The sequence below is a fragment of the Agelaius tricolor genome, unplaced genomic scaffold (assembly GCF_023055355.1).
Source record: "Agelaius tricolor isolate 1412-34295 unplaced genomic scaffold, bAgeTri1.0.p SCAF_13, whole genome shotgun sequence".
Classification (NCBI taxonomy): Eukaryota; Metazoa; Chordata; class Aves; order Passeriformes; family Icteridae; genus Agelaius; species Agelaius tricolor.
This window is the reverse complement of record NW_027269273.1, coordinates 2,923,650-3,195,998: the sequence shown is the minus strand read 5'-3', so window position 1 is coordinate 3,195,998 and position 272,349 is coordinate 2,923,650. Positions and strand designations below refer to the sequence as shown.

At 43.9% G+C, this 272,349-nt stretch overlaps 10 protein-coding genes and 2 non-coding genes across 27 annotated transcripts; all 12 read right to left on the bottom strand.

The window, feature by feature from the left end:
- Window positions 1-11,536: 11,536 nt before the first annotated feature.
- On the bottom strand, window positions 11,537-37,928 carry LOC139595355 (hexokinase HKDC1-like). 3 transcript variants are annotated; one of them, XM_071438421.1, is made up of 19 exons: window positions 36,955-37,928; window positions 36,540-36,740; window positions 32,497-32,659; window positions 27,994-28,142; window positions 27,327-27,446; window positions 25,955-26,050; window positions 24,132-24,231; window positions 23,340-23,523; window positions 22,109-22,264; window positions 21,154-21,387; window positions 18,881-19,185; window positions 17,825-17,973; window positions 17,616-17,735; window positions 16,106-16,201; window positions 15,921-16,020; window positions 15,005-15,188; window positions 14,178-14,333; window positions 13,266-13,499; window positions 11,537-12,663 (listed from the first exon to the last, which is right to left on the bottom strand). In XM_071438421.1, the coding sequence occupies exons 2-19, from the start codon at window positions 36,600-36,602 to the stop codon at window positions 12,519-12,521; spliced, it is 2,754 nt and encodes a 917-aa protein (XP_071294522.1). In that variant the 5' UTR covers window positions 36,603-36,740; window positions 36,955-37,928; the 3' UTR covers window positions 11,537-12,518. The 3 variants fall into 3 exon arrangements, with proteins under 3 accessions (XP_071294522.1, XP_071294521.1, XP_071294523.1); XM_071438420.1 differs by lacking the exon at window positions 36,955-37,928 and having other exon boundaries at window positions 36,540-36,807; XM_071438422.1 differs by lacking the exons at window positions 27,994-28,142; window positions 32,497-32,659; window positions 36,955-37,928 and having other exon boundaries at window positions 36,540-36,807.
- A 4,094-nt stretch (window positions 37,929-42,022) lies between these two features.
- SUPV3L1 (Suv3 like RNA helicase) lies at window positions 42,023-62,455 on the bottom strand. 4 transcript variants are annotated; one of them, XM_071438425.1, is made up of 15 exons: window positions 62,321-62,455; window positions 56,100-56,177; window positions 55,663-55,770; window positions 53,802-53,916; window positions 53,032-53,200; window positions 51,562-51,673; window positions 51,195-51,272; window positions 50,048-50,139; window positions 49,045-49,225; window positions 48,524-48,617; window positions 47,523-47,742; window positions 46,539-46,619; window positions 44,878-45,054; window positions 43,178-43,326; window positions 42,023-42,835 (listed from the first exon to the last, which is right to left on the bottom strand). In XM_071438425.1, the coding sequence occupies exons 1-15, from the start codon at window positions 62,352-62,354 to the stop codon at window positions 42,340-42,342; spliced, it is 2,184 nt and encodes a 727-aa protein (XP_071294526.1). In that variant the 5' UTR covers window positions 62,355-62,455; the 3' UTR covers window positions 42,023-42,339. The 4 variants fall into 4 exon arrangements, with proteins under 4 accessions (XP_071294526.1, XP_071294525.1, XP_071294527.1 ...); XM_071438424.1 differs by lacking the exon at window positions 62,321-62,455 and adding an exon at window positions 60,481-60,759; XM_071438426.1 differs by lacking the exons at window positions 56,100-56,177; window positions 62,321-62,455 and having other exon boundaries at window positions 55,712-55,756.
- VPS26A (VPS26 retromer complex component A) lies at window positions 60,891-73,707 on the bottom strand. The gene is given in 10 exon segments (XM_071438428.1): window positions 60,891-62,592; window positions 63,429-63,571; window positions 64,177-64,245; window positions 65,276-65,382; window positions 65,825-65,989; window positions 66,462-66,618; window positions 68,666-68,738; window positions 70,379-70,528; window positions 73,626-73,655; window positions 73,657-73,707. Coding segments are annotated over 10 exon segments (1,059 nt in total). The 3' UTR covers window positions 60,891-62,478.
- Window positions 73,708-74,145: 438 nt separating this feature from the next.
- Window positions 74,146-77,286, bottom strand: SRGN (serglycin). Its single transcript, XM_071438419.1, has 3 exons — window positions 77,129-77,286; window positions 75,204-75,351; window positions 74,146-74,464 (listed from the first exon to the last, which is right to left on the bottom strand). Exons 1-3 carry the CDS (start codon window positions 77,217-77,219, stop codon window positions 74,251-74,253), a joined length of 453 nt encoding a protein of 150 aa, XP_071294520.1. The 5' UTR covers window positions 77,220-77,286; the 3' UTR covers window positions 74,146-74,250.
- An 11,506-nt stretch (window positions 77,287-88,792) lies between these two features.
- KIFBP (kinesin family binding protein) lies at window positions 88,793-102,041 on the bottom strand. 2 transcript variants are annotated; one of them, XM_071438417.1, is made up of 7 exons: window positions 101,665-102,041; window positions 99,337-99,435; window positions 95,391-95,470; window positions 94,611-94,794; window positions 92,875-92,959; window positions 91,009-91,121; window positions 88,793-90,221 (listed from the first exon to the last, which is right to left on the bottom strand). In XM_071438417.1, exons 1-7 carry the CDS (start codon window positions 102,010-102,012, stop codon window positions 89,343-89,345), a joined length of 1,788 nt encoding a protein of 595 aa, XP_071294518.1. In that variant the 5' UTR covers window positions 102,013-102,041; the 3' UTR covers window positions 88,793-89,342. The 2 variants fall into 2 exon arrangements, with proteins under 2 accessions (XP_071294518.1, XP_071294519.1); XM_071438418.1 differs by having other exon boundaries at window positions 91,009-91,118.
- A 110-nt stretch (window positions 102,042-102,151) lies between these two features.
- Window positions 102,152-115,011, bottom strand: LOC139595350 (nucleolar RNA helicase 2-like). The gene is made up of 15 exons (XM_071438415.1): window positions 114,605-115,011; window positions 114,208-114,474; window positions 113,067-113,142; window positions 111,922-112,100; window positions 110,557-110,674; window positions 109,648-109,833; window positions 108,800-108,945; window positions 108,409-108,558; window positions 107,400-107,561; window positions 106,736-106,855; window positions 106,201-106,274; window positions 104,680-104,839; window positions 103,970-104,104; window positions 103,153-103,197; window positions 102,152-102,682 (listed from the first exon to the last, which is right to left on the bottom strand). The coding sequence occupies exons 1-15, from the start codon at window positions 114,989-114,991 to the stop codon at window positions 102,515-102,517; spliced, it is 2,373 nt and encodes a 790-aa protein (XP_071294516.1). The 5' UTR covers window positions 114,992-115,011; the 3' UTR covers window positions 102,152-102,514.
- A 1,113-nt stretch (window positions 115,012-116,124) lies between these two features.
- On the bottom strand, window positions 116,125-127,629 carry LOC139595351 (nucleolar RNA helicase 2-like). The gene is made up of 15 exons (XM_071438416.1): window positions 127,431-127,629; window positions 126,666-126,932; window positions 125,904-125,979; window positions 125,017-125,195; window positions 123,423-123,540; window positions 122,273-122,458; window positions 121,647-121,792; window positions 120,788-120,937; window positions 120,095-120,256; window positions 119,250-119,369; window positions 118,432-118,505; window positions 118,087-118,246; window positions 117,644-117,778; window positions 117,224-117,268; window positions 116,125-116,713 (listed from the first exon to the last, which is right to left on the bottom strand). Exons 1-15 carry the CDS (start codon window positions 127,533-127,535, stop codon window positions 116,495-116,497), a joined length of 2,142 nt encoding a protein of 713 aa, XP_071294517.1. The 5' UTR covers window positions 127,536-127,629; the 3' UTR covers window positions 116,125-116,494.
- A 914-nt stretch (window positions 127,630-128,543) lies between these two features.
- STOX1 (storkhead box 1) lies at window positions 128,544-147,128 on the bottom strand. 2 transcript variants are annotated; one of them, XM_071438413.1, is made up of 6 exons: window positions 146,886-147,128; window positions 139,563-139,679; window positions 134,733-134,871; window positions 133,688-133,840; window positions 129,929-132,209; window positions 128,544-128,892 (listed from the first exon to the last, which is right to left on the bottom strand). In XM_071438413.1, the coding sequence occupies exons 4-6, from the start codon at window positions 133,818-133,820 to the stop codon at window positions 128,853-128,855; spliced, it is 2,454 nt and encodes an 817-aa protein (XP_071294514.1). In that variant the 5' UTR covers window positions 133,821-133,840; window positions 134,733-134,871; window positions 139,563-139,679; window positions 146,886-147,128; the 3' UTR covers window positions 128,544-128,852. The 2 variants fall into 2 exon arrangements, with proteins under 2 accessions (XP_071294514.1, XP_071294515.1); XM_071438414.1 differs by lacking the exon at window positions 146,886-147,128 and adding an exon at window positions 145,960-146,023.
- A 4,655-nt stretch (window positions 147,129-151,783) lies between these two features.
- CCAR1 (cell division cycle and apoptosis regulator 1) lies at window positions 151,784-184,906 on the bottom strand. Of its 7 annotated transcripts, none has more exons than XM_071438406.1 (25): window positions 184,791-184,906; window positions 183,806-183,924; window positions 176,164-176,414; window positions 175,211-175,255; window positions 174,498-174,530; window positions 172,869-173,062; window positions 171,858-171,972; window positions 171,597-171,786; window positions 170,229-170,361; window positions 169,779-169,940; window positions 169,066-169,291; window positions 167,960-168,073; window positions 166,956-167,122; window positions 165,997-166,207; window positions 165,109-165,192; window positions 164,271-164,456; window positions 162,213-162,404; window positions 161,064-161,297; window positions 160,607-160,718; window positions 158,866-158,948; window positions 158,271-158,417; window positions 157,730-157,850; window positions 155,969-156,154; window positions 155,484-155,689; window positions 151,784-154,889 (listed from the first exon to the last, which is right to left on the bottom strand). In XM_071438406.1, the coding sequence occupies exons 1-25, from the start codon at window positions 184,832-184,834 to the stop codon at window positions 154,830-154,832; spliced, it is 3,615 nt and encodes a 1,204-aa protein (XP_071294507.1). In that variant the 5' UTR covers window positions 184,835-184,906; the 3' UTR covers window positions 151,784-154,829. The 7 variants fall into 7 exon arrangements, with proteins under 7 accessions (XP_071294507.1, XP_071294508.1, XP_071294512.1 ...); XM_071438407.1 differs by having other exon boundaries at window positions 174,498-174,524; XM_071438411.1 differs by lacking the exon at window positions 184,791-184,906 and adding an exon at window positions 184,509-184,631.
- On the bottom strand, window positions 167,274-167,337 carry LOC139595665 (small nucleolar RNA SNORD98). Its single transcript, XR_011681082.1, has one exon. It is a non-coding gene; the product is annotated as a small nucleolar RNA SNORD98 (small nucleolar RNA).
- LOC139595666 (small nucleolar RNA SNORD98) lies at window positions 168,611-168,674 on the bottom strand. Its single transcript, XR_011681083.1, has one exon. It is a non-coding gene; the product is annotated as a small nucleolar RNA SNORD98 (small nucleolar RNA).
- A 6,686-nt stretch (window positions 184,907-191,592) lies between the features above and the next one.
- On the bottom strand, window positions 191,593-268,989 carry TET1 (tet methylcytosine dioxygenase 1). Of its 3 annotated transcripts, none has more exons than XM_071438404.1 (12): window positions 268,837-268,989; window positions 257,786-259,828; window positions 249,826-249,876; window positions 233,838-236,355; window positions 232,598-232,688; window positions 231,903-231,996; window positions 219,578-219,786; window positions 217,129-217,279; window positions 214,658-214,747; window positions 214,098-214,235; window positions 205,573-205,912; window positions 191,593-202,009 (listed from the first exon to the last, which is right to left on the bottom strand). In XM_071438404.1, the coding sequence occupies exons 2-12, from the start codon at window positions 259,703-259,705 to the stop codon at window positions 200,868-200,870; spliced, it is 6,744 nt and encodes a 2,247-aa protein (XP_071294505.1). In that variant the 5' UTR covers window positions 259,706-259,828; window positions 268,837-268,989; the 3' UTR covers window positions 191,593-200,867. The 3 variants fall into 3 exon arrangements, with proteins under 3 accessions (XP_071294505.1, XP_071294504.1, XP_071294506.1); XM_071438403.1 differs by lacking the exon at window positions 268,837-268,989 and adding an exon at window positions 268,190-268,443; XM_071438405.1 differs by lacking the exons at window positions 249,826-249,876; window positions 268,837-268,989 and adding an exon at window positions 268,190-268,444.
- Between the last annotated feature and the right edge of the window lie 3,360 nt (window positions 268,990-272,349).

Sequence of the window (272,349 nt, the reverse complement as noted above, 5' to 3'; positions counted from 1 at the left end):
AAACACAAGTGCAATCCAACCAAACTGATCTCTTTCTTTTTTCCCTTCCTGTCCTAGATATTCACCACTGCACCTTCTTTCTCTCCAGTGTCAGAAATACAACTGATTTCACATCTCTGCAAAGGAAAGCAATAACAATTCCAGTTTTCTGACTCAGCCTGGGCCCTGCACCAGTTAAACATTTTTTTCCATTGAGGTGAGAACTGCTGGATCAAGGAAGCATTTTTTATAGTAGTTAAGTCATTATTGCAGCTCATATACCTATGAATCAGACCATACACACACATATTTATATGCAAACAGAAATATATCAACAAACTCAACGAACTGCCTTTCTGAAGAACTGACCAGAAGGTGAAACCTTTGTTTCATTTCATAAAACATCTCTTGACTCCAGCAAACTGAGACAAACACAAGTGCAGATTTCTTGTATCTACTAAATGTCCATTGCTAGTGAACAATGCTAAAAGAAATTATGCTGGAAAAAGGGCAAAATGTAGAGTGCTCACTGGTTTAAAATTTCAAAAGGGGCAAGTTTAAAGTATTTTCAGTTGTTGGATTCAAATTATTTTCAGAAGAAGCAGTTCAATACCAGTTAAAGGATGGCTGCATAACCAGAAATTCACTTAAATGATAAGGCAATGATTTAAACAAAGGAAAATATAACCTAATTTACTGTACTCTATGGAGACAGTTTTCCTAAATCTGCTTTCAGCTCCTCACAGATCACTGAGCTCATTTGCCAAAGTTTAGCTCTAACACACCCACTGTGTGGGGAGACTTTCAAAACCAAGGGCAGTCCTTCAGCCCTGGAAGAAGCAGTGAACCTCAGCAGGGAGCTGCTGTCTGTGCACTGTCCCAGGCAGGTCTGAATGGCAGGGGCCAAACCTTTAACTGTTGTTAAAGGGCACTGCTGTAAAATGCCCTTTAACAGCAGTGCACCTGTGAAAAATGCATATTTTCTGATTGGCTTTTTGCAAATATCCAAATGAATATTATGTGTGTTATGTTAGAAAGTTATGCTGTATTCATTTGCTTAAGTAGTGTGTTAAATATAGTATTAGGTTATAATGTAATGTCAGAATAGAAACTGTGCTATGTAGGATACTTTTTTTTTAAGAGCAGACTTGCACTGAGACAGCAGCCACAGGACACCTGAATCTCTCAGAGAAAGAATTTATTGCTCCATTATCGAGTTCTTCCTGCCTCACTCAGCCCTGAAGACTCAGTCAGGATTCAGAGGAAGAAGCTGACACTGCCCAGACAGAATCCTGGGTTTGAATGGAATTTATGCATCATGGATGAGCTGTATGAATATGCAACAGGCTGTTGCTTTTAAGGGTTAATCCTCTGTTAATGTGGGTCCTTTTTTGGGCTTATGCTGCCCAGAAAAGGTACCCAGACTGTCTGTAACTCTTTGTTTCTATTGTCTCATATTGTCCTAATCCAAGTTGTCCAAATTATTATTACTCTAATTATATTGCTATTTTTATAAACATTTTATTATCATTAAACTTTTGATTTTTTTTTAAGTGATTGGCATTTTTCACACACCTTTGCTATGTGAGCAGTGAATCCATGACCAAGAGCTCATCCTTTCAGCACAGGGAACACAACCTGCCCTTCTTCTGTGGCTTTCCACCAGCACCAGGCAAGGTGACAGCTCTGAACCCAGCCTAGGAGGCAGTTTCCATAAAGGATGCACATTTCTCCTTCATCCAGCATTTGATGCTAGCAAAAATCAGTTTGTATCACAAGTCACAGAGGTGCCATCCATAATTGCCAGAGCCTCAGGTTTATGCTCCTTTCCTAGCAAGCCCAGTGTAAGGTACAGCCAATATTCAGACCCTCCAAGGCCAGTCAATACTCTCCCCCCAGCAGGGGTGTAAAGCAGGTACTCACCTGGCACAGTGGGGAGCAGCAGGAGCCAGGGACATCCACAGCATTGGGCTCCTCCCGTGTGGCCATGGCAGGAGCACCACTGGTTATGTCACATGGCCATCACAGGGCACTGCCAGCAAAAAAAGAGGCAGAATTGTAGGTTTTCACAGCTCCCTGCACAGCCTCAGGATGTCTCTGAAAGCCACACACCCCACAGACTGCTCTGCTCTCTTAAAAACCCCTCCAGCAGCTGGGCTACAGCAGGTGCATGCTCTAAAATCAGCTAAAATCACCCCAAGAAAGAGGGGAAATAGGGGACATATGGGCTATGGAGCACAGGTGTGACCCAGAAGAATGATGGGAACAGGGAACATGTCAGCTGGGCTCTGGCCCTCACACAGCCCCAAGGTGCCCTGAGGCTCCTGCCACACACAGAGGAGGAGGGCTTAGCAAGCAAGTGTGCAACAAAACACCTGAGTCCTGTTATCAGTTTGTTACACTAATTAAAAGAACCCACAAAGCCTTTGAAAAACCAAAACATGCACATTAAAAATCAGTACAGGGAGACAGTCACAAATGCTGGGCTTGCTAAGCATCGTCCAGGGACAACCACAGACTTTGAGCTGCTTTGTGATAATCTTGTGATACTTTTTCTTTGGTTAAAGTCCAGAGCTGTCTTAACAGAGGCAGGAGGCAGATGCAAAGAGCACCACTGAGCAAAATTTTGGCTTCTTCAACTTTACAGGCTGCTGTCATGAAACATTTTAGAGTGGAATCAGAAACCCAGTGGGGTCAGCCCCAGCCAGGTCCTTGGGCATCTACGTGGTGTGTGTGGGGTTGTCCTCTCTCCCTACCCCAATATTTCTTCTCTTCTCAAGCCACTCTGGCTGTCTCAGGTTTTTTGGGGTGCAGTGGAACTGAATCCTCTCTGTGAGGAAAAGTGGGAACTGCCCCAGGCTGGGCTCTTCTGCTGCTGGAGTTCCATGGGGAGGCTGTGGTGGCACAGGGTCCATCCTGGGGCATACTGGTGCACACCAGTGACACTGCTGCACTGAGGAAGGTGCTTTATTCGTTTTGTCTTTGTTTCTCACCATCCAAATCCATCTTAATCAATATTCCCCAAGTGGAATCACTGTTTCCCATGGTGAAGATGGGTGACCCATCTCCCATCCTTATACCCACCCATGAGCTTCTTCCTCTTATTTTGTGCCCCTTCTCACTCAGGAAGAGACTGCAGACAGGCTGGGTGGGTGTCAGGTAGCCACACCAGGTCAAATACAAATCCAGAAGAGATTCTGGACCTCTATCTTCATTCTCAGATTTTCAGACACAATGAAGAGGTGGAATTAACCATTTTCAATAAACAAAAACTCATCTATGTGTCAGAAAGCAGGTTCTTGTTTCAATTGGTTTCTCCATCCCCCTGACCCATTCCTGGTAGGAAACCTGAGAGTCTGGCTTCACTGCATAGCTACAAAAGATGGTGATGGATATTTTTCTAATATAAAAAAAATCAGCTTTTCTTGTCATCTCAGTCCTCTAAATGGGGAACTCAGCTGTACTGACTTCCTGGTGAACAGCTCTGCCCCCAGATTTCAGCTGTGGTCCCAGTACTCACTGCAGCAAGAGATAACCCCACCCTGCTTGTCTCTCCCTTCCTTTCTTGAAGAAGATACAATTTTTAGGAAAGCAGAAGTTTCCTCACAAGATCCCCTGTATCTTAGGCCACTGCAGCTCATCCTGCTGGCTCCTCTGACAGCTGCAGAGTCCACCAGCCCTGTGTGGGACCTGACCCAGCACTGACAGACCCATGGGCACCCCTGTCTGCCAGCAGGATATTTCTACTCTGACATTTGACATCGATACAAACAAATGTTTTAATCACAAGTTTTATCTATAACCTTGGTTTTGGACAGATGACAGCAACAACAGCCTGTGGCTAACAGTCAACATTCAGACCCAGAAAACACCCTCAGCTCTTTCACCACCTGCCTCTGTATCAGGTGCTGCCCATTCAGGTTGGCAGCCTGGGTTTCAGGTGTGGCACAGGTGAGGAGCTCTCATGCTGAGCAGGACCAGCCCCTTCCCTCCCCTCCCAGCACTGTCACTGCACGTGGCTCAGTGATGCTCCCCTGGCTGCTGGGATCAGCACCCTCCTTGCAGGGATTTGTCAGCACCCCAGGTGCCCCCAGGGGACTGGTTCCACATTCAGAACAGCAGCTTTGGCTTGGGCTCTTAAACTTTGACCAGAGCTGGGACAAAAAATCCAAACGACTTTCAACTGCACAAGAGGAATTTGCTTTAAAAAAACCCCGAATTTTTCACATACCCTTGGCTTTATCTGGAGAGCAGTCTGGAAAGTAAGACACAACCACCAGCACAGGATCCTAAACATTTTTGTTTAGGATTTGTTTGTTGTTGATCCAAACAGGATCCTAAGTATATTTGAAAAGCAAAAGAGCCTCTCTGCAGTGGGATGGTGGTGGTGCTTCATTTGGCTCTGCTTTCCAAACACTTCCACAGCAGCCCCTTCCAATCACAACATGCCACTTTGAAATGCCAGTACCACTTAGCTCCTGAGCCTATTGGACCATGAAGCAATAACAAAAATAACCCAGATACCTACTTTAGCAGCCAGTTGAGTAGACAGGTGCTATCCCGAGGGTTCCATGGCAAAAGCATCCTCAGAAATGCCATACCTTGACCTTTGCACAAGAGGTGGCATGAAGCTGCTCTCCAGAATCCGTGGTGTCTTCCCAAAAGGTGCTAATATTAACTCTAGCCCTTTGTTTCTTTGCACTCAAGGTTTCTCCCCGTCAGCTCTCTGGCATTTGCCAGCGTGGTGCACGCTTTACTGGGCAGATATTGAGCTGCAAATTCCTTCACACTTCTCTATCCACAGCATTCTGCAGCTAAAGCTTTAGCCAGCCAGCAGATGAAAATGCCACTTACTGCTTATTCCTGCTGCAGTTTGTTGAATTAAAACCTCTTTGTTTGCAAGCCGTAAACAAATTCTTCTTAATCTTTCAATAAAAAATGTCAATTATGCTCCCTAACAATGTAACTTCATTGTGATGAAAGAAGGCATTGCTATTGCTCTAATCGTGATAACATATCAGCTGCTTTTAGAGTCAATTCCTTTTTGTGCAAAATTTAATGACCATGCAATTATTCAAATTTCAGACTAACACACTGAGCTTTAGACCTACAGCTCTGAAAACCCTTTTTAGACCTTGCTCTGAAAAACACACACTTGAAAGCAACAGAAAAGGCTGGAGCAGAATTTCTGAGTTCAGAGCACAAAACACCTTTAGCACAGCCAGCCTCGGGCCCACGTTAAACATTGCTCCTCCATGGGAGAGCCAGGGGAAGGAAGCCAAATTCCCAGCCAAATTCTCAGCCAAATTCCCAGCAGTTACCACAGGCACTGCCCAGGCCCTCAGCTCTCATTGGGCTTCTCTGGGAACTCTGTTCATGTCCAGTTTCCTCGACTCTCTTTGGTCTCAGTGCATTTCCTGCAGAATTGCTGGCCACAGCAGATGTGCAATTCAGGCATTTCAATTTTTTTTTTTTTTCTTTCTCATGCCAGTATTTATCCCATTTGTTTCCAGAATCAGCTGCTGCTCCCAAATCAGCGTCCATAACTTTCCGCTTTGAAGTGTTCAGGTGGTGCCTGCTGGGAAAGCACCTTCCTTGTTTGCCTGCTCACACCCTCCATGCCTTCCCAGCACCCATTTTCTCCTCCTGCTGCTCAGAGCTCCCCTCTAGGCCCGGGTTTTCCATCCCCAGCTGGTCTGCTCCATTAACCACTTCCATCCCAATCCTTTTTTTGTGCCTCCCTGCAGCCAGAGGTGCCCCAGGAGCTCAGCTCACCCCACAGGTGAGCCCTGGGGGCAATGCCTGGTGTGAAAAGTGCATATTATATGGCTCTATGCAGATATTTACTATATGTATTTTATTGTATTGATTAGTAGTGCTGTATTAACATTTTAACAGTATGGTAAAGGTAGTTTTGTAGTTAAAAGGTAACTTTTGTAGTTAAAATAGGAACTTTGTATGTGGGATATATTTTCAAGAAAGGAATGAGGTACTCACACCAGATAGCAGCCACAGGACACCCAAATCTTTCAGAGAAAGAGAATTTATTGCTCCATTATCGAGTTCTTCCTGCCTTGCTCAGCCATGAAGACTCAGTCAGGATTCAGAGGAAGAAGCTGACACTGCCCAGACAGAATCCTGGGTTTGAATGGAATTTATGCATCACGGATGAGGTGTATAAATATGCAACAGGCTGTTGCTTTTAAGGGTTAATCCTCTGTTAACCTGGGTCCTTTTTCGGGCTTATTTTGCCCAGAAAAGGTACCTGGACTGTCCATAACTCTTTGTTTCTATTGTCTCATTATATTGTCCTAATCCAAGTTGTCCAAATTATTATTACTCTAATTATATTGCTATTTTTATAACCATTTTATTATCATTAAACTTTTAACATTTTAAAGACAAGTGATTGGCGTTTTTCACACCTGGGCTAAGCTCAGCCCCACAGCTCCCATCCCCTCCACACATCCCTGCCCTCCAACTCTCATGGCAGCACAGAGCAGCCTTTTTTTAGCTCCCAGGAGGGGACAAGCCTGACACGATGGGGACAGTCCTCTCTCCAAGGGCCTGGCAGGCAGCAGTGCCAGTGCCACACTGAACAGATGGCCCAGCATCCCTGGCCAAGGCAGCGCTATGGGAACGGGGCTTCCCGGCTGCACAGAGAGCTGAACATCCAAGCAGCAAACTGAAAATAACAAAAACAGCCCTCAGAAAAGCAAAGTGAACCAATAACACCGGTGGGTTTGAGAAGAGAACCCTGTTCTGAAATGCCTGAGGCTGGGAGCTACATCTCACCTCCAAGTCCAAATAAAATGGAACAACCCTACTGCCTCCCCCCATTAACAATAAACACATTAACCACTAATTAATGCCCTTGAATTGTCCTTGTAATTAACAGCTCTTAACGTTTCACACCTTGCCCTGCTGTCATCCCTTTTCTCCAGTATTAAGACTTACTTTAAACTTTTTCTGATATGCAGTAACAAATTTATGGGGAATCTTTCACTGTTGATGTGCCATACTCTTTACACATCTCTCCCCTCTTCTCCAAACAGCCTTTCTCCTTTCCAGCAAAAGAAGAAAATAAAAAAAATTTTAAAAAAACCCTATAAAAAATATAGTGGCAGTGAAACAGACTCAGTCTCCCCCCATCTCTTTTTGTTTCTGTTGGTTTTTGGTTGGTTTTTTTTTTTGTTGTTTGTTTGTTTGGTTTTTTTTGTTTGTTTGGTTTTTGTCTGGTTTTAACTTATACTTTTCTAGATAAAAGTCAGAATTTGGGTTGTTTTGGGAAGGTTGAGTTGTTTTAGGTTTCAGATTTTTAAGTCAGGAAAGATCAAGACTGAAAGGACCTCCTTCCACTCCTCCCAACAAGCTCCTCCTTGCCAAGATCCCCCAACATTTGCTTCTTCAGCTCCTGCACAGGAATCCTCCCACCTGGAACCCTTGGTCCATTTTCCTGTAGCCCCAATTCCTTGTGCCAGTGGGAAGGGTTTTCTGGAAGAACCCAGATCTGTTCTCTCTTCACAGAACTCAGCTTTTCCTGACTCCAGAGGTGCCTGGGCTGTGTGAGGCCCCCAGACACAGATTAACTGTAATGCTGGGCAGGGATGGGACTGGCATTTGGAGGGTGTTAAAAAAGCACACAACAAGATCCAAATTATTTTGGCATTCCCCTCGCAGACAGACATGACCCATCACGTTTGCAGCACCTTCAGTGTGCACCTGCAAGGTGATAGTATCAATGAGAGAAAGGAAAACATTAATTAAAATTTTGGTGGTTTTATATCTTGCTTTCCACATCAGTTTACAGAGTGGATTCACTGCTAGGACAAAAAAGGTATCTGCCTCATTTCCCTTCCTCCTCTCATCTCAACAGGCCCCCTGTGTGCAGGAATATATTATATTATTTTATTTTATAATTTTATTATATTATAAAATATTATTATATTATTATTTTATACCTATATGTTATTATTTGTTATATTATTATATATATTATATATTATTATTTTATATCTCTATCTGTATTTATCACTTGACAAGCTACTGACTTTACAAGTCTGAGAGATGCTCTGGATAAGCCTGCAGTGACAGTTCAAGGCAGTGGTGGCCCTTTCTAGAGAACCTGCAAGTTTAACTAGAACAGGACAACATTCACCAAATCTCCTGCTCTGCCTCCACCTAATTCCTGTGGTGACCTCAAACTCAGGCCAGATCATTTCACCAAGCACAAAGAACCAAATCAAGGAAGATGGAAGGAACAATACTTTCATTTTAGTATTACCTACATGTCAGCCTCAAACTCCTTTACACTAATCTGCTAATCCCATATAATATTGACTTCTCAAGAAGGGAGATCATGCTAATCAGGATTTCTGAAGGATTTCCACATGATCCTATATTTACTTTTGAACTTTGTCAGAGTGACAAAGGGAATATGTCACCACTGAGCTGCTACTGCATTTTCTGTTATGGATTATGAGTCAAGGGCTGTCCAAACCTGCAGCCACCAAAATGTGTTTCTATCTGGCAAAACAACATATTTAGGATTATTTTTTCCCCGTGGATGAAAAAGTAACTACAACCATCTACTGGGAATTTCTGAAAGGCACAAACCTAATTTCCTTCTCTCAGTAATACTTCTGTCATTATACCACATCATAGCCGTGATTTAAAGGTCTTTCAACTTTCCAAATTACATGTATCACCTAGATGTGAAAAAAGATGTTCACGTCTTCAAGAAGCATCACAACAAAACTGATAAATTCAAGCACCAAATGTATTAACTAGAGGGAAGGCAGGTGGAAATAAAGCATCACACAGCTATCCAGGAAGCAGTAGAAAAGTGAAAGTAGAAAAACAAAAATCTAAGATGCCATTTTATTTTATATTGGCTAACCATGTCATGAGATGAACTGCAGCACATCCTGTTCTATTAAATGTGCTACATTTAATAAAAGGCCTCTACTTTTATTGTGAGCCAGAGCTTTAAGCTGAATCACCCCCCATGATGGGACAGATGGCAGGGAAGTGTTGTGCTGCAGCAGTTTAATATCTGTACAAGGGAGACTGCACATTTGCCCAGTGGCTGAGCTTCCATGTGCTGGCATAACCAGGAACTTGCTGCTGCATCCTCACCCAGATGGAGAATGTTCTGGGTTGGAGAAAGCCAAAGCCCTGTGTGGTTATGGGATGTCTGTGAACCAGGAGTGGCCTTAGGCTGGAAGGTGTGGCTGGGGTGTTCTATCCCCATCTGTCAGAGCTGGGGCAGTTCTCTGCTGGTCATGGGGCAGTTTGCTTTATCTCTCCCACAGCCAATCCTCCCTCCAGGAGATCTCTGCTGTCCATGGCCACTGAGTGGCCCTGCAGGGCTGATCCAATTCCATCATCCCATGGGGAGATGCTGCATTGCCCAGGGGAGGAGCCAAGCATTCCTACCTGGATCCAATCTGAGGTTTGGGACACCCCAGCAGCCTTTGCCCAGTGCATTGCCAGAGGAGCAGCTTCTGCTGCCCTGCATGGCCAGAGGGAGCCCAGGCCCATCTGCAGCAGCCCTGGAGCTGCAGAGGAAAACTCCCCCCTTGTGCAGGATCCCTGCTCCAGCAGAGCCACAGCTGGCACTGCAGGAGGGCTGAGTCCCCATGGGATGGGGCTGTGCCACCCCCTGACACACAGGGGACAGGGCATGGTCTGACTCTGCCAGTGCTGTTTTGTTGTTGTTTGTGCTATTACATTTGTATTTTTCATTTTCCTAATAAAGAACTGTTATTCCTACTCCCATATCATTGCCTGAGAGCCCCTTAATTTCAAAATTATAGCAATTCAGAGGGAGGGGGTTTGCATTTTGCATTTTCCATTTCAAGGGAGGCTCCTGCCTTCCTTAGCAGACACCTGGCTGTTCAAACCAAGACACAAGTGAAGGTTGTATTCCTGCTAAGACCCCACAGTGGCCAATCCTGCCCTTCTCCAGGGCTGCTCAGCCAAGCTTTGCTCTTTGCCACCCTCCCAGCCCAGCTGCCATCTCCCCGCCCAGATGTGCATGGGGCCAGATGTGCAGCCCCAAAGCTGCCTGCAGCAAAGGCCGGAGCACCAAGGCTGGGCCTCAGGGAGCTCAGCAAGAGCTGCTGAGCACTTGGGGAGCAGTTTCAGGTCCTTGTGGTTGGATTCCATGACACCCACAGATTCACTGGGAGAAAAAAAAAACTGCACATGCAAAAAAAAATATTATTGTGTGGGCCTAATCTACTGCAGGAAAAGGAATAACTGCAGCTGAGGTGTAAGCTGAAACTGTGTGAATATTTAATTTCCCAAAAAGACTAAAAAAAATCAAAGCAAGACAGGATTTCTTTCTAAATGTGAGAGGTTTACCTTGTTTTGTTACAGATTTGCATTTCAGTTGTGCAGAACAGGCTTTAGAATAAAAATTCAAAATGTGTTCTGCACCATACTCACATGACCATCCCCGGGCAAGTCTGCATCACCTCATTCCAGATGTACAGGGACATACTTCATTCACAGGAGCATTTTTGCAGATTTGCAGAATCCACTCCCCCAAAAAGGCCCAAAACCACACAGATAATACAGGATTTCAGGTGCCAAAATACCTGTTTCTCTCATTGGGGCCTAAAACAGCCTAGAAAAGCTATTCTAGGCCTCACATAGACTCAATATCTGATTTGTTTGTTTCTTCTACACCCAGCCCCTCCAAATTTAACCTGTCCATCACCAGCAACAAACTTCCACTCCAGATCACTGCCCTTACTACATAGGAAGCTTTGGTTTCTGCAGCTCTGTGGATTCTGAAATATAAAGAAACAGTAAAATACTAAGTTTCTTGACAAAAGGAGAAAAACATTAAATGTAATAGGAGTTCACAACTTGGTACAGTGAGCTCAGCACTATGAGGAATTCCTTCAGAAGTGAAAATTATTTGCAAGTATCTTCTACCCATCCAGTAACTCCAACACAGACACAGAGCTGTTGACACATTTTGGGTTTTTTAAAAAAACTACAAAACAGCAAAAGTCTGGTGTAGCTTCCAATTTTGAATTTGGGATTGCTAAATTTAAACCCAGCAGCAGCCTTGTTACAGATCATTACATAAACCCAACTGCTCATCCCCCTGCACCACAGTTACTTTTGACCTAACTAGGCTTAAAGCACATTTCTTGGCCCCACTTTCTGCTGTCAGCCCACAAGGAAGCAAGGGAGGGATAACTGCTGTCACAAGGAAGCAAATACCCACAAAGAGAGGGTTAAAAGGGATACAGGTATATTTGAGAAGAGAGAGCAGACAGGACACAGATTTGCAGCTTCTCTGTCCCATATTATTGTTTTGGTTTTTCCTGGGTAGATCAGGTCAGGGACATTTGGTCACACAAGGCCACGAGCTCTGTCCACAAACCCCCTTCACAATCACTGAAGTGCTGCTGAGCACACATACACATTTCGATTTAAAGGAAGGTTTAGGTTTAAGGATTTAGGTTTAAGAAAGCTCCCACTTGCCTGCATGTTCTTCCCACAACTCAGAAGATGCACTGGACAGAGGAGCAAAGGCTCACAACAACACAGATTTATTTACAAACAGGCAGAGCAGCAGGCAACAGAAAATGAAAACCAAGGACAAACTTCCTTTGCACAAAATGGAAACAATTCTCCCAGGAACATGCAGGAAGATAACAGAGGGAAAACAAAGAGGAGACTTTCAGAAATGTAGGTGATTTTTTTTTCCCTCTACACACTATTTTGGTGGCCTGTTTGAAACCCTCTGTGTAGCCCTGACACAGACATTGCAGACTCTGTAGCTCCTCCCACATTCTCTGTTTCCTTCAGGATCCAAAGAATCAGTCACAGTCAGAATCCATGCAGCATTGGTTTAGCTTTATGTGTCAAAATATGTCAGTGCAGCTGAGTCACAAATTGATCTTCTGTGCAATCACATTTTTTTTTCCTTTACATTCATCAATTAAACATGCATCCTATCCTCAGGGAAGTATTGCATTACACTTGCAACCAGTGCAGCAGCAGGGGGAGCATCACTGACCACAGTCCATTCATTTAATTCACCTCCAAATTTATTGTAAAATCTGTGAAGCATTGAACAAATACGTCCACTAGATAAGATGCAACATCAGAATCTCAATATTCTTTGAGCCAGGACAAGACAAAACTAAGCACACAAATCCTAAGAAACTGGTGATAAACTCATTTCTGGTGCAGAAGCTTAATTAAGATGTTGTAAAAAGACAAATTTGGGTTGATTTTGTTTGTTTTGTTTTCACTCTCCCACGTACATTGGAGATGCATTGCAGGAAGTACAGAACTGAGTAGGCCGTGCCATGCCAAGGCATGATTCCAGTGGGGAGCAGAAACACCAGACCCAAGTTACCAAAAACCCACAATCCTGGCTGGTCAAAACCAGCTGCTCCCCCAGTAAAAGCCACCTGTGTGCTGGTGTAGGCAAAGCTGTGTGGAATCCCCACCCAGCAAACCCCTGCTGCACACGCCTGCCAGGGCTGAGGTTACTTGACCTCTCATTTCTACTTCTGTCCAACATTGTGCAATCTTTTTGCAACTGCAGTAATGAGGGCAGCTCCCTTCCCACTCCCATCTTCAGAAAGCATGAAAGTCACATCACACTGAGGGGCCAGCTCCTTCACTGTTTCCTGCAGGATCCTAGAAAAACTGAAAGGGAAGGGAGAGAAGAACAGAACGTTTTAGCAGTTGCTTTCTGATCTTTTTGTATTCACCTATAAGCAAGGAACCTCAGCCATTGCTTTCTTTTGCTTTTTCTCCTATTCATGAAAGATGGAATCTGATTGTGTACAGAAATTTGTAATTTTTATTTCTCCACTTGACTTTTGTTCAGCATGATGCCACACACTGCCCACATCTTCAGAGATCGTGAAGGAGGTTCTCTTCTCCCAACTCAAAAGCATTACTGCTTCTAGGCCTTGCTCACAGAATACTGACCCAACTCCAAAAACTCAAACAGCTTTCCATCTGGGAGACTCAGATATTGTAGAAATCTACCAAAACACTGAGAAATTTAATAAGTATTAGGTTCATTCAACATCCCAGAGAAAAGAGCCTCCCAGTGGTAACTGGAGCTGACTTTACAATTTTTGATCCTCTGGCTAGGAAAGGGAAATGACAAAATGCAGTGAAATGTGTTAGATCCTTCCCCCCTCTCAGGTTTTTAATCATCTCAGCAGAAAGCTGGCACAGGTATGTTCTCACAGTGAAAACAAGCAAACAGCAGAGGGAAGTGGCACCAAGGCACTCACTGTGGATGGAGCTTGTAGAGCGTCCCATCCACTCCAACAGTGACCTGCAGGCGCTCCACACCTCGGTTCTGCCTCTTCTTCTCCACAACAGCAGCCAGCCCTGCCCCACAGAGCCGGGCAGCCCTTGTGGACACAGCTGCACACACCTCCTTGACAATGATGCTGTCCTCACAGGTGCTGTCCAGCCCCAGCTGCTGCAGGATGCGCCGCACCTGCAGCAGGGCCAGCCGGTCACTGCAGGGACACACAGAGCAGCATTCAGGGACAGCCCCACAGCTCACACAGCTCTGGGCCAAAGGAAATGGGGCCACCTCAGCTCTAACACCCCCCCAGTTCTCTCAAGGCTGGTTTCTGTCTGAATTCAGATGGGAAAGCTGCTCCTGCCATGCCATTGCCATGTTAGGCTGCATCTCCAGAAGGCACGAGCAGTAATTATCCACCTAACCCCAAAGCCATAGGGGAGCAGACCCAGATCAGCCACAGGACTGTTACTTTCCTGAGACCCTCCTTTCAAGGCTTTCCACAGCAGAAAGGGTTTCAAATAGCCTAGGGACCATTGTAATCATACAGATACATAGGTATGCACATATTCGTGTATCACTGACTTCTTGCTTTCTTAAATAAATGCTATTTTGTCACACAAGAAACACTTAGCTTGATGGCTAAGGCATCCAAGATAACCCAGTTGTGTGGACAGGAAATGATAATTCATATAATTACAACAATAATTCTATAACTTCCCCAGGTTCTTATTTTTAACATTTATTCTGGAGGTGGGGAATGCACAAAGAAAACTGTAATTGACTTAATCCACTTCTTGAAGGAAAGGGCTCCACACACTTGCAAAAGACTGTGTTCTAGGTGTCCCAGAGGACTTTAAGGATTTAAACCATGTAAATCTAACAACTTTACCTCTCAATCTGAGACAGGAATTTTGTTTCAAAGATGCCTCTTTTCCTGAGGGATTCTGAAATGTGTCCTCTGAACAGCAGTCCTTGTTTGGTTAAGTCAATCAAAATTTGCCTCACTATTTCACCTAGGTACATTCCACTGGTCATTTTTTCATACCTGTTGGGTCAAAAGAGGAATAAAAATGTTCATTTAAGGAGATAGCTCTGTTTAGCATGAGTGGTATGTACATGCCCTGTGAACTCAAAAAAAAACGGTCCAAGCTTGCAGAGCAATAGCCATGAAACTCCATTTTTCAATCATCAAAAATCTGTTGCAGAGACTTCAAGTGCAAATATTAATTACAATATATTTACCTATGCCAAAGGGTAACAGAAGTAGAAAAAAAACCTTTGCAATATTAAACAGAATATAGTGTTAAAGCCAGAGTCCACACTGAAGTGAAACTCCTGCCTGTCCCCCATGCATTCACCAGTGAGTTACATCTAATCAATGCTGTCTTTACCCAACAAGCTTGAGTCTGAAAACCACCCTAAAAGTAGGAACAAAGCATGACCTAGACTTTGTAGGGAAATCTTAAAAGCTGCACTGTTTGGTAATGCTTTAAGATGAAAACAGTGCTGTGGTAACAATGTACATCTTTGTTTTTTTCTTTTTTTTTTTTTTTTTTTTTTTTTATATCTAGATTACTTACCAAGCAACAAAAGAAATGCAATATTAAAATTTCCTTTCTGATTATTCATTCATTCATTAAGCACATTTAAAAAGCAGCCAGTGTCTCTTGAAGACTGACTTCATCAGGCTCTTGGCATCAGGACCACCACGTTTACCTCTGTTTCCCTGGGTTTAGGGAGCCTTCATCTACTTCTCTGTCATATTTTGTCCTGATGTGGTCAATGCAGCCATTGTCACCAAATGCTCCCCATTCTGTATTAATGCACATTTTTCCTTCATTCCCTTCCACTATTTCTATGTTTTTCATGTCCTCCATGTAGCAAACATTGGTGCCTGTTCCTAGAAGGAAAGAAATGACAAGACTTCAGCTGGAAAAGTGAAGCAGCGCCAGAAACTTATGGAAGATGATTGCAGTGCTCATCTTAAGTTCTCTTTGCCTCATCTCAAATTTCAAGGCCATTCTGTGATTCTATGCTTAGATATATTTCTGGATCAAAACTTGGAGGAACATATTGGGGGAATCATCTAAAAAGCCCAACAAGAATTCATTCAGATTTTTAAAAACATTTGCTTGTTCCATGGTCTATGACCTGGCTACACAGTAACTATGCATGTATTTGTCAAAACAAGAATTCATGCTCTATCTGCTTGTACTCTTTTACCCTGCATACACTTGTTAGGCACCATCAGAGAGATGATCAAAAATCCAACAGGTTCAGGAACTTATCTGCTACAGATGTTGTTAAGTTTCCTTCTGAGTACCACACAAATCTGCCAAGAACCCCAAGTAACTAATATATCAATATATATATACACATATACTAACATATCACTATATATACTAATATATCAATATATATATGAATATATCAATATATGTACATGAATATATCAATATATACTAATATATCAATATATATATATATACTAATATATCAATATATACTAATATATCAATATATATATACTAATATATCAAAACTCAGATAAAAGGTGCTGGTTTAGAGATGCCAAAGCCCAGCTTTACATAGGTGCTTCCTCCTCACAGTGGCCACTTGAGCAGCACTGTACCTGCAATAAGGCCAATCTCACAGTTTGGATCCTCATAGCCACAAGTCATCATGGTCCCAACAGTGTCATTCACCACTGCTACAATGTCCAAGTCAAACTCCTAAAACACAAGTCACGATCAGCAGTGGAATGCCAGAGGGAGGGTGAATTAAATACACCAATATGAGCAGAAAGAAACAGCTCACATTTCTTCTCCTGATGGCCTCTCTTAGCATATCAACAACATCTTCCCCCTCACAGTCTGTTGCCTTGAATCCTTTTGTCCATCCCACAAGTGTTCCCTGAAACAGAAGAGAAAGAAAGCCACGAGTGAAGACAAAGAGCAGACTGTACATTGCAAGCATCAGCTTTTTCTTGCCTCCCACCCCAATGCTTTTTTTCTTTTCCCAAATAACATATTTCCCTGGACAGGTTACTGTGGGTGTCTAGTGCAGGCTGTGCTTATGTATCTTTGTTACTCCACTGCTGGTGGTAGTGGCTCCAAGTTTACTCAGCTTTTTGTCAAGGCATTGCACTCAGTACCTTCTAAAATTCATTTGGAAAATAACTTTGCTGTAAATCATCAAACACCCATCAAACATTAATGAATCTATTGTTAATTTTTGGGTCGTTTCCTGAAGGACATTTGATATGATCCCACAGCTCCAGGCAACACTAATTTATTTCTTTTCAGACAACAACCTGGCCTGACAGAAGTTGTTTTCCAGGTTACATGAAGTAATTAGCTTTACACTTCCTAAGTGGCTCTGGACTGTCTGTCCAAAGGAAAAAAAAAACATAGAAGACAACTGGGAGAAAAAGCTGCTATAAGAAACACCCTCAAGCTCTAGAACAGTAGAAGACCAAACACACAGAGCAACATATCATGGGACACAGATGTGTCTCATTCAGTTTGCCATCAATACTGTGGAATTTGCTTCCTGATCATTTGTCAAGACCTAAATGCTAAGCTGTGGGTTCAGAAGGCACATCAATTCATGTTTCCACAAAAGGCCAAGTCCTATTGCTATACTCTCAATAATGAGCTGAAAATTGAGACAGAGCAGACTAACTTCCAGGTTTAGAAGCTATTGTGAACCCCACCTGGACATAAAAACATTCAATAAAATAGCAGTCTCTCATTTCCCCAGTATCTTACATATTTGACTAGAACTAAGCAGCACAACATCCCCTGCCTCTCTTGGAAATCCATAAATCTTTTCAGATAAGATAAAAGATACCTGTCAAAAAGCCAACTCCTCCAAATTGAGCAAGTAAGTTCAGGTCTGTCCACTGCCACTCAGCAAAAAAAAGCTAATGTGGTGCAGAAGTTACACAATCAGAGCTGTGCAGCACAGCTTGGAAAACAACCTGGGATTGTAGCTGAGCAAGCAGAAGGAGCCATTTGTTATCTCTTGCCACTGAAGAGTTAAGGCAGCATAAGGAGGTTCCTGGGTTATTAAAAATATGCCCTTCATTTTGCTGTCATGAGGGTTTAATCTTTATAGAACAAAAACAAGCTCATGTCCAGCACTTACCAGAGACAAGAAGTGAAAGTTCTGCCCCCATAGGCAGGTGGATAACATGGGATGATAATTTTCTCATGAAACACAACTCATTTGCAAAGCAAAGTAATAAATTCTCCAAACCAACAAGTCAGCCTTGCCCAAAATGATGTCATTTACCAAGCAGATGCAGAGCTGCTGCAGCTCTTACCTTGTCAATGCTGGTTTGCCTGCAGGGGAAGGAGAAGGTGAAACCCAGAGGAAGCCGAGCACCTTTTATCCCCATATACTCCAGAAATTCTGCTATGCACTGGACAATATGGTCAAAGAGCTGGAAGGAAAGAAGAGGCATAGAAATATCACAAGTAACCCCATACAATGGACCTTGGCTGCATCAGTTAAACATTCATTTCAGATTACCTCTTCTCCTGTCCCTTGCATGATCTCCAAAGGAATGGCAAAGATTTTGTTATACATTTGCACTGATCTTCTTCTCCCGCTTTTGATTTTGACCAGCAGAACCCTGAAATTTGTGCCACCAAGGTCAAGGGCAAGGAACTTTCCTTTCTCTGAAGGAGAAGAAAGTCATTTCATTTTGGTGCTTCTCCTAGCACGTTTGCCAGTCAGAGCAACATACCAATGACAGCACTCTGTTCCCTATGGCATTTATCCCATCAAGCCTACCAGCATGGGGCTGAAGATAACAGATAACACAGCAGGAAGCACCAGTTGGGCAACATAAATCCCCCTGGCCTGTGCCAAATTAATTAGCATACTCCTTCCCACCAAAAGCAGACAAGCAGCTTTCCTGCCCCACCTCCAGGTGTGTGGGATCTCAGCACATCGCTCCCGATGTCCAGAGATGCCAGGAGAACCCTTGGGGGTCTCGGAAATCCTGGAATGTTGCCAAGAGTGCTTGGTGGCTTGATTTTGATCCATCCACAGAAGTGACAGCAGTTTGAGGACATGAGAATCAGTTTAGAATGAAGGGTGTAAAAGGGACACATTTATAGGGTGAAATATAAACTTTAAGGTTTTTGGTACAGGGGGGTTATGGAGACAAGATGGAGGGATCAGGGAGGATCAGGTGTCTCGTCCTTCTTCTTTCTTCTTCTTGTCCTCCATCTCCTGTGGTGATGTTGGCATTGGGGATTGGTTTATGGTGAAGGTGCACTTGCCAACATGGGTGAAAAGTATTGGAAAATAAAAGTAAATATCATGTACGTAGATTTTAGTATAAAAAGACATGACCGCCCCGTGGGTGGTCACGAGTGCCCGTGGCTGCCTTGCAGATCAGACCTCTGTTGGGCAGACAGAAAATTTTGTAGATAAGAAACAATAAACAATCTGAAGATCGAAAAGCTGAAGAATCCAGACTTGTCCTTTGAATCGCGTGCCACCCAAGAACCACCCTACCCGTGTCGGGGCAGAGACAGACAGACGGACCCGACACAGGTGCCCATGAGCCAACCTCACCTGTTCCATCCGGCATCCCACACACGTACGTGGGCAGCATCTTCACCGTGGCCTGGGCTTGCGTCTCCCTCTTCAGCCCATACTCCAGCTCAGCCCTCATGCTGTCCCTCACCTCCTGCAGGATGCTGGGGGGCAGCAGGAAGGGGGCGAGGGCGGCGTCGAGGCGCCGGCGCTGGGCTGCCAGCCTGTGTGCCACCGCCGTGACCACGGCGGCCCCGCGGCCGCTGCCGCTCTGCGACAGCAGGAACCGCACGTCACACGTGGGCACCAGCCTCCTCACCACCTTGTGCAGGCGCTTGGCGTACCTGGCAGGGACACAGAGTTCCTCCTTGAGGCTCCCACAGGCCTTTGGGGCATGGTTTACTGTTGGTGTCACCAATACTGTGTGCAGGATGTGCCTTGGCTTGTCTGACCCTGCTGCTGAACCAAATAGCAGCACTGTGGTGTTTTGTAGCTATGATATTTGCTGAAAAATCCTTTCCTTTGGATTTTTTCTCTTGAGAAGTTGAGAAGCCTCAGGAACAAAATGTAACCAATGGTTATCTGCTGCTGTGGAATGCAACAGGTGCATCTGGGATTGGTCTCATGTGATTGTTTCTAATTAATGGCCAATCACAGTCAGCTGGCTCAGACTCTCTGTCTGACACACAAGCTTTTGTTATCATTCCATTCCTTTTCTATTCTTAGCCAGCCTTCTGATGAAATCCTTTCTTCTATTATTTTAGTATAGTTTTAATATAATATAATATATATCATAAAATAATAAATCAGCCTTCTGAAACATGGAGTCAGATCCTCATCTCTTCCCTCATCCTGGGACCCCTGCGAACACAGTCACAGTGTTTCACCCCAGGGACACTTTTGGCTGGCTGGGTGTGTGGTGTTTCACCCCAGGGACACTTTTGGCTGGCTGGGTGTGTGGTGTTTCACCCCACAGACACTTTTGGCTGCCTGGATGTTGTGTCTGGGCACTTGGGGACAAGTCCAGGCCTGCAGGAGCTCTGGTGGTGCTGGGATGGAGCTTCCCCCCATAACAGGGGCTGCTCCTCAGGTTTCCCTCTGGTGGAGAAGCTTTAAGGTGATGGTGAAGGAAAGGAGTCGGTTCTGATGGAGGGTTTGGATCCAGAGCTTTATTCTGGCCCACAGGCCTCTGAATCCAGAGCAGAAGCAATCCAGAACTGCTGGAGCACATGGTTGCTCACCCTTTTACCCTGGGGACAGGGGCAGGGAAGGGGTAGGGAGCCACCAACCAGGTACAGGAGGGGAGGTCTCAAGGGACAAGGGACACTTGGATGGCCCAATGCCCCCCAGGGGTAGAGGGCATCCTTTCAATCTGCCAATCACTCAACGCCCTTCTGCAATGCCAGGACTGACAGGCAGTGCTGGGAGGGGAAAGGAGAGGAGACTGACACACCTGGGAGGGAATCTTCAGGGGAGGGACCCAAGGTAAACCATGAAATCACACCATGACAGTTTACTTCATCTCTGGCTGCAATCAGGCCTCCAGCCAGTTAGGGGGAATGGTTGGAGGAGGTTTCTGGTTTGGGAAAGCACAGGTGGAAAAACAGTGGAAGTAGTAAAGGGAGAAAAAGAAAGAAAAGAAAGAAAAAGAAAAAAGAAAAAGGAAAAAGGAAAAAGAAAAAGACCCATAGTGAACTGCAAGTGTCCTAGGGGCCCAGGAGTCAGTTGAGAAATCAGCTGCATTTCCTCCAACACCATTATTCCAGGTGTCATGTCTCACAGTATTCACAGAATGATGAGGTTGGAAGAGACCTTGAAGATCATTGAGTCCAACCCAGCCCCAACACCTCAACTAAACCTGGCACCCAGTGCCACATCCAGGCTTTGTTAAACACATCCAGGGATGGTGACTCCACCAAATCCCTGGGCAGACCATTCCAGAACTTTTTCACTCTTTCTATGAAAAATTTTTTCCTAATATTCAACCTATATTTCCCTTGGTGTAGCTTCAGACTCTGTCCTCTGTTTCTGTCAGTGCTGCCTGGAGAAAGAGACCAACCCCACCTGAGCACAGGCACCTTTCAGGGAGTTGTAGAGAGTGATAAGCTCACCTCTGTGTCTCCTTTTCTTCAGGCTAAACGCCCTCAGCTCCCACCCCACTCCAAATTCTAAAGCTCCTGGGACAGCTTTGCAATACCAAAGCCACTCAGACCTCACCCCGAAGCTGAAGCAAAACTGGCACTTCTCTGAACAGCCACACACAAGTGCAGATGGAAGCTCTTAGCCATTATCAAATCCTCTTTGTTACTCACTTGGGGTGTGTTTTGTAGAGTCCCCCATCAATCCCCACGGTGGTTCTCATCCTCAGCAGCTTTTTGTTGTCCCTGAGGCGGGTCAGGATGGCTGCCAGGGCGGCAGCGCACAGGTTGGCCGAGCGGAAGGAGACGATGGTGCAGACGTGCTGAACAGCGACACAGTCCTCCTCAGAGGGAAACAGCTTCAGCTCTGTAAGGATCTCTCTTGTGTTGCTCAGGCCTTCCTTGTACCTATCCCCAAAACAAAAGAATACATCACCAAATGCAAAAACTTACAAATCAATACCTTGGCTCAAAAAGAAATGAGAGGAGACCACGACACAACCCATCAGACAGCATCACAATTGATTCCCATAAACCAGCAATGTGCTTCCCACAGCATTCCCAGAAGTACCCAGGGGAGAGAGTTCAAATGCTGAACTTCCTGGGGTTCAGCATTTGGTGACACCAATCAATTAGTCAAGAAGAGAAAGGGATAAAACAGTCCAAAGAAAGAGAGCACAAGAACAGATATACAGCTTTACTCAGTACAACAAAGAAAATAATTCCTGGAGTGACAATGAGGACCAGGTTCCCAGTTTTCCATGCAGTCATCCATTAGCTGATTTATAATCTGTACTGCATCTCCACAGCCCCAGTATTCCCACATCAGAGAGGCTGAAAACTGCAGCAGTCATCCCACACACTCAGGTCTCCAGAGAGGTTATTTGAACAACCTGTGATGTTTACCAACACACGTGCTACTGTGGTACTTTGCTAAAACTATCTTACACCAATTCCCACTTACAGAAAGGTCAACTTTTCTCCTGGGCAAAAGCAAACTCAAGCTGAACTGTTCAGAATTGTTCCCAGCACTCACAGATTTTAACAACACTTTCATTATTGCTTCTGTGCTAGTGAAAAACTAACTTTGAGAGTGGCTACTCTCAAAGAGTGTATTACAAGTTCTTACTTTTCCATTGCAGACACGTGTTTCATTTCAATCTTGCCCTTAGTAAGCAGAGCTGTTGACACTTTCCCATTGAAGAGCAGACCTTCCTTTGTCATTTTAAGGAGAATCAGTCTCACAAGTTCCCCCAAATACAGGCTGCTGATCATCTTCTCAAACCTGGAATGGAGCACAGGAAGGAATCAGGAGGTGTTCACCAGCTCCTCTCTAGCCCTCCACAGCATCATAGCACAGCAACCACCTGGATTTAGCAACACATGGGCAGCTATAGCAGCAATCCCTTGGCCTGTTATATTGGAATTTACCAATATTGTGTACGGGATGTGCCTGGGCTTGTCTGGCCCTTGGCACTGAACCAAACAGCGGCACTGTGGTGTTTCACCCCACAGACACTTTTGGCTGGTTGGGTGTGTGGTGTTTCACCCCAGAGACACTTTTGGCTGGCTGGGTGTGTGGTGTTTCACCCCAGAGACACTTTTGGCTGGCTGGGTGTGTGGTGTTTCACCCCACAGACACTTTGGGCTGCCTGGGTGCTGCAGCTGAGCACGTGCAGACAAGTCCAGGCCTGCAGGAGCTCTGGTGGTGCTGGGATGGAGCTTCCCCCCATAACAGGGGCTGCTCCTCAGGTTTCCCTCTGTGGAGAAGCTTTAAGGCGATGGTGAAGGAAAGGAGTCGGTTCTGATGGAAGGTTTGGATCCAGAGCTTTATTCTGGCCCACAGCCTCTGAATGCAGCAACTGCACCAACAGAACTCCCAAACCATGTGGTTGGGTGCTCTTTTACCCCGGGGAGAAGGGCAGGGAAGGGGTAGGGAGCCACCAACCAGGTACAGGAGGGGAGGTCTCAAGGGACAAAGGATACCTGGATGGCCCAATGCCCCCCAGGGGGAGAGGGCATCCTTTGAATCTGCCAATCACTCGATGCCCTTCTGGAATGCCAGGACTGACAGGCAGTGCTGGGCAGGGGTCAGGGTGGGGAAAGGAGAGGAGACTGACACACCTGGGAGGGAATCTTCAGGGGAAGAACTTGGGGTTCTGAGGTAAACCCTGAAATCACACCACAACAGCCCGCAGCAGGGAGCTGTGAAAGGGACTCACCCTCTCCAGAAAGGAAAGATCTGGATTACACAGAACCAGCACCAACTAAGTCGTCTCAGGTTCACTTAACACAATTCCTGTTCCAAGGGGGCAAACACTGGAAAAGCACTCTGGGAACTCAGACAGGGAATCACTTACAGCTGTTTTCCAGGGTTGAGAGATCCCAGATCCAGCTCCCGATCGAACTCCGTGCGGAGATCATCCAAAGCACCGTCGTCCCCGAAGGCGCCCCACTCGGTGTTAATGCACATCCTGCCCTCGTCCCCCTCCACCAGGCTGATGTGCCTCATCTCCTCCATGTAGCAGGCGTTGGTGCCAGTCCCTGTGGGTATTGGACAAACCACTGTTTGTTCCATGTGTGCTTTTTGTTTGGGAATAAGTCAGTATATTGCCTTTGGAAGAAAACACAAACACATAACCCTGTGGCACAGGATGCTCATATAGGCCACCTGCACCCGTGAAATCATCATTTCACAGTGAATGGAAAAAACCTGAAATTATTCTAAGGTTTGACTTATTTAAAAACATTTTTTTCTCTTTCAAATGTACTTCTGTGTGCCCAATAAAAGGCATCATAGTGCATGAAATGGAGAAACTGTAGAAAGCATAGCTGGGACTAACTACCAGACGTGAGGGGAATTCAGCTTTCTCTGGACAGACACAGTAATTTTCTATACAGTCAGCAGAAAAGTTTAGTATGCTGGTCACAACTGAGCCCAGACAAAATGGGGACTGTGGTATTTGATGGCAATGTGATCAGCATAAAAACAGCTGCTTTACAGAAGGCAGCCAGGCTTGAAAATCCAACCATTGTTTTTTCCATTTTCTTTCTGCTCTTTCCTCTATTGTGAAATTCCTTCCTACTTCAAATTTGTAGTAATTCAACAATGAGAGGGAAAAAAAACTTTCATGGTGAACAGAAAAAATTACCAATTATGAGTCCAACCTCACAGCGCTGGTCATCGTATCCACAAGTCATCATGGTTCCCACCGTGTCATTGACCAGTGCCAAAACATCAACATCTATGTCCTAAGAGCATAAAGATGGGTGATTAGCAGGGAGAAAAGCTCAGAAAGCCTGCTCTGTGATAAAGCACCAGCATGCAGACATATTCCCTGGTTGCACTTTGAAGGCCTCATTCAGGAAAACTCCTTGGTTGGAAGACACTACTTCCTTTTACAACACTCTTCCCACAGCCCTGTAAGGTTACAAATATCTCTGAATTCTCAAGTGTTTTGCCAGCCTCTTTGTTTGAAGGATTTGTTTTTCCCCAACCCACCTCATTTGCCAGAAAAGTGACACATTATTGGTGTGAGTGTTGTGATACTGTGCTTACAGGCTGTGTGAAAGGACAACATCCTCTACCACCTGAGCAGAGCCCGCCAGGTGGTTCAGAAACACACAGAAATGCAGCTACAGCTGTGCAGCAATACCACACTCAAGCAAAAAGTCCTTCCACTGAGGCTGTGCAGTTTCCTCTTTGCTATGAACTCATCAAGATATGGAAAGATGCTTTGTTTTTCTTGGCTGGTGTTACCAAACATGAAAAGCAAGGCTTTCCAAAATATTAAAACAGTGTTATTGAAAGGCTGTATGCTAGTTCAAGGGCAGATTTAATCATGTCTTACTGCTGACCTTAAAAATTGCCATCAATGGCTCCATCGTACAGACTGAAGGGGACAGGCAAGCCCTGCTGGGGTTGGGTGTGCCAATTTGAGATGGCAGTTTCCTCCTACCAACCCTCATCCCATGGCCAGGCTGTGAAACACAGTGTGTGAAATTATTGAGTGTTTTATATCTCACTGTTCCAGATTGCAATGCAAGATGTTTTAAATTCCCATCTGTAGGGCAGATTATCTTTGTCAAGTGGGCAGTTTGCCTGATCTCTCTCTTTGAGTGACTACATTCACACCTCCCTGGGAGGGGACATCTGCTGATAGCAGCTATTGAATGTCCCTGCATGGCTGATAAGAACTGTAACATCCCATTGGGAGATGCTCTGCCCAGAGGGAGGAGCCAAGCATTGCTACCCAGATATAATCCAGAGGTTTGGAGACACCAGCATGGCTTTCTCCATGGGATTCCCCAGAGGAACAGCAGCTGCCTCTCCTTCCACTGGATCTTCAGAGGAAGAACACATCCTTCTCTACAGGACCCCCTGCTCCAACAGAACCACCCCTGACACTGCAGGAGGGCTGCAGCCACATTTCCAATGGTTCTGCTGCCAACACCCTGACCCACAAGGTGTCAGGTTGGGTTCTGACTCTGGCAGTGTTGTTCTAGTGTACTGCATTGTTTATTTTATCCTTTTATTTTTTTTCTTTCCCTATGAAAGAACTGTTATTTCCTGTTCCCATATTTTTGCCTGAGAGCCCCTTAATTTAAAATTCATAGCAATTTGGAGGGGCGGGGAGGGTTTACATTCTCCATTTCAGGGGAGGCTCCTGCCTTCCTTAGCAGACTCCTGTCTTTCCAAACCAAGACACCACCCTGCAGTTTAACCAGAGGCTGAGACAGTGGGGCCATTCTGGTGAGGTGTCAAAGCCTGGGCTCAGGGTGCAGCTGCACTTGTGTTACCTGGGCAGTCTGAATTACAGCTGTGAGAGAGACACAGATCTGCCAGATGTGCAGGCATGCTGGGCACTTGCTATTGCCCATCCCTGAAGGATTCTGACAGCTCCCAAAGGAACCCACACACCAAGAGATGGATTCCCAGGAGGACATTCTCTGCTCCTGCAGGTCCAAGACTTGCCTGGTGCTTCTGGAGGGCCCTGTGGAGGGAGCTGACCACGTCTGTGCCCTGGACTCCTCGGACCCTGAAGTGCTTTGTCCACTCAAGGAGAACCCCCTGAAAAGAAACAGTGCAGTGACCCAAAAGCACACAAAGTTTAGCACACAAACCACAAAGCCAGTCAAGACTGAAGTGTGTGGAGAAATCCATTATTAAAACTCAGCCAAAATCAGTCAGAGTAGAACATCTTACCTTGGGGTGCCTATCAGTACCTATAGGAATGTGCCCCCCTGTTGAGGAGTGACAAAACTCTCCTTTGTCCCCTTAAAAAGGAAATAAGCCCAGAAGTTTCTCTCCTCAATCAGGTAAAAAGCCACCTCATAGGACCTGGGGGACTTCACCTCAAACTTAAGGAGCCAATTGGACAGGAGCCAAAAAATCCCACCTGGGCAATTTACTAAAAAAAGAAGAGAACAAAGAAACCAATCACTTTTATGAGGTGTTTTACCAGGAGCAAGAACCTCCTGCACCTGGCTCAGTTTTTCTCTGTTTGTTATTTTGCCTTTTATTCAACCTTTTTGTTTCCAACACTGCAACAGAAGCCATCCTGCTGATTTTATGCCTCCAAAGGTAGCTGAGCTATCTTGGGTGAGTAACAGATCCCCAAGAGCTCATGGGACCTGGCTCAAAGAGGCTCCTATTACTGTACCAACGTGTAAGTCAAGTTACATCTTACCTTGGGCTGCCTGTCAGTACCAGCACAGCCAAAAAGGTACAGTCATAAAGTCCCAATTCTGTAAATGAGTCTCCCTGTGCTTCATTTAAAGCACATGTGGCTTTCCTATGCTGATCACAGTCTAATAGCATTAAGCAAAAAGCGTTTGCAGGACTGGAGCCCAAAGCACAGACCCCTAGAAATAAGAGAGGCTAGAATGAGAGAACACAAAATAATTGCAACCAGCCCTTTGTTTCCCCAAGAGGTGTCTCAAGCAGCTCAGCTACAGGTATTTCCTATTCAGAATCAACTGTAAAAAAAAAAAAATTTAAAAAAACCAAAAACTGAGAGTGATTAAAACAATAAAATATTTCAAGACACAGAAGTGCACATCTGTTTCTAACAGTGTTAATACAGGGGCACATGGTTCCTGTGGAATTGGGTACTGACTGAGCAACAGAATAGCTTTTGATTAAAGGTGGTGATGCCTTGAGATGAGAAATGAATCACTGAAGGATAGTCAGGTCGAGTTAAATACTAAAAGTCATCCATGCCTTCTTCAGAGAGCTATGCAAACATGACCCCAGATAAAAGCCACAGGACAGCACCTGCACTCAACAGCTGCTCCAGACTCTGCAAGGAGCTCAGCTTGACAAGAGCATTTCTTATGCATCTCACCTCATCCAGCTTGGTCTGTTTGCATGGAAAAGAAAACGTAAAGCCAAGAGGCAACTTCTTCTGCTTCAGGTTTTTGGTCTCCATGAAGTCTGACAGACAGTCAGCAATGTAATCAAAGAGCTGCACAAGAAGAGAGGAGAGTTGGGCAGTGTCCACAGGCAGACACAGCAGCAGCAGCACAGTGTGGTGTTTGTGAGGGTTTCTAGGACGAGGTGAGAGATGAGAATCTGACTCTATGTTCTCAGAAGGCTGATATTATATTATATTATATTATATTATATTATATTATATTATATTATATTATATTATATTATATTATATTATATTATATTATATTATATTATATTATATTATATTATATTATATTATATTATATCATAGAATGCTATACTAAAACTATCCCAAAAATAAAGAAAGGATATATCAGAAGGTTTAATAAGAATGATAATGAAAGCTCATGACTGACTCCTCAGAGTCCAACACAGCTGACAGTGATTGGTTATTAAGTTAAAATAATTCACATGTTTGGATAAACAATCTCTAGACCACATTCCAGAGCAGCAAAACATGGAGAAGTTGAGGCTTCTCATCTTCCCAGGAGAAGAAATCCTGGTGAAGAGGATTTTTCCCAAAATATGACAGTGACAGCAGCAGCATCAGTGCCTACCTCAGCTCCATTGCCCTGGGTGACCTCCTTGGGTGTGGGGTAGAACTTGCTCTCCAGCTGGCTGCTCTGCTTCCCATCATCAAACACCTTCACCTGGTGGGCACGGAACTGGGAGCCCCCCAGGTCCACAGCAAGGAACTCCCCCTTCTCTGCAACACAGGGGACCACATCACTGGGCATGGCCACAAACCCTGGCTGCTGAGAATTTGAGACTTTGTGTGCTGACAAGCACTGACCCCAAAAGAACACTACATTTAACCTATGGCTGTATAGAGAAGACTTCCAAAATAAAATGATAGGACTGAAATCATTGGTGTGTAGTTTGAATAGAAATGTGTAATATCACATAGTAGAAAACTTAGAGTTTAAAGTTTTAGAATATAGTAAGATATATAAAACAAGATAGAATATATATAAAACAAGATAGAATATGCATAAAACAAGATAGAAGTTTTAAAACAGAAGCTAGTCCTTCTTCTTCACAAGTTTAGGCAGTATTATGTAATTAGAAAAAAAAGTCCACATTGCGGGCCACATAAGTTAGTTATTAAGTTAAAAGTAAAAATAATTGAAGTGTCATTTCTTAATTAGACAGTTTATCCTTAAAAAGCCTTGTAAAGAGAGAGATAGGTCTCCATTTTTGAATAGAAGTGTGTAATATCACATAGTCGAAAACAAAGTTTGAAGTTTTAGAATATAGTAAGATATATAAAACAAGATAGAATATACATTAAACAAGATAGAAGTTTTAAAACAGAAGCTAGGCCTTCTTCTTTACAAGTTTAGGTAGTATTATGTAATTAGATAAAAAACTCCACATTGCAGGCCACAGATAGTTTTTAAGTTAAAAGTAAAAATAATTGTAGTGCCATTTTTTAATTAGACAGTTTATCCTTAAAAAGCCTTTAAAGAGAGACATAGGTCTCCATTTAGATAGGTCTCCATTTTTCAGTTTATTAGAGTGAAGTGCTGGAGAACTCACAGTTTATAAAACTGCAATATAAATAAGAACTAACAAACATCTGAATCTGAACAAGAAATACCATCTCGCACATTTAATCCTGACCCTAACAAAAAAAAGCAAAGGCTCAACAAGGGGCCTCTGCTGCCCCATGATGGCAGATCCTGATCCTGGATGGGCCTGGGAGCATCAGAAGGACTGAGAGCTGGAAACCCTCAGCAAGGCTATCAGGTCTCTCCTTTCAGTCTGCTATGTAATAGTTAATTCAAATTTATTTGGCAGTTTGGGGTGTTCACCCTGCTCCTTCCACAGCAGCACACTTGCAGGCTGCAGAAGGATGAGCTTGGCAGCAGGAAAGGCCCTAAGCAGCTGCAAACCAACCAAGGGGCTGCAAAACCATCACCTGAAATGTGGCACAAGCAGAATGTGAGGTCATTGCCTGTATCCAGTAGAGGATGCAGGACTTGCAGACATATGTTAAGACTCAGCTCTAGTGCAGAAATCAGGTTCCAAGTGGGAAAAAGCCAATTTGCCAGCAAAGTGAACCAACACAGTCCTTTTCCTTTTCTTTTGGTGTTTCTGTGAAAGTACCATTTGTTTCAGAGGCTTGCTCAGACACACACATCTCCAGCAGCAAACCTCAGATGGAAGGACAGCGTGGCCTCACAGCTACAATAAAATTTGTTTATCCCTCACACAGGAAAATGCCCTTCCCAAAAGGAAAACACAGTGGGGTATGTGCCTAGCCCTGCATGATCTTTGTTCCACAGTCCAAACATGATTAAATCTGGTCCTGAAAGGGAAGGAAGCAGGAAATTCTACCTGTAATACCATGGTCTGCTATCAAAGGTGAGGAGGCAGATTGGGTTACTCAGTAAACTGTGACATTAGTCAGACTGTTAATCCCTAAACTATGAAAGATGCTCTATATGAGTCATTTCAGTCAGCAACACTGAGGGCAGCAAAAAAACCCTCTAAGATAATAATAATAATAGTAATAAAAGAAGAAGGAGGAGGAGAAGAAGGAGAAGAAGGAGAAGAAGGAGAAGAAGGAGAAGAAGGAGAAGAAGGAGAAGAAGGAGAAGTCAATAATAATAATAATAATAATAATAATAATAATAATAATAATAATAATAAATAATGGGGGAATAACCATCCAAGTTTGAGCTGTTTAAACCTGCTGGAAGTTTTAACCAGTCTGGCAGCAAAATAACCAACCAGGATTTTTCCAGAGGGCAAAAATAGAAAAATCAATGTGATACTTGGAGTGGGCAGTGTGCCAGTAGGATATAGCCCAGCTTGATGCTGCAGCATGTCCTTGGCACACAGGAAAGGCCACACAGGCCAGGAGAGCACCATCCAACCTTGGCCTTGGGGGACATCAGCTCTTGCTGATGACACCACATGCAATTTTCCAGGTCTCCTGGGCTCAGGGGCTCCCTGCTGTTCCAGAACAGCATCTGAGACCTGTGAGACCTCAGGAGCAGTGACTGACACTGAGACTGCAAGGGTTAAAAAAGTACTTGTTTCTCTTTGACAAAGCTAGCAGCAAAGGAAGAGTGCCCCCTTCCATCCAGTCAGCTTGTGTATAATTTCTCTCAGACATGCCTCATTTCAAGGAACTTGCCTTCAAATACCTTTTTTATGCCATGAAAGCTGTTATTCCTCATTTAATTGCAGGGAAATTACCATCAGAGGGAACAAAGTCATGTGGAAAGGTACAAAGCTAACATTTCCATTTTCTGCACAGCTAGTTTACAGCAAGTCCTGATCTTGGTGAGACAGAATCCTGAACAAATTAACTTGGTTAAACGTGGGGAAAATGCCATTTTCTGTCAGGCTGCACTGCCAGGAGCCAGCTGAGGAGTTTTATTCTGGATGTGCACGCTTCTCCAAACAAGATGAGCTTGGAGTTCCTATCTCATGTCACATCCTCCCAGAGGACACCACTGCACTTTCTCTGTTCAAGTCTCAGCTGAAGAAGCAGAGCAGTTCCTGGTAGACCCAAACCAGGAGCAGATTTTCCCAGTGGAGAAGGCAAGGAAGGAAGGGCAGAAGGGATCATTTTTTGGGGAATTAGCAGAAGCAGTGCAGAATTTGTGGATCCCAGCTCTGAGGATGCCAGGCTGCTGTCCCTTGGCAGTGAGACACACAGTCCTGAAAAAATAAACTTGGTTAAACCTGGGGGAAATGTCATTTTCTCTCAGGCTGCAATGCCAGGAGCCAGCTGAGGAGTTTTATTCTGGATGTGCACGCTTCTCCAAACAAGATGAGCTTGGAGTTCCTATCTCATGTCACATCCTCCCAGAGGACACCACTGCACTTTCTCTGTTCAAGTCTCAGCTGAAGAATCAGAGCAGCTCCTGGTAGACCCCATCCAGGAGCAGATTTTCCCAATGGAGAAGGCAAGGAAGGGATCACTTTTTGGGGAATTAGCAGAAGCAGTGCAGACTTTGTGGATCCCAGCTCTGAGGATGCCAGGCTGCTGTTCCTTGGCAGGTTGAAGGGTTTCTCTGCAGCATCCTGCCCTCCCCGCAGCTCCAAGGCCAGGCCGCACATGGCAGAGCCCCAGCAGAGTGCACTGCAGGCTCTGGGCTGTAGAGGCTGCCCTTGCCATGTCCAGCCACAGCTCCTGCAGCACGGCCCGCACTACAACAGATGGGAGAAGCTGCTCCTGAGCACTTCCCGGGTCCTCTCCTCAAACAAGCAGCTCTAGGTCAAAATCCACCAGGTGCAAGGAAAAAACCACTCTGCCAGTGTAGGAGCTATGGGGTAGGACAGTCGGGATGGACGGAGATGAGAGATCTCTGCAGCCAGGTCAGGAATTTGGGGTTTATTGCAAAGGGCCTGGGGGCAGGGCCCTGCTGGGAGCTGCCAGGCACAGCTCAGAGCAGGGCTGAGAGAAGAGAGAGGGAGAGAGGATGAGAGGGTGAGAGAGTAAAAGGGTAAGAGAGTAAAAGGGCAAGAGCATAAAAGGGGTAAGAGAGCGAAGTTCCCGTTACAATAATAAATCTTCTGTGTTGAATATTCTAATTTTCACTAACCAATCTAGTACAATATACAAATCCTATAGCATTTACATACAGCCTATAAGAATCACTACATTACCATACTGGGTTACATTTAAACCCTAAAAACTCCTCTTTGGACCCCTTCTGCCAAGCTGTAGGGTCTGCTCTGACCCTTGTACCTGTCTGCAAGCAGAGGGTGTTGTTCCATCAAAAGGGGATTATTTTCAGTTTGGCTACATCGTTGTTTTCCAGTTGTTCGGTAACTAAGGTATCTCAAAGCTTGCTTTCATTTCAATCTCACTTACAGTTTCTATATTCTCAAAATCTTTTGCCAGGCAATCATATTTATAAGGTTTTCCTGTCTCATCTTCCCCAACATGCCAGCACTCCCCCAGGCTCAGTATCAGTACCCACACGTGCTTTCTCAATTAATAACCCCGAGTCTGTGGCTGCCCTGTGTGTCTGGGGTGCTGTGCTGGGGTGCTGGCAGCAGCTCCCCTTGTGAAGCAGCAGTGCTGAGCAGGGACTCACCTGAGCCATCGGGCAGCGAGCGCACGAACGAGGGCAGCATCTTCACTGCTGCCGTGGGGTTGGTGTCCCTGGCCAGCCCCTTCAGCATCTCAGCCTGGAAACGAGCTCTCACATCCTGCAGGACATCATCAGAGAGGCGCAGCTGGTGCAGGAACCTGTCCACCTGCAGAGAGGGAAGGTGGCACTCAGCCATGCAGGCTCCTTGCGCTGCTCGTTCGCTTCATTTTCTGTCACTGATGTATTTTATGAAAATCCTTTTGCCAGGATTTTTCTCCTGAGAAGCCTCAGAAAATAAATGTAAAGAATAATTATCTGATTGCTTGGAATGTGGTTTGGAGGTTGCTCACCAACAGGTGCATGTTTGATTGGTTCCATGTGAACTGTTTTTACTTAATGACCAATCCAGTCCAGCTGTGTCGGACACTCTGGTCTGTCAGGGATTCTTATTATTCATTCTTGTCTAACCTTCTGATGTCTCCTTTCTCTTTCTTTAGTACAGTTTTAGTAGATCATTTTCTTTTAATATAATATCATAAAATAATAAATCAGCCTTCTGAAACATGGAGTCAAGATTCTCATCTCTTCCCTCGTCCTGGGGACCCTCAAACACCACCACACATTTTCGACCTCAGTGACAAAGTTCTCACGACTGTCGGTGCAAGCAAGCTCCAGGTCATCATCAGGACATTCACTCTTCTCAAAAAACTTTGCTTTGGAAATGTTTAGTGCAGCCTTGGTGAATCACTGCCCAAAAGCTGCCCATCTTCTCTGATGGCTCAGTAACTTGACAATCTATGTAAGTCATGAGATTTGCCTGAGACCCTGACAAGCTGTTTTCACACCATCCTCCCCTGCTAGAGATGTAATGAGCTAGAACTGCAAAGTGTGTCAATCTGGTGAGAGTTTGACCTCTCTGAGGCAGCTCCAGAAAATGCCATCAGTACCCAAGCATGTCAGCCACAACCCCAAAACATCTATTCAGCTACTGCTTCACTCCACAGACAATTAACTTTGTTGGCATGCCAGGCTGGAACTCAAAGCCTTTTTCCCACTCCAGCTCTGCTCTCCATTCTCTTGTGATTCTAGGATTACATCTATAACACATTTTTTGGGTGCAATGAATACCCTTTGTTAAAGGTCTGTAACTCACAGAATACATCAAAATAGAAGGCAGTTGAATAGAAAAGAATAGAAAAGAACCTGGCAGAGAAGTTAATCAGTGTTTATGGACAGCTTCATCAGGTTTTTTTTTTCCTTAAGGACCACACACTGCTGGGACTGACACATACCTGCAGGGCTATAAGCAGTGTGGCCTAGAAACTACACAGCTGGGTACAACAAAGGATTAACACAGGGAAAAAAAAAAGAATTTGTCAACATCCAGAAGCTTTTCCACTGGGGAACCAGAGTTTGGTGCTGTTTAAACACGATGCAGGGATAATAAATGTGTCCACTGAAGGGTCATTGGTGTTTGCTGGTCCCCAGCACACAGGACTTGGGGCCAGAGAAGAGAAGTGGGACAGCTGCCAGTGCTTTGCTGCTACAGACACTCAGCTCTTGCACCTTGGGCTGTGCTGTTGTGGTGCTGCATCTGTTCAGAGCATTTCATCAGTGCCATTTACACAGGGAGGTCTGGGGGGCTGGAAGGACACAAAGTCCCACCATGGTTGGATTTAAAAGGCTGCATTGTTTAAACAGAGGGCAATGCAGGTTGTAGATAAGTTGGTCTCTGCTGCAGTTTGGACTATTTTACTACCTGTTTTAATGAGGTACAAACTAATTACCTATTCACAGTCCCATTTTAAACTGATGGTCAGCAATGACCCACCAGAAAGAGCCAGGATCCTGAAAGTCACTCCAGCACTCAACACACACAGAAAGAGAGGAAAAAGTGTTAAATTACAACATACAATTGTCCCAGAGCAGCAGCTGCCTTTGGATACAGCTGTGCCTTGAAAAGGCTGTTATTCAGATTTGTATTTGTAGCCCTTGTTTTGCAAGTGCTTGATTTTCTCCAAGGGTTTTTTGAAGCTCCACCACTGTGTAGGATGCATCATCTTAGCCTATGCACCTGTACTGTTTTTTTGGAGAAAATACAGTGACTGGAGAATGCAGCACTCATGAATTCTGACACAGACCCAAATAGCCTTGCAACAGAAACCCCTTTGGGGGGAAAAACTCTCATGGTAATAAAAATTACCATGTCTGTTTGCAGAGAACATGCACCAGCTCCCTGCTGCCCAGACACTGCATTCCCCACCCTGTTTACCTACAAACCAGAGGAGCAGACAGTCCTTTCCAAGGAACCAGATAAGGCAGAGCCCAGGAAATCCTGCTGGCTCTCCAGCCTGATTTACAGCCTGAGCAAGGCCCTGCTCTCATAACCATTTACTGGTAAACACGGAATGGCCAGGCTGTGCTAAACCAAACTGGTTACCCCCTCCCATGGCACAGGAGCAGGGCCTTGCCTCATTTATGGAAACAGCTCTGTTTTCATGGCAGGCAGGCTCTTGGCTTTGGCACCACAGAGTAAATAAGCCTGGGGAGGGAAAGGTGGGAAGACATTCCTTCTTTCTAATAAGGGAGTAATCAGCTCTATTCTGTAAATCCTACCCTAGGCTACCTGTAAGAGAAGTCTGAGGAGCATGTGGTTTCTTGCCTTCAGGAAGGGCTAGTTTGCACCTTACAGAAAGACTTTTTGATTTTTTTTAATGCAGCCTTGATTTTTTTTTTTTGCCAGAATTCCTCTGCTTTGTTTGCCGGAGCAGCAAAATTCTGTTTGCCAGAATTCCTCTGCTCCCTCATCTCCACTGTCCTCACTCAACTGCAAGCTGGATGTTTCCCTGCAGAGCCCACTACACCCAAGCACTGCTCCACAAGGTGTTTCTCTTTCTTAGTAAAAAGAATGAAGAAATAGTTCTGTCTAGATAAGAGAGAGCTCCTCACAGAGGGGAGGGGCAGTGAGGCCTTTTTCTGATCACATTAAATCCTAGGGATAAAAGGGCTAGGACTGAGTCAGGGACATCTGATTGTTGAGATACCAGTACCTCTCTCAGAATGCCCCTCTCCAAAACAGAATTAATGGAACAAGTCCTCCTTGGAACGAGCCACTCCATGTCTTGGGCACAGACAGGAGAACCTGGAGCTGCTCCCTTTGCTGATGAGCTCAGTGATGGAAGCAGATCCAAGCACCAGGACCTTGGATCTCCCACCACATCCACAGACAGCCCCACCTCCCACCTTTCCAGCCCCTGGCTGGGAAACCAGAGGATGGAGCCTGGCAGCACTCAGTGAAGACCCCAGGAATACAGAGCACCTGCAGGGGACATGTCCACAAAGCAGAGGACCTGTAACCCATGAAGCTTATGGGTCTCACATGGTCTCATGATGGACATAAGCCCAAAAACCCATTTCAGCAGGGCATGGAAGTAGATTAGGGAAGAGCGACCATTAGGCAGCTCACTCCCAGTACTGATAGCTCCAGATCTGAGCCATCCCAAGCTTTTCCAACTGTAATTAAAGGTCACACCTATAAACATCAGAGTGATTAGCCAGTTTTGGATAACCAGAGAGGAGGCACAGGAACTCCAACACCAGTTGGAAATCTCTCCTGAATCTCAGGAGACCCAGACCAAAGACCACAGGGGTTTTCCCTGTCCCTGCTACGTGACTGACTCCTGATTCCTGCTCAGCTTGAGAAATCCCATCACTCATGATACATTTGCAAGGCAACTCTGCCAGAGCCATCCTTTCTGTCCTCTGGGCTCTTCCACACCATGCCAAATAAAGCTTGAGCACTTTCCCTTAGTGCAGAGAATTTGCTCCATTATTGGGAGAGCACTTACAACTGTGCAGGGAAAACCACTAACCGGACCTATTTTCACTCTCACCAGGTGGTTTAAGGTCTAAACACCTCCTACCCCATCTGGCTGAATGGTTTTAGTGGATAATGCCATGATATGGTCTGCATTACTCACTGCAGACCCCTCTGTATCTGGGTAATACAGCTCTTAAAATAGCAACCAGCTACTGCTGCAACTTACCTTTTTTATTTGATCCTCTTTTAGCTTTGTGAAATGGAAAGCTAGCAAGTGGACAGCAAACATTTTCCTGAAGCAGATGGATGAGTCAGTAGTGACAGAGCTGCTGTGAGTAACTCCAAAGCCACAGATCTTTATTCACGAAACTGGAGCTAGAGAAACTTCAGCAGAGGCATTTTCCCCCCGTGTGGAATAGCAGAGTTCCTGGGAAATTGAGTCCAGAAATAAATCCATCCAGTGTGATTGGGTCAGTGATTAAACTTCTGCCTCTTTGTAGCACACCCCCCCACATCACCCCGAAGTCCCTCCCTCCCTCCCCAGCCACACACTTCATTGTGCCAGAGCAGGCACCTGGAGAGCTGCCAAGCTCAAGGGGAGAAAAATCGATTTTGTTGCTGCCCCACTTGGGAATTGTTACCACTTCTCAAAGCAGTTGCTACGCAGCCTGCCCCGCTTGGTGCTTCATCCCAGGGGCTGACAGGCTCCACCACGGCCGGGGGCTGCAGGGAATCTGGGAAGCTGAACGGATTTAGGAGACTTCTTCCCTCTGCTCAGCTCTTCTGCATGGATTAACTTCACTCTAGCTCTGCACAGTGCACCCTTCTCTGCAGCTTTGTACCAATTAAGCTTCAGCTGTGTAAAGAGCAGAGACACACAGACCCCTGCCCCCAGCTGGAATGCTTCTTGTGCAATTCCCAGCAGGGAGGTTTTGGGCTGGTTCTTCTCCCTTCTCCCAAAGCTCCAGACCACTGAAGATCCTCAGTACTGCAAAACCTGGGGAGAGAACAGATTTAGCTGGCAGGCAGCAGTGTGGGTATCACACTGCCCCACTGGAAGGATGCAAGAGCAGCTTCCTTACACCATTACATTCTGACACAGCCTTTAACCATCAACTCTCAAATTCATTCTGAATAAACCAGTGGTTCCAGGATTGTGTCAGTGTATCAAGTGATATGGACTATGGAAACATCATCCCAAGGAAACAGTGAAATGCTGACACAAAGGAGAGGAAGAAAAAAAAAAAAAGGCATTCTCATGGGGTAATTAGAGGCTCACTCTCAAACTACACCTACACAGAATGTGTTTCCCCCCAGTTACTGTTCAGCTGAACTGAGCACAGCTACTGCAGACAATTGTCACCCTGAATTTTGCAGAACAAGGTAACAATTAAAAATTATTTTGATAGATTAGAAAAACAGCAGGGGGAGAAGAGGAAAGGGGGAGGGGAGTACCAAGTAATGTGAGGAAACACAAAGAATTAGTGAGTAGTGGGAATTGTCTAGAGATCCAGAGAAGGGCAGAGGCAGCCAGTCAGTCTGGCCACATCACTTCATAGCTTAGAGTGGACCCAACCACCTCATGCTACTGTAAAAAGAAAAAAAGTGCAACTGATCATGGTGGGCTGTACCTACAGGAGGAAAATCCAGAGGCACATCCACCAACACTCAGCTCCATACTCAGCAGCAGCCCTGGAAAGAGGACCCTGCCCAGTCCTGTCAGCTGTGGCAGGGATCAGGAGGAGTTTGCTCTGCTGAACATCAGGAGCACTCACAGGGCACATTTTTTCAGCTTCTGATCACGAGGAGAGATTGAAAGAGCTCAGGGAGGGGAACTCCCTCTGCAGAGACAAATCATACAGAACCTCTGCTAGGAAAGGTCTTTTTCTTTTTTTCTCCTCCTGCCTTGCATCAGGGATGAGCTCTGGACACTGGGAGATCCTGCCAGCTCTATTTATTTTCCATTATTCTAGAACAAGAGTAAAGCAGACAGAGTGGCTGAGCAGTCCATAAATAGGGCTTGTTCTAAAATTAGGCCTTTGATCTTTGAGAGAAAGAGAGAAAAGAAAGAAGAAAATAAGCCCCACTACCAGGCAGAAAGCACGGTTCACTTCTCCTCTATTCATCTTTGAATAACTGCTGGCTCGTTAAGTCAGACACTGACTCCCAAAGGGACTGTCTCTCTCCTCATTGTTTACCCATGCCACCCGAGTCACAACCCCTCTGGCCAGCAAAATTGAAAACATCACCTTTCAAGCTCCATCCCCTTTGATCCAGAGCTCATTGTGTCTGTAATACAGTAGATTTAATTTTCATTCTCTCTTTTCTTTCTTTCTCTGACAGACACGACTGGAAAAGGGTCTCAGAGATCTCAGTGTTCCTGAACTGGCAGCAGGCTCTGTGAAATACCTGACCTGTCAGAATCTCTGTGGAAGCTGTTCACTCACCCTTGGTGCATCCCAGCTTCCAGCAGGCTGCTGTGCAAGAGAACACAAGACATGATCTCATTTCCACCCAGACAGCACTCAATGTACCAAGGGCCCAACACCCAAAAGTGTCACAGCCATTTTGTACACATCCCAGCCAGCACAGGGGAACCAGCCCAGGCCCATGGGAACACATCAGCTCCAACTGCATGCAGCTTGGAAGCTTGTGGGGATGCTGTTTTTCCCTTTTGTTAGACCTGCACCAATAAAAGTTACTCACAAACCTTCCCTCTCTGCTTTGCAAGGGCCAACAAGAGTTTAAAACTGTAATGCCTCACTCTGTACTTTCTTCTCCTGCAGTTGTGCCTCCAAATCCCATCTCATGGCACAATGGAGAATCCTGAAGGGTCTGGTGCTCATCTGCCTCCCACAGCCTTGCAGTCAAAGGCCTGCAGAGAAAAGGAGCTCATAGCTACAATGGGGAAACTCATAAAAAAGTCTTGAGTCCATCAGCTAAACGTGCCCTTGTTACCTCCAGAAAGAGGCACCATAGCAATAAGCATTTTATTGTGAGATGAACTCACCTATCTTGGTGAGGTATCAAAGGCAGTAGCAATGCTGGCTGCTAAATTTGGTATCCAGGTTAACAAGGAGACAGTGGACACAGCTACTAGCGAGTCAGCAGGGGAAATCCTTCTTTGTTACAGTTTATGATGATGCCTCAGGTTTTGGCTTCTATATTTTTCAGATTCTGTTCTGCTTTTGTGTGTACTCCTGAGCTTCATATTATGGGAGGTGAGCTCTGTGCACAGAGCAGGGAGACAAAACAATTCCTGCTCCAGCTGGGCACCAAGGACAAATGATCCAAATCTCAGCCCAGGAGCACAAACACCGTGGGCTGGAGAGAGAAAAACAAGCAGGGTGGGACTGCATGGGCTAAAGCTGGAACTGGACAATGAACTGCAAGATGCAAATGGAGCAGAATTTATAAAAGTGAGAGACCCCATGAGCGGTTGTTCATTTTGTGACCATTTTGGTTCATCTTGGGTGCAGCCCTGGCTGGGCTCTTGTGGATCTATTGAGGCCTTTTAATAAATCCCTACTTCATTTTTTAATATTGTCCAGCCTCTGTTCTAGGTCAGCTTACACAAGGCATCAATGATTCCAAAACCAACCCCTAGAACACATTTCCCCTTCCCTGCAGTAGCAGCAGGTTCATCCCCCATTATATTCCCATAAATTCATCAAAGTTCAGGAGAGAAAGGGGTCCCCATACTCATTCTTCCTGCATATGCCACTCCTAGTGCAACATCAGGACATAAAGTAAGGCAGAACACCTGAGGGGACTGAGGAAAAACCAAAATAGAGATGGAAACAGCACAGACAGAGCATACTAGGCTTAAAAGACAGAAGGATTTTACCAAACAGTGCTGTTACAATCAGCATCTTACATTTGAAGGACAGAAATAAACAATTAATGAATAAACTTCCAAACATCTCTAATTTTGATGCCTGAAATTAATCTGGAAATCTGAACACCTGAACTAGTTTTGCAGATGTGATTCCCAGATCAAGAAAACAGCGTTGTTGTTGCTTAAAAATGAAGCTTCAGCACAGCCCTACAAGGCAGGTTAAAAATGGGTAGTTGGGGTAACTGCACCACAGCAGTCCAGATTGTACCACATGGGACCAATCTGGCAGCCATTCTAATGGGAGTCAATGACAGCCACACCATTAGCTCAGAAGAAAAGAAAACTTTCATAAAGTCAGCCTGGAAACGCCTGAATAAACTTCAGGGCCTCTAAAACAGTTACTATGGAGTCACTATGGAAACAAGCAGCGAGTTAAGCAAAGTGCTAATCTCAGCAAAATACAAAAAAGAATGCTTATAGTCATTTAGGTTCTTTATTGCAAGGCTTGGTGCTGAAACACAAGGCTGGCTTACACCCTGAAGTCCCAGACACTCTTTCCTTGCTCAAAAATATACACTAGCACTCAGCTTACTGTGTGATTAAAGCACAAATTCAGCCTAATAGAGCAAAGCACACTATCACTGTGGGTCTCCCACAAGCCAACCTCACACACTGGGCAGAGAAAATGAGAGTTGTCCATGGTGGACAACCAAGGGGGTTTCAAACAGTGGTTTGCACATCCACCCTGGATCTGGGGGAAGTGCAGTCCCAGGGGTAAATGGAACAACACATGTGGGCAGAATGTGCCTCAGCTTGAGTAACTACTGCTTCCTTTTCAGTGAGTGCCACGAGCAAGGAGGCAACTGATGGCACTCCATCACACAACCCACATCACACAAGCTGTGTGACAGCAAATACAGCACACCTGGAAGGGTTAATGCAAGCTTGCACTCTGTGCAGCTTGCTGTTCAGCAGCACTCTGGGAAAGCAAAGCTGAACAGCAAATCTGCAGAACAGAAAATCCACAACACTCACGTGGCCACTGCCACACACATAGAGCTGCTTGGTTTTTCTTGGGGAAGGAAAAAAAGATGTGATTTGCAGGGGAAGGAGCTAAAACTTTCTCTTCCCACCAGCACTGTCCTGAAAGCAGCAGGAGATCACATGGGCTAGAAACATTTACACACTGCCTGCTTTTTAGTAAACAATGAGGAAAGAGTACATGAACTACACTGAAAACAGCTGTAAAAACAGTTTTCAAACTGCTGCAGAATTTCTTTCTGAACAGCAGCATAAGGGACTGATACCAGGAGAAAGAAAAGGGGATTCAGAGCAAACTTCAGCCTGCAAAGAACCACAGCTGATCATTTCAGAAAGTCAGGTATTTGACAATGAAACTCAGCCAGGATCTTAAAGGTTTCCCAACACTGACACAAGCAGGACCTGTGCACTTGTACACAGCATTATTCTCCTCAGGCAGCCCAGCAACATGTACAAGTGCTGAAACCCATTTCTGTAAACACACAGCAGTTTCAGCATCTGAGTCTTTCCACTTCCAGCATCCAAACTGGGAGCTCCAAAGCACACCTTAAAGCTGCTCATATGAAAACCAAATCACGCAGCATCACAATTACCCCTCAGATTACAGAACTGAAATTCACTCCAAAATTCTTGTGGCCAAAATTCCGTCACTCCTGACACATTAGCACAAATGCTTTTAACCTCCTTACACATTTTCACAGGACACAATGGTTAGAGGCACATGACTCCTATCACCATTCTAAGCCAATTTTGTTCCAGGCTGTTCATCACTTGTTTGTGGTCTGTTAAACTCTGCCCTTTGGGAAGGGGTGGAATGAGTAGCTAATTCATTACTAGTGAAATTTCTGACATTTATTGATGATGAGAGGATATCTTGCAAGAAGACACCAAGTTCAAATTTTCACACAGCAGTAGATCATACACTGATGCTGAACACCATGATTGAGAGTGTACAGCTAAGTGGTTAAAACAAACTTATGGCCTCTGAGCTTTGAAGAGTCCAGTTCTCTGAGTGCTTCACATTACCGGTCACAGGAGAAGGAAAAGCATCAAGGAGCTGCAGCAGTGTAGACATGAAATGCCAAAGAAGTTATTAAAATAGTATTTTATTTCATGAATAAAAACTAAACAGAATTAGGGCACGGTTCTATTTTCTCTTTTTTCTCGTTTCCTTTGAACTATGCTGATCATCTCTTTTTGAGCCAAAGCCATATCTACCATTCCTGTGCTGATCCTGCCACTCACTCTCCAGCTGTCTCAGCATTTCCTGTGTCAGAAGTCCCTCCCTCAGCAGTCTGTTGGCAAGGGATCCCCGTCCATAGCTTTTCAGCTCCTCCTGCCTGCCCCCCAGCCGCGAGGGTCTCACGTTCTTGGCTCTTCTGAGCCCTGCAGCCTCCACTGCGGTGGACAGAGCCTCTGTGGAGGCTGCACCGTGGCGCTCTGACACCGCCCTGGGCTCCCTCTGAGTCCTTGAGAGAGGAAAATCTTCTGACACCACCTCAGCTGTGCCAGGGGCAGCTGCAGACTGGGAAGCTCGGATCAGCTTTGTGATGTTGCAGACACCAATCTGTATAATGTCATCCAGTTTCTTCTGGATGTCCCTTACAAGGGCAGCGTCAGGGAACATGTCCATGAAGCGGTAACTGAAGAGAGGCAAAAGAACACACAATTAAACCTTCTCACTGGGACAAAAATGGGATATGTACTAAGTAAAATGAATATCCATTACATGTTGCATGGGAATACATATTTTAATTTGCATTTCAGCTTCTCCAGTCCTTGTTTCTACCCTTCTCCTTCTGTCAATCACAAACTGCTGTCTGCAGAACTCACTCCCTCAACATTGATTTGTCAAGATCCTCTAAAAGGCCAAAGGAGCCCATCCTGCACCACCTACATGTGGGCTTGAAGACACTGCACTTCTAGGACTGCAAGTCATAAATAACAGGAAAAAAATAAACAGTCTTCAAGCACAAAGACAGTACCTTAACCACAGATAGAGGTCAAAAACATCATGCACAGCTTCGAGGTGTACAAGTTCCTTGATGTTCTTTGGAGCAGCCAAGGGCCACTTGGTGTGCCGGCAGAGCCAGTCGAAGGTCAGCGGCTCGTTTCTACTGAACTGCCGTGCAAACTGAAAAACAAACACATTCAGGCAGGTCCTCCAGCAGGAAAGAAGAGATCCCCAAAGAGTTAAATTCCCCAGAGTCTGTATAGAATACTGCATAAAACACCTGCTTTGTTTTACACAACCCAAATGCCACACATTCTTTTACTTAATTACTCAACACAGGAGTCACCTCTCCTTTCCAGGGCCTCATTAACACAATTTGTCCATGGGCCATGCACAGAGTTAAGCAACAAAAGCACAGAGCTATCCAGAAAAGTGTAACACTGAAGGCATTTGACTGCATCTAGCAAAGCAGATGGACTTTGTGTCTTTTTTAATCCTCCTCTCCCTATTTGGTTAATTATCTTGTTTCAGGGTTGCCAGAGTTTGGACTATTAAATGTATTCCCTGGTTTAGGAAACACACTACCCACAGATTAATCTGCCCTAGAAATCCACTCTTCTGAAACCCAGACACCTCAGCTCTTCAACTAACAGAAAAACAAGTCAAGTAAGATTCAAATCTAAAATTTTCAAGAGTACTCATGACTAGGAATAAGTGCTTCCTATCTGGCTGATACTAAAGTGGGTTTTCTTGGCTAATGAATGGGGCTTAGATTCACACAAGCATTCACAACAGCCTACCACCCTCTAACACTGCATTATGCCCTTCTGCACCTTCACTACTTGGAATCCAAAAGCTCATCATTTTCTTAAGGAAGCACTTCTTTCAACTCTTTATTAAATCACTCATTTTTTAAAGATTATTAGCCATTTCTGAAAAGCAGGGTTCTAATATTTGTAACATGCGGGCACCACATCAGTTTCATTTTTATACTATTTCATTTTAAAGGTTTAATGCAGTCTTTAAAAAGAGAACAATGAAAATACTGTCTAACAAAGCAACAGTCCCAAGTTATGTTATTATTAAACCTGCAAAACTGGAAAGTCAGCTAACTAGAAATTCCTCAAAATAATCACTCCTGGGGCACAGCAAAAACCAATTCATCCAGGCCTGAAAAGCACAGTGACATAATTCTGAGAGCAACTTACAGCTCTGTGTTTTCTGAGGTTTAAATGCTGTGTAACTGTATTATAGCATCAGCAATCACCCTTAATCCCACATTCTCTTCTTCTGTTGGCAAGCCAACAGCTCAAAGGAGCAGTAACTTGGTTTTTAATGACTGATTTTAGGAACATGCTGGTGGCAAAGCTTAACAGTGCACAAGTGACCAGGGAACACCACTCTCATCATCTCTCCCAGTTCAGAGCTCACAGACAAGGACAAGCAGTAGGATTCTCAGAGGCAATCAGCAGAAAAGCTATCCCAACTTTAATTTCCATCATGAGAAGCAGTTTTCAGAGGTTAAAAGCTCTGGTCAATAAAAACAGTGAAGAATTCAATACATGTCTAGCTATTTTATATCCCTTATACTACCAAGCACTTTAGAATGGTTTCAAATGATCTGATAGCAAAGCCCACAACAAATCCAGCAGCTAGATACAGTCCCAGTGCACCAAAACCCTCTTGGTACAATATAAACACCACATTTTTTGAGGGAAAAAACTAGCTGACCTTCAACAAAGTGGTACACACAAAAGGCTCTTTCCTGTTCAAGGGTGCAGTGCAGAAGACGTATCGTGATCTCAGATTGAGTGGAATGTGCTGAATCATATCTGCCAGAAATTTAAAGTCATCAATATTGCAGACAAAGTACATCCCATCGACCTGGGAGAGGCTCACAAAAATATCCTGGGAAAATAAAACCAAATGTAAGAATGTTAGTACAGGAGAGGTTTGTTCAACTTTGTCTTACCAAACCAAAAAATTCTTTAGAGTTTGAAAGACTAGCTATACTGAAAGAACAATTAAAAACCATCACATTTGGCAGCAGTAATAAAAAAGTGGGCAGGGGAGTTCCCCCTGCTCTTTTAGCAGAATTTGCATTAAATTCTCCAACACAGAGGCGAAGACACAACACACTATACTTTATTTAAACACTTTCAATCAGTCTCCTAAATAACAAAATTCTGGAAGGGTACATTTTAGTTACAGAGAACACTATCACAGGAACCAGTCACCACTATGTTCAGAAATTTCTCCAGGTTTGGCACTAGCATGACCCAAAAAGCTACCTTTACAGTACCCAATTCAATAATTGAGGTATTTTTAGCTCAATGTCAGGATCAGATCTATTTTAGGAAGAAAGAAAACACAAGCTAAATCTAGTATTGCAATAGAGGAGTTCAAAGAAAATATGAGACATGCTCAAGGTCTGGAGAAATGGAAGATGCAGTGCACCCTGCAGGGGGAATTTTATGGGCCCCCAAAATAATTTCTCTAATGCAAATCTTTGAAAGATTTTTTAAAAACATCTTTAAATAAACTATGAGCTTTTAAATTAAATATGTGTCTGAATATTTAAGAGATCAAAAACAACACAAGGTTTTTATCTTAACACTACTATGCTAGCCCAGAATTTCTAATTTAAATATTTTAAAGATGTGCTGTTACCTGACCAGGCTAACTCTTCCAAAAGATCTCCAGGTTTAATCTTTTATTTCAAGGTTAGAAATCTGCATTTTGCTACATAACAGCAGATCAGCAGGAACAATAATGCACATTTAAAACCATGAAAGCTGCCAAGGATTTCTCAGTTTACTAAAAGCTGTGATAAGGTTTTTTCAGTACAGTATTGGAATCTTAATTTCTATTTTTTAATGTTTTTGTATATCCAAAAGAACTGGTATCTATCTAAAGAGGAGATCAAATCAATCCCACAAAATCAGTTTTCTAAAAGTTACACAGTTTAACCACAAAATCCAGAGAAACAGGAAAAACAATCAGGTAGCTTTCAGATGTGTAGAAATCTGTCATGACCAGTTTTCTAGGAATTCTTAAATAATTTATCTAAATTTAGATCTCTAATATCTTCAGCCTCAGACCTAAAGATCTACATTTAAAATTCAGAAAAGCTGGAATGAAAAAGCTGCTGCACAGTTTTAAACACGTGTAAAAATGACTGACACGTTTCAAAACTTCCAAGTTTAGCAGAGAGAAGTTGAACATCCTAAACCTATCTGCAGTCACTTGTGTGGCAGAGAGAAGAATCCAATTGATAAAAAAATACACACAAGGCTGTCTGTCAGGCCTCCCAAGGGCAGGTTTGTACAAAGCAAGGACTATTAGTTATACTCCATTTTTAAAGCAGAAGCTAATATTTTGATCATCCTTACAATTAAGTTGGATAGAGTGGCATCAGGAAGATGATAAGCAAACATTTCTATCTGCTCAGGAGTAGGATGTAGGCCAGCTGCCTAAATGGAAAAGAAAGAAAAAACTTTCATTAATTCTTAATATTGTTTTAAAGTTAATGCACCAGAAATAACACACTGAAAGACAAAATGCAAGAAATCAAAGAACCCTGCAGACTCCAGTTTATTTAGCACACTCAGCTGAAACTTAAGAGCTTTTGTGCTTGAGCTTTTAATTCTTAAAAGAGCAGATTTAATATAAAAGCAGCACAGCAAGTCCCTATTGTAAATGCAGGTCCACTGATGAGGGGAGAAAATGATGCATCTGACTCCATGTTCTCAGAAGGCTAATTACTTTATTATACTATATTATAATAATATAATAGTATAATAATCTATTATATATACTATTGGGTAGTATTATTATACTATATTACATATTATATATATTATTATACTATATATTATATATATATGATAGTATAATACTGTACTATAGTATAGTATAGTATTAAAGAATACTATACTATACTGAAGAATACAGTAAGGATACTTACTGAATGCTAAAAAGATAATAATGAAAACTCCTGACTCTGGAAAGTCTCAACACAGTTTGGCCCTGGTTGGCCAAAGAGTGAAAACAACTCCCAGCAGAATCCAATGGAACTGTGGGTAAACAATCTCCAAACACATTCCACACCAGCACAACACAGGAGAAGCAAATGAGATAAGGATTGATTTCCTTTTCTCTGAGGCTTCTCAGCTTCCCAGGAGAAAAACCCTGGGTGAAGGAATTTTTTCAGAGAATGTGAATGCCACAAGTCTCCAAATGGGACGTATATCCCAAGTCACTCTGGCACAACTCATTTTTATGGGTTGCAAACAGAAGGAGACATAATATGGGATCAGAATATCACAATCCAGGCCCAGAGCACAGGTGTTTAGGCTGGGTACTGAGGTTCTCACCTGGACAGGAGGCACAGGCTCGCTGAGGATCTCCTTGAGCTGGGCGAGGTCGTTGTGGTGCATGGTGGTGACCTCGCCCTGCTTGAAGGAGGAGCCGAAGCGCCCGGCCCTGCCCGCGATCTGCAGCGCCTGAGAGGTGGTGATGGTGTCTATTTCCTTCTCCCCCTTCTCATTCACAGTCGGCTTCACTATGGAGTTAAAAATTATTCTTCTTATACACCTGAAATATTTCAACAAAAACAAAGAGGAATCCTTTTTTGCAAATTATTTCCAATATGAAGATTTAAAGCTTTTGCTTTTTTATAAGGTGTTTTTCTCCTCTATAAATTAGGGTATCACAGATACTACTTAGGGACATAGCATATTCTAAAGGGCAGGAGAAGGCTACTGGCAGGAGAATAATCATCCCTGCACATATCAATCATGTCCTAATTGCCTTCCAATCCATTCACCAGCACCTGCCACAGTAGTTTGTAATGATGGGACTGCATGTCCTTCAGCAATGAAATACATCTGGCACTGGGCTGAACTTGCTCTGTATTTCAGAAATGCAAGAGAATGATGACTCTGACAACCCAGCCCATTTGACTCCAGTTCATCCAGCAGGGCCTGTCATCCACGGCCAACCATCACACTGAATTAGGCCCAGGGAGCCATTCAGTTCTAGGAACCAGTTTTAAAAATAAAGCTTAGTTCTGCCTAACCAAATTAGTTCTAGGAACCAGTTTTAAAAATAAAGCTTAGTTCTGCCAACCATCACACTGAATTAGGCCCAGGGAGCCATTTAGTTCTAGGAACCAGTTTTAAAAATAAAGCTTAGTTCTGCCTAACCAAATTGATCACTACTTCAAAACTGAAATGTATGTACTGTGTTATCTAGATACAGCAGATATTTAGATGAGTTAACAACAATCAGACTGGGGACACAAAAAGCAAAGAAATTAATGTGGCCATCAGACCCAATGAAAATAAAAGTACCATAACCTGCTGCAAGTACTTACAAATTGAGTCCCATTCCAATTGCATCTGTAGCAACTAAAATTTTGCACGGATCATCAGGATCATTGAATTTCTTTGCCTGTTCAAGCTTTGTTCCTAAAATAGAATGACAGAACACTTCACATAGCAAACTTCATACATAATAAAGACAACACATCACTAAGTCCAATTATAATAGGCTGAGAAAAAAAAAATAAAAGAAATAAATTGCTATTGGATTGATATTTGGCCACAGATGGGGGGAAGAGGCAGGAGGGATTTAAATCATTCCCAGAGCTGTGGATAGACCTCATTTAATTACAACTATCTGAAGATCAAAATTAAGTACATAATAAAGGTCTAATCCCAAGATTAAAACACCAGTCAATGAAAGCTGATTACTTTCTCTAGCTATATAAAGAAGCAAAACTAGGAAAGTAGCACTGCTTTATTTTAAAATACAGCAAGCAGTACAAGGGGGTTTTCTCCTAAGGAAAGCACAAAAGCAGAACACTCCCTTAACAATAAAAGCACAGTGCTTTACCTGGTGGCAGACTGCCATAGATGACAGCACATTCCAATCCTCTGGCTTCAATCTGGCGGCTGACAGAGTAAATGTCATTCTTACTGAAACAGACAATGCAGTCCCCAGCACGGAGGTTATCCAGGGACTCCAAGGCATAATCCAGCACAGCCAGAGGAGTCAGGCGATCGTAGCTTCGGACCTACAATTCAAGTTGTCAAAAAGGGCACTTTTTCAACTCAAATTCTATCATATCAGATCTATCATATCAAATTCTATCATCAGAGACTAACCAGCAACACATCCTGCAAAGTCAGCAAACTCGAGAGCACCGTGCCCCCCTGGAAGATGAGAGCTGTAAAAACCCATAAACAGCTGTACCAGCTGCAGCATCCCCTAAAGGGAACTCAGCAAACCACTTACCTTCTTACAGAAAAACACTACCACTATTTAAAAAGGGAAGGAAAGAACTTTGCAACATCTTTGCTTTACAGAAACTGAGAAACAGTTTAACAAGACTGTAGCCATGATATTTTCTGAAAAATCCTTTCCTTAGGATTTTTTCTCCTGAGAAGCTGAGAGGCCTCAGGAACAAAATGTAACCAATGATTATCTGCTGCTGTGGAATGCAACAGGTGTATCTGGGATTGGTCTCATGTGGGTGTTTCTAATGAATGGCCAATCACAGTCCAGCTGTCCAGACTGTCTCAGTCAGTCACAAGCCTTTGTGATCATTCCTTTTCTATTCTTAGCCAGCCTTCTGATGAAATCCTTTCTTCTATTCTTTTAGTATAGTTTTAATATAATATATATCATAAAATAATAAAGCAAGCCTTCTGAAACATGGAGTCAACATTCTCATCTCCTTCCTCATCCTAAGACCCCTGCAAACACCATCACACAAGACTTCCTGCTGGACAACTTTGAGCAGTGATACCCCCAAAAGCACCCTGCATTTTTTCCTGTTTTACAGGAAAGCAAAGAGAACCTGATGTTGTGTTCACAGCTTCTCAGAATTACTTACTTCAACTTCCTCCCCTGTAGTGTACATGAGCTCTGTGACCAAGTCAATAGCAGCAGGTTCTCCACAAACATGGATTTCTTCTGCACAGAGGCCTGAACAAAGCCCAGTAAAATAAAAAGCAAAATATTACTTGTTTATATACAACAGTAGCTTTAGCTGGCTCTTAAGGTATCAAAATATCATATTTTGGTTGCTAAACACAATAAAGACTGTATTTCACCTCCTTCAACAACCCAAACCTGCACCTAAAGCCTCTCCCACAATACACCATTTCCCTAGAGCTGCTCTTGATCCCTTACCAGCAGGTGATATTGACAATTCATCTGTGTGATAATGAGAGCAGCCAATACCTCTGTGCACCCTCTCAGCCAAAACAAGAGGTATCCTCAGCCACTGAACAAATGGAGCAAAGCTTTGGGGATGTTTTACTTACTACTCATGCTTTACTAACTCCCAAACCATAGCAGAACTGAGGAGTTCTGTTTTCTGCATGAATTCACCTCTAATTCAGTCAGAACACAAAAGGGAAAAACAGGAAGTAAAGGAAGTGTGACAAATCTGCTGAACTTAGAATCAAAAGCAATGAAAGAAAGGGTCAAGAGGGAATCAGATTCCAAACTTCTGTTCCAAATACAAGGAAAACTGTTTAAAAAATTCCTCTAGAAAAATTCTAAAATTATCAAAATAAGCATTCTTGTAAGAACAGAACAGACTGATGCAGCTCTATAAATGAGCCATTTGAAATTAACACTATAAAATATTTAAAGTTACCATTATTTAGCACAATCTCTACAAAGGTAGTATCTCAAAAACTGGTGTTTTAATTGAACAGAAAAGCCTACTTCTTGAAAATAGTCAATGTAAAAGGACAAGGTAGTAAAGACTCCTTATTATCCAAGGAAGGAAAAATAAAAGAGGCATCTGAACAAAATTTTAAAGACCCATTTGTTAAGCAAAACATGACAGGTAGCTTCTTGTCATGCAGACAAATCCTTTGAGGCAGAGTATCTCTCTAACTTGCTGTGAGAAGACATGAAAAACAAATACTTTTATTTTGTATCACATAACCACTAATGACTCTACTGACTGCTAAGTTTGTATTTCATGTGCCATTGAGCTAATTCACTGCCAACACAACCAAGCTTACCTAGAAGGGCTCTTGTCCAAGCCCAGCCTCTGGCAGGATCTCTGATCATCTGAATTTCATCAATCACAGCAACTTCATCTTAAAACAAAAGAAGAAAAATATGATGCACCAAGGAAGAGCATCTAGAACAGTAGTACAAGACATGAAGGAATTTTAAAGGTTTCCTAAAAGTGGTTGCTCAAACAAAGCTAATCCTCTATCACCAAAAAGCTGTTCTGAGATGATCCATGGTTCTTGAACTGCTCTATCATAGTTCAGGAATTGTTGAAATAAGAGTGAAAAAGAAGAGCTCAGCTACTTTTGAGTCCAAGGAATAACACACACAATAGCACACAAGGATACCACAGAAACAATTCTGTGCACTTACAAGGTGTATTAGTGCTGCACATTTCAATGGTACACGCGACATGAGGAGCCTGTCTGGAGTCTTCATTGGCAAACAGACGCTCTTCTCCTGTCACCAGGTCACAGGGCACGTTCTAAAGGCATTCAGAAATCTCAGGGTAAGATTCTTGAACATGAGAGAATCCCCTTTCCAAAGAGGACAAAAACAATTTCTTACAGTAGTGTAAAAGAAGCTATCCAGGAAATAACTACTCAGCCTTGAGAGACTTGTGCCTTGTATTTGAGTCCTGTCAGAGTGAAGGTTTAATGAAGAGATGGTATCTGTAATTTGATACCTTCCCCTACTCCTGCAGGAGGTGACATCTTCCCCTGAACATTTCAGAGCTGTCACATCTGCCACCAAAGAACTGTTAGAAGAGTACAAGGGGCTCATAAAACAAGGCCCAGCAGTGAAGGAGCCTTGCAAGCTCCAGTTCCTTTGGCAATTGCCCTGCTGCCTTATGCTCACACAGCAAGAGCTCATACTATATATTCTATATATAGGACCAGCTGTGAGACACAGCTGAGGCCACCACCCTGCCAGCCCTGCCCTCCTTGGTGCTGATGGCTGCTCCATCCATACCTAAAGCCCCCTGCAGAGCCCTGCTGGAAGCCCTGTTCAAGCTCCAAGGGCCCAAACATGATCCATAATCCAGGAAGCAGCCACTGAAAAGTTCTCAGACACACTAAACACAAGGGAGAAAAGTTCAGTTATCCCTAGCAAGGAACATCACTGACTGTACCCACAGTCACTCTGTGAATCCATGTGCTGCATTACAGCTGCCTCCCAGGACTAAACAATCTTTCTGATGTGCTGTTTGGACAGAGTGATACTAGGAGTTACAAATTCTACATCAAAAAAGAGAAATCACAACATCACTACTGTACTGTACTGTACTGCTTGCAGTGCTTCAGAACTGGTCTGGCTCTCTGCAGCTGGAAACACACTGGTGAGGAGCCCCCAAAATATGCCAAAAGCAACATAAAACACTAATGAGAATTTCCTCTAGGGACCTGATATACAGCACTGCTCTTCAACACAACTAAATCTGCAGAATTTTTCAAGGATGGTGAAGTGAAATATATTTATACATTGAAGCAGAAGGCTGAGGGGAGTTAAGCAAGAGTAATTTTTTGTGTACAAGCTATAATAAAGGTCATGGGCAAAAGAAGGCATGAAAAACCTAATAGCAGAACCTGGCTAATCCAGGAAGCAACAAATCCCAGAAGAACAGAGGCAGTTACAGGGATGATTGCACAGCACAGGCTCTGGGGACAGCACTGGTCCATTCTGCAGCTAAAGCAGAAATGCACAACTGATTCTACATGAGCTGACACCACTGCAGAGCCAAGGGCTCCAGGACCACCTGGGGCCACCACAGAACTTGACAGACTTGCATTCATGAGACTGTTCCAGTAGTAAGGGTGTTGGTAAGTAATTTGACATACTGACAGCATCATTACTCTTTTGGAAGATCTCATGAGCCAGAAGTTTTAGTGGACCGCAGTATATTCCAGATTTGGCTGACAAAAATCTCTGGATAGCATGGTAAGTTTTTCCACTGTTTGTAGGACCAGCATGGAATATTATCTTTCTCTGAATAGCCCTGGCATCTGGATACCTAAAGCAAAGACAAAAAAAGTATATTTCAGTATATTCACTCTGCTCAGCCTATTTGCCTACAGAACTTCTAAGTAAAAATGAGAAAAAAGCAGATCTGTTGAACATTATCTGGCTACTGACTCAGGAGAAACTTGAAATTATCTTAAGCGTTTATTTATTAATAATTTTAATGTGTGTTGAAAGCAGAAATATCAAGTTCTTAGAGACAGTATAAAGAGGCTACTGTGTCTTACACATTGATCTTCTAAGTCACACAATGCTTTCAAAGATTCAGAGTGAAATTCACACACTGTGTTCAAAATAATTCTCATTATTCCTGCAATTCTCTCTCCTTGAGCTTATCAATATTTTAATGTTTTGATGTGCTACCTCCCAAACACATTATCAGAAAACATTTTCCTGGAAAAACAACACCGACTCAGTGACTTTCATACCTAACATGATCTTTTTTTTTTTTTAAATCATTGTAAAAAATACAAGAGTTCCTGAGACAAATTATTGCAAAACCAGAGAAGAGCACTGAAAATGTTGAATCCACAGACTCTGGAATTCCATGGCAGTAAGAAAAGGAACCAGAGCAGCCAGTGGAGCACACTGACCAGTTGGGGGGCAGCCTCAGGTCGCTGATCTTGCGCAGATCATCCATGCAGTCCAGCATGGGGAAGATCTGCTTCGCATGCCTCAGGAAAAATGGGAACAGATCATCCACGTGACCTGGAAGGACAAATCCTTTTCAGAAAGTTTCTGTGCTTGTCTGAGTGTCTACCTTCATTAAAAACTTTGAAAAGTATTTTCTACCATTTCCACCCCACACTTATGTACTCCTTGCAATTCTGGCTCTCTACAAAATTCAATAATCACCTCAGGGGCAGAAAGGGAAACTAACACAAGTACATGGACTCATTTAGCAATGAATACCAACACAATAACATGAAAAAGTGCATCTCATTTCAGTATATTCATTCTGCTCAGCCTATTTGCCTACAGAACTTCTAAGTAAAAATGAGAAACTGTGGAAAAGCTGGATGAGAAACAGCTTTTCTGTCCTAAGAAGATTTTAGCCCCTTCTTCCCAAATCCAGGGAAGGGAAGGGAAGGGAAGGGAGAGGAGAGAGAGGAGAGAGAGGAGAGAGAGGAGAGAGAGGAGAGAGAGGAGAGAGAGGAGAGAGAGGAGAGAGAGGAGAGAGAGGAGAGAGAGGAGAGAGAGGAGAGAGAGGAGAGAGAGGAGAGAGAGGAGAGAGAGGAGAGAGAGGAGAGAGAGGAGAGAGAGGAGAGAGAGAGAGGAATCTTTTAAAGTGCTTTTAAGAATGAACAAACAGATTTGCAGCTTCTCCAAGCTACCAAAACTTAGAATGCTGTTCTAAACTCTAAAATCAACTCAGCACAGAAATCCAGGTTCATTCTTCTGAATGTTTGCACAGTAGATATGTGGGTGTTAAAGGTCTCATCTCAGGTCACACTCCTACTGTCCAGCTCTCTTAGAATTTCATAGAACTGTCCTGATCTAAAAAACTACTATCAAACATACACACACAAAAGGAAAAAGCAGTGGTTTGGAGTTTGTTGGAGTGTCTTCATTTTGTTTGGGATGATGTTTGATTTTGGGGGAGGTTAAATTGAGAATTATTCAATTAATAAAAATTATTGTGGAATTTTTTTAAAACTGTAGTATTTAATTATCATCTTTGGACAAGCAAAATTCAAATTTAAAAATGTCAGTATTTCTGTATATGAGTTATAGGGCATAATGCTCATCTATAACCAGATAAGGAGTAGAAATGAGAAAACCCTGTGGAATATTTTATGCACAAGAAATACAATGAGACAATTTCCTAAGATGGCCAACATTTCAAATCTACACAGTTACATTTTAAGACAAAACTAGCAGCCACTGCAACCTTTAAGATGCCATCATTAAATCCCAGAGTGTGCAGCTCAAACCCTGGACAAAAGCTGATTCTGGGGCTCCCAGCTGGCCTCACCTCTCAGTTCATCGCTGGTCCTGCCAACACAGGATGCACTAAGCAGGCAAAGACGCCTCTGTGGGTGCCACAGGGGACAGAGCACTGTCACAAAGCTGTCCCCAGAGCCACCAGCTGGGACAGGGCTCCCCAGGTGCCCCCTAGTGACTACTGCATTTCAGAGAGAGGAACAAACAGAGCAGCACTGCTTTCATTTCAGCCCTGAACAGATGCTGTACAACCACAGGCTGCTTCTTGCTATCACCTCCACATCTTTCACTTCCACTTCAGAAGATTTCATGACTGAACATTCCCTTGGATGGGCACAGATGTTTCTGACAGGGGAGCAGGGATTTTTAATCTCTCTGACAGAAGTGAATTAATTCTCAATCATATTGAATAATCATTCTCAGTAGGGGGTTCACATGTACATAAGTAAGTATATAGGACAAAACCAAGTAAAAATGACATTTTATTTTACAAGCATTCCAGATACTTGCCTGCACCACAGCATATATCATTGAGAATAATATGCAAATCAGCACTCACAGAACTGGATTCCATGATATATTTCCTAAAGCTTATAAATGCCTGGTGAAAGAGGCGAGCTAGGGAAAAAAAAAGAAGAAAGAAAAATAATAAAATTAATGTGGCCAGGATCAGAAAATTCTATTTGTAAACATCCAATAAAACACCAAAGTAGCTCATTAAAAAGCTTAATATAAGCTATTAAAAGTACCTTAATATAAGCTATTAAAAGTAAATATAAGGTTATTTGAACTAAGTTTTTCTCCCAAAAAACTCACTTCCTTATCAAACCAGGACACAGAGACAATGTAAAGAAGCAGTGCTGTGATAAAAAGATCACATCTAATACCATATTTGAAGTAAAAGAGATTTCACATTAAAGTAATATAAACTTAAAACATTTTCTTACCATCTAGTCCATTTTCAGCTCCTAGTCTTTGAATTTCTTTTCTTTTGTAGAACTTATTTAAGTTTTTTAGGACTTCACCTGTAGAAAAAGAATAACTTTTTTTTAGCTTCCTCAAAATTTAATCACATTCTCCTGACCCAAAGATCCTGGTTTATACTCTGGAGAAAGGCAATCTTTCCATGCTCAACAGACACAAATGAACTCCCCCTAAATCAAATAAAATCAAGGAGTGAGATTGGGGCTATTGTGGAGGGCAACCTTCAAATGCAGCAGAGTAAGAAGGTGGTGCCAGCCATGCCCCCTGGTACTTGATAGGAAACCATAAAGATGGGAATGTGCAGCTAACAAGTCATGGAACAAACTAATTAATGTTTTGGGGTGGGTTTTTGTTTGCTTTTCATCAGCACCCATCAGGAGGTTTTAATATGAACAGCAAATCTGCTTGAGCTACTTGGTGACAGCTTTTAATCAACATCCTGAGGTATGCTCTTCCCTCCACTCTGCTTCCAAGACAGACTCCTCAGAAGGATCAGGTGATCCAGACACAGTACCCTTTCTTGTCTCAGGTTAAATAAATGGAAGGAAGAAAAAAAAGAAAAAAAACCCCAGAGTTTCTTCAGATGTATAACAAATTACTCAGCTTTCTTTGAATAAAATCCTATAAACTTTTTAATAAACCCTTTTCCCTCTCTTAAAAGGCAAGTTTAGTGTTACAACAAAATTCTACTTACTCAAGCACACGCTGATTTTAGTTCATTAAATGTTAGTTAAATGACAGTACAAAAAGATGTGTCCCTTTTCCATCTACAGCAGATCAGAAATCCACAAAAAATCTAGGAAATTTCATGAACACCTATTCATGACCTTACATTATCCTTAAAACTCGAGTCTGTGACCCCTGCAATATAAAATGCTGGGAGTGACAAATGTAGCACAAGTCACTGCACACAACACTGTCAGGCTCTGCTCTCTGCAACTCACTCTGTAACTGCCTGACATGACATGGAAAGCTTCCCAGGAAATCAACTTTAAATTATTGGAAGATTGCCTCTCTAAAAAGCTGTGACAGAGACATTCCACTTGGCACAAGGAAAATCACCAGCTGACAAGAATATGACAAATTTAAATACACATCCCATGTGTTTTAATGGTTAACTCGCGTTCTGAAATGTTCCCAAAGGCAACAAAGAAGCAAGGGCACCAGCAGGATTACATTTCCTAGGAAGGCATCCACGCCCATGTTTCAGGGCCCTGAAATCCAAGACAGACTGAAAACAGTGCAGCACAAGCAAGCACAGGGCTCAATGCTCTTCAGAGCTTCCCCAAGAAGCTCGAGCAACTAACACATCATCAGCCCTGCAGCTCAGCTCACAGCCCACTGGCCTGACTACCAGATTAAAAGGTCAGTGCCAAACACGTTTCTATCCAAGGCCTGTGACATTGGGACCGCGCTGCCCAAGGTCAGGAGCCTCCCTGAGCACAGACACTTGTCTAACAATGAGGAAAATCTGAACAAAACAAAGCTGGCACTGCAGCCCGTGTGAGCTTATCCAACTGCACATGACACTCAGAGCATGTGTCCTGTCTCAATCACCACCCTTTTACCACCCACTCCTGCTTTGAGATTTCCCTTTGTTTACCTCTCATTCCAGAGCTGCGTTTTGGCTCTTATCCCTCAATTACTTGGACTTCTCAGCAGCATTTTTAAGGTTCTCTGTAAAAAGACAGCCCAACTGCAGTGAAGCTCAGAAAACATTCAGTTAGTCTCCAATGGATCAGACTCATTTCCATGTTTCAACCCTGTTTGCAGGAAGACTTTGGAGTCATTTCCCTGTACCTCTGATGCCAACAACCCACTGCAGTCAGGCTGTCTGTTACCACTGGGCCAGTGAAGTGCTTTATTCCACCATTCCTCCCCAAATCTTAGACTCCCATTGTCCACTCCATGCAACCTGGGCATCTACCAAGCCCTGACATTCAGTGACAACTGATACAGAAGATACACCCACCAAAATTGAAAGCATTCATCAGCAACTGAAAGCATTCATTCATCACAGGGATACACTTCCTATGAAGTTGTGGAAAACAGAAGCAGTGAATTAATTTCAGGTCTGTTATGAAGTTTTTACAAAACTGGCTTTACAAAAGTAAGCTTCTAAAAAGATCTTTAGTCTTCCTAGCAGTGTTTGACCAGCGTGAAAACTATAATCACTCTCACTTGAGCAAGTTAACAAGATGATTCACACTGCAGGTATGCTCACTAACAAAGTTTCTGCACAAGCTGCAACCAGAAAGCTCAAAAATACACATCTTTATTGAATCTAGTCAGTACTTAGCAGCAGAATCTGACAAACTATCTTCATTTAAAATATAAAAATAACCAGATGCATAATAATGTGTGTGGTCAGAACCTGAAGGGGGAAGCAGAGGAAGACTATTTATTTCATTTTTCAACATTCTCTAACATTACTGGATTTCAAAATACCAATACTTTTAAAATACATCATTGTTTTTTCAAGATATTGCTGACAGCAACAAAGAGAGCCAGATGAGCACCCCACAGGTCACCTGGCTGCTATTCCTTGCCTGTCTCACAGGGAAGAACATCAGGCTGTCTGAAGTAGTTAATTCCACATAATTTTAGCCAATCTGATCTCAACAACTTAGCAAAGACCAAACAGAATCTATACTTATTTTCCCAGAGCATTTTAGTTATAGCTTTGAAGAAATCCACCATAACTGCTCCTCTAATAAATGAGAGAACAGGCAATGGACAGGTAAGAAGCCATCATTCACCTTTATTGGCTCCTGAGGAATGCACTACTCATACCAAAGACAAGTTTGACAACGCAGATTTTCACATTACAGCTGTTCAGGATTCTTCATCCTGACTGGGAGTTTTTAGCTTTCAAGGCCAGATATTCTTCTCTCCACAGTTCTGAACTATTAAGATAATTTGCCCATCCTCCTGTACTGTGGAGTTAAGATAAATAATATGTCATTACAACACTTAATAATGAGAAAATATGAAAGATTTCCATTTGCACCCTTAATGCTTTCAGATGAGCAAACATCAAAAGAATCAAGACCTCATCTCTTGCTTACCAGTCTTTAAAGATCATGGAGTCATAAGATCACAGAACTGTCTGGGTTGGAAGGGACCTTAAAGACCATCTCACATTCCAGTCCCCTGCCATGGGCAGGGACACTCCCACTATCTCAGGCTGCTTCAAACCCCATCCAACAGCCAGGGATGGGGCAGCCACAGCTTCTCTGGGCACCCTGTGCCAGGGCCTCACCTCCCTCACAGGAAAGAATTCTTTCCTAATACCCAATCTAAACCTACCCTCTGTCCATTTGAAGCCATTTCCCCTTGCCCTATCACTTCTCCCACTTCTAATCTAGGCACACTCACAGACAATCTTTTCGGCCTGTAACATAAATATTTGTGGAAACTACGTCTTTAAAGTTCAGACACAGCTATGGTTCTGGAATGCACAAGACTGCAGTTTGGCTGCGGGACACGCCCCAAGCCAAGCACCTTTACCCTGACCGGCCAAACCAGGGGATGGAGGAAGGGCCAGCGGAGTTTCCTGCACACAGGGCACGCCAAGGGACCCTGGGCAATCACAGAACAGCCTGAGCTGGAAGGATCACCCTGCACAACACAGCTCCAGGAATCCCAGCACATGCAGAAGCCACCTCACCAACAGCCTTCATCCCACTGCATCTTCACGGGCCCAGTGAGCGACAGGTCAGACAAGCTGCAGGGAAGGGCTCCCTGCTCTTAAGGGAGAGGGCGTTTCTGAGCCAGGAAAGGACCCCAGAGCAGCAGGGCCCAGTTCCCTCAGCACGGTCACAGAATCAACTAAGCCGGAAAAGACCTCGCCAATCATCGAGTCCAACCTGTGACCAAACACCACCTTGTGTGCCACAGTCTGTCCTTAAACACCTCCAGAGATGGTGACTCCAGCCCTTTCCAATGTTTATTCACTTTTCCTGTGAAGAAATTCCTCCCACTGTCCAACCTAAGCCTCCCCTGGCACAGCTTGAGGCTGTTCCCTAGGAGCAGAGCCCGACCCCCTCCAGGCTCCTGGCAGGGAGCAGTAGACGGCGAGGTGTTCCTTGAGCCTCCTCTCCTCCTGGCGAGCCCCAGCAGCTCCCGCAGCCGCTCCTCATCCGATCTGTGCCCCAGCCCCGTTCTCCGGACGAGCTCGAGCTCCCGAACGTCCTTCCCGAGCCGAGCGGCCCAGAGCGCTCGAGGCGCGGCCTCAGCAGCCTCCAGCACCGGCGGGCAGAGGGCGGCCGAGGCCTCACGGTGCCCCGAGGCCGGAGCCCCGGGACCCCCGCCCCGTCGCCTCACGGTGCCGCCCGCACTCACCCTTGTCGAGGGGCCGCGTGAGCTCGGCGCCCACATCTTCTTCGGCCGCGCCGCCGAGGCCGGGTTTCAGCGGCACGGGCACGAAGAGCGAGGTGTCGAGGGGGCGGGAAGCGCCGCCGTCCCCGTTCGCTGAGGACGAGGCGGAGGAGGCGGCGGGGCGCGCGCGGGGAGCGGAGCCGCCGCCATGGCGGAGCGCGAGCGCCGCGCGCGCCGGGAGCCGCCGCAGCAGCGGCCACGCGCAGCGACTCATCCGCGGACAAGGGCGGCGGCGCGCGGCCAAGGCGTCATCGGCGCGCGCCCGCCCCGCCCACCCGCGCGTGCGCGGCACCGCCCCCACCACCACCACCCCCCCCCTCACCCTGAGGGAGCCCTGAGGAAGCGCAGCGCCCCTCACACACAGACCAGGCGCGTTTAGTGAGAATACAGCTGGTTTAATAATTCAAATAGCAGCTCAGGATGCCTTCCCCCCGCTCGTTACACATGGGTGCGCAATCTGAGGCTGGGTAAGTACAATCAGGTTTTTCAAAATCATCGTTCCCAGGTTTACATGCAAGTGACCATGAAAATATTTGGTTGGTTTGGTTTTTTTTTTTAACTTTATTCTTTTAAGTTTCTGAACAGGCACTTACATGAGGGAGTTGGATTTGCTCTCAGCCGAAGATATCCGCGATAGGAGTATCCTAGCATAAAGTACACAGAGTCTCTGCTTTATCAAAGTGCCGCAGTAATAAAACAGTTCTTACAGAAATGTAATTTGATTATTTACTTACTCATAAAGTAAGGTTACCAATGACACTTGCACCGGAGCTGAGAAGCCTTGGTTTAAAGGCCAAGACAACTACGAGTGCAAGTTGCCTTCCTCACAGCAGGCTTCCATTAGTGCCAAGCCACAGGTGTGACACAGAGCCACGCTCCGTGTGAACACACCAACACTTCACTCCTTTAAGCTACTTCTTCAAACACTACATGCCTACGAGATGATGATAAAGACAAACAATCTGCTGGGCCAGACAAGCTTCTAAGTTTTAAGGCTTGCCTGGCTTTGAATACCTTTGCAGAAGCCCACAAGGATGTCCTTTGGGGACATTTGCCTCTCCTGTCAGGACAGTTTTAGACATTGACTGTGAACACAATGGAATCATGAAGCCAGGAGGAAACACAGTTTCACATATTTGCAAAATAATCGATGTTACCAGCATTTACTTCATCAATAAGATAACTATGTTCAAATACTTTACCCGCTCACCACCTGAGGGTGAACTCATGACATCCCTACAGTCACTAATTACTGGGTAATGAGCCCTCAAAAGTCAGGAGCAACTGGTGTGAAAGACTTAGAGAGGTTTGACAGAGAACTGGGGCAGAGAGGGCAAAGATGCTTCCCAATATTCTTTGTTACTGCCAGATGCAGAGCCTCTTAGACCTGCTGCTCTGAGGGCTCCAACCATAGTGCACGTACATGCAGCTTCAGTTAAACCCTGTCTAATGTAGTAATCAGGAGATTTTAGGACAAATGCACCATAAACCTTGATTTTTAGTGTGATTTAGTCATTGTGTCTTAATGCAGTTTCAAAACAAAACAAAGCAAATAAAGCAACATTGGAAACAAACATGCAATAAACAACATGAGAGACAGGAAATGCTTTAGTCTACACTGTAGAGGTGAGCAGCAAAAATCAAATACACCAGCCTACCATGCATGGAAATAACTAGACTTAAGCTTTTGCATACCCAAGTGCATACAACATTATCAAATAAAAGTAAATGTGCAGTATAAAATAGTAGCTTAAGAAAGTTCCAGTGTTTGAGAAAGCACTTTATTTTAAATGTATATACATACTTGAATGTTTAACTGAAGAACGCTTTAGTAGCATGGTAAACGCAGCACTGCAAGATGAAGGAAGACAGTTGTAATGGGAATTCTGGCCTTCTTTTCCCACAGGCTGCTGCCATCTTTAACCTGCTGAAGCACTGCAAAGTTTTTCACCTTAGACCAGTTCACATTTCGGGTTGCTCAGCAGATGCTTGTGACTCTGGAGATTCAAATCGCTGGTGGAAGTTTGTCCGTTGTTTCCTCAGCTTCTCAGGAGCTTTTCTCCATAAAATTATTTCCTATTTGAGGAAGAAAACCCTCTTGAAGCCAACAGTTACCATTAAGGCAAGAGCATCAAGTTCCTGATAAACTAAAACTTTTGGGAAAATAAAAAAGATAACCAAACACAAGAGCCCACAAAAAATGCACCCCACTACTTATCAGTGCAGTTCATGTCAAAGTAACAGAAAGACACCACCATTAAATTTACATAGTTACTGCTTCAATACTTGCAATCTTGAGCAGTTGCCCCTTCCTTAACTACCCTACCCTCAATTTTAAAAGTATTAAAGAGTTCAAGAAATTTTTATTCCTCCATTTCTCAAAATTGAAAGCCTAACCATAGCCACTGTATGCTCCAGCTCCCTCTTGTTTTCCATGTTTAATTATGCTGTCATGTCTCTGTTGTAGTAGGAAGATTTTGATCTAATCCACACAGCTTCTTCCAGTGACCCTTTTGGCTGCCCCTTTCCTCAGCACCACCTCATCTTCTCTAACATTTTCAGGAAAATTTCCTTATTAACACTTTGCAGTTTTGACCCCAGGCTGGTGCAGGAGGGGAGTTTTCTCTGCAGGAGTTTCAGGAAGCAAACAAATGCACCAGTAGCTCATTTTACCCACCAGAGTTTTGTCTGGGTATGCCCAAAGCAGGTTCTATGGTACTGAGCACCCTGTCCTTGCTGGAATAGCATCCAGCATCCCCCTTGGCTCCTTTTCTGCAAGCTCCCATCACCTACAGAGCTGTGGGCACACTTGCCAGCACAAATGCCTATGCCATACATGAAGCACAGGTGAAGGTTCAAAGCAGCATTAAAACAGCCCAGGTAATTCTGCAGCAGGCTGCCATGGAGCATACCTGCTGCTTGAAGTATCTTCTGTCCTCTTCATCCACAAGCACCAGATTTAAGAAGTACCTCACTGAAAATTTTTTGTTCACATCCCTCATTGTTGGAGTTGGGTCATAGCCTGCTAAGAACAATCTGATAGGAATCGATTCACCTGCAAAAAACCAGAGAGCTTAAATTAGTTCCTTCCAAATGGAATAATTCATACAGAAGACATGCAAAATAAAAGCAGTTTCCCAAGCACTGTCTGTGCTGCTCCTTGGTTAAAAAAACCCAAACAAAACAAAAAAACCAAACGTGCACAAGACAAAAAAATACCCACCAAAAAAATCAGAAAGCACAGAAGCAAGTATGAAATGAAAAGTGAGAACCCTTTCTCAGTGCAAGCAGGAAAGCCACAAGGATCAGTGTTTTGAACTCTAGAGCTGGTCTACACCATGGAGTCAGGTCTGATGAAAGAATCAGTCATAGAATTTCCATGGTAAATAAGGGTTAAAGTTACTAGGATCCCAAGGCAATGCCCTAAGTCCATCGAAATGTCTTCTCCAAATAGAAAATGCATCATCATTTCAGCAACCTAAGGAGAAACCTAACTAAAGAAACCTGTGGTTTCTTTAGTTAAAAACTTGTGTAAGTCCTCTCTTCTGTCCCAGATATTTTAAATAGGATTTAAATGAAATTAAATTTAAATTAAATAGATCTTTTAAATAGGCTTTTAGCACTAAATGCTCTCCCTTGAAAACAATCACAGTTATTTACCTTTAACTGGTGCCCCATCCATTATTTCATATTTTGCAATGGTTTCTGTCTCTGTTGTGGTACTGGGTCCTGGTGAAACAAGTTTTCTCTGTGAGAACACACACTTCAGTTTTAAACATTTACAAACTTTTATAGCAACAACTTCCATTCTGCAGCTTTTAAATTAACACAGCAGTGCCTTTTTGCCTTTGATTTGCATGTAAGTCAGCCCTGGCTGAAGCAAGCAAAACCCTCTCCAGGCAGGACATCTCTTTCTTGCTCTCCCCCCACCACAATGACACAGCAGAGGAAGGCACCAGAGCTTCAAGGAGCCCTGGATATGCAAACTTTAAATAAGGGACAAGCAAGAGGGTCTGGGATCCTAAAACTGCTCTGCTTGGTGGGCAGGGCAAGCCCAGCAACTGGTACTGCTAGGCCATGTCAAACTAGAACATGAAGGCTTATCAGCCAGCTCAAGAGCCAGAAATAAAGTGGAGATTCTGCCCTTCCTCTAGTGGAAGCTTTCTCATTCTCCACAGAAGAAGCTCCCAAGAACCCCAGCTACAGGGGGATGAAGTTGTGAGCCACAGCCTCTCCCATCCTTGTGCCAGTGTGTACAAAGCCAGTCTGCAATAACCAAGCTGCTTCTGCTTCAAAGCCACTTGATATTTCCATCCTATCCATTGCTTTGGATGACAGAAAATGACACATTGCTAGAACATGACTGATTCCTGCTGCTGTTTACCAACCCCCTTAACCAGTTAATACCTGTAGAGGCAAGGGGGTCTCCAGGATGCATTTTACACCGCCTCCCTCACTCTTATCTATTAAGGCTGATTAAGCTACTGTGCATTTGTGCCCAAGTTCCATTTACAAGGGTTCACATTTGTGAAGAGTCACAAGAGTCACAACCCCAGAACAATTAAAAAGACTGGCAGTGTTGACTATGAAGTATTATTGCCAAAGCACAAAATGCCAATGGTAGTCAAACAGCAGTGAGAAAGAAGCTGGTGGAGCACTGGTGCAGCCAGCACTGCAACCACTGACTTCAGTCTCCAGGTCTGCATGAGGCCCTACTGGCACACAAGCTACCATTTCATTTGGACTTTGTTTCTCTTACCAATTCCAGTAATCTCCTTTTTGATCAGCTGCAACTCCATGTGCTGAATTTTTATTCTCACTAAGAGGAAATAAATTTTTCCAACAATCACATCCTTTAAGTGATACCTTTAAGAGAACAAAAGGGGGAGTTTTGTTAAAGAATAAACACAAGTTTTGCACCTTCTTGAAAACAAGTCACACAGGCAGTTATCTGTCTGGAAACTACTTGGAGCTCACTTCCCCAGTGAACTAAGCACTTCAGCCAGACCAGAGCAACTACAATATTTCCATCATTCCATCAGCATCAGTAAAGGAAGTACTATCAGTCATACTGAAAAGGTGCAAATGCAAAAATTAAGTCTTAAATTTGCTAGTGACTTTTCTGTTAGTAGTGAAGACAGAACAGCCAACTGTATCTCAAAAAATAATTGTGTAATTAGTGTTTAATTTGTGTAAATAGTACTTTACATTTTAAGTCTCCAGAAGGTGAAGTTAGTCACCATATATTACATACTGGACCCTTTTACACCAAGTTATTTACTTAAAAGCATTTTGCTCTGACACTTACTTTGACTTATTGTATTCAAACTCTATATGGAGACAGTCCTCAATGCCTACTTCCATTTTGATGGAGTTGTTCACATCTGGATATGTAGCAAGCTGGTGAACAATCAGGTCATATTCTTTCACCAAGTCTGACAGCCGTCTCACTATTGTCACTTTTAGAAAATACCTAGGAAGAAAGCCACTGCATTAGCCAGAATTATTCAGGTTTCCTAAGTAAGAGCCCTCACGTTCTGAAGTACAGCTGTTCTTTGAAAGACCAAAGAAATCTGTAAAATCTGTAAAATCTGTGTACAATCTGTAAGAAAGAGTAAGACACCAAAATATAAGACACAACACATGTGGGAGTGTTTCCCTCAGTTGTGGGTATGGGTTTGTCTTTTAAAGGGCAGACATGGACTGCCTTCACTTGGTTGAACTGGAGGAATTTTATTTATGCAAACAGCACTGAGCAATTCCAAATCCTGTAGAAGAGACCACATTGTGTTCAAATCTCCACAACTCCAATCAAGGCACACTAGCTACTGGCTTTTACATGTTCTATGTAATAACTAAAAGGAGGAAGAGGGGGCAGCATAATTGCTAAATTATGAATTTTCTGCAGGGGAGGAGAGGAAGAAAAAGCTTTATCAGTTACAAACCTCAGTCTGACGTTGGCACCAATGTAGGATTCATATGGCTTTTCAACCTGCATGAATTCAAAGTCATAGTTTCTGCTTTGGGTCAGTTCTCCAGGTAAGGCCAGTTCTTTCACTAAGTTTACAAATTCATGGGTATTGCTTTTGTCATTGAAGAGTTCTAAAGTTAGAAAGTTAAAGGAAAATATGTTTCAGTGTTTATTTTTAGCAAAGAAAATTGCCTCTAATTTGGCAGCAGCAGGTGGGAGAGTATAAGAGAAGCAATTAACTTAAAATACACATATTTGACCAAATGTTTTATTCAGATTTTCGAATTACCTTCAGTTCTAGCAACCTACAGTTAGCATCCCTAAAGAACTAAGTGGAATGAAGAGAACACATTGAGAGCTTCACTAGCATGCCATTGTTTGTTAATGACAGTTTAGCTAGCTTTAATAAGTACTTCTTGCATTGCATGCTCTGGAATTAGCATTGCCTGGTTTTCCAGCATTTACTGCTGCAGGGACAAAACCTAAGCAGTGTCAGGGCTGCCTTATAGAGGACAGGCCAGTGAGCCTAATCTGGTCTGCAGATTAACAACATCTAGCAAATAATTGATTATTACTACCAGTGTACAGTAAATGGCTTATTATGACCCCTGGTCTAAGTCAGTCACTTGGAAACAAAGGCAGCTGCACAGCCACAGCATCTCCTGTCCCCAGAGTGGTGTCAGTGATTCATTCCTAGACATGTGTCATGCAATTCTCCCCAAAAATCACCCTAAAATCAAAACCCAAACACTTCAGTATCTAAAAATAACCTTCTCTGCCATTCAAAACTGAACATCAGCATTGGTAGCTTTTCAGAAAAGAATAAATGAACTAAACCAACTCCACAATTTATCACTGCCAATGTGGTAGAAACTGACACTAACTAGTAACTCCTCTTTTTTAATATGACCACAAATGGTCTATAAACATTTGCTTTGCTGGGACAAGCATTTCTCTAATGCATAGTTTATCTAATGCTGCATATCAAATACTTTTTGTGCCACTCAGTCAGAAAAGCTGTACCCTGCAGAGCTGGTTTAAAATACAGCTTTGATATGGAGTTAGTCTGCAAACAGTGCAAAGAGATCACACTACTGGAACATTTTCTGCATTTCTACACTAACACTTGGAAGGGTGCAAGAAAACATGGACAAGTACAAAGAGCAGTAGTTTAAACCACATCTGCATAACTCTGTGCACTTCCAAATGTAGAATAACAGAAAGTGCCAGAAATGCATGAATTTCAAGAAACACTACATCAAAATAAATTCACCTAGAGAATAAAATGTCTAAATCAAGATGAAAATCAATCTGTACAGCTGTTAGAAGACAACAAACTAAATGAAGGTGACATACCTGAGCTCTTTTTTTTCCTCTGTCTATATGCCTCACTCTCATCACAGTGCTGCTTTATTCTCAAAGTTTAATTTTACAACCTTACTGATCAAAACCTCCAAGGTGGTTTTGATAAAGCAGCAGGTGCCAGGTCTCAGTCATATCTGCTACACAACACTTCAGACACAGAACACTGGAGCCTACTGAGTGATGAGAAATAGGGAATTTGTGAAATTCCATTTAAAGTCAGTTGTATGAGGCTGAAACTTGAGCAATTACTTCCAAGGGGAACAACAATGCAAAGAGCTCTCTGAGAGGGAAGGAACTTTAGCATCAGCCCAAGAGTGCAGAGAGATTTCCTGGACTGGTAGGAAGTTAGATATAATAAAGATTCCTCATAGTTCAACTCTAAGCAGACTTTGGTAGTTATCATGAATTTACATTTTTAATACATTTTATAAAACCAACAACCATAAAATTTTAAAAAGTATTTTGCTATAGACTGCCTCTTAATTTCTTTTCTATGCCTCTTTTCTTTCAGAGAAGACCACAAGTTTAGTTTTCCTCAATCTCTAGTGGTTCTTAATCCAACTTTTAGCTAGTCTTAGACAGACTGAATACTCACCAAGCCAATTCTCCCTCCCACACACATATATTTCTCCCAATGACTTTCTGAGCAGCACAAATTAGTACATCATTGCTTTAAAGTAAGGAAAACAACTTTCCTCTGGCCCCTATCAGCCACTGATCAGAACAGGTTGCATTGTCTGAGCCAAACTGCTGATAGTCACAATGCCAAGTTTCAATAAAGCACCTAAAATCCCCTTTATAGGTTAAACTCACCAATTTGTCCTACAAATTCAATTCTAATTCCTTGGTGCTCTAGTCTCTTCCCATGTTTAAGGGAGACGTTCACCTACCAAGGGAAAAAAAAACCAAAAAAACAAACACAAGTTAAATTTTGTCAGCATTTTCACTCTAACACAATCTCAGTAAAAAGGAAAACATATCCAAGAAAAAGGAAACCAAGATCTCAAGAACTTAAAGGCAGCCAAATCAAACAGCTGATCATGAAATTAAGCATTTCCAAGGCACCACTAAAACGTTCAAGAAAAATCTAATCATCCACAAGACTGAATTTTATAACTAAAATTGGAACTTTCAAGTCCCAAAATTAAGTATCCAAGCCAGAGCTCAAGCAGAGCCAGTCGTGATGCTTCAAAGCATCTTCTGACAGTCACATCTGCAAGTTCAAAAATGAAATGCCTTGAGAGTGATTCCTTTCAAGTCATGTGAGCTTCAGTCCCTTCTCTGGCAGACAGCTAAATACTGGTGTAGGCTAAGTCAATGAAAAAGAACAGATAATGAAACCTACTGGGAAGACTTGCATTTGTGACTCTGATTCTCAAAATCAGACAAGAAAGGATTCCACAAGTTTACACTGCATTGAGACATGTAAATATTAAGTATATAGAATGTTTTCTTATAAGGCAGTGATGACCAGAGAAATTCCTGTCCAAAAATTCAGTACATTGCCACTATCTGAGTTGGAAGTAAATCACTTGTTCCAAAGATGGAACAATCCATCTTTGTGGTGAAAACAAGGATGGGGTAGAGAGAAGCTGCCCAAAAAATTTCAGGTCTCCCAGACCTCCTTGTGCCACTGTGCCTGTGTTAGCCAAAACTCATCAGGCACTGAGTAAGCAGTGCTCCAGCAGGGCATCATAAGCTGCTCCCTCAGTTTCTTGGTTTCAGGCTCATCTTGTGGCCCTTCACATCCCTGCAAGGATCCTTCTAGAGCAGCAAGATCTCTGTGCAGAAAGGCATGGCCAGAGCAGGGAGATGCCCAGTGCTATAGGTCAGCCAAGATCAAAGCAGGCATTCAGAAGTCAATCTCAGAACCCAACTCTTCTGAAGGAAGAGTGAATCATAACAGAAATACTCAGAGTGAGAATGGCTCCAGTGAAACAGAATGGTGGCAAAGAGTGCCTGGGTGCAACACTGAATGCAGGGAAACCCCTCTGGCAATCTCAACTTCATTGTCTTTTCTCCCAGTAAGTACAACTCTTGTTGACTCAGCAGTCAGCTGAACTTCATATGTTGCTCCTCTGTTGCAATCCAGAAATCACTTCAGGACATGGAGAGCAGGGCTTATCTTCAGGGTATGCAAATTTTTGACTGTGCCAGCCAGAAATTACTGTTACCTGTATTGGATTGTGGATTTGGAGTTCACAGGGAAGGGGAAGCAGGGGGATCCAGTTTGAAAGAGTCTTCTCATCAGAAGCAACAGTAGGATTGCACATCATTGCACAAAAAGCTTATTCATAAATATCAGATGACCAGAAATAAATAGTTACCATTCAAAAATGTTGACTTCTATCAGCTGCCTGAATGACTGGGGTTAAAAAAAACCATACATAACAAGAGTTTCCTCTTTGAATAACAACACAAGCTGAAAATGCAGCTCTTGCAGCAGTTTTTCATTTACCTTCCAATATGCATTTGCATGCCAGAATCAGAACAGTAATTAAAAGTCACTTTTAAATAAAAATGTACCTTTCCTGAAACAGATTCTCCATCGTAGAAGAGAAAATGCTTTTCCACTTTACCATCTTCTGTTTTGATTTCTGCAGGTTTCCGTGTTTCAGCATCATTAAGTACAACATCAATCTCACAAACAGGAACGAAAAGGTTTCCAAGAAAACTCTGGAACAACAAGAACTGGATAAATTACTACACACTGGACACTCCATTTTAAATGTGGTGTTTAGTTGTAGAAGTACACTATATGCTGTGGAAAACACATCTGTGCTTCCACCAAGTTCCATAGGCATTATGTATCAGAGACTCAAGGAACAGTGGTGACAAAGGACAGCTGTTCATCCAGCAAATAACTGAAATCAGGTCAGTAACAAGCACTGACAGCTCTTACTGAATATCACATTTATAAAATGTACTCAGCGTAATTACCATTGCTACTGCTAAAAAACCCAAACACTAGAGCAAAGTGGAATGGAAAGAAACAATAACATGGGATAAAATGCAAAGCCCAAAGCATCCCCCTGGCTGCAGAAAGGAACTGAGATTTATTTGCTGCCTCTGCCTACACAGCACAGCTGTCCTAGCAGACAGCACCAGCAGCTCTTCAGGCAGTTCTCAGCTGCACAAGGCTGCCATCCCAGAGAGGGGTGTCACAGGTGTGTGACACTGTGACACTGCTCCAGACACAGTGTCACCTTCCCTCAGCATTCTCTGGGCTCCAACTTTTGACCGGCACCAAACACAAGAGCTCCTCCTTTGATCTGACACAAACACCTCTTCCAAGGAGCTCAAAACATGCAGCTCTTGGTGCTCTATGGGAAACTCAACAAGATTAGCACAGAAGCCAACATTTTCCTCCCAAGATTTGGGCATTAATCTGCTTTGATGTACTAAAGCAGACAACACTTCACTAATTCAGGGTGATTTTTCTGGGTTTTCTTGAGAAATTACACTGTGTTCTCCATGAGAACATCTGCTTCAACCAGATGAATTTGGTGTACATGAAACTGTCCTGGTTTCAGCTAGAGTTAACTTTTTCTAGATAGAAGTTCTTCTAGAGTTAATTTCTTCTCAGTAGCTGGTACAGCACTGTTTTTTGGATTCAGTCTGAGAATAACATTGATAACACACTGAGGTTTTAGCTGTTGCTAAGTTGGGTTCATTCTAAGTCAAGGACTTTTTTTGTGCTTCATTCCCTGCCAGTGGGGAGATACACCAAAGAGCTGGGAGGGAGCATGGCCAAGACAGGTGACCCAAAGCAGCCAAAGGGATATTCCCCACCTCAGAATGTGCAGCCCAGTGTATAAACTGGGGAGTTACCCACAGGGGGCTGACATCAGCCTGCAGGTGGTGAGCAACTCTATTGTGCATCACTCGTTCATGTTTCCTTTTCATTATTGTTATTATTTACCATTATTATATTTTACTTTGCTTCAATTATTAAACTCTTATCTCCACCTGCAAGTTGTACTTTTGCTTCTCCTCCCCATCCCACCAGGGTGGGGAGAGAAGCAAGTGGCTGTGGTGGTGTTTTCTTGTCAGCTGGAGTTAAACAACACAATCACTGCCACTTCATCAATTTAACATTAAAAAAAAAAAGGAGTGAGAACTCTTTCCAAGACACTCTGGGGACCTGAAGTTTGAAATGCAGAGCCTAGGGGAAGATTTGATCAGAATGCTACTGGCTTAGCAGTAGGAACACTGAGCGACTTCATGCTCACCCTCCTAGAGAAGAGAGCACCCATAGCAATCTGGAGCTATAGAACAGTGGTTCACACAAGACTAAACTGACTTTGTATGTGCTCAGCAATCAGCCCCACAAAGGAGTGTGTGACTCCAACAGAACCCTGTTGTACCTACTACACGTTCTGAGGTGAAAGCAGCAGCAGATGACCAACAAGGCCAGCAGACAGAAGACCAAAATGTATTCCAAGTCTCTGCCAAGCACAGATTTGTACAGACTGCTGAAAAATTCTTTTTGCTGTTTTGTTTCACAAACAGTGCATGCTAGAACCATTACTGATTCTTGGCTTCTGAGGAAGAGCAAGAGAAAAGAAGAAAGTTTCAACAAGAATTCCAAATTGTAGACTGTTTTAAACACAAGATACTTTTGAGCATGGCCACATTTTTTCCTTGAAACTGTACTTGTTTTCCAGATTAGTCTTATACTCCCCTCTAACTAAAGAAGAGAGCACTTTACCTTTAAGCAAACTATACAGGATGCTCTCACAGTACCTTCTGAATTACAAGCAGACCATTTAAATGGTCAGCCAGACCAAACATTGGAAACACGTCACTTCTCAGGAGACTGCACGTAAGTATTTCAACTGCACTCCTCCGAGATTAGCTATGATCTCCTCCAGAGAGAATAAGAACACATGAAATAAAGAAGTCAGCAGCAGGCATCTCCTCCAGCTGCTATCGAAGATACTGCTGCGGGGAAACTATGCAAAACAAGAAGTATTTTAGATAGCTATCACAGGGCTTATTATGTTACAGTTTAAGAGAATGCAGACAGAGAACTGGGGTTTCCAGAAACTGGCCCAATGCCAGGCAACGCTCCTGGTTTTGTGCAAAAAACAGACGCTGGAGATTCTGCCACATCAGGACCAAAAGCAAGCTGCGTTCAGCCCTCAAGTGCGAGAGCTGCACTGAAGGACTTGTGGGAATGCCGGGGGCTGACAGAGGCTACAGAAACCCCAGCCTCACACGGAGCCCCGAGCAGCTCCTGCACGTGTGAAGGAACCCGAACACCCCAGAACACAAAGCCATCGATCCAGAGACTCTTCACACCACGTATTTTTTAACCGCTTCATGGGAGCGCCCGGAGCGCTTGGCCCAGGCTGCGGGCACGGTTTCCCAGAGGCTGTGCTCGGTTCGGAGCGGAGCCCGCGGCTGGCAGCGCTGCCTCACGGCACTGCCGGAAGATCCCGATAACCCCAGGGCGGCCCGGCCGCTCTCCCCGACGGCAGCTCCGCGGGGCACACGGAACCCGAGCTTCACCGCCAAACCCCGCCCTACCGAGGTCATGCGGGCACTTTTTATCCGCAAATAAAATTAATAATCCCTTAAATCCTTAGTTCTGGAAGGAAGGAGGGGGAGAGGAGGCACCGCCCTGCCCAGGCCGCCGCCGCCGCCGCCTCAGGCGATGGCGGATCGGCGCTGCCCCCCCCGCCCCGCACTCGCCATGGTACGCGCCCGCTCCGCGCCCCCCTGCACTCCCCTCATAACCGCCACTACCGCGCCCCCCCACCGCACTCACCATGGTACGCGCCCCCTCCGCGGCCCGAGACCGGCCCCGCGCGCACAGCACCAGCCGCCCCCGGCCGCGCGCCCCTGCTCATGTGACCTTACGGCTTCCCCAGGCCACGCCCATCCCCTCCGGGACCACGCCCCGCCGCACGTGACCGCCCCCTCCAGCCCCGTACCCGCCCCCGGAGGGCGCCGCCTGGCGGCCGGGAGGCGGCAGCGCTGGGGGCTCCCCTCAGAAAATAACGCGGGGATAAACCTTTCCTTTCGGCAGGAATTGGCGCTCATTTTCGGGATACGCGATTGGCTGGCTGCCGTAAAAGTGCAGGCGGCTCCCAGCGCGCAAAGGGTTGGAATTTTTCCCCTCAGAGCACGATGAGTTTCCCACAGAGCTGACTGCGCACCCATCGCTGGCCCAGGCCATCGCTGTTGGCCATCGCTGTAGTCCCCCCCGTGGCTGCTGCACGCACACACATAAAAAGGCAGTTCAGACTGAACAACAATGCTTTTAGTAAGCGAAAGCAGTAAAGATCTTAAGGCAGAGTTTTTATTGATGCTGGTTTAAAACCGCTTCATGGCTGTTGGGTCAGGCTGTGGGGAAGAGGCAAGGGAGCAGCGCATGAGGGGCGTCTCCGGCCCTACAGGAGCAAATCCTCCTCCGACAGCTTTTCCTGCAGCTCGCTGCCTCGCAGGCTCTCCAGGAGGGCAGGCAGCTTCACCTCAGAGAAACTGTCATTGTCACCGAGCCCCGACCCAGAGGCTGGCTCTGCTTCCACCATGGTATTGGAGCCAGAGCCGGCATCCTCACTGGAGAGAGGGAATATGTCAGCCAGCTCCTGGTACCGCTTCATCCTGAAACACAGAGTGGCAATTTTCTCTCACTGATGAACACATCAAAGCCTCACATTACCGTGGGCGAGCCACGCCATGACAGGACTGTCGAGGCAGGAATATACATTTTGGGGTGCTAGTGGGAAAAAAGCGTATTTTATGGTTGGCTTTTCGCAAATATTCAAATGAATATTATATGTGTTTGTTAGAAAGTAATGCTGTATTAATTTTCTTTAGTAGTGTGTTAAATATAGTTTTAGTTTATAACATAATGTTAAAATAGAAACTATGCTATGTAGGAAACTTTTTTTCTAAAGAGGGGACTTGCACTGACATAGCAGCCACAGGACACCCAAATCTTTCAGAGAAAGAGAATTTATTGCTCTCTTATCAGAAAAAATGAACTTCTTCCTGCCTCACTCAGGCAGAGAGATGCCGTTAGGATTCAGAGGAAGAAGCTGACACTGCCCAGACAGAATCCATCCTGTGTTTGAATGGAATTTATGCATCATAAATGAGGTGTATGAATATACAACAGGCTGTTGCTTTTAAGGGTTAATCCTCTGTTAACGTGGGGCCTTTTTCGGGCTTATGCCGCCCAGAAAAGGTACCCGGACATCTGTAACTCTTTGTTTCTATTGTCTCATATTGTCCTAATTCAAATTGTCCAAAGTATTATTACTCTAATTGTATTACTATTTTATAACCATTTTATTACTTTTAAAATGTTAAAAACAAGCGATTGGCGTTCTGAACTTACAAGGAGGGGTCTGCGGCGGGGGGAAGGATCCTGTTGGCCCCAGCAGAGGGCATGTGGAACCAGGGCCCCTGCTCCTCGATGCAGTTGGCAGACCAGGCTTCGGGCCGGCACTTCACCCTCTTGTACCTCGCCCTCTGCATGGGAGCACCTGGGGGAATGAGCCACACATTGTGCACAAGGACATTATTCACCAGCTCCTGTGAACTTTATCAGCACCTAATAAGGCTTAAAGGAGCGGATGAAAGCAATTTGCATGGCCCTGATTGCTCAACCTCCGGAAAAGTAAAGTAACCCTGAAGACGTTTTTTTAAAATGGCTGTCGGCATCCTAAGTGATATTTTTGCCATCAGAGACATCAGGCACACCTGGCACACAGCACCAGGAAGTCCATGGAAAATCCCAGGGAATCCCCTCACACACAGCAGCAGGAAGCCCATGGGAAAGCCCTGCTGTCACAGCAAGGCTCATCCCCAGCTCACAGTGTGGCACAGCCATGGGCACCTGGGGGCTCAGCCTCCTGCAGCTCTCCTTGAAGGTGCAGGTATGTAAAAATAATGAGAAAACCTCTGGGGACAAGGCACCCAGCAGAGAGCTGTGCTCTCCTATGCTCTCCTTCCTCTGTTGGCTCCAGCTCTGCCCCTTCGAGTTCAACAGGCTGAGTTTTGGTGGGGATGTGAGAAACTCAAAGCAGGTTTTAGGGTTTATGGAGGCTCTGGGAGCACTTGCCAGAGGAGACACAGTTCAGGTCTGTGTGTCAGGTGTCACACAGTTCAGGTGTCTCCTAGACACAGCAAGGCTTTGTAAACCCAGGTTTTCAGTTCTGGGGCTCCCCAGGTGCCTGACTGGGGCTGTCACTGAAAATGTGGCTCCTCAAAAACTACCAAAATGACAAAATAAGGATCACATAATAAAGATAGGAGCACTGACATTTCATCCTTCCTCTTGGTCTCATGTAATTAATTTGTTCAGAAACCTCCTGGTGCATTCTCAACCTGTTGGCATTTTATCTATTTTCTTCTCCGTTTCCTGGGAATATCTTTCTGTAATTACACTTCTCTATTGCCCTATATATTTCCATAATGTACTGGATGACTTTCAGCTACCTCCTACACTCTTCTGTAAAAGAGAAAAGATCTCACGGGTGTAATTTCCTGCTGCCTCTACAGGATATCCCTTTTTCATACTTATTTTCTTCTCCTCACCTATTATTAAGAAGGTTTTTAATGATAACAGTGGCAACAAAATAAACAGCTGCAGCTGAAAAATTTGCAAATAAGCAACACAGAACAAGCAGGCCATAATCCCTCAAAGATCAGCCTCAGAGTGGTAATGCATATTGAGAGCCTCCACTACCACAGCTTTGGTTTGTGGACAAATTATATCTACATGCTTGAAGAGCGGTTTTTCTCTCACAAGAAACAAATCCACGGGGCAGGGCATCATGAATCAATATTTCCCTTTTGTCATTTTCGTGGCGTGTGTTGCAATGTTTTACGGAATAAACCGTTTAGTTTCCTCATACTTACAACCAGTTTCCTTTCCTGCTGCCCCCAGAACGCAGACCGTAGGAGTTATGACATGGGAGCTGTTACACACCGTGTCTGTAACTCACAACTGAGTAACAGCAGCAACCAGACCACGTTGAAAGGGACATTTAGAAAAATGTATCTTGAGATACGTAGACTGAAAGCATACACACACGCAACAACATCTTTTGGTTTTGAAAAACTGAAATGCTCCAATTGCAAAAAGCACATTTTCTTGCCATTTCCCCCCCAGCAAAGGAAACATCAGCAAACAGCCTTTCTGAGTAGATCTCATTACCCCCAAAAGAAGGCCAGTTTGTAAAATTCAGAGGCTGCTTACCCGGCCTCCATGCCTAGCCCAGAAAGAGGATTACTGAGAGAACAACCGCCCCGTTTTACCTTGTGCTGTGCATCCCACAAAGAGGATTAAACAAACAGCCAGGAAAATCCTCCCGTTACATCTGATAAGGAGCTGCATCTTGGCTGGCATCCCTCTGCTCCAACCAGCCTTCACCTCAGCCTCACGCTGCAGGAATAAGAGGAGCGAGGAGATCGACTTTTACAAAGTTTCCAAAACCTCAAACCCAACCCATAACCTGCGTCACCACTTCCTGATTGACGGGAGTGAGACATGAACAGAAAAGCCCAGCACTGGGGCCTTCCTGCCTCCATCAGCCCAAATTCAAGTTCCTCTGCCTGCATCTCCAGTTTTGCCCAAGGAGGAAAGCAAACCCAGGGCCCAGGAGCTGGAGTGAAGGTGGTGCTGCCAGCAGCCCGTGGGCACGGCACTCATCCCACCCAGCCTCTGCCCAATGCTGAGAGTGAAAAAGCAGTGCTTAATGCTCCCTGATTTTAGGGCAGCTGCATTTTTGCATTGGCACTGGCACTGCTTTTCCCTGCCTCAAGCCCTCACCAGTCACCAGATGGGTTAGAAGCCAGCTACTCACAGTCAGTGCATGTTTCAACAACTGGGGAATCCTCTTTTCCCACAGAAGTGAGTAAATTATCTCTGGAATCTCATGCCAGGCTTGGGGTTTTTTTTGGTTGTTTGTTGGTTTTTTTAAGCAGAATCATAGATATTCACAGTAGAAGTGAAAAAATGTATAAAGTTAGATAATATATATTCTGGTAGAAACATATCAACTCCCTCTGGAAGAGCACAGGCAATGTGCTTGGCCAGATCACACCGTGTGGTGCAAATGCCCCAGGAATGTGGCAAAGGGTTTGGATCACATGTGGCTCCACAAGGTACACATCTGAAAAGCCATGAAAGCTCTTCTATAGACAGAAAAATAGAAGCTCCCTTTCAGCTGGCTCATACCTTTTGCTCACCTTTTGGCTGTGATTAAAGCAGGCTGGAGTTCACTTCAGAGGAAATGACAAACAAGGAGGTTATCAAAGCAGGGGGGTTTTTCTCCCTCATTCAGAGCGCTGCTGGATTAACTGGGGCACTGACTGCACGGCCTTGCCAGCCCCGGGGCTGAGAGTGCGAGTTGTCTGTGGTAAATCTATTTTTGTGTGCTGGAAAGTCCACAGAGGCCCCCAGTGGGGCTCTGGGCTCAGCAGTGGCGTTCCCCAGGGCATGGTGTTCCACCAAAACCCCAGAAAGCAGCAGAGGAGATGCCAGCAGCTCCTCCCCTCTCCAGGCTGGGATTTACCACCGGCCTGAGGGACTGAGGTGCATGTTCAGCTTCGTGAGCCTCTGCACATGGGGCTTTTCTCTGGCACAGGAAAAATAGGAACTCAAACCAAGCAGTGCAGAAGGACTCGTGTGCAATGGTTTTTATTACCACCCTCATTTCTACTTGGTATTTTTAGCATCGGCTTTTTTTTTTCTTTTTTCTTTTCCTTTTTCTTTTCTTTTCCTTTCCTTTTATTTTCTTTGTATTTTCCTTTTCTTTTCCTTTCCTTTTATTTTCTTTTTATTTTCCTTTTCTTTTCCTTTCCTTTCTTTTTCTTTTCTTTTCCTTTTTCTTTTCTTTTTATTTTCCTTTTCTTTTCTTTTCCTTTTTCTTTTCTTTTTATTTTCCTTTTCTTTTCTTTTCTTTTCCTTTCCTTTTCTTTTCCTTTTCTTTTTATTTTCCTTTTCTTTTCCTTTCCTTTTCTTTTATTTTCCTTTTTCTTTTCTTTTTATTTTCCTTTTCTTTCCTTTTCCTTTCCTTTTCCTTTTTCTTTTCTTTTTATTTTCCTTTTCTTTTCTTTTCCTTTCCTTTCTTTTTCTTTTCCTTTCCTTTTTCTTTTCTTTTTATTTTCCTTTTCTTTTCCTTTCCTTTCTTTTTCTTTTCCTTTCCTTTTTCTTTTCTTTTTATTTTCCTTTTCTTTTCCTTTCCTTTCTTTTTCTTTTCCTTTCCTTTTTCTTTTCTTTTCCTTTCCTTTTTCTTTCCTTTCCTTTTTCTTTCCTTTTCCTTTCCTTTTTCTTTTCTTTCCTTTTTCTTTCCTTTTCCTTTCCTTTTTCTTTTCTTTCCTTTTTCTTTCCTTTTCCTTTCCTTTTTCTTTTCTTTCCTTTTTCTTTCCTTTTCCTTTCCTTTTCCTTTTTCTTTTCTTTTTATTTTCCTTTTCTTTTCTTTTCCTTTCCTTTCTTTTTCTTTTCCTTTCCTTTTTCTTTTCTTTTCTTTTCCTTTCCTTTCTTTTTCTTTTCCTTTCCTTTTTCTTTTCTTTTCCTTTCCTTTTTCTTTTCTTTTCCTTTCCTTTTTCTTTGCTTTTCCTTTCCTTTTCCTTTTTCTTTCCTTTTCCTTTTCTTTCCTTTTTCTTTTCTTTTCTTTTCTTTTCTTTTCTTTTCTTTTCTTTTCTTTTCTTTTCTTTTCTTTTCTTTTCTTTTCTTTTCAGCAGTGCTCAGCATCAATAGGAAGCTGGGCAATCACAGGAGGAGGTGATGAGCCCCCACTTGCTGGAGGCAGCAGAAGCCACCCCTGCACAGCACCTCTCACTTTCCAGTGATCACGGGTACACCTGCCCTGTTCCACAGCCTCCTCTGTGCACAGCACCCCCGTGTGAGACAGCAAAGCTCCACTGCTATTTCTGCCCTGCCCAGCAGCCCAGGGCATTTTCCCCCACGGAGCCCCGTGGGATGCAGCCAGAGCGATGCCCACCCGCCATGGGCAGGGGGGGAGCTGCAGATTCCCTGCATCTGGAGGGAGATCTCGAGTTATCTGCCTTGGACCATCAGCTGATGGGGAGCTTGGAGCACTGGCACTTCTGCCACACAGTTCTGTTGGTTTTTTCTGTGTCTGCAGCACGCCTCAGGAAATGAGATCGCTCTACAATTGGTAGCTGGGGGAAGTCCAAAGCAAATGTTTCACCCCTGGCTCACGTTCGTCTGTGTTCAGGGCCCTGAAGCCTGCAGGGGGTCAGCCTGGGCCCATCTCCACTCTGCTGGTGCCCACACCCTGCTGTGTTTGGCAAGTAAAGAGTTTTCCACCTTCCTACAAACAGGGAAGGGATTGGAGACCTGGATGTGACCCAGGCTGGGATGTGCAGGAGTTAAAGTAAAGCATGTCCTTTGTGGAGAGCCATGGATGCCCAAGGAGCACTGTCTGTAAACCACTCAAGACACAGAATGAAAATACACAGCCCTAATTTTAAAAAATCTCATCTTGGCCTAGAGGCCACAAACTGCTGAAAGTTGACAAACTTTCTTTTTTTAAACAGAGAACAGCACATGAGCTAAACTATATATGAACACTAACCTTGAAATGTGCCATGGCATGACTATCAGAGTTCAAGAGAAACAGGATTTTAAGTTAAATATTTTAAATCCACAGAGGAGAGCTCAGTCACCATACCAAGGTCACCTACCTCAAATTTGCCTTCTATAAACTGTGAGAAAGATTCACAGGATAATGTTCTTCCTGCCTAGATCCTGTGCATGCAAACTGAAAGATTAAATATCCCAACAGAACAGGCCTATAAAAAGAAGCCAATAAATGAGGAGCAGGTCTTTGAGAGCACAGTTTGCTCCTGGAGCCTTCCTTCCTTACATCCCCTGCACTGAAGTGCTGCCATTATTTTCAAATCACATGCAAAGCAGGTTTCTTAACCTGCAAAGCTCTTGCTTTGATTTTTGTAAGGCATTGATTTGGGGAGAGGGGAGAAGGCTGCCTTGACACTGTGCACCCAGACCCCTGAGCTGACACCCAGGGAAGAAAAATCTGCCTGAAAAATCTGGGAGTAGTCCTAAACTACAATAAACTCTAAAGAGTGGAACTGCTCCTTAGCATAACCTTCAGAGCTGCTGTGTCTCCCAGCTGACTCAGGAATAATCACTCATTTATAGCATCACGAAATGGGGACCACCCTGCAGGAGGGCACAAGGACATCAACTGTGCTGGCCAGGGCAGAATGGGGGGCAAAAGGAAATGCCAGCAGGAGCCAGAGGGGCTCCACAGGGGTGTTTCAGCCAATTCTTTGGACACCAGCCCCTCCTCTGCCTGAGCCAGGTGAATGCTGGGGGAGCAGAGCCTGGCACAGCAGGGTCAGGCCACTCCCTCAGCAGGCAGCACAGGTTTACTCTGCAGCCTGTCTTCCTGACAGATGGACTGATGGACAGATGGACTCCCATGGGTGCAGGGGCACCCTCAGGCCTGATGCTTATCAGGGAGGCTCAAAGGCAAGGCACTATCTGTCCAGGCAGGGAGAGATAAAGAACTTTCTGATTGACAAGTGCTCAGGAATCAGATAAAGCCCAACTGCTGTGGGGCAGCTCTGCTCCCAGGGTCACCTTCCCCTGCCTCAGCTGACAGGACCTGAGCCCTGGGTCAGCCCAAGCTGAGCCCTGCACCCCTCCAACATCCATCCCCATGGAGCAGCAAAGCCAGCAGCCAGCTGGAGCAGCTGGGGGGTCCTGAAGCACTGGGCCCTGCCTGTGATGCTCAGCTCTTTATTTGCTCTGCTGAGAAAATAGAAATCCATATTTTTTACAGGTCACTGCTCTGGGGAGCAGCCAGTACAGAAAAGGCTACATCTGTTACAAGCAGAGCTGGAAACAAGAGTGAAGAGAGAATGATGGCAACAGAGAAAAACCAGGATAGACAGGGCACAGGAGAGAGTGGCTGAGTGGCAGCTGGGTCCAACACAGGGATCATTTGTTTTGCCCATTGCCTTTTGGGAAGGCAGAACAGTTTTCTTCCCTGACACTCCCTGCTGAAGTGGGATGAGATTCATGAGACCTGCATATCCTGGATAACCAACAAGGCCTGGGCACATGGGTCCATCTCAGGGAGTAGCCATGAGCTGCCCTGTTAAATGCCCCAAATCACCCTTGATGCCCTTCAGAAGTGAGCTCCCCTCCAGGCAGGCAGTCCAGCTAAATTTAAGGATGCCTTTTTCCACCAGCTCATGTTCAACCAACCAACCTTTGGGGACTGAAAGCCAAAATCTCTCCTTTTCAAAATAACAAAGACCTGGCAACCCAGAGAGGGAGGTTTGGGTCCAGCTGGGGGGGATTTCTAAATCCAGCCCTGAGTAAAAATTAATTCTTAGCCTGGGCCACATCTGAGCTCAGCACCTGGGCCGTGCTCACCCCTGCACCCAGAGCAGCACCAGGCATCCCTCAGCCCCTCGTGCCACCCTCTCTCCTCTGAGGGCAGCACCGGGGCCTGGGCCCTGCAGATAAGATTTGGATCTTGTAAGAAAACACTGAAGACATTTATCACACAGAAATCAGGCACTCCTGCCATCTAGATCTCACAGAAGAACAACTCCTCCCTTCTTCCCCTGGTGGAGTGCAGGGGGAGATCGTTGCTGGAAAGCCACAGCTGCATCAAAACTGAGCACAGACAGGAAGCTGCCAACGACCTCCCCTCCCTCCCAGAAACCTTGGCCAAGCACCAGGCCTGTCCTTCAGGTGGGACAAGCAGCTTTCCTTGCTGCTGCTGGGAGTGCTGATGCTTTCTGCTTCCACCTGCAGGAGCACAGTGCAGCAAAGGCTTTGGCTGGCAATTGCAGGACTACAGCTTAAAAGCAACAGCTTGTTAAGGCATGGCACTGCAGCCAAGCTCTGGTTACTGATTAGGGAGGCAATTTCAGCAGCTGGGTGTCCTTTAGAACTCCATCCAGAGCAGCAGCAGCCCCACAGTGCGAGCAGGACCTGCACAGTGGAGCATGGGCTCACACAGGAGTAGCTGGGGAAATGCCCCTAAACCCAGAAGGAATGAACAAGGCAGAGAAGGATGGTGCTACAAAGATGTTTTCAAAGCAAAGCCTGGTTCCTGCATGGCTTCTCAGGGAATGTTTTCACTCTGAACCAGTTGGTGTTGCTGCATGTTACTGGTTCCAGCCCAGCTACCCAGGATTTAGACACAGCTATTTCTCCATCAGCTGGTTTCTCCAGCACAGGGCAGCCTCACACAAGTGAGCTACTCACAGCTTTTAGATGATTTTGTCAGCCCTAGGTTCTTGCCCATAGATCCACCCCAAGCAGCTCACCTTGCCTCCACTGCCTGCACAAGTGCAAACTTATTTCTATGTACAAGCACCATTGGTGACACAAACTTCACACCATGTGTGGGGAGAAAGGACCTCAGTAAATTTGGGGAGGTGAAGAGGAGCTGGAAGCAGTGATTCTCCTGTGGAGGTCTCCCCATGAAGCAGACCTGTGTGCAAAGTGGAGCAGAGCTGGTGTTTGGGCCCCAGTGAACCAGCCTGGAGTCACAGCCTTGTGATCTTCACTGAATTGTTGGGGAAATAGGTGAATTTGTGTTTACATGAAAAGAGAACTGTATTTTTTCCCCTATCAACCAAAGGAGCTAGGCATTTCTTAGCTAGCTTTAAGCACATTTGATTAAGTAGAAGCATCCTTTCATTTCAAAGTGTGACAGAAGAGAAAAATGAGGAAAAGCAGGAAAATCAGCTCTGCCAGGAGCCTCTCCCAGCAGGACTGGCACTGCCCAGGCCTCCCAGCTCTTTTTGAAGGATGTGCTCCCTGCTCTCTGGGGGGATGCTGCTGCAGCAGGAAGCAACAGGCTCCAAACTGCTGCTCCTCAGGTTCAGAAACTGCAGTGCTGACAAAGCTGCTCTGCCCCCTTTCAAGATGAGCACGTCCCTTTTGAAAACATCATTTGCATTAACTAGGAAAAAAGATTTTTTGTCTTTTCTTGCTTCAAGGACTCGGGGGTCAGCCGCAGGGAAAGCTGAAACCTGGGGCAAAGCTCACTTCATGCAACATTTGCAGCAAAGGGAGGCCAGGACAGCCTGGCCAGGGAGGTGAGAGTCTCAAGCCCCTTGTGCCTTTGCAGAGAGAAGCAAAATGTGTCTTTCCATGAGCCCTTGTAACTTGGCAGCTCAGTTCCATTGGAAAACTTTAGGGCAAAGCACATGGAGACACTAAGAAGTGTTTGACACCCAATTTGCCAAAAGCTCCAGATGTGGACAGGCAAGATGGACAGCAGTGTCTGATACTTACCAGGTGTCATGCACAAGCCATTGGCAAATATCTGATTTCAAAATCTTAACTTTGCTAGCAGGGGATTATGTTGGTTTTTCTGTCCCCTCCTTGTCTGCAGACCATATGCTGGCACGATGCAGTATCTCAATTTCTGTCTCCTTGTCTGCACTAGAAATCACTTCTAATGATTCATCACTGCCTCTGTTATTTAAAAGTCCTGGAATTGAGGTGGGAGGAGGCTCTGGGCCCACCTGACTGCATTCTCTCATGGGCTGCTGTGAAAATCCTCTGGTGTTACCTGAAGCCACTGCCAATCCAGAGATGGCTCAGAGTGATTTGAGACCCTCCCTGGGAACTTTTTGCTCTTGCTCCATTCCAAGACACTTAAGTATGCAGAAAATCATCTTGTTCATTCCTTTTTTTGAAAAAAAATGCTTTTCACCCACAGATCTCAGAAGAAGTCTGACACAAGCACTTTGTACTCCTTTTACAGTATTCAGAGACTAGCACCAGCTCACTCATCACATGCCTATCCCAGTCTTTCACTGATCACTCATCCAATTCCTCTTTTTTTTTTCTGCAGAAAATTGCATTAAAAAACTCAGATAGAGAAATCCTTGTATCCTGGTCCAATGCCAACCAGCAAATCTCTTTCACAGCAACAATGAGCATGTAAAAACACTTTGCTCTATTTTGTGCCCACCAGATGCCAAAAACTCAAGCACTAGATATTTAAAACATTGCTATAAACACCCAAATCATTAAAACCTTTGGTGTTAAGGGACCACTTTATCAGTAACTTCAGTATCAAAGAGTCAGTATCACAGACATTTTCTCTTCTGAAGGGAAGCAACACATTTTCCAATGTGCTGTGCTTCATATCCCAACAGTCTGCCTGGCTCTCCAGCTGCAAAGACACAACCAAACAATGGCTTTGGAAAAAAGGCAGCCAGGCAAATGGTTCTCATCAGGAAACCACTGGTTTTGCCCCTACCCATGACAAGGAGGAGTTAGAAAGCACCAAAGTGCAAAATGAAACAGCTCAAGGAGGCACTTTGGACAGAGTTCCCAGGAAATACGTAAAAACACTTTTCAAAGCAAAAATTAATCATTTGTAGGCAGCTCTAAAATAGCCACAGATGTTGCAATAGAAGAGGAAAGAAAGTTGACAAATGCTTCTCACCACAACTTTATACACTTGGCTTTCTTGTAACAGTCTCTAGTTCTGTAATTTTGAGACTGCAGAAGGGTTTGCCAGACAAGCCATATCCTCCTTTATAGGAGCACATCTGGGCATCTTCCAATGAACAGTTCCTCAGAAAACATCCAGGAGACACCAACTATCTCAGTCTTTTTGTAGAAACACACAAGCAAAGGTCATCTGTGCTCCCTCTGTGCTGAGCAAAAAGGAAACCCCAAACAAAAGTGAGCTGGGTAAAGCCACGTGTTGAGTAAAACTCAACTGCTGTTTCTCATTGCCTGGTGTCAGGGCTAAGCAGGCTCCCACAGGGTTTCTGGAGGTGGAAGCACCATCACACTGACACATCTGATGTGTTCACAGAGCAGGAAACCATCCACACTGAGCCTGTGAAAACCTCCTGTGAAAAATGAGTATTTTCTGATTGGCTTTTCACAAATATTCAAATGAATATTATATGGGTTGTGTTAGAAAGTGATGCTGAATATTCATTCTCTTAAGTAGTGTGTTAAATATAGTTTTAGGTTATAACATAATGTTAAAATAGAAACTATGCTATGTAGGATATTTTTTTAAAGAAAGGACTCACACCAAGATAGCAGCCATAGGACACCTGAATCTTTCAGAGAAAGAGAATTTATTGCTCCATTATCGAGTTCTTCCTGCCTTGCTTGCTCCTGAAGACTCAGTCAGGATTCAGAGGAAGAAGCTGACACTGCCCAGACAGAATCCTGGGTTTGAATGGAATTTATGCACCATGGATGAGGTGTATGAATATGAAACAGGCTGTTGCTTTTAAGGGTTAATCCTCTGTTAATGTGGGTCCTTTTTCAGGCTTATTTTGCCCAGAAAAGGTACCTGGACTGTCTGTAACTCTTTGTTTCTATTGCCTCATATTGTCCTAATCTCAATTGTTCAAATTTGTATTACTCTAATCATATTACTATTTTTATTACTATTTTTATTACTATTTTTACTATTTTTATTACTATTAAACGTTTAAAATTCTAAAAACAAGTGATTGGCATTTTTCACAACAACCATGCCCATCACTCCATTTTATGACACCTACCACATCTCTAGCCAGCATAAGAATTAAGCTTCAATGAAACCCAAACTGGTTTGAATCAAACCAAATCACTTCTCATGAGTGCATTTGCCATTTGAAGAAGTACATGAGGTTATAGCTCTGATCTCACACTTGACAGGAATTCTACAGAAACTTGGATTTCTTGTAAATCTCGCTGCTTTGTGCTGGCTAAGGAGAAAAAACGAGTAGAACAACAAAAAAGGGGTTTCAGTTGTGAGACGTTTTTGCTGTACAGAAAGGAATAGAAATGCAGGTTAAACAGAGTTCACAGGAACCTAATCTTCAATTAATCTGTGAAATAAATGCCTGACCTCACACATACTTTACAGTTAAAACTCAACATTCCTGAAGGGAGCTTTGCTGCCTAATCCAACAAGCTCCCCACCTCCTTTTTTATTTTTTTTTAACCAAATACAGAACCTTACATAAGTTCATTCTCTCAAATCATTGAACAAACAGGAATTACTCAAAGGGCCTTTTTAAAAAGATGCCTTAAAAGAAGCACAGCACAGTACTTTGTGCTGAGCATCTGGCACGATGCAGTCTCCAGCAATAAAACAGAATCAGCTGCCAGAGCCTTGAACATTCAGTCCAGGAGATGAACTGGCATCATTGCTTTCTGTAACTCCAGATGCATTTCTATGAAATGTATTTTTTTAAAAAGTTGGGAAGCCAAAGTGTTCAGGGTATCTCCAGAGGAGAGAGCTCTCCAAGCCACAGTGCCAATCACACTGATTGTGTGGAAAAGCTCTGATCCTGCTTCTGTCAGGCCTTCTTAGCTCTGGACCTACTCCTACCTGTCTGCTGAGCTCTCACTTGCTTCTGGTGGATCCAGGGTGCTTCTCTGCACACCTGATGATGGTTAAAAGGGATACATCAAATTATTAGAAAGGACACATCACCCTGCACTTCATTCAGCTGTGCAGTTACCTGCAGGTCATTTTTCACACTTACTTCAGACCAGTATTTGAAGGGGAAAAAAAAAAAGATTTTTTATGCTAGGATAGCCCACAAACTATCCTGCTCCAAATTACAAGAAAGCTAATGATGGTGCTTTACAAAATTTGCTCAAAGGCAAAAGTATAGAAGGAAAAAAAATCCCAAACAACTACGCCAAACATGTTTTGCTGCCTTCTACTTGAATATGAAACTAAAAGTTAGCAGAAAAAATTTTAATCTTTTTGTTTGTGGCAAAGGTGCACACTAGCTTTAACTGAAATCAGACAAAAACAAAGTGCAATCGAGCCTGCTGAGAGATGTTTCACTGAGAAACTAGGGCTGTCTTATTTTCAGGCACAGGAAAATCTGAATTAAAGATCTGACTGCAAAAATGAAACTCCTAGAGGCTGACTAGACAACTATTTAGTAAAACATAAAAACCACACACAGGCACGTGCACTCTCTCTCTCCCTGACTCTACAGGCACACAGGTAGCTGCTCTAGTTTTGAGTTTTGCTGCTGCTCATTTCCAGCAGCCATTTTTTGCTGGCCTATTTGTTTGTGGTTAGCAGCCTAGCCTGCAGAAGGGGTTTTTACCATTCAGCTGTGCCTGCTTTCCCCTCACAGCCTGTAACAAATGGGATGTTCCCCCCTTCAGCCTCCAGAAGGATCCAGCTGTTTGACCATTCTCCTTCCATGCCCTCTGGTGCTGTGAACATGGTCCCACCCTGTCAGCACTGCTGGTGCACTCCTGGAGGGGACAGAATATAAGGAAACAAAGATAGTGCAGAAAGTAATGTTACCCCTGAGGAGATGCAGCTGGGCCAATTATCCAAGATTAGGACAGGCCTGGCTTTACCAGGCCACAGCTGTGACCAGTGAGAAGAAGATGCTAGAAAAGAGTGGGGTGGTGTTGAGAAGGGAACTGGAGTCAGTGGCTGCTCTGTGAAGAAGGAAGAGCCAGTGTTCTGAGGAGCTGCCCATGAGAAACACCAAGAAGGTGTGAAACTTTTGTGATAAGGGCACAACAAGAGACAACACCCTAATGCACCAAGTCCCAGTGTCCCTGCCCCATGTCCCTGGAGGCTCTGCCATCACCTCCTGCTCTGCCTGTGTTTCATCTCTAACAATTCAGAGTTCCCAATGCAGCCCCTGCTAAAAGAGCTCCCTGAGCAGCACAAAGAGAAGCTCCCATGGCACCAGGCTGTATCAGGCAAATGTCTGGAGCAGTAGAGCCCAGGCCTATAACCTGTGATATCCATGGTGTGTTAGAAGCATTGTCTCCCACCACAAAGAAATTTGGCTGCTTTCTTGCTCTGGCTCCCAGCACTACAATTGCTCAGGTGTTTTTACTGAAAACACTCATGGAAACATTCACAACTACTTCTTTTGGCCAAAGTTAAAATATTGTATCTTAGTAAGACACAGGAAACAGAATTCCAAGGACTCTGAAGAAACATTTAGCCAAGCTAGTCCATTTATTGAGCCTATATCAACTGGGTTTTGATTAACAAGGGAAAAGAACAACAAGCAACATACAAAATAAATACTGAAAACAAGTTCCCTTCACATTGATAAAGTTTTCTGGGGACAAATGTTAGAAGAGATAAAATGCATTCTAGCTGGAAGAACGTGCCTCAGGTTTATAAGAAAAAAATTTCTTAGAGAAGAAGATTCTCTTAAAAGAAACTATTTTCATACAGCACTACACTTAAGAACTGAACCATACACCAAAGAAAAAGCTGTGAGGGAGAAAAGGTTCATATTTACATATAGGACACACAGTACAAAGCATGAGCTGGACTTACACTTTACACTGAGAGTTGATACCATTAGTGTGGGTGAGCTGTGGAGCAGGAGAGCTCAGAGCTGTTCACAGGGTTACTCTAGGGCAGGCTCTGGGTGGGTGCCCCTGACCTCTACCAATCAGTAGGGAAGCTGTGCCACAGCACTGGCCTGGACAGGTAACTGCTCTGACAGTGCCCCCTGCCTCCAAGGCAAGCACTTATACAAATGAAGACACCTTTGCTCTTAGCCTCTCCATGCTTGCTGGAAGAAGATTCACCATCTCCTTACTGAGTTCTAGTTCAGTCTCAATGGCAGGGACAGCATCTGGATACTTCTCACAATAGTCTACCAGAAATGTGTAATACTCCAGTGATGTCTGCATATTTTCCAGTTGCTTTTTGCTATCTGAAGTAATGAGCTTACCATACAGGCGTGCAATGTGAAATTTAGCCACCATGGCAGGGCGGAGAACATCTTCCTCGAGTTTCTCAGGAAACACCTTATCAGGGTTCCTCAAAGAATCCAAGAAGAGCTCGTAATATTTGATGGCAAACTGAGCCAAAGAATTAATTTTTTTAACTGTGTGTGAATCTAGCTTCTCTAACCTGTTCCCAATAGCCACCTTCAGATCCATCATCTCATAGTAGGTGTCAGCCAGCTCACACTGCAGCTGCCTGCGGATCAGCAGGTAGTACTGGGGGTTCAGGTCAGTGTAGATGGGCTCCAGCATGTCTATCCTACGCTTGTGCATCTTGCAGCGCCTCTCATAGTCCTCTTCAAAGAAAGCAAGGACCTTAAACAAAGCACTGTGATCCTGAACAATCTCAATATGGTCAGTAACATAACCATCCACCTGAAAGAACTCTTTTGCCTCCTGAACATAGTTCTGACCAACCAGGAAGACTTCTCTGGCTTCTTGAAAATCTAAAGGATATACGCTGCTCACTTTCTCCTCCATGGCTAGGACAGAGTCACAGATATCACTGGTCCCAAAAAGAACAGCTTTCTTCCTGCCCTTCTCCTTTTCATCCTCTTCTTTCTTCCTTTGGGCTTTAAGTTCCAATTGCCTATCTGGATCCAGCTCTCCTATGTTATCCTGAAATGAGAAAGCATGCTAATTAAAACAAATCTGCCTTATAAAGAGAGACTGAATCATTCTGAGTCACCTTTGAAATGTAAACTAGTGAGCAACACGACAAAAGAGAAATCATTGATACATGAAGCCTTATATTAACAAAAGACTCGTGTAAATTACTTTATCAATTCTGAAAAGACATAAAATTAAGGTGGTTCAGTCTCCCTACCCTGTGTGACAAAATAGCCAAAGGAATAAATGTTAAACCCAAGGGCTCTCCTTCACAAAGCATTTCAGCAAATGCTGGTTTAAACACCTGAAGAAATACTTAAACAAATTAAGTGAACTGAATCAAATCTGAATGAATCCAATGTTTGAATGAATGAGAACATCAGCACAGAAAACTGCTGCATATTAAGACAACATTCTTACTAGCAGTTAAATAAGAAGGAATCTGTCAAATCAAGCTGCAAGAAAATGCAGCAGAGAGGAGGAAATTTTGTGAAGTTGCACAAGATGAAATAATTCCATAATTAATAAAAATTAAATAAAATTTAATTAATAATAGTTAAATAATAAAAGCAATGCACTGATCACTCTGCAGAGCTGATCCCCTATCAGGGGATATCTGTGCTTACTCTTAAGTGCTGCCTTTAAGTCCAACCATACCAAGAAGCACTTGCTCCATTGCAAGCATTTGCTGTTTTGCTCACTGGGCACTTGCTTACTCCTTGTTACCAACTGCAAACACCAAAGCAGATTTAGTTTGCTGTTAGACAATGACAGATACAGAACAATTTTCTGTTACCTCAAGCAATTTCCGAGCACTTTGCAGAAGATTCAGGCAATACTTGATCCAACACCTTGCAATTTCAGCTTTCCTCTCTGGAAGGTCCTGTTGGTCTGGCTCTGTTTCATCTGCTGAATGGACATAAACACACAAAAACTTTAAGAGAAGTCCAGCATTCCAGCAAGACCCTCAGATGGTCCATCCAAAGAATATACTTGTATTTCATTTTCCTCATGGGTAGACAGAAACATGTTCTCCATGTTAGTTTATGCAATAATTCTGTAAACTGTCATTCCTGGTAGAAACCCATATAGATTAACAAGGATTTGTCATGTATGAATTCTGAAAATAAATAGATAATAATTTATCTTTAAAAAGACCTTTCATCTTCAAGGTGTTTTACTGGAAAAAGTTTCCAGGTCTCTTTGTAGTAAGAGAAAGAAATCAGGATAATTCATTTTCTGAGCTTCAGCTGCCTGCCCAGTGATTGTGTCTGAGGATGGTAAAGGCATTTGCATTGCTATGGGCCCCAGATTTGCTACCAAAAAAGGAAACAAAATAGGGGAAACTGCCTTTGGTTAAGCTACCTGGTACAAACATAACATTTATTAGCTCTACAACTTCTCTATTTTTCTCCCCAAAGTCTCCCCACTATCATAGACAGCAGCACTGGTGATGTCTCAAGATAACATTTTCAAAAACCAAACAGATTTCAGCAAAAACTCATTTCCCAGTCTCCATGCAGAAGGCAGTGAGTTAGCTGAACAATGAGAGGACATTCCTACAGGACAGCAGCACTTCTGATCACCAAATAAAAAGCCAACTTCACACTCAGACCCACTGCACTCATTACCTTTCATTAGAGCAAATGAGTTTCTTATTAAGGAATTAAGAATTGCTGCTAATCTAAGAAAAGGCACATTTATTAATCATGTCTGTGTTAGTTTATATTCCAATTAACATGATAAAATGAAAGGGCCTGAGAATGGCCAATGCTGACTGTGTACTGCTCTTTGTGTAAATCAGAACTTTCTGCAAGCCCACAGCCCAGCTCTGTGCCATGCAAAGCCAGGCAAGGTAGGATAAGCAAATATTCTCCAGAACAAATGGGATTATCACTCCTCCTCTGTGGTGCAGGAAGAGATGAAGATACAACTGAGCTGGCTCATACTTGCTCCCTCTCCATGAATTAAAGCTCTACCAACTGGAAGCTTCCACTTGTCCAAGACAGACATAAAAAGTGCTGTAGATAAGCAAAGCCCAGGCCTAAAACAGAGCACTGACACTACCATGGAACCACAGGTCCCTAAAACCAGGGTGACATCTCTAAAGGTATCTTCTGCTGCCATTCACACTGGGCTGCCAAGTGATCCTTTGCACCAAGGCCCAAGGAACAAGGAGGGCAGCTACAACCCCAAAAGCAGCCACTGATGAGGCTGCAGCATCCAGGACAACACCAGCACCCTCTGGATTTGGGGTTTTAAAAGCTGCAGGTTTGCTCCTTCTTTAAAAGCCATTCCCAGGAAATATCAGGTTTGGTTCACTGAATGACTGCCCTCTGACCACTGAGGAAAACTGCATTTTTAGCACTTGTACAAGGCCAGATGGATGAACACTGCCACTGTTGAAGTGGATATTGTTTTAAATTTCACTTTTACTAAATGATTGCTTTCTGAAACACCAGAAACAAGCACTCTTTCTCAGAGGGTCTACACACAGCCAATCCTGAGCTGTAGTAGCAGTCACTTTTCAGAAACATTCAACTCTATTGAAAAATATTTTAGGAAATTAACATGGGGGAAAGTTCTGTACATCTTGTTAAACTTCAGTTTAGTGATGCTTAATTCCCAATCATTTTATTCCAAACATTTTTTATAAACTTACAGTCTTCAGCAGATGGCACCTGTCCAGCTTGGCTGAAGATGACACTGGCTGCTGCTAGGCAGTGTCGAGCCTCCATAAAGCATTCCTGGGAGAAAGAGAGCAGCATTTAGAGGGAGTGAGCAGCTCCTGAGAGAAACAGAGCAGCATTTAGAGGGTGTGAGCAGCTCCTGGGAGAAACAGAGCAGCATTTGGCAGGGTGTGAGCAGCTCCAGCACTGCTGTCACTTGGCCAAACCCCTCACCTCAGAGAGTGAGCACACATGACCACAAGGGAAATGACAGAGCTGAGAGGCTCTGGAGCATATTGCCCAGGCACTGGAAGAAAACACAATTTTTCCACACCTACTGGTGAACACAATATTTTCTATTGTTTGTTCTGTTCCACAGCCACAACACCAAGCTTTCCTTTCATACTGGCAATGCACACTGAATCTCTGACTGTTGTGGCTGCCCTGAGGTGAAGGAAATGATGCCTTGTGGCAAACACTATCACAGGGTGCTGGTGGGAACAGCCTGACACACAGCTCAACACCATGAGTCACATCTAGATTCCTTTACCCATATTTGGCAGTGCACTGTTAAATAACTGCTGATATCAATGTATCAAAAAGATATGGAAATTAGGAGTTACTATTGAAATTAGCATTAACTGGTTTAGGTAGGGCAGGAATCTTTTTAAGCAACAGAAAAGAGCATTTGAATAGGCTGGAATATAGAAATTCTGAAATAAAGCTGAAGTACATCCTAACAGTAGATTGTTTAGAGTCAACACATGGCAAACAGCTGCCAACTCACATATTCACTTTCATGCTCACATGGGTTCAAACAACTCTTGAGCACATGCTAAGGCACAAGGAACAATCATTCATTGTAAACAAAAAGCCATAGCTTGGCCCTCATGAGATGCTTTTGTTTTCAAACTTCATAGCAAGAGAACAACATAACAAAGAATTTTAAATTCAATTATTATAACCCCCAAGTTTACTTATGAACATGACATCTCATCACTGCTAATACTTCCTTAACTACAGAGCTTTTCTCATGTTTACAGCCATCAGAACCCCACAGGAAAGCCACCATGTCCTCTTCAGAAAAAACCTCACAGATGCTTCGTGTCAGAAGACAACTTGTGGTTTTATAGGTGCACATTTGTCACAGACATGAAAAATCCTTTCCTTAGGATTTTTCCTCCTGAGAAGCTGAGAGGCCTCAGGAACAAAATGTAAACAAAATGTAACCAATGGTTATCTGCTGCTGTGGAATGCAACAGGTGCATCTGGGATTGGTCTCATGTGGTTGTTTCTAATTAATGGCCAATCCCAGCCCAGCTGTGTCAGGACTCGGGTCAGTCACAAGATTTTCTTATCATTACATTCTTTTGCTTTGCTTGCAAGCCTTCTGATGAAATCCTTTCTTCTATTCTTTTAGCATAGTTTTAATATAATAATATTATAATAAAATAATAAATTATTATTTTATGATATCAACAATATTATATTAAAATTATAATATAATTAATTGATGTAATTACATAAATTAATAGGTTATTATTAATATGATAAAATAATAAATCAGCCTTCTGAAACATGGAGTCAGATCCCCATCTCTTCCCTCTTCCTGGGACCCCTGTGAACACGGTCACACCCATTTTCAATTCATTTGGAGCCCTGTGTCCAGGAGCTGTTTGAACAGTGGCATGAGTGGCCCAGTGGCAGCAGGACAGGCCTGGAGGGTCACCTTGGAGAGGTAGTACTGTGACAGAGTGGCCGCGTTGCGTGCCCATTCCACGGGGTAGTAGCCGCAGTACTCGAGCTGCCGTTTCAGGGTGGTGTGGCAGTACTGAGCAGCCTTCTCAATCATCTCCAGGTGCTGGTACACTTGGGCCAGGTAATACAGAGTATGTGTGTAGGCCTTTTCAAACCTGGAAAATCAACAACAGTCTCTTCAGATGGTTTGTTTTCCTCCCTAAATACTTACTCATGGTTATAGTAGCCTCCTCGGGTTAGGTCTAATAAGCTCTTGGAGGTCTGTAACACACCTAAGATAGCTCAGCTACCCTTGGAGGCATAAAAATCAGCAGGATGGCTTCTGTGGCAGTGTTGGAAACAGAAAAGGTTTAATCAAAGGCAAAAAGGTTTAATAAAAGGCAAAATAACAAACAGAAAAACCGAGCCAGGTGCAGGAGGTCTTTGCTCCTGGTAAAACACCTCACAAAAGTGATTGGTTTCTTAGTTCTCTTCTTTTTCTAGTAAAAGGAAGAGAACTTGCTCTTTTGCTCCTGTCCTCTCTTGCTCTTTTTGGCTCCTGTCCAATTAGCTCTCCTTAAGTTTGAGGTGAAGTTCCCTGGGCCTATGAGGTGTCTTTTTCACCTAATGGAGGAGACAAACTTCTGGGCTTATTTCTTTTTGAGGGGACAAAGGATGGTTTTGTCACTCCATCAACGAGGGGCACATTCCTATAACTCATAATTAAAAAAAAAAAAGTAATAATAATATAAGCATGCTGCTTAACACCCACCTTTTGGATCTTTCCTGATCTGTGAGTTTTTCTTCTTCTGCCATGAAATGTTCACTGGGATCCAGGGGAGGATTTCCATCCTGCAAGGGTACATGACACATTCAGCAATCTCCATTTCTTACTCTGTGGCACAGTGCTCCCTCTCCTGGCTACACATCATTGACCATTTGCCAGTCCCAAATTCAACAAAGCTTCCCATAACCCATCTCAGTGCCCCTTCTCCAGAGCAGTTCCATAACACTCAGGAGATTTAGAGGATGAAAGTCACAATTCCACACGGAATGACAAGGCTCACAGCTTGCAGGAGGCTTCTGCTTATGCATTTTAAAGCAATCCACACTGCCTGCACCAGAGATACTCAGCCTGGAGCCTGCAGGACTCTACTGGGCATCTTTATCTGGTACAATAACATTCTGGGCTTTGAGGCATCCATTTAACACCAAGCCTTCAAGTGTGAAATCTCCATTTGCCCAGCTGCAGTGCTGAGCAGCATGAAAACATCCTGCAGGAAGTCCTGCAGAGAACAGCAAGTGCTGAGAGCCCAGCAGAGCTGCTGTGAAGATTCTTCTAAAGGGACTCCCAGAGTCCACAAGCTGGCAAGACCATTCACCCAACCAAACAAGTAAAACAACACAATGCCTTTGGAGGATGAAGCTGCTAAACCTTCCTATCAGGCATAATCTACATGCAAGTATTAATTAATAGTGGTATTCCCATCATTAGAAGCACTTTTTTGTTCTTCAAGCCATGAGTTCTGTCAGACCCTTACACAGACAGCTACACACCTTCTGGCATTGCTGTGTCCACATCTGCCCTAAGACAATTGTCACTAATGTCACAGACAGCTCCCAGGAATCCCAACACATGAACACTGCTTTTGGCAGAGCTTTATGAGCCTGGCCTTATCCCATTTCCTTTGCAACTGTGAATAACTTCAGGTGCCAGTTCTAAAATGCTTCAAATGAAACCATTTTTTAAGGAGAGCTTTTCTCCCATTCCACACTGCATCCTGGAGGGTGCTCAATGTGTCTGCCCCCAACAAAGGCCAGGTCAGTTTGCAGCTTGTCTAGCCTTTCCTGACCCCATCTCTTTCTTAGCCAAAGAGAAAGGAAGGCAACAAATAAAAATCAGTTTCAATAACTGTTTTACATGAGTTAATGCAGACTCAGGTAGGAACAGGAACAAGGGCAGAGAATAAACTCACTTTACAGAGAAGAACACATCCAATATTTGTACTGCTTCTCATTAAAAATCCATGAACAGACTCTGCTTTTAACAGAAGTGTTTTACTCATCTTAAAAAATGAGCAAATGTACCTGAAACACAAACTGACAAATAAACTACAGCATGTTTAACCTACCAGAGGCATGTAGATTTTTGTATCTGGCCTTTTAATCTGTAGATCTTTGTTTGCACCTCATTAGTTTTTATGAGGTGAATTTATAACTCTTCCTCTTGTTTTCTTTAGATACAAACGTTCTAACAAGATTTGGAGTATATTCTGGCAAGCCTACAGCTATTCCTGCAAAGAAAAGAACTGAAATGACACAGTAAACAAAATTGTTGCCTCCTTCCTGTATATCTACAGATCTATCTCTGATATCAAGCCTTATACCTTTTCTTATCCTCAGAAAGAGCTCTCCAATTCTCCTTTCTAAGTGGATTTCATCAGCCCAAGCTCTTTGCCTGGGTTTTGCTTTAGGGGGAGAAACCACCCTATTAAATATGTAGGTTAATTGGACCCAGTCAGTAAACAACTAAATCCATCAGCTCAGGAAAATGCCTCCATCCTCAGCAGTTTACCAAAGACTCCCTGACAGCCTAGAAAAGGGGAATGTCACAAAAACTACATTCACATATTTATAATTTGGGAAAGACAAATCTTATTGTTGTATAAATCTATGGTTCCCTTTAAAAGCAAGAAGACTTAAAGCATAGCTGTGTTTGACTGCATAATGCCTTGGACTGTAAGTGGTAAATAATGGTGGGGGAAAAGTGTGGCAGGTGATCAGCAGGTATGAATAACCCCAGGGCTTTGGTGTGTATGGGAAGTACTTACAAAACTGATGTAGGTTTTTAGTACAGAAAGTTGTATATGTTTTTGTGGAAAAAAATGTTAAAAACAAAAGAAATTTGGGATTTGTTTTTTAATTTGTAGTAAACGAACTAAAATGTTGGGGTTTGTTTCTTTACATTGTCAGTAAGAATAAAAAGTTGTAAGGAGAAGAGTGTGGGTACAGAGAGCAATGCCCAACTTTCCCAGGCATTGTCGTGGGGAAGGCTGTGAGAAGATCAGAGGAAAGAATGAGGAACAATTCTTATCTCCACTCACTGCCCCTGATGCTGTGCACATGAGGAATGTGTTATGGAGATCTGCTTTCCAAAGGGAGGTTTCTTGACTGGCCACTGGTGATGGTGTTTGCATTCCAGGCCCAATTGGGCCCACCTGTGTCATGAGTAAGGGTGATGGGTTTTCTTAATAAGTATTTCTTAATGAGTATAGAAAGTGATTGATCAGCCTTCTGTGAGTCATGGAGCCAATGCTAATTATTACCCCTTAGGGACACCTGGCAGCAACAGAAGAGAAGTATTCTAGAAGTTTTACTCTGTTCTTATTACCCTTTAATTACTATTAATAATTTTTTCTTTCCCTTTTAAACCTGCTTTACCTTTCTCCTAATCCTACCTCACAACAAGAAAAATATACACTAACAATCAACCAACACTAAACCCCACCACACTGATTAATACATTCACCAAAAATCTCAACAAACCAAAGCCACTACACCTAGTCAGGCAGCAAAGCCCCAGAAGAAAATATTCAGTAACCACTACTAACAAAAAATGTCAAGTTTCAGAAAAGTCTACAGTGCAAATGTGAAGTACCTGGCAGCACTTTAATCCACTATAGCATAGCACCAGTTTAATTTCATTTCACTTTAATCCACTATAGCATAGCACCAGTTTAATTTCATAATAACTGGAGCAAGTGCCAGATGCTTTTGGAAGTCAGGTGATAGCTGGGGCTGGGTGTAAATATCAAAGCTGAACATCAGGAACTAATTAGACAGATCTCTGGTTAGCCCAACTGACCCTGAGGGCAGGAAAGAAGCTGACATAGTGGGGCTCCCTTCTAGATCCCTGACCTCTCCCATCACTGTGGCTGCAAAGGTGCAAAGAGAGCAGTAACCAACCAATTAAAAAAAAAAATCTAAAAATCTCCACAAGTATAATCAGTGCTCTGAAGCAATTCCATGGTAAAACCTGAACTGAACCTGTAATTTCATGAAGTTAAGGTCTGCCCAGCCCATTCAGCTGTGCTGAGACACAGCTACTGCTTCTTGAAGGCCACAAATGTTTTCAGCTCACTCCAGAACTGTCCCTGAGGCAACTCAGTGTAGGAACAGCTTTGCAAAGAGCTTAAAAATAGCACAAGGGAGTCTTTGTAGGATCCACAGCAGAATCCAGAGCTGAAAAGGTTGTTTAATATGCATGAGAGGGTTAGCTGTCTGTGAGATTGTCCTCTTGGATATGGAACTGAACCACTTGCCCCTGCAAAACACTGCACAGTCAGAGCAAACCATGCAAATATTAGTTTTGCTTCCTTTTCCCACTGAAAGCAATGGATATTTTTACTGCATTTCCAAGATAACATTTAATGATAGTCCTCATTAAGATCCAAATTCTACCAGACATCAACTTTGGATTATTAAAGGGCTTTCAAAAGGGACCATTATTTTTGAGCAAAATTTTTTCTAGTTTGAAATTAGCAAGTAATGCTCTAATTTGTCCTACACTGCAGTACAACTTGTATCACTTGCCAAAAGTATCACAGCAGCCAGCATAAAGCACAGAAACTCAAAATTCCATTGCATTTTGATTCCAAAGGTTCCTTAACCTGCAAGTGGCAGGTGAAGTAAGAGCTGCCATGACATTACCACAGTACCTCTTTCATGTATTGGTTATACAAGGCTTCTGCAGATTCCAAGTAAGTTTGTGCAGTTTCAATTTCATCCCTCTGAGACCACAGGATCCCCAGATTGTTCTAAAGGTAAAGGAAAAAAACAATAGTCACATTCCATTTGAATTAGACATTTTTTTTTGCAAACAATTGATCAGTCTTCATCCTTATATATGTGCGTGTTCTAATGCAATTAGGATTTCAAAAAGCAGAAATTGTGCCCACACATTTCACTGTGAGTGGCTCAAAAGGGAGGGGTTTTCACACAGCAAATTTCACATAAAAAATGCACCTCACAGTCCTTCTCTGTTTACTCTGCTACATAAGGACTAGTGTGTTCAAATAATGAGCTTTTTCCACAGAGCATCCAATTCATGCAGCCTTTATCACATACAGATATCAAAAAAGAGACAAGAAATCAGAAATTTGTTAACATGGCTCCATAGAAAAAAATTAACAAGAAAAAAATATGCTAGGAAATGAATGCTTGTATATTTTCAACAATGGAAAGAGATTTAAAGCACCTCTGAGGTCCAAAAGTTATAGACTACTGCCTTCAAATTTAAATTAAAGCAACTGCATCTGTGAACCCAACCTTGACAAAAAGTACTTCTAATTTTATTAATAAGATGGTGTAAATAATGATCTATGTGCTAATTTAAATCCTAGGCAGTGCTGTTACAAAACTCAAGAGGGCTAAAAAAAAACAACCAAAAACCTTCAAAATAATTCAACTGTGTAGCTGCATGCCAGCCCCGTGCCCCTTTCAGCTCCATTCCTCTGTTTTTATAAGAAAGCACATCACATGTTGTTTATGAGCTGGAACACTTTGCCCAGGGCCATGCAGAGGAACAGACCAGATTCCATCAGACAGAGCCTGGGAAACTCAATCTTATGCAAAAGCTCAGAAATCACAAGTGGGGCTAAAGAAAGAGGCCCAGCAGGAAAAAGGAATGCTTCTTCCTCCAAACCAGCAGTCAGGCCATGGTAACACACTGCAGGCATCCCAGGAGGTGGAGAAGTACTGCCACTGATGGCAATCACTGCTTTTAAATCAAAAATGGTTTAAATTAAGTACTTGAGGCTGCTGCAGCCCTTGGGACCGAGGGCTGAGGGTTCATTGCCCAGCCTGGGCTCAGCCCCAGGTCAGAGCAGAGCCAGCACTGCTGCTCACAGCGCCCCTCATGCACAACAAACTGCATCTGAAGGCCCCAGGACTGGGAGGTCCAGGCAGGCTTTGGGCTAACAGAGAGAAGAGCTGCCTTCCAGCACAGCAGTACCCCTGGTCCTGAGCCACCAGGGCCGGATCTTGTGTGGGAAAATGTCATTTACTTCAGCTGGAGCAATCTCCTCACCTCCCCAGGGGTAACAGATTTGTAGCAGTGTATCCAAACAGTGTAGCAGTGTATCCAAACCCACCCAAGGACGAGGAGCAGATGTAACCTCACTGTCCCAGACAACTCAGCTAATTTAACCAGTGTAATACAAATCATCATTTCACTTCCACCTTTCCATGTCAGCCCACAATTCCTTGACAGTTTAATGAGGAAGCACTATGGAGCCTTCTCTAATTAGGGCAACCATTTTTGACATAGATATCTAAATAACTGTTCTATTTCATGTATTAGAGGACTATTTCATTGTCTAGAGTCAGATGCCTAACCACCAGCTACCATGACAGAGTGATCAAGTAAAGGCCCTTCTGTGAATCTTCATGTAAGAAGGACTAATTTTAATTATTCCTTTCTTCAGAATAAAGAGAAAATATTATTACTTCAAACACCAACAAAACTGTATTTATGCATCTGGGACAAAATATAATAGCTTAAAATATAACAGGCAATGCTGAAAAAGAAACAATTTATCGCTTCAGGATAATGCATCAATAAAAGCATCTCCCAGCATCACTATGACAACCAAGGAGTTACTATATCACAAATTCTGGACGCAGTGAGGCCTTTTTCTAATTTATTCTCGCACAGTTCTTACAAGTTTTGCCTCGGTCTGTCCAGAAGAGCACGCTGATCTATCAACAATGAGAACATATTTTAGATGCGCTGCATGCCCAGAGGCATCAGCAGGAGGCTCAAAGCAGACAAGCATCCCTCCAACAACCACCACCGGCGAATGATTCCTTCCAGCAAGAACGGAAGGCCAGGGCTGCTGTGTTTATTAAGGTTAAAGAGCAGCATCTTTCAGGATGAGGGAGGCCCTGGATCTGCTGGCAGCGAGCGCCCGGCCCAGCCCGCGCAGCCCAGGCCCCGCTCGGCCGGGCCCCCGCCCCGGGCAGCCCCTCCGGCCTCCGCAGCCCACCTGGGCCTGGATGTAGAGGGACACGCAGTCCGGGGAGAGGCGGTGCGGCTCCAGGAGCTGCGTGCAGCGCTGCAGGTGCTCGTCGCCGGCCGACAGCTCCTCGGTGTCCGTGTGGTTGACGCCCAGCTCGTACTCCAGCACGGCCCGCCTCACGGCCAGCACCGCCTCGCCGCCCTCCTCGGCGGCGCTCAGCAGCTGCTTCACCTCCTGCAGCAGCGCCCGGGCGCTGTACTTGGAGCGGTACGGCTCGGTCTCGGGGTCCTTGAGGGACTCCACGGCCGAGAGCGTGCGGGCGGCGCGGAACTTCTCGCACACCGCGGGCCACCCTCCGCCCGCCGCCGCCGCCATCTTCCCGCTGCCCGCCCCGCCCCGGCGCGCGTGCCCGGGCCCGCCCCCGCCATGGCCCCGCCCCTCAGGGCGCCGTGAGGGAGCGCCCCAAGGACACCGAGCCCCGGCACTCCCGAGAAACCGTGCTCAGGGCGCGATGCCCAATTTTTCTGAAAATATTTATTTCAGAACCCGATTTTTCAGCGCTGCTGAAGAAGCAAGGAGTTCCCTTGCCTCACGGTCACTGTCCGTGTTCGGATGAATTCTGTTCCCTCGCAGAGCTGAGTTTCCAGGCACACCCACTGGGTCACAGATGCCCTCACAGGCAGCAGCTACTTTGCTGGGCAAAAAAAAATCTCCCAGTACACCCAGTCACTTCAGCAAACGTGATTTTTCGCCATGCTCAAAACCAGGCTGCTTTATCAAGGAAGAAAGACAAAGAGGAGTGTCTAACAGGCTTTTACTGCCTCATAAAATTCAGCTCAGTCCCATTATCTGTGGCGGAGCTCAATCGAGTGCTCAGTTAAAGTCCCCGATTTCCATTCTTGACCCAGCTGTTTCTCTTGAAGTCTCCTTGCCTGCTGTTCCCGAACCTGGAGAAGCCTCGTGCCGCCTCCTGGGGATATTCCTCCAGCTCGGGCAGCTCGCTGGCCACCGACAGCTGCCAGCGCCGCGTGTCCCTCCACTGCTCCTGGAAGCACAGCAATGCAACCACATATATATAATAGCTTTATGTGCTGCAGGGGTGTGCAAGGCATCAGAAGCAACACTGAACGCAAAGGCATTCCAGACAAATCCCACCCCTGCCAAAACAGGCCACTAGATCCCCCTTGGGAGACATTCACAGCCCTGTGACAAAGGATAAACAATCACAAGAGGCAAGAAGGAATGGAAGTTGACAGAAAACTGGAGAGGCCAAAACACAGACTAGCCAAAGACCATAGAATTTTGTTTAATGAAATCAGGTAATATCATGGGAAGGGAAATGAGAAGAGGTATTTTCTAATGATTATGCTGTGTTCTTTCTAATCACTCTGTTGCCTATGCAAAATCCTTATTAAACCACAAACCTCCCTAACTGCTCCACACTCAATCTTATACAGCAGTTGCCAATTTCCAAATCACCAGGTCTTAAAGCCAGCTCTAGCTACACAAACATACCTGTATATTACTCAGCTCATCAACAGGGATATCAAAGCACACGCCCTAAAACAAACAAACAAAAAAAAAAAGGCACAAATTTACAATGAAAGAATAAAGGCCTCAATAACCAATTCCACAATATATAATTGTGATGGTGTTCACAGGGGTCTTAGGATGAGGGAAGAAACCAGAATGTTGACTCCATGTTTCAGAAGGCTGATTTATTATTTTATGATGTATATTATATTAAAACTATACTAAAAGAATAGAAGAAAGGATTTCATCAGAAGCCTGGCTAAGAATAGAAAAAGAATGAATAACAAAGGCTTGTGACTGACCAAGACAGTCCGGACAGCTGGGCTGTGATTGGCCATTCATTAGAAACCACCACATGAGCCCAATCCCAGATGCACCTGTTGCATTCCACAGCAGCAGATAACCATTGATTACATTTTGTTCCTGAGGCTTCTCAGCTTCTCAGGAGGAAAAATCCTAAGGAAAGGATTTTTCATAAAACATGTCTGTGACATATATTTATTTCTGATACTTTTTTTTAGGAGGCAATTCTTGCATTATCATTTAGGAGTAATGTCTCTAGTAAGTGTTTTAAAGCACTCAACTAATATCAAAGCCTTTTTTTCCAATAGCATATGCATAAACAGCATATCCAAGATAGGTTATCACTTCCTGAGAAATGAGTTTGAGTAGGGATAGTGCAGTAGCAACATTCTGTACCAGTAGTTCAGCACTCCAGCCTCAACCCCTGCACAAACTGGCCACATGTGAACACAACAAAGCCCCACATGCCCCCATCCCCAGGGCTGGCCCATCTCACCATCTTCCCCTTGAGGAAACGCATTGCAGACACTTTGTTATCAACCTCCTCCCCGAGCTGCTCCTTCAGCCCCCGCCAGGCATAGCCCATGCTACGCATCTCTATTGAGCACTTCAGCACCATGGTCACAAAGCCCTGCAGGAAACAGAGAAAAACGTTAAACAAGGCTAAACTTGCTGCTAGAAAACAGGTAAAAAACCCCCAAACCACAGTTCTTGCAAAACTGGGTTACCACACCATGACCTGGGCCACATTCTCCCTAAATGCATTAGAAAACAGAAGTGCTGTACTTTCCTTCAGTCAAGATCTCTTTGAGATCAGGCAATGGCATGCCATGCTTGCAATATGACAAATGTAGAAGATTCTTATCAAGATTCTTGATAAAGAGGAAACTACAATGGCACGAACCAATCTATTTGCTTGTAAAATGTCATTGATTGTAAAATGTCATTAGTTAAAACTCTCTTAGAGCATCAAAGTCGTCTGTCACTTCAGTCTATGGAGAAGTTCTTTCAATTTTCATCACAAGAAAATGTACTGATTTCAAGTTTCTCCTGGGAAGAGCTGATTTCAGCTAAGGAACAAGCAACACAGCAGAAGCCTAGGGAGTAACAGCTATTCAGAAACTCAGCTGAAAAAGCCTGGGAAGGAGATGCCACACAAGCAATTCATGCATCCATCCCTGTCACCAGGGGAGCATCATCACTTACAGCTGTAGAGTTGAGCAGGGAGCGCTGCTGGATGTGAGCTGCCCCAGAAATGTGTGCCAGGGCTGCAGCCAGGGCAGCCACTGCCCCCTTCTCATCTATCAGCTCTTCAGCTGATTTTCTGAAGTAGTCCACTGCAGAGGGAGGAACGGCCTCCAGCAACCTACACAGTTACAAGATGGGTTTAAAGAGATAAGAAAAAGCCATTGTGAAGTGCAGCCATGTTCAAGACATACCCTAAATCGGTTATTTATGAAAAGGACAGTGGGGAAAAAAAGATAGGAAACTAAGAATAGCTCCTTCTGTAATGCTATTTCTGGTACAACAGCTCCCCCCATCATTTTTCAGGACACAGTGAACCTAACACCATGCCCATCATTGCTTTGTACTGGTCAAATCCTCACTAATTACAATAACCTGCTTCAAGGCAATTTCCACCACAGGGGTAGCAAATGTAAACAGAGCTGCATGGAATAAAAGCCACAACCCTCAGAAATAATACAAGGAAACACAAGCCAGGGCTGAAACACCCTCACTACTGCAGAGTAACTCCTCATTGTACCAAGTATTGCTTTTTGCACACTGCTTCCACCATGTCATCTGAGCAGACAAAATCAGTTTCCCCTCATGACACTATTTCCCTCTTCTGTCACTGATTTCTGATTTTATAAACAAAGGTTAATATTTGCAAAAACTTAGAGAACATTATGTTCTATGAAAAGGTCTGCATTCAGCACACAGAGATTTACTGATACCATCTTATGTTGTCTATACACAGAGCAGCTGACTATAACTACAACACAAGCAAAGCCATGCTCACATACAGGCCTGACCCCTTAAAACTGTGCATTAAGCTCTAAGCATCTAAAACAACAACATCTCTGTGAAAAACACATGTATTTTATGATTGGCTTTTCGCAAATATTCAAATGAATATTATATGTGTTGTGTTAGAAAGTTATGCTGTATTAGTTTTCTTAAGTACTGTATTAAATATAGTTTTAGGTTATAAAAAAATTGTTAAAATAGAAACTATGCTATGTAGGATACTTTTTTAAAAAGAAAGGACTCGCAGTGAGATAGCAGCCACAGGACACCTGAATCTTTCAGAGAAGAAGAATTTATGGCCCTCTTATCAGAAGAAACCAACTTCTTCCCACCTCGAAGGCGCTATTAGGATTTGAAGGATGATCAGACAGAATCCTGTGTTTGAATGGAATTTATGCATCATGTATGAAGTGTATGAATATGCAACAGGCTGTTGCTTTTAAGGGTTAATCCTCTGTTAATGTGGGTCCTTTTTTGGGCTCGTGCTGCCCAGAAAAGGTACCCAGATGTCCGTAACTCTTTGTCTCTATTGTCTCATATTGTCCTAATTCAGTTTGTCCAAATTATTATTACTCTAATTGTATTACTATTTTTATAACCATTTTATTACTATTCAACTTTTAAAATTTTGGAAACAAGTGATTGGTGTTTTTAACAATCTCTAAACCTTTTTTAAGAACAGGCAAATAAACTTACTTTTTGGCATCACTACTTGAAGCTTTAATTACATCTGTAGCAGAGGGAACGCCTACACGCCTAAAGGTAATACCCTGAAATCAAGAAAAGAAATTAAAGGTATTTCCAGCAGTCTCCAATTCAATCCTGTCTAAATCACATCACTGAGATCTCTACTTACTGTTTGCAAGATCAACATACTCTTTGCTAAGTCATTTCTAAAGCTAAAATAAAGCTTTTAAGTTGCCAGCTTTGTTATCTGGAGCTACTTTACTCCAATGTACATGCAGACTGTGATGCAAGGGATGGTCTGCCTTAGGCACTCCTGTCCAGCCTGCCTGCTGCCATCCACAGGGGACTGCCAGCATGGGAAAACTCAGGCAATGCAAGAACAGCCCACGCAGAAACATTTCCAAACACCAAATATCAGCACTTTAGGCCTCCTCCTTTTATGGGACTGGAGACTCTGTTCTGCACTCAGCAACCCATGACTGCAAAGTCTAAGGGTGGCAGGGTCCTTTCAGGAGCTGATTGATTTCCTTGAGGTACAACTCACCGCTTTGTGCTCGACCTGTTTGAGCAGATCTTCTTCTCTTCTCTGAAACAAACAAATGCAGATGCCGGTCCGGCCCGCTCGGCCCGTGCGCCCGGAGCGATGGATGTAGGAATCCACATCCTTCAAAGTTCAGGGCAATGTGTTATTTACACTGCTGACATTTCACATTAAACACAAGCTAAACCTAAATTCAGAAGCCTAAGGAGTGATACATTATGTGTTTATACCCAAACTTACACATAAATCACTCAGGTTTGCATGTGCTCCCCTACCCAAAGTAGGCTGCTCAGCTTTAACAAACACTGCTGACAGACATTTCAAGTTTTCTAAATAAAAAGCTCCACTGAAGTCTCAAAATATGAAAAAAGGAGCAAAAATATTTTAGAATTTGTATGAAACTCAGCAACATTCAGAAAGAATTCAGGAAAGTTTCACAATGTCAAAAAATAGCTAACGAGTTTCCAGAGTAAACAAAACCCAAGACTTTAATCAAAGCTCAAACTGTAAAACTGTAACTACAAAACTTCAGGCCAGGCATTTACAAAAAATCCATGAATTCAAAAATTAATTGGAACAGAACATACTTCTGGTGGGTTATTTCTCTGTTTCATCATTCTGGCACCAAAAAAAGTTAGTCCAATTTTAGTTTCCTCTAATGACTTACTTTTGGTGGTGAGCACTGTATAACCAGGTCAACCTCAGGAATATCCAAACCACGGGCAGCTACATTTGTTGCAATCAGCACTTCAAACACACCATTTCTGAAGCCTTTTAATGTGATTTCTCTCTGTTTCTGTGGAATGTCACCATGCAAGGACTGGGCATCCTGTCAGTAAAACAAGCCATTAGCATGACATTTCAAGGGAGTCCAGGCTGCAGCATCTAAAGATTAACTGCAAACCCCAAAACACCATGCAGAGCAACAGAAAATAATTACATAGCTGATAGCAAAGGAATAGAAAGCATCCCACTTTGCTGCACCCTTCTCTGGGATTTACTGTGAAGGCAGCATGGCCAACAGGTAGAAATTATTGCTGCAAGTTTTGAATGGGGATGGTACATGAGATTTCTCTAATACCAGGCAAACAGTGTATTCCCACCACTGTTTGCTCTCCATAAATCAGCACTTCGTATCCAACAGGATTTTCTCTGAAAAATATGCAGCACTTCTCACATTCAGAAAAAGGGCAGTAATTCAAGCAAGCACAGGAGACCTGCTCAACAGATCACCTGTGTTCCAAACAAACTCCTGGCAAACCTTCCAAGGGCAACAAGGCATTTCATTCTACCATATCAGCTGGATTTTCCTGAATGACTGTTCAAAGACCAAATGCCATTAAGAGATGGGAATCCAAAAAACACACTAATATTAGATGGGACACACTACACCAGCTCCTGTTTCTTACAATTATTACTATCTCCTGGTTGTTCAGCATAGGCTGTGTATTTCCTATTGATCCATGTCCTGCACTATTTTAAAGCTAGAGGAGTAAATTCATAATCTCTGTCAAGAGGATGTTTTAACTTCAAAGCTGAATTTTTAGAAACAGCTTTCACAATTCTTAAAACCACACATAGAAACAATTTTCCCCACACCACTGCAACCCCCTATTTATTTCAGGGCATTCCACCCCTGGCAATCCCAACCACTGCTCTCCACTCAGCCCCAGTACCTGTTTGAGAGAAGCATTCATAGCCAACTCATTTGCTTCCTTTTTGGTCTCACAGAAGACAATGGTCCTCCCATGGGTGCCACTGTAGACCTGGATGATGTCCCCAAGAACTCCTGCCCTCTGAGATGAGCGGCACTGTATGGCCAAGTGCTGTTTGGGAAAGAAACAAGAAACCTATGTTAAACCTAAGCCATGCACAGGACAAACAAAATGAACAAAACAGCATTTTAATTTTTTTAAGCTTGCAAATGACAGGTCTCACATGAAAGCTGTGCTTACAAAATCTGATTGTTAACCATGTGCAAAGTCATTCCACACACCCATTTATAAAGTCAATGCATAACCCATTTTATCAAGGCCACTTGCTCTCAGGACCTGCAGCAGAACTCACCTCCACAGTTGTGGCTGTCCTTTGAGTCTTCTTCCCAACCAGGTCAATCTGTTCATACTCAGCTCTCATGTACTTTTTTGCTACATCATAAACCCATCGTGGACAGGTTGCAGAAAAGAGCAGCGTCTGCGGGTTGTTCTCGGAGCCTGCAAGGAAAGGCCATCGACTTCAGGTTCTCAACAGACCTGGCACTTGGGAACTGACAAAAGAGCAAGAGCTGCTCTCACACTGACAGGTTTCTGTGTGCACTAACTCTGTACAGGATGTGAAGGCAGACTGCCAGCAATCAGCTTTTCATGGCTTTCAAAGCCATAGTGATTTCTATTTCTAATAATTCAAGCCTTTTCAAAAATTCTGGCACTACTGAAATGTGGCAAGGAGTTCCACACATTAAAATAACCTCCTTCTGCACCATACCTGGTACCTGACAGCTCTGCTGAACATCCACTACATCAGAAAAGAGCAAATATTCCTTTGTTGTCAGCTTTGTGTGGTGACAAGTGTACAGACAGACCATAACCCCAAGCCTCAGCCCAAGTCCCCTCACTTAGGACAAGGAACACTAGGATAGGGAGTTGGGTTTGCTGCTTTTTTCCTTTTTTTTTTTTCACTGGATAAGGAGTTGGGTTTGCTGCTTTTTTCCTTTTTTTTTTCACTCTACTCCTTCAGAGATGCTACTCCACCCCTTCAGCCTTGTGTCACCTCTCTTTGAACCTTTTCCAACTCTACCTTCCCCTTTTCTAGCATCACACAGAGAATTCAAGTTAGAGGTGCACCAGAAGTTTCTAAAGCAGCATAACTGTGTTTTCTGCATTGTCCCCTATTCCTCCCCTGATGTCTCAGTTCACCTTTCTTATAGGATGATCCCAAGATCTCTTCCACTTGTTCAGCAAAGCCCATGTCCAACATATGATCCACCTCATCCAGAACAACGTGCTTCACACTGGAAAGTTCCAGCTTGCTGTTCTGAACGTGGTCTTTGATCCGGCCAGGAGTTCCCACCAGAATATCGATGCCACTTTTAAGGACATCAACTGGAAGACAGAGAAACAGGGGCAGTGTCAGACTGCTAAGAGACAACATGATAAAAAGTCAGCAACAGCAACACTTCTCACTTCAGAAGCAAAAAGCTGCTGCCCTTTACATCAGAATAAAGCACAACCTCCAATGTAACAGACACAGAAGTTAACTGCAGTCCTTCCTGCTCTGTCAGGAGCAGCAGCCAAACCTCACTGAAGTTATAGGAAATACACCATTCAGGAGTAGCAGGAGTAGCAGCCAAACCTCACTGAAGTTACAGGAAATACACCAATCAGGAGTAGCAGCCAAACCTCACTGAAGTTATAGGAAATACACCAATCTCCAAGCAACAATCATTTGGCATTAGAAACCTGCAGAGCTCTACTACATGGAAGCACTTCTGTTTTCCAGCTAAACTTTGGTCACAGAGCCACAGGTACATACACAGCTCTCCCCATTCTGTGGACTGTCATCTAGTCCTGGTCTGTGTCCACACAAAAACACAATAAAGAAGAAATTAACAGGACTAGACACTTCACAGAACCACAGCCATTCTTTTCCCTAAAGATTTACTGGAACTAAAATAATTCAACCCAGGCTGTGTGCTTCCTCTGAAAGCCACACTAACTGAGTTCCCCACTGAAAGTCTGAGGGGGCAAAAAGGCCATTTTTACTCCTGGAGGGCATTTGGAGAAAGTCAGCTCCAACCCATCAGTAACTCCTTGGCAGTTACTTACGCTGTTCTTTGTATGGAGCTCCTCCATAAAAACAAGCAATTGACAGTTTCTTTGTGAAATTCTTGAAGTCTTTGGCTACCTGAATGGCCAGCTCCCTGGTTGGAACAAGAACCAGCACCTGAAGGGAGAGAAAACCAGACAAAAATGCAGCTGTGTTGGGAGAAGGTATAGGAGAAAAGAGTTTACTTCATGTCAAACAGCCTGCACTCCCACCTTCATTCTACACTTGCTGCCCACAGCTTCCCAGCAACATTAATACTCCCTGCCACAAGGAGCCTCAGAGCCAGCAACAGGGAACAAGGGAAAGTGCTACAAGATAACCAGGACTGGAACAACAGGAATTTTCTTTCTTATGTTAAAGTCAGATAAAAGACACTTCAGCAACATTATCAAGGGCAACAAAGGTGCAGCTCAGTGTTAAAGGGTAAGAGCAGTCACTAAATCTGGTGTAGTTAGATTTTAAAAGATACATACACAGCATGATGCACTCCAGCCATACATCCCTCCTTTTCTCCACCAACCTGCCTTCCTCCAGTATCTACCATTCTCCATAACATTTAAGAATGTACCAATAGCACAAAGAGCTGAATTAATCTCTTAAAATCTTTCAGGCAGTAAAATTTTTAAATTTACATTGCCCTTATGGTTAATAAAATAAACAGATAAAGCAACAAATCTGCAGTGTGTATACAGCTCTGCAGCCTAACGATAAATACATGCACTGCAATGCATGGGAACAAGGATCTGATCACTGACATCAGGTTACCAATTCCATCCCTGGTAAACTCCACTTGCATCTCCTGAGGATCCAGATATGAGGGGGGGAAAAACCCCAAAAGCCTTCAGTTATCACCGTGGAATTTAGAGTGGGAAACAACCTCAGCCAACAGGGACAATCCAGGTGCCTCAAACAGCCCCTCAGAAGAGGCAGGGGACTGAAGCCCAAAGCTGCAGGCTGTATGTGCAGGGACAATCCAGGTGCCTCAAACAGCCCCTCAGAAGAGGCAGGGGACTGAAGCCCAAAGCTGCAGGCTGTATGTGCAGGGACAATCCAGGTGCCTCAAACAGCCCCTCAGAAGAGGCAGGGGACTGAAGCCCAAAGCTGCAGGCTGTATGTGCCCAAGGACAGCAGCCTGGGAGCTCCTGCTGCAGTGCCCTGTTTGCCCAAACACAGAGTGTGTCATTACTGTGATGCTGCTCAACTCTGTCACATTCTATCTTCTGATCTGAGCAAAGTGTTCACTATCACAAAAACCAGTAAAGGACAAAGAAGTCCCCAAGAGAAAATCCCAAAGCAACAGTAAAATCACTTTCAAAACCTGCCATGCTCTAAGGTGCTGGTGCAAAGCCTGCAGTGTGAGTTACCTTGGGTGCACGGCCTCTTCTCCCATCCTGGGAGACACTCTGGAGCTTTTCAATCAGTGGAAGGGCAAAGGAAAGGGTTTTCCCAGTTCCTGTTCGAGCTTGAGCAATGACATCTTTGCCATCATATATGGGCTGGAAAGTCTTCACTTGCACAGGGAACAGGTATTTTATACCTCGAGCTGGAAGATAATTGAAAGAGGTTTCACTAAAAGGTGAAATAACAGTCAGAAGTCCTCATATAGAAATTGCCCAAATATGAAGGGCACACCACCTCAAATCCTGCACACAACAGAAACTGCAATTTAGAAGAAAACCACATCTCTTTGTGTTTTATTCCTACTCTAGATCAAAAGATGTTCCACCCACACAGTGAGTGTGGAGCATCCACATGAAATACTGTCTTCTCTGTGATGTACAGTTTAAGGTAACAGGAGAGGAAGGAAAAAATCCCACAAGTATTTTCTGATACTGGTCAAGATTTTGTGGTAGCTGGGTTTTGAAGGCAAGAAGGTGATGTAGCTTGTTTCAAAACATTCTAAAACTTCAAAGAAATTTTACACAGTGGAAGTGAAACAAGCCATCCAAAAGAAACTTCAGAGCAGGAAAACAGAAAGCAATAAGGAGAATTTTTTCTGACAGACAAGAATTGCACATTTACCCAACACAGGGGACAAGAACCCTACAGCAATGACTTCCTCAACAAAACGAATCACAAAGAGAGATGAAAATGCCCCAAACTATCTGTGAGAATAAACACTCTGTTTAAATAATTGAAAATCTGTTCACACAAGGCAAATATTCTTCATAATCAAAACTCCATTAGGCTTGTCTAAGAAGTAATATTGTAGACAGCAGACTCAGGAACAGGAGTAAAGATACACAGAATGATGCTGATGAGAAATGTGTCTCTAGAATGTCTATCTAGGAATAACCACTCCATGAAGAATCATCTCATACTGAGGCATCTGAAATTAAACAAACCAGAAAACTTTTTTTCTGCTAACAACAGTAGAGTCTCTGAATCCACAGTGAGTGCTCATGCCATCCTTACCATACAAATGTAACACAATTTAGGAACATTTACCATTGGCTTATACAAGTAACAGAGCACAATTCTGACCAAACATTTACAGAAATGAACTAACCTGTGAGAAGGTTGATAGTGTTTTGTGAGAGAGGGAAATTAGAGAAGGCGCCTTCTTTTGCTTCTTCTGTCAGCTCCTAATATGATAAAGAAAACCAAAAAACAGGAAAAAAAAAGGTAGTATTCCTCCAAGATGAGGGTAGAACATACTCTACAGAGCCACTCAATAAAAGCTGTGCATTTGCTTTACAAGCACAATTTAACCAGATACCTCCTTTCTATTCAATGAAAAAGAAAACCTTTTTGATGTAGGCACTTGTCCATATATGCTTGGCAAGTCAGGAAATAGAAACTATTTGTTCAAAATCTTAATTAAAGTCCACTGAAACCATGAGAAAACTGTTTTTCACAATAAAACACATCTAGTGTCACAATTGACTGTGCAAAGCAGGATTTTCCCTCTATGTGTTACACCATGCAAAGTGTTTTACACACGAATAAATACTCAAAACACAAAATTTGGCTTTTACTTCAGAGATCCAATAGGTCACATCGTTATACCTGAGGTACAAAAAGCACTCTCTTGATTCATGGTCCCACCTTAGACACAAAACTACCCACAGAAAGGCCCTTGCACGTTTGTGTGAGAAGTATGAATTAATAAGCATAACTGTGGTTATAATAACCATTACAGAATACTTGGCCAATTCCTCTTAGGCGCTGCCATTAGAGAGAGAAAAAGCCATCACAGCACAAAGCAGAGCACGTTTCTGGACCGTGGCTGCCTGTGCAGCAGAGAGAAACCTTTGTGCTGGGGGACACCAACAAGGCGTGACACGAAGAGCAGCACACACGGAAACTGCTCCCTGGCCAGCCGCCTTCCCTGCAGGACAGTCACCCGCTCGGGATGTACCAGGAAGGGGAAGCACGTGGGGAGCAGCTCCCACGTGTTGGTGCGGGCACTACCGAGCTTCACTCCCCGCCCTGGACCGAGCCGGATGCCGGGCAGGACGAGAGGCGGGATGAGAGGCGGGATGCCCGGCATTCCTCCATGCCCAGGAACAAGCGCATGTCCGCAGCACAATGTGCCTACAACAGATGCTTCGTGCTCCCACAGTCCCATAACTCAAGTCTCAGCCCACTAATTACTAGCAGAACGTTAATTAACCAAGACAAAGGCTCTGCCGGCAAAGCATCCCTACCTCGGCGTCGCTGTCCTGCTCTCGGGCAGCCGGGGATGTCACGCTGCTGCTCACAGCGGCGGCAGATTTCACCGCCTGCTGGGACGCGTCGCTCTCTCCTACCAAGTCGTTCCTCTTCTCCTTGACTTTTTTCGTCTTCTTGGCCACGGGAGGCTCGAAGTCGTCATCCCCCAGCCCGCTCTCCTCGGGCTGCGCCTGCTCGGCCTCGGCCTTACCGCGCCGCCTCGCCTTAACCGGCTGCTTCACCTTCTTTCCCGGCGTCTCCTCCTGCAGCGGGAAAGCCGCGGTCACACGGAGGGAGGGAGCCCCTTCCTCCCCCCTGCCCGCCCCAGCCGCCTTCAAGCCCCCCAAGCCCGTACAAAATGGCCGCACCCGCGGCCGCACGTGGCGCTCCCACCTTGACCTTCCTCCGGCGGCCGCGCCGCACCGACTCCGCGGCGGCCGGCGCCTGGGGCTCGGCGGGGCTGTGCTCGGGCTCGGCGGCGGGCATGGCTGCCGGCTGCTCCCCGGGCAGGTGCGCGGCAGCAGCGCCGCTACCACTGCCAGTGGCGGGACCGGTCTCGGCGCGGCGGCCCCAGGACGCGCGCCCCGCCCCGGCGCGCAGGAAGTGAGGCGGACGGGCCGGCCCGCGGGGCAGCGCCGCCAGCAGCGGCAGCAGCGGGCCCGCCCCGGCGCCGCACAGCCAGCCCAGCCGCCGCCCGCCGCCGCTGGCCGGGACCGCCGCCGCCGCCGCCCGCGCCGCGGGGAGCCCGAGCCGCGCCGCCCGACCCCACACGGCCCCCATGCGGCCGCCGGTCCCGCGCCGCCCCGCACCGCCCCTTCCGCCGCGCCACCCCCGGGCCTTCCGTCAGCTCCTCCGCCACCGTGAGCTCCCTCACGGCGCGCTCCACAGAACTCCCCTCACGGAGCGCTCCAGGGCTCTGCTCCACACGGCTCCACTCACGGACCGCTCCTCACAGTTCCCCTCACGGACCGCTCCACACAGCTCCCCTCACGGACCGTTCCAGGGCTCTGCTCCACAACAGCTCCCCTCACGGACCGCTCCTCACGGACCGCTCCAGGGCTCCCCTCACGGGGCTCCCCTGGTTGCCCGCCAAACCGGGCTCGTTCCCCGGTGTGCAACAAGCCGATAATGACGCACTCGAGAGAGACCCGAATGATTTCCGAGCTGCGCAAACCCGGGTGCTCGGTGGCGTTGTACAAGTGTGGCACCACCATCATTCGTGCACAGAAATTCAGGGTTAGGAACGTGCACAGCCCCTCCAAAGGGGTTGGTTGGTGCTTTCCATACAAGTAATCCCAGATAACATCTCCATGTGCTCAGGAGAAGGGACTTGACCCCCTAGGAAGGTGCCTGTCTGACCCTTAGCCCTGATTTTTAGTTACTAAATATTAAAATATAGTTCACCCATAGGATATGTGGACCTTGAGTACTTTGCCAACCCAACAATGTATACATGGATATACATTAACATACTGATTCACTTTATCCTTAAAGCTTGTTAGCCCTAGGATGTCCTTGAGTAAGGGCTGCTGCTACTTGTTCCACTGATTAGGCTTGAAAATATACAACGATCTTACACTGAAGAACACCCTTACCTATGTGATAATCTTGACATATTCCACATTTTGCAACACTCTCACAGGGTTATGGGTCTCCCTCACAGTTCCTGCTCCTCATGGGGCTTCCCCCCCATGCTTTTGAAACTGCTTTTCCTACCCCCATTTTATAAGGAGTGATAATCTGGGCCAGAAACTAAAAACTACTATGTTTTAGGGAAAGAAGAGCTTCATTACAAATCCACAAAATGAAAACCAAATGGATTTCTTTTTCTTTCAAGTTTTCTTTTCTCCTGCTGCCACGCTCCCTAATCCTCCATCTGCAAAATACTGCTTCAAATATGTGACAACAAAATATGAAGTTGTAAAATAATATTTAATTTTATCAGAAAATGTACAGGTTTGAGCAGCAATTCAGATCTATGTATTATACAGTGAACCAGGCTACAGTTTTGAACGCAACAGACATATTATGGAAAGATTCAAAGAGCAATATGAGAAACAAAAGAAACAATTATTTTTTTCTTGCAGGTTTTTTGCGTTTTTTTCCTTTGTACTTTTTTTTTTTAATGAACAGAACTTTGTTTATGAGCAAAGTAGTACTGACAAAAAAAAATATCTTAATGAAGTATTTTCTCCAATGGTACGAACACACAGAAACAGCCTAGTGTAATGTAATATAAAATACTTCAGTCCCATTTTTTTCTCACTTCTGGATTGTTGGAAGTTAATGTTCAAAGGCTCTGCTGAAACTTCGTTTCTGGCCTCTGCTCCTGAACCTGTTTCTACCAGAGCCACCACGCCGACCGTTCCTGGAGCTGGAGAAGCTTCGGCCATTCCCTCCACCACTCCCTCCTCCTCCTCCTCCTCCTCGTGCAGACTCGACCAGCTCTGGTAATTCAGTGGCCACACACAAACGCCAGTGTTTTGAATCTTCCCACCTTGCCTGTGGGAATGGAGTCAGACACAGCAAGTTAAATTCTAGGAATACAAATACGGGGTATGTAATAATTATTAAATCTGCTCAAGTGAAAAGGTAAAATTGTGAGCTGACGTATGGGGTTCAAGCGTCTAACTGAAGGGATCAATAATTTTGGCATGGTAATACTAATGGCTACCAAGCAAAAATATGAATTCACTTTACTGTGGAGAGAATTCTGGGTGAAAACCGGAGGCAGGGAATACAGAAAAGGGGATTAAAACTTGCTACCTACAAAGATGAATCCAGCACCACTTTTCTCAGTGCTAATGTTTCAAGTTACAGACTTTTGGTCACAGGGGGATGCCTTAGAAAAGAAACACTGTGAGCTTGTTCTTTTCTTCCACCAATCCCTTCCTAGCAATCCCTTTTGCCACCAGGAAAGGCAGGATAAAGGCTACTTAATGTTTTCAGTCTAACCCAGTCCAGCCAGTTTCACCTTCAGCCTGCTGCACCCAGAATTTGCAATGAACGTACCTCTATGTCTTTTTGGTCTGCCACAGGAACATCAAAGCACACACCCTAAAAAGAAAGAATCATTTTAATGCATACAAAGTAAGCATTTTAAGATACTGCAACTAAAAACAACAGAGCCCACAATTCCACACCTGACAGGCACTTTTAGAACTCACTGTCCTAAGAAAAGCTTTTCTGTTCTGTCATTAAGGCAGAGTTAACACACTTCATACCTTACACCTGTTCTGCTATCCCCATAGCCATGCATTATCCTACCTCCTGAGCATGCCAGCAGAGCCCTAAGCACTAAAAAAACAGATTGGGGCCCAGCATCAACAGTGCCTGGAACGGAGAAAAAGACCAAAGAGCTCCCCTGACAATTGCTAAGAAAAGGCTGCAATCACAAGAGCCCAGTATCAAAGAAACAAAACAGCAAGTTACCATTTTTCCCTTGAGGAAACACATCCTGTTCACCTTGCGATCAATGTCATCACCCAGCACCTCTCGCAGTCTCCGCCAGGCATAGCTCATGTTGCTTATTTCTTCAGAGCAGCGTAGGATCATTGTAACAAATCCCTGAAAAGAAATGGGGCATGTTCCACTCAGGCAGAGGAACAAGCTTCAGCACATATATCAGACAGAAGAAACCTGCCAATTTACTGTTTAGTAATTAAATCTTCAAGTAGGTACTGTTACAGGGCATGAAGTATCCTTACAGCCACTATATTATTGCTTTTAACAAAATCAGTAGTTCCTAGTGGTTTAAGTATATAGTTCTTAAACAAAATGGTCAGGAGATAAATAATTCTCTGTTCACACAACACAGAGGTGTGTTGCTTCTTTCCAGTTCCCAGAGAAGCATTAAGGCATAGCCCCTTCCTTACCACATCTGAGTTCAGCAGTGAGCGCTGCTCAATGGAAGTAGCACCTGAAATATGGGCCAGGGCTGCAGCCAGAGCATTAACTGGTCCCTTCTCTTTTATTAGCAACTGAGCAGATTCTCTGAAATACTCAATAGCAGTCTGAGGAACAGAATCCAGGCACCTAAGTGGTTAAAGCAAAAAAAATATGAACAATTTATACACCATTAGGCTCTGCAATAGAAAAAAATCACAGTAGTCCAAGGTTTCAACAGTGCTCAGGAAGTTCAAAGAGACAGTAAAGAATAATTCAAACAGCCCTTCTGAAGAAGGCAGGAGGATACAACAGGGCTTGAGTCCCAAACACACCTCATGGCATCTTTGCTGGAAGCCTTTATTATGTCTGTTGCAGTAGGAACACCAACACGCTTGAATGTAATGCCCTGAAATTTAAAAGGCAAAAGACAAATAAAAATTGCAGACCATAAATAATTCAGTTCTAAAGAAGCAGTGCTGAACTCCAACACAACAAACATTTAATTCTGTAATTTTTCTTCTTATTTTCATTTTTTAACATCCAATTTTTCCTAGTGAAAATTGTAAGGTTAAGCTTACAGGAAAACAGTAACACTTAGAAGGCTTTTATGTACCAGATCAGTTTAAATGACTCAGTGATCTTAGACTGAAAACAGAAACCACTTTGGTACATTTCTGGGGAAAATAGAGTCCTACAAATTCTAAATTACTACTTTTAGTCTAATAGATTTGGATTTAAGTACAAATTCCAGAGCCTTAGTCTAAATGTAACACTGCTTTATGTGCCAGGAATAAACCATATCATCACAACCACATACTTAATTGTTGAGGAAACTAGCCTATGGAACACTGAACAAAGTGCAAAAATGCAAGTAACAGCTCTCAGGAAAGCTGCACATATGAACATCACTGATCAGATGATACCCAGGGTGAACACCACACAGAAATACTGTGAGTTTTTCCTCATTTCCACAAGGACAACCTTAGTGGCGTTTGCTGAAAAGCAGTGGGTGTTAGAATCTGCAGTGCTCTCCCTGCTGCACAGTGACACTGCAGCCACCTTCCTCAAGGCACCCAAAGCTCCTTTGGGTGCTTTATGAGGTGCAGCTGAACCAATGAGAGTTTTGAGTGAGAAGCAAGCTGTACTGTACCGCTTTCTGCTCCACGTGTCTCAGCTGGTACTCCTCCTTGCGCTGGTAAAAGCAGATACAGATCCCGGTGCGCCCAGCGCGGCCCGTGCGCCCCGAGCGATGGATGTAGGACTCCACATCCTTCAGAAACAGAGGGCTGTGAGTCACCTAATTCACTGGCATGTCATCAATTCATTGCATCCACATCACTTGTGGCAGCCATTACAGTTAAGCCTGAACAATGCACAGTAAGTGCATCACAGAATTAAATCACAAAACGTTGTTTCACTGGTATCGACCTAACAGGCTTTTCCATAACAATCATCTAGGAATCATGGATTGAAAACCAGAGCCATGAGCATGGATCAACTTTGCTTTATGCATCTCCACACATTTGGAGTGTGTGTACCTCTGCAACAATCCCATTCCCTCCTGCACATGCACAGGAGCATTTTTGCAAGTATTAATATCTTATTCGCTGAAACATTACATTGTTTCTTTTAAACCCTCTTAATTTCAGCACCAATGTTCCCACGGTTGTGGTCCACCCCTCACATTCACCCCCATTCAAGAGAATCATTCCTCCCACTGCTCCCAGCCTTGCAATCACCACACCCAGCTTCCAAGGAAGGCTTTGAACAGCCTCATAAGATGACATTTTAAGGAAATAATCTTTAAACATACTAGGGACTGACACACTCCCAAAAAATCTTTGAAGAAACTGCTTCTACATATCTGGATGTTTCTCTCCCTTAAGCACAAAGCTGATGAACTCTGTGTGATCAATACCATCAGCTGATAGCATTACACCACTTGAAAACAATACCCCAGATTATTACAAGACATGCAAAATAACAGTCTCCTACCTTTGGTGGTGAGCTCTGCACAACCAGGTCAACTTCTGGGATATCTAAACCACGGGCAGCTACATTGGTTGCAACCAGAACTTTAAATGAACCATTTCTAAAACCCTTCAGTGTGATCTCTCTCTGCTTCTGAGGAATGTCACCATGCAACGACTGGCAATCCTGAAAAACAGTATTATTTTAGAACCATACCAAAATCCAAGACAGTGCTCCATTCTATGGTCAGTTTTGGGTACAAAATCTTGGTATTTGATAGGTACTGAGTGGCAAGGTAAAGAAGAAGAACTGAATTACTCAAGTGCAATATATAAATATACCCAAGTATATTTTAGGTGTCTCACAATATGTACTCAGTAATTCTTATTCATATACCTCAAAGGCCTTTAACAATGGCAGGAAAACAGAACTGCAATGTGTGTCTCAGCTCCCATCTAATTACTGTGACATATGAAAACCCTACCCTGACTTGCCATCCACACACTCCATGCAATGCTTGGCTGTTTCAAAACAGTAATCAACAATTTTTGTTTCATGTCCACGAGAAGGAGTAAAATCCTGTCTGACCACACACAAAGGCCTGCCCTATGCACTTTGAAACTCTCTCTTTAAAACTTACTCAGCATGGGTCTGGTATCAACACAGGGTTGATACATCTCTGACAGGTTTTGTTACTTAATACATCTGATAAAATACCTGTTTGATTGAAGCATTCAGAGCCAGTTCATTTGCCTCCTTTTTGGTCTCACAGAAGACAATGGTCCTTCCATGGCTGCCACTGTAGACCTGGATGACATCTCCAATAACTGCAGCTCTCTGAGACCAGTGACACTCTATTGCCAAATGCTACAGAAAGAAATTCCAGTGATTAGCTTCTGTAAAGTTAAGATTCTTTTAAAATGCATTTGGACTGTTAAATACAGAAATAGTGAAAGAGTTATACAGTTCCCTGATGGGGAAAATGTGCTAACTCACGATCCTGGAACATCCAAAATCCATAAGGTTCTTATTTATGCTCACCACAATTAGTCTAATGTTCAGCAAAATAATTACAGTGAGAGAAAATCAGGCCTCAAGTATATATGTATTATATATGTATTATATGTATTATACTCCATATATGTATTCTATTCCTTGCTATGGTATTTACTGCACAGCAAGCAAAGGGCTGCTGAGGTGAGATACTACAGGAAGGTTGAAACAAAGAATCTTGCATACAGAACACCAGAAGGCAGCTGGGATGTCCATGGAGAATTAAAAGCAGCAGGCTGATGTTCATGTGTGCTTTTTGCTTACAGCTTGGATAAATTCAGGTACTGCTTTTTTCTGAAAACCCACAAAACTGACAAGAAAATCTTTCCTCTACCTGTGATGTGAGAAGACAGATCCTAAACCCAAAACCAACCTGACCAGCTGTAACAAACCTTATGCTTGGAAAAAATTCTCAAAACAACTTCCAACATCACTGTGATAATGCACCTTAGGAAGAGGTGACCTTTTGTAGCATAAAAGAAAAGGGAAAAAGCCTGAAAACATTTCACATGAGCTTACTCACTTCTACTGTTGTGGCAGCCTTCTGAGTTCTTTTCCCAATAAGGTCAATCTGTTCATATCTGGACTTCATGTATTTCTTAGCCACATCATACACCCAGTGTGGGCAAGTGGCAGAGAACAGCAGTGTCTGGGGATTGTCTTCAGAATCTTAACAAAAAACACAAAATAATGTTTCACAAACCTCATATATTTCACCTAACAGATGTACACAAGTTGATTACATGGGTGATTAAAAATGTGGATAAATATCAGTACCTAACATAAAGAAGAGAATTGAGCTTTTTAAATTTATGCATTACCAACACCTGGAGTAAAAAACATTCTAAAAAGTCTAAATCATTTCAAGATTATGAAAAAGTTACTCCAGTCTGCTTTCAAGCAGTGAAAAGGGCAAAAAGCTAATTCCTTTTAATTTGAAGAAGTCCAAGCACAACTTAAAGATAGGTGCCAAAGACATTTATTTACAGACCTGGACTTCAAGCTTTGCACATGTTCTGTGAATGACTCCCACATATTCACAATACATTAATATTCAGTCATTTCTAAACAAAATCACCTTATACCTGAATTTTTGCCAACTAAATTATTACTAATATTTCTTACTATTTGCTTAAATATTGAGATTACCCTTCTTGTATGCAACTCTTAAAATGTCTTCCACTTGCTCAGCAAATCCCATGTCCAGCATCTGATCAACTTCATCCAGCACAACGTGTTTGACCTTGGTAAGGTCCAGCTTGCCATTCTGCAGGTGGTCCTTGATCCGACCAGGTGTCCCCACCAAAATGTCAATGCCACTTCTCATGAGGTCAACTGGCAAACAGGGAGTTAGCAAACAGAGTTAGCAGTGAACCAGGGAGCACTCCCTGCAATTAACTCATGGTAATTACAAAACAGCTTCTTAAACCGTTCATAAGTACTCTCCTTACAAAAGTGAGAGTAAATGATGAACTGGAAGAGAAAATCTGGAAAAAAATGTAAGGTAGAAAATCTACTGCTCTTCCTGAAGGACAAAAAAAGAACTTACCACCCTCCCCTCTCTCTGTGCTTTAAAGTAGCAAAGCTGAGCTTCTTTTATTCCTTAGAAATAGTCAGCTCTTCCCAAACTATCTACTTTAACTGGAGACTTTTGAAAAAATTATTTATTTAACTATCCAAATTATTGAAATCAACTCCTTCCTGAGGTTCTGTAGTAGAAAAAAAATCATCCCTAATGTCTCAAGATGTATCACAATGAAAGAGCTCACTCTCATTCCTTGTTTACAATCACCAAGGCAGTAAATTATGCTATCACAACAATTTCTTCTCCACTTTACAAATCCTCTGCAAATCCCTTATCACATGAAAAAACACAGTCACAGCTGTAAGACTAAACTTCTTTAATGGCTTTACAAGAACCTAAAATGGGTTTACAAGAACCTAAAATGGGTAAATGGGTTTACAAGAACCTAAAATGGGTTTCCAAGAACCTAGAACGGGTAAATGGGTTTCCAAGAACCTAAAATGGGTTTCCAAGAACCTAAACCCAGATACAGGTTATATGCACAGCATACTCTGTTCCACTTTAATTTAAGGTATATGAGTAGATAAGTACCACCAAGAACATAAACTGAGAACCACAGCTATTTATCTCCCCAAGGAGATACATTTTGAACTGCTGAATTTCCCATGAACAGTCTCCAGCTCTTGAGTTGTGTGTGTCTGCAAAGACCCAACTGCACTTCTTAAATATGGCAGTCAATCAATATTTAAATTATTAGTCCTAAGAGTCACTTACTTTGTCCATTATAGGGAGTTCCTCCATAAAAACAACCTACTGACAGCTTCCTTGTGATATCCTTGAAATCTTTGGCAACTTGATTTGCCAGCTCTCTTGTAGGACAAAGAACTAGAACCTGCAGAGAAAAAAAGACAAAACAGATGTTTTCTCAGCATGGCTTCTGCCAAGAAACCATTAAACTTCTGATCATGAATTTAGATCTAACCCTTTGTAAAATTAAAAAAAAAAAATCTGTTTACAATAATTATCTAAGCTAAGGCTGGAGAAACACACTGCTCTAGTTTCTTGTAGAGAGACTTGACTCTTGTCATTAAACTCTTCAACATACACTCATTTAGGACAGGCTAACTTCTTTTTGAACAGGATAGGTGGGACTTAAATCTCATTTAGCTTTGGCTCCTGAACAGACAAGCTACAAGCTTTCTTCTCCATGTGCATATGCTGTTTGAACACAAGACTGAAGGACGTGGGTAACAAAAGGGTTTTGCTTCACAGTCCTGTGAGAAGGTGCAAGGAAGAGCTGTCAGCTGTCTCTCAGCTTCCCTGGGGCTCAGGGAAACATAAGTTCAGCCTGAGAGCTGCTGTGCTAATCCATACCCTGCAGAGGCACCCGGGGAGCCATCCTCCCTTGCAGTATGCAGCCCTCCCTGCAGGCAGGGGAAATAACTGTGTTTAAAATGGGACTGAAGCACTGCTCTCCAACCTGGGATCAGTCACCTCACAAAGGGACATTAACATCCTTATCCCAGTACCTCCTCCAACACCAGAACTCATTACCAAGAGCAGGCAGCAGTGTATTATGGTAAAGTGAGGTCTGGAATCTTTTGCAAGGCTTATGTCTCCCTTCCTTCTCCAAAAGACTGTGCCAAATGTAGAGACAGCATTCTCAGTCAGCCCAGCAATGTGCTGGGCAGATGCACACAAACCTGCCAGTGCTACTTTTGGAAGGCACTTCAGGTGATCTGTGAGATGACTGACAAGATGAAACAAACTGACAAAAATTATTAATGAGGATGAGCTCAGCTTTGGCCTCTCTCGTTTTTTTGGAGGCGTCATAAGAATTCAGTGAAAACCACACATGGTATTCTTAGCAGAATGAACACAGCTCATAACAAATCTGCATTCTCTGGAGCAGAAGCTTCAACATTTGGTGGTGTTCCTAGTGAAAACTAGGTCTATTTTTAAAACCTCCCACTGTTTACATGTTTTAGAAAGAAACATGTTTGAGTAGACAGCTTTTAACAAGCTGTCAAGTTACAATTAGTAACTAATCTGTTAGCAATTTAGGAGAAAAAGAAGCATCCAGGAGCCACTAGCCCTGAACTGGTAACGTGACTGAGCAAAATTATACAGGAACACGTTGTGCACCTGTAGTTTTGGTCTCCCTGTGGCAGAAAAAGGAACTGACAAGTGGATAGAGCAGTTGTGCTGCTTGTTCTTCATCAGAGGCTGGGAGGCAGCACAGGATGCAGTGGACACAGCTTTCAACTCACCTTTAATGTGGGTTAGCTTAGCCCTGCAGAGACCTGAAATGCCTGAATCATTTAGATGTGAGACAAAGCAAATCCCCATCCTAGGCAGGCACTGTTACCTTTGGTGGACGGCCTCTTCTTCTTTCCTGTGAGTCTCCCTGAAGCTTTTCAATCAAGGGAATGGCAAAAGAGAATGTCTTCCCTGTTCCAGTTCGTGCTTGAGCAATGACATCCTTGCCAGAGTACACTGGGTTGAAGGTCTTCACTTGCACAGGGAAGAGGTACGTCACTCCTCGAGCTGTGGCAAATTCAAGAGATTTCCTTAATATGGTCATTTTACAACTGTTCTTTTAGACTCTTCAGTGGAAATCACTGCAAGAAGAACTCCCATCAACTCTAGAGTAAGTCAGGAGTGTATCATCACCTCCACTGATTTATTTGATCACATGAGTCATCTGCAAAGAGTGCCCTGGGACTGTCGGTTTTATCCTGCCACTTCACCCCAGCAGACACAGTGCTAGCTAGGACAGAGGAAGTTATCAGCCTTTATGAGAGACTGTCAGCACTGTGCCTTTATTTATGCAATACTCCTTAGCTATCTGTGAAAACCTCTTCCTTTCAAATAATTCACACCTCAAAACCCCTTCTGTTCTTAACTCGTACCAATTCACATATAAACAAACACCAGATACTAAATATAACAGGCTTTCCTTTATTCACACCAAAATAACCTTTAATTGAAAAATTCTCACACATCTTTATTTTTCCCTTGGCTCACGTTGTTTAGAAATTTATTGCAAAGGCGGAACTGGACAACACTGCAAACAGGAAATTGTGTGTTCAAAGGTGTATTTAGAGCAGGCAATCAATGTCTGCTGCACAGCATCCGTGCTTGTATAGGCATGAGTAGAGCACATCTCAAAGCTTATTGATCCAGGGGGTTTAAGCATAAAAACACAACAGAGATCAGTGACATTCCATGGTCACACCTTACCAAGAAACTTACCTTGAAGAAGCTGGACAGTTTCTTTGGAAATAGAAAAATTGGAGAAAGCACCCTCCTTCTGTTCTCCAGTCAACTCCTGTTAGGTAAACAATAACTCAGGTAAGATTCCACATGAGTACCTCATGACTTTCAGTAAATTCAAGGTAATTCAAGTAAATTCAGCACAGGCACTGGTATCATACTCTTCAGGGACAGTTCACAGCTGCAGCTAAACAGCCTTCTTTGTTTCAACATCCTATTTCAAATTTGGACAAAGCTAGCAAAAGTGATCTGTAGGTTAAAGCTGTTTCGTATCTAACAGCATAGTAAATGCAAACCACTCAAACCAAAACTGCAAACGATGAATTAGAATCACAGAATATCATGAGTTGGAAGGGACCCACAAGGATCAAAGTCCTACTCCTTGCTTTGTACAGGACAACCCCAAAAATCACATACACCTCGTGATGCTGAATCATAATAAAGTTCTATCTCAGTGCAATCTGTGTGTCCAGCAACAGCCACCACAGCACCAGGCTGCTGAAGTGAGGAAACCACGATGCACTGATCCAACACCTCAGCACTTTCATAATTAAAAATTCTTGAAAATTCTTGGCAGATCGAACAATTCAAGAACTTTAAATCTTGACATTTTACAGCCCTTTCGACTGATTAGGAAAGGGGGGGAAATGGAATATAACCCTTCTAAATTTGGCCGTGTTACATTGCAGGAGTTAAAAGCCCCAACACATCACTATAACTAAAACCAGCCACGAGCTTTACCTGATCCTGCTCGCTCTCACTTTCGCTCTCACTTGACGTTTCACTGGAACTACTCTGCCGGCTTCTGCGGGAGGATTTGCTGCTAAGGGACAATCTCGATTTCTCCAGGCTCTCCTCTTTCGTGTGACCGTTCTGTTTACTGACACTCTTTGATTTCTTGGGTTTCGGGGCATAACGCTCCTCATCCGATTCCTCGCTGTCATCTGTCTGAGTCTTTCCCCTCTGAAACTTGTCCCGGCGTTTAGATTTCTTCTCCTTTTTCTCCTTCTGACAAGGCACAGAGCAAATGAAAACACACGCTCGTGGATCCAAGCGACACGGAACAGAGAAGAGGGCGCAGAACAGTTAAAGCTTCAAGTGCACGTTCTAGTTACTGACGGGGGCGGTGGTGACACAAGGCAACAGATCCCTGCCGGCCGCCGCCGCTCAGGAGACACGTTACCGACCACGAGACAACCGGGCCTTGGCTTTCGGGGCGCTGCCCCGCTCCGGCTGCCGGGCAAAGCGCGTCCCGGGCTCCCGGCCGGCTCCGGCAGGCCCAGCGCGTCCGGCGGGGCCGCCCCGACACGCGGCGAGGAGGCCTCGGCCCGGCCCGCCCGCGCACGTGGCCGCCCGGCCGGGGCCGCCCCGCGGCCGCGCCGCGCACGCCTGGCCCGGCCCGCGCCACCGGCGGTGCGGGCGGCCGCCACCCGAGGCCGGACTCGCCGGGCGCCGGCCTTAGCGGGCGGGCGCGGCCAGGCCGTACCCGGAGCCCTTCCCTGGTACCTTGTGCCGCCGGCGGCCGCTCTCCGGGACCCCCTCGGTATCCATGGAGCAGTCGGAGCCCGACTCGGCCCCGCTGCTGCTGCTGCACCGGGTGGCCTCGGGCATCTCCGCTCGCCGCCGCCGCCGCCGCCGCTCCGCCACGCCGCGCTCCGCACCAGCCGCGCGCCCGCCGCGCGTCACGCTCCGAGCGGCCCCGGCGCACGCCAGCCAATGGACGGCGGATCCGGCAGCGCGGGGGCGGGGCCACGCCGTCCGGCAGCCAATCGCCTGTGGCCGTCGGCGTAGGACCACAACTCCCGGCGTGCCACAGGAGACAACGCGAGGACTGCAAGTCCCGGCGCACCCCGCGCGCGCCGCACGCTGGGAGGGGGCGGCCGCCATGACGGGTCCGCCATGAGGGCTCGCCATGAGGGCTCGGCCAGTCCCGCCGGCCCTGGCAGGGCCCTGCCTTCCCCAGAGCAAACCTCCGGCAGCTTCACGAGCTGACGGCTTCAGCCTCCGTAACTACCGCAGAGGAGCGTTCAGTAGTAGTGAAAAGTCTGAAGTAGGAAAGGGCACTGTGAGCAAATGACTAAGATTTAAAATCCACAAGCGTGTGGTGATACGCAGCATGAGCCCAGCACAATCTGCTTGTAGATAAATCGAGAGGAAGAGGTCAAAATTAGCCTTGGGAAGTAAAGTGTGTGAAGCAATCCTGACAGCTGGCGGGATGTGGATTCCTTGGGGAATGGGAAGGGCAGGAGCAGAGCAGGGGGCCTGGCCCACAGCAGTGGCACCGGCCTCAGCTGCTGCCTCCTGCCACCAGCGTTTCATTTGTAAAGCCTAAACCCTGCTTGACAGATACAAACACACCAGGCAGACTGAGGATAGCTGAGAGTGCTGCAGGACACGGGCAGAGAACCTTGGGATTGAAGGAATTTTTGTAGTACCAGGTGCGTGTCTCGTTCATTTGTTCTGTTTTCTAGCAGGGAAAGTGAAGCATGTGCTGATTTCACAAGTAGGATTTCACACATGTTGCCTGTTTCACACTGTAACTTTGCAGAGTTACACTGTGAAACAGCCAACAGCAATTCCTATTGGAGAAACAAAGCCCATACAGATCAGTGCTCAATGAAGAATGCCAGTTCTCACTTTTATTATCACAGGGACACACAAAAAATAATTAAAAATGAGGGCAAACAAAACAGATATGACCTCTCCAAACACTGCTGTCAAACGTTTTAACTAACAGCTTTGATTTAGAGACTGCCTCGCTGATGTGACCAGCTACATTTACACTATGGTTACCTTGTTACAAGGGGAAAGTTGACCAATCTCATTAGAAAAATAATCAAATATTCACTACCAGAGTTAGATGAAGGAAGGAATTTTGTTGCAATTGTCCTTTCACTTGTCCTCCTTTCTGCATTGTTATTTATACTTTTAGTATTTGGCAGGAAGCTTCATCTTCTTTTCAGTCCACCTAAAATAATATAATGATTATAAGTCAGACTCCACATTGCAAAAATGAACTGAGTTGGCTCAGGTTCTAGTGCCACAGATGGGCATATGTACACACAGTCAAAATGATCCTCTGAAATACATTTTGCTAAAGATTTCAAGTCTTCATGTCCAAGCAATACACAGGAAATGTGCTTGGAAGGGTGCACAGCCAGGAAAGATGAACAATTAGCAGGATTCCCTTAGAAACTGGAGTTTGTGGTTTGTTCCTTCATATACTGCCTTCTCAAGGGGACAGTACAAATCTAGTGAGGACTCCAATGGTTTCATTACAGTTAAATATCACTCATTTAAGGAATTAAGAATATGTGTTGCTATTAAAAAAATGTGGCTTTTAACACAGATTCTTGCCAATTTAGTTAAGTTTTTGAGGTCTCTGTGTAAAAGTTTGTTTCATACCAATTTATTTTCCATTAAGGGATTTTCAGGTGTAACTACAGGCAAAATGTACACTGTGCAAGCTCAGGTGATGTACACATTCTGTCTGTTGTGAGCAAGTCAAATGGTATTTTCTACTTGAAATTTCTACTGGATCTCTCTTCTTTATGTACACCTGGAGAGTCTGTGACAATATCCAATGTCACATGTGGAAATCTGTGTGAGCTGAGCCTGCCTGCAAACTGCAGCTTGCCAAACTCAGTGTTTAACACTGAATTTATCAAACATCATTTTTCTTACCATTTCTGTCCTAGGTCATCTCTACCTGCAGGACAGAACTTCTGCTGCTTTCTTGCCTCATGAAAACAAATGCAAAACATAAACAGCAGCAATTTAGGGAGAATGTTCCTGTTAAGGGAATTAGCAGAACTATACAGTTTGGGTATTTTTGGATCAGAACTGAAGTCTAAAACAAAAATAGAATTTTTTTTTTTTTTTACAAATGTAAAACATTTCACAAATGTTGTTGGGGAAGGGGTTTGTGATTTACTGTGACATTTCTGCCTAAATCTGCTGGTCACTTTGGAGATAAAGCATCTTAGTGTCACATGTTTTCTTACCTTGGGGAGTCAATGCCACTGTCTCCTGTAATGCTGTGGTTTTCTGTCCCCTCTGGGTGTTTCTGTTCTGGCCCCACAGGACATGCACTCTTTACAAGCTGCTCTGTTTGTCCTGCAGGGTTTCTCACTCCTCTGGTCCCTGAGCCCAGAGCACAGCGTGCTGCTCCTGCTCCCACCTCACAGGTGAAGTTCTGCAGAGAGCCAGAGTCAGAGCCAGCCTGGCAGGAACCTGCCCCAGCTGAGCCCTTCCCACACTCAGTGAGTTCAGCTCCTTCCTCCTTCCTGTGGCCTTTCAGAAGAGCCTGACTGCACAGCCAGCTTTCCTCTGTGCAGTGTGGTTTAGGGTGCTCCTTGGAGCCATCTGTTGATTCTGCAGGGCCAGCACTTCCCCTGTATCTCATACCACATTTGTTTATGGTTGTGTCATGCTGGGCAGGGCAGGTTCTAACCTTAGAGGCTTTTAGGGACACAGCTGGGCTCCAGCCTCCTGTGCCTGACAAGGCATGGCCAGGGGGCAGCTGTTCAGAATTGTCATCCAGATGTGACAAGGTGCAGGTGTCACCATCATGTCCCTTTTGGTACAGAGGATGGGAGTTAACAGCAAACCCTTCCCTTTCCAGCTCCCTTGATCCAGGATGGCTGGCACAGTCATGGTTACATAGAAGTTCACTCTTTTTATCAGTCTTTGGTCTGTATTTCACACCATTTTTGGGGGCCAGATTAACACTGGCTGTGCAATGTGAAAGATGGACATTTTGAAAGTCACTGGCTGTTTGATCTAAGAGCTCACATACAGTGTCTGCTTTGCATCTGCAATGCTCATCTTTCAGGTAGGATGGAAATCCTGCATCCTCTTTGCACACACCATTATCTTCAATATAGGAGCAAGGGGATTTCTTTTTTACTGTTCTTTTATAGACATTTTCTTCAGGAATATTACTCTCCAGCAAGTGTCTGCTTCTGTTACCTATTTGCAGGTTACTGCCTTGTGGATAACCAGCATTTTCACTGAAACTGGCTTGCTTTAGTTGAAGCTCAGGCCTATTAGCATGGAGTAAGTTGTTCTGCTTAGCTTTGCCAGCCTCACCTTCTGCACCCAGCCTTTCAGTTTCACAGCCAGAGGGTCCTGAGGGGGCCAAGGGCCGTGGCCTTTGGAAAGCCCTTCCTTCCTTGTGAGTCTGGCCCTTGAGCTGGCTGTTCCCAGCAGCCTGGTGCCCCCTGGCAGGAAAGCTGCGAGGTGTCCATGGCAGACCCTGGAAAGGATTCTTAATCTGCTTCTTGTATATCCCATGGGATTCCACTGCTGCAGCAGGTGGCTCTTGGGTTTTGATGGGCAGGGAAAAGCTCTCTTCCAGTTTCACATTCTGGGATGTTAGCTTCTGTCTGTGAGATTTCCTGCTGCTCCTGCTCATCTGCTTTTCCCTCTTTGATTTGGTTTTCCTGGTGTGTTTTGCTGTTTTACTTGGTGCCCTCTGAATGCAATCCTTTGAAAGATGGCTTTGCCTGACTGTTGCCACTTCAGCTGAGGTACCATTACTGATGTATTTTTTCTCTTTACTGTTACATCTTTTCTGCTCCTCAAACTTCTGCATTAATATTGTGTGTTTAATCAAATTATCAACTGTAAGAGCGGGGTTAATACGCTTGATGATTTCATGTTCAATATCACGTGGAATGTTGTCCAAGTCATCTTCATCCCTGACTGGCCACTCCTGGGGAGGAAACTGGCCTGAAAATGTGGAGTACTCCTTCTTGTGTTTTTCTTTCTTAGAACCACTTCTCCAGAAAAGGCCAAGGCCAAGCATTTTGCTTTTCAGTTTTGCTTTCAGAGACGTCAGGGATTTGATGGTGTCCCAGGAATGGTTCTCAGCAGATGTGGAGATGCCTTGAGTTCGAATTGAAGCCCTCAATTCACTGCAGCCTCTCTGTCCCTCTCCATTAGATCCATGGCTCCTCATGGATCCCTGCCCTTGCCTTTGTTCACAGAGCTTATTTTGGCCAGGGAAGCAATGGCAGGATGTGTAACAGGGTACTGTAGGAATGCTTTCCTTCACTAGGTCTGCACAGGCCTTAGTGTTTACCAGGTCAGGGATGGAAGGTGATGAACAGCAAAAGCTGTCCTCCAACAGGATCCTTCTGTTGTCTTCTGTGGCATCATTTGTGATGAAGTAAGTGTTGGGAGTCACAATGAAATATCCTTCCCCTGTATGATAGATTTTTCTTTCCTTAATGAGAGTGCCAAGGATATTATATAATACATTGTGGGAGGGCACTGCAATGCCTAGAACAAAGAGACAGATCCGTCAAATCAGTTACAAGTTTTCAAATAAAATGGGTGCTGGCCAAAAGATCTCTCTCATCCAACAGCCCTGAAATCATCTGAAAATGAAATAGTGAAGCATTTAGCTGTGTTGCCACTGCAGCACCACTGTGAGGGAGCAAAGATGCTGCCTTTGTGTCTGTCAGAACATGATATTCATGAGAGAGACTTTCTGCCAGGTACAAACCAAACAAGCTCTTGTTCAAAGCATTTCCTCCTGGCATGTTATCTAACAGGGGCTTCATCACTCTCTGAAGTTTCTGGTTTGGTCAGATGTCAATTTACTACCTCACTCAGACTGGTCTCAGCTGCAGTTTTCCACCAGGTGTCACAGTCTCAGAGTCCTTAATCTAGTCACAGCTGACCTGCCCACCAAGTTAAGAACTTCCAGCAAGGTGAAAACACAGCAAAAATACCTTCAGACCCTACAGACTTTGAGAATTGTACTTCTGGCTGACCTGTAAAATCTGCCCTGTGGTTATCACAGTGCACTTACTGAGTGCAACTCATTCCTGGCATGGTTCTGTGCCACTTTGTGGGGTTACATTAATATTTTTCCCACTGGTTAAAATGCCCACCAGATCAGCCTGTAACATTCACAGAGCTGTAAGATTAAGAGGAGTCAAAAGAAGCAGCTCAGTATCTAACAAAGCAGCCTCCTGAGAGGGCCAGAATGAGCCTGTTCAAAGTTTCAAACACAATAACACTTTGATATTGCAGATCTAAGGGAAATGGGATATTTTTCAGATGTTAAGGGAGGTGGCTGCACCCCCTCAGAATCACAGAATATTCTGAGTTGGAAGGGACCACAAGGATCATCAAGTCCAGCTCTTAAGTGAGTGGTCTGTATGGGAATCAAATGCACAACCTTGGCATTATTTGCACCATGCTCCAACCAGCTGGGCTAGAAGTGAAGAACTAAAGATCACTTAGTGTAAGTAATTTCCTTTCAGGAAGAAAAGAGTTAGAACACAACCAACAAACCTGAATTTGAGGCTGGTTATAGTTTGTGATAGCAAACACCAGATGTAGACTCCTACCCAGTCCCTTTGCAGTCAAAGTCAGCTGTGTTCCTGTCTCTTAAAGGAGGATTTAACAAGTCTCTGTGATCTAAGAGTCTATTTTATGCTGTTCCATGTCTAGCACCTAAATACCACATCTGTGCTTTCCCACCCCCCAAAAGGGCATACTCCTAACCACAGCCAGTTCCCTCTAATTCTCAAAGATTTATTAAAATCCGTGGAAAGGGTTGCATTCAAATCAGTGCAGTGACACTCACAGATTGATGAGAAGTTTGCACATTCATTTATCCACCAGCTCCCTGTTAACTGTACTCCTTCACTTTGCCTGTAAGCATTCCCTGATCCCTTGTCCAACACCTGAAACTCAGGCTTGATGATACAGCCACTTTTTAAAGGAGGGAGAAACAAACAAGTTACCTGGGAAATTTTTCTTTAACTGCTCCATTAGAGTTTCCTGAGTGACCACAACCTGATCTGCATTCATGTCTGATATGGTCCAGCATATTCCTCGTGCCAAAGGAACAGAGCCTGGCTGGCAGAGAGGATTCATGACAGCAGGGGTCACATCACCTAAAAGAAAACAAAATTATTTGAATGGAACAGTGCATAAGTTTTTCAATTAGCTGTGAAAGATTTCCACTGAAAATTTCCCTTATCCTCAGCTAATTTTCTTTGGCAAATTACTCAGAAGTATTTCTGAGAGGAGGGAGGTGGTGCTAGCACTTGTCAAGAGCCTTTGTAATGAAGGAAGCAGAGGTTGCCTTAAGCACGTTAGTTTGTTTGGTATGGAAATCCAGCCAAAGCCATAATTTAGATTAATAAACAAGGAGCTGAGAGAGAGAATTATTTCTGATGACTGCTGATTTTTTAGAAGACTGCTTACACGTTAAACCATGCAGAACCTGTATTTCTCCAAGTAGCTAATGGGGGAAAGGTCAACATTCAACGATCTAAGTACAAAATGTTTTCACCAAGTCAGAACACAAGGAAAAAAAAATACAAGTAATAGGCTTTGTGCCTTGTCTTGCACATAAAATTGAATACAAATGGTAAAATGCCACTTTTAGACTAGGTTCTAGAAGTAGAGATTATTTAGTAAACTGGGTAGAGAGCAAAAACTCTTATTGCAAGTGCATGCATTTTTTAGGCTACCTCACTATCTGTCCTGGTAAGAGACAAAAACATTGTTCTTATTCTGCATGACAAAAGCAGAAGTTTGGAGGGACCAAGAGTGTGGCCCATCTTCCCCAGTACCTCTGCAACCCCAGCCCAGAGGGCTGAAAAGGGTCTCAGTCCCTGACCTGAACTCCCCCATCCATAAAACCCAGCTAAACTCTGAGCTCTCCCCAAGGTGGCAGAGGACAAGCCCAGCAAGTGCTCCTGACCCAGTTGCTGTGGGTGCTGTAGCTGAAATAAGAAATTCCCTGAGTTATTGATGAGCAGGCACAAAGCAGGGACTCACCTGAGGTCTGTGCACACAGTGAGACAGTGGCTGCAGACACCTCCTCAGACAAAACAAAAAATCAACTTCCCCTTTCTTCTTTTTCAGTCAGACTAATGGTCTGTTCCTGGCCAGGTGATGTTCTGTGCTCTCCTGGTTCCTTCAAAGGATAACCCACTGTTAAACACTAACAGCAATTTCCCCCAAGTAAAAAGTGATGTTTTAGATTAAGCTGTGTTCACGTTTAACTAAACCACCCTTGTCTATTGGGTGACACTGTAACCCAATATTTATCCTCCAGGCAGAGAACTACAACACAAACACTCCTCTGAGTGAATGTAATCCACAACATTGCTTTGAAGGGCTGAAGTTGCTCTTGACCTTTGTTTTACAACTGCTGCTATATTCAACACAAAGAACTCTGAAAAGAAAATCCTGGCGTACAGTTTCCTCAGTGGTGTTGCTAGGAAACTCCTTGCAGGTGCAGAAACCATTGCAAGCTTTCTTTTTCTATGGGAAAGGCCATCAGCATTCAGGAATGACTCCTGGGAATAGTTTGCTGTCTGAAGTCTGCTGTGGGCACACCGTGCTGCTGCCAACTTGACCATTTGTTCCTGCAGAGCACCAGGCTGCTAAGGAGTAAAATACCAACTGTAATTAAAATTTGTTCATTATCTTTATAGTTATTATCTTGCTGTTGTTGTCTGCATCTGTTCTGCAGCATCAAATCCAGTGCCTCCATTCAGGTAAGGCTGTTTCAGAATAATATTTAAAGCATTAAACAAAAGCTAGCTTGATACTGAAGGAATTTTTAAAAATCTAAAATCATGTTTGAACACAAGTCTAAAATGTTTCAGAGTCAATAGTACACACCTGCTAACAACATAAATATTAGATATCATTGTCTCCTGACTTTGAAATAAAATCTGAAATTGTGAAAGCAAGAATTGGTGCTATTGATAAGCACTGTGGGTAAAGGCCCAGGCAGCACCCTCTAAGTGTCTATCAAGTTCTTATTAAAGCTTTGTAGATTTACTTTGCATAGCTAAATAACTGTTGTTGTGCTTCAGATAGTCCCCCAAGTTCATTGGAAATACTTAAAAGCTGCATCCCTTAGATTTGCACACGGAGAAGATTTATCAGTTTGTGCAAGCTCTGTCTCATAGGTCTGGTGCAAAATCAGCAGAACACCATTCTCATTAAAGCTCCTTGGAATCTGTCCTCTCACAGATCAAAGCCCCTGCAGAATGCCTTGCCCACTTCCCTCCTCTGCATAAATGTGATGACCATCACCTTCCTGCTGCCTTACAGGCTCAGGAGGCCTTGCTCACACCTCTGTGAGGGCACTGCCAGCAGCAAAGAACCCAGCTGGTGTGAGTACAGCAAACCTCTGAACCTCCCACCTCCACCTCTGCAGGTTTTACAGAGCCACTGAACGAAAGCAGCTGGCCAGGGCTCAGCTGTTCTTCTCCTTCAGTTTGCTTTACAGGTCTGCTCAAACTCTGCCCATTACCTGGACACCTAAAACCCAAGAATGCCCTTTTTGGGGCACTTATTGGTCACAGTGTGGGAAGTCATCTGTAATGTGAGCATTGGGTAACAGAACTCGGCACACAGAAAAGCCTCTGGGTACTCTTGACCAGCACAAAGTGATTTTTGTTCCATCTCTGTAATGTGAGCATTATCATTTTTCACTGAGTTGTTTAACAGCTGCAGAGTTTGTGCATCTTCAGGCTATTCAGAAAAATTACACACAAGACAAGTTTATCTGGGTGAAACCCAGGCTAATTCTGGGAATTGAACAGAGAGGCATTTGTTACAACAGCACTCAATTTACTTCTTAGGACTTCAGGTAAACTGTTTGCAGAACAATAAAGGACTAGGAGTAAATCCATCCCAGAAAAAAAAACCCCAAAACATCTGGTGGGCAGAGAAGACACAGCATGTGGAAATAGAAGATTGGTATTTCTGTAGTTGGGAGAATCTATCATGGAATGGATTCTACAAAAGATGCCACAGATCCTGTGCCTCTCTGCATGAGAGCCTTGGCTTGTTTGATGTAATTCACTTTTTGCACAAGATCACAAGCAAGAGGAGTACTGCTACCAACTGCAAGGCTTCTGCTTTTCTATACACTAGAGTGCATCATAGTCACATAGCAAAAACTACATATTATAGTTAAAGAATTTTCTGTAGACTAGAGTGCATCATAGTCACATAGCAAAAATCACATATTATAGTTAAAGAATTTTCTGTAGACTAGAGTGCATCATAGTCACATAGCAAAAATCACATATTATAGTTAAAGAATTTTCTGTAGACTAGAGTGCATCATAGTCACATAGCAAAAATCACATATTATAGTTAAAGAATTTTCTGTAGACTAGAGTGCATCATAGTCACATAGCAAAAATCACATATTATAGTTAAAGAATTTTCTGTAGACTAGAGTGCATCATAGTCACATTTTACAGCAAAAATCACATATTATAGTTAAAGAATTTTCTGTAGACTAGAGTGCATCATAGTCACATTTTACAGCAAAAATCACATATTATAGTTAAAGAATTTTCTGTATACTAGAGTGCATCATAGTCACATTTTACAGCAAAAATCACATAGTATAGTTAAAGAATTTTAAGGAATAAAATGTTAATAAGAACATCATAGAAAGTTGGGAACTCTAGCAAAACCCTTTTTGAACATTAATGAGTTTACAAGATGTGTTCTTATTAAAGAATTAAAATTCTATGTGGATTATAGAGGCAGTTTAAATTAACATTTTCAAATGTAAGTATTTAACAGAGAAACTCTATTTTGGCACAAGTACTCTGTACTAGTGCTGTTCTAGGTCCTGTTTTCAGAAAGATCCTTTTACTGAAGGAAAGAGTAAATGGTTCAATTAAATGAAACTGTCAAGTCTTGTCATGTCTCTAATCTATTACTGAAACAAACAAAAGCTCTCAGCAACAGCAAATATCTGTTCTTTGATTACTTTGTACAACCCTCAGAGAAACAATTCAGTATCAGTTTAAGGCCACCAACACTTCTTCAGTTGACATCAAAGAAGCTACAAGCACATGAAAATGTCAGATTTCTGTACCTACTGATTCCTGCCAGGACAGACACTCCCAAATCAGCACATTTAGGCAAACAGCACCCTCCATTTGGTCACAATTTCTGTTTTTACAGTCCCAAACTTTCTGTGATTAACTTATCCTTACTAAGTTCTTATTAACTTTTCATTCCTTACAACTTTCAAAGGACGATGCCATGCAATTTAATAAGAAGTAAACAAAACCAGCAAAAGCCAGCCACTTTTTCTGCCTTCCCAACAACACATGAAAGCCTCTTCCCAAGTGCAATTGTTATGAATTTTTGGAAATATGACTTCCAAGTGCTCTCTGAGGTTCCTACCCAGAGCCATCATGAAATCCTTACTCTAATCTTAGTGCTAATGGCAGCCCAGAGCCATCATTCCTTTCACCAGCTAATAAAAACCCCAGAGGCAGATCTGGTGAGAACAAAGCAAGATTGAGGGGGAATAGGAAGAGCTCTCTCCTGCCAGCTCTGCCCAAGTGCCCAGACAGGATCAGGTCACACAGCAATACACTCAGTGGGTACAGTTTTCCTAAACTGAGCACTGTCACACACATCTTTTATGAAAAATCCTTTCTTTAGGGTTTTTCCTCCTGAGAAGCTGAGAGGCCTCAGGAACAAAATGTAACCAATGGTTATCTGCTGCTGTGGAATGCAACAGGTGCATCTGGGATTGGGCTCATGTGGTTGTTTCTAATTAATGGCCAATCACAGTTAGCTGGCTCAGACTCTCAGTCACAAGCTTTTGTTATCATTCTTCTTCTTGCTTGCTAGCCTTCTGATAAAATCCTTTCTTGTATTCTTTTAGTATAGTTTTAATATAATATATATCATAAAATAATAAATCAGCCTTCTGAAACATGGAGTCAGATCCTCATCTCCTCCCTCATCCTGGCACCCCTGTGAACACCACCACGGAGCACAGTGGGTAAGCTTTTGCCTTTGGAATGTGTCTCTCTGACCTCCAAAGAGATTAACCCCTTCAGCTCTTAGCAAGGCCACTGATGTGTCCAGGTGGATGCTGAGCCCATCCTGGGAGCAGGTTTCAAGCTGCACAGGCACTGCCTGAACACCCAGGCAGGAATGCAGCTCCAAATGCACTGTTCAAGAGAGCACAGCCAAGCTCTCCAGGGATCTGCATTTCACCCACAGCTGGCACAAAACCAACAAGCAGAACTGCATAAGCACATCCAGCTTTGGAGCATTCACTGCAAAACTGGCAGAAAAATTCAACTATGAGCAACTGCACTGCAGATCATTATTTTTCATATAATGTAACATCCTTTTAAGTCAATTCATGTATGCATTGAGCACACAGAGCACAGCTGATAGCAAGGAAGGTCATCTTTAACTGTTTCAGCATTTAGTGTCAGGCTTGGTGGTAAAAACAGATTGATTCAAAACTTTCATTGCAAGGAGATAAAAAATAACAGAAAACTAAACAGGCCCAAGCAAGGTGCAAAACAACCTCCATGGAGCCAAACAGAACAGGAATAAACAAAGCACTGGCAGTGTCTCCAACTCCTTTAACTGTCCTGAGGTGCTGCCATCCACTGCTACAGGAATTTGACACAAGCACAGCTTTTCCACTTGGCCTCATCCAAAAATTCCCCTTCACAACCCTGGCGTTTCCCCACTAAAACTGCTCTCCAGCTGTGCCCTCTCTTCTGCAATAAATCTCAGAAACTCAAATAGCTGTTTAATGTCCAAAGCTTTGTTCTAAGCAGCAGTGGGGGTTAGCCAGGTACTTACCTCTGGAGTGCAAGGTTGACTATAAAAGCATGGGGATGAAGCTGTGCATTCCTGTACAGCTCAAGGGCAGCTCCAGCTGCTGCAATATCCCTGCTGCCTCCTTTGCTTGGAAGTGTGCTGTCACATAAAAGGCAGACATGAAAAGCATACAATGTAATACAATAGTAAGATATACCTATGGTCGTGTTTCCCCTCCCCAGAACGAACCAAAATTCACTTTGCACTTCAGCTCACACCTACTCCAGCCCAGGGAAGTCACACTCCAGACTTTGAGAGGAGCTGTTCAAAGGAGAGCACAGCTCCCTGCAGGGGTTTTCCAGCAAATCCCAGTTCAGGGGGCCAGAGCTGGGGACAGCTCACCCCCAGGCAACAGCTGTCCCTGTCCCACCCCGTGCAGCCCCAGGCCCCTCCCTTGGATGAGGACAGGAGCCACCAGCACACAATGCAGTGGAACCAAGCAGGTCTCAGATCTTGTTTTGGGACAAATCCCATGGCAGGGAGGTTTTTAATTCAGCTGAGAACAAGACTAATGGTATAGGGGCAACTTCACACCTGCCTGGGAAGCCTGGTATGTTGATGGATGTGCACACTTTTCCTTCCACTCTCCCTAAGTGGATATCCAACTTTTAGGATGGCCCCTTTGCTAGAAAATAACTTTCTGCACCCTTTCATTAGACTGCAATTTATGGTCCACAGGGAAAAACAGCTGGTTTTTTTTTCATTTCTAAACAACTGTTTAGAAATGAAAAGCAGCATCTTTACCACCATAAGAAGTCTCAGAGGAATTGTTTGGACACTGCAAATTAAATAGCACTAGTCTAAACTCCAGGACTTTAGTCTGCAGTTGCCAAAACTGTCTCCATGGCTTTAGTGCTATAAAACACCCTTTCCATGTTTTAGTTAATCCAGATTTCAGCCAAAAGGATGTCACAGAAGACCAACAATGCAACCAAGCAACTCCACTGTATTACAGAGGACTCAGTAAATAGTAAATGTTTTTTCAAAAGCCAGTTTGGCAGAACACTTACAGTGAAGATACTGGGTTGTTGAATCCCACAGACCAAGGTGAAGCCTCCAAAGGAAATCACAGAGATGTGCATGTGTCTGTGGGATGCTGAAAATGTAGACTAATTTCAGGGGCAAAAATAAATCATAGAGTCTATGAAGCAGCTAAGGAATAGGGGCAAGTTCAGCAGAGGGACACCAAGATGGGCAGGCCTGGAGCACCTGCCCTGGAGACACAGCCAAGGGAATGGCTCCTGGAGAACCTGGAGGAGAAACAGCTTTGGAGGGACCTGGCAGCAGCAGAGTGTGGTGGGACAATGAAACACAACAGGCACCTGGTGGAACAGCAGAGGTTCAGATTTGCCATCCCCAGAACCTTTTCAGCTTTGAGGGCAGCGTGGCTGTGGAGCCCAGGGAGCTTGTGCAGCCCCCAGCCCCAGCAGTTCCCAGGCTGTGAGTGAGTAAAGGCCAGAGCAGCCCTGTGTGCCCCCCTTGAGCAGGAGGTGGGACAGGAATGACCAAGGGCAGCAGTCCCTGCTCCAGCTGGGCTGTGCCTGTACCTCCCACAGCCACCCTGACCCCCACCCTGCTTTCTGTGACCCAGCACAAGGGCACTTCTGACCCCCAGGAGCTGGGAGCTTTTCTGGGGTAGCACAGAGTGAGAGAAACAAGGTTACACTGTGCTCACACCGGTAGTGAGAGCATCCAAGCAGCAGCCATGTGACAGAACTGTTGGTTTTCTCTTCAGCTCTCAAATAAATAGCTTCTGTATTCTTAACTTTTTTTGCATAGCTGAACCCCAGATGTAGCTGAGGACCCCAGCCTGGGCTCACTGTTAGTGCTGGTGCTCTGCACAGCAATGGAGCATGCTAAAGCAAGATGGCAGTAGAGAAAAAGCTAAAAGTAGCCTTGAAATAAAGTCTCTGATTCTGAAACCATATCAAAGACCACAGCAGAAGCACTACAAACTAATGCAATTTATTTTATTAACTTCATGATAATAACACAAACTATTGTCTTGTCTGACTGAGACAGAAAAAATTAAGCCTGTTCAAATTAACTGCCTTAATGCTCTTTTAGAATCAGGGGAGGATCTGCCTGTCATGATTCAACGTGCAAGAATTCAAAAGACTGAGGATATAGCACAGCTCAGCCTATTTTCTTGAAATTCTTTTCTCACCTAAAAGACAGAAGCAATAGCTTTTGCTGCTGGAAGTCTTTAGCACCAAGAAGTACACAATAAATACCAAGTTCTTTCCAACTAATCTGCTTAGAGATTATTTAAAAAATCAGAGTAAATCAAGTTGAATGGAGCTTATTATAAAAAATTATACACTTCTGTTCAGTGGTACTTGCTAAACAGTATGATTAGAAACTAATGTGGGGGTGGTATGAAAAAAATTGCATGCACAAGTGCTTTTACAGATTATATCTTTCAGGTAATTCAATCTGAGCAGATCTGGCAAATGCATCAGGATTCTGAAGAACATCCCAGGCCCTGGTACCTTGCTGCTGAGAGTTCAGTAGTCTGAGTGCAGCATTTAAGGTCAGTGCAATACATGTTCTACTGAGAAAGGGCTTTTGTAATACAGGATTAACACCTTGGGAAGAGTTTTATATGGAAATGCATTAAACATGCAGGGGATTTTCTGATGTCAGTGGTCAGGGCTAAATGCCAGCTAGAATTAGGTACTAAACATTATGAAGTACTGTAAGTTTTACACAATCATTACACAGATAGAATTAGATCAAAAGCAAACAATAGCAAGGTAGATAAAAAGCTCCTTCAAAGAGCACAAATGTTTTCCTCCCTTTTTCCTCCTTGAAATATATCAGCAGAGTTATCACTGGAACAACTGTGATAACAGGTAAAACCCAATTACAACAGAATATGCAAGTAAGTAAGTTCTGAATCACATACCTTACTGCAAATAACTTTTAAAGTAGTGTTTGACAACAAAATTGTTAGAAACTCAAACTGTTCTTCATGTTTGGCAGCCTATCCACAGCAGTGCAAAATAAAGCACCATTTTAGCTCACCCACTCTTTTCAGGCCTGATAAAAATAAAAAGACACAGAATTCTAAATAATCCTAACCAGTTCAACGCAAAACATGACCACGTGCTGTGAGTTACATTTCACAGAAGCCAGCACCATTGAAATACAAAATTACTCTCCTTTGACTTGCAAACCTACATCCCTGTTTGTGGGGCAGGATGAAAGACACTGGAAGAAAGGGAGTCCAAAAGAAAGGAATCCTATGAGGCACCTCCCCAGCCTCTTGCTGAGCTGCCATCCTCATTAAAGTTGTGTGTTCCTGTGTACAACTGCAGTGCCTGGCAAACAATATCCACTCCAGAGTCCTGACCTTTTGTAGGCCAAACAGAAATCAGCTACTCACAAGGCCACAGTTTCATCTGTGGCTTCAGTAATCGTGCAGCAGAACCGTGCTGACACTGACATTCATTGCTGTGAACAAATTTAAATTACTCAATAAAAACCAATGTGTCCTAAAAGCTTGCCAGGTAGCTTGGGGACAGGAATCTGTCTCTCATTGTAAGCAACTCTGAGAATTGTTAATAAGCAGGAAATGCTCAAATAACCAGCTGTAGATGGAGCCCAGGTGTACCAGTGCCACTTCAAAACTCTTCCCAAAAAACTGCTACAGACATGCAGAGAAGCCGAGCATGAGGAGCTCCACAGGCAGGCAGTGCCTGCTGAGCACACTAAATAAGTTACACCTGGGAGTCATCACCTGGGAACTAATTCAGCTCCCCAAAGCTGGGCCAGCTCTTTGAAAGGTTATTGCAGGCCACAATACTGCAGAAGTTTCGCTCCCTACTCCTTAAGCTGTTGCTGAACATTTGCAGGAGATTCCATTCTACCCCTCTTCCATCATAGGGATTCTGTTTGAGTAGCAAAGCAGCTTCAGGGACTATCTGCCCATTTTTTAGCTGCTTCTCTGAGTGCTTTTCTCCTTATGTTCTGTGGGAGTCACACAAGGAACAGTGAGGAGTTAGACCTATCAGATTACTCTACAAATGCACAAACAAGAGCACAAAACAATTCCTTGTCTGATCTCATTCCAGTTCATTCAATACCTCCAGCAAAAACATATAAAACTTGACACTTCACAGAAAAGTGCACTGTCCTTTCAATGTCACTCTTCAATAGGATATTTCCCAAGAGATATAAATTTCCAGGCTGCAGCAGAGCCTTCATTGGAAAAGGTGACCAGCACAGAAAAATCTCAGTCTGCATGCTCATCCCAGCTCCAGCCTAACTGGAAAGGACAGGGCTTTCTTAGCTCTCCTTGTGAATAATTTGTAGTTCTGCAACAGAGATGCTGAACCGACAGCAAATCCAGCCTCTAAAGGCTAAGCAAAAATGTTTCATTTTGATATTTTCTCTTCTACTCGACAGGAATCACAAAGGAGTGGGGCCGTTCAGGCACACGGAGAACGCTGCTGGCAGGCTGGGGTGGCAGAAACGAGCTGGTGAGCACCAAGGACAGCAAGCAAGCAGCTGCTGAGATGCATTCTCCTGGACTGTCACCAGTTTCCCTCTCGGAACGCTCAGGAGGTCAGTGCGCTCCAATCGAGTATTTGTGATTGTATTTAATCTCAGCTGAGAGTCCCCCCGCTCCTCTCCCCTGCATGCATCCCCCCAGGCTGGGAGCTGTTTGCCCCTCGTTTGCTGAACAATTGACTGAACACCTCAGCTAAGCACGGGAGATGCTCAGCATTCCTACAGAGTTTCTGAGTTATCAGATCAAGGGTTTTTAAAATTAGCTTCACCCTTTGGGGAAAATTTTAATTGCCGTGATTTTTCCCTTTTCTTCCCCTCCATATCCCAAGCAGAATATAAAAGTTCCTACCCAGTCCTGTGTGTACCACTCACCCACCCCATGAGATCCCTATCAGAGAGAGACATTTCTGGATTTTATCTGGGAATAAACACAGCAGGGCAGTTTGTGTTAGTTACAAGATTTTGGGACTGAATTTTCCCTTTATTTGATTAAAGTTCCGATGACCAGTATGAGTCAAGCTGTACCTGTTCTGTGAAGTCAGCGTGTCACACCCCGGTGTGTTTCTCTAGAATAACCTCATTTGAACTGCTGGGGTAAAAAGCAACAACGATTTGTGGGACCACAGCGTCTTCTGATAGAAACAATAGCCAGGAAGGCTCCTTGAGATAAGCATGAGGAGGAGTTGGGAGTGCCCAGGGCTTTAAACCCAGCACGCAGCAGGGTCTGGATAATTCTGCACTGAAATGGGGCTTGGCAAAATCAACTGCGGTGCCGAACGCCCCTTGCTGCTCATCTGCTGCCCAGCGAACAAGTGGGGGTGCATTTCAAAGGAAAAACCTCTAAAGCCTTGGCTCATTATTCTCACGAGCCTGAGAACTCGTTCCCAACTCTTCTCTTGTACCACGGCCAAGGATGAAGGTATTGCAGGCTAAGTGATTTCCATCTCTGGCACCTGGTACACCCAGGTATTTGTGAAATTTCACCAAATGCTGCTGGAATTTGCAGATGCTGCCATTGCTACACGTGCAGGAAATGTTTCCTAGGAACCACATTGCTTGGTTCCCAACATCCCAACCTTAAGTCAGGAAACATGAAAAACCCAAGTGGTTTGAATTTCTCATTATTGCAAACGGTTACATGAGAGCAGATAGATTAAAAATGCAGTCAAATCTCTCTATGTTAAACACAGACAGCAAATCTGATACCAGTAACTTCATTTTTTAAATATGGCAATTTCTTTTAAAAACCCAAGACAACATTGTCCTTTGCATTTTAGTTGTGTAACTTGCTACTTGCTTTGCTATATATATATAAAAATATATAATATTTATAATAATAGTTATAATATATATATCTGCTTTTATAGATAAGAAATGTGAGAAAAGTAATCCAGAGCAGAAAATGGCCATTATGATGACTTTTGAAAGAGAAGACATAGAATATATAATTTAAAAACAGAAAATTACCTAAATAAAGACACTCAAAACGATTTTTTTTTCAGTTAAGCTTCCAGAAATTTAAGTAAAATCATGAAAATATCACTTCAACATTAATTGTCTGAAAAAGTGAAATTCACAAAGACAAGTGAGAGAATTCTAACTTGTAAGAAATCCCATTGGCTGTTACTGCAGAAGGGGCAGGATAATAGGGGAAATAATGAAATTAATTTACCAAAGTAACTTACATTTGTATTCAACTAGCCATCCTCTGCATCAGAGAAGAGGTTACTGGGATCAAGGAAGTAAAAAACAATGGAATCAGGTTCTCTAAATCATCCCTAGGAGACCAGGAATAACATATAATTTTTCATCAGTGATATAAAACTTCACTATAGTAAGAGAGAACCGTTCCCAACATACTTACAGATGTTACTGCTTTTTAGGTGGAGCCCAACAAAGCACTCTTGTTCCTTCTAACTCCTCTCCTCCTGGATTGAGTTAAGAGGTCAGCAGGTTAATTTGTGATGAGGGAAGATGAACTCCAGCTGGCATTAACAGAGGTTACCAGCTCGGTGAAGTTATCTGAGTGCCCAAGAAATGACTGAGGAAGAGAGAAATCTTATAGCCAGAAAATGGGGCTGCAACAGGGAGTGGCTATTCTATACAATTATTGGGAAAGAAGGGTAAATACCAGAAACAGGAAAAAAAGAATGATGTGATTTAAGTTAAACAGTGTTAAGAAATAATAATGAGATTGAGCTAGCCAAGGATAACACAGGCTAGGCATCAGAGATTTTCCTGTTAAATGTTTTGAAATGTATCATTAAGAATTCCTCAGTCTTTCCAAAGTTGGCAATTTCTCCTGCTTTGACAAAAAGTGCAATTTTGAATTCTTTCTTGAAGAATTGCTAGTTAGTTTCAACAAAAAGCTTTTGTGATCTAACATCCAGTCCTGCTTGAAATGAAGTAAAATGCACTTCTAGATATAATTGAATTAAGATATATGAATGAATATGAATTATGACATAATTTATCCCTAGACAGAGAGGACTGCAGAGCTACAGTCAGGGAAAAGTAAAAATAAACATCTCCAATTGACAGCTATGAAAATCCCTCCTAACCTTTGGAAATCCAAGTGAAAAGAGATTTGTTTGCACCTCACCAAGCACCCAGCACTGAGCTGGAGAGCTGAACATCTCCACTGCAGCATCTCCTGGTGTTTATCAGCAGCATTCCTGGCTGGGTTGGTAATGCTCCCTATCCTTTATCCTGGGAAAGTTAAAGCACAAAGCCCTTCACATGCACACGTTGCAGCTGATATCTGAGCTGCACTGCTCGGGTGTCCCTTACCTGGCTGATAATCAGAACCTGGTGCTCCTGCAGTACCTTCCACAGAGAGCAGTCCCCACTGACCATGCCCAAACCACACAGAACATTGCAAGAACTCCAGAGGTGCTGTGGTGTTGTCTGCCTCTGCATTCTGCAGGACAAACCGACAGGAGCCCCACGGGCCCAAGAGTAAGAGAGACTCCAGGGTTAATGACCCCTGCATACCGAAGGCTCCCCCCAGCAACTGCAAACTGCACAGGGATTTACTGACCAAAACCAATGCCCCGAGTGAAACTGAAGGGTTGTGAGGCAGCAATACCAGGAGCAGAAATTTAATTGGTGATTAACTGTGATGCTGGTGGGTGTATTCTGCAATCACATTTCACAGGACTTTTTGTAGAAAACTTGCATTGAGAACACTCAATAATTCCCAGCTGTACTTTCTGTGTAGACCAAGCCCTTCATTGCAGTCTGGTCTCTTTAGGCTGCAGGGGTCACTAGAACAGTCAATTGCATATGCACTAATTGCAGGTAGCAAACGAAAATGATGGATAAACATTCACCAGCATGATGTAGTAGACATTAATGTGAATACTTAGATATTTAGGGTAGCACATTGAATGCATCTGAGCCTGATTTCCTCTTAGCTATTTCATCATGTCCACTTTTACAAATTTTTAGAAAAGGTTTAAAGGATCAGTTTGTAGGGCTGGGGTTTTTTTTTGTGGTTGGTTTTTTTTTGTTTGTTTGTTTGTTTGTTTGTTTTTGGTGTGTGTGTGTGTGTGAACATTTCCAGAGGATGTAAGACTAAAAGCAGCTGCTGATTTCAGAGTAGCAGTGCCTGCCCCGGTGGCAGCCGTCACCCCACCCTCGGTGCCCTGCACCCTCCCCCTTTACCTTTCCACCTTCTCCAGCAGCAGCAGCAGCAGGAGGTTCTGGAGCTCTGGCTCAGGAATCTTTGTGCTGACTCAATCCATCCCATCCAGCCCCAGTGTTTTTTCCAATGCTTAAAATGCCCACAAAAATGAACCTAATTCAGTCTTCCACTGGTTATGAATGCACCTTACAGTTCATTTCACTCTGGGGCTCCAGACACGTTAAATCCAGCCACTTCTTCAGGAACAAAACACCAGCACACCTGCTTCCTACCACACTTCCTACCTGAATACCTTGCAGTGCACTCAGCAGTCACCAGGCTATCAGCAAACCCAGTTTGCCCCAGTGTCTGACTGATGGGGAGGCTGCGACTTTGGAGAAGGCTGTGCCTTTGGAGAAGGCTGTGTCTTTGCAGAAGGCTGTGTCTTTGCAGAAGGCTGTGCCTTTGCAGAAAGCTGTGCCTTTGCAGAGGGCTGTGCCTTTGCAGAAAGCTGTGCCTTTGCAGAAGGCTGTGCCTTTGCAGAAAGTTGTGCCTTTCCAGAAGGCTGTGCCTTTGCAGAAAGCTGTGCCTTTGGAGAAGGCTGTGCCTTTGGAGAAGGCTGTGCCTTTGGAGAAGGCTGTGCCTTTGCAGAGGGCTGTGCCTTTGGAGAAGGCTGTGTCTTTGGAGAAGGCTGTGCCTTTGGAGAAGGCTGTGTCTTTGGAGAAGGCTGTGTCTTTGGAGAAGGCTGTGCCTTTGCAGAGGGCTGTGCCTTTGGAGAAGGCTGTGTCTTTGGAGAAGGCTGTGCCTTTGCAGAGGGCTGTGTCTTTGGAGAAGGCTGTGCCTTTGCAGAAAGCTGTGCCTTTGGAGAAGGCTGTGTCTTTGGAGAAGGCTGTGTCTTTGGAGAAGGCTGTGCCTTTGCAGAGGGCTGTGCCTTTGGAGAAGGCTGTGCCTTTGCAGAAAGCTGTGCCTTTGCAGAAAGCTGTGCCTTTGGAGAAGGCTGTGCCTTTGCAGAGGGCTGTGCCTTTGCAGAAAGCTGTGCCTTTGGAGAAGGCTGTGCCTTTGCAGAGGGCTGTGCCTTTGCAGAAAGCTGTCCTGCTGGTGCACTGCTTGCTCGCCACTTTTCCACCAGCCTGGCCGCAGGATTTTTGCCTGCCAGGATTTACAAGGCGGTGACAGAATGCCAGAGGAGGAGCTGACCTGCCCTGGGAGTGGTTTGGTGCTCCAGCTGATGAGGCCGCTGAAGGCAGCCCAGGCTCCTCCCGGCAGCTCCACACAGAGGATGTCACCATCGGGGTCACACCCGCAGGACAGGAAGAGTCAAGATGAACCCCAGTGAAGTCGGGGGGCTCCAGCACGGGCTCTGTGCCTCTGCCACTGTGGTCAAGCCTTGCCCCAACTCTCCCCCTGTCCCTGCTGCTCCTAGCTCCAGGACAGGGCACTCTTCCTCCAGAAAACCCCACTCTGGCCTTGAGGAACCTGCCTCTATTTTGCACTAAGATTTCACGGAGACAAAAGCCTCCCTCCCCCTTCTCCCCCAGGATCAGGGCTGCTGCCCTGGCTCAGATTCCCCTTCCACTGGGGAAGGGCTGGCAGAGCAGGCACCAGTGCAGAGCACAGGCCAAGCTCCAGCCCTGCCCTGCCTGCTGGTTACAGCACCTGCACAGGTTGTTCCTGCTCTGCATCCTCTCCTTCACCCTGCAAAATCCTTGCCAGACAGGGTAAGGGCACAGCTTGCTTTCACGAGGGATCTGGTGTCCAATTCAGTGTGCTATTAAGGAATTTTTATGGGTTCTTAAATTCCATGTTGTGTTAGTATAATCTTTTTTTCAACTGTCTTCATTGAAAATAAGACCTTAAGTGGATTAATCTTCCTTTTCTTTAAAGGGTGAAGTAGGTAACAAAATTATTCACAACATCATCTGCACAGCCACCTCTTATCAGTACTATATATTGAGCCACTGCTACCCAAAAGTCACCCTAAACAAACTCTGCTTGTGTCCATGGATCGCCAGTGTTGTACATTGTGTGGCCCCCACAAGTCCCTTTTGTATTGCCCATCACTAATGTTCAAATCACAAGACTGAAAATGCTGGCTGCACATTCTTTACAAGCATATTACTGGATGCCATGGATGGTCTGAGAATTTACAGATGTGCTGCCATCCATATGTGTCCCAGTACTATCAGTAACTCATTTTTCCTGTCCTTGTTATAATGAAAACATCACCCCTCCACTCAAAGAAGAAAAATAAGAAAAAAGAAAGGAAAAAAAAAGTTCTTAGCTGGATTTCAGGAAGAACACTAAGAGAGAGCAATCAGGTTCAATACTGGTAAGCAGCTAATCTGTATTTTCATCTGTTTAGTCACATTATATATTGCTTTCTTACACCAGAGGGGATACTTGACAAAGGCAGCATTTTCTCTATTTATGAACACCCTGAAGTTGCTTTTGCAAACTCTTTCCCAAGACTTCACAACCTGTAACATGAATGTTCTAATAGTTACATGTAATGTTAATGAAGTGTTTAACTCACCTGAATAGCACTCCAATAAAATAAGGCATGTGAAACACAGGAGTCCTTTCCAGCTGCTCAGAGAACTTCCACAGCTCTGTTGTTATTAGAGTGTCCCAGCTGGAAGTGTAACAAGGCATCTACCCAGCATGTACCTGATACCTGGGGGAAAATTCCCTTTTCTCCTTCACCTTGTGCTCTGCACACAGGCACTGGGCTGTTTTATAGCACAGCAGCTTGGTCTGTGAGACAAGTGTGTTCTTGAGAGCAGCACTGCAAGGTACTTCTGTCTCCAGCTGCTCATTTCCACAACACATGTGGCAGCAATTCCTGCTTTTTTAGATCTGATCTGCTGGCTACCATCCAGCCTTGCTAAAAAGGGACCAAAAATGAAGGCTGCAGTTCTCCAGCTGTCTCTGCCCCTTGCATGATAAAACAGGAATGTAACTGGATGACCCTGTGTCAGGACAATAAAAAGATTGAAGCAATACAGGAAAAAAAACCCTATATACCACTTAAAAAGTTGCAACAAAATAATAAAGCAAATTACTACTTGAAAGATATCTGCTGAAAAGCAGGGTGGGGAGATTCCAGACTGGAATTCCTTGAGGCTTTTCCTCCTCCCCACTCCTCCCCTCTACCCAGCTGTGTGTGCTGAAATGTGCACAGCCACTCAGTCAATCATCCCTGCACCCGTGTCACTCAGCAGGCTGAGGGGAAAAGAACCTGGGAATCCATTTCCTAGCAGAACACCTGGCATTGGCAATCTGTCACTTTGCCTGGAATCCAGCCCAGGAAATTTCTACAAATGAATATCATAATGCAGCATGCAACAAACAAATCCACCCAGCAGCCTTATTCTACTGTCCTTTTAAAGAGAAGAATAAAGACAGCTGAACTAACATTTGACTATATACAACCACTTGAACATCATTAAATCACACCTGCAAAGGTACTGATTCTTACACCTGCTGTGGGGCACCTGATCCAAATCTTCAAACCACTTAGAATTCTGTCAGAGACAATTTAAAATCAGCAGGATACAAGAATTCAAAAGCAGCCTCACATTTTCAAGACGAGTTCAGGCATTAAATGCCTAGAAATTCAAAAGCAACATTCTGAAACACAATTATGCTACCAGACACACAATGTCAGGTGAGATTTGGTGTCCCAAAGCTCTGCTTTACACTCTGTATGGTGGTGCTGTGGATTATACAGAGGATGAATAAATAAGGGAAATTGGTTTTACTTGAAAGCAATGCATTTTGTTATTAGAGCTTTTTACTACAACAGCTTTTGTGCAATGTATCAGTGAGACCCAGGAGGCAGAAACATAAAAGCTTGTTGGAGGAGCACTGGCAGGTTGGATAGCTGAGTGAAAGTATCCATTATTTCTGGCTTCTTTACTGTCACACTCCATGGCAAGATGCAGTCCCAGCTGAACTTCTGCTTGGCCCACTTCTCTCTGGAAGATACCAGTGTAAGTGCAGTGACTGTGCTACCTACACATTTTGCAATCTGTTGCTGGCTGGAAGACTCAGTCACTCAAAATGAATTCTTTTATCTTTTATATTTTAAAATATAAACTGCACTGAACAAACGCATTCAAGGTAAGAACCTGACCTGGGTACACAAACAGTACAGGAAAGCAAGAGAAAAAACACATTTTGTGCACATTCCTGACAAAATTATCAGTGAAAGGTAACTGTTACAGAAGTCCAAACATATTCACACAGCATATTACTCAGCAGAAAGAGGGATGGAAGCCAGTCCTCTCTCTCAAAGCAGCTGAACACTGAAAATGAAGTTATGTTACAGGACTGGGCTTTATAACGTTCGAGACTGTGTTATCCTAGGTCAGCCTGCATGCACGTGGCACTTGGATCTTTCTTCCCAGCCTCATTCACAGACATTCGTGGGGCTCAATGTCATTTTGGAAGGGTTAAACTCATTCATTTGCCCTCATTAGACAAAATAGCAAAAGGGAGGGAAATAAATCCATAAACAGAGATCAGATTCCATTGATGGGCCTGCTGTAGTAGGGCTTTCTCTACAGAACAAAGCAGTCCAAGATTTACTACTTCTATAGAGCATCTGTGATGATTCAAGGAGTCCAAACAAGTGGGATGCCAAGGCTCACCTTCAGCAGCCTCCTGCCAGTAACTGGGACATAACAAACAACTCAGAATACAAAGACTCTAAGGTGGGAAACGTGGACATGAAATACAAAAACTTTGTTCATAAATCAAAACAGACAAAAGACTGATTCTCCAAACCTCCATTTCTGATACTCCATTCAATTTTCCTTAGAATCAGTTCTGTTTCTGGGAATAACACTAAGAAGCTTTAGCTAATCCACAGCATCAGTGTGGGTCATATCCAGAACTTTGTGCTGTTTGGCCCAGAAAGTCACACAGTCTGTGAGAGGTGCCTGTTCTCCCTCAGATTATTTGTGCTTCAGGAGATTGGTCAAGCTCTGTGTAGGTTGTAAAACTTTTCCTTGGTTGTTTTTCTGTTATTCTTTACCCATTTCATTTCCTTTCCGACATCAATGCAGACTGTACATAGTATCTGAAACACTATTACATCAAATCAATATAAAGATTACAGTCATTCTAACAAATACTCTTTTTCTTAAATATTGTAAAAATCTGTATCAATCTAGCAACTGTCTCACAGGGCCTCTCACTGAAGAATGAGATGAGGAGTCCTGCTTGTTCTAAAACTGCTTTCAGCTCAGCAGTTTAAGGTAAAAATACCCAAGCAAAATATTTCAGATGTTTCAGTGTGCCTAAAATGTTTTTATCTTAAATTCTAGACTCATTTTCTTGTATGTTCACACATACTGCTGAAATTCAGGAACAAAGTATTTCAGATGCAATTCTTTCAAGTCCATTTACACAAATGGTGCTCAACGTCAAAAATTAAACATGCTGTCAACAATCTGTACAAAGGTAAAGGTGAAAAATAGAATTTGATTACAAAAGAATTTAACACCATCTGTACACCACAGATAATGCTTTCCATAAGATAAATTTATCACCATCCTCATTCAATCATTTTGAGATGTTATCTCCCAATTTTTAAAGCATGTGTTTTCTGTGGACTTATATACAATTAGTGTTTTTATAATATTTCCTGCTTGACTGTGAACAGTTCAGGTATTATACAATGACTCAAAGGAGATGAATGAGGGGGAAGCTTATGCATGTTACTTGAATGAAAGATATTTCACTTGTCTAGCTCCAAAAGAGCCAAGAAAGGTAAGTGATAAAAGCACCAGCTTAGACTCTTTTGAACATAAATTCAGGCATTTTAATGTGTATCTCATTAAAGCTACATGAGTTTCCATGTAGGTTATTCATACATATTATGGCACTTGGACTTTCCTAACAGGTATTTAGTTACCTAGGACATCTAGGCTAAAAAAGAAAACATCTGCTAAAATTAACCATTTCTGTAAGAAAACACTTCTGTCCCAACTTTCAAACCCCTTAATTTTCCTGAAAGTTGCACCAAAATACAACTGTTGATATTTCACATTCTTTGAGTAAGTTGCCTTTGCCAAGGAGGTCACATGAACCTCTGAGTTTCCATCTCTAGTGGTTTGTGAACACAAAGAAAGGCCACCTTACCCCTCTCAGCAAACCAAGCTGTGTCCTGCTCCTTTGTAATTACAATATGCAGTACAGGTACTTGGGGATCCATTTTCTGGTTGGACTGCAGTCTTAGCAGTAATTACCCACTTGGGCAGTCCAAACTGAAGCCAAGGCAGTTGACACTGGCAGGTTTCTCCAGGTAAGGCATTATTCTGACATCTGCTGGCCTGGTATCCAACTGTACATCCTAATATACTGCACTTGTTATTCAAAAGGAGTATAAACATTAATCCAAAGGTAAGAACAATTTAGTGAACACAAATGAAACACATTTAAACTAGGCCCATGGATTTTCATATAAATCTCACAACTCTACCAGTATTTTGGTAGGTTTCTATTGCTTTCTTAACTCATCCAAACTGCTGTATATTACAAGGCTTTAATACAAGCAGCTTTGGGAAAGAAAGGTATATTTGGAAGGGAAAAAAAGTTTTGACAAGTGAAAACCAAAAAAAAAATCCAAGAAGCTGTTTTTTAAAAAAAACTTTACTTGTAAAATTAAGCAGCATGCTACTTTGTGATTTATATTTGAATTTAAAAAGACTAATTAGACCGAAATAAAGACAAAAACCAAAAAATGGCAAGTCTATAAATAATGAAAAATTTGATTTCACTAGACTTCAATGAAAAACATTTGGTAATTAAATACTTGCTACTGTTTGTTACCTTGATGAACTTTATTAGGGCTAAAACTATAACAAAGTTCATCCTAAAACTTTTCGCAATGCAAAATTATTTTCACTCGAGGAGTGTCTCAACTTGAATGCTAAGAATTACAAGCAATCCTCTGGAGCAGACACATTCATAAAACTTTATACATCTTTTGGAACTAAGATATTTATACTACTAAAATCAAACATGCATCACTTCCCATACATTCTGGTATCATGATTTATATTACATTATGTAACACCATTCTTCTAAACAGCAGCAGTTTATCATACGTTTGCTCCGTTTTCTTTGGATTTCTGATCTTTATCTTCGTTCTTCACAACCTCCTTCAAAAGGAAAAGGGAGAGGATGAGAGGAATTGTAGAATCTACATTTCTCATGCAAACTGTAAAGCAGCAGATACTTTATGAGACACTGTTTGTATCTTTAGGATACTATGTGAACTGTTAGATATAACCAATTCCAGGATCTTCCTGAAAAACTGAGGGCTAGAAATGCTCTGGAGCTTCTGGGTTTTGCTTAAAACTCATTTTACTGAGATACTCTCACATACTGAAATAGTTGAATTCTGCCTTGTAAAAGTACTCTTGACCAGTCAAACAGAGGAGCAGATTTGGACTGATGGAGATGGACAAGATCAGGACAGGAAAACATTCAGATAGTTTGAGATCTACGTGAATATTTATACCTTTTTAAAAACACTGAAGTCAGGAACATGTGTTGCAGGTTAAGAAAAAAACACATTTAATTTGTTACCTTTAAATATTCAATTAAACATTAAGCTTCTTCTCTATATATGTTAAGATAATCCTGCCTTGAATTCAAGTCAAAATTGTTTTTATATTGAAGTGTTTGTTTCAATAATTAGTCTACAGAAGTTTGTCTGCAATAATAAAAAAATGAAATTAAACAATTCTTACCTGTTTGAGAACACTCTGTATTTCATCCATAACAGTAGCTAAATTTTTGATTGTCTTATTCAGCTGACCCTCAAATTGCAATTTTTTATCATCTGAGGTCTTCAAATTTTCTTGCAGCTGGCCAAGGTCCTTTTTTACTTCTTTCAGCTCCGCAGACAGACTTTTGTTAGAATTCTCCAGTTGCAGTATAGTTTTCTCATCCTCATCTTAGGAAGGGAAGAAATGAAAACATCAAGTCACTCCAATGCTGTGTACTTTGCACCTTAATATTCTATTTGTGTACAACACCGTAATACTAATTTTTAAAGAACATTAAAAACTACACTGAATTACCATTTGATAATACTTAATTCTGAGCACATTTAAAGTCTTGCATTCAAATTGAGTAGAATTTAGAGCACAAATATTACCCAAATTGATTTCTCTACTGAAGAAGTCTCAGTGCCATGTAAGCTTTGTAAGCTGCCTTCCAAGTAACACCCCACCTGTTTTTTCCTCCAGTAGCTGCAGCTTTTGCTCAATCTCTGCCCGCACCCTTTCGCTCTTCTCCAGCTTCTGCAGGAGGCTGCCCACATCCACCATGGCCCCGTTGTACACGATGAGCCCCACGTTCTCCTCCACAGCCTTGCACTCCTGCTTCACCGTGGGTGATGGCAGCAGCAAACGGTTCCCTGCAGGGGGACAGGCACAGTCAGTGCAGAGAGCAAACCCAGATACCCCTCAGTGCTGCTCTACCCTAAATAACCACAGCATCCCAGAGACCAGCCTCAGATACTGCTGCTTTACCCTGAATAACCAGAGTCAGTCCAGAGAGCAAACTCAGACACCTCAGTGCTGCTCTACCCTGAATAACCACAGAGTCAGTCCAGAGAGCAAACCCAGATACCCCTCAGTGCTGCTCTACCCTGAATAACCAGAGTCAGTCCAGAGAGCAAACTCAGACACCTCAGTGCTGCTCTATCCTGAATAAACAAAGCATCCCAGAGATCAGCCTCAGATACTGCTGCTCTACCCTGAATAACCAGAGTCAGTCCAGAGAGCAAACTCAGACCCCTCAGTGCTGCTCTACCCTGAATAACCACAGTCAGTCCAAAGAGCAAACTCAGACCCCTCAGTGCTGCTCTACCCTGAATAAACACATCATCCCAGAGACCAGCCTCGGACACTGCTCAGTGCTGGTCCATCCTCTATAACCACAGCATCCTAGAGACCAACCTCAGACACTGCTCAGGAGAATAGAGACCCAAGGCTGCTGCTCTATCCTCAATAACCACAACATCATCCTAGAGACCAACCCCAGACACTTCTCAGGAGAATAAATACAGATCCAAGGCTGCTGGTCTATCCTCTATAATCACAGGGTCATTCTAGAGACCAGCCTCAGACACTTCTCAGTGCTGGTCCATCCTCAATAATCACAGGGTCATCCTAGAGACCAGCCTCAGACACCACTCAGGAGAACAAATACAGACCCAAGGCTGCTGGTCCATCCTCCATAACCACAACACCATCCTAGAGACCAACCCCAGACACTTCTCAGGAGAACAAATACAGACCCAAGGTTGCTGGTCCATCCTCAGTAATCACAGGGTCATTCTAGAGACCAACCCCAGACACTTCTCAGGAGAACAAACACAGACCCAAGGCTGCTGCTCTATCCCTCACACTCCTCTCCTTCTCCTGACCCCAATTCTGCCCCCTGCCAAAAGCAGTGTTCTCTTTCAAGACATCATTCTATGCCTCTTTCCTGCAGGAATCTGTCTTCAGAACTCAGGCTCCATTCTACTACCTGCAGCTCTGAGCCTCCTGACTTCAAAACTAACAACAAGGAATGATGTTCATCAATACTGAATATTAACCCCTGTCCTCTTTCCTGTTCCAAGACATTAAGATTTATCCTAGGGTTGAATATTATGTGTTGGAAGCACAAAAAAACCTGTTACTTTTGAACATTGATGAACATTGACAATGCTCATCAGTACTGAACATTAACAATTACCATTAACAATGTTCATAAATATTAACATTAACCTCTGTCCTCTTTTCTGTTCCACAATATAAAGATTTATCCTAGAGTTGCAACATTATGTGTTGGAAGCACAAAAAACCCTGTTACTTTTGAACTGCCAAGGATTTACTTTTCCAAACTGGCTCAATTAGTTTCTAAAAGAAGTCAAGTACCTCAGAACTCTCATTATCACACAGAAATAACTCTCTGGAAGTTTGTGGGGAAAAAAAAATACCACCTAGCATATCTTCCTGTAGCTCTTCAGACTCCTCTTGGTTTTCCTCATCTTTAGAAGTGTCTGTTAGTCTTCTGTAAAAGCAAGATTCTCGAAGCACTACTTTGTTGAGCAGCTTCTTGACCTACAACACATGGAAAGAAACAATTAATAATTATTTAATACCCAGACATCCTGTTACCTAAACAAGAATGGTTTAGTTTGGAAAACTTAAAAAGAAATTGCACAGCTTTTTGAATTTTAACACACTGGGGCTTAAAATGCAAAAATAAGAAATAATAAGAATAAAAATAAGAAAAGAATAAATACAATTTAGAGACAAAAGCTACATATACAGTATGGGCATATTATAAGCTGCAAACTTCACCTTTTCACTCCCAGTCAATTTACAAAAGATTAAACTCTTATTTCACTGTAAATATGAAGTAGCTGCATAAAAGTAAGAGATCAGGTATGCAAGCAAAGCCTGTAGAAGCTAAATTGCATTTATCCCACTTCAAGCAGTCCTGTAACCTTTGGAAAGTGTTTTAGTAGGATACAAAACCTGAGCACGTGACAGGTGAAGCCCAAGAGTGTACAGGATCTCCTCCATGTCCTTCTCCAGCAGGTATCCACAATGACTTTGATCAAAGTAAACAAAAGCCATCAGGAGATCCCTGTTAACAGTTACCATCTGGGTCTTGTCTTTCTCCTAGAGAAAAGTGATTATAGGATCATTAGGGAATTAAAATAGCATTCCAAAAATACACTAACTTCTGACTTAACAAAAGTTTTTTCTCTGTTTATTTTACTGTTACTTGAAGTCAACTAATTAATATTACTATCAATTACCTACTTAGATTACATTATTTAAGACTAATTTAAGCTCTATATGAAAAGGAATCTTTCAATATTTAGAAGAAATACATCACAATGGATGTTAATAGCTGGTAGACAATCTCCTTTTGTTCATGCTAGTATGTAAAAATGGTCATAGAATTCATCTAATTATAAAATAGGAAACGTCCCCTCATCCCTCAATCATTTACTTAACAGCTGTTTTCAAAGGGAAAACAGGTCTTGCAATAAAAATAAAGCTAAGCTGTAACTAGGACACCTCTAACAAGGTCTGTGCAGTCATTAAGGAAGGTGTTAATTACTTTATCTTTGGATGCCCTCTCTTTGCAATGTTTATTTCCCTCTTTTCTGTCCTCCCGTTTGTTCATTTCCTCTTCGTCCCGATCTGCAAAACAGAAAGAAAATTCAACATACCCACAGCAAACCATTATATAACTATTACAGAGTACATGTTGCCTCTATAAAAGCCCACATAAACCCCCAAACATCTGCAATACACTTCCCTGAAAAATAATTGAAAAAAATGCCTTGAAGTGAGCCCTGTTAAACTCTGATTTTTCTCTAGTCTTATTTTAACATAAGCCATTTATAATTTTTCCCTGTGTTTGTTTCACACACAGGACAGAAGAGCTGAAACAAATGCTAACTAGGCCAAGATGAGTGCTGCCAACATCTCCATCTATTTCAGTGGTGTGCCAGAAATTACCCCAATTCTCCCTAATGAGGCTTGGCAGAGTCTGCACTCAGTTATGGTTATTCCTACTCCAATTCAGTATTATTTACTCTCAAATATTTCATACAGTAAAACCCATATAGACTATGTAATTAAAACCATGTGCTTATACTCATGTTGAGTGAGAGATTACTCTTCCTATGACAGATTCTCCAAGAAGTTACAGATCACATCACTTACTAGATGTCAACTACAAATGGCAGGTTTTTTATCTAAAGGCAGGCAGTACAGTAAAACTAGACTGAAAGAGAGAAAGGGAGGAGACAACTGCTGGGATGGATTATGGCATGCAGCTCTGCACCTCCCATGCAAGTCTTGGCTCAGAGAATCATGTGCCAAGTTCAGCTTTAGGCTCACCTTCCTGGTGAGGAAAACTTGGGAAAAACCATGCATTACAACCCTTGGTTAATTTTAGCAGCCTTTTCTGAGAACCAATTGCTTTCTCCTGCACCTCCATGGCTTGTTGGGTTTTCCCAGCAACTCTTGACTGGGAATGGCACAAGGAGAGATTCTGGGAAGCAGCAGAGCACTTGCACACAACAGACAAGCCCAGGCCACTCTTACAGGTAAATTATAAGCAAATAGGATTTGTTCTGGAAACCACAGATTAGCATCAGCTTTTTAAGGCTGGTGCAGTACTCTGCCAAAAATACAACTGGAAATGCTGGGACTGCAGTATCCACACAGCTCACATCCACATGTCCAGCAAAACCTCTCCACAGAAAGGCAACTGCCCCAAAGTGCAAACCAAAAAGCACACAGGATGTTTTACACCTTCCTGAAGCCCTGAGCAGGGGAAGAGCTGCTGCCATTGCCTGCAGGGTCCTCCAGACCCTTCCCCTGTTTCTTCCGGCTAACACAGCTCCGCCCAAACAAAAAACAACCTCTTGTAACATGGGCTGCAGGGCACCCACACTGCACTGTGTCCTAGCTAAAGCCAAGATGGCATTCCAGAACTGAGGAGTAGGAAGCCAGGCACGTAAAAGTGGCTTGGTTTTTCAGAGGTGCTGAACACTCACATCTCCTACTGACTTCAATGGGAGTTGTGAGTGGTCTGCATTCTGAAAAATATGAAACCACTTCTACATGCAGGCCTTACTTGGAGCTAGTTCACATTCACCATGTTCATACAGGGCCTGGCTAAAGGAACTTCCATCTGACATACAAATGGTCAAAATTCCTAGAATAACATCAGTTTAATAATGCAATTTTCAATTGTTCAGTTCCAGTGCGTTCTCCAGCTTGAAAGAACACAATCAGCGATGATAAAAAAATTGGTTAAAGGTCACAGAAGTCATAGTTCAAGATACCTTCATCTTCATCTTCAGCCTCTTCTGCCTCCATTGGATCGTACTCTTCTTGATTATTGTCCTCTTCCGGTTCTTCTTCTTCTTTAGAATCATCTTTCCTTTTATCTTCCCTCTGTAACAAAAATTCCTAAATATTTATCTAGTCAGAATCAGAACCCAGCAAAACAAAACCCTTACTGCCAGTCAAAATTTGCCTACATTACATACATACATGAGTCATCTAAGAACACAAATACAAATTTATATGATACAGCTGAATGTTAAAATACTCCCAATACACCTGTAAAAATTTTAAATTACTGAATAAAATTGAAGCATATTTAAAAAGATCAAAAAGTCAAATCAATGAACTAACATTACAAGAGCTGAGTTTCTGAAAGCAGTAATGTAAAATAGAAATAGTAACACTTGAATATTGATCCAGACAGGCTAGACTGCATATGAACTAACTGCAGACCTTCTTTTCATCTCTCTCTTCTTTTTTATCTTTATCGTCTCCAGATTTTCTTCTTTTAGGTTTTGGATCATCTGTTTCATCATCTTTTTCTTCTTTCTTTTCTTTTCTCTCATCTTTTTTGCTTTTTTTGTCCTTTTTGTCCTCTCTCTCTGGGAGAGAAATCAGTGCTTTGTAAATTCTGACACCAAAATCTCTCTGAAGCATTTCATTGAAGAGTTCTGCAAACAACGATACCTGCACATAAAGAAGAAAAGTGACAAAAAGTTTTAAAACATGTATTAAAAACTTACATAACTATGATAAAATAGCTGTGAGGTGCTGTCAGAACCCAGGAGATCCCTCTGGCTGTCCTGGATGGCTCAAGCCCCTGCCAGGGGGCTCAGAGCCCAAGACCCCTGTGCCTTTGATTTTGACCCATGGAAACAATTACCAGTCTTATATGAGGATCTGTAAACCATGAAAGTTTAAGTAGAATGTTAGTTTGTCACAGGGTGAAAATCAGAATTTTGGGGTCTTTAGAATGGGAGCTCGGGGTCCCAAGATGGAGGAATTTGGGCATGCCTTGTCCTTCTTTCTCCTTCCTAGCCTCCATCTTCTGGTGATGGTGGCACTTTTGGATTGGTTTAGAGTAGGAACACACTGTCTAACACAGGTGATAGGTATTGGGAAATTATTGTAAATAAAGTACATGTAGTTTTTAGTAGAAAAAGATAACACTGCACTGAAAGTGTCAGTGTGCCACAACCCAACCTGCCAGACCCTGGGGGGTTGGAGAAAGCATGTTATAGATAACAGAAAATAAACCACCTTGAAAAGCAGAACAGAAGAATCCTTTGGTTGCCAGGCTGGGAAAAGAGACTCTCTAACACATCTTGGGGTCATCCTGAACCAGACCCTGAGAAGGTGCAATTTTAGCAACTTCCACCATATCAGAACTATATGAAGTGTCAGATTTCTTACTATCTGCTTTGAACATGGAATCCTTACACAACTTTACAAATTCCACTCAATATCTGAAAACCTGTGTGTTCCTCTGGATAGCACGCAGTGAGTGCACGGTAACTACAGTAACATGGACCAAAGGCTCAGCAATTCAGGAACCTTCACAGGACAATTAGAGAGAAACCAGACGAGCTGAGTGTGCGTTACCTCGAAGGAATGCTCTTTGTTGTCCTCCAGCCTGTAGTCCAGCAGCACGCTCAGGGACATGATGCTGCAGTCGAACTTGCCGCTCTTGGCGGCCCAGTTGGGGTGCACGATGATGGCCGGCTCGTCGGGCAGGATGTAGCGCCGCTCCCGCCGCTGCCGCTCCAGCTCCTCCTGGCGCTTCCTCTCCTCCTCCTGCAAAGGGGCACAAAACCAGCGTGGAGCAAACTCCAACGTCACTGCGGTGTTTTCTGGAAAAATCCCTTCGCCAGGATTTCTTCTCCTGGGAAGTTGAGAAGCCTCAGAGAAAAATGTAAATAATAATTATCTGATTGCTTCTCCTTTGTTTGGCTGCTTTGGAAGGTGGTTGGAGATTGTTTACCCAACAGGTGAATGTTTGATTGGTTCCATGTAAATTGTTTTTACCTAATGACCAATCACCATCAATTGTGTCAGACTCTGAGGAGTCTCAGTCACAAGTTTCTCATTATCATTCTTGTTAAACCTTCTGTCTGTATCTTTCTTTTCCTTTAGTATAGTTTTAGTATAGCATTCTATAATATTATATAAAATATAGTAGATATAATATAGAAGAGCATACTCTATTATATTATACTATACTACATATATAGTATAATATATAACATTATACTATATTATTATATAGTATATATATTATATTATACTATACTATAGACTAATATAATATAGTATAACATAATATAATACAATATAATATCATAAAAATAATAAATCAGCCTTCTGAGAACACCGAGTCAGATTCCTCATCTCTCACCTCATCCTGGAAACCTCACAAACATCACATTCCAAAGCTGAAGTTTCAGCCTCTACATGAGTTTTTGGGACTCAGTGCTTCCCAGAGCAAAGGAAAGCCTAAGCTGCTGGAAGGAACACACAGCTGTACAGCACAGCAAGCTGTTTATTCCTTACAAAGGAAGAGAAAGGTTTCATAGCTCACCTCTCCAAAGACACCCAACACAGCTCTAACAGTTACCAGATGACAATTTTATCTAACTCTTGATTATGGAAATGCAATCTCTACGGATATACCTGATGCAAATGAAACAAAGGGTTATGAAATGTAAAACGCCACCATCTTTCTGACTGCCAAGAGACAAATCCTGAAGTCTCCTGACAACAGAGAAAGTCAAGGCAGAGCTTGTGCTTCATAAAAAGCCAGCACACTCACAGCTCCCCTCCAATCCTAAAGAAAGCTGTGGCAAGAAACCCAAGCTAGTTGAACCCCATCCAAGCTGTGGGAAAAGGCAGCAGCAGCTGACAGAATTAGCAAGCACATGGCCTTTCCTCCCTCAACAAGGTTCAGAGAGATGTATAAAAATATCAAACTTCCAATCACCCCATACAGGTTAGCAGGTAAGATACAAAAAGGCAGGTTTAAAAGCAACTAAAGCACAAGGATTTTCCAGACATTTCTGCCCCTTTTCTATGGTTGAGCTTTGGCCTTACTGCACAGATTTTGTCAATTTTTGTGAAGCAGCAAACCAGACTAGGCACTGCAACTACAAACCACAAAATTGAGAAACTCTAATACACAGCAAGCATGCAAAAGCAAAGACTAAAGCTTTGTAATAAGGGAAAACAAACCCAAGCAAACCATCAGCCACGTGAAGAAGCTGGACTGTGAGATACAGAGAATAACAGAACTAAGTAATTGCTTTTCATGTAGGTTTAAGGAGTTAAGGTGTTGTAAAGTGTGTTCACTCATCTTGAGCATGACTTTTCTCAGGAGGGTTGGATTTATTTTTCCTTAGATTTAAGGTCAAACATTAATTCAGACACGCTTAGTGCAGTGGCACATTTGAGCTGATTTGGCTGACACAAAGTAATTCAAACTAGCCAAGAGTTCTTCCCAATTCAGCAGCTCAAGGCACAGCAAGAGTTCCCAGTACAGTCACCTGAGAACAACAAAATGCCAGCAGAAGTAGGCACATGCCTCTATTTTTGTGCTTATACATATTTATACAAATATTTCATATATTTCATATACACTTAGGACTTAAACCATGTCCAAATCCTAACCTCTTTATCATCTTCAGATTTCCTATCCTCCTCCTCTTCCTCTTCTTTCTCAGACTTCTCTAGCTCCTTTTGCTCCTCTTTTTGTTCCTCTACTTTCAGCTGCTTTGTCAGTCGAGCTATCAGCTGAGATTTCAGTCCCTTGGAGCTAAGGGTTCGACTTTCTAATTCTTTGCGAAGGTCATTCACCTGGTAAATAAATAAAAGCTCTGTCAGTGGCATCAAGCAGTGACATCACAAAACGCTGGATTAGTAGAGAAAGTGAGGTAAAAATCAACAGCACTGAAAAGTCAACTGTACTTTTTAAACTTGTGCTGAAAAACACTAATAGTTAGTGATACAAAAAAACCTATTGCATTTAAATTGATGTTTTCCACAAAACACTTCTTTCTGAGGAACTTTCCACAGAGGCAGGGTAAGGATTCTGTTAAAGTAAAATAGTTTATTATTACTACTGCTTTTGAGGAAAGTTTTTATTATGTCTCCTGACAGAGTTAAAAAAGGCAGTAATTGTACAAAAATGTACAATTCTGTAAGTATTTTAGACCCCACATTTCTTAATGTAAATACCAATCTGGTAGATTACAGCAGAACTCTTGTTTTCCAGTTCATGTATCATAAATGATGTCCTTTAATTGTACAAAGTTCAGAATAGATTTAATTAGCTGCATTCACTTTCTACAACCAGGAGTCACCTCTGCATACTGTGATACCACCTCTGGTACCTATAAATTCAGCAAAATGCTACTGAAGTTTCTTGCTCAGTTAAGGGAACAAACTGCTGCATTTCAGGTCATGTCTTAAAAGTGAAAAAGTATAAATTTTCAGAAGTGTTTGTTACCTTCATTGTTTTTGGATCCAGTTTAGACCAGTGTGTAGGCGTAGAGATCTCTTTAGCTTCTCCATCATCCTTTTCCTCTTCATCCTGACAAATAAAATTTCAAAATTATCATTCAGAAAGCTTGAAAGCATTTCAGTTATTTTTTAAATTCTGTTGCTGATCTGTGCAAGGTCACAACTGTTTCAGATAGTCTTCTCCTAAAGTTATTATTTAGACAAGTTCACACACACATTCTACCACTTTATAAATGATCACAGTGCCACTCAGCCAATACAAGCCAGATCTGTGGAACACAAAAGGGTGATAAGCAACACCACAAAGGATATTGGGGTTACACAGACACTGCTGGTCTCCAGTAACCACACAGCGGGTGATCTTCCCCCACATTTTAAATCCCCCAAATTACTCTTTGTTCAGTCAGACCTTCCCTTATTCCAAGATGCTGATCAGCCACATGGCCTGAAATTCAGATGTTTCGGACTAATGTTTGTTCAATTTCAAATATCACAATTAGAACTGGCCACAAGAGAGAATTTAGGAATTTCAGAAAATGGCAAAATGTTTGAAGACAGCTATTCATAAACTGAATCTCACTCAACAACTGGTCCCAGATTCCAGCAACTACGTCTACGATAAAAATGTCTGCGCATGGTAAGCACAATTTAATTCCGTTTGTGATCTCAGCATACACATTTAAAGTTAGTGAACTAGCTGAAATAAAAATAAAAAGCAACATTCACTACACTGCTGAAAGCTGGTTTACCAGTCATTGTTACCAGTTATGTTCCTCCTGTGTATGTATGTAGTGTAGTATGTGGTGTGCATTTTGTGCCTGTGTTCCTGTGCCTGTGAGAAGCAGAAATAGAAAAAGGGATTAGCGTTCAGTGCCTGTTCTCCATCAGCCTCCTTGCGTTCACCCTGAAGCTTCTCGACCAGCTGCTGCTTGTATCCTCGGGAGAGGGTTTCCCACTCTGAGCGGGTGGGAAGGCAATGCCAAACATCCGGGAAAAATAAAACCACTGTCTCCACATGAGCTGGAACTGTACGCCCCTTGTGGGTCTCCTCAGGGCGATGGTAGCGAATCTCTGCAAAACGGTACCTGTTGCAAGGGAAGAAGCATGTTGGAAAAAAAATTCTACAATACATTTTTCAAGAGCCTAGATCACTTGTAGCACATCAAGTAAAGAAATTTTGCTGCAAGACCTTGAGGTTTATCTAAAGAAAAAAATTATGGAAGCCATATTTTCTCTTCTGGCACACTTGTAAAAAGGTATCGCGACTGAAAAGGAGGAGAATCAACAAAATGCTTTTCATAAAATTCGTTGTTTAGCCCAAGTAGGTTTTATGTGCAAACAGAAGTTGTTGAAGAACTTCAAATTTAGCATACAATAGGCTTTCCTGGTATTGGTACAACCACAGTGAGTGTTAATGCAGGACAGAAACTCATCAAGAGAAAATATGGCTGTATAACAAACGGCTATTTATTTATAACAAAAGAATAATGAAATGAAGTTCTCTTGACGATCCTCTCCAGCTATGCACAAAATGAAAAATATTTTCAACGCACATTCATTAAAAAAATTACAGTATAACATGTCAAAATAAACCCAGAATTTTTAATTAGTTCTTAATGCAGTATTCAGCACAGTTGGCACCAATCAAGCTGATTACCAAACAGAACATCCTTTGAGTAGTTCACCTGAACTACCAAGAGCAGTTGACAAAGAAAAAAGGGTTTTTCCAGCCTTTTTTGTTTTGTTTTGTTTTTTTTTTTTAAAGTCCTGGTAACAGACAAGTATTTATTTCTACAGAGTACTTGGCTCTGCAGGGCAGGATGCAGTACTTACCATTGCGTGCACACACTCAAGTCAATCCCTGTAAGAGCCTTGCAACAGCGAATTGCCGTCTTTATCAGCACCGAAGGGTCCTTTTCTGGATCAGGTCCATCCAGTGAGGGGGACCAGTGTCCTCCAATAGCCATTGCTTCATCTTTGCCTTTCATACCCACTAAAAACTAGACAAAAAGAGTCTTCTGAATGTTCCCCTGCTAGGGGTAAAAGGTCATTTTCCCAAAGTGCAAAGAATATTTCATAGCACACACACTGAAATCCGTGAGTAAACCGTGAAATTATTTTGAAATCTGAAAATGAAAATCAGTCAAGAAAGAGTTCAGTTATTTTTTTCCACAGATTATTTCAGCAATGGAATAGGTTTAAAACATCATCACTCATTCTTGCTTTGAAGATTTTCCATCAAGGTTGTTTACTGGTATAGGCTTGTCCCTTTGCAATTAAAAGCTTTCTAACCCAAAAGACAGACAGTAACTTAAATGGTGCCTTAACTCTGACACACATTTATAGATGTGCCTGCTTAAAAGTGAAGAAGAAAAGCTACAGAAGGTGAGAGCACAAGAGCATCACACCTATAAATGAAAGTATTCCCATGTGCTGTAAGTTAGAATTTAACTGGAAAACAAGTCTGTTGTCCTGAAACACCACAGCACTTACAGCTTGTTCAGTTTAATGGTTAAGTTTCCCTTAACACAATGGCTGCTTAACTGTTGCTTCAAGTTCTCTGTGTTCTCTTCACAGCTGAGCCCTTACAAAATCACTAAGTGCTTGTAAAAAGCAGCTAACAAAGTTAATTATTTTAGTTTTAATAAGTGGAACAAAGCAGTAAATGAGAAGCTCCTATAAAGTGGAAAAAGAATTGACATGTAAACTAGATCTCTTCAGAGGAAAAATGAAGTCATCATTCAACTGTCTACCAGCTCCTCTCTTACTGTCAAAAGCAGCAAAGCTCTATAACCAACCTTTATTGCCAAAAGGGTCTGGCATGGAAACATATTTACCTTTACAAGTCTAGCAGGATGCTGAAATCCATCACGAAGTTCTTGGGGATCCTCAGCCAGAGCACATGACTTGTGGTACAGGTCTTCCATGCTAGGACTGGCCATCAGCATCACCTGGGGGCAAGTCACAGCAGTCTGGTGAAGGTCTCACTACAGCTGATGAACAACCACCACAAACACACATACCAAAACTTAACAAGGTTGCTCTACACCCTAAACAGGTGTATGATAAAACAGGATGCTCCTTCTCAGTTACTGCCTATGTTTTGAAGCTCAGCTTTCTGAAAGGCAGCTCTCGCTCTGCACAAACAGACTGAAAAACCAGCATGGCTGATACTCGAGCAGAGGCTTCACTGGTTTTGTACACAGAAGGCAAATAAGTTAAATCTCTCTCTATCTGAATATCAAAATATGCTGCATCAAGAGCTGTAACCATATATAGAAGACTCCTTTATCAAAACATTTTCCTAAAACCTGATCCCTTTGAAGTCCGTCATTAAAATAGGTCTGAGATTTTGCCAATCTGTGTTAGAAGTATTACTTTTTAAAGACAGATCTCAATCTACTTCAAACAAAACAATAAATATTGAGATGAACAGGAAATAAGGAAAGAAAATACCACTAAACAGAATAACACAAACTGCACAGAAAGAGTTCAGTTATTTTTTTCCACAGATCATTTCAGCAATGGAATAGGTTTAAAACATCATCACTCCTTCTTGCTTTCAAGATTTTCCATCAAGTTCATATTGAAGGAATAAAAAGGACTCCATTAACTACTCAAAATGAATTGCCTAAGAAATCATTCAGAGACCTTGCAGGAGCTGGCTTTCTTTCCTATAATCACATCATTGCAACTGAGTGCAGACAATGGAAGAGCCCTCTGTAAACACAAGATTTAGCACAGCTCTAGTAACAGAAAAACAGACTGAATTTCAGTTGTGATTTTTTAAGCTCTACATACTAGTTTTTTACTGAAAAATTTAAAACATTGTACTTTGCTCAAATGGCTGCAGAATGTCTTCAGTTCAGTTACACCCACTTTTGCACCCTATTGATAAAAAGATTTCTAATGAATAGCAGTATCAGTGGAAAAGCACACAAACCTTAGCGCTGTAGAGATGATCAGCATCAGGTGGATCGAGGACAGCAGCGTTCTTATCTATAGGATCTACTTCTCTGTGCATTACATAGAAATTACAGTAGTTTCCCAGCTGAAAGGGTCTAGACATAGGGAAAGCATCCACCCACGTAAACTGAGCATCAAAGAAGTCGCTGGGGATATACAAGTTCTGGTAACGCCTCCTCAGCTCCATCATATCGCAGCTGCGGCTGGAACACAGGCAGGGTGGAAAGATACAGCAAGTAAGAACTATTAACTCAAGAGCTATATTAATTGGCAATACAACCATTGCATATTTGGTGCTGGATATATAAAATCTCAAGAATATTACGTTTGAATGTCATGGATGAAGTTTAAAAATAACTATTAAACACTCTTCCAATTCAGGTGTCTGCATGTTAGGGAATATTCACTAAACAATGCAATAAAGCTATTTTGCAATAGCACTGTAAAGTAACACAGAACCTTCAACAAGTTCACCATAGAAGGTTCTTAGCCATTATATACTTGACTAGCTGGGTTTGTGCATGTTACATTTAAAGACAGGAGAAAATAGGGAAAATTCGTTTAAAAAAGGTTCTGGGAAGAGCTGGAGAGTCAGGATTATCACTTATAGACGTGTGGGCTGACACAGCTCCCAGCAGCTGTGCCATGATTAGAGGCACTGCAGGCAAACACGTGGCAGCAGGAACATACCAGTCCAAGGAGAACTTGGAGAACTGCACGGTGTAGCGGGGCAGGACGCGGCGCGGGCGGCGCGGGGAGCGCTCCCTGTCCCGGCGCGGCGATCGCTCCCGCGAGCGCTTCCTCTGCGGGGATCGCTCCCGGGACCGGCGCCGCTCCCGCTCTCTCTCCCGACTGAAACAACACACACGGAATACCAATATTTTAGCAGGCTGCTAACACTAAATGATTTCTAGCACAACTGTCAGACACAACTCAGAACAGGGAAAAAGTTTCAGTAAAGCCTCTTTATAAGAGAAACTGATTACACAACTCCTTACTTTTAGGTAGATAAGGACTCTTCCCTCATTCCTAAGGGTAACACCACTTGTGGCTCTTGCTGACCCACTCTGGACAAGCAGCTCAGCTCTGGGTGAGGAAAGCTCTTTATGGAATGCTTGGCTCACAGTCTGGCCTACATACCTCCTGTCATCCTTTCGGTTTGGCATGGGGTCTCCACCTCGGTCATTCCTCCCAGAAAATCTGGACGGTGGGTCGAGTCTTCGAGCTGGCTGTGGCTGTGAAACCAGACGGACTGGGGGCTGCAGCAAACCACCTGGAACAGAATGTACAGCATCAATACAGAACAGGGGCATCCACCTACCCTTGGTAAACACTGCTGCTTACAGCTGCTTCATTGTGGACATTTTCTGGTTTTAAATTTAGCCATTAACAGCCCCCAAAGAAACTCAAGAGACCTAAAGTTTTCTTCACTGCGGCAAGCTGACACTTTATCCAAGTGAAATTGGTTAAAAGCATCTTCTTGAGATGGAAGCTACTAACATAACCTAAGCACATAGAATTCATCTTAATAAACAGCTAAGCCTTTTCAAAAACTTAAATTACAGATACACTACCTACTCATTGAACTGAAGGAAAACTGAAATCCTCATTTTAAGGCTATTCATACATAAAAATAACTGGCATCCTGAAAAATGATTCCTAAATCAATATATTATACTGCTACATCAATCCCATAGCACATAATCTCTTTGCTTTGAAGCATTTAACCAAGTGATTTAGGTAGAGCAAACGTTACTAAACACCAATGAACAACTATGACTAATTAGATTGTAGTAAGCATTTATGCAAAACAATTCTGCTTTGGTTCTTCTGCCCTTGCTTTTACTGTGTTAAGACCAGTCCTAATATTATCACTTCTATCACTGATTGCCTGGCAAAAGATTTTGAAAATATGGCAACTATAAGTGAGACTGAAGTGAAAGCAAGCTATGAGATCCCTCAGTTACTGAACAACTGGAAAACAATGGTGTGGCCAGCTGAAGGTGATCTCCTTTTGATCAAACAACACCCTCTGCTTGCAGACAGGCCCAAGGCTCAGAGCAGACCCTGCCTGCTTAGCAGAAGGGGTCTAAAGAGGAGTTTTTAGGGTTTAAAATGTAACACAGTAGGTTATGTAATGATTCTTATAGGCTGTATGTAAATGCTACAGGATTTGTATCTTAAACTAGATTGGTCAGTGAGAATTAGAATATTCAGCACAGAAGACTTATGGTATTGTAAGGGGAACCTTGCTCTCTGATCCTCTCTTTTACTCTCTCATCCTCTTTACCACACTCTTGCCTTCTTTCTCTTTACCACTCTCTTTACCTCTCTCTCCCTCTTTGGAGCCTGGCAGCTCCCAGCAGGGCCCTGCCCCCAGGCCCTTTGCAATAAACCCCAAGTTCCATGACCTGGCTGCAGAGATCTCTCGTCTCCATCTGTCCCATCCATCCCAGCCCCCCTCACGCCTACCAGGGTGACCCCCAAGTGTGTGCACTGAAGGAGCACCTTTCTGCTGTGGCTGCTGCAGCAGGGGCTGAGGCTGTGTCTGGAGCAGGGGCGTGATGGAGGCTGCAGAGATCTGTGCCTGCAGCAGGGACTGAGGCTGTGGCTGTGCCTGCACACCGAAGGTCTGCTGGGCCAGGGGCTGCAGGACGGCCGGCGGCGTCTTCAGCAGCGGCTGCGCCTGGCTCTGGTTCTGGGGAGACACCGAGGGTCAGGAGCAGCTCCAGCTGAGCCCCTGCCCCTGGCTCCTGCAGCCACACCCACCTGGTTGGGCAGGGTCTGGATCCTCTGGGCGTTCCATTTGAACGGCATGTTGGGGTTGTAAGTAGCTTCTACCAGAACTCTGTCACCCACCTGAGGCGTCTTGCCTTTAACAGCGCTGCAAACGTCACAGAAAATGTGTGTGAGAGGCTTCTTTAGCTTGGTTTTTTGCATGTCTCATTTGAAGATAGGAGAAAGTAGGTAAGATTCATTAAAAAAAGCTTACAGGAAGAGAATCCACCCCCAAACTCAGCGTTAGTGCTACCTGCTTCAGTTCAGGTATGCACAGGAACTTAGTAATTCCCTGTCTTTGGCCCTAAGGGAAAAGTTCCCCAAACAGTACCAAGTTAAGACATGCAGACAGCAGGTTTTGTGCTTTTGATCACCTGCAAATTCTGTAATTCCCTATTACATGAGGCTAGTAACCTCTGGGTCTCCCACCTTTGGGCTTTGTATTAAAAAAATTCAAAAGTTCACATGAAGTACTGTCACAGACACATTTTATGAAAAATCCTTTCCTTAGGAATATTTTCTCCTGAGAAACTGAGAGGCCTCAGAAACAAAATGTAAACAAAAATCATGTGCTGCTGTGGAATGCAACAGGTGCATCTTTGATTGGTTCATGTTGGCTGTTTCTAATTAATGGCCAAGCACAGTCAGCTGTCTTGAACTCTCAGTCAGCCACAAGCTTTTGTTATCATTCCACTTCTTGCATGCTAGCCTTCTGATGAAATCCTTTCTTCTACTCTTTTAGTATAATATTACTTGTAATATCATAAAATAATAAATCAGCCTTCTGAAACATGGAGTCAGATCCTCATCTCTTCCCTTCTCCTGGGACCCCTGTGAACACCACCACAAAGTACCTCAGACATCTATTAACCTCTTTGACTTTCACTGTTGAATGCAAACAGCACACTACTGTACAGAGAATTAGTGTGCAGCCATCTCCACCTTTGACTACTGAGAGCATCACAAAGTAATCCCATCTGCAGGTGAGCATTCCCAGCTTACCTAAGCTGAAAAAAGACATCTTCATCCACAAAGCCGAAGGTGTCATGGAGCTTGGTGACCACCCCAGTGAAGACCCGCTGCTTCTGGGGCTGGGTTTGCTGCTGGCTGGAGCGTGGGGCGGGGTAGGACACAGTGATCTGCGCCGCCGGCTGGGGCGTGGACAGGCTCAGGCTGGTGGGGAGCGCCACCGCCGGCTGCAGGCAAAACAAAGGAACGCTCAGGGCTGTCACAGCTGCCACGCTGACGGGAGCAGCTCCTGCAGCCACACAAACAGCAGTTTAACATCATCAGAGCACCTAGAACTGACATTTCAGGTGAAACAAAGGAACGCTCAGGGCTGTCACAGCTGCCACGCTGACAGGGAGCAGCTCCTGCAGCCACACAAACAGCAGTTTAACATCATCAGAGCACCTAGAACTGACATTTCAGGTGAAACAAAGGAACGCTCAGGGCTGTCACAGCTGCCACGCTGACAGGGAGCAGCTCCTGCAGCCACACAAACAGCAGTTTAACATCATCAGAGCACCTAGAACTGACATTTCAGGTGAAACAAAGGAACGCTCAGGGCTGTCACAGCTGCCACGCTGACAGGGAGCAGCTCCTGCAGCCACACAAACAGCAGTTTAACATCATCAGAGCACCTAGAACTGACATTTCAGGTGAAACAAAGGAACGCTCAGGGCTGGCACAGCTGCCACGCTGACAGGGAGCAGCTCCTGCAGCCACACAAACAGCAGCTAAACGTGACTAGAGCACCTAGAACAGACATTGCAGACGGTGGAAGTTTCTGTGGTTTTTGTCAGGTTGTTGTTGGTTTTTTTGAAGATGATATGTTTCTTACTTTGAACGAAGACTGGTTTTGTTTATCTTTCTTTTTTACAAGAGTCAGCTTCCCCCAAAAATGTACCTTGTTCAGACAAACAGCATGAAGACTGCATTACTGTCTACAGGCAACCCATAGAGTGGGACTGAAGTGGAGATAAATTCCCAGCTTTGCTAGGAATAAATGCTTAAGAGGTCATTGTGCATTTATATCCCACCTGGAATTAGAAGTCAGTAAAGGCTGAGGACAACACAAACCCTTCCCTAACTCAACAGGTCATGGACTTTCCTTACAAAAGCAGAACACAGTTAAGATAATGAAATCAAGTCAAACATTTTTACCTTTTTAAAGCCTGTTTAAAAGTTCAAGTGCAAATGGAACTAGAGGAATTTGCAATGTGTTAAACGGCTGCATGTTTTAAACCCATCAAGCTCAGCAAGGTTCTTTTTAAACCTCTTTATACACATACTGTTAATACAGGAAATTAAATTCCTTCACAGAGAAGAGAAAGATTTTCCCCATTTGTCATTTACTGCAAAACAAATGGATACTTGAAGTTCAAACAAAAAAAAATTAAAATATAATCAACACACATGTTCCCTTCAACATTAAGGAAGAGTGGCTGCTATTAATTTTTGAAACCAAGGCTATGCATATTTTAACATCTGGATAAAATAAACCTGTACCAATAAAATGTCCATTTATATTAGTTCATTTTACAGATTAAAATACCAAGATGTCACAAATCTGCACTCTTGCATTATCTGTGTTTGGGGATGAAGACCAAACAATAAAGCCAAACTAACCTGAGTTAAAAGGGTCTGCTGAGGTTGCTGCAACTTAAAATAAATAAAGTTATAAATTAATTTTATATGCTTAAGGAAATTGTACAATTCTACCTCTCTTTACAAGTAAGAGTTTTTGCCTAAGCTGAGTCAGTTAATAGTCCTTTAGGGCTTGGTCATTTCAGCAGTTTGCACAAATGTAAAACTGTGCTTGTGGGGTTAATTTTGAGATTGTATAACCTAGGTTTATACAGAAAGGAGAAACGCTAATTTTTTTTGAACTGAAAGTTAATAGCAATACCAAAAAAATTTTGGCAGCTGGAACAGCTTAGGCATGTAATTCCCTTGTATTTTTATTCTTTTTAAAAAATCCTGTTAAGTTAGAAGATCATAATAGAAATCCAAAAGGGAACGTTTTTGGACAGCGTCTTTCCAGCAGTTAAAATACATGGCCCTGTTTGGAGCAAAGTTCAGCAGAGAATCATTTACACATGGAACAGTACATAGTTTTAAAATTTGTTTTTGCAGGAAGGTAGGCAGGTTTCCATTCTGCACACATCTTTCCAAGTTTATGAACTTCAAGCTCTCTTTTGCCACACAAAGTTTCTTTAAGTTACTTAAGTTTCTTTAACAACTTCCCATATGAGGATGATTTCGGAGACAAATCCTACAAGACACACAATCAACATTATTTTAAAGTTATTTGTGATGTACACAGTAAGAATCAGACAAACCTGTTGCTGTACACTATAGAGAGTCTGCTGAGGTTGTGAATATTGCTGAAACAGATAAAAGCAAAATATCTCATAAACAGGAGAATTATTACCACAATAATATCAAATATAAGTTACCTGCTTAGCGAGTTCTAGATAAAAACAATTAAAATTTAAAAATTTTAATTTTAAAAGAACTAATAATATCAATGTATATAATTTTCATAACAAATGTATATAATTTTCATAAAATCAATGTATATAATTTTCATAAAATCAATGTATATAATTTTCATAAAATCAATGTATATAATTTTCATAATATCAATGTATATAATTTTCATAACAAATATTCTGAGCCTTTAGAGTGGGCCCTGATGTTCTCTTTCTAGCTACAGTCAGCAATTTTTGTTAAGCCTAACACTTAAGACAGTATTTAAGGCACATTACAAAACCATGCAAAATCCCATAAAAATGTACATATGTGTATATATATAGAGAGAGATGGGAGATACTTGAGATTCTTAGTTTAGATGCAGCAAAGCCATTCTCCCAAAGGGGCTAAAAATCAGCACCTCCACATCCCAACTTCCCACTAATTCTCTTCTTAGCTAAAGTCAGCAATTATGGTTAAGCCTGACGCTTAAGACAGTATTGAAAGCACATTACAAAATCATGCAAAATCCCATAAAGGATACATATATAAATATATATAGAGAGAGAGAGAGAGATAGATAGAGAGATAGAGACAGAGAGAGAGAGAGATAGAGATAGAGAGAGATAGAGAGAGAGAGAGAGAGAGAGAGGTGGGAGATACTTGAGATTGTCAGCTTAGATGCAGCAACCCCATTCACCCAAAGGCCTAAAACTCAGCACCTCCACATCCCAACTTGCCCCTAATTACCTCCACCACCGCTATCTACACCCCCCCGTCCCGCCATGGATAAGAGACAGGTTCACACTGCGATGTTCACCATTTGCCATTCTCCTTTCCTCCTGGGTCCTTTAGCCGGCCGCAGTTCGGGCAGCGCCGGCCGCGGTGGGTGCTTTACCTGCTGCAGGGCCGCGGCCGCGGCTGCCGCCTGCTGCTGGAGCGCGGCGCTCTGGCTCAGCTGGTAGTTGGCGGGGCTCTGCGTGGTCAGCCCCGCGGCTGCCAGCGCCGTCTGCTGCGTGTAGATGGTCGGGGAGGCTCCCAGCAGCGAGGGCTGCTGCACGCCCAGGGCAGCTGTGGAGAGAGGGAACACGGCCGTGAGCGCCCGCAGCCCGCCCGGGGCATGCAGGACGCGGTGCGCGATGCTCTGGCCTCAGCCGAGATCACCGAGGCGGTGAAACAACTTCCCAAATTCAACACAAAGCATCACATCCCGCTACCCTCTCTTCTAAATTGATCTAGCAAGCTTTTCTTCTAAATTCATCTACCGATAGTGAGCCACAGCAGAGGAGCAGAGACCATTATGTTGGGGAAGATGAAACAGGAAAGCCTTATAAATATGATTGTCTAGCAAAAGATTTTGAGAATATAGAAACTGTAAGTGAGATTGAAATGAAAGCAAGCTTTGAGATCCCTCAGTTACCGAACAACGGGAAAACAACAATGTAGCCAAACTGAAGGTAATCCCCTTTTGATGGAACAACACCCTCTGCTTGCAGACAGGTACAAGGCCCAGAGCAGACCCTACAGCTTGGCAGAAGGGGTCTAAAGAGGAGTTTTTAGGGTTTAAAATGTAACACAGTATGGTAATGTAATGATTCTTATAGGCTGTATGTAAATGCTATAGGATTTGTATCTTAAACTAGATTGGTCAGTGAGAATTAGAATATTCAACATAGAAGATGATTTATTGTATTGTAACAGGAACCTCGCTCTCTTACACCTTTTACTCTCTTGCCCTTTTCCTCTCTCACCCTCTCATCCTCTCTGCCCCTCTCTTCTCTCAGTCCTGCTCTGAGCTGTGCCTGGCAGCTCCCAGCAGGGCCCTGCCCCCAGGCCCTTTGCAATAAACCCCAAGTTCCACAACCTAACTTTAAAAATCTCTCGTCTCCATCCATCCTGACCGTCCTACCCCCAACACTCCTACAGTGAATCAACTTCCCAAATTCAACACAAAGCATCACATCCCACTAACTTCTCTTCTAAACTGAGCTTTTCTTCTAAATTCATCTACCAAGCTTGTAGCTATGATATTTTCTGAAAAAATCCTTTCCTTAGGATTTTTCCTCCTGAGAAGCTGAGAGGCCTCAGGACCAAAATGTAACCAATGGTTATCTGCTGCTGTGGAATGCAACAGGGGGATCTGGGATTGGTCTCATGTGGTTGTTTCTAATTAATGGCTAATCACAGTCAGCTGGCTCAGACTCTCTGTCCGAGACACAAGCTTTTGTTATTCTTCTTGCTTTTCTATTCTTAGCTAGCCTTCTGACGAAATTCTTTTTTTCTATTCTTTTAGTATAGTTTTAATATAATATATATATCATAAAATAATAAATCAGCCTTCTGAAACACAGAGTCAGATCCTCATCTCTTCCCTCATCCTCGGACCCCTGTGAACAGTCACACAAGCTTTTCTTCTAAATTCATCTACCAATAGTGAAGCACAGCAGAGGAGCAGAGACCATTACACTTCCTTCTCTGGAGCTGCTCATGATTTTCCAGCTCTGTTGTTGTCATCTCCACCTGCACCCACCCCCACCCCCATGTACTTCCTTGGACAACCTTCATTTGGATGAGCCAAATGAAGATTGCTGCTCTGCTCTGTAAATGAATACATTGCATTCTACTGAGGGCAAGAGAAAGCTTTACTGTAACAGCATCTGTGAAACAGAGGCTTATGGAACATGTCCTCTGGAATCACCAAGTTTTTGCTTCACTCAGTGCTGTCTTTGTGCCCTGTGAAGTGGGGGTTGGTGGAGAAGGAGCAGCCTTGTAACAACAGAGAGTTTAATCAGTCTGCATGTGTAAGGGGACTCAAGCTCTCTGCAGCTCTTAATAGGAAGGGTTTGTGCTGCCCAGGCTCAAACTGCCTAGAAGGAAAGATTCGTTTATTTTATTGTCATGCCAGCTTTTAATTCACCACAGAACAGAAGCAAATCATGAGGAGCAGCTGTGCACAGGCTATGCTTCTGGACAAGGTATGCTCAAGGTTTGCAGAGGGATCTTTTGGGTGACAAAGAGCCCTGCAAAATCTCAGCAAAAAATTGCCAACCTATCTGGAAACCTGCTCCCTGTCTGGCAGGAGTTTTTTAAAAAGTTATGGGCAGCTGCATGATCAAATATCACTTCATTAAACTATCAGTCTAGTCCACATGTTTAAATAAAACCAGAGAGAAACTGGGCAGGGAAACACACTGCCAGCAAAAACAGGTCAGCCAGCCATCTTCAGAACTGAGCACCATTCAGGATTATCCAAAGCCATCAAAGACACACAGTGGAATGAGGAAGAGATTTACAGTATTCCTGCAGAGTTTGTGCTCCACACTGCTCTTACTGATGCAAAAGGAACCTTTCATTCCTGATCCAGGGATGCAGTAAAACCCTGCTTGTAGTTGGTGATTGTTACCATAAATAATGCTGCACCCCACTCAACAGGTCCTGAATAATGTCACACTGCCCTTTCTAGCACAGCAGTCTTTGCTGGTGGCACTGATCATCTTGTAATTTTGGAATGAAACAGGAAAGAAATACATAAACGACACTGAAAATAATTCCTATCACTATGATCTGTATCAAATATTGCCACATAAGCATTCCAGGAAGTAACAGTATTTTAAAAGTGAAATCAAGCGTTCTGCAGTGTACAGCATATCATTAACTTTCCCCCCTGGAAAATTCCAAAATTTGCATGTCTTTAGAAGCCAGAAAACAAAATTTCAGGCTTGTCTCCTAACAAACCCTCCACTGTCTTCATTCTCTTGCCTCCTGCTTGATCACCAGCTTCAATTTGAATGTGCAGTTTGGACCATCCAGAAGGACACCCTCAACTGGATCCTCACCACTGTCTCACATAACACACCTTAAACAGATCTTTAAATATAATTTACAAGCTTTGCTGCTGTATCCTGGGACAACTTGCACTTTTCTTGGCTGTAACACTGCTGGCTCAGTAAATGCATTCATCTTTCTCCTCTTACTTCCACATGCCAAGCAGAAATTCCCATTAGTGCAGAAATTTGCTGCCTGCTGTTACCTTTGAACATGTGTGACTATGCCAGCTATTGTCACTCAGTCCAAAGTTCTATCCTAATGTTGTTCCAGCACAGGGGAATGGAGTTGGGAAGCATTACCAAAAGCAAATTTCCCAAGTTTTCTCCTACTTTGTACCAACAAAAATGCCTATTGCCAAAACCAGATCTTGGAACAATTCAGCTCTTCAGCTTCACTATGGCAATTTTCATTTCAGCACAACCCAGAATTATCTCAACCAATTCCCAGCCCATCCTAACACCCTTATCCCATTTTGTCAACTAAGAAAAACCAAGAAATTTTGCCGTCTCTACTGTCACTTTTTGAGCATTTAATGTTAACTGGGTATCTATAGTCTACAACACTGCAGATCAACCTACTAAGAAAGGGCAAAGACAAAAGCCAGCCAAGATCCTCTCAAAAGATAACACCTGTAGTAACAAGTTTTTCAAAGCTGGATCTTGTTCCCACTGATTTGCCCCAAAGTATTCCAGGACTTTCACCTGACTACCTTTCATCTGTGTACTCATCTTGGTCAAACAGGCTCCAATTAATTAGGCAACTGAGTTTGCATTACTAGTTAAAAATAAAAAAAAAAGAGAACAAAAAGGAAAAATCACACAACAAAACAAGAGACAGAGAATGAATCAGACTGAGTCTGCAATTCACATCTGACTGCCACAAGCATCTGCAGTGGCAAACAATAGCTTCTCAGGATTTGTAACCATCTCAGTAAGTGCAGTGATGGAGATGCCTTCCTTCAAATGCAGGGCAAACAACCCCACTGGCACCAAACACTGTGTGGCACCTCCAGCTGGAAGGGCTCAGGCAGAAGCTGGGCTCCCAAGCTGCAGCTCTGGGTTAGGTTACAGACATTTCTGTGGCAACCAACACAAAGACAGAATTTACTAGTCCCTCTTCCTACCCCTAAACCCTACAGGTCCCTAGAAGTTAGGGAACATCTTCAAAATACATAGCTGCAGATGTCCCCTTGGTCAGTGATGTGGATTTATTAGAATTACAGTAAAGGAGGACCCTAGGCAGGGCCTGGGACACTGCTCACAGTTGTCAGAAATGGTGAAATTGGGTCCTTGGGCTTTCAAGTTTCTTTCAGCTTCACACACTTGCAACACAAACATCACACAACCGACTCCAAAACCACTCCTTTAAACAGGCATGCCCTAGAAACCAGGCTCAGCCTATTTGTCATGGGACATGTGTTTACAGCCAGCAGCACTGTGTGCTCAGCTCCTGCTCCTCAGGGGCTGACACCCAGCACATGCTCACCCTGTCCCTGCACAGGGCTGCAGCCACCTCACAGGGCCAGCAGCAAAACAGGCACCAAGCTCCATCAGCTGCACCACTCCTCACTCCAACACCATTCAATCCTGATCCAGCACAGACAGCACCACCAGAGCAGAGCCAGAGCTTCCCCAGCAGCACAGCTCCATAAAACCAGGCTTGTCATCATAGTCCATGAACAGCACAGGGCAAGCACCGTGGCACAAACCAGAGAGGCACCAAAAGTGAAGAGCTAGAGAGGAGGAGGGAATTCTCCTTTGCATCATTATGCAAGTTGAAGTAATTTTCTGTAGTAGGCATGATTTAATTTATTCTTTAACAATGCTCAACCACCATGGCGGGGGCTTTATTCTGGTTTTAGTCTTGTGATGCACAAAAGCATGAGATGAGGAGCAGACAAAAATTCACTGTGTTCCATGTAGGAGTTTCTCTTCACACATCCATCTCTGCTGGCACCTGGAATTGCCCATCCCTCTTCTAATTCCTCAGAGAGTAATTAATAAACCCTCCCAAAGGGATCACAGAGCCTTCATTACATAGCCCTCAGCCTACAACCAGTGTGCCACACTTTAATAATTAAGAGCTTTTACTTATTTAGTTACTTCTTCACCAGGGATGGCCAAGACAGCATCCACATCAGAAATTAAAAAAAAAATCCACCAAAAAATCCCTAAACCAAAACAATGAAAAACACAAACCCCCAACAGTGATCCCACCTTTTCTGCAATAATCAAATTGGGTTTCTAACACCATCACTCACTGCTTCTGACAGCTTGAAAAAAACTATATATCATGTTGTTTGTGTTACAAAAATCCAGATCTCCTTCCCTCATACTCCAGCACCTCAAAGCTCTGGAGAAGGAACCTGACACTTGGATAAAAACAGCTGGCATGCATAAATACATGTAACAGCTTTGGCCAACCCCCTGAAAGGATGTTTTAAAATTGAGTTTACTGACACCGAGGTTAACAAGGATAAGCCAATCTGCACCGTTTCTTGGGTGCAGCACAGGTGAGCAGCAGGTGAGGCTGGTCAGCACACCTGAGCCATGACAGCACCTCTTCCTTGGGACTACAGCCCCCTGGAAGGTCACAACTTCACACTGAAAGGGGCAAGTTCAAGCAGAAACACTGCTCTTCAGCTCCCAGCAGTGTCAAAGAGCACTGCTCACCTTCCAAAAGATGCTTCCTGTGCTCTTTGGATGTATTAAAAATTAAAAAAGCAGGGGAACAAGTATGTACTAAAACAGCATCTGGGCAGAAGAATGCCAGGGACTGGATTCAGGGGAAGAAAGAGGATGCACACACGGTGACTGCACTGCAGCAGGAGCAGGAAAGAACACAAACACGTGAAGAGGACACCAGAACATGAAGGAACGTGGAGCTGGCACAGAAAAAGGTAAAAGTGCAAGCAAATGTTACATCTTGAGTGGCTCTCAGGCTTGAGTCAGGTGCTGCTGGCTCAGATGAACAGCCATGAACCCCTGCAGGTGCTGCCCTCACTGAGCAGGTGGCAAATCTCTCCCAGCAACTGACACTGAGCAGTCCCATCCCAGTGACATCTGCACTCATCTGACTTCAGGAGGCTCACGAGTGGCTGGCCCAGGCAGAGTCACAAGAAAAGGGCTCAGAGGCTGATGGATGCTCCATCCACCCCCTCCTGCTCCCACCTCAGCAAGCTCTGGGATGACTGCAGCTCCTCCCCTCGGCAGGCTCTGGGCAGCTTTCCCTCTGGAGCAGGACATGGAGCTGCTCCTCCACCTTCCCCCACTAGTTCTGATTCCTCAGAGCAATCCAGGAGCTCCCATTCTCTGACTGCTCCAGTGCCTCCCCCAGCCTGACATGAGAACCAAAAGCAAAGTTTGTCTGTCCCACATTCCCAACCCTTTCCAGCTGTTAGGGATTTTCTCACAGAAGGAGACAGAGCCATTTGGATAAGGGAAGTGTGAGCTATTCAGAGGAACAGAGAAAAACTGCTTGTGGGCAGCTGCTGAGGGACAGCAGCAGTTTAGGTAGGGAAGGGAGCAGAGGGGGCATGGAGGAAAAGGAAAAGGCACACGGGGACAAAGTGCTGTGAGTCACTCCTTGGGATGCACCGTGTGAGTGCAGCAGTGCCCATGGGAAACACTGCAGCCACAGGATTCACCTTGGGAAAGAAACTGAGTCAGGAAGGAGACAGATTCCCACCCCAGAGATGCACCTCCAAAATGTCACACACTCCCAAGCTCTGCCAGGCTGCCATTGACAAAGGAGGTGTGACATGAACTTCGTGTCAAACCCAGACCCCTCTGAGTGCCACAGCTTTGCTGAACTCTCCTCACACTGCGCAACACAGCTCCAACATTTAATTAACAAATTTTTGTACTCAAGAAAAGCACGAGGTGCTCCAGAACTGGAAATGGAAGCACCAAAATTAATCATGCATCAAACTTCACATCCTTGCCTCAAACCTTCTGTGCTGTAAGCCAACAGGCAAATGGAGCCAGACAGGTTTTTTAACCAGTGCCTTGCAATTAATAACACTTCTCAGCTGAATCAAAGGAAATTCTCTACCATTATTAGGGTAGTAGCTCTGGTTACAGGGACCTTTTAATTCTAACTCAGCATTAAAAAGTAAATTCCCCCCTTCTCACCCAAGTAGCAAATTTCAGAGAACTTTCCACTATGTGGATTATATCGAATCTATTAATAAAACAAATTAATAATATAATTTATAAACATTGATTCAGGCTGCCCAGAAAATGAAAGTCAGGTAGCATAAAGAAATCTGTAACACCTTACCAGAGCTGATGTTATTTAGTTCAGAACCATGTAATTTAATAGGAGGTAATTTGATTTACACATCTTGGAATATGACTAACTTGATATGTTGTTTATTGACTGAAACAATCAACCCAAATTCACCTGGGATTTTACTCACACCACTTAAGAAAACCAAATAACAAACAAAACCAACAGACAGCATCAGGCAACGACCTTTAAAGTCTCTATTGTGGGGAAAAACTCCCGATTTAAGCTACCTAAATAGACTTTGGATAAGTTAGTCAGCATCGTGCCACTCTGAAGTGCATAGCCAAGTATGGAATCGCCAAATCCCCGATCTGTCAGGGTGCAAACACCGAGTGTAAACTGACCTGGCTGAGACACCGCAGTGGCTGTAAACTGAGTAGCCCAAGGGGGATTTTTCTGTCCTCCAAACTGAGCCATGGCAGAAGGTAGAATCGCCCGGGTGTCTATCTTCCGTAACTGCAATCTAGTAAAATAAAATAAAGCGCAGCTGCAATCTTTGAAACAAATACCGGCAGGCTATTTTAATTCTGGGCCAAAAAAAAAAAAATCAAAAACACAAAAAACCCCAGCCAACAAAAACAAAACAAACAAACAAAAAAAAAATCAAAATCAAACTTTAAAACCAGAAAAGGGAAAAAAAAAAACAAAACAAAAAAAAGAGTCTCGAAATATTAGTTTTACATCCCTAAAGCCTGGTGGGCAACATGCGTCGCGTATGGGGAAGACAGAAAGTTGTAAGACAAGTTATTTTATTTTCCCAAGGCCCAATCGCCATCTCCCACTTCTTAGAAACGGGACCAACGCGACTGAAAACGCAGAGCGCATTCCCAGGCACCGAGGGAAAGGTGACTGTGCGGAACCCAGGGTTTATATTCCTTGTTTGTTCCACCGGCCGTGCCCGGGGCAGCGCTGGGCGCCGCTCGCGTTCCCGCACGGCCGGGCCGGGCCCGGGAACCACGCGGGCCGGGCCGGGCCGAGCCGGGCCCGCACCGGCCCCGCCGCCTCCCGCCCGCCCCCCGCCACCGGGGTCCACCACAGCTCCTTTACCCCCTGGGCAGCCTCCGCTCCCGGCCGCGTGTGCGGGCCCCGCCGCCGGCCGGAAAGCGCCGCACGGGAGAAAGGCAAAGGGAGGCGGAGGCGGCGGCGCCGGGCCGGGCGGGCGGGAAGCGGGGCCTTCCCGCCCCTTCCTCCTCCTCCTTCTCCTCCTTCCCCCTCGTGCTGCTGCTGCCGCCGCCCCGCCCGGCCCCGCGGCCCCCGCCCGGCCCGGCCCTGCTCCGGGGCAGCCCCGGCCCCGCGCGCCCCCGGCCCCTCGCGCCGCGCCCGCGGTACCTGCGCGGGCCCGCGCCGCCGCCATCGCCGCCCGCCCCGCGCATGCGCCTCTGCCCCGCACCACGTCACGGCTGCGACCGCGCGAGGCGGCGCGCGCCCGGCCCGGCCGCGTGCGGAGCCCGCGCGCTCGGGGGCGGGGCCTCGCCGCCATCTTGGGCGAGGCGGGCGGGGCGGGGCCGCGGCGCCGCCATCTTGCGGCGGGAGCGCCCTGAGGGCACCGCGGGCCCGGCCTCGGTGGCGGCTGCTCCTCAGGCTCCCTCCGCCCCACCAGGGCTGGCAGCGCTTATCACACACTCCACGGGCCCCATCCCTGTCCGAGATAGGCAGCCCCAGCCTCCTCCCGGCCCCCGGTAGCCGGCACACACGTTCGGGCCGGTTTGTGGGGGACTGGGGTCAGCTGAGGTGAGGGCAGAGCAGACGCGCCACAGACGCATCAAAGCTCTTAAGATGCTTTGGGACGGAAATTGCAGCCAGGATCAGTGCAGTAAGCAGTTCAGGAGTTCTGGGCAAGAGTCATTTCTCTTCTTTCTTAGTCTGAGCTGGGAAGGACTTAAAAGGATCGTCGAGTCCAGCTCTTTGAGTGGCCGATTCATGCAGCCATTGATCGAACCCATGACCTTGGTGTTGTTACAAAGAGCTTTCCATCCCTTAAATAGTTTTTCGCAAGAGTTTGTTTTGAAGGAGATAGGGACATTGATTCCTACCTACATTTGAGACTTAAGTCAGCACTTCGTAAATGAAAATAGGACTTAGAAGTGTTACATTGTCATTAAAAACAAGTTGGTGATGGAAAAAAGTCGTGAGAAGCAGCAGCATCAAATTCACTTGCAGTGAGGTGGATTATCTTGTAGGAGGGCACCTGGATAAAGAAGCAGGAGATCATCAGGTGCAAGTAAATTTCTGCCAGCACCTGCTAGTTCACAATCTATAAAGACAGATCTGCCTTTGCTTTTTAAATTATATTTCAAAATTAGATGAGGGTTTAGATGTTTTACACTCAGAAGCATAGTTCTTTGAAAATCTACACATTTTATGCCTTGTCTCTTCCTGGCAGAACTCCATCCAGCCCACTCAGTTAACCAAAGCAGAATCTGTACCCTTTAACCTGGAGACAAGATTAAATGTTAAAAACATTGAAGGACTTTCTCCCATATTGTCTGTGAAAAGGACAATAGCAAAATTGTATTAAAGTAGAAAGTAATTGTAATGAATATCAGAGTATTGTGAATATTCTGCACTCCTCTGGCCCAGGGTCTCTTTATCAGACAATAAAGGCTCTCAAAGAAAGCCCCAGAAGCCCAGAGGAACCCCAGCCCTGACTCCTGTACCTCAGGCAGAACATTTCAGGTACTTTCCTGCCCAGGTACACACTGCTGCCATTACCTGGCAGCTTTTGCCCCTGCCATTTTTAGCACAACAATGATTCCTTTTGAATTGCTGAGGTCTCTGCTCAAAACAAACCACACTGCTGGGATGAAAACCAGCTGTGCTGGAAGTGGCAGTGAAAAATATCTGCACTTCTGGTCTTGTTTCTTAAAATCCTTCTAGGCCCCCAGACTATCTCTTAAGTGCATTGGACAATTTAATCCAAAATTCAAGTCTGAAATACATGAGATTTCTACAAATCACCTTAAAATAATGAGGCAGGTTGAGAAAAAGATACAGATTAGGAGCAAAACCCCATAAAGGGAATTGTTGCTCCAGCTTTCTGGTCTTAGATGTCTGCTATGAAAGAAAAATGGAGAAGGAAATGTGGTATAGGCTTAATTTTGGTTGGGAAAAAACCCAACAGCCCAAACACTTAATTGTATTTGTGTGATGTATTTTGGGGACAGAACTGGAAGAGAAATGATGATCTTCTAGTGAACAGGCTTTTGATAACCTGTGCCATTGACAGGACACAGGAATCAGTGTTTCATACCCAATGTGCAGCTCCTGGACCAAAAGTGAATAAAGATGATTTCTGTATCTGTTCAACCAAATGCCACTCCCAGGGAGATGGGTATTTCACTCAGTTGGGATGATGAAAAATCATTTTATGACTTTTCCATATTCTGATGGAAATACATTGCCATGCATCCTGTTCAGTTTCTGAATTAATTTGCAGATCTAAACCCGTCCCTATTGGAATCTCTTTTTTTGCAGCTCCTGATGGTGTTGTTTATTTATTCTCTCCAGAAGCCAGGAGAGATCCTTCAGAGAGAATCAAACACATTTTTACCTTTCTGCATATCCAGGAATGGTACCAACAGCCCAGGTAATGGCTTTGTGGTGCTGCAGTTGTAATGAAGTGCAGCATGTAAGGCTCTAAGCAAGTTATCATGGATTTTGGGGTGCACAAAAATTTCTCTTGTAGCCCCTCTGCCTGTAGCCATGTGTTCTTCACTGACTGTGGGACACAGTCAGTACTGAAATTTAATAATAAATACAATAAACTGAACTTTATTGCATACTGCTGTATGCAATAAATACAGAGTATTTGACAAAAGTGATTCTGACCTGGCCAGACCCCTCAAGAATACAGGAAGGATGTAACAGAATTTAACCAACCTGCTCAGGTTTAACTGACTGCAAGTAACAATTGTTTGTTTGTTTGGTTGTTTGGTTGTTTGTTTGTAAGAATCCCAGGGTAAGGACAGAAAAGCTTTTGTGGTCTGCTTTATTGCAATAAAATAAAGTGCATTGAGAACAAACTTCTGACAAAGTTTTAAATGAGTAAAAATGTCACGGCGTAAATAAATTCTTAATTATTTTGTAGGTAATAGACACCAGAAGCACAGGGGAAAGTTTTCATCTTGATAAAAGAGAGAATTTTTTTCAGTGGGAGCAATTGAGAGAGTCCCCATCCCTGGAGGTTCTCCAGCTGAGCAGTGCTGGGCAGTCCCACCTGGGCTTTGTTTTCCACCACAGGTGGCACCAGGTGATGGTCTGGGGTCCCCACCAGCCTGGGGAGCTCTGTGATCTGTGAAGATTCTGAAAAATCTGTATTTTATGATTGGCTTTTGGCAAATATTCAAATGAATATTATATGTGTTGTGTTAGAAAGTAATGCTGTATTAATTGTTTTAGTAGTGTGCTAAATACAGTTTTAGGTTATAACAGAATATTAAAATAGAAACAATACTATTACATAATGTTAAAATAGAAACTATACTAAGATACTTTTTTTTTAAGAGAGGACTCACACCAATAGCAGCCACAAAACCTGAATCTTTGAGGGAAAGAGAATTTCTTGCTCTCTTATCGAGATCCTCCCGCCTTGCTCAGCCCTGAAGATGCCATAAAGATTCTAAAACAAAATTGACACTGACCAAACAAAATTCTTTCTTTGAATAAAATTTATACATCATATATGAAGCATATGAATATGCAACGAGTTATTGCTTTTAAGGGTTTATCCTCTGTTAACTTGGGTCCTTTTTTGGGCTTATTTTGCCCAGAAAAGGTAGCTGGACTGTCTGTAACTCTTTATTGTCTCATATTGCCCTAATCCAAATTTTCACATTTTTATTACTCTAATTCTATTACTATTTTTATAACCATTTTATTACAATTCAACTTTTAAAATTTCAAACCCAAGTGATTGGTGTTTTTCACAAGATCACATAAAAACAGAGATGTAATTCACTTGGCCAGGAGCAGGGGCCTTTTATTTCAAAGGTTCCTCTTTCCTTACCCAGCCTGACTGGGTTCAAGCCCTCAGCACCTTCAGGGAGGTGCTGGCTTTGCCTGCACACCCAGAAAAGGCTCTCAGCTTTCTCCTTAGAGGGGGAACCCAGCCCTGTGAGAGCCAGTGAGGGTACAAATGTACACAGGAGAGCAGTGAAGGAACAGTCCTGACCCCTTCAAAACCTCAGCTCCATTGCTTGAGAAGCAGGGCTGAGAACCCATTTCCTTTCCACCCTGCCACAGTGCTCAGCCATCTGCAGGACAGACAGCCAGCAGTTCCTGGTGCAGGACAGACAGCCAGCAGCTCCTGGTGCAGGACAGACTGCCAGTTTAACTTCCAGGCTGCCATGGACAGGAGGAGCAGGGAGCAGCCTGTTGTGTGTGCACAGGAGCCAGGCAAGGGCTCCTGCAGCAGGGACAGCAAAGGGCAGAGACACAGCAATGCTGACTCCTCAATACCCTCCAAGAAAAGGCAGGAACCGCCTTAATTCTTTTCTTCTCAAGCTCCTTCAATTCCATTTTTTGCCACAGAGGAAGAAGATCTTTTTTCCAAGCAGTCCTATGTTAGTCCAGGCATTTAACACACATAATACCTGGAGATCTCACAAAGACTGAGCTAAGACAGCAAAGGACCACTACAACTGATTTCTGCTGCCTGCTGAGGTGCCACAGCAGCTGCATGTGAAGGGAATTTTGTGTTCTCTGGGGGTCCCAGTGCCCCTGGCACCTGACAGGCCTGCTGAGAGCACCCACACCCAGCACCTTTGGGCTTCTCTCTTTTTTCAAATTTTGGTGAGTGCCTACCTAGGCACAGCTGTGGCCTAAGGAGGATTGTTGTGCAGTGACACATCTGAGCCACTCACAGCCTCCTACCCTCACAGAACAAAAAATCAACACCTCCCACCCTTAAAGGATCCAGGTGAGTCCTTACAGGGCTTTCTGCTGTGCTGAGGTGAGTTGGGCTCTAGCACTGAGTGATTGCTTGGGGAGGCACTGGCTCAGTGCTGCATTTCCTGAAGGGATTCCTCCAGTGAAGGGGCTCAGCCATCCTCAGGCAGAAACAGCCTGTGTGTAAAACAGAGGGGCCACAAGAAACTCAACTGCTCACTTCTTACACCACAGGAAACAAAGGCTTTGCTGTCCTGAGCTGGAAAAAGGCTACATCACACCTGCAGCAGCAGTTTAGGGCTCCTTTAGGATAAACAGCATGAAAGGATTGCCCAGTTACACTACAAATGGAGATGTACACGTGGGCAGCAGGATTGTAAGTCATGTTTGGCCTGGTGTAAAAAGATTTGGACATTTTCAAGAATTCAGGTGCTAAGAATGTAAGATTTTGTATTAGTGGTATGATTCACAAAAGAGTATCCAGAAGCAAAATCACTGGACATGGAATTGGAGGCCCATCTTGGGAACTGTGCTCCAGCCAATGGTTATTGAAAGAGATAGGTTTAAATTTCCACATTTTAAATACTTTTTCAGTTTGTCTAAGATTAAAAACACAGACAGGGATTGCTGGTATTTTATTTTAGACCATCTAGGCTGCATCCCAAACCAAAACACTAACTGAAGCATTACCTTGCTTGTGTTTAAATCACATTTGAATATGCTCTTGTTCTGATATACAGAGTGCACAGAAACCCCAATATTTTGATGAATACCCTTCTGAATGTAAACTGATCCTCTGTGTTCAATATTAACTATCAGCAGCAGTAACCAACATTAGCACTGCTGAACAGCAAATCCTGGTGTTCTGTGATGTGTAGCAGTGCAGGAGAACTACAGAAAACTTGCAACTGTAGCACCAGCAAAAAGCTCATTTTGCAGCTTAATTAATTGTTAACAATTAACACCATTTTTGTGTTAATGTTTTTTTGCAATTTTTTGCAATTTTTGCAATTTTTTGCATTTTTGCAATCTAAGGCTTAAGAATTTCAAAGCAACCAACTGTTCTACATCAACATTCTATTACCTTGCCCAATGTGTATGAGAAGTCCAGGGTATGGAGAAAGCCCTGGTGCCAGCTCCAGGGGTGGCTCCCTTGCAGCAGCAGCAGCGATGCCAGGGCAGCTCAGGCTGGACTGGCCCTGTCCCACAGGGCACAGGTGAAGCCCTGCTCTGCCACCTCTGCATGGAACATCCCAGCCCTGCCCAGGGGCTGGCAGCACCTCACGGTGGCGATGGGAAATGCTCCTCATGGATGGCTCCTCCTCAGGAATGCTGCTCCTGGCTCTGCCCAAGGCTTGCAGTGCTTTAGAAATCCTTGGGCTTTGTTGGGCACCGTGCTGGGGCTCCTGACTCTGCCACTGAAGCCTGAAGGTGAGGCTGTGACAAGGAGGAACAGGGCAGCTCAGAGAGGGCTGGGGCAGCTGGGAGGAGAGGCTGCTGTCCAAGCCCAGCAGGGTCTGTCCTGCAGAGCAGCAGCTCACACAGGAGGGCAAGGGCTCCCTGCTGGAGATCACATCCAGCCCCAGGAGCTGCACAATGGAGTTCCTGGCCAGGGCACTGTGAGCCACAGGAGACCAGCATTCTTCTGCTCTCTAGGAGATTCCAGTTACCTGGAAGGTGATTTTTGTTTATTACTTTGCTGCTGCACATAGTGGAGAAGGAAAAGAAGCAAGTATGAGCAGAGTGGTATTCCTCCTTTCCTTCAGATCTGAACCACAGGGATCCTGTTTAGTATTGTGCACTACCATGTCAGTGAAGCAGGCTGGTGCTGAGGTCTGCTTTGAGAGAAAAGCCCCAGCCACAACCTCTGATTTGCAGCAAATAAAACCTGATAAAAATATTGTAGTTAAATGCCACAGGAAGTGATTCCCATAAGTTGCTCTGCCAGACAGGCAGCAAAAAGAGGCCCTGTAGAGATGTGTTCACAAACTGCTTTGTCCTTTTTAGTCAGAAAATGAAGTTCAGATTTTCTGGCTACTTCTCTTGCTCTGGGCACAGGTCAGTCCAGGCTGAAGCAGAGGCAGACTGAGGACAGGGACTGGTTTTAGGCCTGCCCCTTTCCAGTGCAGAACCTGCTGACCTTTTGGGTGAAGCCCCTGTAGGTATTGCTAATTAACAAATACACTTCTACACATGACAATGGTAATTATTGCTAAGAGCAGGAAAGAAAAATTAGACGACTAAGTGCAAAATAGAAGTATAAAATTTATTTAAAACCACCCACAAAGTTCTGTGTAATCAGGAATGATACAATTTGTAATAGTCTTTTTAAAAACTCATGACAAGATTTAAAATATATTTTCAATTACAGTATTCATTTAGCCTTATTCAGTTAGGACAATAAAAAAAAAGAAAGTTTACGTTCTAAACAGATGAGACACACAAGAAAAATAGAACAGAACAGACAATTTCCACAACGACAATTTTTACATGTATGTTTCAATACTAGTATCAACATTTCAATGCATCTTGCTACATAAACATGAAATCATGTACAACAACTGCTTGCACCAAAAAACATAGCTTAATTAGATCTTTCAAGTAACATGCAGTCACAACTCACAAGTCTTCAAGTACTGCTGGTAAGGGTTCCCTTGTCTGCAAAGAAGATTTTAAGGTTCAGTTTCTCAGCTAGCATAACTCTGCCCAGCTCCACCAGCCTCAGGGAGCTGGGCTCAGTTACACTAGGAAAGAATCAGGCCCCAAATGGTTTTTGTGTTGAGAAAAGGAATAATTTTTACACTTTCTCCTGTAAATACTGTGACATAATGAAGTGCTTTTTCTTTCTGATTTTTTTCTCCCTGTACATCACCTTTTGCTTAAAAATCTTAGTTTTATGTTCCAGATTTCAATACAGTATGTTGGTAACTGGGAAGAAAACCTCAAACTCAAAGTTGAAAAATAAATATCAAATGCATCCCAAGGAAAGAAAGAAAGATCGAAAAGAACAAAGAGAGAAGGAGAAAAACCCATGACTTTTTTTTCTTTTGCTTTGGCATATTGGTAATGTGTTATCTTCCCAAAGCAGGAAGGAATTCATTAGCCACTGCATGTCAGTCCAGCATGTCCTTACAAATTCATGTTCTTTCTTAATGACAGCAAATTCTGATCAGTATTTGTGACCTGGCGTGACATTGTCACATTCTGAAGAGCTGTCTCTTCCAAACTGAGCAAATAATCATAGAATAATTCACTTTAAAAACTGAAATGTATGAATGTTTGCATTGGTTAGAACTGCCTTTCTTTTAGCAGTATTGGGATATCCCATTTGTTTTTCTTGACTCCAATTGTTTTTTCATTTAGAGGACAAGAGCTTCATGAAGTTCAGCTGCTGCCTTTTGAGTTGCATGGATTAGACAGGCATTCACAAAGCTGGTACAAAATCTGTTCTCATTAGGCTCTGCAGTATCACTGCAGTGTAAAAATTTCAGAAGGAAAGTACATTTCCTGGATATTTTCTTTTCCTCAAACCTGTTTTGAAGAAGTTTGCATTGCATCCCTGCAACGCAGCGGGGCTGTTGGTGACACAGAACTTGCACGGGCAGCAAGGGGAGCTCTGCAGGACTCGGGCATGCAGAGCAATGCCAGGGCTCTCCCTGGCAAGTAGCACCACAGTCAGGGAAGGCAGAAGGTGTTGGCTTTAATTCTGTGTCCCCAAACTCAGCAGAGTGTGACAAGAGCACACAGCACTGCACACTCTGCTGGGGGTGAAGTCAGGACAGAAGGGAGTTCAGTAGATTGTCACAACCCCAGTTTGTATCATCGAGGACAAGGGATCCAAGTTATGATAAAGGGTAGCAAGTATTTTAAGAATTACCATAAAAATAGCATTTTGGATAATTTAGTGAGATTTCTGGGCTGGCCATTACCTAGAGGTACAAATCTTTTAGCACATTGTCTTTGTAGACAGTGTTGGGCAAAGGACAGCCAATATAAGCAATATTTAAAACCTGGTAAAACCCAAGCAGGTCTCTTTTCAACCTGTATTTCTAAACTAAGAACAATCTGGATGGTACTGGCCAGTATGTGCACAGTAAGGATACCATGACATTGATTTCAGATGATTGTACAAATCAGTCATTTGATAACTGGTTTTATTTATACTACTGACCTTTTATCCTCTGGTCAGTGTGATAGATACCCCAAAGGATGCAAGCCCAAGTGAGATCCATTTAGGGCCCCTTTATCCTCCCAATGCAATGCAAAGGACAGTAGTATAAATGAGAATCAGGGCCTCCATTCTTACTTTAAGACAACTCCCAAACCCTAGACCCTTTTCCCATTACAATATAATAAAAATACAGATATACATGTAAAATATTGATCAGGTCACAAAACTTTCCACGACAGCATTAAAATGTTCTGTGACAACAACTGCACTACTGAACATCAAAACCAGCAGCTCCCTGGCCCCAACAGGAGCACAGCTCAGCTGCTCCAAGGGGGAACTGGAGCTGAAGTGCCAAACCTGTCCTGGCCACAGCTGCAGTTTCTGAGGTACATCTGGGCTCTCTGACTTTGGGAGGACAAATGCCTGCAAGGTGAGCAGGGTGTTGACAAAAGCACCGTTGGTGTCACACCAAACCTGTCACCTTCAGGGACTGAGCACCCCAGTCCTGCACTACTGCAGGGATGCTGCTGGAAGATTCTGGCATTGGAATAGAAGTGTGTGTGGAAAAATGCCATATATATGGCCCAGCAGAAGAGAGGAAAAGACACTGTCTGCAGGAATTAAGGATACAGCACCAAGAAGCATCTTGAATCTTTTAAAACTGCAGCCTAGCAGTGCATGGTTGGACACCATGAGCAACTGTTGGGATGGTGAACTGGGGAACTGGATTGGGAAAATCCTAAAGTCCTAATTCTCAGAAAGACAAAGAAACAGCAATGCTGACATCTCAATACCTTTTAATAAAAGGCAGGAACCACCTTAATTCTTTTCTTCTCAAGCTCCTTCAATTCCATTTTTTGCCACAGAGGAAGAACATCTTGTTTCCAAGCAGTCCTATGTTAGTTCAGGCATTTAACACACATAGTACTTGGATATCTCACAAAGACTGAGCTAACATTTAAAGAAGATGTAAAGAAACACTCCTGCTCTTGCAATCATGCAGGGGCTGCAGCAGCTGTCTGGTGTCAGGAATGGAGCAGAGCTGTTAAAAGTGACTCAAAAGACAAGAGGACACAGAGATGCAACCCACATGAAGAAATCCTGCACTCTGAGAAGGAATAAATGGCTTTTCCTTCTCAGGGGATGATGTTTTACTGGTCTTACGGTCTCTTTTGTTTGGCTACTCGCAGATTCAAGAACAGACTGTAACAACTACATCAAAAAATCTGAAAATTAACTGGAAAACCGATTATTTGATTTAAAAAAAAGGAAGAAAACAGTGACTGACAGATTATGAGTTGTCTCTCTCTACTGGACTTTAAAAAAATCCCGCCTGTAATATTCTAGGCTCTGTATGAGAAAACATGAAGTAAAAGCCCTAGAACTGTCACATACAGAATGTAAGATCAAGGAATCAGACTGCTTTGGGTTGGAAGGGACCTTTAAAGCTCACTTCCTTCCACCACTCCAGGTCACTGCAAGCCCTGTCCAACCTGGCCAGGGACACTTCCAGGGATGGGGCACATCCCCAGGCTCTCTGGGCAGCAGGACATAAAACAAATGGATTTCAGGGGGAGAACACTCAGTGTGACACTGCTGAGGTGGAATGGAGGTGGCTGGTTTCACACCAAGCAGGACAGAGTGCAGGGGCTCACGGGCAGGCTGGCAGCGTTGGTGCTGCTCATGGCCAGTGCTGACCCAGGCCTGTGAAGGGAAAAGCTCCTGGGGCAGTTAAAGCACTGAAAGCATCCAGCAGCAGCAGGTGACCAAGCGAGCCAGCACTAACTGAGCACAGCTGATGATGTGGAAAGACCATGGAGAAAGGTGGCCAGAGAATGCAGTGTCACCTGCACAGAGTACAGGTGGTACCCACTAATCCACACCAGCCATACTGAGTGTTTTCCAGGGACACAGCACAGTATCACATAGAACTAAGTCTTCATAATTTAGTCAAGAATGTGACAGTATTAAGAAGTTCTGCCTGTTCTCTAAAAGAACCAAAAAGGCTTTAACAGGGAAGTAACAAACACAGCACATATTAACCACTCCTCAGGGGAAGTGATCCATATGCAGCCTGGTGCCTGATCAGGTTCTACTGTTAGAAATCCTTGGCCTTTCAGGAAACCTCGAGTGGAAAACTCCTCCCTTGATGTAATCACAGTTTTGTAGCAACATCCTAAAGCAGAATGGGGACAACTTGTGAAGACTGACTAAACACCAGGTAATCCCAGAAAGAGACTGAAACCATTTCCTGAATTGTTGAGAGTAAGTAGCCACATCCTCTAGACTTTTGACACTGGTCACTGTTTAGATTCAAGGAGAATGTTAAGTGTGTCACAGACTAAATAAAAGAAGCTACTGACTTTAAAGTCAGATGGACCAAAAGAAGTTTTAGTATAAAGAAGTACCATGGCAACTACATGTACACAGAAGGCTGACTCAAAAACCAACTGTACCTTCACAACTTGGCCTGTGATTTACCTGTGCTGTGCAGAGAATCACCAGGGCTGGAAAGGAGCTCAGAGACCATGGAGTGCCAGCAGCACCAGCAGCTCCCTGAGCTCTCTGTGCCTCTGTCCTGGGGCCAGAGGGCAGCAGGCTGCCCATGACAGCAGTGTTTGCTGCCTTGTTTGTGTGTGTACATTGACAATGGGGGCCAACTCTCTCCCTCCTTTGGTGCTTTTTTAAACCAGATTATGCAGGCAGAGACCAAAGGAGAGATTTCTGCCTGTGGAGGAACTGTGGAAAGGGGTGAATTTGTACCCAATACCCACAATGAAACATCTCAGTGGCCAGAGCAGGGCTGTGACACAGACACTGCAGGGCAGTACCATGGTGCTCAATCATCAGTGCAAAGACATTCCCTCCACACCTCCTCCTGCAAGTCAGATCAAACCTGATAAAGCAGGAATGCCCAAGAGTGACTGCACTGCCCTCATCTCTAACTGCTATTGAGGAGCACAGCAATCACAGCTCACAGCTGGCAGACAGCCTTCACACAAGGAATCAAACCCCATTTTATGGAGCAGACATCACAAAGACCCTAACCTGAATTTCAGTGACCACAATAAGCAAGAAAGAGTTTGTCCCACTCTGCCTGAATGTGACTGGTGTTAACAAACACAAAGCATGGAAGTGGCCATGCAGTTGAGTTTTCTGTATCTGAGAGCACAGCCATTTCCTTCTGATAGCCTAGAAAAGACAGGATTTCTATGGAATAGAAACAACCAGATATATAAATGCATTACAAAGCTGGTGACTGCTTGATAAATGGAGCTAATTTCAACATTAGTTGAGCTACATGGGAAGTGAAAGAGCAAGATTGACCTCAGTTGGCACAAATGTTGGTCAACTGTTGCCCATATCCATCCAATTGAACATGGACACTGCAGGAAAACCTCATGAAGGAGCCCTTTGGAGTCAGCAGGGCTGCAGCAGTGTGAACAGGAGCCAGATCTAATCCACCATACTCAGTTAATACTGCAATGAAATAAAAAAGGTCTTTAAAAAACCCATACAGTTTTATGCTAGAAAGAATCTTGAGTACTAGACAAGTTGTCATTTACCCATGCTTGACATAAAATGTTGCTCAAGATTAACTACAGTTATTTCCTGTTCTACATCTAGAGGAGCACTGCCATAGGTAACACAAGGACTTTCACCAGCAGTTAAGATTCTTAGAAAGTCCTTAAAAAATCTGAATACAACTGTCACAGGTTGGAAGCTGCAAGTATTTGTAAGCAGTTAAAAAGCTTGGATCTTGTGACTGAAGTATTTATAGAAATATTTCTTTCTACTTCCTGCAATACACCAGCATGTGAAAAATAAGTAAATTCACTCTTTAATTGGACACAATTGCAGTGACTCCCCCAGGGAGTCAAACAAGCCCTGCTCCTCCCTCCCTCCCAGTGGAGGTGGGGTTGTGGTACTGGACCCAGGGGACAAAGGGCTGAGACACAATTCTGGAAGTCAGAGGTGCCCTGTGCTGGATCATGACAGTTTTTCCTGGCATTCATACATACAAGAATTGATCCAAGACAAGCACACCCCACTGCCAGCCCACACCTGCATCCATGTGCAGGTTTTTCACCCAGAACATTGTGCCAGCTGATGGAAACCAAATAAAACATGCAGGTCTGACCAAGCCAGCTACCTCATTTTTGATCCAGCTCCTGGTCTGGCTATCCAAGGAGGACTTGGGTTAAAACCTAAGAGCAAATTACAAGCGGTTGTGTGGGTTGCAAAGGAAAGAACAGACCCACAGAGTTGAAGTTTCTAAGAGATAAACACTGTTATAAAATGATAACCTTACTGAAAACAATGCAAATTTGTGTACAAGACTGATAAATATCCTGAAGCATTACAAGAAATAGCACAGAGTTGTAAAAGCAGGAAATAGTTGCATTTTCTATACTGCAGCACAGCAACAGAAAGGATCAGCTTCTCAAATCACAGCAGGAAGTGGAAGTGGCCAACCTGCCTGGCAGGAGATGTAGGAAAGGAGTTTAGGTGAAAGCCAAGGAAAGAGCACCGTGGGTGATCTGGTATTGTGCAGATGATACATTTCTCTCATGTAAGTAATATTAATGAAGTAGTAACTGTGAGTTTAGCACCTATCAGTTAATAGTATTAATTATGTTAAGATACACATTTCTTTGTTAGAATTGCTGTTTCAAGAAAAGGTAGACCTGGGCTACCTGTTTGAAGGGATCCTTTTAGATCCACCTTTCAGTGCCTCACTTCTTAGAGGGAAGCTGCTGGGTTTTCAATGGAACATTTTTATCTGGAGTTTCCAGTAATTAAATGTGGGCATTTGTAGGAGAAGATTCAAGTAAAACTGATCCAATCCACTTTAATGGTATGAACATTTTCAAAGGTAGAGATGGCTCTGTAGCTTACCAAATTTGTGTAGAAAATTTGTCACAGCAGAGTGCTGAATTACAGCATTGCAGAAACTGAAGCTGTCAGGGCTATCAGTGAAACCAAGAAATGAATCTCTGCATGGTGGGACAAGTACATGGCTGAACAGCTATGGAATGTACAGCACCACTGACTATGGACAGCTGCAATTCCTACTCATCTTCGGCTCACCAAAAATATACAAGTTTTAAAATGGAAATCTAAGGCACACAAAATACCATAATGATTTGATGTATACTGTATATTACATAGTCAATAAGCATAAAACTGCTGGTACAAAACAATGGCATAATATTGGTTCTGTTTCATCATTATTTACAATCCCTTCATATCCTCTATCTGAACTAATATTAAGCTTTGAACTAAAATTTGCAGCATACCCGGTTTTTACAGGTTTTACTTAAAATAGGTAAGATACAAAGAACTGGTTCAATTCCTCCACCCTCTGCCATTAACAGCTTTGTCAATTAGAGCAGGAATCTGCAGAACTGAACCCAGGATCATGACATGGTGATTGCTACTCCAGCCCTGGCTCCAGAGGAGTCTCCTGGATCTGCACCGCACCAAAGGATTTGTAGCACCAAGGTCCTGCCTGGCTCTGTGTTCCAAACACGGATGCACTTCTCGTACCAAACTGCAATGGAGTTCTTGCACTTCAGCTCCTCAAGGAAAAAAAGCACCTTGTCTTTAAATAAAGCAGATCCAGATAGTTCATATTCCTCTATACAGCACCACTAGAGTATAATATTATCAAGTATATGATTAGTATGTCTCCACACTGGCAAAGTGACTTCCTTGTGCCTGCAGGGAGAGGCAGAGGAGGGGTCAGCTGTGGCTGTGGCCTGATCCAGCACCAGGGACCCTGGGGTCAGGGCTCCTCCTGCCTCCAGCCAGCTCGCATGGAAGAAGTTGCAGGATGAGGTCAGTCCTTAGCTAATGTTGTCATTTGGTAATTGGTTTAAATAAATAAGTTTAAACAAGAAATACATAGGAAAGGAGAATCAGAAAGAAGAGTGGGATGCTACAGTATTTAAAAGCAATGGAGTGTCTGTTTTTCCTCTGGTTTAGCAAATACTCGTTTTGTGATATGTCACTTTCTCAACAGAAATGAAGAACATAAATTTCAAGGAAGATTGCAACCTTCTCCATGTCAAATGTATAAATTGCTTCAAAAATTTACAAAACATTTTTGTAAAAAAACTGAACTCAGAAAGTTGGTGAATATAACAGATAGGTTATTCTTAACAAAAACTTTGCTGCTAAATATTAGAAATTTGATTGTTTTCCAACACTTCCTTTGTATTTTTCCCAAATTATTTTTTTCTATCAGAATAGAGTAAGGCAACTCTAGGGGGTAGCTTTTTATCCCAAAACAATCCTAGCCCTGAGGCATTAGGAACATTTGGTTGCCATGTTAACTTAGAAGGCTGCAAACAAATGAGACTGATGCACTTATTGCTCAAAGAAACCATAACAAATGCTGCCTTAAAAAACCAGGTAATATTCTTAACTCCCAATAGCAACACACATATTGACCAGACATCTCCTCTTTCACGTTTGTACACTCTTGAAAAAGAATAAAAAGGTTCTATAATTCATAACTGCTTGTTTATATGCAACATAAAATCTTCAGTGAAAAAGGGCAAGTTGAAAACAACCACATATGCTGTCAGCATACATCCTGCACCTGTAACACCATGGAACTCTGCACAGCAAGAACAAAATCATTTCTTCTGTAGAGTATGCACAAACCTTAGACAATATGATCCTTATACTATACTATTTCAAGTTAATTTTAAAAATAGAAAGTGCTTTTAAAATATATATTTACAGCTTAGAAACAACTTCCAGCCATCATTACCAATAACTTCATTCTACTGACGAATCTAAAGAACAAAATTAGTTGGTTTTCTAAAAGATTTGTCTGTAATTTGGACTATATAGCAATGGTTGGAAGTTGTTAAAGCAATGGCACCATGAAGTAATAATTCAGCTTATTTATTTTTAACTGTTTGATGTGGTTAAGCACCAAGAGCTGTGTAGAGCTATAACTGTATAACTTGATTTAACACCATAAAATGTGAACCTGTTAAAATAGCTATAAATGATTTCTGTAGTAAACAGACGATTTAAAGCACCAAAATATAAATTCCTAAAGGTAATAAACTGAATGATTCAATCAAGGTTAATAACCTAACCAAAATCTTTCTTTAGAATGTATTAAAACTATACAACTTTTTTTTTTTGCTTAAAATGTGCTTGAGCACCACCAAATGTTAAAGTCACAGTTTAAGAAGAAATCCCCCCCCCTTTTTTTTGTTTTTACCTCAGCCTTAAAATGGTTGAGATGAGCAAAGAGTAAACGACACGAGACTTGTTCTGTATGAGCACCTGAAAGCACCAGCGTGACTGCACCGGGCCCACGGACGCTACGCCCAGTGGTTGTAGGGCCCTGCCACTCGTGTCAGGGCGTACGAAGAGACTGTGATCACGTTATCCTTGGTCACTGTCAACGCTCTGCGGGATGGAATTTGGTTGAACTCGTTGTCTTCATAGAAAATATCTCTGCTTTCACCTGGCTGCTTTGCTTTCCTGTTGCTGGAGCTCAGTTCGGGGTTCTCCGGGCCCAATCGTTCCGCCTCTTTTTCTTTTTCTCGCGCCCTCTCGGCCATCTTTGCTTCCCACATGGCTAAACCGTGTTTTGGCTCATTTAAATTTTTGTGTTGGTAAAAAACTAAAGAAATTCTCGTGGGATGATTGCGGTTGGGTTTTTTAATTGGTGTGGTAGCATGGAGCTCACGCCTCGCACATTCAATTAAGATGGAACCATGAGAAGGTGCCACAGCAACTCCACCAATGTCATCATCCAAAAAATTGTGCTCGCTGTCTGACCACAATTCCTCAGCCCTTTCTTCAGAATCAGCTGCCTGTCCCAGTGCACTGCTTTGCTTTACATCAGCACAGTCAAAGTCACAGCTCTGTCCCCCATGGGAGCTGCCCTTTTCCACTGGGCATCCATGGGAGCAGTCGGCCGTGGGTCCGAGGGCATCCTGTGCCAGAGAGCTCGGTGGGAGCGCTGAGTCACAGGAGCTGCTCAGCTCTGAGGGGGCAGAGGTCTCCAGCTGAAGCTGACAATTCTGTTTGTCTGGCTGCTGTTCAAGTAGAGTGGGCAGGGGCTCTTTGTGGGCTGGGGGGCCTGGAGCAGTGACCTCGGGAAGAACGGGTGGCACGCCGTTCACCTTCTCATCCAGCACAATTCCAGTACAATCTTTCACTGACACATCAAAGCTCTTGCAGTTAACATAAGGTGGCACGTGAGGTTGCTTGGTACTGCATTCAAAATACCCGTAGGGAACTGAAAAATCTTGTTCAATATTAGTCACTGCAGCTAGGCCAGACTTGTGTGCGAGAGATGGGTAAGGATGTAAACCATCCACCTTGAAGGGGGAGGAAGCCGTGTACTGCTTCAGTAAAGAGCAATTTTTAGTAGTGTTTGAAGTATGTTTCATGGCATAAAGGTGGTTGGAAGTCTCCATTTTTATTCCAGCTTTTAAAGCATCTGCTTTGTTCCCTAGAAGAAATGCACACCAAAGTTTAAGTACTTTTCAATCACTAAAATACCTCCCTTATATTTGCATACTTGCCTTCTAACAGGAAAAATGCACATTGACTACAGATTTTTCAAAATTATTATTTTTAGCTTTCTAGGAGTATCTCTATGACTGTACACATCTATATATATATATATCTCACATATATACACATATATCTATTTCATATATATATATATATGTGTGTATAAAATAACCTTGCTCAATTAATGCCTTAACCTTTTCCAGTCAGGCTGCTGGTATATAAAATAGAAAGGTATTTCACTGAGGGATGAAGAAAACAAACAGAAAAAATTAAATAACCACTAATTCCCAATTCCCACAGCCCAGGCTTACAGAAATGCTTCCCAGCAGCTGACTGCTGGCCTTCAGTGTTTGCATCATGGATGAAATTCAGTCTGAAATTCAGCCTGTGAATCAGTTAAAATTCTGACCTGCCTTAACCCCACATTATGATCAAAGGAAAAAGCATGTTTATGGATCTTGTCCATCACAGCAAAAACTGAATTACAGTGACTCATGCATTCCAATACTGACTCAGAAATTGCCTTAAAAAAAAGTATCTGGCAACATGCTCCAGGTAAACCCATCCTTGTAAAATGGATCTTGAGTCATGTGATTTGGCTGCCTTGCATCTTTCCATCTAATTGCCTCATTATTTCAGGTCTCTGTGCAGGCATCCTTGTTCAGTTTCTGTCAGCCCTTAACCAGTTTGCAGCCATGGCTGCCTCTGCTGGGCTGGATTGGGAGCAGGCTCCTCTCAGGACTGCTCTCATCATGGGCAGCTTCAGCCCAGAGCCCATGGAATCAAGAATCCCATTGACTCTGCTGGCTTTGCACCATGCCCTGCCATGGCTGTACATGTGTTCTGCTGGCACACTGGCACCCCACAGAGCTCTTGCTTGCTCTCATAGAGGACTGTCAGTGTTTCTTTATTCCCTAAATACACAGAATGGTTAATTCCCTAAATACACAGAATGGTTGTTTTACCCAGTGTAGAAACATAATTCTTTCTTCTACTCTGTCTCCTAGTAATTTATAAATCAGTGATGAATTAAAAACATTCCTCCCATAGGAATGCAGAAAAGTCAAAGTGGGATAATGACAGGCACAATAGTTAGTATGCAGAAACTGAAAGCTGTATGGGGACATGAGGAGGCCACATCAACTCTATAAAAACCCTTCTATGAAATAAACCACAAAGTGTTTAATGACTTTAACAGCCCCCACCCCAGGGCAAGGCCTCTGCCCTGAAGATTTTAAACACAGCATTTGAGAATTGCATTCTCCATCACCTCAGGAGAGAGATTATTCTGTGAAAATAAGTTTTAACAACCCTTAGCACTCAATTATGGATTCTGTGAAAATAAGTTTTAACAACCCTCAGCACTCAATTATGGAACTGTAGCAAATGGATTTTATTTGTTTTTTAAATGTTATCCCCCCAAAATGCAGATACTCTTTGAAACACATTTACCTGTTATTCCTCCCCTTAAAAATGCTACCTAGGTCTGTGTTCCAGATTGCAAGGCAAGAGTATTCTATTCCCATCTGTATGGCAGATTATCTTTTATCAAGTGGGCAGCTTGCCTGATCTCTCTGAGTGATCACAATCACTCCTCCCTTGGGATGGAACTTCTGCTGATAACAGCTATGGAATGTCCCTGCATGGCTGATAAGAACTACAGCATCCCATTGGCAGATGGGAGCCCAGAGGGAGGAGCCAAGCATTCCTACCTGGATATAATCTGGAGCTTCTGGAACACCAGCCAAGCATTCCTGCCTGGATATAATCTGGAGATTCTGGAACACCAGCCAAGCATTCCTACCTGGATATAATCTGAGATTCTGGAACACCAGCACAGCTTCTGCACTGGATTGCCCAGAGGAACAGCAGCTGCCTCTGCCCCTGGATCTTCAGGGGCAGAGACTGCACCTTTCTCCAGGATCCCTGCTCCAGCAGAACCAGCCCTGACACTGCAGGAGGGCTGAGCCACATTTCCAATGGTTCTGCTGCCAGCACCCTGACCCACAGGGTGTCAGGTTGGGTTCTGACTCTGGCAGTGCTGTTTTAGTTACTGCATTGTTTATTTTATCCTTTGATTTTCTTCCCTATTAAAGAACTGTTATTTCCTGCTCCCATAATTTTTGTTGCCTGAGAGCCCCTTACTTAAAATCCATAGCAATTCTGAGGAGGGGGGGTTCATTTTCTCCATTTCAGGGGAGGCTCCTGCCTTCCTTAGCAGACTCCTGGCTTTCCAAACCAAGACAGTCTGGAAGTCTCTTATGAAATGAAATTCAAAATTACAGCAGATGGGCCAGTTTTCCTCTCTTCCTCCTAACAGGCTGTGCGTTAATTGTATTTATTTTTCACCTGCTAATCAGAGAGTTTAAGTTCACGGCTTCTTCCACATCTTCCTTCTTTTCTGCTTCTCAGGACTGGCCAGTCCCATGCAGCAGCCCTTCCCTGGAGGCCTGACCCAGGATGTGACACCAGGCACAGCCCAGACTGGCACAGCCCAGCCCTGGCACAGCCCAGCCCTGGCACAGCCCAGCCTGGCACAGCCCTGCCCTGGCACAGCCCGGCCCTGGCACAGCCCAGCCCAGCCCTGGCACAGCCCAGCCCTGGCACAGCCCAGCCTGGCACAGCCCTGCCCTGGCACAGCCCAGCCTGGCACAGCCCAGCCCTGGCACAGCCCAGCTCTGGCGCAGCCCAGCTCTGGCACAGCCCTGCCCTGGCACAGCTCAGCTCTGGCACAGCCCTGCCCTGGCACAGCCCAGCCCTGGCACAGCCCAGCCCTGGCACAGCCCAGCTCTGGCGCAGCCCAGCTCTGGCACAGCCCTGCCCTGGCACAGCCCAGCCCTGGCACAGCCCAGCTCTGGCGCAGCCCAGCTCTGGCACAGCCCTGCCCTGGCACAGCCCAGCCCTGGCACAGCCCAGCCTGGCACAGCCCAGCCCTGGCACAGCCCAGCTCTGGCACAGCCCAGCCCTGGCACAGCCCAGCCTGGCACAGCCCAGCCTGGCATAGCCCTGCACTGCCCTGCTCCTGGCACAGCCCTGCAAGGGCCAAGCTGCACTGCCCCTTGATAAACCTGGGGTTTTCACACAGCTCTTGCTGTGCAGCAGTGTTCATCCATTGACAGGTTCTGAGAAAGCCAAGGTCTGCCACAGGATGTGGAGAACACTGTTCTTGTACTTCAAAGTGACACAAATTCAAGTTGCTTACTTAGGTCAACATTCCAACAACGTTCTTTCAAGATGGTCAAACTGCCATTATTTATTAGAATAAGGGAACTTGGAAATACTTCATAGGTGTTCACAGACCACCAACAGACTATTTTTGGGGGATCACCTGGGGTTTTTTCTGCCCCGAGACAACACTGGCTGCAGTGACTTGTTCATTAACCCCTAAAATGCAGACTATACAAGTGGTTTATTTTAAAGGGGCTTTTCCCTCCCATCAGATGTGTGAGAGAACACGGAATCAGAACAGACTGGTAGAATTTCTTAAGTATCACTCACCTAAACAATGCAAAGCGTTGCCAAGATTTTCTGGGGCTTCAGTTTTCACTTTTACTGGTGTTGAATATTTTTTATCTATTAATGGCTGCTTTTCACTCGGGGTCCTCCTTGTGTCTGGTTTCTTTTTCTTGGTAGCTCTGAGAGGCTCAGCCAACATCCTCACTTCCCTGGGGAACGCTGTGAGCACCTGGATGGCTCCAGCTTTGATCTTGGCCTCCAGGCCCTCCTCGGTGCCAAACTCATCGGTCTGGGAGATCTTGTACAGGGGCAGCACGTGCAGCTGCTCATCGCTCGGGATCACCCCCACTCTCCTGTTGTCCTCCTTGGTTAGGGTGCACACCTGCCAGGAGCACAAGGGCCACAGATCATCCACAGCACAAAGCAGCAGTTAATAAAGGCTCAGGCACTCATCCTAGGCTTCACTGCTGACTCCTGCTCTGGGCCTCAACACCATGGGGCTTTCAAATGCAAACATCTGACAAATAATTTGACAAATTATTTGTCAGACAAACAGTATGATCTGTGATGACACAGAAAAACTGTTATACTTTAGGATCAAGGCACATATCCTGGACAAGTGAAATTTTGTCTCAGCTTTCAGTATGCCAACCCTGGTAAATAATCTCAGCTGTAAATATACTGTAAAGTTCCTAAGCATATTGATTTTTTAAAAAAATACATAAATATATCATTGATGTTCAGATTAATTCTTAAGAATTATAAAATATGAAAAATTATTTTTGCATTAAACAAGAAGTGCCTACTGGAATTTATTCTATGATTTGGAATTAGTTCTGGTTTTTGTTTTGGCTGGTAAATAAAAAAAAAACCCAAATCAGCACAAACAGTCACTCATACTGCTCTGTAAGTTTTGCAAATCTCAGCTCTAACTCCCTACCTCCCTCTCTCAACACTTTCTTAAATCAACACCCTGCTGTAATTAACTCACAGGACCCAGGAAATGTTCCCTTAGGCCACTGCCCTACTTCCTGTTATTGTGAGATGCTGGAGCCCAGAGCAGAGTACTGATCATATCCAGTTTGATGAGCTCACATCAGAAATGCCATAAATATTCCAACCTATTGCAATAGTTTTCTTGTTGTCATTACAAATGCTGAACATTTCCAGCACTCCTTGAGTTCCCATCCCCCAGAAAGCAGCACTGACACTGGCACTACAATCCCTGGCATCATTCCCAAGGGATGGCAACAGCTCCATGTGCCTGAGCTCTGGTACAAACATTCACCTTCTGCAGCTCTGGCACCTCCATTCCCAAGGGATGGCAACAGCTCCTGTTGTGTGCCTGAGCTCTGGTACAAACATTCACCTTCTGCAGCTCTGGCACCTCCATTCCCAAGGGATTGCCACATGGCTGGAAAGCCAATCATGGATTCCATGGCTGAGGGAAGCTGCTGCTCCACTGGAGTCACTAACTACACACAGAAAGGAACAGGAGCACCATCCAAGGATGGGATTAGATTCCCTAAATGGAAGCTTAGCATTCCATCATTCTGCAGGCTCAATCTGACACCTATCATAAACAGTCAATCCAATTTCCCAGAATCTTGTCACCATTCCTAACATTCCAGGGGAGAAGAATGTTATTATTTAGGGGATGAAAAAAACCCAAACATTTTTTATTTCATAGCACAGCTTTTGCATAAAGGCATCACAAAATTATTTCTAGAAAAATAAAAGTACAGAAACACAAACTAAAAAATCCTGAACCAAAAACGTGGTGGCTTGGGCTTTATCAATAGCTCTATGCAAAGCTTGGCAGTTGCAGAGCAGCAAGAGAAGGAAATCTGAGGGGCAGAGAGGAGGAAGAGCTTTTCAGGAGGCAGTTGGAAGGATGCAGAGGGGCTCCAGGGCAGTTAGCAGCTGCTTTGTAGCACTCACTGAGGTACTCACCTCCTCTGGGCAGCCTGTGCACGAGGAGGCAGGTTTAGAAAAAAACAGAAGTTGTTCAGTGAGCAGGGACTGGAACCTTGCTGCCTGTGGGCTCTGCCAGCCACATTCCCACAGCCCAGGCCCAGCAGGGCTCCTGCTCCCACCCTGCTTGGGCACCTCCTCCCTGCATGCAGCCCCCCAGCTCACTCAACAGGGACACTGCACAGCTCACAGCCTCCAAACCCCAAAGACAATTCTGTTCCTGCCCAGTTCAGAGACACCTGGCTGAAACTGGTGTCACAGCAGATGCCACTTTATTCAGGAAGGGTGAGAGGGAGGGACATACAGAGAGCAGGATTATATAGGAGTGATGGTTTTGGAAAGCCAGTGCACTCTCCCTGTGGGAACCCAGGACATCCCTCTGGCTGTCCAGGACAGCCCAAACCCCTGCCAGGGGGCTCAGAAACCCTGGCACAGAGCCCAGAACACCTGTGGGCTTGATTATGACCCATGGAGCAAATTACCAACCTTAGATGAAGATCAGCAAGCCACAACAGTTTAGGCAGAACAACAGTGAATTTATCACAAGGTGAAAAAGTAGATTTTAGGGTTTTTGGTATGGGGGTTCAGGGGGCAAGATGGAGGGAACTGGGCATGTCCAGCCTTTCTCCTTCTTCTTCTTGGCCTCCACCTTCTGCTGTGATGGTGGCACTTTTGGATTGGTTTAGAGTAGAAGCTCACTGTCTAACACAGGTGATGGGTATTGGGAAGTAACTGTAACCATTGTACAGGTAGTTTTTAGTATAAAGACATAACCCCACCCCAGGGGCAGGCAGAGTGCCTGGAACTGTTCTGCTGGACGGACCTCAGCAGGGTAGGAGAAAATTTTTTATAGATAAGAAACAATAAACAACCTTGAGACTGAGAAATGAAGAGCCCCGACTCCTTCTTCAAGCACCAGGCTGGGAAAAGAGACTTTTAACATTCTGAGATTTCCCATTCTAAATTAAACAAAAGCTGTAATAAAGTCAGCATGGAGGGGCCTGGCTCCCTCTTGTTTTCACTAGAAAATGGGCAGTGGTCTTTCAGAACACCATGTCCAGCCTGTGTCTGACCCAGGCACTAGTCTGAAAGAAGTCTTGAAGATTCAATCCCCAATATTTATTAATTTGAAAATTGAGACCCTCATCCAATTTACAATTATAAATTTCCATGTGAAAGTGAACACCCTGTGGAACAAGAAAGATGAAAAACTGTTCTGAGGAACTGAACAAGATGAGTGCTGTACTATATAGAGAAAAATATGGTGAAAGTACTGTCAACTCCAGCACACCCTGGATATTAAATACTGACTTCAAAGACACATTAGGAAATTAATGTATAACCAAAATTGTATCCAGATCTGAAGACCAGAACATCTACAGCCTAAATACCATAACACCAATTTTAATACATATACACTTTCACAGTTAGTGCCCCTTTAATATATTTTAACATAAAAGTGAGGGTGCTAGGGCAAACAGATAACTGAAAATAATGATATCAGAAAACCAGCCATAAATTAAGGCAGTACAGATTAGCTAAAAACTTACAGCTAAAGGTGGTAAATCATCAAATGAGAAATATCTGCTTAAAAAAAATACTCCAATATTCAAATCTGTGCAAAATATTCCATTAAGAACTTAGGAGCCATTGCTGAGAAGTGAAAAGCAGAATTTTCCATTGGTGCTGACACTGCTGCAAACTGAGCAAAATGAAACACAAACATGAGAAAGCCATCAAGTCTCTTAAAGGCCATTTACAGCATGAAGCTGCATATCCTGCTACTTTGCTTTTTCCACAACAGGCAGCTAAATCATCCAGGATGCTCAAAGGCCAAAGAAGTGTTGGCCAAAAGGTTTGTTTAGGTTTCCAATGTGCTTGCTGATCAAACTCATTACCTATTCTGGGTTTAGTGATGTCATGGTAAAAGTTGCATGTTTATGAAACTTGATTACTATTCCCTTCATTTAAACTTAAAATGCACCAGGAACTCAGTGCAATCCCCCCCAGACATCCATCTGTATCCACCCAGCTTCCAATGTGTTATCCTGGCTCTCTTTGATGTGCCTGTGTCCTCTTGAACCTCACACGCAGGAATGATGGAGCCTTTTCCACTGTGTTGTAATAACAGATGTTTCCCATTCAGGTTTCAGCAGAGCAGTCAAACAGCCTTTCCAAACCTGGCAGATGGGATCAGGTTTCCTGCACACCCCTCCCAGAGCAGCTGGAGACTCAGTGGGTGCCCCTGGGGGCTCAGGGACTGCTGCAGCCCTGCCCACCACGATGGATAAAACATCATCTTTGCTTTTCCTTTGCAGCCAGGACAAACCACATTGTTCTCTTGGCCTGCTCTACCCTGAACAAGTGTATGTAGGTCAAAACCAGAGAAGGGAAGCCCAAACATCTCTTCCTTTTGCCCACTTGATGCCCCCAGGCTGTGCCACCAGACAGGTGACACAGGTACAGCCCAGAACTGCTCCCTGGAGCTCACAGGCCAGCAGAGTGAACCTCTCATGTCTCTCCATCTGCACAGTAGAAAAACCTAACAGAAATTCCTCCTTTACAGGCCCAGGGACTCATCTTTCCTCCTGTCTGTGATAAGCTGAAGCACCAATTGAAGCACCTGGAGCTGCTGCAGCTCCCAAAGTGAGCAGGGGATGCAGAAAGTGGTGCAACCATGCACAGCCACCCTGTCAGGCACTTTGCAGTGCCAGTGGTGTGATGGGCCGTGCCTGACAAAATACAGCAAGGTCTGGCAAAAAGAGAGGGTTTGGGGGTTTTATCTGAACCCCAAAGAGTTTGTTGACAGACTGGTGATTGTCAGGACTTAGCTCTACTGCCAGGAATGAATTACATGTTGTAGGTGCCCTCAAAGCAGAGATTTATCTTCCTCCCCTTCTTCCCAATGTCTGCTGCAGAAGTGCAGCTGGACTCTGTCCTTCCTCACCCCAGCACCAAGGGCCCCCTGCCCAAGGATGAGCAACACCCACACACAAGCTGCAGAACCAGCAACAGCCTTTGTGTCCCAGTCACTTTTAAAGCCCAGAAAGAACACTGCCAGTGCCTTAAATGGATTCCCACAGCCATGAAGAACATGACCCTTCACAGCTAATCTGATAAAGAAACAGAAGTACTTACATTTCACAGGCTCCATCAATAACTACAAAGCTTTTATCTGTGTTGCTCATTTAGCTTCATATCCATTAGGAGCATGCACCCTACACTGCAGCTGTAACATACATCAGTGGCCCTTAGGAGAATGTTAAGAGATGACAAAAGAGTCTAAGTAAAAATGAATGGTATATTTATTGCCTTAAAGTTCTTTAAAAACTCAATTTGTAGGCAGAAATTATTTTTGCTTCTTTCAGACAAACACATTAGTTTACATCTCTGTAGAACTGTCATTCTACTCCAGAGCAAGCAGGAAGTGTTTGTTTTTAGCTTTCTACCAGAAGCAGTGTCAATTCAGAGCTTGACTCTGCCAGCCAGGAACAATGTCCAGCCACTCAAATCTTCAGTGGTAATTACCACGTAATGGCACTCCCCAGTTTGTGTAAGTTAAGGTCTACTATTCTCTCTTGTATCTCCAGAGATACAAGACACTCCCACTGCTAACACAAACTTTACAGGATGATTAATTTTAAGAGTCACATACAAATAGTGCAGCTGATCAAACACACATACTGAGAAAAATGCAAGAATGTTTTAAAATATATTCTTTTAAGTGTACAGCAAACTTATTCCTTATTATTAACCTCATTTAAGTCCTTTGCTGAACTTGGTTTAAACAAGTCTGTGCCTGGTTTAAACAATTTGAATAGGCTCTGGTTTTCTTTTTCTTTGGGTGGCCCATGCAGAATTCCTGTGGTACTTGCAGTAAAAGTGATTTACCAATGATAAAGGGAGAAAACTAAAAGGTGTCACAATAACAGAGCCAGCAGCATTTGCAATTATCAACTTACAAGGCATTTACTTTAACCTTTTTAGCCTAGAAGAACCTTAGGTTTTATAAATAAAGATTCTGTGTTCCTGTAAGGGGAAAGGGAAGAAATCTTAACAACACTAACAATGGCCAAGATGACAAGTACACCCTGCAGGGACTTCAAAATGTAAGGTGTGACAAGCAGTTAAAAAAAAGTGAAAAATAGTAAAGTCATGATGCTGCAGGTTTCCAGTGCAGTGCAAATTGTTCTCATTCTGTTCATTGCCACATGAGGAGAAAGCAATCTCTGGGAGAAGTGTCACCCCAGAATTGTACCTGCACTCAGTACATTTTACAGACAAAACACCAACAGTTATGCAAATAGCTCCTCAATCATAATCAGTCATTTATAAGAAACCATCACATATTTTAAGCTCTGTAGGCAGTCACAGAGCACCTTCTGGAAGCAGACAGGAATGCAGGAGGTGCTGGTATGCACTAATTTCTTTTTGTGTCCTTACCACCACATTTCCTATGGTATTACCAGACTTGGTTATAAACTAAAACTAACAACCCTAATTTTGATTGTCATGAAAATCTGGACTGAAGCAGGGCCAGCCTGTTCTGCCACCCTGTTTGCAAAAACCAACATTTTTTGCTTTAGGCTTCCAATTCATGTGAGTGTAACTGTGCAGAGACAGGAACAGCAGACACAGCCCCAGCTCCTCACTGGGGAGGCTGCACAGAGACCATGAGGTAACTCCCAACTCCAATTCACCTTCATAATGTCCCAGTTCAAGGCAGTAAACTCAAGTGTTGATACTTACAGCTGGTTTCTATTTACAAATAGCCCCTTGCTGCAAGGATACTAAAATAAAGAGAAATCCTGTCTAAATAAAGAGAACACAGTATGCAGTATTTATTTGTGAGTGAGCTACCCATGAAAACCAGATTGCAAGGCAGAGTTTTCACCAGTTATGATCAGTTGGTCATGTTCTGAAAAACTGACAAAATTTGGCAGAACTTGGTAGAAGGTGACAGGGATGAGCATACAGTGACCTTGCACAAGTTGTTCCATGCTGCTGGGATGTGGAACCACTTGCAAACACACCACACACAATCCATGAAGCATCAACACCAGCAAGGACCATGTGCAGCTGAAATGACAGCAGGTCCTTACAGATAAATGCAGTGGTAGAACTATTCCCCAAGACATTCCACAAAAAAGGTTTAATTGTCCCTCCAGCTGCTTCTGGCCAGAACTTAGGACTTTTTTGGGATCCAGTATGGCAAAATGAGTAGCAGACTCAGCTGCCGTTTTGTCTCTCATTTAAGAGGTAATGGAGCACTTAAATTATTAATTACAGAACACCTAAACTAAATTTCATCAAAAAGCATATAATGTAGCTTGTCTGACAAGGAGATCTCATTTTCAAGTTTAGAATCTTTAAGGGCATCAAATTCCTATGTTTCAGAAGTGATTTTGCAATGCATACTTCCAACACTAAGCAAAAATAACAGTCTATTGAGGACTGGCATTCCTGGTGGATTCCCAGAGCTGCTTCCATACTTTAAAAGAATGGACATTTGCTCTCCTTACAAGCATAAAATTAACATTAAAACAACTGTACCACTCATTTCATTGCTGTCACATAGAAATGGACAGTGTTAACTATAGGTGTAAATGCAACACTTTATAGAATCACAGCAACACAATAATTCAGTTTGTATTTCCAAAAAAAAAATTCTAGAGTAAGCAGAGATTTTAGATAGATTTTTTCCAGATATACATCCTTTGATAGAAAAGTTACTCTTGTTACCTGCACTGCTGTACAAGAAGTCACCCTCACTATTCAGAGCACTGTGATGCTCCAACTGCTCAAAGAGTACTGCCAGTTTTATCTTTTCTGCTTTGACCTTGTCTTTCTTCAACACTATGGTCTTAATTTCTCAAAGATCACTTAATTAATTCCCAACCAATTTTCTCCCTGGTAATCCATTAAGGTATATAATACAGCCACACCAATCTGTGGGTTTTCCTTTCATACTGAGATTTAAAAACTGTAATGATCACTGTCTCCACCACAATCCATACTGTCTGCTTCCTGACCTGTAACCACACTAACAGGGAACCTGGTAAGTGCCCAGTGCAAGAAAGGGTGAATTTGGAGAGCCTGGGGGAGGTAAGTTACTAATTAATCAGTTTGCTTTAGTCTTCCTCCACAGAGGTCTGTACAGCTCCTTGGTCAGACAATCATTTGCCTTGAACATCAGCCCTTTCCCAGGAAAAACTGATCTGCCCTCTGGCCAGGCCTCCCCAAAGGACCAGGAGTCTTTACAGAATGAAGGCATTTTGTAGGAAGGATCACTCCCATCCCCCTTTTGATCTGTTATGCAATAAAATGAACCCATGTCCTCTGTAGACAGTAACAATTGAGTCTTTATAGAATGAAGGTATTTTGTAGGAGAGATCACTCTCATCCCTCTTTTGATCTGTTATGCAATAAAATGAACTCATGTCCTCTGTAGACAGTAGCAAATATATGGAAATAAGATGGGCATCGATAAATGGCAAGCTGCAGTTAATTCTGAACCAGCTGCGATGAAACAAGCCCAGAGCAGCAGCACCCTGGAGGCTGCAGTGCCCCCAGTGAGGGCTGCAGGTACGTACCACAGTGCTGCCGTTGTGCATGTTGTGTGTGTCCTTGTGGGCGTGGGCACAGAAGTCGATGCAGGCGGTGACACCCGAGAAGGGCCGGCCGTCCTTGCAGCCCAGCCGGCAGTCAGGGCCCATGTGCTCGTTTTCCACCTGGAGGGAGAGAGAACAAACTGCAGACACTGAGCACTGAGAGTGTTGGGTGTGCAACCCCAGCAGGCACCCACAGCTCTGGGACACAATCAGGGCAGCCAGGCAGACTCAGGGATTCGTGTTTTCCTATGAAACATGCAACATCTGTGCCTGGATGCCAACGAGATAATAATGAACCCACAATCAAATGTCTTGGACAGTAACAACATTTTATTTACAGAATTATCTCTAAGCATTTCTCACAGATAAAAATATGGTGCTACTTAAGCACCATGAGTAGTTTAAGCAGCTCAAGTAAAGAGGGGCAGTGTGTGGAAACCTGCCAAATGCACCAGGATTCCAAATGCACAGCCACCAGAACACCCTCTGGGGCTGCTGCTCCCATTGAAACTGTTCAGCAGAGCTGGATCTCACACACCCACCTGGTTCTGGAAAGCTTCTGGAGCAAGCTTCTTATAAACCGGAGCCACATCAGTAGCCAACGTTTGCAAATTGTTTTCAAGAAGTTCCTCCTGCAGGGAAAGGCAACATTTGGTGCTGCAGTTTGCTTTAAAAGCATCTCTGCCAGTTTAGACATGCCCAACAGGTCAGCTTCTACCTCATATTTTATTGAACTGACTTCTGTTCTGCTGCCCTTTGTCACCAACCATAAATGCCTAAACTAAACCATCAAAGCTGTTAAACAGAAATCAGCCAAATAACAATAGAGGATACCTGCTAGGTCAAAGCAACCCAGCACACAGGAACTGATTTCTGCATCCTTTTCCTTATGCAGTCAAGGAGTGAGGTGTGCTGCACACAAAAACACAGAAGTACCATCCACAGGAGAAAAATCACACCCCAAGCTGAGTGGGGATGGAAGCCCAGGTCTTCTGTTGGTGTTTTGCAAATGGGGCCTTAGTCTATGATGACACACCATGTGAGAAACTCCTAAGAGCATTTATTTTCAGCTCTTAGGTCTTCTCTCAGGTACTTTTCTCATTTTCTGATAACTATTTTGGTCTTTGGAGGGGCAAAAATCAGGACTTAATGGAAATAACTACTAGATTCAGAAATAATATTCCCTTTATATGGCTAATCCATATAAACACAGAATTAGCTAGGTGGGCTTCTACAGCAGTGTCATATTTAAGCTCTTATTTGTAGAAACAATCCCTATATTCTTATCCTAAGTTTTTGCTTTTCCAGGAAAATCACCAATTGGGAAAGCTGAGGGCAGTGACAGACTCCCTAATTTCTTTTCCTCCCAGGACCAAGCTTTGAGAGACAACTGCAGCTTCAGTTTCTCACAGTGCATAGTGGCAAAATGAAGCAAGCTGTTATTTGTTATTTTAAAAAACCCACTTATCACCACACACTGTAAACACCAACATAAACACCAGGAGACTTTGCTTTTTTCAATGGGATGTTACATTACAAGATGATGCTGCATTTTTAACTTGTACTAAACCCAGCTTTATCAGCTGTAAATGGCTCCCACAAGGTTTTCTGAACCACAGTGAAGCTAATGTATCCTTAATTATCCATCCTACCAGGAGGATATCTACCCTAGGAGCCATTCTTTCCTCAATATATTACACCCTTAACCTCCTGTCATTCAGCAGAAACCTACAGGGAAAATGCAGATTATACAGGGGAGAACCTAAACACACAGGCAGCAGCAAAGGACAGGGAAGGAACAGGATCCCTAAAATGCAAGGATGCCCAATAATTACATTTTCCTATTAAGTGGAAGTTCATAAAACAAATTCCCTCTTGAGACAAGCAGAGCTGGGTTTGCTGCAGAGCCTCAGGAAGGTGCTCAGTGAGGAGGGCAGAAGGGCAGAGTGTTGTGCTGAGGCAGAGCCCCAGCTCAGCTCTCATGAGGTTTGTGAGTACCCACACAGCTCAGGGGAGCCTGAGGGCTTGCACTCATGTGCATGAGAACATTTCAGAAACCCTTCTAGGACAACAATCAGGAGCTGGGGCAATATTTCCTGCAGTGAATCAAGTGACATCTATCAAGAAGAAGGGATGTCTCACTGTGTGAGACTGTGTGTACACAGGAAGATTTCTGCAGTGTGAGCCCAACAGAGAGCCTGGCACTGAGTGCCCAACAGTGCCCCAAACATGCCAGCTGTGGTAGCAAAGATGTGGCACTTTTACCTGGGAGATCCATAGGGCACTGGGGTTACAACACCTACAGTCACACAAAAGGCACTTTGGAGCCACCCTGAGAAGTCTCTGTTCACCAGGCAGAAATTACCAGCTTACACCACCTTTATTCCTTCTCCAGGAAAATATTTTCAATGTAAAGTAACTAATGTGGCTGGATTTTTTTAGAGGTTTGTTCACATAATCCATCACTGTTTTCTGTGCTGCCTCACCTTTATGGCATCACTAACACTCATAAGCAGCAATTATGGTATCATTTCACTGCACTTCATTTTAGTGTATTCATTCCTTCAAAACTATTTTTAAAATCCACACTGTCCACAGGAAAAAAAAACAGTTTATTCTTGGTGACAGAGGGGAGCCCAGGCTGTCAGCTGGTCCTACAACAGTGGGAAAGCAGAGCAACCCCAAGGTACAACATTTTCTGTGCCAAGGCAAAAGGCCTGAAACCCTGAGCTGCAAGCTTGGCCCTTAGAAAAAGGCCTTTACTTACAAAGAATTAAAATTTCACACAGAGTTATACAGTGAGCTAAACAGGCATGCACAAAAGCATTAAGAATAATTTTATGGTATATAAATACATAGTAATTATTCCACTGAATGAAATCTCAGTGTCCTTTATTCTAAATACTACAGACACAAAAACTTTGTTGGTCAGTTACACATACTGGAAAAGAGAAGGGGTGGAGAAGTTCTGAAAATCATCAGAAAAGGCATTTTGAGAAAAAACATATCTTACTTGTTTAGGGTCATCAGTGAGAAGCCTAAATTTCCTGGGGTTTTTGCTCCTGGCAAACTTACAGCCATTGAAATACATACTCCATGAACAGCCAAATGAGAATGATGCTCCACAAGTTTCTGGGTCAAGTCCTTGACATGCACAAGAACGACTAGAAAAGGAAATAAAGACAGAGCAGGTCAGCTGGCAACACAGCTCTTGGCTCTGGGCTTTTTTTAGGTCAGTGCTATTTTGCTATTTCTTTAATAATACAGAGCATAACAAAGGAATTTGTGAAATTCATGGCTTAACCAGGTATTTTCATTAAGAAAATACTCCTGTATAGAGGGCTGACTTTTCTCCATGAAGACAGTCTCAACTTCCCCAAGACCAAATTTGGGACAGAAATATAAACAATTACAGCTATATAATAACACCCATGCATTCATTTTGACTTCTCCAGGTGGATAACATCTTCAACCAAGAAAATAGCCCTGCTACTTAACATTACCCTAAATCCAATAGCTCTTGTGTTATGTGCAGCAAAATCATTAACTCCAAATTGATTTTGACTTTCTGGGTAGACCCTTTAAGAATACAACCATTAGATTCAGGTTCCCATACAGCTCTCAGAGCCTGTTAAATGTGGGCTACACAGCAATCAGCACACAGACAGCACTGCAGTTGCAAGGTATTCTCTAATCAATTTAAATTCCTCTCAGAGGCACAGAGGAAGATCCTAGTTTTGAGTGTTCAGTCTCACATCTACTTTACAAAGTCACAACCCCCCTTCTTGGCAGCTCTGTTAGCACTGCTGTGAGCACAGGGCACACTGCAGATGTTTGGGCAGAGCCAGGAGCAGCTCATGGCCACTGCTTGCCTTGGGCATGGCACACACAGCTCCCATGGGAGCCTTGGGCATGGCACACACAGCTCCCATCAGAGCCCAGGGCATGGCACACACAGCTCCCATGGGAGCCTTGGGCATGGCACACACAGCTCCCATCAGAGCCCTGGGCATGGCACACACAGCACCCACTGAGAGCCTTGGGCATGGCACACACAGCACCCACTGAGAGCCTTGGGCATGGCACACACAGCTCCCATGGGAGCCTTGGGCATGGCACACACAGCTCCCATCGGAGCCTTGGGCATGGCACACACAGCTCCCATGGGAGCCTTGGGCATGGCACACACAGCTCCCATCAGAGCCCAGGGCATGGCACACACAGCTCCCATGGGAGCCCTGGGCATGGCACACACAGCTCCCATGGGAGCCTTGGGCATGGCACACACAGCTCCCATCAGAGCCCAGGGCATGGCACACACAGCTCCCATGGGAGCCTTGGGCATGGCACACACAGCTCCCATCAGAGCCCTGGGCATGGCACACACAGCTCCCATGGGAGCCTTGGGCATGGCACACACAGCTCCCATGGGAGCCCTGGGCATGGCACACACAGCTCCCATGGGAGCCCTGGGCATGGCACACACAGCTCCCATGGGAGCCCTGGGCATGGCACACACAGCTCCCATCGGAGCCCTGGGCATGGCACACACAGCTCCCATGGGAGCCCTGGGCATGGCACACACAGCACCCACTGAGAGCCCTGGGCATGGCACACACAGCTCCCATGGGAGCCTTGGGCATGGCACACACAGCTCCCATGGGAGCCTTGGGCATGGCACACACAGCTCCCAACAGAGCCTTGGGCATGGCACACACAGCTCCCATGGGAGCCCTGGGCATGGCACACACAGCTCCCATGGGAGCCTTGGGCATGGCACACACAGCTCCCATGGGAGCCCTGGGCATGGCACACACAGCTCCCATGGGAGCCTTGGGCATGGCACACACAGCTCCCAACAGAGCCCTGGGCATGGCACACACAGCTCCCATCAGAGCCCTGGGCATGGCACACACTGAGAGCCCTGTCTCCAGGAAAGGCCAGAACCAAGGTGTGATCCCACAGTGACAGCAGAGCTTTGGGGCTGCAGGTGTCCCAGCCTAGCTCCCAGCAGTGCTCTGGGGCTGCAGGTGTCCCAGCCCAGCTCCCAGCAGTGCTCTGGGCTGCAGGTGTCCCAGCCTAGCTCCCAGCAGTGCTCTGGGCTGCAGGTGTCCCAGCCTAGCTCCCAGCAGTGCTCTGGGCTGCAGGTGTCCCTGGTGAGCTCCAAGCAGTGCTCTGGGCTGCAGGTGTCCCAGCCTAGCTCCCAGCAGTGCTCTGGGCTGCAGGTGTCCCAGCCTAGCTCCCAGCAGTGCTCTGGGGCTGCAGGTGTCCCAGCCTAGCTCCCAGCAGTGCTCTGGGGCTGCAGGTGTCCCAGCCTAGCTCCCAGCAGTGCTCTGGGCTGCAGGTGTCCCTGGTGAGCTCCAAGCAGTGCTCTGGGCTGCAGGTGTCCCAGCCTAGCTCCCAGCAGTGCTCTGGGCTGCAGGTGGCCCTGGTGAGCTCCTCAGGAGCACAGCAGCACTCACTCTTCGTTGAGGGCGCAGCGGCGGCTGGTGGGGCAGCCGTACTTGCGCAGGCTCTGCCTCAGCTCCTCGTAGAGCGTGTCTGCCAGCAGGTGTGGGATGCCCTCCCAGGCCAGGATCAGGATCACGATCACGGCCGTCTGGCAGTGGTGCCCCGCGCGCTGGCGCACCAGGCACAGCAGCTTCTCCTCGTCGCTGCTTCTCCGGATCACCTGCAAGAATGGTTTGGGTTACTCTAAGCATGGGCACTGCCTCAGGAGCTGCTCTTCTCTGGCACAAGTCAGGCCTGGAAAAGCAAGAAAGAAAAAGGAAAAGGAAAAAGAAAAAGAAAAAGAGAGAGAAAAAGAGAAAAAAAGATAGAGAAGGAGAGAGAAAGAGAGAGAGAAAGAGAGAGAGAAAGAGAGAGAGAAAGAGAGAGAGAAAGAGAGAGAGAAAGAGAAAGAGAGAGAGAAAGAGAGAGAGAAAGAGAGAGAGAAAGAGAAAGAGAGAGAGAAAGAGAAAGAGAGAGAGAAAGAGAAAGAGAGAGAGAAAGAGAAAGAGAGAGAGAAAGAGAGAGAAAGAAAAAGAGAAAAAAGAAAAAGAGAAAAAAGAAAAAGAGAAAAAAGAAATGCTGCCCAGAGAGTGTCCATTACTAGCAGGACTGGGACAGCATCACAGACCATCTCTGGTGTACAACGAGATTTTGTGCTGCTTTTTTCCCTGCAGTAGAAATAGCAGTACATTTTACAGGAGTAATATTTTAGGTGTTGTACACAAACAATAAAGAAGATGAATTGCAAGGAAAATAACCCCTAGAAGGACAACAGATCCCCTGAGAAGCCAACATTACCTTAAAAATACGACAGAAAACAGTGCCAAACACTCCAGAAGGCAGGTATGTGAAAACACACTGCCAAAGCACACACAGACATGTGCTAGGGCAGCTACCACTGTTACAGATCAGTATCTAAGATGGTTCCCACCTTGCAAAGAAAATTAGAAGAATATTATGAAACAGACTGTGCTCTTAGAGTGCTGAAGCTTTTGCTAACCTGTATGATACACAGAACAGCCTTATTCCTCACACCCAGACTAACCAGGATGGAACAGTACAGTACACCACTGAATAAAAATGGGAAAAAATTATAGTCCTATTCCCAGATATTTAAGTTTTTGCCACAATCTGAAACAGAGCTGTATTTAAGACCACCAAAACCACATTAAAGCTAGGTAATACTAGAACATAATCTCTGAAAACAGGTTTATTTATTCATCCAATGTGTTTCAGCCAGCACAGCCTGCACAAAGTCTCCAGGTGTCAACTCTCCAGTGTGAAGCTTCCAGGCCCACAGGCTTGGCCCTCTCAGAGGCAGCAGAGGCTCCACCCTCCTCAGCCACAGGCTGGGGCCCCGTGTGGCTCTCTCTGTGCCCCCCAGGCCCTGCACTGCAGCCCCCTGTGCCAGCTGTGCTGCAATGCACCTGCTCCAGGCATGCAGCTGCTCAGCCAGGCCCTCACCCAGCACCCCTCCACCAGCTAACAGACAGCACTGGACCAGAAAAGCAGAAGGCAACAGTTCACTTGCTCTTTCAATACCTCCAAATAGCTGAGCATTCAGGCAGATTCTCTATTGGACTGATGGAAAATCTGCTTTGCTGCCAGATGTGCAGCTGACATTCATATGTGACCTCTTAGCCTGATCACCTCTGAATATCCAAGTCATTTGGACTCATCAAAGCACACTTGCAGTTCATCTGTAAATGAAAAGGTTTGCAACCAATGGGCAGCTGGAGAGGGATCTGTGCAAGCTGAGCAGGAAGAAGCAAGCTTAAAGTTTGTGTCAAGAGACAAAGCATGGCCCTTCTAAAGTCAATCATATACTCTCACAATCAGCCTTAGGATTAATGAGAATATGAGTAAATGCCTCTGATAGACCATTCCTCAAAAGGAGTCTTGGTGGTGACTCCCCAGCAGTTCAGTATGTTTTATAAAGAAAGAAGAATAATCCAAGTCATTCACATTTGGGTGAAGTTTGCAGAAATCTGTTATGGCTGATTCACAATGCAGGTTACTTATGTCAATGTGGGTTTTACCTTGTTGAGGCTGCACAGTTCCTTCAAGCCAGAAAAACTTCATTTTATTACTCAGTGTGAAATATTGCTTTTACTTTTCTTTTTTAAATTAAAAAAAATTAAAAGAATTTTTATAGGAAGAAATCTATAATATATAAATAAATATAAATATATAAAAATATATATAAGAAATTTCTAGGCTGTAACTTCAATAGCACAGTGTGGTACTGTACACCATCAGGTTGCCCTTTTTAAGTTCTCTTATACCTTTAAACTAGAAAGAGTGTCCAGGAAAAATAACAAGTGAACACAAAGAAAATTTACAGTTTCCTTTAAACCAAGACCACACTTTTCTGGAGTTCAATGTAGCTGGAATTTGCTTCATTATGTATGGAGGGGCTTGACAGCTGGCCTGCAAGCAAAGTTGAGTTAATAGAAGAAATAATTGATGATTTTTGAGTGTATCTATAGCAAGGAAGAAGGCCATCAGCATTAGAAACAGATTAGAAAAGATACAGGGAAATTTTTGTAAGCTACCTGCATAAGTAGATGTGCATATGTGCCTTATTAAATTTCTGTAAAACTTTTGCCAATTATATTGATACTAATTGCTTTGCACCAATGAACAGAATAGGTTATTGTGATGTAGTTAATGACTGAAGATCACAGTTTGTTAACAGTATATAAGCTGGAGAACACACAGAATAAAAACTTTTTTCTTCTTAGACACTAATCCCATGTGTGTATGTCACATCCCACCTAACAATAACAATTGTGTACATAGCAGAGAATCCAGTATTTCTTACTGGACCCCAAAACATTTCAGAGTCCCTCACCCTTGAGGCTGCAAAGGGATTTAAGAGTGGTGTGGATTTCATTGGAGGGTCAGGTTCCACCAGGTGCTCCCCCAGCTCCACAGGCAGCACTCGTGTCCCTGAGATCAGGCACTGCTCCCACCTGGCACAGGCACAGAGAGCTCCCCCTGCCCAGGGCCAGGGCCAGGGCAGCCAGAGCTGGGGCCAAGCTGCTTTCCTTGGGAACTGAGGATTCCCTCCATGTCCTACCCCTGACATCCTCACAGAAGCACTGAACTGAGTCTCTCTTGTGGAATAACAATAAATCTGCAGCCATGCCACCCTCAACGTACAGAAAAGCAGTTTTGAGCAGGACAACTGAACTCTGGAGTGTTTCCTCAGGCTGGGAACAATGCAGAAATCAGCTGGCAAACCTTGTGTCCAAAGGTTTTTGGTATTACTCATGATTTCTGTGATGTAGTTAGCAACAGTGATAAAGTAAATAACTTAATACTTCAGTTTGTTTAATTTTGGTCCCTAATGAATTTAAAAGGCATGAGAAAGTAATCATTTGTTAAGTGGGGGATCTTAAAAGCTAGGTTTTTAGAATGGGAAAATAAAAACCTTTCTCCTGCAATTGCTTTTCCACACAAGCTAACCATGACTGACTGTGTGACTCACACTGAAAAAATAACATAATCAACAAAACAGACTTGTAACAAGTTTGTGAAGCATTATGTAACACTGAAATGCAACAAGCAATAGCAACAGCCTCAAGTTGACCCAGGGAAGGTTTAGATTGGATATTATGAACAATTTCTTCACAGAAGGGACTGTCAGGCCTTGGCACAGGCTGCCCAGGGCAGTGGGGGAGTCCCCATCCCCAGAGGAATTTTAAAGACATGCAGATGTGGTGTTTAGGGATGTGGGTTAGTGTGGGCTTGGCAGTGCTGGGTTAATGATGGCTCTCAGCGATCCTAGAGGGCTTTTCCAGCCTAAAGAATTCTGTGATGCCATGGTCAGCTCCTTGGAAGCTTGCAGGCCCAGAGCACCCCTGAGCTCTTTCAGGAAGCACTCAATGTCATCAGTGCCAAGTATCCACCAAGACTCCCACATTAACAATGAATAATCTGCTTCAGCTGCAGCACACAATGGCAGGAAAGAACAAAACCTACCAAACTTCTCCATAAAGCTCAACTGATTCCCACTGGCCCTGCTCTGCACTCAGGAACAGAGCATGAAGTGACAAGGCCACGCACTCCCTCACCTGTGTGTGAACACACCCATGGCTGGGACAAAAGGAGACACTGCCATGGGACACAGCCCCTGCACAGAGCTTCCCTGGAACACTCACACCTGGACACCCAGGGCCATCAGTACCATCCTTGCAGTTGCTCATTTGGGCAGGATGCTCAGTTATTTTGAGCATTTTTAACCCCAGGTTTGTCCATCCCTCTGGTGCTGTAGTTGTGCACCCACCCCTACCATGCACTGCAGCTATCCAGGTGTCCTTGTGGGTGTCCAAAGGAAGGCAGCAACTCAAGTAATTCAATTTATCAGCTAGCCCAGAGAGTCTCAAACAGAATCTGAGAATATGAGCAAGCCTTCAAGGTGAGCCACAGCTAACTGAGACACAAACACAATCAACAGCTCTTAGGGCAAAACCCCACAGCTACATCTTTTTCTACAGCCACAAAGGTCTAGGCTTACCCACTTTTCTTACCAGAAAGCATGAGCCAAAAACTACAGCATATTTACTGAAGAGGTGCCTTATCCAGCAGAATTTGTTCCAGCAATTTAGAAACAAGTTCTGGGATAAACAAGAGAAGTTCAGAATTTTCACACCTTTGCATAAAAGGATAGTCAAGAGACAGAAAGGGATTCTAAAATTGCAGAGTACAAGAACGAGGTCAGAGCAGCAGATTGTCCAGCCTTATCCTGACCCTGAGCCTGGCTAACAGCAGTGCCCATGGATGAGCAGCAGAAAAGGCACTGGGATGTGCAGATGGTTCTCAGTGAGGGCAGGCACCCTCCAGCCACCCACCCAACAGCTCCGGGGATGTGTTCTCTCCCAGCTTTTTAAGGATTTGCCTTTTCTGCATTTCTCCACTCATTTTTAAATCCATGCAGCAATTTACCACCAGGAAGGCTTAAATGCAGATTATGTGCAAGAAAAACCCATTGCCTTTTCCTCCTGCATAGCTCACTCCTTGCCCTCTAGCTCTGATCCAGGATGAGCCTGGCTAAGACCCTGCTGTGCAGCTCTCCATGTCCCTGGGGATTTGGGGGAGCTCTGCTTTCCTCTCCCTTGCCACCTGCCAGGCTGCCCAGCCTGCACCTGCCTGTCCCAGTCCTGCTGGGCTCTCTGGACATGGGGGACCAGACCTGGCCAGCCTGAGGGACAACACACTTTCCCCAGAGGCAGAAATATCATCCATCACTTCTCTGCTCCTCCCCAGTAATTCTCAGCTGTTTGTTCTGCTGTTTCCATCACAGCTGATGTCTAATGAATCGTTATCTTGAGCATGAGCAGTGCTCCATCACTGTGTATATGAAACCACAACACTGGTTTTTGGTGGGACTTTATATTTATTGAGTTTTAGCTATTATTTTAATGGCCATTTGTTCTGATGGCCATTGCAAGGCCTTCCTGCTCTTCATGATGCCTGTCCCTCCTCTTCATTATCCTAAACAACTTTTTATTATCAGCAGTTTGGCTCCTGTCTCCCACTTTTTTCAAACAATTTCTAAATGGTTTGCAATGAACAGCATCAGTAAAGTTACACTATCAATAAAAGCTGCTTCAGCTGTCCAAATGCTCGAGTTCTACTTCCTTGGCAGGAGCTCTAGAACAAGGAATAAGAACACTGTGAATAAAAATGTCCTGAGACATAAGCCAGTCTATCTAAATTAGCACGTACACCACTTGTGAGAGTAGCTAAGAGTCAGCCAGCTCAGTGCACCAGATGCTGAATTACCACATGGATGAGAAATTACTTTCCAATTACCATCACCAGAAGAGCTGTGTTAACTTTAACATGACAGAAACCAGACACCACTAGCAAAGAGCCCAACATTTTAACTGTGCTAAATACACTCCTGTAAATTACTGGAGAAACTCCCCCAAAACAACAGAACCAAGAAAAAAGTCCTTTTTAGGTATTTTTCATCTCCATGTGGTTCCACTGCAGTATTCCCTCCAGCCCATTCTGAATTTCTTCAGTAAAAAAAACTATGTCTGCTTTGCAGGGTATAAGCAATAGATTTGAAAGTGAGAACATACTTTAATGTTCCCTGTCATTTCCTGAAATAGGAAACTCATTTACAACACTGTGCCTTCAAGTCTTCTAACCTGCAGATTTTGCCTCTGTACAGAGTCAGTGTGTGGAGATGCCTCAACACAGGCCAAGACCCTATTAATTCCTTAATAATGAAGAATACAATTCCTTCCAGCAGTGCAGGGTGCTGTCCAAACCTGCTGCTGCTCTGACAGACAGCAGGACAAATGGCCAGCTTGTCACAGAAGTGAGTCTGCCCTCCTTTTCCCTAATTGCCCCTTAAACACACACTAAATCACATTTAAACTCTTTTCTTACTGGAAAATGTCACAGCCTTTTATTCTCAGCATGTCTAAGAGATATTAAAATGGAAATAAGCTCCACTTTGCTGAATCTTCTCTCCTCAGTGCTAGCAGACGACATCAAAGAGTTGGCTCTGAACAGCTGCTGTCAATCCAGTCCTGTGGAGCTCCTCAGTCATTTCTGCACCAGTATCACTGAGGTGCAATATCTGCAACACTTTTGCAGCTGCTCCTGGCCCTGGTGCTGCAGTGGTTACAGATGAGCAGATTGCAGCACACACAGGGGAAGTGATTTTTCTGCAACAAGAATCAATCCATGCCACCAGCACTGCAGAAGTGAGGACAAAACCCTCATCTCAGTTCCCAGGGCCCTTCCCCTCCTCACTCCCTCCTCAATCTTCCCCTTCTGCCACACTGCAGCCATGGAGAGCTGCACCTGGTTTGGTAGGGATGTTTGTTCAGAGGTCACATTGCTTTAAATAAAGCAGTGATAATATTAAAATTCTTGCTCCTTAATAATACTTAACCTTGTTTACCTTAACATAGCTTTTCTCCTTCATTTTTACTTTATTACTTCTACTTGAAGAACAACTTTACTTCAGATGATGTTACAAACATTTCTGTCCAAAATAAACTCCTCTAATTCTGTATTTAGCTAACAGGGAAAATAGTGCCTGCACAGCTACACACACTATCATAATGTGGTACAACACTATGGCAAGAAAGTGATGCTCTAATAAAACACCATGGAAAAAAGTGAAAAAAACTCCACCAACCACCCTCTCTCTGCTAAAAATAATTCCCTTTAAGACTTCTCCTATGGAGTACATCACTTAATCCTAAAGACAGTTCAATAAATGAAATAAAAGCACAAAGTACAGCAGGCTGTTCAAGGCAGAGTGGAACTGCACATCCCACTTACACCTGTGTCTAGGAGACAGTCAGGCCAGCAGAATTCACCTTCAAGTCTTTTGCAAATCTATTGTAACAACTCCCCAGTCATGTTCCAAATTACATGAGAGCTTCACCATCCCCTGCCAAGCAGGGCTGCACCAGAACTCCTGAGCCCTGAAGTGCCAGGCAGGAACAGAAATAACCATCACAGAGCCATTCTCCTTCAATGGATTACTAATATAATTAATAACTAACTATACTGTAATAATAATAACAATATTGTTAATACTAACAGTAACAGAGAGTCAAAGCAGGACTAACTTCCCCATTTCCTCACTTTCTCAATTCTCACTTTCTCAACTCAAACCAAACTAGCAAACTGAAAAAAAAAATCAGCTCTGCATCTATAGAACAGTTTATTGTTATTGAGTGTCACTCAGCACTTCACAAAATGCAGTTTCTGGCATTTGGTTACAAATTCCTACCGGTTCAGTGATCTAGAAAATCTTGATTATAACAGTGGGCTATCTAAGCATTACTTAAAAAACATTACTTTTAGTGGCTGATACCAGGTTTGCATTTGTACAGGACTGTAATAAGGACTTTTATCTGTTTTTATTCCACCCCTATTTTTGTTATACAGCCTACTAATAAACAGCCAACATAAAAAAATTAAGGATCTGTCAAGCTATAAATAAAAAACTCAAAAAAGGCAAACAGTCCACGAAAGAAAGAGTCTAAGAAACAACTTCCAAAAGGTATAAAAGCACCATAACACTCTATTTTCAAAGAAATTAGGGCTACCACCAGTGTAACAGAATCTAAAAGGTCAACAGATCATCCAACTGTTAATAAAAACCCAAAAACCAAAACCAACCAACCAGCCAAACAAACAAACAGGAAAAAAAAGGCATTCAGAGAAGATAAAGCTCAGATGTTCACAAACAAGGAGTTTGGAAAGATTCCTATGTCAGAAAAGCTTCACAGGGACACACAAGAATTTTTTCCTGAAGTTAAAGCCCTGACAGAAGTGCTTAGAGGACAAGCATAAAAAAACCCCACAAAACCCAAACCCCCATTCCCTGCCCCCAAAAAGCAGGAATTTGCCAAGTTCAGATGAGATGATGCCCACAAAAGAAACTCAAGGATGAAACAAGTGCAGCATTAAATGTGATCTGCAGTTTTGATTTTTAACACCTTATCACCAGAAGATTCCCAAGAGGACTCAGCTCTGGAAAAAGCCCTGGAAGAAACCCCTGAAGCCATGATCACATCACATGGGCTGTCTGTGTGGGCAAGGCAGGCATCACTCAGGAATGCTGATGCACAGGGCCAGCTCCAACTTCCCAAATCAGCATTTCTGTGGCTCTGCTTTTGGACAGAGAAGGGCTCTGAGCTGGGCATTACCATGCAGGAATGAGACTCTGGCAGAAGGATGGAAAGCGCTATAGAAATGCCAAATCACTGCTCTGCAGCAGTGAAAAAGCAAAAACAACTGCAGGGAGTGACTGGGAGTGGAGCACTGGCTGAAATCATTACTGCCTGCACTGTAACTTCCAGCATAAGGGAACAGGAAGGAAAGGGAGAAGAAGATGACATTTATGTAAGGCAACTGAACACACAAACACTGCCTCCAGGAATTACTGCAAACCAAGTGAGTCTTCTGGGAGGCATCTGCCCTGCTCTTCCACCTTGGTGCTACTGATCAGCCACAGAGACACAACATTGGCAAAAAGAACCTCAGCCTGGCCTGGAGGGCTTTTGTCATTTATTCTCCCTCTTTTTTTTTTTTTTTTTCCCCCAGAGCTGGAGCCTTAAAGATTGTATTGCAACTCCAAATGAAGGCAAAAGATAGATAGCAATGATACCTTAGGTGATCCAAGTCAACATCCACTGAAATCAGGAGAAGGAACCCACAGGAAATGGATTTAATCCCAAATCTCAGCCCCCTGTGAGGTCAGCACTGATGGGTCTTTGGCTTCAGTGCTGCAGGATGAGATGCCTACAGTGAGCTGCTCATGAACCACTCACTAATTCATCAACCCTTTCCCATCAACTGAGGTAACTGTGAATTTACCCTACCCAGAGCAGGAGAAAACCAAACCCCAGCACACGTGTTAGCAGCTGAAGCTCTTGAGCCAACAGTGGGACAGTGAGTGCAGGCACCACTGGCTGCTCTGGGGATGCCCAAACAGCAACACAAAACCTGTCCTTACACAAACAGGCTGCTCAGGGTGACAGGCAGTCACTGCAGACCTTCAGAGCTTCCTTTTCTCTAAAATACTACACAGCAGGATGATGAGCTGCACAAAGCACAAGAAATCCTAACAGGAAAGAAGGAAGCATCCACCTACCCCAGCAAGTGTCCCAGGATGGGAAGTTATTTTATTTTCTGACACACACCTGTCATCTACACAGACATCCACACATTAGAAATCTGTGGCAAAACTCTATTCATTCTGTTTTGACAAACCAATGAGACAACACAATTTGGGGTTTTTCCTTCTCCCATCAAAGGTCAAGCAATGTTGCTGCTGCCTCATGCAGTGAAAACAATCAGAAGCTCATCCCCAGTCCATGTGGGTGTCAGCCTGACACCTACACACTGAACAGGCACAAGGTTTCCAACCCTGGGCAATATTTACTGAAAATGTTTAACTAATAGGAGCATTTTGTTCATGTGCAGAGGGGAAAAGTATCACCCTAAAATATAATACATTAAAAATGTATGATGTTTTGTAAAAATAGAATGTATTGTAAAATAGAATGTATTGTAAAATATACAATACAAAATGTATTGTAAAAATATAATGTATTTGTAAAAATACATCTCTTTTGTATAAAAGAGATGCTTGGTATTAAAAGAGTGAAAGAAGTAATTCTGCAAATTTATGGCAACCTGAAATCTAAGAAAAGAGTCTGTCCCAGAAGGTGTTTAACACACCAGGGTGTCACTTAAGAGAAAATAACTTAGGAGAAAATCAATATTATGGAATAGAGTCATTAACAGAAGAATGTATGGACACAGGTATTTCAGAAAGCCTCCTTTAATTTTAAAATATTTCTAATAAACCAAAAAGATAAAATAACCTAGTGGAAATAGGGAAAATTAATTGGGAAAAATAGTTTAATGTGATCAACAGGTAAGTTCCATTCTTTTATCCTGTTTGCTTCAGCAGAGCTCCATCCCAGTGCTCTCAGCAGAGTCCCTGGGGACCCCTAAGGGCAAGAGCAGAAATGAGTCTGTTCCAAAGGACACTGGAAATGAGTAAGTGCAAGTCCCTGTGCAGCTGCAGCTATCAAAGAGCACAGCAAACCTTTTCCAGCCACTTTGAAACAAATCTCACCATCCAGTTTCTTTGCTTATAGCCAAAACCCAAATATGCTCCATAAAAGGATTAGAAGCAGCACTGCCTAGAAAAATTAATGCAACACATTAAGAATATGAACCAAAACATGGATCTTATACAAGATGAAACAGTTCTACAGCTGTCAGGGATTCCCTTTCCTGTCCTGTCCTGAGCAGTCACACACAACAGCAGACTTGGAAGAACACTCTTCCCCTTTAGGTGTGAGCCCACACGAGACAAAGTCACTGCTCCCCAGAATTTCAGCTAAATGAACATTCAAGCTGTGCCTCCCAAACATTGGACATACAAGTGGTGAAAATCTCACTGGAGAGCAGGTCCCCCCAGCTCACAGCAGCCCCTCCACAGGCACCCCCAGGGATTCCTGACTGTCACACTGCACACTCCTGTGGGCACCTCCAGCCATGCTCACAACCATCAGTGCTGCCCTTTCTGCCTTACACAACACACAGTATGCTGATACTGGCAACAGGAAAATCAAGGTAAGATTTAGCTTAGCTTTAAATGCCTTCCTCCTTTTAGCTGCTCACAAGTCTGTGGTACAATTTCTAGCTCCTGTCCTCTGTTAAAACTAAGTGTTTTACTGAGCTGAAGCACTGAGAAAAATCTTTCCATTCTTTTTGGGGCAGTTGCTTATGAAATTAGTTTAATTTTTTTTTCTTGGATACCGGATTTGGTATTAAATATTAACTGAAGCACAAGCACATATGTGATTCCCTTCTGAAAAAACAGTTTATGTATTGAGTATAAGAAACACATTTTGACTGTTCCAAGCACAAGCAGTAAATGTTTAACATGCAAATTCCCTCACACACAATATGCAATAACCTTATTTTGGCACACAGTTACAAACACTACCCTACCAACTGTACAGTTACCTTCAGTGTTTTTTCAATCAACTCTGAAATTCCTAAATACAGTAATACATTTTTTTCTTTTAACAACCAAGTTCTTTCATTATTTTCCAAAACTCAGTTTACAAGATTTCCAGTCTACTTTTTACCTCCCTCAGTGGTTTCAGCAAAGATTAAGGACAATCAATTCTTTCCAAGCTCTCTCCTGGAGCTTGTGTCTGTTACCTCATTTCCTGGCTCCTATGAAGCAATGTGAGACAAGACTTTGGTGAAAACTATCATCATAACATTTACATTTTCAAATACTGAGTTCAGTTCCTCAAAAATAGCAATGAATCCCTTGGCATATGAGACTGAAATTCTACCATCACTCTCTTTTCTTCAAGTGGTCATGCAACTGAGAAGGGTTTTTAAAAACATTCCCAGACAGTTTTCCAACTCCCCCAAGCAACCATCTCTTCTTTTCTCTCTTTCCCAATTCCCAATGACATATTTCACAGAACACTCCAGCTCTCAGACACTCTCAGGGTGTTTCAACCCTTGTTCATCCCTGCTAGCTCTGTTAAGCCTCTCCCTTTCACACTCATTCAAACCACAGTACACAACACACAGCACCATACCTTAAATTTAAACAAAAAAGAAAAATTGTTTTCCTTCATCATTCAGGCAGACTTTTCAATCAATTAGAAATCAGATCTTTATTCAAGATCAGATTAGATTTGAGGTCAAGGACTACACATCATTTGAAGCCACACAAAACAACTTTATTGATTTAATATAAAAACTTACCCACTTGGCAATTGGACACCCCTGAGAGCTCTTTCCTTCCTTTCCTGTATAAACCACCACCTCAATTCTTACAGCACTTCCTTTTGCTCCATACCTGCATTGAAAAAAGTTCATGACTAAAACAAGCTACTATAGGCAATTTTAAAAGATGAAACATTTTCAATAAAAGATTAATGAATTTATTTTTACTTAGAACAGAAGAAAAACAAAGTATTTATAAAGCAAAAAAAAAAAATCCTTTTACTTTAAAACCCTACTTGCAAGAGTAGTTTTTGACATCTCTCTTCTGACAAACTTCTGCCACTAAGGAAATGTTATCTGCATATAAATCCTAGTGCAATCAGTCTATTATGACCTTGTTTTTTCCAGTTTGCCACAGCTTCTTTACAGGTAGGACACCAGAAAACCTTACTCTGCCAGCTGCTGATCTCTGTCCTTCCTATTGACTTCCAGGGCACCTCAGAACACACTGCACTTGACCTCCAGCCCTGGGCTCAGAAAAGACACACGAGTTTGGACCTGCAGTGCTCATGCTCACCTCATGCACATCTGAACAAGAAAACACTTCACAAATGAGTACTGACAAAAGTGCAATAAAACAAAGCTAAACACAGCACTTCCTTTCTTAGAGCTCTACTTCTTCCCTGTTTAGACAGTCAAAAATGCAATGACATTAAAAGCTGAATTTTCCTCACCTGTTCTCCATAATTTCTCTCACAGCAGCAACACTTGGTCCTGTCCCGAGGTGTGTGTAATAGGGGCCTTCATCTTTTTCTATAATTTGCTCTGTAAACAGGTAAAGAAAACTATGTTGGCACATCCAAAAATTTATTTACCCCATTAAAAGTAAACTTAGAAGCAGTTTATGGAAATGCCTTCTAATTAAATTAGAACACAAAGTTTGAGCCTGAATAAAGAATATGACAGGCTTTTCTCTTCAGACACTTTGAAATTATTTTATGCTCCAATGATTCTGCTAGCATTTTTTTAGTGTTATAAAGTAAAACCCTAATTAAAGAATGCAAAACATTGCTGTAAAACTTTCATTAGAGGAGCTGGCATGTAGTGACTACATAAAATTCCTAATATCCTTGTTGGTAGGAACATTATTAATTAATTTCAGACAAAGAGGAATTGAGGGCAGTAAAATAAATTAACTGACAGTCATATCCTACAGAACAGAAAGCATAACCCAGACCTCTAAAGAAGCCCTCTGTGGATTCAGAGCATGCAAGCCAAGGTGAAGATCTGCCTGCAGCCCATTTGCTGTGAGGCTCTGACCTGTCCTTCCCCCTGGGTGCCTCCACAGTGACCCCACAGCGTGTGTGACACCCTCAGCCAAGCCCTGTCTGCACAGCCCTCCATGCCCAGCTGGCTCTGCCATCTCCTGCTGCAACAGAGGCACCTGAGCTCTCCCATGTGGCCAGAGGTGTCAGGAGCCCTGGGCCTGGACTCTTCCAAGCCATCAGGACTGACAGTGGCAGGAGCAAGGCCACCCCCAGCTATGCTCTCCTGCTTGTCTAACAGATTTTTAAGCAACAAGAACAATACACTGGGACACTGCTGCCAGCCCAGTCAGGTACAAACCAGTTCTAGACCATCAAATTCATGACCTGAAACAATGCAGGTAGGTGCATATAAAGCACAAGTCAGCAATAGCAGACAGAAAAACTCCCCTTCCTCCAGGTTTAAATTTAAGTGGAGGATTTAAACCTGCCAGGTGCAGTACAAAACTCAATTTTGCTGTGCTCTGCAGGCCCAAAGAACACCAAGCAAAAGTTGCAAAGAGGGGAAAGATAATTTCCTCCTGTCTTCTACTGGTGAAACACCGATTCTTGTGCAACAGCTGTCACATACACTTCCTCACATTAGAGGAAGCAACGTGAGCACACCTCCATCTGAAATGTACAGGCAAAAGTTAGCAAAACCACTTACCAACACAGTCACAAGTTGGCAATTCAGATTGTCCTTTTTTGGTAGGTGTGTCTATTAAATTTTTTGTAGGGGTATCAAGAAACTTCATAGGTGATTCAAGGAAACTGCTGAGCGTGTTTTTTGCTGGGGAACACCCTGAGTCGCCTGTGCTCGGGGCGTGGTCAGTACCCAATCTGGTTGATGTCAGAACGGTCACCTCACCCACACACTCCATATTCCTGAGAGCTTCAGCAGAAGCTGGCACCTGGGCCCCAGCACAGGGAACAGGCAGCACCTGGCACTTCGGATCTACCTGCTGAACATGGGCTTTGTTCTCACTACACATCTCCTTAGCTCTCAGGTTAGACCGGTTAAAACTTGGTGGCAAAGGATGCGCCTGACTGACATTTGCTGTTTGCTGTACCTGAGAATTACATTTTTCTGTAAACATCTGTAGGTTTTCAGTTGGTCTTTTCAACAAGGATGCTGTTTTCAGCTGAGAACCAGCCAGAGGATTACGGGAGGACAGGTCGCTGTGTTGGCTACGTGCAGCAACTTCATTTTTCATTGGATCAGCACCTAGTGGGTCACTGGAGCCCACAGTTTTCATTTGCTCATTCACCACTTCACAGCCAAAAAACCTGTCTTTTTTTTTCTCCTGCGGTGCCTCAGGTAAACACCTGTGGAATTTTATCTGTGCTTGTGGAAGAAATAATCTAGTTTTTTCTTGTGATGCTGAAGTATTTTGACTGAGCGCTCTCTGTACTTTGGTTCTCGGAGATTTTTTTTCAGATGGAGCTACCCTGGAGTCCTGTGGCATGGTTTGACCAAGCTTATGCAGTTTTGATGATATCCAAATGTCCTGCAATTCACTATGCTGGCATGACAACAGCTCTAGCTGGTTTGGATTATTTTGTTGATAGCGTGCTTCTGGAGGCTTCTTTTTGTGTCTCGGTTTCCATGGCACACCATTTCCTTTCTTATTGGTTGCTTGCTTTTGCTTTAACAGTAAGGAACTATAATTACGCCTAAAAAATACAGATTCTTTTTTCTGCAACACTTCTTGGTTATATTTTGGCTGCCTCTCATGTGATATTAGATTAAGCAGTGATGCCTTTATGTTGTTCTTCTGCTCTGGATTCGCCTGGTTTGATTCAATCAGGGCTGCCAGTTGAGTTAGCTGTGCAGCCACATCCTCTTCATCCTGGCTGTGAATTCCTCCTTCTTTAATCAAAGAACCACCTTCCAATTTCAAATCACTACACGATGGCTTTTGCTCCAGCTGGCCAGGAGCTTCCAAGTTGTTCCCTGTATGCTGCACATCACATGAAGCACTGCAGAACCCTGTGAGGGTGACTGGCTCATGAGCACAACTTTTGTTGGAATCGTATCCCGAAAACGATGCTGCACCAGATGTTAGGTCAGATAAAGTTTTGGTATCTCTTGAGGGTAACTGTAAATTATACATCTCCCCAGCTGGATTGGCAGGTTTATCACACAATTCAGACACTGAACTTTGGCCATTGTATAACACTGCCTTATTAGGGAGCTGCTTCTGCGAGTGAGTGCAGTGAGCCAAGAGCTGTTGCTCATTCTGTAAGTAAGTGTCTTTGATTTCTTGTAATGCAGAGGATGTAAAGGAGGATGAGATATCCCTTTTAAAACTGTGGAGCAAGTTGGAAGTTGTTTCTCCTGTATGTTCAATACTTTCACTTTTAGCTGGTGAAGTTGTTTCTAAAGGAGCTTCAGATAATTGTGTTAAAGCTTCAATAGCTACAACCTGCTCCAGAGTTAAATTTCTGGTTTTAATCAGGGACAAGAAAGTGGGCTGGAGTGCAGTATTCTCAGGCTGTGTCTCCACACTTGGTACTGTAAAGCCATCCTTCCCTGCCTGCAGCTCCCCTTCAGGCAGCAGAGGACAACACAAGCTTTCTTGCACATCCAAGCTGGAACCTGTCTGCAAAACTGACTGATCAGAATACTCAGAGATGCTGCAGGTGCAGTTTTCCTCTTTCATTAAAACATTCCCTTGGTTTTCTGGGTGAACACAGCCAGTGCCACTTGTCAGAGTGCTTACAATGCTATTCAGAGTGCCACCCATTGGCCATTGCATGTGGGAGCTGCTTGTCAAGTCTGTCCTTTCCTCTGCAGGTACATTGTTCAGGGAAGCAACTGCTTCTGGTGGTGAATAATGCAGGGTGTTGATGCCATTTCTGATGGTGTGCACCGAGGGTTTTTTTGGCTCGGGGAAGGGGCAGGGAGAGGCTGCCCTGTGGCTGTGCTCGGCGAGCTTCGAGTGTGGGGTGCCCGTCACGGCTGCGTGGATGCCACCGTTGACGTGGGCACCAAAGGATGGCTTCTCAGCATGTGCCCACTTCTCTGCTTCCAAGCCAGTCATGCTCTCCTTCTCCTTACACTGCACATGTTCAATGGGTACTGCTTGCTTTGTCTTCACCCTGTATTTTTCACCATGACCACATATACTGCATTCCATGAGTTCTGGTCTGCGGCCATTTACTGCTTTGTTTTCTAAATTTGCCTATAAAACAACAATAAAAAACCCTTGTTGTAACAGCTGTTCAAAGCACATTAAAAATAAGAAGCTTCATATTTACAGCAATTAAACCCTACTTGGACAGACACAAGGAATATCCTAATTAGGCACAGACATTGGAAAATAAACAAAACAGGAAGTTATAAAATAACCCGAAGGCTAAAGACCCTATCCATTTTTAGAGCTATTTTCCCCCACTGTTGAAGGACAGAGGAGGAAGGGAGACTAATGAAATGAATAGTCAGATAAAGGATGTTAGCATTTAGAATGAAATGTAAGCATTCCATTTTGAATTAATTTGCATGAGCAGATTAAAAAAGGGTAAAAAAATTACGTTAAAAGTAAGACTGAAATCCAAGGGATTATATTACAAAGTTCAGCAGTAATTTGGCATAATCACATTCATTTGGCTAGACCAATAAACTGGCTTAACCAACACCACTTGGTTGGATACTCTAGCTAATCCTGAAAACCAACCATTCTTGCTTCAAGTCCTTAACTAATTACAAACCTTAATTTCATTGAGCAGAAATGAATAGAAAGCCAATTTACATCAGTTCACTTGGAAGTTACTCTTTAAACAGTTGTTTAGCTTCTGTATTTAGATGGAAATTTCCAGGTTTCTCCACAGTCTCTCATGTAAGCTATTCAAAACTGTATTTTAGTAAATGCTACATTTTAATGTTTTGTTAAATATGTTCTTTATCTTCACTGATATTATACAGTTCATGTGGTTGAAGCAAGGTCAAAATCTAGACAGAATCAGAATATTGTGCCCTGGAAAGAATATATATATATATATACTTTAAGATAGCATTATGGATATGAAGTAAGGAGTTATACAAAGTAAAAAGAAAACTAATTAAGGCAGAAACTTATGCAGAACAGTAAATAAGGCAGGAATCCAATTTTTCTTACGCTATTCAGATTTTATTCATATTAAATTTCCTTTAAAAATAATTTTAAATCACAGGAGATAGTGCTGTTCCTTTATCTGATTTAAGAGTTCTTCAGTCCCCTGTAACCTTAAGCTATACTTAAAAGAAAACCAGGACTGCTTTTCAAATCAAGTATCAGCAACATGGGGCTAATTAATCCTGTGCAGGCACAGTAGCTCACAGTGGCCAGAAAATCCCACCACTATGAACCATTCAGTTAACTCAGAGATGGTGCTGTGCTCATACCAACAAAGGCATGGACTTCTGACAAAACTCGGGAAAATAAATGCAAAATAGATTTATGATTAATTATACCATCAGATGGAATTGTCACAAATCCCCAGACCAAACAAAGCAGCTCCATCTGGAGCTCAGTGGTCACCTTGGAACTGATAAAACACAACCCCAGGAATCCACAGCACATCCTAGATGTTCTGAGAGGCATCCTAACTTCTCACAAAATCTGTAAAAACATGTCCAACACCTGTGCAGCTAAGTCAGTATTAGACACACAAAGATTCCTTATTAATGACTTTTCAGTAGCCCCAGATCCTCACTAATGGTCAGTGAACTGGAGCTCCTCTGGTTCCTGGTGATTTTCTGTGAGTGATTCCCAGACTCAGGAGGGCACTGAGCACTTTCTAAGGGATCCACAAAAACTGAACAGGTTCCACCACTCTGTCACTGGCAGGGGTAAATGCATCACACAGGTCTCTGTCACTGTACCAGAAAATATTTTAAGGGTCCACCATAAAAGAGTAAAACCCCACAATTCTATACCTGCACAAAAACTGAATTGCAATTGCCTTCACTTCAGAAAGAAGCAGAATTGTTGCTCTTTCTTAAGCAAAAGTACATCTAACATCTCTACCAATCTAGAAGATTCCCAACCATGTAAAATTTTTATTAAAATTATTTAATCAGACAATGAGGAGGCTGTGGACATAAAATCAAATAGATGAAAACTAATTCCCCATCAAGTGCACATTTTCAACACAACACCACATTTTGTATTCCATTCATCATTATAGGAATTGTTCACTACATTGAAGAAACTAATAACTTAAGTCTGGTAATTTGGGAGTAATAAGAGGCACAGGGAAGGAAGAGGCTTCATCCACAATTAGCAGAGATGAGAAGATCTGATACAGAACCCACTGACAGCACTCAGTACAAAGTGTCACCACAGTCCTCCCAACGAGCCTGTTCCTCAATAAAATACTTTAGCTGATCAAAAAGCACTGCTATGCTCAGAAATACACAGGATATTCCATGATCTGCTAGAACTGCACAGGTAGAGTGCTGTGTCCTACAGAACTCCAGTGATCCCAGCAGCAAAGGTAGAACTGCTTAAAAAAAATAAATTCTTCATACTTCATATTTTCCACTAACATTACTAGAAGCTGCCCACATGCAATGAGGAAGAAAAAAACCCCAGATGAATCATATCACTGGCATGAGTTAGTTATTTCATATTCTATTTTTCCACATGAAGACAAAATATTGTCATTGAATCAGCTGTTATTGTTTTAATTAAACTCTGCCTTGGGAGCACTGTGTTGCTTTATCTCCTCTTACTGAACTGCAGTGGATACTAAAAGATACATTTCTTTTCCCTCACAAACAGGAAAGGCCCCTGGATAGTCTGTTAGCATGTGAAGTCAGTATTTCCCACCCCAGAGAAGTGCAGACACACTACCAGGGACAGAGCTCATTTGATTCTTCCCCTCGAGCTAGGAACAATCAATGCTCAAGTCCTGAACCTGCAACAGGACTTGAAAAACCCAGTGAAAAGTACAGACAGGGATATCACAACCCCGAGCACAGTGATAACATTCACAGGAGGTAAGCACAGATGTGATCTGGTTCTGAGGCTTTTACACAATGCAATGAAAAGCTGAAGAATAAAGCAGATCAACAGCAGCAGTTTCCTCTCTCATTAAGGAGAGCTCTACTCTGCCAGGAGACACCAGGCACTAACAAATCATGCTCCAGCTCAGGCTCTGAGCTGCTTTGTGCCATTAGGACTGGAAGCACAGAGCCTCTGTGGCCACGGCTGTTCTACTGAACTTCAACCAAATACTGTCTCATATATATACACACAAAAATTCCTCTGTGAGCTAATGCTTCCAGCACACACCTAGAGCCACTTACAGCAAATCAATTGACATTCTGAAGTTGGATTTACTATTAAAACTTCTCCTTCAACACACGATGCCCCTGAGGTAACGCAGAATTCACCAACTCCCCATCAGAAGGCAATGCTTAAGCTAGCCCAAAGATAGTTCCAGAGCTGAGCAGCAAGCAGCCCATTAGTTGTGTGTCATTTCAGAGCTCCACATGATAACAACACACACTCTACTGAAGGACACCACCACCACCAATTACTCTCATCAACAAGAAATAACAGATGATGCCTTGTCCAACTACTGATAAAATGCCTCTACAAGCAAGTCTTGATGAGTTACACAACAATTAGTGCCAAATCCCCCAACCAGCCCTCCCTGTAAGATTCTGCTCAGGTCCCATGTGAAGCCAGTGCCCAACACAGCAAACAATACTTGCACCCCCTGCTTGTGCCAAAACTGAGATGACCCAAAAGACAGCTCTTCCAGGGTCACAACATCCATCAGCACAAAAGGATGAGTGGGTGAGAAGGCCCTGCAAGCTGCAGGGCCATGGGTAAGCCTGGATCCTGCTGCAGTGTCTGCAGCCACACAGCCAGCCCCACATGGCCCTCCAAGCTGGGACAGAGCTGGCAGCTCCTCAGAGATCCAAAACCACAATATACTGTAAGTGCTGCTTCAGAAAAACTGTTTGGAAAAGGCCCCAAATGTATTTAATCTAACATTCAAACATGGATCATGGTCCAACAGTCAGGTATCACTGCCCCACCAAGAGGCAAGAAAGCACCACCCAGCTGACCAGCAGCAATTTACTCTTCTGTCATTTATTCCTGCTCTCTGCTCCCTGGTACATGTAGAACTTCATGCAGAAATTCAGCAGAATCGAGGACCTGCACTGCACAGGACCAACAGACAGATGATGCCCTGAGATAGGGAGATAAGACATGGAGAGGACAGGCAACAAGGAGAGGCAGCTGCTCATGCCAGTGCTATGTAGGAAGCCATGCACTGGTTAGAACAGACAGATAGAAGGGGAGTGCTGTGGAAGCTATAGGTCACCTCCTGAATACAGCTATATTTTGTTCTTGGATTTTTTTTTTATTTATTAAAGGCAGATACAGTAATACAACTAAGAATAAGCTTCTATCTCTGACCACATGACATGTCTGACTACTGCAATAATGCAGACAGCAGCAGCAAGGCTGCAGTAGGAGCAGGGTGCCCAGGCAGGCTCCCAAAACAGAACAGCAGAGTAGGGGCCAAGCTGCAGGCTGGGGAATATTCCCCATCAATCTCACCACAGGAATAAAGCAGGTACCAGCACACTGTGTAGCTGTGGACATGAAGGAGTCTCTCACGGTACCACACTCCGGCAGGGGCTCAGCTAAGGCACATTTTCTATAACTATGAATGCACAGAAACAGATTGGGGACCTTTGTTAATGTAACACAGCCTGACTGTACAAGGGGCTTTGTTCTGCAAGAGAGCAGCATTCACAGATGGCATTGAGGGACAGCACAGGACTTGGCAAAATATTGTGGGCAAGTTTTACCAGAAGCTGATTTATACAGAAACCCAGAGGAACAAGAGGTTCTGCTAATCTGGAGAAAGGAACCTGACCTGGGGCATGACATTCAGGCTTTCCTGGAGGTATCCCACTCACTCCAACTTCCCTGAGTATCAAACCACCCACTCACCAACTTGAGCATCACAGCAAGGCAGCATTTCACACTGGATCCTAGTACAGCTGAAAAGTCTGCTCTAGCTGCTGGTTGCTTTTATTTCCATATTTGTAGCCACAACAGCAGAGAACATTCTCCAAGCTGCAGCTTAGCTCTCCGTTTTATCTCCATTTAATCTACATTTATATTCTCCTTGCCATGTTCTTCAAATACCAGCCAACCTCCCACCAGAAAAGCTCCTTATTGTCTCTTTCCAGGAGGAATTAGCACATTATGGCCCCAAAGTCTTTATACCTTTGCTCTCTTCCTTTTCTCTCCTACACCACTACCAGAGCAGAGCCCTCCCACCCACCTTGTGCAACAGCTTCAGTGAGACTGCTTAAAGCTACAGTATCAGACCCCAAAGGATACACTTACTACAAAATAAAAGCTGCAGGATACTAATTCTGACTGTAAAGGCTCCAAATGGTGGCTCCCATAGAAATGTATTTATTGAATGACTACTTGGAAATGGGTCTCTCAGCCACAAACTCAAATTGTTGTTTCCATCCATTCCTATATCTATCTTGCAAAAGCTACAAACAGGAGCAAGAAAAAACAGGGTGAAGGACACCCCATTCTCCTACACAGGCATCCAAGAAGTTGATTTGTTAAGAAAGAAAAAACCCCAAACATTACAGCACTTTTTCTGCTACAGAAGCAAATATAAACAAACAGCTTGCCTGGTCATTTTTGTTTTCCTTGGGTTTTGGGTTTGGTTTGGTTTGTTTTTTACTGGTGTTTTGAATTATTCAATCATTTGTCATCAACATTGAAACCAAGCACTCAAAGAGACCCTGGCAGCTCTGGAAAATACAGCACTCAATTAAGCCAGAAAAGAAAAATGATACAATCTGCAACAATATGTATCCCTGAGAGAACTTTCCCCCAGTGTGCTTTAGCTCAAAAGCAGAGATGAAAGAATTCCAGTCTCAGAATTTCCCCACCCTAGCTAATGTCTCTTGTGGTTCACTCATTTATGAAACCATCAGCACAGTGTTTAGGAAGTGCTGCCTGGCCCTTCCCTGCAAATGGAGAATCACCACAGTGCTCAAAGAGGGGCTTCAGGGAGCAAACCCCAGCCATGGGCAACCTCCTTAGCAACAATCTGAAAGAGCAGTCAATTAACACCTAGAAAAACAGCAAATCATTCAAAGACAGACATGATGCTTCAGCAATTAAGCTGGCAGGCCAGCCACTTCAGTCCAGCTAGAGAGACACTCTGTGTTTAGCAGAGCCATGGGACTGGATGTACAGAAGGCAGGTTTCTACCTTGGAAAGCAGTGCCTCCAGGAGGACATTCACATGTAACTATAGAAACTCCTGCACGGCTTCGTGGCTGAAAGAGTTAGTTACATTCTTGGGTGCATAAATAACAATATAATTAGGAAAAGAGTGGTTACTTTCACTGCTGCACTTGGCACTTTTGCACCTGCTGGCAGAATAAAGCATCCTGTTCTGGCATCCCCAATTCAGGCCAGACATTGATATGCTGGAGAGGGCTCCCAGGACCACAAGAATGACAAAGGACTGAAACATCTTGAAGTGAAAGCCTCAAGTTCACTCTCTACTCACTCTCTCCAATTTACCAAAGAGAAAGAAAATTGAAAAGCCACAAACTCCTGCTCAGTCCATGTGGAAAAGAATGCTGATAACAGAGGGCTCCTTGTTCTAGTATACAAAAGTTTAACAAGACTCAATGACTTTAAGTTAAGGCTGGAGAAGTCTGGCCTTGAACTATGGTGCACTTTTTTGCAACAAGACAGAGAGAGCAGAGTTTTTTAAAGCATCTTGTTAGATGTTTGGATGCACTTTTCATCCATGGGCATTTTCAAATTCAAGTTCTTTCAGCTATCTTTTCAAAAATTTATGTTTAAGCCAAATAAAAGGATACAGTCTTACAACCTCCCAGCACAAGAACAAGTGTTCAAAGTGGTCTTTCCTGGGTTTACCACATGAGAACCAAACTGAGACAATTTCTCTTCAGGTTCAGTGCAGTAAAGATCCAAACTGTTGAACTAAAAACATAACCTTGCACAGTTCCTGTAATCTAAGCAGGAAGATATTCAGGTCCTTCATTTAGGACCACAGTCTGTGCCCCATCACCTGTTGTACAAGCAATTATATTATTTACAAGTTACTACATGTTGGTAGCAGTTCTCACACCAGAACTGCTAAGGACACACAACACCATTCTATCCTGGTTTTAAGGCTGATGAGGGGCCACAAGATAAAAAGGAGTAACTAATACTCTTTAGAAATAGAAAACTCAGTGACAGGAGCAGCTTAACTGAGATTAAAAAGAAAAAAGAATAGTCATGCTGATCTCTTAAGGCACCAGGCTACGAGGCAGCTCTATTCAGGATTTTCCATCTATGTTTTGCTTACTCTCATGAGGATAAAAAGCCTAAAAAATGGCAAACTGTGTTTCCTTTTCTGCCTTGCACACCTATGGTTTAAGTAAAGCTCAAGGCAGAATTTGCACTGTAACTTCCCCGTGCTCTTTACAGGAGCAGCAGCTTTCACTCCAGGCTGCAATAACAGCACTGCAGCTGTGGTGTTTGCACTGCAGAGCTCAGGCAGTGATCACTGCCACAAAGTGAATGCTCTGCATTTACAAACACACAGCACTTTGTCCTCTCATTGACAAGTCCAGCACACCCCTTCTTTTGGGAAAATGAAATGTACAGCCCCATTTTACTATAGGGCACTGATTAAACTATAATGCAATACAGACAGCACCAACAAACCACTGAGAAAGGAATTCAGTAAGACACAAACCACTCAATTGTAAGTCAGCTTCAAAAAATCCTCATATTCTAGAAGGCTTAAAATTAAAGTTGGTAGGACAACAAGGACAGCCTTGTTGCCTATAGTCTATAAATTAATTTTACATAAGTGAATGAAAAGGGATTATTGTTAGTTGATTAAATACTGTCTTCCTTTTTCTTCATATCGTTTAAGTTTCATACATTTAGCATTTAAAAAGAAAGCATGAATTCTTCTTACCTCCCCAATAAAATCATATAATTAAGAATTTATTTTAGTACAAATTAGATCTCTTGGTTTCTAAAAAAGCAAGGTTCCTACTAATGCCAGTGGGAAAGTTTGCTGTCATTGTATCAGTTAAATTAGCTTTCCAATAATCAGTAACATTAACCAAAATTCTTGGTATAAAATGCCAGAAAGAAAGAAGAAAAAAAACCCACAAATGTTAAGAGTGTGCTGCCACTCAGGTAAGTTTAGGGCTCCTCAATGGTTTTCTCCCACATCAATTGCTAAAAGCAATAAACAAACTTGCTTGGCAATGTGGTATCAGATCCTAAACAGGGAGCAGCCGTTTTCAAAGGATTTTTAGGTGCTACTGTCAATAAATGTATGGCCAGCAGCACACTGAGAATGATTACTGGAACTGGCAGAGCCATCTCAGTTATTTCAAAGCAAGTACAAGTATGGAATAAAGCTCACGATGCAGTACTGAATGCAAACAATATCAACAAAGCAACATAGCTGGAGAAAAACCTGTGTTTATTTTGTAATGCTTCATTAAGAACATCTAAACAATGTATCAATCAATATACCTACACAACTGACCTTCATCTCCACATGCACATTTTCCATTTTCCTCCCTTTCCAAAAGCTGTGCTACTTTTACTGCATATTTTATGACATTTTTGATCACAAACACATTTTCTAGTTTTTTGAAGCTCCACTTCTAAATCAAATGAAGTATTTAGAAGGAAGGCCTTACACTAAAACAGACCATGAGAGTCCAGATCTACAAATAAATCACAATTCAAAACACACAACCCCCCCCAAAACCACTGTGATGATGAGGCTCAGCCTGGCCTCACTGAACACTTCCCAGCCCCACCAATCCCTGAGGAGGGGCCCTGTGCTCACAACTGCTGTGCTACAGCAATGAAGGAGTTAAAACAGAGCCCCTGCTCTGTGTAACTGTGGACATGAAGGGGGTCTCAGGGTACCACACTTTCCTCCCTCAGCGTTCTGGGGAGCTGTGGGGCAAACAGCAGCACAGGGACACAAGAGGAGGGAGCTGCACAGGAGAAGGGAGCCCTACAGGAATGGGGCAAGGGCAGCACAGCCTCTCTGCACCCCAGGAAAGAATTCACAAGGGACAGGCTTCCACTCCACCACAAACTGGGAAAATCAAGGATTAGAAAACAGAGTAAGATTAATAATTTACAGCTCACTTACAAAGGCTTTCTTTGTTAGGGCTCTATTCAAAACCATCCACATCCATGAGTAGTCCTGGCTGAGCTGTACAAACAACATGCAAGTGCTTCATATGTTCATGAGTGCATTCATGTGGAAGTGCTGGGAAGCTGCAGGGCCAAATGCCCTGTGCTAAATCACAACCACAACCACGCCTGCTCACATCAAGTGCTTGCATGAGCCTACCAAAAGCAAAACAAAATTAAAGATTTAATCCCATTTAGACAGATGCACATTAGCTCAAAGAAGGTGAAAAAGAGAACATTTCTTTCAATCCAGGTAACAGCTAAGTTAATTATCTTACTTTTAAAAATACAAGTTAACTGGTTTGTGTTGGATGCTCTGATACCAAAAGTAAGGTCTACCTATCAAAAAAACAGGAGCAAAAAGGGAGTAAAAAACAGGAAGAAACTTTCAACCCGTACTCAAAGCAATTTTAATTGGTATTTACTGAAGGAACACACTCCAAGGTGATAATGTCTATTTGAAAAAAACCACAACAAATATGAGAAGTCCTTTCTGGACAGCACCCTTTCCAACTTGTACTGTACCATTCTTCCTTCTTTCCCCATAAAATTCCACTGCAGTGCAACTCCATCCATTGACTTGCTCATATCTCAGTTCAAAGGGGAAAAAAGTAATAAAATTTAATTTCATCCAGCTAAATATTTTGGCAGATATTCTGCACTAAAAATATACACCGTAATTTAGAATAAATGTTCCAAATCAGTTCAATCCTTGCTCTCTCCAAGCATCATCATGAAATTTAGAACTTGTATTCCTAAACCTTGTTAACACATGTATGACCTTGATCAAAAAACTGTATTTTTAGTTTCTTTAAGCTGCAAAACTAAAACTGCATCATAAAAAGGGCAACAGCAGGTCTGCCAAGCCAACTTCATGCTTTAAAGTTGTTTTTTTACAAGACTATGCTTTGTACATCTGGAAAAGAAAAATTAAGAGGGTGCTCAATCAGCTATTTGCAGCCTTGATGGAAATAAAACTTGGATGTTCCCAGTATGATGTTTATAAACAGCCCCAAAGTTGTGGATACTGAGTCATGTCTGGCTTTGGCTTGCCCTCAGCTGAGGGGATGTTACAGGGGTGAGCAGGCACTGTGAGCACTGTGCTGGCACCCCTAGCACTGCTGCAGTGTTGATGCACAAGCACAGCACAGCACAGACTGTGCAGGCAGCCCCAACACCACTCAGCACTGCACATGGCACAAGGGATTTCTCCCAGGCTCTTCCCTATCTTCCCTCTCCCTTTCTTTCTTTCTCCTTCCTTTGTTCTGTTGTTGTTTTGGGTTTCTTTACTCTCCATCAGGGCAACAAACCCCTGCAGCCCTGGCTCCCCAGAACCCCAGGAAAGACCATGGACTGTGCCTCAGCAGCTGCCTCCTGATCCTGGGGAGGTTTCCTCACTTTCCTCACTGCTGCCTGCACGTGTCCTGGAGGTTTCCCTGACATCACAACATGAGCCCATGTGCAACTGCCCATTCTCCTGAGCTCTGTGGAATAACGACCTTGGAAGGGACTGCAAGCACTTCCCTGTCCTCAGGAAGAGGTGCACTGCACTGGTCAAATTCAGCCACAACACCAGTAAGTGGCTAAAAAGGATGATGTTAAGTGAAGCAGGGTGTACAATGTGACTTTAGAAATGCAGGCAAATTAATTTTTAAGTATGAATCCCTTCTGTATAGATTTTCCATTACCAGGGATAAAATTAAAGAAGTGTCTGCTTAACTGGGAAAAGAACATAATATAAACCCTAAGGAAAACTAAGTATATTCCTTCCCTTGTATCCATTACTGTGAGCTTACAAAGCTTGCTTTCTTTAATGAGCACTTGCCTGCTAGAAGTGATGAATATTTCAGATGCTCTTTCAAAATAAACATAGAGAACCTAATACAGTATTTATGGCACAGATGAATTTCCTAAACGAGCTGCCCAATAACCAGAAAGGAGCATTAAGACATGAGTATAGAAAACTATAAATAGTACACAAAAGGTACAGTGTAATAGTGTGCATCACTTTTAGTCCTGTTTTTATCTGTCCAACCCATTTGCAAGTGGAAAGCACTGCTTATTTTCCCCTGTACAGAATCTGTGAATGGCCTGGTCCTCAGCAGCACAGTTAGAACATGAACCCTCTAAGTAAATAAACGTGCATCTATCAAAACTTAGGAGCGTCAGGAAAAAACCCAAAGCTCCATGTATTATTGGAAAAAAGTACTACAAATTCTCCTTTAAGGAGTCTAAGAATACTACTTGAAGAAAATACAAATTAAAAAGGACACATCCTGTTTGAATTTTGAAAATGTCAGTGGTCAGATGCCCTCAGCCACTACCAATCATAAAATCAAACATTGAAGTCATAATTCAACAGAGAGGACAACACCCCTTTACATGGTGTCCCAGCAACAGCAGAAACCAGGTTAGAGCCATGGAACACAATGGCACATTTCTAAAAATGCCCTAGGAAAGAAGTCTGCAATGTATGCAGCTTTTTTGAAGTTTCCTGCAGCTGACAGAGCTGCAGTGGAACTTAGATACCCAACCTCCCTTCTCCCATCCAAAACCAAAGGCAACCCCAATGCAGCATTCCATGGGATGCCTTCAGAGCTACTGTGCCTTCCTGGGTGGATGCAATGAGACAAACTCTTAGGAAGTACACCCCAGCACTACAAAACAAATACAAATACTAGAAAACACAAAGCCAGTACCTCAAACCAAAGGGGAAATATCACAGAATCAGTTCAGCAAAGAGAAAGTCAAACCATAAACCAGCCCAGGTCCAACGACTGACGTGGATATTACACACACAGAACCAGACAAGCCTTTCCATTCAAGAGTCAAGGGTGGAAAAAAACTCTTCAGAAGGGTTTTGGAAAGGACAGGAATGACAGACTCCTATTCCATAGCAACCTGCTGGGCCATCACATCACAAACAGTGGCAAAATGCACTCAAGAGGAAAATCTCAAGACCAACCATGAGCCACGACTGCAGACAGACACCCATCTGTCTGTGACCAAAAAACCACATTTTCCACTCTTTGCCAGAACAGGCATCACACCAATTACACATTAGAAACTGACTCCTTTACAAACACTCCTTATTTTGCATGCTACTGTCAACAGCACAAAAGACAGAATGAGCAAACACTTCAAGTTATAGCTACACCCATGTGGTATATTACAAAGAGCAACAGTATTAAAATGAATAATTAAAATCATACCCAGAACAACAAAAATACAAATATTTCAATGGCTTATTTTAATGCAGAAAAAGCCCACTAACATTTGCCAGTGTTGTAAAACCACAATTAGTTTGCACAACTACTCCACATGAAAAGACAGACACCATTCAGGGTTGGACAGGTTATCTGCTCCTTATTTAATCTTAACTTTGGTTTGTCTTACCAAAGTTTCTGTAACTGTAACAATGACAACACAACTGTTAAGAAATTGGGATGTTTTCAAGTAAAATGACACTACAAACCAGTTAGCATTTAAAAATACTATATCCAATAACTTCTGAAATTTTAGTGTACTGAAACAATACTAAACTATCTTATTACATTTAGCTAGAACAGTTCAACAAAGTAAGTTTAACAACATACTTTTTGTTTGCATTTTCACTAGCTTCATCTTATCATACCATCCATCCATCTTGCCCCATTCATCCTCCAACTTGTTTGCAACAACAAAATTAATGACTTATTTCTATTCAAAACATTCTAAAGATTAACTGAGAGAAGCAATATCAATATACTACCTGTTACTTAAAAAAAACAAACCCAAACAACCCCAAACATTAGCCATGAGTACAGCAAGTCTATATTTTGGTATAAAAACTAAGATATTTGCATTTGAAAGACCAATCTTTTGTTATCATGAAAGATAGCCATTTTAAAAGTGTGGAAGGAATATGTTACCACTGAAACTGAAGGTTGTTGTAAGTTTACAGGATTTTCAGTTTCAGTTGAGGTATTCTAAAGTTTAAAGAAAGGGAGGATATCAAAACTTCAGTAAAGTAGGTATAAAAATTCCACTTTTGTTAACTTGGCTCGCAGTTTAACGTTGACTTCCCCCATGAAATTTCAGCTGCCATAAAACCTGTATGCTAAAAACATTTAACTGTTACGTTTGAAAGTATAAAACTAGGAGCAGAAGAAATTAAAGGGAACGTTCAAGCAAGGGAAAGCAAACTTTTGGTCTGCAGACTTGTGCAGGGAGGCTCAAATATGTCTACAACATGCTGGAGAGAAAGAGGAAAGAAAGGACATGTTCTGTGCTTTTAAAATTAGCTAATCTGCTTAATAGCTGGAAAGCGCCGCTACCCAGCGTTTAACCCTTTGCCTTCCTGGGCCGTATGACAAGAAAATGCTGCTCAAAACGGGAGGGGATAAATATCAAAGCAATCATCGGTTACCTTTAAAACTCTTTGCTTCCTCCTCTGAGGCCTTTTGTTTTCTGTTAGGACCTAAAAAAACATCAAATTGCAGAATATAAGTTGTGGTCACAAAGGCAGGCAGCCACCTCCATATGATTTATATGGAACAGCGATATTTCTGCAGTACCCCGAGTGCTTTACACGCGGCCCTTCCACGGGCCGGCGGCGGCTCCCGGCGGCCCGTCCGCCGCCCCCGCGGCGCCCCTCACATGGCGGGCGCCCCGCGTTCCCCCTCACGGCGGCGGCGCCCCTGCCCCGCCATCTTTGCTTCCTGCCGCAGCGGCGGCCGCGCGCGGCCCCGCGGGAGCGCGCAGCGCCGCGCAGCGCCCCCCGGCGGCCGCTCGCCCGCCCGCCCGAACAAAGGGGCTCCGCAAAGGCCGCCCGCAAAGGCCGGCACGGACCCGCCGCGCCCCGGGCGCGGCCCAGGGGGTGCGGGCCGCCCGCCACGGGCACCGGGGCCGGGGTCGATGGGCTCGGCTGGGGCCGCGAGGAGAACGGGGTCAGGCGAGGACATGGGCCCCGCGCACCCGCACGCGTGCGCACACCGCCGCGCACCGGGCGGCGCAGCCCCGACCCAACCCTGAGCGGCACCGGGCGTGCAGCACCGGGCACCGGGCGGCACAGTCCCGGCCTTCTCCTGAGGGACACCGGGCGTGCAGCACCGGGCACCGGGCGGCGCAGCCCCGATCCTCCCCTGAGGGGCACCCGGCGTGCAGCACCGGGCGGCACAGTCCCGGCCCTCTCCTGAGCGGTACCGGGCGTGCAGCACCGGGCACCGGGCGGCGCAGCCCCGACCCTCTCCCTGAGGGGCACCGGGCGGGCAGCACTGGGCACCACAGCCCCAACCCTCTCCTGAGCGTCACCGGGCGGCGCAGCCCCGACCCTCCCCTGAGGGGCACCGGGCGTGCAGCACCGGTCACCACAGCCCCGGTCCTCTCCTGAGCGGCACCGGGCGTGCAGCGCCGGTCACCGGCGGCCGGATCGCCCTGCAAAGAGTGAAATCGCCGCTCCCCGGTGCAGGCCGCAGCACAGGGCCTGCCTTCACCTGCTCTCCCCCAGCCGAGCGGCCGCGGCGGCAGCAGCCCCTCCAAAATGCCAGCCCGGGGCCGGGAGCCCAGCGCCCGCCGCACTCCGCGGGCCCGGTCCAACAGACTCCTGTGGCTTCACCTACTCCTACAGCACTGTGAAAAATGCGAATTCTATGACTGGCTTTTTGCAAATATTCAAATTAATATTATATGTGTTGTGTTAGAAAGTAATGCTGTATTAATTCTCTTAAGTAGTGTGTTAAATATAGTTGTGGGTTATAAAAAAACGTTAAAATAGAAACTATGCTATGTAAGATCCTTTTTTTAAAAAAAGGACTTGCAGCGAAACATCAGCCACAGGACACCTAAATCTTTCCAAGAAAAATAATTTATTACTCTCTTATCAGAAGAAACCAACTTCTTCCCGCCTCGAAGGCACTGTTAGGAATCAGAGGAAGAAGTTGACATGACCAGACAGAATCCTGTATTTTAATTGAATTTATGCATAATGTATGAAGTGTATGAATATGCAACAGGCTGTTGTTTTTAAGGGTTAATCCTCTGTTAATGTGGGTCCTTTTTCGGGCCTGTGCTGCCCAGAAAAGGTACCCAGATGTCCGTAACTCTTTGTCCTAATTCAAATTGTCCAAATTATTATTACTCCAATTGTATTACTATTTTTATAACCATTTTATTACTATTAAACTTTTAAAACTTTAAACACAAGTGATTGGCGTTTTTCAGAAGCACCCAACAGAACAAATTCCTGCACATGGACTGCCATGGGAACTGGCCACCATATAAACATCAAGTGCAATTGTTTCCCCACAACTCCACCTGCTCCACACATTGGAGGGGCCACACTGAGCCCTCATTCCCTAACCAGGGACATCAAACCAACCACAGCAGATCTCACACTGCAGGCACCCAAGCACTCCCTGAATTCCCAACAATTCACAGTTGACATCTAAACCAGAATGTTGGCCATGGATTTATGCTCTAAAGATAAAAACCAGTAAGAACACCTTCACATCAGCTACAAACTGCAATCTGTTTTTGTATCTAATGCTACACTGTAATGTAATTACTGTCCACTTATTGGTCCAAATCAGTTAAACAGCAGAAATGCTCAGACGTGGACACACAACTCATTCCCCAGTGTAGCAATTAAATCAGAGAAAGCTGTCGCCCATTTTTTGTTGTCTGATGCTACCTTGTATCTAAGCTCTTCATTTGTTGCATCAGAATGATGTATTAAATAGGATTTAGGATAAGGCAAAATTAAAATACTGATTTGTATTCTTTCCCCCAAATAGCCCATATCTGCAAGGGTCATTTTTGCACATTAAGAATGAGAGAGTGGAAATCACACACACTTAGTGATCTGATTCTTCTTGGTAGTTTGGCTACTTAGATGCTTTTCAATACAGGGGGAAAAGGAACTATTTTGTTTGTTTAGAAACCTAAGACCCCATATTGTGATTTAGTCCCCAGACTGGTGCATGCACTGGACAGCAGTTTCAGGTTTCCTTGTAACCTCATGTTACAGGCCCTCAGACACAAGGAAGGAAAGAAACCTCTTCAAATAATTTCCCCATAAAAGCTTTAAGAACCTACACAGAAAATAAGGAGCAGTGAAGAGGCAATTTGTTAAATACAGCCTCTGAAAATAACTAGAGCACAAACTAATCCATCTCACTGTCATTTAGCCTGCATTATGGTCCACACCCAGGAACACAGAATGGCAAAGTGCTGTGAGCTGTAATTATTATACACCCCCACAGAGTATGAGTGTCAGTGAAAAATGCAAGCAAACTGCACAACTCCAACTCCCTGCCCTGCATCCGTGGGGCAGGGAAGGCTGCATGCAGCCCTGCTCATCACACACATTCCCAAACTCCTCTAGCTGTGTGCCATTCCCTTACAAAACTCTCAAGTATCCTACTCAGGAGTGGTTTTATGTGCACCCATTTTAAAATTCAACTGGCTTAAATATTTCTGGAGTCTATTGTAAAATAAATACCACTAAGTCTAAATTTCTTGATTATAGCTGGGCCTGGCTAGAACACAAGAATTCCATTTTCCCTTTTTTTTTTTTTCTCAGATTTCAGCTCTTGATTTTGTTCCAAAGCAGAGCAAAACTTTCAAAATTCAAGAGGAGACAGATGGGATGTGGGAGACCAAAGTTCAAACCCCTGGTCTGCATCAGGCAAAAATCCCTTACCACCAACACATTGTAATAATTCTCATCCCTTTTTAAGTTTTAAACAGAAATTGCATTTCTCAAGCCTCGAGAAACTTCCCCCAAAAAATAGTTGCATTAAAACAGATAGTAGCTGTGAAAAGTTCCTGTTCATTCAGCATTTTCCATTCAAGGAATGGCTACTGGAAAGCTCCCAACCAACTTGAATTGCAGCATCCTTTTTCAATATGTCGGGGTTTTTCGGCAGCGTGTTAAAAACCCACAGACAAGCAGGCCCTTATTGTTATTTAATATTTCATGCTACTCAGATTACAGCAATTAAATAAGATGTCTTGAGACACCTTGGGCAACCCAAGTGAACTCAGTGACCTCATTGTTTTGGCCAGTTTGTTGACTACAGCTCCCCCTAAATCTAACTATTTAGTTCTAATAAGAATTAAAGCTCTCCCCAGCAGGTGGTTTCAACCCAAGAGGGCTCCCTGCCTAGGCAGGACCCTAAAATGTGGGCACCTTGCCTTGACAAGCCCTGCAAAATGATGCCTCAGGGTTTAGCTTTTATATTCTCAGATTCTGTGCTGGTTTAGTGTAGTTCTGGGCTTCATATTATGGGATGGTGAGCTCTCTTCACAGAGCAGGAGACAAAAAAATTCCTGCTCTAGCTGGGGACCAAGGACAAATGATCCAAATCTCAGGCCCAAAGGCATAAACAACGTGGGCTGGAGAGAGAAAAACGAGCAGGGTGGGACTGCATGGGCTAAAGATGGAATGGGACAATTAACTCCAATATGCAAATGGGGCAGAACTTATAAAAGTGAGAGACCCCGTGACTTGTTGTGCATTTTGTGGCCATTTTGGGTTGTGCTGCCCAAGGTGGATCTGAGGCCTTTAATAAATTCCTACTTTATTCTTTAGCTCCATCTAGTTTCTGTTCTAGGCCAGCCTTCTGAAGGCATCAAAAAGCAGCCTGGAGATGAGGGCTCCCCACACTGCCAGCTCAGCAGCAGCCCTGGGAGTTCAGGGCCCTTTGGGAGCTGGGGGGTCACAAATCCCTCCAAGGGCAGCCCAGAACTGGAGCTCCCAGCCTGACACCCCTGTGGGCAGGGCAGCAGCTCCCCCAGGACAGCTCCAGTGAGCAGGGCCCCATCAGCAGCGGCTCCAGGCTCTGTCTGCAGCATCTGCCCGGCCAAAACAGGAATCCTTTGGCCATGGAAAAAAGAAAATTAACCATGAGCCACCTTTCCTGTCCACATGCTACTTTTGAAGCCTACAAAATCCTCACCCCACACTGCAACTCATGAAGGCAGCCCTGATAGTGTGCAATGCAATGGCACACCTTTAATTCTTGGAATTAAATCTGCTTTTTGGAACAAAATAGCTGTAAAATAGCCCTCAGTAACTGCAATACTGTTTCAGAAAACAGCAGTCTTTAAAGAGAAGACAAAAATGTGGCAGCATCATAATCCTGTGTGGGTAAGCATCTCAAACTCTTCACTGTGAAGTATTCCTGCATTATTCATTCTGAGAGGAACAGTAACCCAAGATAAAGCCTTTTTCCTCTTCTTATGAAAGCTTCCTTACATTTTATTTACTGGGCTGCCTTTCAAAAAATTCAATAAGCAAGAAAATGCTTTCCCTTATACATTTTAGGATTCTTCTTTACCAGCTCCAAACCAAACAGGCACAGTGTGAATTCTCAGGAAGAGGGACATTATATGCAACAATATTGCTCCACACAGGGGCTGGGAACTACAGCCCACAGTGCCTTATATCCAGACTTTCATGATGTCACATCCCTGCAAAACCCATTACATTCAGGAAGGTACAATATCACTTAATGTTTATATGGCTGTTATTTTAAAGTGGTATTTTTCAAGTCCAATATAGCTTTCAAATCTTTATCTGGATTATGTGTGAATTAATGGAAATAACAGTACCCTAACTATTGCCAGTTCCAAGCATGCAGCTGATATCCTCCAAGGGCTGAGTGCTGGTGCACACGTGGCCATGGGTGCTGGAATATGCACTTCAGTTTACACTCATGGCTTCCACCAGCCAGGCCTTACTCCTTGTGACTGTAAATCCACCTCAGTTCTTAAAGAAAACCAACACTTTTTCTTTCCTAACAGCAGGTATGGACTGCCAACCCCCACAGTGGTTATACAGCCATTTAATGCACACAGCTCTCACTGACTTCACTGGGACTTTTGCATTTTTTAGTTAGAATGGGGAGAGAAAATTCCTTTAAGGCAAAACACCAACATTTCAACTATGCTCCTGCTCTATCCCCCTACACTCTCCTCCCAGTGAATCACCTCTGAAAAATGCTTACATTCCACCAACATGAGAGCAAGAAGCATGACTCTTCTGAACAAGGAACACACTGAAGCCAATCTCATTTCTTTTAATTATTTATGTTCACCTTCCATACCATGGACAGAGACCTACAGTTTTGGGTTTTCCTCAGCTGTTTCTATTTGAAACACATTACTGCCACAGAAGTCCCAGTACTACAGTCTGGGAAAACAATGGAATCCCCTGCAATCTTATCTAAAGGATAGCTGCTAAACTGAGTGACAGCATTCCCCATCCCCCAACACCTTCCCCATCTCAACACCTTGAAAGAGCTGATAGAACATTGTAGAAATACTTTTTCATTTCCTCAGAGCACAGTTTCTAGAGATTGAAAATGAAGCAAGGCCTCTTTCTAGGAATATCTGAAAAGACACCAGGTTTCATTCAAATACAATTTTATAAGAAAATACCTGACATGTTCTTATATGTCAGGAATACTTCATTTCCTCCATGCAGCACCCTGAAATTTGTATAAAAATTTAACAAGAAATGAAGGAGGCTTCTGGTGCAGCTCTGAATGTATCATACAGCATGTGGCCACTCTAATGAAATAAAAGCACACCAAAATAAAAGCTGCCAAAGAAAAGAATGAAAACAAGGAATCTCTCATAAAGCAAGTAAAAGGAGTGCCCAGAGAGGACAAAGGTGAAGAGGCAAAGCTAATCTGCAAGGAGTAGGTCAGGCTGAGCAACAAGAAAAGCAGTATGTTCAGCCTGGAAAACAAAGGTTGAGAGAAAAGCTGGAGTGCTTCCTTTCAGTGCCCTGCCAAAACCCCTTCTAAAACATGGCTTTTAGATCACTTCCTACCTCAGCTCCACAACCCCTCTCCCATGAATCCCACCCACTCAATATACAACAGGACAATGTCACTATTCTTTTGCTGGAAAAGGTCAGGATAAGTCTCTACCACCTTTATTGTTTTAATATCCATCTTAAGTCACATTACAGCTGTCCCTCTCCCCACTTATTTTTTAAAAGCATTAAGGAGCAGCTGAAACAGAAAGAGGTTTTTGAATGAATTCTGAGCCAAACTCATCAATTAAACTTTGTTTAAGCCTAGTTCCCTAAACATCATACCTTAAAATATACTCCCCCCACAAAGGGGAATATACCTTATGCCCTCACTGCTCCAGGACTCTGCTTTGTGCTTGTTTCCTGAAAACCAGAATGAACTTCTCTGCCAAGCCTGGTAAGCACAGGACAGAGCAGTGCAAGCAGGAGCTCTCCTGAGACCTCTGCAGCTGAAGGAATTCCTACCTGCTCTAAGAACACAGCATTTCCATGGAGCTGCTCTGGAGAAAGGTTTTGCAGGTGCATTTCCCCAGTGTGAACTGCTCCTCTCAGAGCACAGCTGGTGGGCAGAGACTGGAACTTCAATTTCCCACATCCCAAGGCAGGTGTGATTTAACTACCAAGACAGCCTCTCCCCTCTGTGCTTCAGGTACTATTGGATCCCATGAAGAGAACACTCCCAGCAGGACCCAGCACTGCAGAGTCTCACTGCAGCTCACAGGTCAGGGAATTCAGCTGGGATGTGGGAAATCTACCTTCAACTCCCTACTTACCTGATTTAAAGCCTGATCTTGAAACTGAAATCCCTCAGAAGGTCAGTGCTGTTATCACATGGGCATACACACTGTCTTTTCCCCTCCTCTTTGTTCCAAAAGTTATGACCTGGGTTACAAAAGGCTGATGGGCCAGAAAAATGAGTAAGAAACACAGAAAAAGAAAGGATGTATGGGGAATGTGGTAAAAGACAAAGGGAGAGAGAAAAGAGAAGTGAAATGAGAGAAACAGAAGAATAGACAATTAGAAAGGCAGAGAGATGCGAAAGGGGAAAATGCAACTTGGTCCTGAAGTTTATAAATTGATTTCCACCAAATCTGTCATCACAAGCAAATTACTTTAACTGAACCAAAGAGCAGAAAACATGCCTTCCTTAGCTTTTAGCCTTCAGTATTCTGAAATACCAACACTCTCCTTTGCAATTCGCGGTCTCCTAAGATTACCCTCAATCTCCCTCCTCCCCACACCCTGTGCCTAAATCTTCCTCATTTCTTTATGCATGCCAACGAATCCATTCTTTTGGCCAACATAGCAACATCTGGGACACAGAGTTAAAGCCATATTTACCTTTGATTTTACACATTTATATAACAGGAACAAGACTAACTCCAGCTCACTCTAACCTCCAGTTCTGTAGATGACAAGAGGAAGTTACTGTGCAACCTGTTAGCACCAACAGTAACCCCGAACTCTCTGAAGCTGTAATGTGGCCAGCACTTCCCTTTGCAGAATTTTAAGATGCACCTCAAGCCTCAAAAGAGTGACTTAATTTGCAAGTTCTTTGCCTTACCTCCAAAGGTAGCGTGACTGGCGGCGGTGGCTTTTTCAGTTCCTCACATTTTCTCTTTTTGCATATCCGGTGGCTGGTTTTGCGCTTCCTGCAGCAGCTGCACTCCTCACAGTTTGTTTTCCGCAGACAGGGCTCACACACTCCACAACGCCTTCGTTTCTTTTTCTCCAGCATAGGGAGCAGAGATGAATATGGAAGAGGGTAATCACCAGCTGGATTTTTAAGAGAGTATGGCCCTGAGGCCTCAACTGCTTCAGTGCTGTTGCTCACGTTGTTGTCCTGAACCAAATTCAAGCTTACTCCGACACTTCCCAGCTGTGATGAATAATCATTATGCTGCAGTCTTGAGTCAGCTGGCAAATCTGCATTTATGGCTTTTTCTGAGGCAAGAGCAGAGATTTCCATGCTTGAAGGCAACTCTGAAACAAAACCTGCAGAGAATTGTCCAGAGCTTTCAGCAGAGATTTTATCAACTGTGCTTCTTCCTAAATCTGAAGGTAAAGTGGGGACATACCCTGAATTCAAAATTAATGTCTCTGCATCAATACATTTAACAAGCTGTTCAATGTCCTCTACTTCAATATTGTTTAAAGAGGTATTGGAGACTGGTTCACATACTCTAAATATGTTCTTTGTGTCAAATTCTGAATTCTCTTTTGTAAAGCTCAAATCTGAATTTGAATCAAGTTCTCTGTGAATGGGTACAAAATCCACAACCAGTTTCATGGGGTATTCTGCAAGTGAGCTTGCACCTTCAAAATGTAAAAGCAAATTTGATTCAGAGGCAGCTACAGAACTGGAATTTGAACCAATGTCTTTATTCTCTGATTCCAAACCCCAGCCTGCCTTCAAGCAGGAATCTGCCACTGACCTTGCATCTTCTAATAAATGTTCTTGTGAGTTAAACTCAGAGGTAACTAGAGATGCAGAATCCAAGTCTTGTTCTTCCCTAGGTAGCACCATGTCCAACCCTGCTCCAATGTGGAATTTGGCAAGTGTGACTGACTCTATCAGTACTGCTGAGCTGAGGCCTGAGGTATCAACAGAGCTGGAGTCAGGTTCTGTACTGTTAGGCACCACATTGAAGGGAGCCTCTGCATGCACCTTCGAGTTTGATTCAGAGGCAATTCCAGAGTCAGAAGGAGAAGATGGAAGCACCAGTGCAGCATCTTCAACAAATACTTCAGCCAAATTACCTGTACCAAGATCACTGAGTATCTGCTCACAGGGCAGGTCTTCAAGCTTAGATTTCACCTCTGAAGCTTCTGTACCATCATCAGTTAGGTGACTGTTTGGAATGGAGTCATCTGTTTCAGATATTTCTGCCTCCTCCTGCTGGCTGGCACATGGGATAACAGAATCCTCCTCACCTGCACCACACAGCCAGCCTTCCACAGGCTGAGCAGCTAACTCACCTTCAGCTACATCTTCTTTCAAAGCTGTTTCATCATTTTTCTCATCTACTTCTGCCAGGGCTTCTTGTTCATGTTTTTCCTTTGTTTCTAGCCTTTTTTGTGCTGCAGCTTTCCTGGGCTTTGCAGTTACTGGAGTTTGGGCCAAGCTTCTGGAGAAGGGTCGGTTCCGGAGAGCCATTGTGAAGCCATTGATGCTGAAAGAATCCTGGCTGTGGAAGAGGATATTGTCAGCTTTCTCCAAACTCACCCAAGATGCTCCAGACAAGGTTACACTGCTCCTGAGAAGTCTACCTGAAGAGCTCATGATTGGTTTCTTTTCTTGCTGTTTTTTCTTAACATCTTTTTCTTGCACTGGCTTTTTACTTTTTCCAGAACTAACAGCTTTTGTGGAAGCCTTTGTGGTTTTCTTTCTCACTTGGCTAGATTTCTTTTTGCTCTGGTTAGTTTTCCTTTTGCCTAACTCTTCTTTTTTGGCTGATCTGGAAGGCCTGGCATGGTGAGCCATGTCTGCAGAGCAGGAGCAATGTTAAGAGAAGAGATGGAAAAAAATCATGAGCTCTTGAGAGACCTCTTCAGTAGAAAACTGCATACTCCCATTGCTGCTTTCTGTGCTCATACAATGCCAACTCTGAAACAGAAAAAAATACAAAACAGCATTAATATACTTCTAATTTAAAAAGGTGCACATATATTCAGCTGACCATTTTTAATATTTAAAAATACAGAGCTAGAATCAGAAATAGCAGTATTGGGCGTTATGTTCAACTAGCACAAATGCTTTTAAAATATTAGTATACTACAAAATAAAAAGCTTGCCTAAAGGCCTGTAACACAAACAAAAAAGCAAACTGAACTCAAATGACCAGGAAACATCACATATTTACTATTTTATGTCAGTACTAAAAAGTTTGAGTTTTCTCAATTTTATGAACAGTTCATTAACCAATATGCTTCCCCTGAGTAAGGAGAAGTTAGTATTTATCAGTGTAAGGACATTCAGGAACAAAAGAACAAAGATGAGTTTATTTTTTGTGCATATTCAATATATCATCACAGGGCATCTATCATTCTTTCACCACCCACTGGCAGCCCACCATGGTAAATTTCCATATAAAATGGGTAAGTAACTAGCTCCCCAAAGAGATCAACCTGTGATTTTTATAGGGGAACTGGACTAGGGAAGGATGATCTTTCCCAGTGTTACCTTCCAGAATACCTTCACAGCACAATGTATTACATACTGTGCCTATATAATGTTTTATGCAAGGCAGATGTCTCTGCTTCATCACTAAGACTTAATTTACCTTCAAAAAACCACCATGCATCTGTCCCAAGCTTTTGTCCCCAGTCACAACTGCAATGCACAGGTCCCCCAACTCCCCAAACAAACTGAACCATCTCAAAAGATACAACAAATTTCTCATGCTCCAAACCAATTTCCTTCAAGGTGGGTTTTTTTAAAGTAAAGAAATTCTCACAAGTCCATATTTTTAAGCACATGGAGCTATTTAAGTACCTATAGAAGGCTTTAAAAACTTTATTTTGCTCTATGAATATATCACATGGGTAGACAAGGGCCCTTAAAATGGGAACAGGCAGAGCCAGAGTGTCCAGCAGGACACCTTCCCTTCACCATCATTCCTTAAGCCTCCTCCAGGCCTTCTACACCTCTCATTGATGGGAAGAGGCCAAGAAGAACAAGAAGTATGGGGATGATATCTAAAATCCTGACCTCAAATGGAAGTAAAAGAAAGGGCATTTGGCTCCTGAAGGAAACAGAAAAGGAAAGAAGAGAGCAACCAGGTTCCTGACAAGGTTCCTGATATCACCACTCCACTCCTGTGACCTCAATCCCCACCTTGAAGCCAACAGGGTGATCTCAGGGAGGCTGTACTTCCCCACAGCCTGCTCTGAGCTCTGCTGAAGGTGGGGAGAGTTTTGCTACTGCAGCCCCAAGAGCAGTGTCCCCAGCACAGCCAGCTCCCACGGCCTGGGCAGCTGTTTGTCACAGCCCTGGCCAGGCTGCCCAGAGGCCACAGCACCCACCAGGGCCAGCAGGAACTCCCCAAACTCCTTCTCAGTAGCTTATTTAAAGCATTTTATAGCCTGTCTCTTATTTATTCAGCTGTGGCAAGCCAACTGATCCTCCGTACTAGCACATACAGACCAAGTAATCTTATCTGAACATGATGGGATTATCTTGTATCACATCTTCATATTGCACATCAGATGAACGTGATTCCTCAGCCAGCAGGCTTCTTCACACACACCAATACCACTTAGAGCCAGCAGTGCTGCACAAGACAAGGCTAAAGACACTTCTCAAAAAGCAAACAGTGCCCACCAAACACACAGGGAACAAGCTGAATCAATAGCTGAATCCCTCCTCCACAGCAACGCCTCCAAACTGCAGGGACTAAGCAGACACCACGTGCAGCTGTTTATAGTCGTGGGTGAAGCTTCAAAGGTCGCACAAAACACCTGAACAGCTCCCACAGAAGCTCTCTATAAAAGCTGGGTCAGACAGTGAAACAGCAAAACAAACACAAGGCTGAAAGGAAGGTAACCCGAGGGCTCTCCTCCCCCTGCCCTTCTCCGGAGGCACATGGGGGAAGGGGACATGGCCATTAGGAGTCACTCCATGAATCAAAAAGGGCATCACATCAGCAGGCCCATGAAATGGTTGTTGGCAGCCTGCAAAAAGCCTCCCCAGTTTCTTGGGGTTGTGACAGAGACTGGGATCCTCATTCCAAAGGATGGCCTGGAGGGCTGCAAAACCAGCTGGAAGCAAGCAGCAGGCACATCTGCAGCCACAGCAGAGGAGCTACATAACAGTGGCAGGAGAAGAAATGTGAGCTACTTTCAGAGCCTATAGCCAGGAGACCAAGGAAGAAAGCAAGCCATCAACAAAGGCCAGGCAACACAGCCATGTGTGAATCAGGAGGGGGACTGAAGTGATGAAGTCTTTTCTCTTTATCAGCTCTAAAACAGAAGCAGAATGACCAGAGAATACAGGAGGTCTGCAGTGGAAACAGTGAGTGGGTTTTTGAGAATACTGAATGTGAATGATGCTTTGCTCATATTGTTTGCTTACACAAGTAGCTGTTATTGTGGAAGTTCAGGAAGCATGACCATCAAAATTATCAATCAGAAGCTTAATTTCTAACAATTTGGTAACTTTTAACATCATTACTACAACTACATTATAATGTCTTTATGTGCATTTGGACAGGGATAGGACATGGGGGAATAGCTTCAAGGTGAAGGAGGGAAAGTTCACATCAGATACCAGAAAGAAGTTGTTCCCTGTGAGGGAGGTGAGGCCCTGGCACAGGGTCTGCCCCTTCCCTGCAAGTGTCCCAGTCCAGCTTGGATGGGGCTTGCAGCAACCTGGGCTAGTAGAAGGTGTCCCTGCCCACAGCAGGGGCTTGGAATGAGATGGGCTTTAAGGTCCCTTCCCACTCAAACCCTTCGGCAACTGGATAATTTGAAAATTGCAAAATAGTTGCTTCAGGACTGAAGAGGCAAAATCAACCTGGAATTCTTTGGTTGGTTTTGTCATTAAAAAAAAAAAAAAATTAATACAGGGAAACACACCTGTCTGGCAAGAATGTAGAAAACTACCAATGCCAAAGCATTGCTTCTCCTCAGGGCCAAAATTACAGAGGCTATGAACAGAGTGGTTCAAGACTTCCCTTTTTTTTTGCTAAAAAAAAAATGTTGATATTTGTAGGAAATTGCCTGGCTTTAAATGCTGCATTATAAAAGATGGCAAAGGCTTTGCCTGACTCAGAGATGACAATATAGGGTCACAAGACCAGCAACACTTTAATCCATTTTGTTTCATTTTTGGCACTGGAGTGACTTTAGGTTTTTCAGAAGAGATCTGAATAGACCCCCAAAGGAATTTTTTTGGGGGGTAGGGGTGGATGCTTCACTTTAGTTGTATTTGTCTGGGACTTTGAGTGCCCAACCTGCAAGGTGATCTTACAGTCTCAGGCAAAATGGCTGTTAGCAAGACATCTCTGCTTCCCTTAAAAAACCCCAGTCTTGAATGCCAAAACCACCTTAACTGCTAGCTAAAAACTGTCTTGACATTTTAAATAACCTGTCCTATAAGTTACATGGCTATTTCTTTGTTTTCTCTTCCACAGTCAGCACCAGATTATTAGGTAGCTTCAAGGTTGGTTTTCAAGTTTTGTTTCCTGTAACACTAGGAAATATTTTATCTTCCCTTTTCCATTTAAAGCACTGGCAAGGACTGTTGATATCTGCAGCAGTTGCAAATCATCTCATGCTGCTTCTAAAAGACAACAAATGGCTTTACCACATTGGTCATATTTCACAACAAGGAATTAATTCTATTTCCAAAACATCTACATGCACTCAACAGGGCTATAAAACATAAACCTCACAGGGCAATATAATAACTTGTCAGTTTTCTGTCATCCTGGAGAGAAAGAAACTTATTCCATGCTTTCTTCTGAAAGCCCAACCAGGTGAGACCTGCCATGCCTTCCCTGGCAGGGGAGCACAGGCGTCCCTAGGATGTAAAAGGGGCAATGGGTGACAGGAGGTTTTGCAGGGGAACTGCCCTAGATAATATCAGTGCATCCTGAAGCTGTTCCTTGAGGCAACTTCTCTCTCCTAATCCATGTGCAAAGCTGAAAGCTGGGTTTAATGCCAGTTGCTTAAGTTTTGCTCATTTGCGGTAATAAATCTGGAACAATTCTACTGACTGCTATAATCCTCAACAAATACTGCTAGAAAAGCTAATCAAAGGCTAAAGCTTTTAGTCCTGTCTCCTCTCAAAATTCCAAACTATTATAATGAGAACTCTACCTACAAAGTAATTAAGAAATTTAACCCTATACTGTCAGAATGCCTCCAGAAAAAAACAAAACCAAAACCAACAAGCCAAACCTACCCACAATGTTTCACTTTACACAAATGGGTAAAAAAAAGATAAAGCAAATTTTCATTCTAGAGACTGTGTCAATCAAGATTCTGTTACATAACTTGATTCTTGTTGGAAGATGGCAGGGGAAAAAGAAAGATATTAGAAGTGCTCTCATAAAAAATGATGGCAGTTTTTTTATGGTGTTGTGAAAAATGGTGAGTGACCTCTGAACAAACAGAGCAGTATAGGGAAAAAATGACACAGCTAGCAGTCACTAGCCTCACTAGTCACCTGGTTTCACTACAGTCAGATGTACTTCAGTACATTTTGTTTCAGTGTTTAGGTATCTTTTAAAAAGTCCCTTGAGATGTGCCCTTAGGAGAAACAGATCTGAAGGTTTTCATAAGAGCCACTCAATAATATGCAGGTCCCAAGCAGTAAGGGCCACAATGTGACTAAGCTGACATGCAAGCTCAGATGCACAATTTAGAAGTCAAAAACACCTCATCTTCTGGCAGCAAATGCTCTAGAGAAAGATGCAAGAGACACCAAAGGAGACAGACCTTAAAAATATCTGACCCTCAGGTGCAAAACATGTCCCATCATCTGCATATTCTTCCCAGCTGCACCAAAGCCAGCCTGCTTTCCAATTTGGCCTAGTTCCCTGCATCCACTCATTGCTCTGTAGAACACTTTGTATATGAAAAGAAGGGAAATGGGTTAGGAGGGGAGAATCAGCTTCAATTTTCCCTTTCCCCCTACTTTAATCCTTGAATACACATTTGGCTTTGGGTAAGAAATAAAACCAAGACTTCTCATCTGCCATCTCAGTACCATGAGTAAGTTCACACACAGAGGCCTCCTCACTCCTCCACAGAGGTTTTCTGCTCTGTGTTACAGGACTATGCCATTCTTCAGCAGCTGGACATATTTCATCCCCATATATTAAACTGGCTCAAGGTAACACTTTCCAGTAGCACAGGAATGTGGGACAGGCACTGCAGGATGGCCCCTCAGTCTCACAGACAAAGGCACATAAAGCACAGTCCTCTACTCACTCATCAGCAACACAGGATGGTGCTGGGCAGAACAAGCACCAAGGCCTTCATCCTAACTTTCTGTCCTTGCTGGCCCCAGAAGGCCACCTCTGTGTTTGGAGGGTGAGGCAGAGCTGCCACTCCACTGCACAAGGAGCTGCAGGCTGCTGTGAAATAGGCACACCATGAATCCAGCAGGAGATGGCCATGGTCAGCATTGTGCAATGCCTTCATGCACCTTGGAGCCTACACAGTGAGTCACACAGATAAAAAGATACCACAAAAAACCTCCTCCCAGTTTGGAGAAAGCTCTATTAGAACAATTAGGGGAAAAAAAACGACAAAAAAAATAGAACTGTGGCAAGGAACCACACATGCCTAAACCACAAACCAGATTAAGCCTCAGACAAACAACTTGAACCAAAAATCAACTGTGAAGACTCACACCACATGTGCATTATCCTCCCTTCAGCCAGGCAGGAGCATGGGCTTACTTTAACCTATGTGCAGTCAGCCAAGCACTGACCTTCACAGGGGGAATGCTAAATGTAAAAATATACCAAGTAATTTCTAAAGGCTCATCAAAGAAAAACCCATCCACCAGAACACTCCAAGAACACTCCAGATACATCTGAATACAAAAAAGCAAGCAAACCAAACAAAACACCCTAGCTCATCATATCCCTCTCTAATTCTGCATTTTTGCTGTTTAAAGCACTTTATTTCTTTTTGATAATATGACTACATTCTTCAGGGGGTTTGCCTTTTCTTAAAAACAAGAAAACCCACAAAAAACCCCCACCACCATTAACTGAATCACCTTATCTCAAACTCGCTAGAAGAAGGGGGAGGTGGAGGGAAGAACCTTCAGGCAAAGATTAAGCCTGGAAAATTTCAGCCTGAAAGGTGTTTTGAAATTTTAAGTATCTGAAAACAGAAAGCAGGATGGAAGTGCTTAGGCCAGCTTTAACAACCAGGGGTACCACGCCAGTCATAATAAAATACCATTAGTGCAGATTTTTAATTAGTACACAGTGAAGAATTAGGTCTTACAGAAACTGTGAATATCAAAGTTCCTTGGTACATCTCACCTTGAGCTCTTCCCCATTACCTGCTTTGCACAACCCAGTCTGCCCTTGTCTCCCCCAAGCACAACGAAGTCTTATCTTCAGGGACTGACCCTCATCCCAAGAGCAACCACCACCACCCCTTGTGCAACCTCAGAAAAGCATAAACCAGCTTTCTCCTCCTTTACAGTTAGGGTCGACCAGGCTACCTGCCCAGACCAACGCTAAATGCTAAATTTTCCCAATTCAATCTGTTTTCCTAATTTGCATTGACTGACATAACAAAAACAGGGTAATTACACCACAGAATAGCGTTCTGCCTTTCCACAAGAATACCTCAAAAATCACTGAGCACAGCTGGGGAGACCTATTATTATTTGAAATATTACTGTTATTATTGTTGTTTTCACAGGTTTTTCCATTGTCTTGACACCTCTGCCTTAGAAATCCACTCAGCCATGTTTAAATACCTAACGCTGCGATCTTTGTCCATTTTGCCATTATTGCACTATAATTTCTAGAAGAAGAGCTCTTTAGCCAGAAGCACGCCGGTGCAGCCACCCTGGCCAGCTTGTTTACAGGAGCCGAGTCCCACCGCCTCACTGCGCTGCCATCGGTGCGCTCACGTCCTGCTCTACATTCCCCTCTCCTCCTTAAAGGAGTAGCAATCTCACCACGCTGCCTGCCTGCTGCCTAGGCCGACATACAAGAGATGCGGACTCCGTTGCCCTTTAAATATCTTTGGGGTGCAGCAGGATAGGCTGGCGGAGTGCAGGACAGGCTGGGCACACAACTGGCGCGTCTGCTTTGACTGCTGCTGCGCCTGGTCCGGGACAAGCGCCGGCTGTTCCCTGCTCCTGCCCGGGCCCAGCAGCCATACCTGGGCAAGGTTAGCTGCTCCTGCCTCCCAGCAGCCATACCTGGGCAAGGTTAGCTGCTCCTGCCCGGGCCCAGCAGCCATACCTGGGCAAGGTTAGCTGCTCCTGCCTCCCAGCAGGTCAGGCCGCCGCCTCCTTTCTCCTCACCCATTCGGCGAACCTCATCCTTCTCCCCTGGTTCTCTCACGGGCACGGCAGGGAGCATTCCCGCCAGCACCAAGCCTCCAGCTGCCATAAGAGCAGCAGCTCTTGTCCCCCGGCTCCAGGAGCAGCTGGACAAGCCCTCAGTGCCCCGGGGTCTACAGCCCTGCAGGGCTCCAGCTCCTCTGGCGCAGGCGGGCGGACCCTGAGGGAGGAAGGGGCAGGCAGGGCCCTCCTGGGGGGAGGCAGCGGCTCCTCGTGGCCCGGCCCCACCGCTGGCCGAGCCTCCCCAACGCCGGGAGCCCTCCCCGGGGCTGCAGACAATGGGGCCGAGCCCAGCGGCGGCGCTGGGGACCCGCAGCGCCCATCCGGACGCGCCCGGCTTCTCCCGTGGCACAGGCGGGGAGGTACCCGCGGGGACGCTGCCCCAGCCCCACACAGCAGCGGCACCTCCGCAGGGTGATGCTGCACAGCCCTCGCTCGCCGGGAGTGGGCTGCGGGGTTTTTCCGGCTGGCCGGGGGCCCTATGGCCGGGCAGGGTCCCTTTTAATTGTTCCCTGTCCTCCACGCAGGCTGCAGGCAGTTTCTCTTGCCTGGCGGGTTTTTCCAGGCAGGCTCTGGCTGCTGCAGCTCCAGCACAGCCAGGGAGACCGGACTCCTTCGGCTTTTTCGGCCAACACACTCCGTTTTGCATTTGAATAACCCCCAGCCTGCCTTCCTCCTCGGCTCGGAACGGCCCGAGCCGCGGGGCTCCGAGCCTGGCCACAGCGGTGCCTCTACCTCCCCCTCCCCACTCTACTGAAGCTCAACTTTGCAACTAGCCAAGGGGATAAGAGAGAGGGGAGTGGAAAAGCAGAGAGATCAAAAAAAAAAGGAAAAAAAAAAAAGGTGGGGTTCCGAGAGCAGAGGTCCCGCCGTTCCCCCCTCCCGCCCGCAGCAGCCCCGGGAGCCGTCCCGCACACGTACCAGGGCTGCGGCGCGGCCAGCCCGCAGCTCTCGGCAAGGGGCGATGCCGGCATGGCTCGGAGCGGGGCGCGGGTCACGGCCCGGGCCCCCGCGGGCGGGCGGCTCCCATGGCGTGACGAGCCCAGGCGCGGAGAGGAGCCCCGGGCCGCGAAACGTGCTCCGTGCTCCGGCGGCGGCGCCCCTGGCCGGACCCTCCGGGAGGGAGCGGGGAGGGGGCGGCCCGGCGGGGCGCTCGCCGCACCGAGCCCTCCCGGCAGGCGGCAAAACGCGCCCTGGATCCCCGCGGCCGGAGCGGGATTCGCCGCCCCCCACAGCCCACCCGCGGCCCCGGGTGACCCGGAGCGGCCCCGGGGACAGCGAGAGGGGCGGCAGTGCCCCCACGGCTGCCCACGAGAGCCGCCGTCGGCGTGCCAGGCTGGTAACGCCGGGGGTTATCTAACAACAACAACATTAAATGACGGCAATAAGAGAAAAGGTAAATGATCCCGTTACTTGCGGAGGCTGTGGTTTGATGCCGCATACCCCCCGGTCAGCCGCGGCGGTGGCACTCTATAAAATCACCCTTTTCTCTTTAGCCTGGGAGAGGGAAAGCCGGGCCAGCCGTGACAGGCGAGGGGCTCCCCGGGGACAAACCCCTTTCCCTTTACATGTGCCGTCCAGGAGGACCCTCGAACACCAGCGTCCAGCAGGGCCCGGCCATCCCACGCGTGGAAAAGAGCACTCCCAGAAACATGGGGAAGCTGCTGGCTGAGAAGGAAGATCTGCTGAGCCGCCCTCTCCCTCCAGCAAGGAGGTAAAACATAATGAGCCTTGCTCTTTCCCCATCCCCCACCTCATTCATTAAGAGCCACTGACGATATTTGCTGCTCCTTCCCAGAGGGAAACGGGTGAGTAAAATGTTATGGTAAGAGGAACAGTCAGTCCACTGACCGACTTCTTCCACCCCTCATTATCACCAGAGCCTTTTGTGAAAAGCAGGCCACCAAATCTAACATCTCTTCAGACTGAAAAACAGATGTTGGAAATAGGATCTGTGAAACAATATACCCAAGCAGTACTTTTTTAGAAAGGCTTCATTATTATTAAGTCTGTAGCTGTTGCAATATAAAACACTTCGAGTGTGAGCCAGCCCAGTCAGATGTGAGCCTGCAGAGAGGCTTTTCTGCTGCACACAAGTGAGCAGCACCCTCCACATCCATCCATTCCGAGAGATGCTTTAGGTGCCAACGTTTTGCCGGTTTAAGTGCCATGTGATAAAGGAGAAGAGGCACAGATCTGCACACCCCTTGTCACTGCTGCTCTTCAGTGATAGTGGGTAGGCAGCCTATCAGCAATTTGCACCTCCATCCTCTTCCCACCTGCGTACACTTCCTTGCATCAAGAGAGAAATATAGTCTGGGAATCTTAGCTAAGCTCACAGACACTTCAGTTGAAACAAGGTGAAACCTACACCACAGACACCTGAATTTTCAACAGTCGCCCTCAGTGGCAGGGCATTTTAGCAATGCACAAGTTCTCTTTGCTGGGTGTAACCATTCCATCTCTTCCTCAGGGCTGGATATCAAGACTTATATCCAAGTCTTTCAAAGACTTGTCCTGCTAAAATATAAGGTAGCACAAGCTATTTTTGTAAGATAAAATCACAGGTGATTTGAGAGGTAAAATAACTATTGCTCTTAAACTGCTGCACACAGCAGAAGTTGAAGGAACTGGAACTCGATGATAAAACCCCACATAATCAGAGTATGTTTCTTGGGGTGATGGCAGTAAGTTAGAGGTTATGGGCTTGAATAAAATGCAGAGTAAAAATTAGTAACTTGAGGGAAAGCAACAAACAATGAGGGCTAAGGTTTATTTAGAATAAACAGGTTAACAGGAGCACCCAAGCATCAACATGCACAATCACAGCTCCATTAAAAACATGCTAAGGGCTAGGAAACAAACAAGAACTAATAATTGTTCATTTTCACCTACAGACATACATGTTCATGGTCTGTGGTCTTCCATCCTGGGAAGCAAGTAGCACCAGGTCACAATCTTTTCTGGCAACAGTAAGATACTCAGCCTAGCAAGACAAGCTGAGTTGAGATGTTGGGAAAAAGATCCCACAGTAATGACTGTCTGGGCAATAAAACAGCAGATGAAATCCTTTCACTAAAATGCAAAGTGAGGCACATGAAGATCACAGCTTCTGACTTAACTCCTACTATTCAAAACAGAGACCCTGGTACTGTGAAGGTGCTGCAGTGAAGCTGTTTTGTGTGCTCAAGTGTCAGGGATCATTACAAAAGAAGGGAAGAAGTGAACAGGAAGCATCCCTACACCATCAGTATTTAGCCCAGATCTCTTGTGCACTTATATCTCAAATATAATGTGCAGGTCTGGTTGGCTTAAAAGGGACAAAGGGAAACTTGAAAGACACATCAGAACATAGCAATTGTACCTAAAGGCACATGGAGCAGCTAAATGCACCACTATTTCCACCCTAGAAAGGCAGCAATCTGGATTAAATTCCAACCATATACTAAAAACCAAAACCAGCATGGAAAGTAATATCAGAGAGATACTCATTCACTCAATGTATGTTTAGAGAAGCAAGGAACTCTTTCTCTAAAGATAAAGTAGAGGATATCAAGGCAATAGATCAAACACATACTCAGAACATAGACAGCACCTTCATACAACATGTTTTCAAACCACAGAACTCCTTACTACAGCACACAGAAGAGGCAAAACACTTTAGGGAGTTTCTTTCTTTAAAGCAAAAATAACGGAAGAAAGTTAAACCAAAACCACACAACACAGAAGTGCAATTTTAACAAAATGTTACTTGAAGCTGAAAGAGTGCACTGAGGGCCCTGGATGCCACCCAAGCCTCCTTCCCTGTGAATATGCTACTGGCTGTTTTTCTGGGTGAGGTTTTAAGCTGGTGGGCCTTTGGTCTGACACAGTGCTCCTATCCCAATGTTATCCTCCAGAATAAAATACAAGTTAACACCCACCTATAGAATGAATAAAACTGAACAGCATGGGATGAAGTAATAAAGTGCACAAACCTGTAAGTAGCTCTGCATTGCAGGCAGCTCTGGCAAAATTCAAGTCTGTGGTAAACATAAGGGAGCTGTGAGGGGCAGCTGCTCACTGAGAGACAGGGAGCCCCACACAACAGCCAGCAGGACAAGGACCTCACCCATTGTACACATACAGGGTAAACAGAACAGGCCCAGGGACACCATCTGCAGTCAGGCACAAGGCCAGGTAATAAAACAGCTTCCAGAAGGTGAGGTAGGTCTGAAGTTTGACCAAGAACCCAAGCCACTGGTCTGGAGACCCATAGAGTAAGGAAAAATACACACAACCCAAGTGAATACTGAACAGAGTCCTTGCAGACTATAGAGGCCAAGCCCAAACTAAGGCTCTAAATAAACAAAACTGATTCCTCAGCCAGGGTAGAGCTTAAATAGAGCTCCAGGGCCCATGGGTAAAGGACAGGTGGAGACTCCAGATGCAGTTGGTCAGGTCCATTAAGACCTATTATTGCCCTCAGGGCCTTGACCCTGGAAGCAGAACTATCCAGGTATGCTTGAATTAGTCCTGCAGAGTCATCTGCATCAGACCTCTGCAACAGGCACAGTATCAGTCCAAGGTAAGAAAGGTTGGACTGATGCTGAACTTTAGCTCTTCACAAACCAAAAGCTCTGAGAATTACACTGCAAAGACACCTAAACTGCTTTTTAAGGGACAGATTTGATCTAACCAGGCCTATCTTAGCTAGCCCTGCTTCCCTTGTAGTGGAAAGATGATACTGAAACATTAGAGTTGTTTGCTTGTGAGATTACAAAACACAGATTACAGCTTCCACTTTCTATCAAAGCCTGCCTTGCATTTATTACCTTGGGAGTCCAGCATGACAAAGTGCCCAGCCTGCTCACAGCCCAGATGTGACCACCTGTGTGCCACTGGTGTGGGGTGCTGTGCCTGTGAATGCAGGTGAACACAGGGCAAACACTGTCAATGCCTTTGGATTTGTAATACAGATAATCAGATAAAGCACCCACAGCATTGTTAGTTGGCACTGTCTGAAAGAGTGAAGTCTCAAACAACATGAGTTTAATGCAGAAACTCTTGAATTCTAATTGTGGTTTTGCAACCACTTCCTC

Bases quoted from the DNA above. Each gene is read 5' to 3' on its own strand.
- LOC139595355 (XM_071438421.1), bottom strand. From the start codon at position 36,602: ATGTTTGCTGTCCACTTGCTAGCTTTCCATTTCACAAAGCTAAAAGAG. The intron at 23,524-24,131 runs GTAATTTTTTCT...CAATACCCACAG, and splicing joins TGAGGTTGGACTCATAATTG to GGACTGGCACCAACGCCTGC. The intron at 16,021-16,105 runs GTGAGCTGTTTC...CTTGTGTTTTAG, and splicing joins AGGCCATCAGGAGAAGAAAT to GAGTTTGACTTGGACATTGT.
- SUPV3L1 (XM_071438424.1), bottom strand. From the start codon at position 60,730: ATGAGTCGCTGCGCGTGGCCGCTGCTGCGGCGGCTCCCGGCGCGCGCG. The intron at 45,055-46,538 runs GTAAGGATGATC...TTATTTTCCCAG, and splicing joins CCACTCTATCCAACTTAATT to GATATTTTTGTGAGCCTCTC. The intron at 43,327-44,877 runs GTCAGCTAGTTT...TTTGTTTTTCAG, and splicing joins TGTGTACCACTTTGTTGAAG to TTTGCACGGCAGTTCAGTAG.
- SRGN (XM_071438419.1), bottom strand. From the start codon at position 77,219: ATGCCAGCCAAGATGCAGCTCCTTATCAGATGTAACGGGAGGATTTTC. The intron at 75,352-77,128 runs GTAAAACGGGGC...TCATTCCCCCAG, and splicing joins TGTGGGATGCACAGCACAAG to GTGCTCCCATGCAGAGGGCG. The intron at 74,465-75,203 runs GTAAGTTCAGAA...TCTGTGTTTCAG, and splicing joins CCCGCCGCAGACCCCTCCTT to GATGAAGCGGTACCAGGAGC.
- KIFBP (XM_071438417.1), bottom strand. From the start codon at position 102,012: ATGGCGGCGGCGGCGGGCGGAGGGTGGCCCGCGGTGTGCGAGAAGTTC. The intron at 94,795-95,390 runs GTGGGTGTTAAG...TTGATTTTCCAG, and splicing joins GATCAGGAAAGATCCAAAAG to GTTTGAAAAGGCCTACACAC. The intron at 92,960-94,610 runs GTGACCCTCCAG...TCTTTCTCCCAG, and splicing joins CACAGTACTACCTCTCCAAG to GAATGCTTTATGGAGGCTCG.
- LOC139595350 (XM_071438415.1), bottom strand. From the start codon at position 114,991: ATGGGGGCCGTGTGGGGTCGGGCGGCGCGGCTCGGGCTCCCCGCGGCG. The intron at 114,475-114,604 runs GTGGGAGCGCCA...TTCCCGCTGCAG, and splicing joins GCCGCCGGAGGAAGGTCAAG to GAGGAGACGCCGGGAAAGAA. The intron at 106,275-106,735 runs GTGAGTTGTACC...TCTTGATTTCAG, and splicing joins AACAGGTCGAGCACAAAGCG to GGTATTACCTTTAGGCGTGT.
- LOC139595351 (XM_071438416.1), bottom strand. From the start codon at position 127,535: ATGCCCGAGGCCACCCGGTGCAGCAGCAGCAGCGGGGCCGAGTCGGGC. The intron at 123,541-125,016 runs GTAACAGTGCCT...TTTTCTCTGCAG, and splicing joins GAAGAGGCCGTCCACCAAAG to GTTCTAGTTCTTTGTCCTAC. The intron at 122,459-123,422 runs GTAAGTGACTCT...CCTGTTTGCCAG, and splicing joins AACTCCCTATAATGGACAAA to TTGACCTCATGAGAAGTGGC.
- STOX1 (XM_071438413.1), bottom strand. From the start codon at position 133,820: ATGAATCCTCTCTGCCAGCCAGGCTCTGTTCCTTTGGCACGAGGAATA. The intron at 132,210-133,687 runs GTAACTTGTTTG...TCTTTGTTCTAG, and splicing joins GTTAAAGAAAAATTTCCCAG to GCATTGCAGTGCCCTCCCAC. The intron at 128,893-129,928 runs GTAAGAAAACAT...ATATTATTTTAG, and splicing joins AGTGGCATTGACTCCCCAAG to GTGGACTGAAAAGAAGATGA.
- CCAR1 (XM_071438406.1), bottom strand. From the start codon at position 184,834: ATGCGCGGGGCGGGCGGCGATGGCGGCGGCGCGGGCCCGCGCAG. The intron at 166,208-166,955 runs GTAAGTACTGCA...CCCTTGCAACAG, and splicing joins TTGAGTGTGTGCACGCAATG to GTACCGTTTTGCAGAGATTC. The intron at 162,405-164,270 runs GTTAGGATTTGG...GCCCCTTTGCAG, and splicing joins AATCTGAAGATGATAAAGAG to GAGGAGGAGAGGAAGCGCCA.
- TET1 (XM_071438404.1), bottom strand. From the start codon at position 259,705: ATGGCTCACCATGCCAGGCCTTCCAGATCAGCCAAAAAAGAAGAGTTA. The intron at 214,748-217,128 runs GTAAGATATGTT...CTTTCCCTGCAG, and splicing joins TCACTGATGACCCTAAACAA to GAGGAACTTCTTGAAAACAA. The intron at 205,913-214,097 runs GTACGTACCTGC...TGCTCCTGGCAG, and splicing joins TGCACAACGGCAGCACTGTG to GTGTGCACCCTAACCAAGGA.